At 40.7% G+C, this 288,358-nt stretch overlaps 2 protein-coding genes and 1 long non-coding RNA gene across 3 annotated transcripts in view; 1 reads left to right on the forward strand and 2 right to left on the reverse strand.

Annotated features, from left to right (window-relative positions):
* The first annotated feature begins 21,872 nt into the window (after positions 1-21,872).
* On the forward strand, positions 21,873-162,463 carry LOC149456630 (ATP-dependent 6-phosphofructokinase, liver type). Its single transcript, XM_089684705.1, has 22 exons — positions 21,873-22,141; positions 32,690-32,763; positions 47,648-47,725; positions 53,005-53,194; positions 61,868-62,033; positions 63,813-63,857; positions 76,132-76,240; positions 80,731-80,826; positions 97,733-97,825; positions 99,237-99,362; positions 105,104-105,168; positions 108,384-108,447; positions 116,526-116,672; positions 116,939-117,009; positions 118,503-118,590; positions 132,038-132,190; positions 133,246-133,410; positions 133,920-133,981; positions 136,481-136,592; positions 147,319-147,418; positions 150,031-150,136; positions 156,978-162,463. Exons 1-22 carry the CDS (start codon positions 22,057-22,059, stop codon positions 157,123-157,125), a joined length of 2,343 nt encoding a protein of 780 aa, XP_089540831.1. The 5' UTR covers positions 21,873-22,056; the 3' UTR covers positions 157,126-162,463.
* An 80,718-nt stretch (positions 162,464-243,181) lies between these two features.
* The window catches only part of LOC149456631 (uncharacterized), a 187,249-nt gene continuing 142,072 nt past the window's right edge, over positions 243,182-288,358 (reverse strand). The window contains exon 2 of the long non-coding RNA XR_016313839.1: positions 243,182-246,396. This is a non-coding gene — a long non-coding RNA (uncharacterized LOC149456631). The remainder of the gene's footprint in view (positions 246,397-288,358) is intronic.
* Positions 246,523-288,358, reverse strand: part of RFTN2 (raftlin family member 2) — a 54,622-nt gene continuing 12,786 nt past the window's right edge. Inside the window, exons 2-9 of the mRNA XM_089684707.1 lie at positions 283,196-283,379; positions 281,406-281,517; positions 275,603-275,870; positions 266,251-266,454; positions 258,927-259,048; positions 255,580-255,683; positions 253,253-253,337; positions 246,523-251,432 (exon numbers count right to left, since the gene is read on the reverse strand). Coding sequence (XP_089540833.1) covers positions 251,166-251,432; positions 253,253-253,337; positions 255,580-255,683; positions 258,927-259,048; positions 266,251-266,454; positions 275,603-275,870; positions 281,406-281,517; positions 283,196-283,379 — 1,346 coding nt within the window. The 3' untranslated portion in view covers positions 246,523-251,165. The remainder of the gene's footprint in view (positions 251,433-253,252; positions 253,338-255,579; positions 255,684-258,926; positions 259,049-266,250; positions 266,455-275,602; positions 275,871-281,405; positions 281,518-283,195; positions 283,380-288,358) is intronic.

Raw genomic sequence — 288,358 nt, forward strand, 5'->3', positions numbered from 1 at the left:
AGTACAGCATGGCACAGTCTAAGGCATATGTTCACCATTCTCACACAGGGTCTCGAAAGATGTTAGATAGTCAGGAAACTGCCTATCACATTTTGAGAGACCCTAAAATCAGAGGCTGTTCTTTAAAGTTACAAAAACAGTTAAAAACAAAACAAAAAAAAGTAAAAAAAAAAAAAAAAAACCCTCCAAAAATGTTGTCGTTTTATTGAGTTAATGTTCTATTGCTATTTTGTTTTACTGTCAACCGTTGTTGTTTGCTTTGCAGGAAAACCATTCAGTTGCAGCACTGATCTGTTTATTCTGACAGCAACAGGGTCTTGCTCTCAGAATATGTCAGTGCACCCAACACTGCTGTATGAGATCTTTTATGCGCAGTTAAAAAAAAAAAAGAAGAACATACTGTATATGCCCAAGCATGAAGGCCTGGGGTGGTCAGTGAGTGGATCGCTCTTATGCATAGGCATATATATTTTTCATTTTTTTGGCATCTATCGATGTGAATGGAGGCATCTGTTAGGTTCTCTTTATTCATTCAGCCCATAGGCTGCATGAAAACAAAATTACATATATGCCCAACAGGGACCAGTGATGTACTGGTATGTCGCTGGACTTTGAGTGGTTATACTGTGATGATTCCTGCAACCACAGGCATCATCCTGGTATCACTTTTTTCATCCCGTGGTTGGCTTTCACATAAAAGCAATCCTTGTGGCTAGTTAGGATAGCTTATACAAGCAGTGGGAGGAGACACCTCCAGCCCCGTTGCCTTTCATACCTTTCTCATCTCTCCCGAACCACCAGGGAACCCCGAGAGCGCAGCTGGTGGTTCTGCCTGCTGACCATAGAGCTGATCAGAGACTGGAATGGCTCCAATCATCTCTATGGTCTAAGAAACTGGAAGCTATGAGCATTTCATCACTTTGGTTTGGCCGGATATGGACAGCGTCATTTTTAAAAAAGGAAAGCATCTGATCACACAAATCTTGGTGTGATCAGATGCTTTTAGGGCAGAGGAAAGAAAATCTAATAGACCCCAACTTTCTCAGAAAAGTGTACCTGTCACTGCCTATTGCTATCACATGGGATATTTACATTCCCTGTGATAACAAAAAAAGTAATTAAAAAAATAAATAAATAAAAGGGAAATCAAAAATTAAGAAAGAAAGCAGGGACATCTAGGATGACCTAATGGTGTATTTATAAGCAAATTATTATATATAAAACACATCTCAATTTCTATTCAAACAAAATATAAAAGCAGATTATGTTACAGAAATCATAATGATTTGCACTTGTTGAGGGCAAAAAGTTACTTGTTTCACGGTAACAACCGCTTCTTCAGTCCTTTAAGCTCAAATATCTCTATGAATAGAAAATATATATACTGTATATATAAAACTAATTTACATGCATGGATACAAGTCATGAATACTTCATAGCTGGCCCATAAAGGGAACAAAACGAGCACACGAAAAAAAGGGGGGGGGGGAGAATAAACTAAAACACAAAAACAACATGGCGAGTCTGAGGATATAATCACTTCCGTCCGAACCAGGGGGAGGCATGTGATAGAGATCAAAGATGGGTATATCATATTAGAAATTTCAATGTGTAGATAGTCTAAAGAAATTTTTACACAAATCAAATAGAGCCAATAAATGGACACCAAGTCTAGATAAATAATATCCCCCAAACCACATTATACTTACACATATTTAATAGCATGACTAAAACCCATAAAGGGAAAAACAGGAGCATATAGATCGAACAACCATGTCCCTACTCAAAATCAGGAAATGGATATAGATCTCTGGTAAATTAGAGGTACGCCTCAATCCAAATATAAGCTGGACATCTAATTTAGAAAAAACTCTTTAAAGAGATAGAACAAAACATCAAAAGTGGAACAGTCAGTACTACACAATCATATTCAACTAAGAATCCCAAGCTACAGTATATATCAATTTAGGATACTTGCCAGTGCCAAAGAATAATGACAGCTGAAAAACCGCCATAATTCCAGTTTATGTGCTATCACAGGTAGAAAGCAAAGTATACTGGCTAGTAACCCATCCTGTGCCTCCCAAGGATCCGCCTGAAGTTCTTCAGCCCACCACTGACCAGTGGCCATGGAAGGGAGGTGTGTAGAAAGGGGAGGTACTTTCCCCCATGGAAAGCCGCACAGCAGGTGATGCCAATAAAAATGATGAAGATACTGAATTATCCCCCAAATGTGTTGCTCCGCCAGCCATGTGGACCAAATAAAACAGAAAGCCAAAATGGCCGCTGTGTCAGAAATTATATCATCACATCGATGCGCGATGATGTCACGACGCATGTTGAGAAGAAAATACAGCTATAGGAATCCCAACTAAGGCAGAGCACCAGAGAACTAGAGAGCTAAAACAAAATAACAAGGCATAAGTACATCAACCCAAAAGGACAATCTGACCACCAGAAGCTCACAAAACCAGGGGGGACATGATCCAGATGGAAGTAAGCAATCCTAGTGTCACAATATAGGTGCTCTGCCAGTCCCAATTATTAATTCCGTCCCAATTAAAGTCCCTTTTGTTCCAAATAAAGTACATTCCAGTCCCAAATTCAATTAGTGCCTTTTTACATATACCCATGGCACGTGTGAGCAATATGTCATTTAAGTAACAACATTGTTTAACCACTTGCCATCCTGAGGATTAATGACCAGGCCTCTTTTTGCTATTTGGAGCTGCACTATTTCAACTGATGATTGCGCGGTCATGCAATGCTGTACCCAAATGAAATTTATGTCCCTTTTTCACACAAATAGAGCTTTCTTTCTGTGATATTTGATCACCTGTGCACTTCTTATTTTTCGTGCTATAAACAGAAAATTAAAAAAAAACAATATTTTCTCATTTCTGTTAAAAAAATATTCAAACAAACTCAAATTTCGTCATAAATTTAGGCCAAAATGTAATGCTACATGTTTTTAGTTACAAAAATCCCAAGAAGTGTATATTGATTGCTTTGTGTGAAAGTTATAGCATCTACAAACTATGGTATAGATAATGGAATTTACACAGCTTTTACTTTCTGACTGCCTATCACATTTCTTGAGGTGCTAAAATACCAGGGCAGTACAAACACCCCCAAATAACCCCTTTTTGGAAAGTAGACACCCTAAGCTATCTGCTGAGAGGCATATTGAGTGCATGGAAGATTTATTTTTTTTTCCGCAAGTTTTTGGAAAATGTCAAATATATATATATTTTTTTTTTTACACAACATTGTCATTTAAATTATATATTTCTCACACAAGCCATTGGTATACAGTTGTGACCAAAATTATTCAACCCCCAATGCTGTAAAGGGGTTTAGGGACTATAGTGTACATTTGGAATTGTATTCAGAATCAAATCCTACAAGGACGTTGTAACTACCCAAATGCAACTAAAATGACATCAATTGTTTATGTAATACAGTAGTAAATGGTTCTTATGTGGTTTCTTCATTGCCACAATTATTCAACCCCTTAAAGACTACCACTCTGAAGAACAGAGGTTCATACAGGTGCTTTCCATCAGGTATTGAAAACACCTGTGGATGTCACCGAGCAGCAATCAAGCATAATAAGCACCAATTAGGCAGCTTTAAAATGACTGTGATACTCAGCTCCTTCTAGACATTTACTGGTGTGGTTACAAACATGGTGAAGGCAAGAGAATGGTCCAGGAAGACAAGAGAAGAGGTGATTTCTCTTCACAGGAAGGGCAATGGCTATAAGAAGATTGCAAAGATGTTAAACATACCAAGAGACACCTTAGGAAGCATCATTCGCAAATTCAAGGCAAAGGGCACTGTTGAAACGCTACCTGGTCGTGGCAGAAAGAAGATGCTGACTTCGACTGCTGTGCGCTACCTGAAGCGTAGAGTGGAGAGAAGTCCCCGTGTGACTGCTGAGGAACTGAGAAAAGATTTGTCAGATGTGGGTACAGAAGTTTCAGCCCAGACAATAAGACGCACACTGCGTAATGAAGGCCTCCGTGCCAGAACTCCCAGGCGTACCCCCTTGCTGTCTCCAAAGAATAAGAAGAGTCGACTGCAGTATGCCAAAAGCCATGTGGACAAACCACAAAAGTTGTGGGATAGTGTTCTGTGGACTGATGAAACAAAATTAGAACTGTTTGGGCCCATGGATCAACGCTATGTTTGGAGGAGGAAGAACAAGGCCTATGATGAAAAGAACACCTTGCCTACTGTGAAGCATGGTGGAGGGTCAATCATGCTTTGGGGCTGTTTTGCTTCTGCAGGTACAGGGAAGCTTCAGCGTGTGCAAGGTACCATGAATTCTCTTCAGTACCAGGAGATATTGGATGGAAACGTGATGCAGTCCGTCACACACCTGAGGCTTGGGAGACGTTGGACCTTTCAACAGGACAATGATCCCAAGCATACCTCCAAGTCCACTAGAGCATGGTTGCAGAGGAAAGGCTGGAACATTTTGGAGTGGCCATCGCAGTCACCAGACTTAAATCCGATTGAGAACCTCTGGTGGGACTTAAAGAAAGCAGTTGCAGTGCGCAAGCCTAAGAATGTGACTGAACTGGAGGCCTTTGCCCATGAAGAATGGGCGAAGATACCCGTAGATCGCTGCAAGACACTTGTGTCAAGCTATGCTTCACGTTTAAAAGCTGTTATAACTGTAAAAGGATGCTGTACTAAGTACTAAGATTGAATGTCACTTGGGGGTTGAATAAAACTGATAATGCTGTGAGCACAGAAAAGACATTTGTGGTTATTTCATTATAACTGTTATGTTATATTTGTCTGACCTACAAGTGCCTCTTTAATGTAAATGTAAGCAAGATGACTGAATGATCAAAAGCAATGTCAAACTGGCCAAAACACTCAATTTCAGTGGGGGTTGAATAATTTTGGTCACAACTGTATGTGGAATTACACCCATTCTGCTACTTCTACAGAGTATGGGGATACCACATTTGTGAGACTTTTTGGGAGCCTAGCCACATACAGGAGCCTGAAATCCAATGACCACTTTGAAAGCCTGAAGGTGCGTAACTTCCTCATTTCACTTCCTCACTACCTATCACAGTTTCTGAGGCCCTGAAATGCCAGGATAGCACCAACCCATCCCCCAAAATTACCCCGATGTGGAAAGTAGACACCCCAAGGAATTTAAAAAGAGGCATGGTGAGTATTTTGCAGATCTCATTTTTTCTCACAAGGTTTTGAAATATAAAAACAGAAAAGAAAAAATATGTTTTTGTTTTCTTTCTTCATTTTCCAAAAACTTGTGGTAAAAAAAATAATTCTTCTATTGACTCAACATGCCTCTCAGCAAATAGTTTGGGGTGTCTATTTTCCAAAAAGGGGTCATTTTGGGGGGTGGGGGCATTTTATACCCAGAATTAGACGTTTAGGCCACACATCATTCACTCTTCTAACCATCTGAAGACCAAGCCTTTTCTGACACTTTTTGTTCACATAAAAATAATCTGTATTTTTTGCTAGGAAATTACTTTGAACCCCTAAACATTATATATTTTTTTAAAGCAGCAATACTAGTGAATAAAATGGTGTGTGCTGCAACATTTTAGGTCACATAGTATTCGTGCAGCAATTTTTCAAACGCAATTCTTTTTCAAAAGAATATACTTTTTTTACTTTTAATGCACAAAAACACAATATATTGGCCAATTATTTGGTAAACTATAAAAGACGATGGTATGCTGAGTAAATAGATACCAAACATAACATGCTTTAAAACTGCAAAGCCCCGTGCAATGGCGACAAACTGCATACATTTTTAAAAATCATTGGCAACGCTTTAAAAGCCTTTACAAGTGTTGGGGGGGGGGGGGCGAGGGTGTTCTTTTTTTTTTAAGTTATTTTGATTTTTTAAATTATTTTTACACTGTGCCTTTCGTTTTTTTGTTTTTTTTTAATCACTTTTAATGCTATCACAGGGAATGCAAATATCCTCTATAACTTCAATGGGCACTGTCTTTTTGAGAAATCTGGGGTCTATCAGACTCTAGATATCTCCTCTGCCCTTACACTATCTGATCTCACCAAGATCGGTGTGATCAGATGCTTTCCCAATTTACAAATGGTGCTGTTTATATCCTGTGAAACTAAAGTGGTGAAATGCTCGTAGCTTCTGATTTCTTAGACTATATAGATGAATGGCACCATTCCGGTCTCCAATCAGCTCTATGGTCAGCTGGCAGAAACACTGGCTGCATTCTCAGGTTCCCCCGATGACAAGGGACTGCCCAAGAAGGCTGTGGAAGGCAGCAGGGGAGGGGGGGGGCATTGTCCCCCGCTGCTTGTAAAAGCAATCCTGCAGCCAATTAGCTACTAGGATTGCTTTTACATGAAAGCCAATCTCTGGCTGAAAAAAACTATACCAGGTTGACGCCTGCAGCTGTAGGCATCATCCTGGTATAACCATTCAAAGTCCAGTGATGTACCAGTACGTCGCTAGTCCTTGTTGGGTATATATGCTATGTTCTTTTTTTTTTATGCAGCCTGTGGGCTGAATGAAAACAAGAGAAGACATCTCTGCCAGAAAAAGTGTGTGGTATGCCCAAAATTAGAATATACTGCCCTGCATCCACCCACTTCTAATGGTGGGCACACATTAGGTCACACGGTGCCATATATGCCAATTGTTCAAATGTCTAAATAGTGGCACGCTTGAATAAAAATTGTCCACGTATAAGTGGTACCCATATGGAAAAAGGATGACACCAAGTCCCAAACTATCTTGCCACTGCTCCCCATGTAGTCTGGGCATCCGTGGGGCTCCATGTGACTATCTTTTCCTTCGTAAATCCAAAACTTATGTGTAGCCTGTTGCCCTCTCACAGGTCTTATATATCTTGATCCCATATCTGGCATGCTTGCTGGGGAGAAATTGTTTTAACCTCCCTAGCGGTATTCTCGAGTGTAGCTCAGGGTAAAATGTCAGTGCCAAAAGCGGTAACCCCGAGCTACACTCGGGCTTACCATGCGGCGCTGCATAGGGAGTCCCTGCAGCACTTACCTTGTCCTTCGGTCCCGAGATGTGTCCCCTGCAGCATCCCCGGCCATCTCCTCCGGCCGATGCCGGCATCCGGCTTCTGTTCCGGTCCCTGTGACGTCGGGACATACGGGCGCCGCCGGCAGCAGGAAATTTGAAAATTTAAAAAAAACTCATTTTTTTCAAAACACATTTTTCATAGTAAAACATTGCTGTTTCAACCCATTTCACATACATATTGTCCCGAGTGCTTTGTCCTGTGCCCTGCCTGCGTTTTGTCTGTTCTTTCTGCCTGGAAACTGAGAAATGTCCATGGCGTCCAAAAAGTGTCCCTTTAGGTCAAAAGCGGGTTTAGATCAGCTAGAGAACAGCGATAGTAAATCAGAACCACTTGAAGAATTGAGTGATAATGATTCGTGGGGAAATTCGTCAGCAGACACTGAAAACGATTTTGAGACTTTGCTCAGCGATGTGCGAACTTGGCGCTATATTTCAAATTTCAGTGTTTTCGGTTTGATTATATTATTGAATTAAATGTATTATTATTATATTATTATTTTTTATGATTAGTTATTAAATTATAATTTATGATTTTGTGTTTCAAATTTTATCATACCCGGGATGTTTAATAGACTCTTGTTCGGACAGATTTCAGTGAGTTATTCCTAAAAATTACAGCCTACAATAAAAAAACTACTTATTTCCATGCAAAATAATGGTACCGCTTTCAGCACCAAAAATCTGAAATAATCATACCGCTAGGGAGGTTAATGCAAGGCGACCAGAAAAATTAATGAATGACTCATCAATGCAGATTTTTTTGCTGGGGAGTATAAACATCTGCAAATTTTTGGTTAAGGTGATTTATGAGGGGCCGAATTTTGTGAAGCCAGTCAAATTCAAGGTCACCCCAAGGACAACAGAGTGTGTTGTCATTGAAATGCATAAAACACATTATACTCTCATGTCTATGCCTGGCCATGGCAGCAGAGAACACGGGCATATGATGACTGGGGTCTGTGGACTAATACAACCTCAATTCATTTTTTTGTAATGTTGAGGGTTAGGCCCAAAAAGTTTAAATTTGGAAACCATAATGGGTTTCTATGCGAATGGTCTGGCAAGGTTTGAATTTGGGTTGGCGGCGATAAATTGTTGTGCATATAAATTGCTTTGATCCACAATCAACGCATACAGATCTTCCATGAAAAATAGCTCCAAAAAATCAAGGGGAGTAGTTAAATTTGCTGTTTCCACCTGAATTATGGGTTGGGCAGTGAATGGGGGAAGTACGGGTGCTGCAGAATTTGTGAGCTGCCAATCATGATTTGCAAGCACATCCAGAAGGATACTAGGGGCTCTATGGGCCTGTGTGCGAATTCTGGGTGGCTGCAGGACAAAACTTGTGCTCACCACCACACCAGGTTGTACTGCACTTATGGGACTCACCATGTCGAGGTAGAGCGGCACTAGTACTGGCACTCTGCTGTATATGAGAGTCATCAAAATTTACCGCTGAGTGCTAACATAGATCAGGCCTGATTCAGGTGCTGGCAGGTGTCGGGGCTAATCCCGCTAACGCAGTGTTTTTGGGAACACTATACTAATGTAAATGCTGGTATAGTGCTGATCTGATCAAAGATATTGATCTGTTCAGATACTATACTAGCAATGGAAGTTTATTGTGTATGAGCATCTTCCTGGCAATCAAGGAGTTAAATGTGATTACTGGTGTACTGATGGGCAATCTGATGCTATCTGGGAGGGGCGTGAAAACCACGGGAGGGCGAATCACCTATATACATGTGATTTTGCGCACCCGTGCCGCCCTTTAGCAGTATTTCTGCTATAGGGCGTTCAGGAAGCGATTAAAGAAGCGGTTTGCATTACGGCGCTGAGTTACTTTAACTGACAATTGCGAGGTCATGCAACTCTGCACCCAAATGAAATTTCTGTCCTTTTTTTCCCATGAATTGAGCTTTCTTTTGTCTGTGCATTTTTAATTTTTTGCGCTATAAAAAAACCCGACAATTTTGAGAAAAAAAACAATATTTTAGACTATTTTCTATTAAACATGTCCAGTAAAAAAATTTTAAATTTAAAAAAATCAAATTTCGTCATAAATTTAGGCCAAAGCGTTTTTGCTCCATGTCTTTGCTAAAAAAATCCCAATACGTATATATTAATCGGTTTGCATGAAAGTTATAGTGTTTACAAATGGCGGTATAGATACTGGAATTTTTTTTTTCTACTAATAATGGCGGCGATCAGCGACTTATGGCGGGACTGCAGCAGGCATTCTGCCACTGGGGGAACTGACTTGGGGTTACTGACACCCCCAGTGACACCAATACAGTGATCAGTGCTAAAAAAAAGAACACTGACGCTATACTAATGGCACTGGACAGCAATGGGTTAACATGAAGGGCAATCAAAGGATTAACTGTGTGATGGGAGTGTTTTACTAGAGGGCGGGGGTGTGTGCTTCACTGTAAGCACACTGTTCTGGATGGCTGTGCTCAACCATCCAGAGCAGTGTGCCCAAACCGATAAGGAGGAGGACTGTTGGTAAACAAAGCAGCCCTCCTCCCTGTCGGTATCACCGGTAATCACCAGGAGCCGGTGGGTAATCACCCACGGCTGCAAATGGCGGTGCATGCACCCTATCCGGAAGTGCAAAATTACATTTATATACGTGATTTTGTGCACATGGCCTGCCCTGTAGCAGTATAGCTGCTATAGGGTGGTCCTTAAACATTTAAAAAAATATATTTTTTTTGTCATTTTCCACTTGTGGAAAAAAAAAATCTTCCATGGATGCAACAGGCTTCTCATCAAAAAGCTTAAGGTGTCTACTTTCTGAAAACGGGTAATTTGGAGGTTGTTTGTACTGCCCTGACATTTTAGCACCTCAAGAAATGTGCTAGATAGTCAAAAACTAAAAACTGTAAATTCCAGTATCTATACCATAGTTTGTAGATGTTATAACTTTCACACAAACCAATTAATATACACTTATTGCTTCTTTTTCCAAAGATATGTAGCAGAATACATTTTGGCCTACGTTTATGACTAAATTTTATTTTTTTTGAGTTTATTAGATATTTTTATAACAGAAAAGTAGAAAATTTTGTTTATATCACAAAAAATAAAAAAACCTAGTGGTGATCAAACACCACCAAAAGAAAGCTCTATTTGTTTGAAAAAATGTTTGGGTACAGCGTTGCATGCCTGTGCAATTACCAGTTGAAATAGCACAGTGCCGAACAGCAAAAAAATGGCCTGGTAATGAAGGGGGGTAAATCTTCTGGAGGGCAAGTGGTTAGAAAACAAAGGATTTACCTACCAGCTTAGAGTGGTCAAGGTCCCATCAGCATCTTCTGGTTGTCTTCAGGGTTAACAGGTGCACTGTTTCTCCCGAGTTTCTTTCTGCTCCATTGAACGTCAGAAGAAATTTAGGGTAGATTCACACCAGGTACGGCTATTCCAGCTCAATCCCACAGCACCACAGTCACATGACAAGGCAAAATGCCTTGTCTCTGGTGTGGCCGGAAAAAACGTACTGCAGCACAGTTACCATACGTCGGCTGATAGAACTTTATGAAATATCACTGTGTGACATGTCGATAAAGTTCATTAAAAAAAAAAAAGCAAACAGTTGAATGTATCAGTATTGATGCCTCAGCACCGCTGGCACTGAAATGCAATACAATGCAGTGCATGGACCCTCTAGGTTCAGCAAAGCGAGTTGATCAGTTGTTCCCAATTACATAGTTACATAGTCTGGTTGAAAAAAGACACTGTGTCCATTTCGTTCTATTAAAAGGAAAAATTGCTTAGAGTGACATTTGAACTGGGCTAGCTTATTAAGCAAAAAGGCAGGATTTATATAAATATGTAGCATCCTCCTAGACAGGTGCTTGGATGTAGATAGTTGAGTATAACATAATATGGTTTTCTGCTTAACAGGAGATTGTTAGACCAATTTAGTGGCTACAATTGCTTAACTAGTTCATCCTGTGTGACTCACAGTGCTGCTGTATCTGGGTGAAGGTTTATCTGTATCCAGGTAACCAGGAGGTTCTGGGTGGATAGTATGAATCATTCATATGAGCAGTATGAATATAGATGCAGCGCCAACCAATTATAGGGAGAGATGCCCTTAAGCATGCTGGGTGCTGACATTTATATCCAGTGAGCACATGGGATCTAAGTTCTTCTTCCTCTTCTGAGAAAGGAGTTCCAGCCAGAGTGGAGGCAGCTGCCTGCCCTGGCACATGCAGCTAGGAGACTTCGGGTGAGTGACCAGAGGGCCAGAACACTGAAATCCAGGGTGCCTCTGACTGAGGGGGATGTCTACAGATCCTGTCTGGTGTCATAGATGAAGGTGACCTGCATCAAGGGCCTTGTGAGTACAGACCATTCAAAAGGGATTCTGGGACTTGTGCTGTTTAACATCCGCCTCTCCTCGAACCTACATAGTCAGCTGCTGGGTGTAAGCTAAAGGGGATGCCGGCTGGTGTCCCAAAGAACAACTGTCCACTTAGCTTCTACTTTGCTACAGAAGGACTTTTCTCCATTCTTTGTACAGTCTGCTACACAGTTCTACTAAGAAAAACAACAGATCCATTTACAGAAAGCTGTCCTCGGTTGTGAATAGTTCAATTTGGAGTATCCCACTATATTCCTTCCCTATCTCAGTTCTAAAACAAAAGAACCTACAAACCCTAGACTGATCATGAGTAATGAGCAGAAGATGTGTGCACCTGGCTATGGGAAATACTGTGTGTTTGGCTGCGGGTGAAGACAAAGGGGAAAACCTGGGCAAAATACCAGAGGGTGGGGCTACATATATGAAATAAAGAGATAAAAGAATAATAATTATTCATTTACAGAATAGTAACTGACTGTATGCTCAGATGTGGTGATCAGCATGTGACCTTGATGGACAAATATAAGCTTGGATAATTAGAAACCTTAGGCCCCATTCACAGTTTTCTGCATCCATGGTTAATCATCCACATGTAATTTCTGCATGAATGATTACATATGGTTGGCCAGGAATAGCTGCGAAAGCTGTTACTCTCCCATTGCTTTCAGTGGGTTCTCACCAGCAGCTAATCACAGGGAACCCTGGCTGAGCCTCTCACAGCTAATTGCAAATGACCCCATTTGCAAGTGTTAATGGGGCCTTAATCCATAAATGGCTTAATTGCAGAGGCTGCCTTATTTTTCACATCACATCGCAAAATTTAAATACATTTTAGACAGAAATTACCTTGAATTGAATTACCTTGAAAATAAAATGGTCAGTTATGTTATATTTCAGCAAGAAACTAACTTGAAACTTGAAACAGTGAAAGACATGTAGAGGACAAACAATCTCAAAGTCACATGTAAATGTATGTGTGTGTGTATATATATATATATATATTACTCATCATGTGTCATGTGCGCTGGAATTACATTATCCCGACGCCATTCTCAGCATCTTAGAAATGCCAAGAGTGGACTGAATGCTTACACTGCAACACATGTTCAACAGGCAATGTATAGACACAAGAAAAATTGCTAGTAGATAGGAAAAGGAATTTTTTGGCACAAAAACTTCACCTCCTAGTAATCTGTTTTTAGACTTTAGTTTTGCTTTAGGACCCATTCAGACTTGGCCGTTCCACTGCATTGCATTAACGCATGTTTTTAATGCATGTTAACTTGTGTTTTTTGTGCATTAACGCAGCACATTTAAATGAATGCGATGCATTATCACCAGAATGGATGAAAAATCAGACAAACCAATTTTATAATGCAGGCACCACGACTCACAGTAGTGCATTACTGTGGGTTGTGGTGCTTTGCAATGCATATACGTCAGTAGTACGTTGGTTTAATGTGTCAGGTTGCCATTGACAATGAATGGATATGGGTTTTTTTTTATGGCAACCCCCAAAATACAGTGTCTATCTTTTACATTATTTTCCCCATCTGGGAGTTTGGATTACTTGACCCATGGATGTACTAAATGACCAGAATATGAGGTTTATGGGGGTTTTGGACTCTACAGACATGTTTTGCTGGTATAATACATTTGGATGTTGGCAACCAACAATGAAGTTAGGACTATTATTATTATACAGTATTTATATAGCGCCAATAGTTTGCTTAGCGCTGTACATTATAATGGGAGACAGTACACGAGACAGTACAGTAACAATACAATACACTAGGGGTTCGAGGGCCCTGCTCCATGGAGCTTACAATCCAGGAGGGAGGGGAGAGTGGTACAGGAGGGGATAGCTGTGGGGGATGAAGTGGTGGGAAGAGCGGAGGAGATCGGCATTTAGGTGAGGGCGGGGTAGGCTTCTCTGAAGAGATGGGTTTTCAGGGTGCACCTAAAAGGTGAGGAGGGTAGGTGACAGTCTGATGGATTGGGGTAGTGAGTTCCAGAGGATGGGGGAAGCCCTGGAGAGGGGCATGGGAGGAGGAGACCAGGGAACTAGAGAAGGGTAGCCAGGAGATGGTAAAAACAGGTGGTTTAGCAGTGGGTTTACTGTCTCTTGATTACCTACCTAAAGTATAACATTATATTTCTCCGCCAATAACACCTCCCATCCTTTCAAAACCTGTGAAACCACAAAACTGATACTACTGACATTGGGAGTAGAGCATGTGTAGATGAGACGCTGAAGGTGAGTCACAAAAAAAATAGAAAACTGTCCCCATGGAATTATCACCCCTATCACTCATTTGTTTTTTAATGATTTCTATTCTTAATAGAGGACTATGATAATTGTTACGTACATGTCTCTCTGGGGCAGCTTTGCTGGTTCTTTCTGTTTTGTGCTTCAGGTAAAAACTGCCTGCTGCTTCTAGGAAGATTTACCTCAATTTCTGGGCAGATCTCAGTCAGCTGAGCACAAGATTGGTGACAAATATTTTGGCAGGAAGAAGCTGGCCATTGAGTGTAACCTTTCACTTGTATAATTGTCACTGGGTGGTGTCAGTATTTACCTCAGGTCTATCATCTAGACTCACTTCTGAATTATCTTCAGCCTTCCCTTTGGATCTTCTGGCCTCCTCCTCCAGACAAATGACCAAGAGAGGGGTTCTCAGATGATACCACAACAGATTGTTGACAAATATATGAAAGATTGAATCTGCTTGGCATAGGCTGCTCATATGAACATTTATGAGAGAAATAAAACAAAGACCTATAAAGGAGCACAATGTCCATGCAAGTAAATTGTTTTTTTCCTGTGCCAGAAGGTCCAAAGAAGCCAGGAGTAGTGATAAAAAAGTCACAAATATGATATAACTTAAAAGTGAATGCAGCAGTCAATAGCTGCAACATACCATGAAGCAGACCCACAGAGAAACTTGCACAGGTATCCCATAGCCCCATACAAGGGTGGTGCCAATGCCCGGTAAGTACCGGCTGGGACCTGGTGATTGACAGCCGCAGTGGTGTGCGAATCGTGTGTGCCCCCTACCCGCAAATGCAAAATCACAAACACACACATATGTGATTTTGCGCACCCCTGCCACCCTGTAGCAGTATATCTGCTATAGAGCGGCGGGAAAGCGGTTAAAGTGTTACTAAACCCACAACAGTAAAATCAATATTTATATGCAGTAAAGCATGGCTGTTAAACTCACTGTGTAACTTAAGGGGTTAATCCTCTGCATTGTATAAAAATCCTGTCTTCTCTGTTCCTCCCCTTTTTCAAGCGTCCACCACTTATCTCCAGACTGAACCATAGGCCTGCACATGCTCAGTTTGGTTTATATTGCTAGAGAGGATTTTTTCTCTTGGGAGAGTTCATGTGATCAGCACAGGGCCAATCAGCACTGTCCAGACAGAGGTCAGGGAATTTCTATGCTCCTAGAGAAGAAAGAAAACTCCTCCTACAAGCTTTAGCTAGTGCTGGGCTGGACACAGATAGATGCCACAAGACTGCTCCAACTGCTGATTAGAAAAGGTATTTAGCAGTTTATATTTACTAAAATAATTGCACTTCCATGTTCTGTGTACTGTGAGAGACCAGATATAGTGAATGCAGGGTCCTGCATTTAGTAACACTTTAACAATTCAGATGACTAAAATAAGACTAAAACTAAACAAAGAAGAAGGCAAATTTATGAAATACAGTGGGGCAAAAAAGTATTTAGTCAGCCACCAATTGTGCAAGTTCTCCCACTTAAAAAGATGAGAGAGGCCTGTAATTGGTATCATAGGTAGACCTCAACTATGAGAGACAAAATGAGAAAAAAAATCCAATCACATTGGCTGATTTGGAAAGAATTTATTTGCAAATTATGGTGGAAAATAAGTATTTGGTCAATATCAAAAGTTCATCTCAATACTTTGTTATATATCCTTTGTTGGCAATGACAGAGGTCAAACGTTTCCTGTAAGTCTTCACAAGATTGGTTGGCACACACAGTTGCTGGTATGTTGGCCCATTCCTCCATGCAGATCTCCTCTAGAGCAGTGATGTTTTGGGGCTGTCGCTGGGCAACACGGACTTTCAACTCCCTCCAAAGGTTTTCTATGGGGTTGAGATCTGGAGACTGGCTAGATCACTCCAGGACCTTGAAATGCTTCTTACGAAGCCACTCCTTCGTTGCCCGGGCGGTATGTTTGGGATCATTGTCATGTTGGAAGACCCAGCCACGTTTCATCTTCAATGCCCTTGCTGATGGAAGGAGGTTTGCATTCAAAATCTCACGATACATTCTGTCCTGTACATGGATCAGTCGTCCTGGTCCCTTTGCGGAGAAACAGTCCCAAAGCATGATGTTGCCACCCCCATGCTTCACAGTAGGTATGGTGTTCTTTGGATGCAAATCAGCATTCTCTCTCCTCCAAACATGACGAGTTGTGTTTCTACCAAACAGTTCTATTTTGGTTTCATCTGACCATATGACATTCTCCCAATCCTCTTCTGGATCATCCAAATGCTCTCTAGCAAACTTCAGACGGGCCCAGACATGTACTGGCTTAAGCAGGGGGACACGTCTGGCACTGCAGGATCATTCACTAGGTCCCCCTGTGTGGTCCTGGGATTTTTGATTACCGTTCTTGTGATCATTTTGACCCCACGGGGTGAGATCTTGCGTGGAGCCCCAGATCGATGGAGATTATCAGTGGTCTTTTATGTCTTCCATTTTCTAATTATTGCTCCCACAGTTGATTTGTTCACACCAAGCTGCTTGTCTATTGCAGATTCAGTCTTCCCAGCCTGGTGCAGGTCTACAATTTTGTTTCTGGTGTCCTTCGACAGCTCTTTGGTCTTCACCATAGTGGAGTTTGGAGTGTGACTATTTGAGGTTGTGGACAGGTGTCTTTTATACTGATAACAAGTTCAAACAGGTTCCATTGATACAGGTAATGAGTGCAGGACAGAGGAGCCTCTTGAAGAAGAAGGTACAGGTCTGTGAGAGTCAGAAATCTTGCTTGTTTGTAGGTGACCAAATACTTATTTTCCACCATAATGTGCAAATAAATTCTTTCCAAATCAGCCAATGTGATTGGATTTTTTTTCTCATTTTGTCTCTCATAGTTGAGGTCTACCTATGATGCCAATTACAGGCCTCTCTCATCTTTTTAAGTGGGAGATCTTGCACAATTGGTGGCTGACTAAATACTTTTTTGAACCACTGTACCTTCTTCAGCTCTGTGTATACACATGAGCATGGGGGAGCTCTTGTCCATAATGGGCATGGTATTGACACAGCCCCAGATGATCCACATTGGCTCACAACTGATATGATACAGAAATATTTAGACAGAATAAAGGTGAATAAAGCACCTGGACCAGATAGCATGTGGTGCCTATATATAAAAAGGATCCATATCTTACCAAGTAATTATAGACCTGTTAGTTTAACTTCTATAGTTGGGAAGATACTGGAGAGTTTAATAAAAGACCACATAGATGAGTTCTTGCTGGAAAAAAATATTTTAAGCAAAAGACAGCATGGATTCATTAAAGACAGAAGTTGTCAAACAAATCTGATTCTTTTTATGAGGAGGTGAGCAAAACCTTGGATGGTGGCAGTGGATGTGGTATACTTGGATTTTGCAAGTTTACAGTTCCCCACACACAGCTAATGTGTAAGGTAAAGTCTACAGGCTTGGAAAAAGCAGTTTGTAAATGGATAGAACACTGGCTAAAAGATCGTATTCAAAGAGTAGTGGTTAATGATTCATACCCTGAGTGGTCTAGGGTTGTCAGTGGTGTACCCCAAGGTTCAATGTTGGGACCCTTACTTTTTATATATACATACATATATATATATATATATATATATATATATTTCAATCGAGGCTAACTATAAAACCTTGTTGAGGTGGTACTTGGTCCCTATTTTTATTGCGAAGATGCATCCATCTACTTCAGCATTATGTTTTCGGCGTTGTGGCCAGGTGGGTTCTATGTTTCATATCTGGTGGCAATGTCCGTTGGCGACCAGATTCTGGATTCGCATGTTTAACTTCATTAATTCGGTGACGGGGGTAAAGATCTCCGGAGATGGCTCTCTTTCACAAATTCCCAGATAATGCTCCTACACAGTCCCGTAAATTGATCAGCTACATGTTCTTGGCAGCGAGAATTACTATGGCTAGACATTGGAAGCAATCGATTATCCCTCTCGATTGTTTTAAGAATAAATTGAACTGGATTATGATCAATAATAGACTCGTCTGTATACTACATAATAATACCAAAAAAGTTTACAAAACATGGGATCCATTATATTTCTGCGCCTTAGAATCCCCTATCTTGACCCTCTTCTCTTCTTTCCTTTTTTTTTATCTCCATCGTGCCACTTAAGTGATTTGTACCTTGGGTTTAGACTTCCCGATAACTCCCTATGGAGTTTTTTATCTTTGGTTACGTGATCATCCCCAACCAGCAAAGAGACATCCCCATTCAGCAAAGAGACAGCTCATCCAGCAAAGAGACATACTGCCCAGCAAAAACACAGCTTGTCCAGCAAAGAGACAGCCCGTGCAGCAAAGAGAAAACTCAACCAGTAAAGCAGTGTTTCTCAACTCCAGTCCTCATGGACCCCCAACAGGTCATGTTTTCAGGATTTCCCTCAGATGAAACAGCTGTGGTAATTACTAAGGCAGTGAAACTGATCAAATCACCTGTGCAAAATAATGGAAATCCTGAAAACATGACCTGTTGGGGGTCCATGAGGACTGGAGTTGAGAAACACTGCAGTAAAGAGACAGCCCGTCCAGCAATGAGACAGCCCGTCCAACAAAGAGACATCTTGCCCAGCAAAGACCCAGCCCCATCCAGTAAAGAGACAGCCCGTCCAGCCAGTACACAAAGCAAGGTCTATAAAGACATGGATGAGCGAGTTTGGGGTGGAGGAACTTGATTGGTCTACACAGAGTCCTGACCTCAACCCGATAGAATACCTTTGGGAAGAATTAGAGTGGAGATTGTGAGCCAGGTCTTCTCGTCTGACATCCATGCGTAACCTCACAAATGCACTTCTGGAAGAATGGTCAAACATTCCTATAGACACACTCCTAAACCTTGTGGACAGCCTTCCCAGAAGAGTTGAAGCTGTAATAGCTGCAAAGGACTAAGACTGGGATGCCATTTAAGTTCATGTACGTTTAAAGGCAGGAGTCCCAATACTGTTGGCAATATAGTGTATAGAAAATTATTAAGGTTTTCTTTTGTTCTAACGTGTCACTTTTATTTTCTAGTGTGAGTGGGAGTGAACCCGAGAAGTAGGGTTGCCACTTCATCCTTTTAAACCCGAACACATATTAATTGCACAAGTTCTGAGGCTAATTTTATATTGTGAAGCGCTGAGCAAACCGTTGGCACTATATAAATCCTGTATAATAATAATTTAATGCAGATAAGACACTAGTTGAGTTTATTTACCACCTTAACCAGCCACAGAACCTGTGTCATTAATATGTGTTCGGTTTTAAAGGGATGAGGTGGCAACCATACTGTGAAGGGATAGTGAAAGATAAGATTGGGTTGTTGTATGAATGGGGTGGAGGGAAAGTGTGTCACTAGGGATGTTTTTTGTATATGTAGATGAGGGTGTTTGTGGGAAGAGTTGTAACTTTGAAGACAAGACATGAAGACAATACCAGAAGTTCAGGTGCTACAGAACATTGCCTCTGGTTGCAGCTCCTTACGAACGTTTTTAAACATTGCCCTTGGAGCAGCTCCTCATGATAGCTACTGAACATCATTCCCTGGCTGCCATACATAAACCCATCCCTCATACCATGTATTATTATTATCGTCTCCCATCCCTCCTCCACCATACCAAGTATTATTATCATAATCATCCATCCCTCCTCCACCATACCATGTATTATTATTATTAGAATCACCCATGCCTTCTCTATCATACCATGTATTACCATCCATCTCTCCTCCACCATACCATGTATTATTATATTCATCACCCATCCCTCCTCTACCATACCATGTGTTATTATCATCATCACCCATCCCTCCTCTACCATACCATGTGTTATTATTATTATCATCACCACCCACCCCTCCTCCACCATACCATGTATTACCACCCAACCCTCCTCCACCATACCATGTATTATTATCATCACCCATCCCTCCTCCACCATACCATGTATTATTATCATCATCACCCATCGCTCCTCCACCATACCATGTATTATTATCACCCATCCCTCCTCCACCATACCATGTATTATTATCACCCATCCCTCCTCCACCATACCATGTATTATTATCATCATCACCCATCCCTCCTCCACCATACCATGTATTATCATCATCACCTATCCCTCCTCCATCATACCATGTATTATTATCATCATCACCCATCTCTCCTTCATCATACAATGTATTATTATCCACCATACCATGTATTATTATCATCACCCTTCTCTCCTCCACCATACCATGTATTATTATCATCATCACCCATCCTTCCTCCATCATACCATGTATTATTATCATCATCACCCATCCTTCCTCCATCATACCATGTATTATTATCATCATCACCCATCCTTCCTCCATCATACCATGTATTATTATCATCATCATCCATCCCTCCTCCATCATACCATGTATTATTATCATCATCACCCATCCCTCCTCCACCATACCATGTATTATTATCATCATCACCCATCCCTCCTCCACCATACCATGTATTATTATCATCATCACTCATGCTTTCTCCACCATACCATGTATTATTACCATCACCCATCCCTCCTCCACCATACCATGTATTATTATCATCACCATCACCCATCCCTTCTCCACCATACCATGCATTATTATTATCATCATCATCACCAATGCTTCCTCCACCATTCCATGTATTATTACCATCACCCATCCCTTCTCCACCATACCATGTATTATTACTATCACCCCCCCCCCCTTCTCCACCATACCATGTATTATTACTATCCCCCATCCTTCCTCCACCATACCACGTATTAATATTACTATCACCCCCCCCTCCTCCTCCACCATACCATGTATTATTACTATCACCTCCCCTCCTCCTCCACCATACCATGTATTATTACTATCACCCCCCCCCTCCTCCTCAACCATACCATGTATTATTATTATCCCCCATCCTTCCTCCACCATACTATGTATTATTACTATCACCCACCCCTCCTCCTCCACCATACCATGTTTTATTACTATCACCTATCCTTCCTCCACCATACCATGTATTATTACTATCACCCCCCTCCTCCTCCACCATACCATGTATTATTACTATCACCCCCCCCCCCCCCTCCACCATACCATGTATTATTACTATCACCCCCCTCCTCCTCCACCATACCATGTATTATTACTATCACCCCCCCCCCTCCTCCTCCACCATACCATGTATTATTACTATCACCCCCCTCCTCCTCCACCATACCATGTATTATTACTATCACCCACCCCTCCTCCTCCACCATACCATGTATTATTACTATCACCTATCCTTCCTCCACCATACCATGTATTATTGCTATCACCCCCCTCCTCCTCCACCATACCATGTATTATTACTATCACCCCCCTCCTCCTCCACCATACCATGCATTATTACTATCACCCCCCCTCCTCCTCCACCATACCATGTATTATTACTATCGCCCCCCTTCCTCCTTCACCATACCATGTATTATTACTATCCCCGATCCCTCCTCCACCATACCATGTATTATTACTATCCCCCATACCATGTATTATTACTATCACCCCCTCCTCCTCCACCATACCATGTATTATTACTATCAACCATCCTTCTTCCTCCACCATACCATGTATTATTACTATCACTCCCCTCCTCCTCCACCATACCATGTATTATTACTATCACTCCCCTCCTCCTCCACCATACCATGTATTATTACTATCACCCCCCCTCCTCCACCACACCATGTATTATTACTATCCACCATACCATGTATTATTACTATCACCCCCTCCTCCTCCACCATACCATGTATTATTACTATCACCTATCCTTCTTCCTCCACCATACCATGTATTATTACTATCACCTATCCTTCCTCCACCATACCATGTATTATTACTATCACCCCCTCCTCCTCCACCATACCATGTATTATTACTATCACCCATCCCTCCTCCACCATACCATGTATTATTACTATCACCCCCTCCACCATACCATGTATTATTACTATCACCCCCTCCCCCATACCATGTATTATTACTATCACCCCCTCCCCCATACCATGTATTATTACTATCACCCCCCCTCCTCTTCCAGCGGCAAGAAAGGTCAGTGAGCGCCCATAGCAGAGAAAGCCTCGTTCACGCGGCACACTCCCACAGCTGGCGCTTCTGTGAGGAGGGGCGAAGGTCGCTCCAATAGGAAGCAGCACGTAGGGCACGCACATTCCTGCGCCGAGCTCTGCATCCAGGTTCGGGGGTCACCTCATCTGTATCACAGCACTGAGGGGGAGAGAGTGAGACCGAGAGAGAGAGACCACCATGGCTGCACCGGACCTAGAAAGTCTTCGTATGTCTGGAGCGGGGAAGGCTCTGGCCGTCCTGACCAGCGGGGGAGATGCACAAGGTCAGTGGAAATCACATTATCGTCTTATGTGCAGAGTGTCTGAGCTGTGCCCGGCCTGGAGTCAGCTCTTCCTGTGAGGAGGATGAACACACAGGGCTCTCTTCTACATGTGTGTACAGGAAGATGTGTGCTCCTCTCTTCTACATGTGTGTATACAGGAAGATGCCTGCTCCTCTCTTCTACATGTGTGTACAGGAAGATGCCTGCTCCTCTCTTCTACAGAGAAGATGTGTGCTGAGCCGCTACATGTGCATCCACTTCAGGCAGCCCATAGAAGTAAATGCAGCGGTTGCACTGACAGTCACATGTCAAAATTTGACATGCAATCAGGAATGGCTGCATGGATCTGAGCTCAGATGCTGTGTTTTGGATCTGCACCCGCTCATGCCTGCATGTCAGATTTTGACATGGAACTGTATCCTTGCAGCTGCATTAGCTTCTGTGGGCTGTCTGTGCACTGCTAGGAGGTGGATGTACATGCAGCTGAACATGAAGGAGAGGGCTTAGTGCTTGTCTAAATGAGTCTTAAGGCACCATTCACATAGGCGTTTGGACACACTGCAAAATCAAGCAGCAAGAATCTGAGTCCTGTGGCTTGGATTGACAGCTGTGTGCAGATTGCAGTGGCCACTGAGCACTGTACATTGCAATGACAGACTGCCAGCAGCCACAGTATTTACCTGCGGTGATTGTGGCTCAACAAATAGCCACAGCTGCCGACAGCCTGCCATTGCATTGTTCACACTGTGTGCAGTGAACTGCATTTTTTCCCACACTAGGTCATTGCTAGGGTACATAGATAACAATTGTCCACAACACAGCACTGCTGTGATGCGCAAAATAATGCAGCAGTGGATGATAGTGCGGTACCACCATATTGCTGTGCGGAAATATGAATGAACCTGAAACGACAAACTACAGTGCGATTTTCCATAACGCACATCACACCAACCCCTGTCAGAGCCAGCACTACATTAGCCTGCAAGCTAGTGTGAACATAGCTTATGAAGCTCTGCGATAATACATTCAATGTATGTATTCAACAATACATAATATATGTATACTGTGTGTATGTGTGTGTATATATGTGTGTGTGTGTATATGTATGTGTGTGTGTGTGTGTGTATGTGTATATGTATATATATATATATATATATATATATATATATATATACATACACACACACAGGCATACTTCGATTTACGAATTTAATTCATTCTGTGGGACTTTTTGTTATTTGAAAGATTTGTAAACGGAATAGCCATTTCCCATAGGAATGCATTGAAATCCAATTAGTCCATTCCAAAGGTCAGAAATAAAGTAAATGCTACTAAAATACCGTATGAATTATTTTATCAAGTCATGCAGTATTTTAGTAGTGACAACCATGTGTTCATTTTTCAGCTGTCAGTGGGGTTCCCCACTGACAGCTGAATGTAAAAGAATTGCCGGCAATGTAAAAATAAAAATTAAACAGCGTGGGGTTCCCCCTTCTATCCATACCAAGCCCTTCGGGTCTAGTATGGATTTTGAGGGGAACTCCCACACCCAAATTTTTTCTTTTTTTTTCTTTTTAATTCTTTTTTTGGGTCGGTGGTGGCAGGAGACATCGTGATTGATGTTGGATCTACTGCGGGGGACAGTCTGTTATTTTTCCTTTTAATAAAGGACTTGTCAAAGACATGTCCTTTCTTTTTTCACACTACACTTTTTGTTTTTTTGTGAATGAGTAGCGGGACCATGTACCCCATACTCATTCACATAGAGGGGGGCGGGATCTGAGGGCTGCTCGCTCGTCCCTCCCCTTTCCTGACCTGCTGGACTGCATGCTCGGATAAGGGTCTGGTATGGATTTTTGGGGGGGACCCCAATGCCATTTTTTAAAAAAGGTTTGGCTTGGGAGTTCCCCTCAAAATCCATACTAGACCTGAAGGGCTTGGTATGGATGGGAGGGGGAACCCCATGCGTTTTTAATTTATTATGGTGCTGGTTTTTAAATGTAATTACCGCTTTTTTTTTTTTCTTCACTATAGCTCAGAGATTCAGCTGTCCCTTTCCCCCCAGCTTTCCCCTTTTAGTTTATTCCCCCAAGTTTCTTAAAGAAAAAAGCCAGAAATCACATTTAAAAATTGGCACCTACATACACTTCGTATTGCGAAAAACAATTCGTAAAAAATTTGTAAACTGAGGTATTAATTTCAATGGATTTTCATTCGTAAACCTACCGAAAATTACGTTAACTAAGGCGTTTGTTTTCCTCACAAGGAGTTTAAGTAGCTTAATAGGCTTTTGCAAAATAAATGTTCCCATATTAATTTAAATATACATGTGTATGTAATTTTTTTTTGCTGGGAGCCTGGAAGCAGTGCAGTCCTGGTTGCAATGCTCTGGCTCCTGTACGCTTTCTGCAGCTACTGATCTCCATTCAGGTGTGGACCTTCAGATAGGGGGCTGGCGGAAGTGTCAGTGGATTACGTGGGTGACATCACCATCCATGTGCTCCATTGAGAACTTTCAAGTCCCTCTGCCGCGGTGACAGATGAGACTTGTAGTGTTTTCATTTCACAGATTCCTGTGAATGAACAAACCTGGCTTTGTATGCACAGCCACGCCAATTCCAACTTTACAGGAGCCAGCAGGTAGAAGAACCTCCATAAAGGTAAATAGCCTTCAGTGTGCAGTCCCCCCTCATATTTTCTTGAGCCTGATCTTGATCCAGTGATGTGCACGAGAGCAGCTTTTCCTTCATTGGCTGAGACACAGCAGTGGGAGACATTGGCTTCGGTTTCTGTCAGTCACAGCCAGTGAGGAAGAAGCGGGAGGCAGGGCCGCGCCACGCTCTAGGTGTCTGTCTTGGTCTGGGGGCACTCAGCAGGAGGGGGATGCCATGAGCGCCAGTGGGGAACTTGAGAAAAGGAGGATTGGGGCTTCTCTGTGCAAAACCATTTTTTGTTTAATATTTTTAAAGTGAAACTGAGCAGGGGAAGATCAAGTCCCCTACCCTGCCAGGCAGGCCTGTCCTGTTTAACTCTTAGGACAGGCGGAACTTCAATACACATCCTTTTGGCAGGTAAAAACAACTCTCATATACAGTATGTATATTATCTCCTTAACAACCTCTTAGGACGTGTCTTGTATGTCCAAAGTCTGAAGTGGTTAAAGCGGATCTTTGCCCATACCAACTTGATAAAAATAATGTTCTTTAGAAAGGAATATACATTCCACATTAATAATTATGCTTCCAAAATTAGTGTGTGCTGTAAATTACCTCCAGTATTTCTTCTGTTTTGTCTTGGTGGAGGCTTATTTGTAAAAAATTTTGAAAGCCATTTCAGGAGTGTGGAAATTTGTGAAAAAACTACTTTCCAGGAAATTAATCGGTGTCCCAATCTACTTGTCCCTCATGACAATCTATTTGTCCTGATAAAAATAAATACATTTTAACTAAAAACGTATTTAAATCTGAGCTGCTTTATGGAATGTCTTTGGCTTTTAAAAAGAAAAGGGTCTTTATGGCGACTTAAATGTTTAATATTTTTAACGTTGCGCTGTTTATCTCCTCCTTCCCTCCCTGCCTGTCTCCAGCATCGCACGTGGGGAAGAGCAGGGAGGGGAGAGACCTTGAGGTGTAATGAGTACCGATTGGCTGCTCGTCAGCAAAGGGGTGTGTCGTACTTATCCTTTATCCCTTTCGCTGCCGGAGCCATTTTTACACGTTTAAAAAAATCATTCAAGGCCTGAAGACTATACAAAACCCCCAAATATGATATATTTTCTGAAAGCAGAGACCATAGAGAATAAAATAGCGTTAGTTCCAATTTTTTATGTCACATGATATTATCACAAAGGTCTAGGAAACGCAACATTTCAGTAAAAAATACACTTTAATTAATTTTAGGGCACAAAGAGCAATAAATTATCCAATTTTTTTGTAAAATATAAAAGTGGAGGTTGCATCGAGTAAATAGATATCCAGCATGTCAAACCTTAAATTTGCGTGCGCTCGTGAAATGGCAACAAATTTCAGTACCCTATATTTTCTGTAGGTGATACTTTTAAAGCTCCTTATAGGTCATCAGTTTAGCGATACAGAAGTGGTCTGGTTTCTAGAATTATTGCTCTCGTTCTGGCATACTTGGTGATATGTAACATGTGTATCGCAAATGTCATTTTCATGTGTAGGCACACCAGTACGTGCTTTTACATTTGTGCATCCGTACATATGTGGACGTGTGGGGTCTTGAAAAATTTGGGGGGAAGAGGGCAGTTATATGCTATGGTGCAACTTACATTTTTTTTTTACGTAACTTTTTTATCCCATAGGGAACAAAAAGTCCTCTGTGATAATTTTTGATAACAGGTTCTCTTTTTTGAGACTTCTGGGGTCTAAAAGACCCCGAAAGTCTCCCCTGTGCTCCCCTGAATGTAATGCAGTGCACATCATACTGCATTACATTCTTTCCCGGCCTCGATGGCCAGGAATCTGACAATGGGGACCCGGAAGTGACGTCACATTACTTCCGGGTCAGGACAAGAAGGGAAGGGGGCAGACGTGTCCGCTCTCCTCCCTCCTCTATAACCATATCCTAACATACCACCGGCACCCACTGAACCAGTCCTGGGCCTGCAGATGGGCAAGCGAAGCCCGGGACATATAGGGGGCAGCGGCTGGCACTGTGGGCTGTGTGGAAGCAATCGGGTGGCAGCGCTGCCACCTGACAGGTGGGCCCTGCTGCTTGTCCGCAGCAGGGCTAAAGGCATAAAAAAACTACCTGCCCGCTGCCCAGAACTACATGTCCCGGGTGTCGGACGTTATGAATTGCACATCCCTGCCATTTATTATTCTTACTCTTCACAATAATGTGCCTCTTTGTGTTGATCACATAAAATCCCAGTAAAATACATTTACATTTTTGGTAGTAACATGACAAAATGTGGAAAATTTCAAGAGGTATGAATACTTTTTTTCAAGGCACTGTAGCTATACCTGCAAAAGGGGCCAGCCTAAAGTGATCTAGCAGGACTTAATTTTCTGACTAAGGTTCCACTTTAACCTTTTCTGCGGCGCCCTATAGCAGAAATACTGCTACAGGGTGGCACGGGTGTGCAAAATCACGTATATATACATGATTTAGCATTTCCAGATAGGGGGCGCATTCCTGCCCTACCCGCGCCTGCCATTTGTGGCCGCGGCTGTCAGTCACCAGGTCCCGGCCAGTGATTACCCGCATGCGCCTGGTTATTACTGACAATCACCGACAGGGAGCAGGGCTGCTTTGTTTACTAACAGTCCTCCCTGTTGGTTTGGGCACACTGCTTGTGCGCAGCCATCCAGAGCAGTGTGCCGAAACCAACAGGGAAGAGGACTGTTAGTAAACAAAGCAGCCTTCCTCCCCGTCGGTGATTGTGGGTAATCACCAGGCATCGGCGGGTAGCCATCCAGAACAGTGTGCTTACAGTGAAGCACCCCCCTGACCCATAGTAAACCAATCCCAGCACACAGTTAACCCTTTGATCACCCCTCATGTTAACCCCTTCGTGCCCAGTGCTATTAGTACAGTGTCAGTGCTTTTTTTTAGCACTGATCACTGTATTGGTGTCACTGGGGATGTCAGTGACACCAAGTCAGTTTCCCCAGTGTCAGAATGCCTGCCGCAGTCCCGCTATAAGTTGCTGATTGCCGCCATTGTTGGTAAAAAAAAAAAAATTACAGTAGCTATACCGCCATTTATAACAGCTAGAACTTTCACATAATCCAATTCATTTACACATATTGGGTTTTTTTTGTCATGTCGTAGAATAAATTTTGGCCTAAATTTATGATGAAATTATATTTAAAAAAAAAATAAAAATTTTTTACTGCACATGTTTAATCACTCCCGCGTTGCCCTATAGTAGAAATACTGCTACAGGGTGGCACGGGTGCGCAAAATCACACACACATATACATATGTACACCAGTAATCACATTTAACCCCTTGATTGCCAGGAACACGCTTACATACACAACAAACCTCCATTGCTAGTATAGTATCTGAACGGATCAATATCTTTGATCAGATCAGCACTATACCAGCGTTCACATTAGTATAGTGCCCCAAAAATGCAGCATTATTGGGATCAGCCCCGGTACCTACCAGCACCTGAGTTTAGCCCCTACGCTTACCCCCCCCCCTTTCTCCCCCAGCAAGTGCAGTGTCAGTAGGTCACTGTCACTTGATATATTGCATACAAAACTGCAGTTTTTGCAGAATCAGGCCTGATCTCTGTTAGCACTTGCCGGTAAATTTTTTTTGTAGCAGTTCAAGCAGTCCATGACAACCAGGTGCTCTTTTTTTCCCTTGAATACCTATAAATTCAGTGACCAAAATGTAAATGGAAAGGTACTCTAGTGAAGAGGCCTGCAGGATTCTGAGCATGTCAGATGAGAGCGAAGGGGAAGACTTACTGACACAATCAGTCTCAGAATACGAACCTGTAGACAGCAGCGGCACCCTAATAGCTCAGACAATGGAGAAGAGGTCCTTGCTAAGATCAGGTTTACCCAACCCCGTTCCCAGGTTGCTGAGATGTTACAATCACATGATGACTCTCCTATGCAGCAGAGTGCTAGTTCTAGTGCCACTTTACCTTTTGGTGAACTGGCGAGCACCAGGGGCCTAGTACATCCTGATCTTTCACAAATCAGCACTGCAGTATCACTTGGTGATGTGGCGAATCCCATGAATGCAGTACAAGCTGGTGTGGTGGCGAGCACAAGTATTGTCCCGCAGCCACCAAAAATTCATACACAATCCCGTAGAGCTCCTAGTATCCTTCCGGATGTCCTTGCAAATCCTGATTGTTAGCCCACAAATTCTGCAGCACCCGTCCTCCCCCCCCCCCCCCCCCATTCACTGCCCAACCTGGAAAACAGGTGGAAACAGCAAATTTAAATACTCCCCTTGATATTTTGGAGCTTTTTTTTCACAGATCTGTATGCATTGATTGTGGATCAAAGCAACTTATATGCACAACAGTTTATCGCTGCCAACCCAAGTTCAACCCCTGCCAGACCATTTGCATGGAAACCCATTACGGTTTCCAAATTTACATTTTTTTTGGACCTAACCCTCAACATGGGCATTACTAAAATTAATTGCAGTTGTATTGGTCCACAGACCTGATTCATCATATGCTCGTGTTCTCTGCTGCCATGGCCAGGCATAGATATGAGAGTATAATGTGTTCCATGCATTTCAATGACCACACACTCTGTCGTCCTCTGGGTGACCCTGAATTTGACCGGCTCCACAAAATTCGGCCCCTCGTAAATCACCTTATCCAAAAATTAGCAGATGTCTACTCCCCAGCAAAACATCTGCATTGATGTGTCACTCATTAATTTTTCTGGCCGCCTTGCATTCAAACAATTTCTCCCCAGCAAGGGTGCTAGATATGGGGTCAAGATATATAAGAACTGTGAGAGGGCAACAGGCTATACATATAAGTTTCGGATTTATGAGGGAAAAGATAGTCACGTAGACGCCCCTGATGCCCAGACTACATGGGGAGCAGTGGCAAGATAGTTTGGAACTTGGTGTCATCCTTTTTCCATATGGGTACCACTCATACGTGGACAATTTTTATTCAAGCGTTCCACTATCTAGACAATCTTGGAATCTACGCATGTGGCACCGTGCGACCTAATCGCCGGGGCTTCCCCCAACGATGTGTAAATACCCATTTTAGGGGAAAAAGCCTGCTTGAGAAGTGAGAATGTCATTAAGCTGCAGCACCGACTTGTTTATTCTGACAGCGACAGGGGCTTGCTCTCAGAATATACATAAGTAGGTGTGTGCAGCGCTGTTGGATGAGATTTTTCACCCGCAGTTAAAGAGTAAGTAAGAGCATATATGCCGAACCATGGGGGCCTGGGGTGGCCAGTGGGTGGATGGCCTCTATGGTTCGGCATATATATTTTATAATAAGAAAAAAAAGAACATAGCATATACACCCACCCAACTAGAATCAGCAACATGCTGGTAGATCACTGGACTTTGAGTGGTTATACCAGGATGATGCCTGCAGTTGCAGGCATCATCCTGGTATCGTTTTTTTTTTCAGCTGGCGATCGGCTTTCATGTAAAAGCAATCCTAGTGGCTAATTAGCTGCAGGATTTCTTTTACAATCAGCGGAAAAAGATGCCCCCTCCCCCGCTGCCTTCCACGGCCTTCTTGTGCAGTCTCGTGCCATCAGGGGAACCTGAGAATGCAGCCGGGGGTTTCTGCCAGCTAACCATAGAGTTGATTGGAGACCGGAATGGTGCCAATCATCAGTAGTCTAAGAAATCGAAAGCTATGAGCATTTTATCACTTCAGTTTCACAGGATATAAACAGCGCCATTTGTAAATTGGGAAAGCATCTGATCACACAGATCTTGGTGAGATTAGATAATGTAAGGACAGAGGAGATATCTAGAATCTGACCCCAGATTTCTCAAAAAAGAATATAAGACAACGCCCATTGAAGTTATAGGTGGTATTTGCACTCCCTGTGATAGCATTAAAAGTGATTTAAAAAAAAAAAAAAAAGCACCCCCCCTTGCGTGCGCGAGCGTAGACCCTGTGCCAGTATGTAAACAGCGGTTGCACAATGCATGTGAGGTATCGCCGGAAATGTCAGATAAAGGGCAGTAATTCTAACACTAACCTCCTCAGTAAATCTAGAATGGTAGCTTGTAAAGGCTTTTAAAGCATTGCCTATGGATATTAAAAATTTATGCAGTTTGTCGCCATTGCACAGGGCATGCGCAGTTTTAAAGCATGTCATGTTTGGTATCTATTTACTCGGCATACCATCATCTTTTATACTTTACCAAATAATTGGCCATTATATTGTGCTTTTGTGCATTAAAAGTAAAAAAAGTATTTTTTTTTTAAATTTGCGTTTGAAAAATCGCTGCGCGAGTACTATGTGACATAAAAAATTGTTGTACCCACCATTTTATTCAATAGAGTGTCTGCTTTAAAAAATATATACTGTTTGGGGGTTTAAATTAATTTCCTAGCAAAAAATACAGATTTTTTTCATGTGAACAAAAAGTGTCAGAGAAGGCTTGATCTTCAGGTGGTTAGAAGAGTGAGTGATGTGTGGCATAAACTTCTAATACTGGGCATAGAATGCCCCCACCCCCCTATGACTACTCTTTGGAAAGTAGACACCCCAAACTATTTACTGAGAGGCATGTTGAGTCAATAGAAGAATTTATTTTTTAGCACAAGTTTCTGAAAAATGACAAAAAAAATAGTTTTTTTACACAAAATTGTCACTTAATTGATTTATTGCTCACACATGCCATGGGTATATGTGGAATTACTGTCCAAAATACATTCTGCTACGTCTCCCGAGTATGGGGGTACCACATGTGAGAGGCGTTTTGGCAGTCTAGCCAAGTACAGGGCCCCGAAATCCAATCGGCACCTTCAGGCTTTTAAAGGGCTTTATTTCCTCATTACACTTCCAGACTACCTATCACAGTTTCGGAGGCCCTAAAATACCAGGATAGCTCCAACCCCCCCCCAAATGACCCCTCTTTGGAAAGTAGACACCCCAAGGAATTTGATAAGAAGCATGGTGAGTATTTTTCAGATCTCATTTATTGCCACAAGTTTTTGAAAAATGAAGAAAAAACAAAAATATACATTCTTTTCTTTTTCAAAACCTTGTGAGAAAAAAATAGATCTTCAAAATACTCACCATGCCTCCTTTTTAAATTCTTAGGGTGTCTACTTTACATAAGGAGGTCATTTGGGCGTGGGGGGGGGGGGGGTTGGAGCTATCCTGGCATTCCAGGGCCTCCGAAACTGTGATAGGTAGTGAGGAAGTGAAATGAGGAAGTTACACACCTTCAGGCTTTCAAAGTGGTCATTGGATTTCAGGCTCCTGTATGTGGCTAGGCTCCCGAAAAGTCTCACAAATGTGGTACTCCACATAATTAATTCCACATATACCCATGGCTTGTGTGAGCAATATATCATACAAGTGACAACTTTGTGTAAAGTAAAAAATGTGTTTTGTCATTTTCCAAAAATTTGTGGAAAATAAATAAATCTTCCATGGACTCCAATATGCCTCTCAGCAGATAGCTTAGGGTGTCTACTTTCAGAAAAGGGGTCATTTGGGGGTGTTTGTACTATCCTGGTATTTTAGCACCTTTAAGAAATGTGATGGGCAGTCAGAAAGTAAAAGCTGTGTAAATTTCATTATCTATACCATAGTTTGTAGATGCTATAACTTTGACAATAAAAATAAAAAAAAAGTTAGCCTCCCCACCCCCATATACACAGACGTTTCTGTTCGGTTTTTGGCCACATGCATTCTGAATTTTCGGTATCGATTTGGGCACCAGAATTTTCATTTCGTTGCACAACTAACCTTATGCCATACTTCTGCATCATTCTCTCCTGTAGTACACTCTATAGGTTCTCAGTAGTAAAGTGGCCTAGTTCAAAGCAGTGAATGACTTGAATTAACTGAATTGTTATCATTGTATTTTATATTTCAGGAATGAATGCTGCAGTTCGTGCTGTTACTCGCATGGGTATTTATGTTGGTGCTAAAGTGTTTCATGTATATGAGGTATGTTTTTGTTTTGCTTTTTTAATGTTAAGTGCAGAGCATTAATTTAAAGCATCAATAAGCAGCTTGCTTAGAATGTCAGCTATCAGTAGGGATGCAGCAACATTTCGGTGGCTGAAACGTTTCAGCCGAAAATACCCCTATTGGCTGATATGAAAATAAGCACCAATACAGGTGCCGAAAATAGCCCCGCTGCCGCCCGGTTGTTCTCAGCCTTACCTAAGAACCCTTCCAATGATCCCAGCACTGGACACACAGATCAGTGAAGGAAAGATGGCCTCCACTCATCCCTATGCCCTTGGAGGACCGGAGCGACTTCATTACGTCACTTCTGGCGCCTTGTAAACAAGGCTTTTTTTTGTTGTTTTTTCTTTTTTTTTAAAGCACTAGATCAGGGTTCCTCCAGAGGTTGCCAGGGGTTCCTTGAGCAATTTTTGCCTCTCATGTAAGTTCACACTGACACCATTGATCTTTTTAGCTATCAGTAAGGGGGTAATTCTTCCCAATGACCACAAGTGTAAGGAGCATTCTTCCCACTGACCATCACACTAATGTATCATGAATTGTAGATAGTCATTTTTGAGCAGGGGCTGCCTGATACCGGAAGGTTTGGTCAAGGGTTCCTCTGCGTTGAAAAGGTTGAGAAAGGCTGCACTAGATCAATGCTTTTTTTTTTTTTTTTTTTTTCTTTTTTTTGTCTAATGCTTTACATTGAAGAGGAGAGATGTGGGGTCTTATTGACCCCATATCTCTCCGTAAAGAGGAACTGTTACTGCTTATTTCTATCACAAGGGATGTTTGCATTCCTTGTGATAGGAATAAAATTGATTAAAGAAAAAAAAATTATAATAAAAAACAAAAATGTTTAAAGTGCCCCCATCCCCCTGTGCTCAAACGCAGTGGTGAATGCATGCATAGGCCACGCATATCTAAATGGTGTTCAAAGCACACATGTATGGTATCGCCGCAAACATCAGAGCAAGAGCAATATTTCTAGCACTAGACCTACTCTGTAACGTTAAACTGGAAACTTGTAAAAATCACCCATGGAGATTTTTAAGTACCATAGTTTGGTACCATTCCACGAGCGTGTTTAATTTTAAAGCATGAAATGTTGGGTAGCTATATACTCGGCGTAACATCGTTTCTCATATTTTACAAAAAATTGGGGCATATACAGTCAGGTCCATAAATATTGGGACATCAACACAATTCTATTTTTGGCTCTATAAACCACCACAATGGGTTTGAAATGAAACAAACAAGATGTGCTTTAACTGCAGACTGTCAGCTTTAATTTGAGGGTATTTACATCCAAATCAGGTGAACGGTGTAGGAATTACAACAGTTTGCATATGTGCCTCCCACTTGTTAAGGGACCAAAAGTAATGGGACAATTGGCTTCTCAGCTGTTCCATGGCCAGGTGTGTGTTATTCCCTCATTATCCCAATTACAATGAGCAGATAAAAGGTCCAGAGTTCATTTGAAGTGTGCTATTTGCATTTGGAATCTGTTGCTGTCAACTCTCAAGATGAGATCCAAAGAGCTGTCACTATCAGCGAAGCAAGCCATCATTAGGCTGAAAAAACAAAACAAACCCATCAGAGAGATAGCAAAAACATTAGGCGTGGCCAAAACAACTGTTTGTAACATTCTTAATAAGAAGGAACGCACCGATAAGCTCAGCAACTCCAAAAGACCCGGAAGACCACGGAAAACAACTGTGGTGGATGACCGAAGAATTCTTTCCCTGGTGAAGAAAACACCCTTCACAACAGTTGGCCAGATCAAGAACACTCTCCAGGAGGTAAGTGTATGTGTGTCAAAGTCAACAATCAAGAGAAGACTTCACCAGAGTGAATACAGAGGGTTCACCACAAGATGTAAACCATTGGTGAGCCTCAAAAACAGGAAGGCAGATTAGAGTTTGCCAAACGACATCTAAAAAAGCCTTCACAGTTCTGGAACAACATCCTATGGACAGATGAGACCAAGATCAACTTGTACCAGAGTGATGGGAAGAGAAGAGTATGGAGAAGGAAAGGAACTGCTCATGATCCTAAGCATACCACCTCATGAGTGAAGCATGGTGGTGGTAGTGTCATGGCGTGGGCATGTATGGCTGCCAATGGAACTGCTTCTCTTGTATTTATTGATGATGTGACTGCTGACAAAAGCAGCAGGATGAATTCTGAAGGGTTTCGGGCAATATTATCTGCTCCTATTCAGCCAAATGCTTCAGAACTCATTTTACGCCGCTTCACGGTGCAGATGGACAATGACCCAAAGCATACTGCAAAAGCAACCAAAGAGTTTTTTAAGGGAAAGAAGTGGAATGTTATGCAATGGCCAAGTCAATCACCTGACCTGAATCCGATTGAGCATGCATTTCACTTGCTGAAGACAAAACTGAAGAGAAAATGCCCCAAGAACAAGCAGGAACTGAAGACAGTTGCAGTAGAGGCCTGGCAGAGCATCACCAGGGATGAAACCCAGCGCCTAGTGATGTCTATGCATTCCAGACTTCAGGCTGTAATTGACTGCAAAGGATTTGCAACCAAGTATTAAAAAGTGAAAGTTTGATTTATTATTATTCTGTCCCATTACTTTTGGTCCCTTAACAAGTGGGAGGCACATATGCAAACTGTTGTAATTCCTACACCGTTCACCTGATTTGGATGTAAATACCCTCAAATTAAAGCTGACAGTCTGCAGTTAAACATCTTGTTCGTTTCATTTCAAATCCATTGTGGTGGTATATAGAGCCATAAATGTTAGAATTGTGTCGATGTCCCAATGTTTATGGACCTGACTGTATTTGGCTTTTTTTTTCATTAAAGTGTACTTTTTTTTTTTTCTAAAAAATTGATTTTTAAAAACTGTCCATTTCGGTAAAGTGCATCCTGAATTTTTGGTTTCAGCACCAGAATTTTCATTTCATTTTCACCTCTAGCTATACAGTACTGAGTCGCTGGCTGGCAAGGTTGTGAACAGTATGTATGTGTCACCAATGTTTCTCACAGACACATGAAAGGGGCTCCAGGTTTATTGTTGATGTGGAATTTTAATAAATTCTCTTCGGGGTCCTGGAGCCTGGAGGCTTTGTAGAGCTTTGGATGGGATAAAGCCCTCATTTCTAGGTCCACATTTTGCCTGGTAGCCAGAACTTATTATTATTCTCAGCTGTCTACATGCCCATACATCTGAGAACTGACTGATGCAGGGCTCTCTTTTTCTTTCACTCTCTCCTATCGGAATCCGCTGCTTTGTGAAGAGTCTGACTGAACACTAAGGTACCAGAACTGCCTGTGTGTATTGGACAAGCAAATGTTTTGTTTCATGCTATGGTCTTGCTGTGCAAAGCCCTCCTGGATTGAAAGCTGCTGCCATGCTAATTAAAAGTGCAGAAAACACTTGCTTTGGCTGTCTTTGGTTATTCATGCATGTTTTACGGCTGCTAATATACACTGTTAAGCCATAACATTATGACCACCCAACATAATCCTGTCGAGGCATGAACACCACTAGACCTCTGAAAGTGTGCTGTGGTATCTGGTACCAAGCCATCAGTAGCAGATCCTTTATGTGCTGTGAGTTGCAATGTGAAGACTCCATGGATGAGACTTGTTTGTCCAACACATCCAGCGAATGCTTGATTGGATGGAGATCTGAACAATTATACACTAATCAACACCTCAAACTCATTGATGTGTTCTTCAAGCCATTTTTAAATTCATCAGACCTGGTCACCTTCTTCCATTGCTTCGTGGTCCAGTTCTAATGTTCATGTGCCCATTGTAGGTGCTTTTGGCTGTGGACATGGGTGGACTTGGGCACCCTCTCTGGTCTGTGGCTACGCAGCCCATGCACAGCAAACTGTGATGCACTGTGTGTTCTGACACCTTTTTATAAGAGTCAGTATTATGTTTTTTAGCAATTTGAGCTACAGTAGCTCATCTTTTGGATCTGTATACACAGGCTAGCCTTCATTCACCACATGTATTGATGAGCCTTGGCCACTCATGACCATTTTGCTGGTTTTCCTTCCTTGGACCACTTTTGGGAGGTCCTGATCACTGCAGACCGGGAACATGCCACAAAAGCTGCCGTTTCAGAGATGCTGTCAACATGTTGTCTAGCCATTACAATTTGGCTCTGGTCAAAGTTGCTGATGTGCTTTTGCTTGCCAGGTTTTTTTTTTTTCGTTTTCTGATTTCAAAGCATCAACTTCAGTGACAACATGGTCAATGCTGCCTTATATATCCCACCCACTTTCAGGTGCCATTGTAATGAGATGATCAAGGTTATTCACTTTACCTGTCAGTGGTCATACAATTATGGATGATCAGTGTATGAATATATACTTACAGTACACTCTCGCTTACACATTTTCCCAAAATTGACCACTTGAGATATATCAAATTATATAAACACATGCATTATAGCACATTGTATTTAACCACCTCCCGTCCGACCCATGTATATAAACGGCTGGACGGTGGCACTGCAGGGTCGGGTGGCCGTTTATAAACGGCCTCTCCGCAACCTGCTTGTGCGCGCTCCCTGGGAGCGCGCAGCACCGCGATCCGGTGCCCGCTGTGTCCTCCGGACACAGTGGAACACCGATCGTCTGAAGGGACCTCTGTGTGAGGTCCCGATCATGTGGTCACTGATTGGCCAATCAGTGATCACATGCAGAGTGACTTGTGACATCATTGCTTACTACGTGTGAAATCTGTGAATGATCACAGAGGTCACATGGTACAAGGCTATTCACAACAGCCTTGTACCATGCGACAAGCTGTGACCAATCACAGCTCACACAATAGTTCTCAAGGGCTGCAAGAATGCAGCTAGAGAGAAGGAGAAATTATTGCTTTTACAGCCTTTATGGGTGTAAAAGCAATCGGTGTACACAAAAAAAAAAATCTTCATCACCCCCCACAAGTAATACAGTGTCACCATGGTGACACTGCACTGCTAGGCTGGCAGTATGTTAAAAGAAAAAAAAAAGAAACATAAATAATAATATAAAAAAAGTAAAAATGTTTTTTAAAAATTATAATTTTTGGTTATAAACTAATTTTGGGTTATTTATTTATTTTTATTTATTTTTTTACTAAAAAGATAACGGAATAAATTTTGGCCAAGATTTATGAAGGAAGATTATTTTTTTGCAAAATTTTATAAGAAAAACACTTTTTTTCAAAATTTTTGGACTTTTTCATTTACATAGCAAAAAAAATGTCATTCAAAGTGTGATAGCACTGAAAGCTGAAAATTGGCCTGGACAGGAAGGGGGTAAAAGTGTCCGGACTGGAAGTGGTTAAAGCAGACCTCATCCCTAATCCCCTCCTTTCTCAAAATAACAAACTGTTTTTTATTATTTTTACCTTTATATTAAGGGAATTCTTCCACTATTTCCTAGGTTCTTACCTAAAATGATGTTTCACTTCCGCAGCATCCTGGTATACCCACGTCACACATCCCAGGGAGGCACCAAGTATCCTACTGCACATGCTCCGTGGCTGCCATTAGGGGGTCTGGCTTTCTCTTCCTAATAGTTGCAGCCAGCACTCTGATTTTCCGCTGCCAATGTGTGTCATCAGGAGGTTGGCTGCATGAACCCAGAAGAGACAGCTGGCCTACTGATGACGTCCACAGATAAAAATGATGGAGTGGAATACGGCACACAATGTAAACCCTGACAAATGTCTCTTAATTGCTTTAATTTCGTTCTGTTTGATAGGAGCTGGAGGTATTTTGTTTTATCTGTTTATCTCTTCAGAATTTCTGAGCTGTCCTGTGTCCTCTGTACACTTCTGTGTAATCCCTAGTTCTTATCTTGGGTTATAGAATGATTAGCCTTTATGTTGTGTGTCATAGTATGAATGTGTGTTTTTAAGCAGTTGAGTTTCAGAGCTATATTTTAACAGAAGTCTACCATTTCAGCAATTACTTTACTACTGATACTGAAATGAGGCATATGTGTTTTTTGGGACAAACAAAGCTTTTGTTCCGTGGTGTCCTTCAGGATGCATTTAAACAGCAAGTATATACAGTTTTGAAATTTGATAAACCTGTGTAAAAAGCTAATGGACCCTTTTGCAGTTTAATTATTTTGCTAGCTGACCCTTATAATGTAATTATTAAAAGTTGTATTGCAAATCCCGGCATTCATAGTGGCTTGACTGAAGTGTAAAATAATGCTCTACCTAGAAGAAGCCGTACTCCCAGATATTCCAATGTAAATACCAAGTGTTTGAAAACATGCCTAATATGAACTTGGAAAGCAGCTAAACCCAGGCACTTTATGATGGTAGTGCATCCTTAAGCTTAAACACTATTTGAATGCAATCTAGATTTACACTATATTGCCAAAAGTATTGGGACGCCTGCTTTTACATGCACATGAATTTTAATGGCATCCCAGTCTTAGTCCGTAGGGTTCAATATTGAGTTGGCCCACTCTTTGCATCTATAACGGCTTCAATTCTTCAGGAAAGGCTGTCCACAAGGTTTAGGAGTGTGTCCATGGGAATGTTTGACCATTCTTACAGAAGTGCATTTGTGAGGTGAGGCACTGATCTTGGAGGGAAAGGCCTGGCTTGTAGTCTCCGCTCTAATTCATCCCAACGGTGTTCTGTCGGGTTGACGTCAGTACTATGCAGGCCAGTTCCTCCACCCCAAACTTGCTCATCCATGTCTTTATGTACCTTTCTTTGTGCACTGGTGCGCAGTCATGTTGGAACAGGAAGGGGCAATCCCCAAACTGTTTCCACAAAGTTGGGAATGAAATTGTCCAAAATGTCTTGGTATGTTGACGCCTTAAGAGTTCCCTTCACTGGAACGAAGGGGCCAAGCCCAAACCCTGAACAACAATCCCACACCATAATGCCCCCTCCACCAAACTTTACACTTGACACAATGCTGTCAGGCAAGTGCTGTTCTCCTGGCAACTGCCAAACCCTTCTTTTCAAATTGAGGATGAAAACTTTAGAACCAGTTGGACTCAAGTCCTGGATGAAGCTTCATTAAAACTAATGGGACTCATAGTGGAACACAAGAAACAACACCTTGAAACTCTTATTAATGAAATTACACAGTGTCAACATAACATAGAAAGATTCCGGAACCATCCAGATTTTCAAGCAAGAGAAACCAAAATGACCAGAAATCTGAATAATTTGGAAGAAGATTTTATGAAAACAAAAAAAATCTAAATTTTTAAGGGATAAATCTGGTTACGAGGCGAGCATAGTTTATATATTGATTACTCCAGGATCACAGAGCAAATCTAATATCTCTGGAAGGCATAAGCATTCCATCCTCAGGACTGCCTCTGTCAGTTGCAACTCCCAAGAGGGTCAGCTTTTTGGAGACTGAAGGAGAAGCAACTTGTGCCTCCTCATCCACATCAGCCACAAAGGACAGACAGAGGAAAGTGATGGACACCTTCTCAGAGGATAGTGACTCCCCCCAGCCAAAACCGTATCATCCCCCCCAAAGACAAGGAAAAAGGGGGGGGAAAATGGCTACAAAAAAGAAAAGAATAAGAAGAAACATCGGGGTAACAGGAAGTTATACCAGTCCTCAGTAAACTTGGTTCTGTATTACTCCAACTATGTATTATCAATGGAGGAACAGGCAGTGTTATCAATAGGTTTAAACTTTGCACCATCACAGGACTTTGACCTGTTTTCCACACGCCTTAATGTAAACAACTTTGCGTGACGTCTCTCTCAAAAAACATTTTATACACATAAACACAAATTCTGCCACGAGCCCAACAGTGTCCAGAGACATACCGGAACGAATTTGATTTCCAGGACTTCTGCCTCATACATGATATGAGTTCTCTGGACATTCAAGGCTACTCAGGGATTCTCACAGCAGAAAAGAACAAGATACCAAAATGTCTAAATGCCACATTGACACAACGCTCTGATTTTTATCCAGTACATTCAAGGAGTGAGAACTTGGATCTTTTCCAAAAACTTGTCATAAGAGAGTTAGTCTCCTTAGCGTGACAGATAGAAAAATCCCTGTGACAAATCCCAATTTAAATCAAAACTAAAAGATGATCCTTCAACCCCTGAAGGAAAACTCCTCCAAAATTACCATCAAAGAAGCAGATAAAGGGGGAGCGGTGGTAGTACTAAACTCCATCGACTATCCTCAAGAAGCACTGCGCCAACTAACTGACAGACAAGTATATGAGCCCCTCAGCATGGATCCCACCCCCTTGTACAGACAATAATTGGATAGCCTCACACGAGAAGCCATCAGTTTGGACTTATAACCAGATGAAGCAAAAACACTTGTGCCGGAGTCTCCAGTGTTATCCATCTTCCATCATTTGCCTAAAGTGCATAAGACAGAATCACCCTTAAAGGGAAGGCCTATTCTTGCAAGCATAGGCTCCCTTGGAGACCCTTTGGGGAATCTCATGGACAGTTTCAGATCCGTGGTTTTCTCAACGTGGTACTGTAACTAATACCAAAGCATAATGCGATAATTTCCCAATATTTGCCCATTTTGTATGTTGACCCCGATTACAAAAACATACTTTCCAATGATGTGAAGTTTTTGTTGCCAGATGAGCTAAGACAATAGGCAATATGATTTCACCTAGCCTGTTTCTTTCAAGACAGCCTGAACGCACATGACTACACACCACAGGTTTTTTTTTTTAATGTAAGACCACACAGTGTTCCAGTTGTCATTTTGTTGGGGATCCTCATACAGTCACCTCATATACCAATGGCAATGACCATCATATCAGACAACTTGTCAACTGTCAGACTAGATATGTAATTTATGTCATAACCTGCAGGATATGTAATGTGCAATACGTGGGTCAAACAACCAGAGGCTTATGTGACAGAATGCAGACCATATAGCTAACAGTAGAACAAAGAAACCAATATCTCTAGACACTTCAGAATACATCATAACTCAGATATTCAATCCCTTAGAGTACAGGTCATGGAAATCATATAGTACAGGTCATAGATCTAAATAGCAGAGGAGGGAATAGTTTTTCTCCTCCCTGTGACCAAGCATGGCCGGAGCGGCGGCTGAGGCCCACCACCACACGGAGTCCTTGCCTGACTCCTGGGGATCAGTTTGAGTGGCATTCACCCCATCACACACTACCAAATCTCTGGAGTAACTTGGGACTCTGCTCCCTTCTCTCTTCTCTGCTGGCAGGGTGATTTATAATCTACAGCCAGCCTTGAGCAGTGCCAGACGCTCTCAAACAGTTCCTAACGGCCAAACCCAGACACATTTATCAGATTGCCAGACAGAGAAATGTGATTCATCACTTTAGAGAACACAGCTTCACTGCTCTAGAACCCAGTGGCGGTGTGCTTTACGCCACTTCATCCGACACTTTGCATTGCACTTGGTGATGTATGGCTTGGATGCAGCTGCTCGGCCATGGAAACCCATCCCACTATGCACTGTTGTTTTGCTAATCTGAAGGCCACATGAAGTTTGGAGGACTTTAGCTATTGACTGTAGACAGTTGGTGACTTCTGCGCACTGTGCGCTTCAGCATGCTCTGACCCGTTCTGTCATTTTACGTGACCTACCACGTCGTGGCTGAGTTGCTGTTATTCCCAGTTGCTTCAACTTTTGTTATAATACCACTAGCACTTGACACTGGAATATATAGTAGCAAGGAAGTTTCACGGATGGACTTATTGCACAGATGGCAACCTATCACGGTACCATGCTTGAATTCACTGAGCTCCTGAAAGTGACCCATTCTTTCACAAATGTTTGTAAAAGCAGTCTGCATGCCTAGGTGCTTGAATTTTTATATACCTGAGGCCATGGAGGTGATTGGAACATCTGAATCCAATGATTTGGAGGGGTGTCCACATACGTTTGGCAATATAGTGTACCTGGCTTTTTTGTCTTGGCTTTTTAAACACACTCTATCTTAAAGACATGGCCAAACCAAAGAAATACATTTCAGACCAAAGAGCATTTTGAAAGGATATGGGAAGTGCAAACATGCAGGCTATCTTATTAGGCAGCACTTAAACCAAGCAAAGTTCATTCTTTTGTGTTAAACCCAGCTGAACATTTCATTGAATCTGAAAAGTTAGTTATTGAGACAAAAAAACAGGAAAGATATATCACTGTGCATGTACCTGTAATAATTTGAAACTTAATTTGCACCTGCTTATATGTAGCTTCTTTTATGGTTTGCTGTTATGGTATTAGAGAATTTGTATGATGTCTGTTTTTTACACATTACACAAAGGCGTCAATTTTTTTAAAATAAAACAATAGCATCTAGCAAAGTGTTCTTTTATTATAGGCAGTAGGAAAAAATAGCTTTCTGTTTTGTAGATGGAGCTGAGGAGCATAGGTAATACACATCTTTGTAACGAGATACATTGTAACAATTTTAGAGTGAATGAGCCAGTTCGGGCCTGCTCACATGGGCATCCTCATTCCTATTTGCAGGGGATCGGTGCACAGATCCTCTGCTGAATCTGAGCCATATGGTCTGGATGTCACTTTTGTGGACATTTACGTCCATTCAGTCTTTTTCTACCACAGGCGCCTGTTAGGTGAATAGGCCAGCAGATGTAACAGGACATGGGTCTGTTTACATGGGAACAGTTGTGTGAAAAGGACCAATGGTTACGCTTGTTTGCCAATTCCCTTTAGCATTCTCTAGAACTGTTTCATTGTATTTCTTGCTACAAAGCTGTATGTATTTTTTCTGTGAGTCTCATCTCCATTTACTGGCCATAATGTAGTATTTTGCTATGTACCATAATAAAAGAACAATATAGGAAAAATAAGCAAACAGGTACACTGCAAATATTTGGATGTTCTGCACATCATACTTTTTATGTTTATTACCTTGTAAGATATTGGGAAAATAAACAAATCCAATGAATAGTTTTATTTCATTGTCAACTCTCTCTTAAACATACATCATTATACATACAGTAAGTATGTGTGATTCTAACTGAAACTGTGACTGTAAAGGAGTCTAGGCAGTGATGTATCATCCATGAGTGCAACGTGTGCGGTGCTCATAGGTCCCGAGGGGAGGGGGGCCCCACTGGCTCCTTGGGTTGGCCAGTGGGCGAATTCGGTGGGATGCGTCAGTGGGTGGGCCCTGCAGAATGTTGCTGTCCAGGCCTAAAGCTGTGTAAGGGGCCCCAGAATTTCTGGTGGCTGCCCATCCTGCTTCTGTATGATTATCCACCCTCCCTCTCCGCTCTCTCCAGCGCTTCACTCAGTGTGCTCCAGTGTTACTTCGAGGAATTTTACAGGGGAGGAAGAGGAGCTGGCTGACAAGTGCTGTGATGGGAGTAAATGTGAGGCTGGGAGCTCATTGCCCCAGATTGGAGATCCCACCTGGATGGATTCCAGCAGCACAAGTCCATTCTGCAGGATGCAGGGTGGTAAGTTGGTGGAGTTTTGCAAGCTGCTGGGAGAGACTTCTTTGCAGTGACTTGAGGAAGGGGGTTGAGATGGCAGGAAGGGTTTGGGGGGGGGGGGGGGTGAGAGTAATGTCTACAGTGGGTTGAGAGGCCATCTGTCAAGTAAGCATTCCACACCCAAGATTTGTTAAGCACTCTAACCACACACCCTTATGCCACGCCCAATATTTAGCACAATTTAAACCACACCCACTCGTCACCACCATTTTTATCTTTCTCGATGCCTAGGGCCCATTTTTGATCTTGCACAGGGGCCCGCTGATTTCATTATACGCCTCTGAGTCTACGGCTATGAGGTTTTGTGTATCTAGGCAAGGAGACCAAAGTTTTGGATCATGTTTTGTTTGCACTCTTGAGCTGCATAGATTAATTTGCAAAGAGGAAGTGTTTGGGTAATTCTTTTCCAGCCCCTTAAAGTTGGGTATTTTGTTTTTTGTTTTTTTTTTTAATCCCAGATTAGGACTATAACTTGCTTTGCATAGAAGAAGAGGCAAAGGCTTGGCTTTATACAGCTATATTTCAGTTTTCAAAATATCCCAAAAAACACCAGTCTGGGCTACAAATATCTTATAACGTAAGGAGGTCAATAATTTAAATTGGTGACTTCAGGACAACAGGGTCTCACTTTGTGGCAGTTAGCATTTAAGAGCAAGTTAGGAATACAGTAAAGCTGGCCATAGATGGTTCGGATCTTAGTCGGTTCAGCAGGGACTGGCTGAGGTTCAAACTATCTATGGGCAGGCTGATTGTACCCAAATCGATATTTGTACGACTTGGGTACAACCTGCCTGTTGGATTTTTCATGCAATTATTGCCAATGGCTATAGCCGCTAGCAATAATCACTGTGTTCTCCTTGCGGGGTTGACTGACTGCGTTGATGGGGGAATCGAACGATTTTTCTTTTCTGCAAGCTATGGTTGCTGGAAAGAATATCATATTATCTAGGGTTGGCTTAAGTCCCCTACATCTGAACGTTCATGTTGAGAACTTTCAAGGATGTGAACATGTGTTTTGCACGTCCAATCATGTAAAGCTACAGTCAGGTCCATAAATATTGGGACATCGACACAATTCTAACATTTTTGGCTCTATACACCACCACAATGGATCTGAAATGAAACAAACAAGATGTGCTTTAACTGCAGACTGTCAGCTTTAATTTGAGGGTGTGTACATCCAAATCAGGTTAACGGTGTAGGAATTACAACAGTTTGCATATGTGCCTCCCACTTGTTAAGAGACCAAAAGTAATGGGACAGAATAATAATCATAAATCAAACTTTCACTTTTTAATACTTGGTTGCAAATCCTTTGCAGTCAATGACAGCCTGAAGTCTGGAACGCATAGACATCACCAGCCGCTGGGTTTCATCCCTGGTGATGCTCTGCCAGGCCTCTACTGCAACTGTCTTCAGTTCCTGCTTGTTCTTGGGGCATTTTCCCTTCAGTTTTGTCTTCAGCAAGTGAAATGCATGCTCAATCGGATTCAGGTCAGGTGATCGACTTGGCCATTGCATAACATTCCACTTCTTTCCCTTAAAAAACTCTTTGGTTGCTTTTGCAGTATGCTTTGGGTCATTGTCCATCTGCACTGTGAAGCGGCGTCCAATGAGTTCTGAAGCATTTGGCTGAATATGAGCAGATAATATTGCCCGAAACACTTCAGAATTCATCCTGCTGCTTTTGTCAGCAGTCACATCATCAATAAATACAAGAGAAGCAGTTCCATTGGCAGCCATACATGCCCACGCCATGACACTACCACCACCATGCTTCACTCATGAGGTGGTATGCTTAGGATCATGAGCAGTTCCTTTCCTTCTCCATACTCTTCTCTTCCCATCACTCTGGTACAAGTTGATCTTGGTCTCATCTGTCCATAGGATGTTGTTCCAGAACTGTGAAGGCTTTTTTAGATGTCGTTTGGCAAACTCTAATCTGGCCTTCCTGTTTTTGAGGCTCACCAATGGTTTACATCTTGTGGTGAACCCTCTGTACTCACTCTGGTGAAGTCTTCTCTTGATTGTTGACTTTGACACACATACACCTACCTCCTGGAGAGTGTTCTTGATCTGGCCAACTGTTGTGAAGGGTGCTTTTTTCACCAGGGAAAGAATTCTTCGGTCATCCACCACCGTTTTTTTTCCGTGGTCTTCCGGGTCTTTTGGTGTTGCTGAGCTCACCGGTGCGTTCCTTCTTTTTAAGAATGTTCCAAATGGTTGTTTTGGCCACGACTAATGTTTTTGCTATCTCTCTGATGGGTTTGTTTTGTTTTTTCAGCCTAATGATGGCTTGCTTCACTGATAGTGACAGCTCTTTGGATCTCATCTTGAGAGTTGACAGCAACAGATTCCAAATGCAAATAGCACACTTGAAATGAACTCTGGACCTTTTATCTGCTCATTGTAATTGGGATAATGAGGGAATAACACACCCCTGGCTATGGAACAGCTGAGAAGCCAATTGTCCCATTACGTTTGGTCCCTTAACAAGTGGGAGGCACATATGCAAACTGTTGTAATTCCTACACCGTTCACCTGATTTGGATGTAAATACCCTCAAATTAAAGCTGACAGTCTGCAGTTAAAGCACATCTTGTTTGTTTCATTTCAAATCCATTGTGGTGGTGTATAGAGCCAAAAATGTTAGAATTGTGTCCATGTCCCAATATTTATGGACCTGACTGTATGTACACACACTTAGTTTTTTTTTTTTTTCATTTAACCCAGCGGGCTGAATGAACAATCTGACGGATTGCTGTACCAACTCTGTGGCAATGTCCCCTGCTGTGCCTTTGTGTTCTAACAGGAGGACTCTTCTCCCCCCCCAGAACACACTGATCAGTGCTCGCAGTTATTGGCTACAAGAGCTGACTTGTTAGACTTATGAACAATTTGACTTATGAATGTGCTCTCAGAACAGAACGTGTTCATAAGTAGGGGGCTTGCTGTATCCAGTTTGCAGATTCTAAATAGTATGAGGTGTGTAATATATACAATGTAAATATTTTGAGCTGAATCAGTTTGTTGATAATTTGAATTTTTAGATGGCAATGCATAATGTGTATAGGGTCAGCTCATACTTGTCTGTTTGTACTGCTCAGAATTTGTTTTTAAAACCCTTTAAAAAAGAGAAAAGGAAAAAAAAAGACCTTTTTGTTGAACAAAATTTGAAATGAATGTTAAATGAGCAAAATGCATTTTAGTGCATCTGCACCATGGAAAATCTCTGTTCTTAATGTTCCTTCCTCACTTTCCATATGCAACACCTAAATAAAATGCTTCATAAGCATGTAGAAATGCATGCAGTGTGAAAGGGACCAAGTGCAAAAGCCTGTGTACCAAATATATTTACATTTTGTCCTTTCTCTTAATGTATTTATGTATTTATTTTATTTTGCAGGGCTATGAAGGATTGGTTGAAGGAGGTGATTGTATCAAGCAAGCAAACTGGCTAAGTGTGTCAAATATAATCCAGTTGGTAAGTTTTATAAGCAAATGATTAATAACAATGAAAATGTAGATTTGTGAAGCATGAGTTGCTGACACTAGTTCATTGTAACACTCTGCATGTATCTTTTACATATTAAAGCATTTAGCATTCACAGCATTTTGTTCATCTCACAATTTGTTTAGCTTTTTATGTTAAAGTATTTTTTTTTTCCCTGATGTGTTTCTGAATATCAAAATTAAATGGTAAAAGTTGTAAAATCCTTAAAGGCTAAGTTCACCTTTTGTGAAACAAATAATACATTTACATATTTTTGCAGGAAAAAATGTGCCTTTATTATTTATTTTTACTTGAGCCTGAAGAGCAAGCTCCTGCACACAATGCCTAGATCTCTGGCCGTACGTCAGTATGGACAGACTGTTCCTGAGCTGTAGGCAGTTTGAGCATGCTGATCCGTTCATTGATATTACAAGTCTGTATGCTGTGGTCACAGATGGGACTTGTAGTTTATTCAGTTTATTCATTCACAGCCCCACACAGCCATGCTATTTTCAAAATGTGGGTGTGGGGAGAGGGGAGCTCTGGCAGCAGGAAGCAGGTGCATAGGAGCATGTTTCGTGTTACAGCTTAAATATGGGTGTAACATGTAGTGTGCTCCTAAAAGTGAATTGTCCTTTAAAGCGGTAGTAAACCGTACATAAAAAATCCCCTGCAAGGTAATGTCATAATGTGCTAGTATAAATCGCATAGTAGCACATTATGAAGGACTTGTCTTACAACGAAGCCCTTCAGCGGTACGCTGACACCATTGCAGAGTTTTCCATCTTCACCAGGTTTTCCTTTTGGGTTCTCAAGCTCCTGCTGTCTGACTAGCAGAGCCCAGTGTTCTGAAGGAGCGGCTTGCATATGCCATTCCTTTAGAGTGCATGTGCCGGCTGTCAAATAGAACTTATAATAAAACTTACCTGTAGGTAAAATGAATATCTCCTAAACATGCACCATTTAGGAGATATTCATTTTACCTACAGGTAAGTTTTATTATAACCTTGCCTGTAGGTAAAAGTATACAAGACAAGTTTACTACCACTTTAATGCTGTATTCAGGGATAAGCAAATATTTTCTAAATAAGAGTCTTGTGTATTCATACTTTGAATCTTGGTGTGCTTTGTGTATATCTTCCATGTCTGTTAAGTAAAGTAGTATGAAATTATCATATATTTTAGTGTGGCGCTACAATACACCCTCCTCCTTCAAGTGTCTGAGTACTTGGCACATAAGAAGTTCTTTAAACAATGAAACATCAAAACTACCATTGAGTGTAAACCCCATGTCAATGTATTTCCACACGTGTACTACAAAACGCCTCTCCCTTCCAAAAATGTTTCCAGTGTGATCTCTGTGTTACACTTCCTCCTCCAATATGACAAGTGAAACAGTCAAAACAATTATACAGAATGGAAATGAAAATATTACATAATACGATATAATGCGTGATGTCCTTACCAAAGTGCTCTCAATAGTGCTGTCCTTTCAGAAGTGCTCTAAATAGTGCTCCCAGTGTTGCTAATTTATTTATGAGTGAATGGGAGGAGGAGGAGGAGGAGGAGGTGATATGGTAAGAAGAGACCCCCCAATTAAACTTTTACAAGAGATTCATTGATGACATGGTTATCCTTTGGGAAGATACAGAAGAAACATTACAGGGACTTTTCAATTAAATTAATATTAACAGATATATCTTTCTCCAGAGGACGGAATAGCAACAGTGTTGACTGTTATGATATTGTCATTTTTAAAGAAGGGGGGGAAATTTATAAGACCTTTTTTTTTTAAACAGACTGAAAGAAATAGATATATACCCACTTCACGTTTCCACCAGCTAAAATGGATTGGCAATGTCCCAAAAGGACAGCTGGTTAGGATATGTAGAAATTGTCATTTTCACAAGGATTGTGAAGAACAGGCTAACATATTAGTGTAGAGATTTCAGGAGAAAGGTTATGATAAAAAGCAATTAAATAATTAAAAAAATGTATGGAGGGACATGAATAGGTGTTTTTTGTTGGAGGAAAAGTCCAGGCAGAGGTACTACTAACACTAGTTGTGAAATAGCATTCGTTACAGGTTTTAATGGGCAGTAAAAAGAAAGGCCTCTCCTGATGACGTCATGCTGACAAAACACATTGGGAGGAGACTTTTGCATCATTTCCGCAGGAAGAGTCCCGGAGGAGCATCCCAGACGCACAACCAAGCGTTATTGCTTGTACTTGTATACAAGCCATTTTATATTGAAAGTGTGTTTTTTATGTTTTGTGAGAATTTTTAAATAAATGGTATAACACTATTGGAGACTGCTCTGTCTGGTTCTTTCTAAATTCTGTGATTTTGTGTGTGGAGGAGCAAGAAGTGGATAAGAATCCCAGCATTGGTGGAACACATACCCCAAAGAACAGCTTTGGTTGATAAAATGCTAGTGACCCACTTTTTCATAAAGGGGTCCTAGAACTTTGGTGAGTGGGCTTCACAGGGGGGAGCACGAATTGGAGGATTGTGCAAAGGCACTTTTCAAAGGCCTGCACTATTGAGAGCACTTTGCTAAGGACATCACGCATTATTTTTTATAATGTAGCAGCGTATTATGTAGTATTTTCATTTCCATTTTGTACAATTGTTTTGACGGTTTTACTTGTCATATTGATTTGTGGTATTGAGAGGGAAGTGTAACATGGTGATCATATTGGAAACATTTTTGGCTGGGGGAGTTGCTTTGTAGTACACACATGGAAATCTATTGACATAGTATAAGGGGTTACTGTCAGTGGGAGTTTTATTGTTTCATTGTTTGAGTATTTAGCACGTAAAGCGTTCTTGAAGGAGGGAGGTGTATTGTAGTGTGGCACTACAATTATATTGGTTTATGTTTATGTCACTGTTTCAGGGAGATACAGGTGGTATGTCAGAATCTGCTTGAATATACACCATTGCAAGAACCTGTAGCGTGGTATTATAATTGTTTATATTTGTATGAAACTGCTTCTGTGCAGCAGTTTCCTGTAATTAGGACCAGTCACTCCTGCTCTACTTGTGCAGGGAGACTGGTCTTGTATCTCCTCCTGCAGTTTTCTGCAGGCAGCCTGAAGTAGGTGGACCTGTTGGGTCTCCTGCACAGCTATGCAGCACAGTAATGATGCCACGCCTACTTGTACAACCTGTCAGGTACTTGTAATCGAATTACATTGGGGGACATTTTTGATGGCGACGGCGGTGCCGGCAGCCGTCTTGCCATCTGCTTTATACAGGTGTGTGGCCTACTGTGAATCAGAAGGGGTGGGGCTGTTTGCTCAGATAAGAGTCTGATATGGATTTGGGGGGAGGGGGACCGCGTGCATTATTTATTTTTTGGAATGGGATCACCCTTAAAATCCTTAGGAGGGAGTGGACGGAAACACTCAGCTGTCATGCCCTATTCACATCCCTGTGTAGCGGGAACTCACCTTCCCACATACATTTTTTTTTTTTTTTTTTTTTTTGGAGCTTTGAAGTATTTTTGCTCATCACGCATAGCGTAGCCCATTCACAGATGTGAATGGAGCCTTATTGTTCTGGTGTAAACACACCAATTTCACTTTTTAGGCCCCATTCACACCTAGCATAGTGGGAGCGCATGTTTCCGGCTCGTTTTTCACGTGACATGCATAGGACAACCCATGGATTTCAGTGGGCTTCCCTACACATGGCAAAGTAGCTCATGGGACATTTTGGCATGTTGTGGTTTGCATGTTTTTTACTGTGCGTTTTGCTGCATTGGTCACTCTTTTTTTTTTCACCTGCCAAATTGTGAGTTTTCTTTAGCGTTTGAGGTGCTATAAAAAATGAATGGCTTTGAAAGTGCAAATAGTTAATTTTGGGTGTATAAAGGTGGCCATACACTATACAATTTGATTGTGCCTTTTACATTTACCAAAACTATATAATAGGACGACACGCCATCTATCAAATCACTCTGTATCCAATCAGACAAGTCCTTGAACTACATAATTGATGGTAGATCTAAAGTTGTGTATTCAGTGAGAATGTTTGTTTTTTCCTTGACATTGATTGTATGTATGCACAGTGGAGGGTGGGAGCCATCTCCTGGAGGGGGGAGAGCAGGTTCAGGGTGTGAGTTAATAGGTCAGCTAGCCAAATCCTTCCTGTGTCTTAACGGCTTTCCCAACCTAAGGGATGTCCAAGAAGTAATGGAGGTTTTTTTTTTTTATAGAACAATCTGGAGGCTGAGATACATACTTACGCCCAGCCATCCAGAGCAGTGTGCTTGCAGTGAAGCACCAACACCCCCCAGCAAAACACTCGAAGCACACAGTTAACCCTTTGATCACCCCTCATGTTAACCCCTTACTGCCCAATGCCATTAGTGCAGTGTCAGTGTTTTTTTTTTTTTTTTAGCACTGATCACTTTATTGGTGTCACTGGGGATGTCAGTGACACCAGGTCAGTTCCCCCCAGTCTCAGAATGCCTGCTGCAGTCCTGCTATAATTTGCTGATCGCCGCCATTACTGTTAAAAAAAACAAAAAAAACCCAAAACATTCCAGTATCTATAACGCCATTTGTAGACACTATGCCATTCATGTAAACAAATTAATTTACATGTATTGGGATTTTTTTTAGCAAAAACATGTTGCAGAATACATTTTGGCCTAAATTTATGACTAAATTTGATTTTTTTTTTTTTTTTTTTTTTTAACTGGACATGTTTAATGGCAAAAAGTCAAATATTATATATATATATATATATATATATATATATAATTTTTTTTTTCCATCAAAATTGTCGGTCTATTTTTTGTTTTTTATAGCGCAAAAAATAAAACACGCACAGGTGATCAAATACCACCAGAAGAAAGCTCAATTTGTGGGGGGAAAAAAAGGATGTACATTTCATTTGGGTGCAGCATTGCATGACCGCACAATTGTTAGTTAACGTAATGCATCGCTGTAACGCAAGAGATGGCCTGGTCAGGAAGGGGGGCAAATCCTCAGGAGGGCAAGTGGTTAAAAGTGAAAGTGGTCTCATTCATGACTCTACTGTGTAATTCTCAGGACCTTTAAACCTACAAACACTTTTGGCAGGTAAAAAAGGTCCCCTATATGTATTTTTTTTTCTGGGTATGTAGCAGTGTGCATGCTCTGGGCACACTGCTAAATCCACAGACAAAATACGTATAGGTTTGTATATGATTGATCATAATGGTTTACAAAACTGAGAGAGTGATATATTTTTTTTTTTTTTTTTTTTTTTTTAACAGGGAGGAACCATCATTGGAAGTGCCAGATGCAAAGCATTTACCACTCACGAAGGCCGTCTGGCTGCAGCCCATAACCTTGTGCAGCATGGCATAACAAACTTGTGTGTCATTGGTGGTGACGGCAGTTTAACAGGGGCAAATATTTTTCGAAAGGAGTGGAGCAGTCTGCTTGAGGAGCTTGTTAAAAAAGGTACAGCATGGTAAAAATGCATGCAACATGTTAACCAGTATATGTGTATGTATTTATACTGTATTTTTAAATTGACATGTGACAAGAACAAGGTTTGCCTTTTAGCTGTTTAACAGGAAGAACAATTGTGGTGATGCCACAACATGTTTTTTTTTAACCACCTCTCAGTCTGTCAGTGCCCATCAATGCCACCTGCCAGTGCCTCATCAATGCCACATATCAGTGCCTACAAGTGCACATCAATGCCACATATCAGTGCCCATCTGAGCTGCCTTTCAGTGCCACCTATCAGTGCTGCCTATCAATGCCAGTCAGTGCCACCTATCTGTGCCAGTCATTGCCGCCTAGCTGTGCTGCCTATCAGTGCCATATATGAGTGCTGCCTTTCAGTGCCCATCAGTGATACCAGTCACTGCCCATCAGTGCCACCTACTAGTGCCTCCTCATCAGTGCCGCCTATCAGTGCCCATCAGTGCAGCCTGTCACTGCCCATCACTGCAGCCTCATTAGCGCACATCAGTGAAGGAGAAAAATCACTTATTTACAAAATTTTATAACAAAAACTAAGAAAAAACTTGTTTTTTTCAGTTTTCAGTGGTTTTTGTTTTTTTTAGCAAAAAATAAAAAACCCAGAGGTGGTTAAATACCACCAAAAGAAAGCTCTATCTGTCTCAAAAAAATGATAAAAATGTTATATGGGAACGGTGTTTCATGACCGCGCAATTGTCATTCAAAGTGTGACAGCACCGGAAGCTGAAAACTGGCCTGGGCAGGAAAGGGGTATGAGTGCACTGTAGGCAAGTGGTTAAAGCATATATTTGGCAAAGTGGTTTCAGCACTATTCAAGTCAGGGCGCACATCAATGGAACTTTAAAAGTTCCTAACATATAGCATTATACAGTCATTTGTAGAACAAGCCACATGGCCTAGCATACCAGTGGAGAAACCCTGCTTTTATTACTGTTTTGTTGTAGGAGCTTTCCGTCAACCCCATATAGGGAAACATTTTTCAGGCTAGTCTTTATTTCAACTTTACCCTTTCTTCTTTGGTAGCAACTTGCTTCTGTACATGCCGTGAGCTGAATTTATTCAGTACATCTGAAATATATGCACATTTCTCCTTGTTTTATTCTTTAAAGACTCAAAAGTGCAGTATTTTATTTATTGAGTTGCCCAAAATCCAGCACTTGATGTTTGAACTGACAATACAGTGCCTTTGCAGGGCTAAGCTGTGTTGTCAGCCCTCATATGCTCTGATGGACTACAGAATACTCCCTTCTTTACAATTTAAGGTGTCTTCTGTAGTCCAGCAGGGGAGAACTCTGGTAGGGCTGATAACGTTGATTGAGATTCCAAAGCAGCAGATAGAGTTGCGAGTTCAAACGGAAAGCTTGGAGCACACACTGGATTTCGGGCAAGAGAAATGGGTATTTTTTATACTTGCATCAAAAAGGATGAAATGTGTTTTTAAAATGTGAATGTATTTTGCAGAGATGTATTGAATCTTTTTTTATTTTGCCCAGACATACACTTTAAGAGGATGGAGTGATGTTCAGGAGATCACAACTAAATAGATTTTTAGCGATATAGAACCCTCTCATATTTGTAACTCCCATGTTAATGTTTTCTTAAAGCGGAACACCACTCTCTCAGTCAACATGGACTATTTTTAATCCTTATGCTGCTAGCATCAGTAAATGGATAGGAAAGTATATATAGTTTAGTGTATGTGTATATATATATATATATATATATATATATATATATTATGTGTAGTATAATTTTTACTTATTTTAAACTTTTCATTTCTTCAGTTACTTCCTGGTTTCCATTCCTAAGCAAATGATGACATATATCCCAGCAGTCTTCAGGAGAGAAGGGAGGGTTCTCAGCTCAGCCAATGCCTGAGCTAAGGGCAGATGGATTCCAGGAAGTTAATGCTACATGAATCATCTGCCCTTACTCGAGATGGCCACTGCCAGAAATGCTAGGGGGTGTTTTTCAAAGCAATTTCTCAGCAAAATAAAGCATGGACATATAGATGGATGGGTGAGTTTATTGTGATTATAAACGATGAGTGCCAGTTCACAGATATGCGGATTGGATGCGGTTTGAACCGCATCCAATCCGCATGGCACATGAAATAACATTGCTTCCTATAATGCCTGTTCACATATGTCTGGTGCACTGGCAGTGCGGTTTGAAAGAGTCCTGTACGATTTCTGAGCAGTGCGGACCACTTCAGGTGCGGATTACAGGCTATTGACTTCTATGTGAACCGTTTCTAAACCGCACATGTGTGCACAGGGTAAAATCCTGACCTGATCCTGTCCTGGACCTGATGTGAACCTGATATGAACCACTGAACATCTACTGAGTCAATTAGCAGTGAAACCTGACCTTCAATCTGCACCACACGTGTGAATCAGCTGTGAAATAAATCACATTTTTGGTTTGTGGTGCTCAGATGCAGTGCAGTTCTTCTTTAAGTCTTCATTAAAAATTATTTGAAGTAAATACCACCTTTTCCTTTCAATACATTTTTATTGAAAACATTTTGATTTAGAAAACCGCTATCATGTACAAGCAAAGATATATAACAAGAGTTAACAGATCAAAAGCAGTCATGCACTGGAAAAACATACCTGTAATTGGTGACAAAATAAATATGTCAAAAGATACATCAACCATATTGTTTCGATAAATTGGTGTAAGGAATGGATGAGGGTACATACACCTATTCCTTGATATCGGGCAATAGCAAGAAGAGTAGTAACATTTGGAACGCACAAAGTAAATTGCCTATTGGTATATCAGGATGGGCGTGTTGAATCCATGGAGTCCATGTATTAAGGAATCTCTCGTGGGTATCTGAAAGAATGCTAGAGAGCTTTTCATTAACAAGCAATAAATCTAGTTGGCGATGGGCATTCATACAACATATGAACTGTTGTTTCCAAGCTTTCGCTATGGATTGTTTAGCCGCCAAGAGTACATACACTATATTGCCAAAAGTACTGGGACTCCTGCCTTTACACGCACATGAACTTTAATGGCATCCCAGTCTTAGTCCGTAGAGTTCTATATTGAGTTGGCCCACCCTATGCAGCTATAACAGCTTCAACTCTTCTGGGAAGGCTGTCTACAAGGTTTAGGAGTGTGTCTGTAGTAATGTTTGACCATTCTTCCAGAAGCGCATTTGTGAGGTTAGGCACAGATGTCAGACGAGAAGACCTGGCTCCCAATCTCTGCCTCGTAGAGGTAATTGGCCTCGTAGAGGTTGTGGTAGGATTTGGTAAGGGGGATCCTGAGATATTCTAAGTGGGAAACGGGCCAGATGAAGTTATAGTTTTGTTTTAATAAGGTGATCTCCGCCTCAGGGAGAGAGACATTAAGGGCCGATGAGTTGTCCTTGTTTACTACTAAGCCGGAGATTTTGGAGAAGCGTGTAAGGATAGAAAAAAGATAGGCAGTGTAGTATGTGGTTGTGTCAAGGTCAAAAGTAAGTCATCTGCAAATGCGTTAACTTTGAAAGACTGTTGGGCAACCATAACCCCTTTTGATATACGGGTTAGATCTAATGAGATGTAATAGGGTCTCTAAGGCCAGAATGAAGAGTATAGGGGAAGGAAGACACCCCTGGCATGTTCCCTGGTGGATTGGGAAAAGGGAGGATTGTCAAGAGAGGTAATGAACCGTAGCAGAGGGTCCATGATATAGAGCCCTCAGCCAGGTTGTGAAGGGAGGCGGGAATCCCCATTTATCCAAAAGATAATGTTAACACAATGTCAACATTTAACAGGGAAATGGATCAAAAGTTATGGGGATCCTTCCCATTTTTCGGGATCATAACTATTTCGGTTGTCGTTGATGACTGATGTATTTTCATCTGACATAGCGTGGGATAGGCTGGGGAGATGGATGTCACAGAAAAGGGCATCCACCAAGTCCTTGTGAAAAGGTTGTGGGGGCTGATATATAACGCAGCCCCCATGATTTTGGAGGGGTTGGCTGTGATGACTTTGTTGGGTAAGCATAAACTGATTGGTTTGGTATCTCTGGTTTGGGCTTTGAGAAGGTTGGCCAGCATCGGGCCTGGCTTATTGGCGCAGGCATACTATTTGTCAGGACCATCTAAGCTGTTTTTCTGCTTTGTCGTCAAGAAGAAGGTTTAGTTCCATCCTGGTGGCCTCCAATTGTTTGCTCGGAGAGACAGAGCGGAATGCCTTAAATTAGGCTTCCAACTGTGCAAGACGGGAGGACAAGGTTGCTATATGGGAGTCCCTCTTTCTTCTTGCGGGATGCAAGTTGTATGAGTTTCCCTCTAAGTGTGGCTTTGTGAGATTCCTACAAAATCGTGGGGAATGAAGCCGATTCAGTATGGTCAGCGAAGTAGGTTCAGTTAGAGTCCTGGATGGCTCCAACCGTCTCATCAAGAGCTAGCAGGGAGTCGTTAAGATGCCCGAAATAGTGTTGAGGGGCTGAAGCCAGCGATTTACAGGTGAGTAAGAGTGGCGAGTGATCAGACCAGGATCTAGACAGGATGTTGACGTTAAGGATATCCAGGATGAAAGTTTGAGGAATGAAAAAGTGAGCTATTCATGTATCGCAATTATGAGGTGCTAAATAGTAAATATAATCCCACACTCTAGAGTTAAACTCCCTCCAGGAATCCATCAAAGCATGTTTGGACAAGTGGTCTGAGAATTGCTTTGTTTGTGAGTTAACCTCGTAGAGACCTGGGAGGAACCAGCAGAGGAGGACCTGTCTATTCAATGCCATTCTACTGTCCCCCATCATGATCAGGGTGCCCTTCCTGTGCAAAGAAATTACATGCAGTGAGAGAAAAATCTGGACTGGTGAGCATTGGGGGCATAATAGTTAACTATGGTAATTTCAACATCTAAGATTGTCCCCTGGAGTATTGGATACTGACCTGCAGGGTCCGCGATTTCAAGGGAACATATGAAGGGAGAGCTTTTATGAAATGCCACAAAGACACCTTCCGTTTTTCTTCAAAGGTCACCTGGAACACCTGGGAGTAGTTTTTTGTGGAAATACTTGGGAAAGGAGGAAGTGAAAAATCTGGTTTCTTGCAGTCCGATAACATGGGCTCAATATGAGGCATAATAATTGAAGGCAATTTCCAGAGAGTTTTAACCCTGTACATTATAGGACACCACGACAAATTTGGAGGTAGCCATCATAGTGGGTAGAAGGTAAAATAGCTAAAGGACGCAATAGAGGTCCAGCCCTGTCAAATATGGTAGACTCAGGCATTTCAGCGTGCGGGAAAATCAAGAAAAAAAGGAAGATTGAAAGGGAGAATACAGTAAGAAAAGGAAAAGTAGGCTCAACCGCACTGATGTCAGAAGAAATTGCCTAAGCAATCAACGGCGGTGATCATATGCACTGCCATGATGGGGACCAGCCAGGTGCACGTTGGAGTATATAACCATAAAACTTGTTAGATAAAAGTAGCAAAACTATTGCTTGACCTTGATAAGAGAAGAGGGGGGGAGAAGCAAGTGGATATCAAAACACGTTCATGCGCGGACACGGGAGCAGATACAGATAGTACCAGTGGAGAGAAGTGGGAGGTCGCTGTCCATCCAAATGGGGCCAAAAGGTGAAATGGTTAACTGGGTCTAGCACCCAAAATCTAGAGTAACCTAGTGGTTAAAGTCGTAGGTTGGTTGAATAGTAAGGTCTTACGGCACAGCTCTTATGGAGTGGAGCAAACAAGATTGTAAAACACTAGGGGGACCCTGAAGGTGGCAGCGAGCTCCTAGAAGTAAAGAAAAACACAACCTGTATATTGATAAATGAGAACCCAAGACCATAGTCATGAACTTGCGTAGAAGCTAGTATGTTAAAATCTATGGGACTGTCCTGGAGCACAATTGGTGCATGAGGTCCAAAAATAGTGGTCCAGCCCATAAAATAAGAAGGCAGAAAAACAATGGAAGGATGGTGGAGATTCAGTCTTCATATGGGACTTCAGGTCTAGAAGTTGATCTAGGTTTGCAAGTGCAGGACGTTATTTTCGAGGAAGAGGTTCCCAAAGAGGAGTAAGGCAAGGAAATTTGCAAGAAGAATATTGAGAGGCTTTTGAGCCAGTATACGTTGGGAGCATGAGCTGCAGTTTGGTAAGGACTTCTTTAGCTTCTTTTGGCACGGTGAAAGTGGTAAGGATGGCTTTGAAAGGACAAAATTAGTTTGAATGGAAAGTTCCAGCGATATTTAATGCAGTGGGTTTTGGAATGATTGGGCAAAAGGCTTCAATTCCTTGCAGGAGTGTTTGCGGAGCCAGATCTGAAAATATTTGGTATTTGTGAGATAAAGAAGGTCTCACAAAGGTATTTGTGAGAAAAGTCAGGTTCCTCTTAGACCAGGCTACTTGCATGACAGCCTCCTTGGTTTTATAAAAAGTAGGTTTGACTATAATGTTACGGGGGGGGGGGACCTTCAGGCCTTTTCGGGCTCAGGGCCCTGTGGATTCTGTGGAATTCCACTCTTTGAAATTGGAGTTCCTGGAATGAGCTTCTGTTATAAGGCGGAGTTTAAGTCCTCTATGAATTCGAGGCGACCCCTGATCCTGAAGTTACCTCTTTTGCTGCTGTCCTCAAGTTTGTGGAGGGTGGAAGCAAGATTCAGTTTGATATTGTCAATATCTTGTTCGTGGTTATCAATCACCAGGATAGCATCGTCCATTTTGTGTTCAAGATCATCGATATGAGATCCTATGTCCCTTATTTCATGGGTGATCTTAGTAGTGAGTTGTTCCGTTGCAGTAATCAATTCCTGTTGAAGAAGTTTAAACTTTTCAAGAAGAACTGAATTTCGAACTGTCCCCACATTGGGATCTGCAATTTGTGTGGCAGAAAGACTGTCGTTGGAGGAGTTGTCCAGTTGGGATACAAGCTCTTGTGACGAGATTGGATGTTCAGGTGAAAGTTGCTGAGAGTCCATTTTATATGGGAAACAGAAGTAGCTGAGGTCTTTAGAGGAGCCCGCCGTTGATTCCGTTGGTTTGGCCAGAGTAGAAGTTGAATATTTCCCAATGGTCCCAGGGGAGTCAGGGGTGCCTGGAGGAGGAACCGTCCAGAGGCAGTAGTGGTCGCTAAGAAGGATAGCTCCAAGGAGTGTCAATGCCTGCAATACAGTGCCAGAGGCAGCAAGATCATATGATATTAGGAAAAGCGCTGAAAATAAGTCTAGTGATGGAGTCCAGCAGAGCACAGTCAGGGCCTTGGTCTAATTGGGTGGACAGGGCACTGTAGTTCCCCCAGCGAGTCAGGTGGCACAAGTATCCTGTAGCATGCAGGGAGTTAAACCCTCCAAGGCTCACAGGAAGCAGACAGCAGCCAAGGACCAAGGTATAGGAGTAGGCAAGAACAGGCTCGGGTAGTATCGGGAGAGCAGTGGGCAACAGGTGGAAGGATCTGGACACCGCCGGCCTGTGGAGTGGAGGTGCCGTGGTGGGGGCGTCCATCCCTTCCCAACTGCAGAAGGCCTGGATCAGGAGGGCAGTGGGCTTCAGCGGTACCTAGGCCACGTTGGAGGTGTCTGTGCATCCCTCCTTTAGGGTACAGTCCGCCCACCAGCTGTGTCAGTCTCTTGCTAGGCCTGTGTGGCTGCAGGGGCCCAAAGAGCCGATAGCTGGCGTGGAGGAGAGGAGGCGGAGGCCCAGTTCTGCCATGTCAGACAGGCTGCAAGGGTTGGGTGAAAGCCGTAGAGTGGGCGAGAAGCGGAGTTAGGCTGGGCGGATGTGCTGGCCTGCAATGAGGCTGCAGGCCGGGGGTAGTCACTCAGACCGCAAGGTGGTGGCAGCTACCATTTTCCCCCGTTCGTGGAGCGGTACCTCTGGTGACAGGGGCCTGAGACCCTGCGATCTGCGCCAGTAAGACGCTCCAGGCAGGACTGCAGGATTCCAGGAGAGCCAAGGATGGGGTGCAGGGTGTTAGCCGCATCACTGAAAGGTGTTTAGGTGATGTTGTACACCCGGGCAGTGAAGAGCCAGTCTAATGTGTGGCCATCTTTGGTGGCTGCTTAACAGCACCCTCCAATACCACCTCTTTTCATGGTCATTTTATTGAGTATATGCAGTTTAAAACTAGTCATAGGCCGGAATATGTCTTGCTGAGAATGAAATCTGTCCATCGTGAAAGCTCTGTTTCCAAATCTGCTGCAATCATCTTTGCAGTTCCACCGAAGATCGTTGGGGGCACATATAACTGATAATTGTTCAATTGTTCCTTTTTTCCATAGGAAAAAGAACAATTGGCTTAACTAGACAGATGTTTTCTAACACATTTCCCTGTGTCTTTGTTAACTCTATATAGTCCTGAAGGAGACTTGGAAAGTGCTTGGTTAAGTAATACATTTGGCTTGTTTTTTTTAGCCCCTCCTATTCCACCAAGTTTGTATGTTCAGATACATAGCACTTATAAAAATCATTGTGTAATGTATGCCATATAATAAAGAAATATGGGATGACTCTAAATCAGGTAATGCAATATTTGGCCCAATAGATAAATGAATAAGGAAAAAGGGCATCTCAGTCCCCACACGAGTACAGCAAAGTTTGTGCTAGATTTTACTGGAATTTTGACATTGTATGAACTGTGACTACTATGTAAACATAACTCTTAATTTTTCTCTTTCTTTCAGAAAAAGTAACTGAAGCTGTTGCTGCTAAGTATACTCATTTGAATATTGTTGGTCTTGTCGGGTCAATTGACAATGACTTCTGTGGTACAGATATGACAATTGGGACAGATTCAGCATTGCACAGAATAATGGAAGTAATTGATGCAATCACAACTACTGCTCAAAGGTGAGCAAAGCAGTTTTGATTCATTTTCATTTGTTCATAGACAAAATGGTCATAGTTTTTACTGTAGAGGTAACGTAGGAAATATACCACCAGGAAATTACTCATTTAGAAGCCTACAACTCTATTTTGCATGTTTAAGGCTACCAAGTTGTGCAGTTGTCATGTCATAATTCATGTTAGTTTCGATGTTTTGAAATCTTGAAATTAAATTTGATATTAAAGAGACTCTGTCCTACCTGCAAAAAGAAGACTGCATATATTTATCTTTCAACAGCTGACCATCATAAATGGCAGTCTTCTTTTTTGCAGGTAACTTTTTTTTTTTTTTTTTTTTTGGTTATTTTAACATTCACAGGACCCTGTGCTGACAGGCTTACTTTAATCAAACATTTCACTTTTCAGTAACTTGTACAATAAGTGCCCGGTCATACTGGTGCAATTTGGGAATTGAAATCGCACCTGAAATCGCATCTAATGAATGTGAATGTCAGTGTCTTAATATTTGTGAATTGCTGCAGCACGATTTCTAAAGTAGTTCTTGGATTACTTCTTCCGCAGTTTTGTTGCGATTTCACATACATGGAATATAATTGTAAATTGCTCTGCAAATTGCAAGAAATTGTGGAAAATTTTCACAAGTAGCAATAAAGTCTTCATAAATCGTGCTGAAATTGCACACAAATCACGTGATTTTAAATTGTAATGACCTGTGACTTATTGCTCAACAGAAACCTGTGTGGAGAGGAGCTGAGGGTAACTTGTAGGCTGTAATTGCTGACCTTGAAAATGCTAGATTCTGGCTTATTATCCAGCAGCTTCAGTTCTTTTTTACTTTTTTTTTTTTTTTCCTGAGGCATTGACTAACCAAGTGAACTTTTTGATCTGTATACCTGTTCCAGGTCACTGACTCAAGAGTACTGTAACCACTGAATCAGCATTATACCCAAGCAACTATCTTTTTCATTAGGAGATCGCAGCAATTGAAGGCTGTGAATTTTCTCACAGCACAGGTTTTACTTTATGAAAACGTTCAGATAAAAAAAAACTATTCACATTTGTGTGTATATTTTAGTATATGTGAACCTGGGAGGAGAAGATCCCCCCCCCCCCCCCCCGCTAGCTGTCACAAAGCGGATTGGGAGGTACGGGGGCATTTCTATTGGTAACAGGTTACACGTTACACCCTGAATATGGGTGTAACATGTTACGAAAGGTGAACTTATCCTTTAAAAACAAAGTATATTTTTTATGACTAACATTTGAATTGCTTATGCTACTTTTTTTTAATTTATAAAATATTGAATTTTTCAGATTAGAATCTAGAAGGATCACTTAATTTGATGAAACACAGTTATCTGATTGGATTATCATCTTTAGATATAACAATTATGTAGTATGCGAGCCTACTTGACTAAAGATTTGCTTTTGTAGGGCTTCTACTACAAAGTTGTGGCAGATTGCAGTGATTTGTATAGAGATTACACATTCAGATTTATGGTTAGTGTATACTATGTGGCTAAGAGCAATTATTTTTCATTTCCATTAATACCTGTGAAAATAAGTTATCAGCAAACGTGCCCTAAATTTTTTTCAATGACTCATACACTTTTACTCTGAGAAGGAAAAGTAAAACATAAATGCTGTTTAGCAGTGCAAAGCCTGTACATATAAGGAACAATTATGGCCTCCCCTTTGTATGTCATTGCTATTCGTGTTAGTGATGTTAATTGTAACATCTTCACATTTTTAGATAATGCAAAAATGTTTTTCTCATTGTAGTCATCAACGGACTTTTGTGCTGGAAGTGATGGGACGGCATTGCGGGTAAACAAAATATTTTTTTTTCTTTTGTAGTAAAACATTGGCTAGCTACCGACCATGCTGTGTTGTGCAGTAGCAGTATAGTCTGCTCAGAGGTCCAGCAGTTGGATTTGTTGCCTGGCAGAGACTGGTGTTGAAATATCTTTGGCTAGTAAAACAGTTCACATATCTGTATTTGAGTATTGTTCGAGTTGTTCCCCTGTAATTCACTTTTCGGTAACCATTTTAGTTACAAAGCTCAGTAAATGCAAGCTGCCCAGGCCCTGAACCAGCAAAGCAACCATTATTGTATTAGTAGACATGTTAAGTTGCAAACCCAACAGCTATATCTTTGATTGATTAGTCTTCTGCACATTGTTCCAGAAGACCTTGTGTTTGTCTATATGTTCAATGGCAAACTATGGTGTTAAACAAATTTTCTTTTTGAACAAAGGCTTGTTCTTCACACACCTCTCATGCAGGTTAAATTGGTGCAATCGCTTTGTAATTTTAGATGCATTCACTTTGCTCCCAGCTGTTGCACGTGTTACCTAAACACCCCGCAGCAAAATTTTGGGGTTCTTAGATCAGTCAGCACTTGGGCTGAATTTGCTGGGCCAGCTGAAGGAAAATTATCATTTGTTTTGAAATCTATGCTGCTTTTAGAGTGTTTTTTCCCCCAGCAGTGGAGTAATTTATTTTAAATCATTTGACAACATTTGTAAATATTTCCTTTGCTAGACATGTAGGCATCCACAACTTTTTCTTTCTGTGTGTATTTTACTGATCGATCATGTTGTCACAACACGTTTCTGGCAAGGAAAAGACCATACTTTAGATATTTAAAGTGGTTCTAAAGCTGCATTCACACATGGGGGTTTTGAATCGCAGGCAGAATTACTGCAATTCTGCCCATGATTTCAAAACACTCTGCTAAAATGACAGATCATGGAACCGTGTGTTAAAATGAATGGCACCTGAAAAAACGGTGCGGGTCTGCCATGATTGTCACGCTGCAATCGCAGAAAACAACATCAAGCAAAGCATGTCACCCAAAAGAAGTTTTGAACTTCTTTTGGGTGACACTCTTTGTACAATGTGGTTTGCCACGATTGCAGCGCAATTTATCATGTGACCACATGAAACTAGGTGTTCACAGATCTCTACATCTATCAATCACAGAAGCAGTCACGGAGGGGCGGAGCCTAACTATGGCGGCCGAGGAGAGTCCGAGGTAGGAACTCTCGGCTCAACCTCCTCTGTCCGATCCCCTCCAGGCTCCCAAGATACAACCGGTATGGAGGAACATCAAGTAAGATAATACTCACCCCTGCTCAGTGGGCACCCTAGGACGTGCGGGAGCCCGCGGGAAGGGGGACTTGGAGGCTGGAGACCAGCGGGAGGCAGCTCTGCAGGGAAGCCGTGGCTGGGTGCAGAGGAGTGAGGGGGCGCGGCTCGAGTGTGTGGCTGGCCGCAGTGCACTACTGGGAGGCGAGGAAGCCGGCCGGCATCTGACGGTGGGAGAGACACTGAGCCGCCTGCCGCCCAACTAGCTTGGAGAAAGGAGAGGGAGCTGCGGAGAGGAGAGATACGGTGTGATAAGGGGGAGGGAGGGCAGAGGCGATTCTAGCCCTCTGGACAGGAGACTCCTCCATAGTAATCTACAGGGGCCTCAATCCCCTTTCACTATCTTCGCCTAACGTTCCTATAGACCTCCGCACTACAACCCCCAACAATTCAAACTCTCAGTGCTCTACACCCCCCCCCTGCACTACAACTCCCAGCACTCCTTGGCCACCCCCCAGCACTACAACTCCCAGCGTCATCATAACTTACAGGGGCCCAGCTCCCCTTCACTATAAATTTATAATGCTGTCAAAGCCCTCTGCACCATAATCCCTAGCATTCCAAACTCTCAGTGCTTCACACCCCCCCTGTACTACAACTCCCAGCGTTTCTCTGCCACACCCAACAATACAACTTCCAGCGTCACCATGGGGTGCCCCCCTGAGGAGGAAAAGAAGAAAGGTTGATATATTGTATGGACTGAAGAAAAGAGCCCGATGCTATCTCACAGGAAGAGAAACGTTAAGGGGTGAGTGAGACCGGCTGTGGCTGTATGCATGAATCCTGTATTGAGTTGTTGGGGAGGCAGAACGTGAGAGAAATAGGGGGGACTTCCAGAAGAAGAGAAAGTCTGAGAAGAAGATTGGGGAAAGAAAGGGCTAAAAGAAAATGTGAATAGACAGGACTGGGACTTGCATGTAAAAGGCTGTCTCTCTCTAACGACGAGTTCCCAGAGAAAAAAAAAAAAAAGAAAGTGAAAGTCTCAGAAGAAATGAAAAATAAAAGTACAAAGGGGGGTGGCCTTAAGGGGACCCAAACTGGCACAATCAAAAAATATACGTCCCAGGGAAATGTGACCCCAGAAAGGCGTCAGAGTAGAAATGGAAAAGGAGAAATAGTATCTAGTCCGCAAAATAGTCCCAGACAGTCACTGGACCTGGACATTAGTAATCAGCAAATATCAGAAAATATAGAGTTAGAAAAAGATTTTACAAATACCAAACAAAAAAGAGATGGCAGAAATGTTCAAAGAACTAGAGAAAACAATAAAGCAAGAAATGGTAAATATTCGGAATGATCTGGGACAGCTGCTGGTAAGAGTGGAAGAAACGGAGCAGAAAGTTAAAAATCAGACCCAGATTATATCAGAATTAAAAAAAGAAGATAAATAATATGGGGAAAATTCAGGAAAAATTACTGTACAAGGCAGAAATACAAGAGAACAGAGAAAGGAGGAGAAATATCAGGATATGAGGGGTCCCAGAAAGCCAAAAAGGAGAAATTCTGTATGAGGAGACTTGTAAAATACTAAACTCTATAATGGGAAACTCTGATATGGAAAGGACTAAAATAGAAGGAACCTTTAGAAAAGGGAAACCCCATCTTGGGAAGAAAAGGCCGAGAGATATACTACTATGATCTACAGGAAAAAGAAAAAATCTGGAGGAAAATTAAGGGCAAATCGGAAATTAAGTATGGAGAAATAGATATCCAGATATATGCGGATTTATCACCAGAGACTTTGTGGAGGAGGAGAGCTCTGAGACCCTTGCTAGAACAAATGAAAAAACAGAATGTTCAATATAGATGGGGGATACCAGAGTGTTTAATAGGATGGAAGAACGGAGTTACAGCTTATTTAAGGTTCCCAGAGGATATGAGAACTTTTTGTGATAGACTGAAATTGCAAAGAACGGAAATTATCGGCTGGGAAGAAGAACTGGGAGAAATTAGATTTGAAAGACAAGAAGACTGGCAGCTGGTGGGGGGGAGGGATTGGGGGGGGGGGGGGAGGAGAGAGTTGTGTGTTTTTTTTTTTTTTGTTGTTTGTATCTCTTTTGTCCTCCTCTTCTTCCCTCACCCGCCCGGCCTATTTCCTTTTTTTTTTCCTCATTTTTGAATTGTCTTGGTAGAAAGTGGGGGCCACGGGGGGATATGGATAGAGGGGAGGCCGTCCTTGGGAGGAGTGAAGCCCTGAGGATTAAATCAAAGGTGGATTTATCTCCACAAATGATTGATAGGCAAATTAAAGGCCTAAAAAGGGGGGGGGAGGGGAGGTGGAGGGAGAGGGGTTGGGGAGGAGGGACATGGTTAGAAAGAAGAGGGGGTTGGGAGGGGTTTTAGGGTTAACACTCTGCATGATGGAAGGGAAAAATAAAAAATTAGGGATATAAGACATATGGAAGATCTAAGATTTATAACATATAACGTAAAGGGATTGAACTGTCCTGGGAAGAGATTTAAAATATTCAAGGAGCTACAGCATAGAGAGGCTTCGGTGGTATTTTTGCAGGAGACGCATCTTGAGATGAAGTCAAATATAAAGCTGTACTCTAGAAATTACCCAACATGGTTTTATGCGGATTCCCCAATCAAGAGAGCCAAGGGAGTAGCAATAGGGTTTGCAAAAATATAAGGCTGGAGATAGAAGAAAGAGAGGTAGATCCTGAGGGGAGATTTTTGTTTTTGAAGAGTAGACTACAAGAGCAGGAATGTACAATTGTGAATATATATTGCCCAAATAAAAGACCAGAAGTTTATCTGAAGGGAGTTTTGAGAAAACTGATGGCCTTTAAGAAGGGACGCTTGCTAGTGGCAGGGGATTTGAACTTATGTATGGACCCACAAATAGATACGACCTCTTCTGTGCAGCGAGAGGGAGGTAGAGCTCTGAGAAACCTGAAGGGGGTGGTACATGAGTGTCAACTGGTGGATATTTGGAGAGTGACTCATGGAAAAGAGAGAGACTATACCTTCTTCTCCAAAGCACACAAGATGTATTCCAGATTGAACTATATATTGGTAGATCATCAACTTATAGAAATGGTGGATAAAGTAGAAATAGAGACGATGTCCCTTTCAGACCATGCCCCTGTTACACTGAAAGTGAGGTGGGGAAGACGAACGACAGGTGGGATAGGCTGGAAGTTGAACGAGGCTCTTCTCCTAGATCAGGAGGTGGATCAGAAAATCAGAGAAGAGATTGAAAGATTTTTTCAAGAGAATGAGACAGAGGAGGTGTCGGTGGCTACAGTGTGGGAGTCCCATAAGGCCTATATAAGAGGTATATTGATTGCGTCCGGGGCAAAAAAGAAAAGGGAAAGAAGAGAAAAACTTACTGGGCTGCTAAAAGAAATATTTGACCTGGAACAGATACATAAAAGTAAAAGATCAGAAGAAATAAGACAGAAGGTCATAAAAAAGAAGAAATAGAGCTACTGATGGAGGAGGAGAAGAGAAGAGTTTTTAATAAAGTTGCAAGTGAGAGGTATAGATGGGGAGATAGACCAGGAAAATATTTAATGAGAGCCTTGAGGAAAAAGAAAAATAGGAACTATATAGAGAAAATAAAAAACTCCAACGGGGAAATGGTATATTCTACTAAAGAGATCATTAAGGTGTTTAAAGAGTACTATAGCAAGCTATATAATATTGCCTCCCAAGATCCAGTAAATATAAGCGGAAATGAGAGAAGAAAGGACGGGAATATTTAAAAAACGCAGGGCTACCGAAACGAAGTGAAGACCAACTGAATTCCCTTGATTTGGAAATTACGCAGGAGGAAATAATAAGAGCATTAAAAAGTAATAAAAAGCCCAGGCCCAGATGGTTATACAGTGAGGTACTATAAAAAATACAGTGACTTGTTAATACCCAAATTGAAGAAATATATGAATGCCCTGGGAGGAGAGATGGAGATGAGACGGGAATCCTTACAGGCCCATGTGGTGCTGATACAAAAGGAAGGGAAGGATGTTTCTCAGTGCTCTAGCTATAGACCGATATCACTTTTGAACATAGACAGTAAGTTATACGCAGAGGTCTTAGAAAATAGGCTAAAAGATTTAATGCCAGAATGGATCCAGGGGGATCAGGTAGGATTTGTTCCAGGGAGGGAGAGTAGAGACAATGGGCTGAGAACTCTGTTGCTTATCCAAAAAGCTAGGAAGGGGAAAACCCTGATAGTAGTGCTTTCGATCGATGCTGAAAAGGCATTCGATAGAGTAGATTGGGGCTTTATGATGGATACCCTGGAAACTCTAGGTATGGGAGTAAGAATGAGAGAGTGGATAGGAAAGTTGTATAGAGAGCCCTCAGCGGTTGTCATGGTTAATGGAGAGAGGTCGGAACCTATTGGGATGTCAAATGGAACTAGATAGGGATGTCCACTGTCCCCACTGTTGTATGTATTAGCATTGGAACCTTTATTGACAACTATTAGGAAGAATATAGATATAAAAGGAGTGCAGATAGGGGAAGTTGAACATAAAGTAGCTGCCTTTGCGGATGACCTGTTGTTTTATGTGGGAAATCCTAGGATAACACTCCCAAATCTAATGAAGAACTTAAAGGATTATGGGGAGCTATCAAACTTGAAAATCAATCCAACAAAAACTGAGATCTTAAATGTAAACCTTCCAAATAGTGAAAAAGAAAAAATACAAAAAGAATTCCCTTTTATATGGAAAAATAGAGAGATAAAGTATTTGAGGGTTAAACTTTCTGCTTCATGTACGAACCTGTATAAATTAAACTATATCCCACTCCTAAATGAGATCAAGGAGGAACTAAGGAGATTGGGAGGAGGCAATCCGTCTTGGATAGGCCGTATAAACTTGATAAAAATGATAATTGTACCAAAAATCCTCTATAAATTTCAGATGATTCCAGTTAAAATCCCGGAGGTTTTTTTTAAAGTAATAAAAAGGATGTTAACAAAATACATATGGAAAAATAAAAAACCTAGAATATCATATGACTTGTTAAGTAGAAAAAAGGAGAAGGGAGGTTTGGGAGTGCCAGACATTAAGAGGTATTATAGAGCAGTAGTCCTAGCGAGAATGTATGACTGGACACATAATTCAGAGGGGAAAAGGTGGGTTCAGATTGAGAATGAATTAAGTGGAGTTAACTTGAGTAGAATAATATGGGCACCATCACAATATAGAGGGTTAAAAGATACCACAAGTGTTTTTACATTAAATGTTTTAAAGGTTTGGGATAAATTGCACAAACTTATGAAATGGGATTTTAATTCACAATTAATATCACTGAGGAACACGGATTATTTTCCTCCTCCTAAGGAGGAGAGCATAGAAAAATGGTTTAAAAAAGAAGATATTCAATTGAGAGATATTATGGAAGGACAGGAATTGAGAACACTTAAGGATTTGATAAAAGATAAAAGAGAACTCTTCATTAAAATAGATGAGTGGAGATATCACCAATTAAAATATTTTGTCAGAAACCTTCCAAAACCGTTGAGATCGAGAAAGGATTGGAATCTGTTTGAGAGGTTGTTAGAAACACGAGGTGACGGGAGGCGTGGCACGGCAAAAATTTATAAGATCCTCACGGAGTTAGACACTTACACAAAGCCATTGTATATAATAAATTGGGAAAGAGATTTGGGAATAGAGATAGATGAAGATAAACAAAGGAAAATATATAGAATAATACACGAGAATATAAGTATGAGAGAGGTGGAGGTAAATTATAAGTGTTTAACGAGATGGCACATTACACTGAAGGTTGAGTATAAGATATGTGGGCAAAATTCACTAGAGTGTTGGAGGGGATGTGGAAAAATAGGCACGTTATATCATATATGGTGGGAGTGCCCGAAGATCCAAGGTTTCTGGGAGATAATTGTCCAACTAATTGAGAATATCTCTGAGATAAAGATAGGACTGGACCCTGAAGTATGTCTACTACGTAGTACAGAGTTATCAGTAAATAAATACAAGGACTCGGGTATATGGTGCTATCTGAATGCGGCGAAGGGTCTGATACCTACGTTTTGGCATAGACCAGAGGTGCCGAAGATAGAGGATTGGGTGGAAAGAACGAATCAGATATGTAGGATGGAGAGATTGTGTTATATGCAGGAAGACAGGATGGGGTTGTTCTCTAAGAGGTGGAGTAAATGGGAAGAATTTATGGTGAAATATATGAAGTAGTAATGTGAGAAAGATGGAAGTATCTATATATCCTATATTCTAGTAGGGAAAGGAGGTAATAGAACAATGCAGAGTGGGTGGGTTTATATGGGGGGAGGGAGGTTTTTTAGGGAGGAGGGAAAATTAGATAGAGGGGGAAGGTAAATGGGAATAAAGATAGTAAGAAATGTATTTAATGATATGAAAATGGTTTTTGTATGAGAAATATGATGAAATATGTATTTTATATGGAAAATAAATAAAAATTTAAATTAAAAAAAAAAAAATTATCATGTGACAGTTGCGGCAGAATCGCACCAGGTTTTGTGTTGCCATTATAATGAATGGCACCTGAACACGCAATTTCGTGATTTGTCATTTTAGCAGAGCATTTTAAGATCGATGAAAAAAGCCCACGTGTGAATGCAGCCTAAAGGCTGAAGGTTTTTATCACCTTCATGCATTCTATGGTAAAAAAATCTTTCAGTGTGCAGCTCCCCCCCCCCCCCCCAATACTTTCCTGAGCCAATCACAATCCAGTGATTTGCATGACAGCAGTGGCTCTATTGTGTGTGTGTGTGTGTGTCTCTCTCTCAACATTGACTCCCACTACTGTCAATAACAGCCAGTGATGAGAGGGCAGGGGTGCACCTCACTTTGTATGTCTATGAGAAGCTAGGGAGTGAGAATGAGGCACTCAGCAGGGAGGAGGGGTCAGGAGTGCTGGCGTGGGACTCATGAAGAGGAACGATCGGGGCTGCTCTGTTCAGGTAAGTATGTGTATATTTGTTTAAGAAACAAAGTGAACCTTTTAGTATCACTTTAGTGCCAGTTCACATATATGCAGATTGGATGCAGTTTGAACCGCGTACAATCTGTATGACACTTGAAAAAACATTGCTTCCTATGGTGCCTGTTCACATATGCCCAGTGCACTGGCAGTGCGGATTCAGTGCGATTTGAAAAAAAGTCCTGTCCAATTTCTTAACAGTGTGGTTCAGGTGCAGATTACAATCTATTGACTTCTTGTGAACCGTTTCTAAACTACATATGTGTGAGCAGGATAATCTTGTCCTGAACCTGGTATGAACCGGTGAACAACTATTGTATCAATTAGCTGTGAAAACTGAGCTTCAATCTGCACTGCAAATGTGTGAATCGGCTCTTAAGGTTTAAAAGATTGGTCCCAACTGCATACTCCCTAAGGGGGTCCTAACCATTGACACCCAATCTGGAACCCCCGATTTTATTTAAGTGGATTTGAAGTGGTGATGATCTAGGGGTGTACTTACTTTTTACATATGACAACTCTGCATTTTCATTGTATTAGGTCATGAAAATTAATACACCAATACACCATGTTATTTATGTGTTATTTGTTGAAGTAGATCACCTTTTACCTGTAGACACTTGAATCAAGATCTTTTTAAAGTTGGTCAACAACTGCCATTAGGCATACTTCCTTTTTCACATGCCGGTGTTTATGTGTAAGTGTGTGTTAAAATATATAAATATAAAAAACTTAATAGCTGCTCTCTGTCGATTGGGTCTACAAATGGTTTTGGCAAGCTACAACAAAGAATTTAGTTGTCTGCTAGTCAAGTTCTTTCCTTCCATTTTTCATCTCTGTACAGAGCAAGACCTGCTTCTCTGGGGAGTATTTGCCCTGGTTCTGGATTTGGAGAGGTTTTGTGAGTTTTCTTTCAACCTGTTTTTGGTTTGTCTGATTCTGGACCTCAGACCCTGAATTGCTTTGTGAGGGTACAGAAGTTCGAGATGGAATCCACCAGTTCAGTGGAGGCACCCCTGCCTCAGGTGAATTTCTTGGCTCCCTGAGTGTTCCTATCTGTGCCAGGTGTCAGCACTTCCTGCTCTTTTGCTTTCAGGGATGTGGATTATCATATTGTGACTCTCCCTTTGGGCTGGCCTGCGATCCTCAGAGCTTTCCAAAGCGCTGGCTCCGGTTTTGGTGTTGCCGGGACTTTAGGGGTTTGCTGTGATAGGCTATCTGGACTATGTGGCGATCAAGATGCACACTTGCAGGAGTTTAGATGGGCTCTGAACCTCGAGAAATCCCATTCCTGTTCTCAATTCGGCCCAGTCCAAGTTGTTTCTCCTTACAGTATGGATGAGCTTCAACAACTCTGGACTACAGTTTGGTTGCTGTTGATCCACTAGCGGTTTTTTTCCTGTATTTTTGTATGCAGGTGCTAGGCCTCATGGTGTTAACATTCGAGGCGGTTCGTATGTGCAGTTCCACTCCAAGGTTCTGCTGCAGGAAATCTTGTTCAAGTGGGAGAAGCCTCCTGCGTCCTTGGAAGACCAGGTTTGTGTAGGTTGGTTGGCCAGGCCCCCTCTCTTCTGGTGGTTTCGTTCTCTGTATTTTTGGACCTGGAAGTCTTTCCCCCTCTTCAGTGGATGGTGGTCATGATGGATGCTAGCTGGTGTGGCTGGTGAAACGGGGATCCTGGGTTTGAGGTCAGCCCAGGACCATTGGATGCTGGGGGAGTCTTGGCTACCAGTCATTGTCTGGAGCTTCTGCGATCTGGTTATGTGTGGAGCAGTGGACGAATCTTCTTTGACGGCACCCAGGCAAGGTCCAGTTGGACTCCGCCATAGTGACCTGTGTCACCCATTAGGGTGATACAAGAAGTTTGGCAGTAGCGCTGAGGGCATTACACTTCACGTACTGTCTCTCTCCACCGTGTACATTCCAGGCATAGAAAATTGGTAGGCGGACCACCTCAGATGTATGATGCTGGATCAAGAGGTGAGGACTCTGCATCCGAACGTGTTTCGTCAGATCTGGCTGCGGTGGGGAACACCGGACATTGGATCTTTGGTGTCCCATCTGGACACAATGAGGGATCCCCTGGCTGATGTGACAGATGCTGTGGTGGCACTGTGAAGCCATTCTGATCTTATTCATTCCCTTCCTTCTCTCAAGCTTCGCTTTCATCTATTGTGCAAGATAGAGTCCGAAGGGATTTATTTTTTGTGGCTCCAGACTGGCCCTGTTGACACTGGTGCTCTGGCATGGTATGACTAGTCACGACATGCCCTGGTGGCATGGAAGTTTTTGTGCCCCAGAGGCCAACCTTCCTCCCTGTTTTACTATTCTTGGCTGACAGCTTGCCTATTGGGAGACAGGGTCTGGGAGAGATGGGGGTTGTCGGGTTCGGTGATTCCTTCCATGTAGGAGGTGCGCAAATCTTACTCTGACGTGTAATTGTTGCAATTCCACAGCCTTGCACCACAAAATGTAACAATTCCAAACGCATCTGCTTTCCTTCCCAGTGGTTCAGATTGTTGCCCTCCTTTCATGGGTTGTTGATCACAGCTTGCTTATGTACCATTAAGGGCTGGGTCTCTGCTCTTGCATTTTTTTTTCTTCAGTGTGTTTTGGACATCTCTGATTCGTTATCCAAAGGGGTTCTGGGTGGATGCCTGTTTGCTCCTGTTTCCCACCCCCCATTGAGGAACTGCTTTGGGATGTCTAAAGAATAGGAAGCTATGTCCGTCAGTAAATGTAAAAGAAAAAGGTATTTTTTTTGTTACCATAACATTTCTCTCTTGGAGTTCATTGACGTACACAGCACCCACCCCTCTAGTTGGTTCATTTTTTCTTGTGCTAAATTGGGACTTATTGACCTGTTTATAGCAAAAAAGGGTGTTTATATCAGCTAGGACCTCCCGTAGGCAGTGCTGTGTTCTTTTTCGGCCTAGTTTACTACTTCTGTAGGTGGCTCTATGACCCTCAAGTCAACCTGGTCAAGGATAAGAAGAAGCTGTGTCTGTCAGTCAACTCAGAGAAATGGATTTTATGGTAAGTAACAAAAAATCCAGTTTTTCTCTTTTTTTATATAGCAATAAATAAAATTCCCAGTAATTTTCTACCACTAAAAGAAAGCTAGCTTTTTTTCTCCCCTTCCTTTTTTTTTGCCCCCCTTTTTTCTTCTTTTTCTCTTTCCTTCACTCGCATGCTCTTTCCTTCGCTCTCTCTTTCTCTCTGAAATATATCACACTGAGGACTGGAAACCATTTGAGTCTTTGTTTTGTTGAGTAGAACAATTTTTGTTGGTTATAGCACTCACTTATTTACATGGCAATTCATTGTAACTCATGTTTCTACACAGCAGTGTGTAGGCATTTACTATATCTAAACTAATGCGGTAGTAAAGTTGGAAAAAACAAACATCTTCTTCCTGCAAGGTAATGTCATCATGTGCTAGTATGCATCACATACTAGCATAGTATGAAAGACTTACCTTCGTTACGAAGCCCTTCATTGGCGCACTGTCAACGCTGACAGGGCTTCCTTCTTCACCTGCTCTTCTGGGTTTGTGGGCTCTGGCCACTTGATTGGCCGAGCCGCAATGATGTCACTCGCAGGAGTCTCAGCCACAGCACAGAGCTCTGAAGGAACGGTGTAGGTATGCTTAACTGTAGGTTACCTATATGTACAAGTGTCCATTGGGAGTTTACTCCCACTTAAAGTTTTAAAATATGTTTTTGGGGAGCATTTCCTGTAAAACAAAACAGCAGATCTCTTTATGGTTGTAATTCATCTTTGAGTTTTCCAGTTGCCTAGTAATGTTACAGATAGCATGATCTAGATTTCTCGCACTATTTCCAGTTTGTTCTAGTTGACATTTATTTTATGAGCTTTGATCTGTGCGTGTGTGTTTCCTTTCTTTATTCTGCTTCCTGTCAGTTCTCCTTTTTTACACATTACTTAAAATACTCTGACCAAACGTGGCTGATTTAATATGAAACACCCATTTTATTTATAGGTACCTAGCCTTAGTATCTGCCTTGGCGTCAGGAGCCGACTGGCTTTTAATTCCAGAGTGTCCTCCTGATGAAGGATGGGAGGATGTCATGTGTTCTAGACTTGGAGAGGCAAGTATAATAATGATGATAATGGAAACAGTTGGTTTATTGAAAGGCGTACAGTACATTCGTACCAAACCTAGATTTGAACACCCAACATAATGAGCGCCCATATCTGTGTATAAGCAGTCTTAAGCATTACCCAAAAGACAACCGATTTACTTGCCAGTTAAATGATATGTCTTAACTGAACCTTCCAGTTATACTGCCGCCTACAGGAGCATTGGGCACTAGCAAACAAAAAGCTGTAGTCCCGGACAAGGATAACCTTCTTATTACCAGCATGCCTCAGGGTCCTTGAACGATTGGCATCCTTTAGCTCTACTGTGAAAAGACCAACCTATATTTTGCTAGTGTTTTTTGTTTTTTTTTTCCTTCATTTTACCTAAAATAAGACTCCTTTTGATGTTGCTGCTAGAGCTGGCCTATATGACTGCATGTAGCTTGGACATTGTGTGGCTAGCCTTGAAGTGACAAGTGATAATGGGTACCGCATAAGGTGTTTCCAGATTTTTTTTCTGGTAACAAATACAGCAGAACACTTTCCAGATCTAGATTTGTTGTAGCTGCCTCAAAGTTTGCCTTGTCACTGATAACTCACTCTGATTGGGCCCAACAGGCTGAGCACTATATAATTTGTTCAGATCGCTGTTGCTCCTGCATTGCAAAGAGCCACATGAAACTCCGATATTTGGTTTACTGTTGACTGTCAACAGTGACTGCTATCATTTCGACCATCCAACCCTGAATTGCTACCAGTGGTTGGGTTTCTGGAGTACCTGAGACCTTGCCTCGTACCCTGATCTTTACCTTCTCGCAGTCACTGCATGTCTAATTCTAGACAGAGGGTGGACAGTCCTGCTTTTCTGGGTGCCGCATCTCACATTTTTATATTCACTCTTGTGCTGCTTGCAGCAAACCCACTGATGCAGCTGACATTTGCAGCCTGGAATTATGTTCCCTCCATCAGGTGTGGATGGCTCTACCCTTTCGCAAGAGGTTTCTACTAGTCATTTATGACTTTATGGCCCGAATCACCCAGTTATTCGCTGACTCTAAACACAGAGGCCCCAAGCACCTTCCCCTGCACATTCTGTATGTGATCTTTCTGTAACCTATGAACCCTAGGCCACTTAGGCTCTGTCTGATTTTGAGTCACTCCAGTCCTTTTCGGACAACCTTGCCTCAGACAAGTCTGTCTTCTGCCATTACTCCAAAAGTGAAAAGGTTGTTTCAGCTCTTGTTGATGTGTTGCACACCACTCTGAGAATCAGCCTGTTGCTTCTACCGGTGCTGTTTCCAGTATTTTAGAGACCCTAAGACCACCAAGACTTTCCTGATGCACCCGCTGTTCCAAGTAATTTTCTATATATTGTGGAAACCCCTTGACAAGGTATTTTCTTCTCCAAACTCTTATTCGCTTTGAAATGTTTTGAAAAGGGCTTTGTTGAAAAGTGGTTTCCCCCCGCTGTGGATCTGGCAGTGTCCTGCCTTAACAAATCTACCACCATTCCACTGGAAGATGAGCCTGTCTTTACGAACCCAACTTGTAAGCCAATGGGGACCCTCTTTGGAATCCTGTTTTCCCGATAGGAAAACTGCTTTTCACCCAGCTTTAGCTGGGACTTTGCTTTGCCACACTCTTGACTGGCCAGAGTCTATTTAAAAGGGATCTGGTCACTACTGCAGATGAACACTTGACTAGAGAATGTTTTGAGCAAATGGATTAACTGTAAGCTACAGTTGTAATGGGCTGCTGGAGGTTTCCCGTCTTCTCTCCTGTCTGTATCTCTTGTCCGTTTACATGCACAGGACACTTTTTGGTTAAAATGTTGGACGTTGAACCTGCATCTAAGAATCACTAGCTCCACATGGCCTTAGATGGACAACATCTCTTTGGATCTACTCTAGATACCATTTTCAAGAATGCTATTGGTGGCAAGAGAACCCTTCTCCCTCAGCCAAAGAAGCATAATCTAGGAAGGATTATACCTTGCTGGCAGTTTAGAAAAGTATTTTTCTGTATTCTACTTCTAATTCCAGACAAAAGCCTGGCTCCAAGTTTGACAAACCCTCAGACAAAGTGGGGGGACTTTGGTTAGTCCTCTTGGATATTTGGACAGCTTGCATCTCAGATACTTAATTGCAGGAAGTGGTTTGAGATTACAAGCTAAAGTTTTTTTTTGCTCCCAGCCCCCTCCTCAGATTCTCACTTCAGACCTTTCTGTGTTACTGAACAGATTCAACAGATCTTCAGGTTGCCCTCTCTGGTCTTCTTGATCAAAATGTCTTTGCCCCAGTTTCTGTGGAAAAATAGTTGCAAGGGCCTTATTCCAATTTGTTCACGTTTCCTATTCCAAGGATTTTTCAGCCCCATCTTGGATCTCCAAACCTATGAATATTTTTGTTCGAGCTCAAAAATTTCATATGAAATTCACCAGTTCTGTTGTCATATCCCTTCACCAAGGAGAAACACTGGCTTCTGTGGGCATAGAGAACGCGTAAGTTCATATTCCACTATTTCCTATGTTTCCTGTGGGATGCTTGCAGTTTGAGAATGAGAATCGGTGCCAGAGCCAGCTTATCACTTGGAGTATCTGGGTCTAGTTTTAGACAAAGCTCAGCTCAGAGTCCCCCTCCCCCTTTCCAGGAGAAACTACAAACTCTGCTTCCACACTCATTCTCCCTGCTTTTGCATAATAGGTCTGGATCAGGTAACTTCCTTCCAAGCTGTCCAATTTGTCCAGTTTCACTCTAAATCCCTGAAATACAATATTCTGTGGTCATGGGATATGTTCATCCAGTCTCTGGACAGACTGCGTTATTTGGCACTAAGGACCAGGTTGTTCCTGGCTTGGAAGCTCCAGAATTGGGCTGTGGAATTGGAGTCATTCCTTCCGATCATTTGGAAGATCACCATGACAAATGTCAGTCGGTTGAGCTGGTTATGAATCCTGGGCACTCTTTTCAATGACTTGGATGTCGGAGAAATCTCCTTTTGATCAACATCTTGGAGCTTTGGGAAATCAGGCTGTCCTTGGGCATTGGGCTATACTGTTGAAGGGTTATCCAATTCAGATTCAGAAAGAAACAAATCCTGTCCTGGGTAGAATATTATTTTCCATCCTTATCCACCATTTACTTGCCAGGTGTGGACAAGTGGCAGTTTTTCAGCCTGCAGCCTCTAGGCCAGGAGTCTCCAAATTTTCTAAACAAAAAGCCAGTTTACCATCCTTCAGGCTTTAGGGGGGGCTTGACTGTGGCTGCTGTGAGTAGAAATTGTCCTGCTATCAATGAAGGTTAGTATTACCCCACAATTGATTTTATTTGGAGGAACAGTTCCCTATTTCTGGTATCAGTGGGAGGAATAGCACCGCATTGTTGGTATCAATTGGAGGAATATTTTCCCATTTGTAATAGTGATGCTGGGTGCAATTACTAAAAACAAGTCATATACATGCACGCAATGAACATGCAGTTGTGCAGGTACATTTAATCAGCATTTAAACCAATACATGTTCTATGCATTGTGAGAGACCAACTACCCAATGAATACCTGCCCTGGCACATCATAGCATTCACCCGGCACTCCAAGAAATAGCAGAATCTAACTGCAATATTCTTGCACTGTCGAAACCTTCACTTTTATTATCACACAACACACAGGAGGATATATCTTCTAGTCATCACAATCTGCATAATAACACACACCAATAATAATGTGAGCATTACAGCATGAAATAGACACGCGACCAGTCATTGAGCCCATATAGCCTTGGTAAAAATCCCAGCATTAGAGCGTCCTCTGGCCACTAGGGGAGCTTCTACTGGTCTTGCCTGGACCTCCGCCTTATAAACCCCTTTTTTCTGGAAGCTGTCCAATAGTGGGTGGTGCCACCCACCACAGGAGGGGCTGGCAGAAGGGTTCCGTGAGAATAACTGTCATGTTCAGTCACCATATTCGTTATCTGAAAAGTCACACTTTTGCTTCTTATCTTCCCCAAAACCTCTTTTCATCTCCCCCATACTGAAGTATTTCTAACTTAGATGTCCTTTAAACAGGTTTTTATCTCCTAATGTGAGGTTACTAGATGTCATAAACAGGGTTTTATCTTGCTTTCAGCAGAATATTTTGTGACTCTGTTCCTTTAGCTAAAGAAATTACATCAGTCACTTCTCATGCCCCTGGCATTTGCGCAACAATGCTTTATTGTAAAAATTACCCAAGAAACAAAGGGTCCAAGGCCAACACATTTCATAGGCATTACACCATTGTTGGTGTCATTGGGAGGAATAGTGCCCCAAGGGCCAGATAAAAGCAAGCAAAGGGCCACATCTGGCCCACAGTTTGGAGACCACTGCTCCAGACCATTTCCCACCCCTCAGTTGGAGGAAGTAGGAGTAAGTACCACAAAAAAAAGTATTTTCCTGCCTTTAAAACAAGTACTGTATATTTCTTCATGCCACTTTATTAATAATATCTTTTTAACTTCATGCAGACTCGAAGTCGAGGTTCAAGATTAAATATCGTTATTATTGCAGAAGGAGCTATTGGTCGCAATGGGGAACCGATTACCTCTAATTATGTGAAAGATGTGAGTAAATTCTTCTTTCAGCTGTTTTTCTGAGTTCAGATTTTCTGTATTTTGAGGGACAACCATGTACCATTTCTATGAGAATATTTAATAAGCGTGTTTATTTATAAACTGATTATTGTGTAGTGTCCGTTTTTCTAAGTCTTATTTAATACTCTGCATTTTCGAGATAGGGCAGTTTGGAGACACATTAGTAGTGTTGCAGTAAATATATAATGAATGCTAGGCTTGGTTTCTTTAAAAAAAACAAAAAAAAAAAGTAATATTAATAACCGTGCCTGGAAGCGTAAAGATATAGATGAATTGTAAGAACTCCTCCCCGGCTGCCACTCACAACTGTGTTACCCTATATAAACACAGATGCAAATATACAAACTTAAAATATGAGCAGTGCTATGTACAACAAATTATTTGTGTCAATTACCAATACCATAGATTATATGCAAAATAAAGCACTACAGCAATATTTAGTACATCATAAGTATCCTTAATAAATGTCTGGAATTCACTCTGGAATTTTGGTGGAATTTTTTACACAAAGTTGTCACTTAAATGATATATTACTCACGCATGCCATGGGTATATGTGTATTAACACCCCAAAACAGATTCTGCTACTTTTCCCGACTATAATAATACTACAGTGAGAAACTTTTTGGCAGCTTAGCCACGTACACGCCCCCAAAATCCAATGACCACCTCCCAGGTTTTAAGAGGGCGTATTTCCTCATATCACTTCCACAATATCCATCACAGTTTCGGAGACTCTAAAATGTCACGGTAGTACAAACACCCTCCAACTTACCCTTTTTTAGGAAGTAGACACCCCAAGGAATTTGATAAGAGGCATAATGCGTATTTTGCAGATATTTTTGTCACAGGGTTTTGAAAAAGAATAAAAGAAAAGAAAAAATATTTCTTTTTTTTTTCAAAAACTTGTGGCAACATATGAGATCTGCAAAATACTCACCATGCCTCTTAGCAAACACCTTGGAGTGTCTACTTTCCAAAAAGGGGTTATATGGGGGAGGGTGCTTCTACCATCCTGGTATTTCAGGAACAGCATTAAAAGCTTATGCCAGATACCACCCACTTTTCTAACCACTTGAAAACTTAGCCTTTTCTGACACTTTTTTGTTTACTTGAAAAAACAGGCTAGAAAATTTCTTTGAACCCCCAAACATTTTATATATATATATATATATATATATATATATATATATATATATATATATATATATATATATATATATATATTTATATATCATTTTTTTTTTTTTTTTTTAAAGCAGGCTCTAGAAAATAAAATGGTGGGTGTTGAAATTTTTTATGTCACGCAGTATTTGCTCAGTGATTTTTCAAACACAAATTTTTTTGGAAGAAATAAATTTTTTTTGAATTTTAATGCACAAAAACACAATTTATAGCCCAATTGTTTGATAAAATATAAAAGATGATGTTACACTGAGTAAATGGATACCAAATATGACATGCTTTATAATTGCAATGGCGGAAAATTACGTACATAAAAGCCACTTTAGATTTACATAGGAGGTCTAGTGCTAGAGTTACTGGCCTCTATCTGACGTTCACGGTGATACCTTACATGCATGGTGAAATCTCTGTTTACATACTGCCACAGGACCGCCACTTGAGTTTGCCTTTGTGCGTGAACATGGGGATTGGGGTGGGGGGATTGATTTTATTTTATTTTTTTAATTATTTATTTAGCTTTTTTTTTTTTTAATTATTTTTACACTGTCCCTTTTCATATTTATTTTTCAATCACTTTTTTTTTTATATCACAGGGAATGTAAATATCCCCCGTTGTGATAGCAATAGGCAGTGACATGTACTCTTTTTGGGGTCTATTTGTATTATATCCCCTACTATTTGATTTTGAATTGCCGGTAATCGCATTGGATGAGGTGGAATCTGCCGTGGATCTGTGACCGGCTGACATCTGAGGGTTATACCCTATATATTATCAAGGCGTATTGGCCCCTGTGGTCGATGCGGGGAGGTGAGGAGGCACTCAGACCATTGTAGGATTGTGGCACTATTGGCACTCTCACATTCTGAAGAATCACCGTTTTTGTTTGAAGTGGACTGCATTTATTCACTTTATCACTTGCTGCAGTGTGTTGTCCCTTTGCATGATTATATATTAACCATCATAGATATATGGTCACGTTTCTCCCCACAGGGGATTGACAGGGGGTCATCCTTGCATGCATGTTTATTTGTGTTATATATATATATATTTATGTATTAATTTATGGTTATGTCCATTTATCTAATGGCATTTGTTTAGCGCTGCACCAATTTTTATAATTTATTCATACACTTTTGGTTAAAGAGGGTGCTGGCTGCTTAGTTAGTTTTTTATTCATCTGAAGCGCAGGAGGTTTAATTACATATTTTTGCCAATTAGCTTACCTTTTTTACTCCAGCAGCTAAGATGGAAGTTTTCAATTTTATTGAGAATAGGTCATTAAATCTAGAAGATATTTTCAAACATACAGCTAATACTAATGGTGACCTAGAGTCCCACTAGAGAAAACTAGGACACTTAATGGAAAAGAAGGTGGCCATATGGTGGGACATGGTCACTTATGAAAAATATCTTAAGGATAGATTAATTCCTAGACGTTTGCGATGGGATGTGCCAATTGCAGATGGGCTGGTAGATGAGGAATCTACGGAAGAATGGTTTAGCTGCTTCCATGAGAAGGGGCTAGAACTACTGAGGCTCCTATTAAAAAGAAAACAAAAAAAGATGAGGATCTTGGACACGCAGATTGGTGAAATTAAAGATAAGATCGAACCATTAAAAGATTCCCAGGAAATGATAGAATTAACAAAACGGTTAAATAAAGATCTGGATAAATTGGATCAAGAAATTAAGTATAGGAAAGAAATACCAGCGGGATTACAACGATTTTAAAAAGGATCAGGTCTTTAAGTGGCAGTCTTTAGCTAATGATATAGAAGCTGTATCGGTTAATACTACCCCAGTCAAGGCAACTAAAATTGAGACACCAAGAAAACCAGTCGTATACCAAGGTGAACATAATAATAAGAATCAGTATAGATATAATACTAATTCTGCCTATCAAACACCAAGAAATGGGTGGAGACCACAAAATGGAGGCTATCCCCAGAATAATCAAAATAAACCTAAAGGGGGAGGAAAAGGGAAAAAATGGAAACCATACCATCAACCCTATAGGCCTAATTATATACCTAGAATGGAGAACTATGCAAGACCAGAACCCCAATATGGATATGATAATAGGCAGTACTATGAGAGGAGTCCTAAGCATTACCAGCAGGACAACTGGAACTATTATTACCATCAAGGAGGAAGGAGTCCGTTACCCACATATAATAGATACGAACCATTGAGTTATGACCAGCCCCAGCGGGATTTTTTAGAAAGGGGATGGAAAGAAAGGAGTCTGGCCATGGAAAGAAGGCGAAGCCCCCCAAGAGTAGGGGATGCAGAGCCGGGTGGAAAAAGCAAAAGGAAAAGAGAGAGCTAGGTTAAGGGGTATTTAATTTAAGTGGATCCGTCCTCACCAAGGAAGAAATCATGGTGTTGGATAAGGGTCTGAAATATGCCCCCCCTAAGCCAGCATGTAAATTTGATGTTTATGTGGATACGCAGAGATTTATTAGAAAATTAAACCTTAAGAAATACTTCATGGGAGCATCAGGATCTAAATATAGTCCCAGTGTGGATAATAGTGATATAATACATTCCAATTTAAGGAATAAGTCATTGTTCAACCCACAAAATTCACACAATAGCCAGGTGGATACTTTTAAAAAAAATGGTGGTCCAAGATTTGGACAAACTTGTTTTACCAAAAATTCATCCTAATATTGGAATACAAATTGGCACAAAAAGGCTTATAGAAAGAGAGAATATAGTGATCAGACCAGCTGACAAGGGAGGTGGTATTGTGGTGTTATCTAAGGATTACTATTTGGAAGAACTAGGAGGCCAACTGGCAGATTCCGCCACATACCAAACACTCCCAAAGGATCCTACCATAGGGTACAAAAAGGAATTGGGAAAATTGATTAAAAAAGGCACAGATAAAAAAATTTTAAATAAAAAAGAATCCAAGTATCTGGTTCCGGAAGTATGCCGGATCCCGGTGATTTACACTGTCCCGAAGCTGCATAAAGACCCAATCAATCCACCAGGGAGGCCCATCGTGAATGGGATCGGGTCTATCCTTGCAAGATTGGGTCAATATATTGATATATATCTTCAACCTTTGGTTAAAAGAACAAAATCATACTTACGGGATACAAAACATCTTATTCAAATCTTGCATGAGGTACAAGAAGAAGAAAATACAGATATATATCTAGCAAGTGCGGATGTTGCATCCCTATATACTATCATAGGACACGAGGAGGCCATTGAATCAGTAGAATGGGGACTAAGAGAGTACAGTAATATCACCTGGCATCAAAGAAAGTTTCTTGTTCAGTGTCTAGATTTTTGTCTGTCACACAACTACTTTTGGCATGACAAAAAATTCTATAAACAGATCAAGGGTGTAGCGATGGGAGCACGTTTTGCACCCAGTGTGGCTAATTTGTTTATGGCCCACTGGGAGGAAAATGCAGTGTATTCAGATGTTCCCACAGAGTTGTTTGTCTTCAAGCGCTACATAGATGACGTGTTCATTATGTGGAAAGGAGATGGCAATTCGTTAGTGTCTTTTCTTAACAAATTGAATTGCAACAATAAAAATATTAAATTCACATGGGAATACAACAATTCACAGATTAATTTCCTGGATCTTAATGTTGGTATAAACAAAGGGAACATTGTCACCAAGACATTCTTTAAGAATGTAGATAGGAATGGGTATATTCCGTGTGATAGTTGTCACTACCCTCCCTGGCTATGCAATATACCTAAAGGTCAATTTGTTCGCCTTAGGAGAAATTGCACTAACAAAAAAGATTATGAAGAACAAGTGGAAATATTAGGTGATAGGTTTGTTTCGAAAGGGTACCCCTGTGATCAGATTAAGGGTAGGATTAATATGGTTGGCAATATAGAAAGAGACACACTTCTGAAGGATAAAGTAAGGATTGAGGGACAATCCAAGGATCCCAATAGTAAGAAACAAGTGCCCATAATATTGGACTTCAATGTGCATTATAAGAAGATAGAGAAGATTTTTAGGAAATATTGGCCCATCTTAAAAATAGATCCCTGTTTGAATAATATAATACCAGAGTGGCCTCAATTTGTATACAGGAAAGCGCCTACACTTAGGACCAAACTGGTGAAGAATGTACTAGACCCCCCAATTAAAAATAAAACGATCACCTTTTTAGACCAAAAGGGTTTTTATCCCTGCAAATCATGCTTTGCCTGCAGAGAGACAAAAGGACAGAATGTAAAACGTAAGGCTTTTGTGTCCAGTAGTAATGGAGTAGAACATCAAATTCGAGATTTTATCTCATGCAGGACGGGGGGGGTGGTATATGGCCTCCAGTGTCAGTGCGGTCTCCAGTACATTGGGAGAACGAAGCGACCAATGTGGAAGAGGATTCGCGAGCACATTCAGAACATAAAGAAAGGCTACCCCAAACATAGCGTCTCTAAGCATTTTTCCCTATGTCATAATAATGATCCATCCACATTATTGTTTTGGGGAATAGAAAATTACAAGGGGCATTGGAGGGGGTCTCATAAAGTGCGATCTTTAAGTCAGGCTGAGTCAAAGTGGATCTATATTATGCAAACACAAGTGCCAAAAGGTTTGAACATAGAGTTCGACCTGAATTGTTTCATTAGTGATTTTTAAGTATTTTATTTAAGTATTTTTATCTGACTATATAAGTAGTCCACCTGGCTATGGGGTTTTTTCATTTACTGTATTCAGTGTATTTATGTATTGTATTTATTTTATTTATGGTTTTAAGTTCATGCATGTGTGTGTAGGTATGTCATATATATACATATATGCATGTAGTTTTTAAGGTACTGATTACTGCAATGGGTATCATGCGTTTTTGTGATTTATCCCATGCAGTATCTATATTGTAGAATGGTTTGTTTTTGATCCTCAGTTATAGCATGGGTAGAATACATAATCAGTATATAGGGGATTAATCTCCCCTGTATACGGTTACCTGGTCCGTATATGGCTGCTGCGGTTTACAGTCGGCACATCTCAGTACCAAATTGGGCTCCGAGAAAAAGGCCGCCGTGGGTTGTCTAAGTCGGATGATTGACACCCAGGCGGCCTATATAAAGCATCGATGTCCTTGTGGGCGGTTACCCTGATGAAGTCACGTGCACCCGTGACGCAACGTGTTGGCACGCCCTGACGACACTTCCGGTACGCGGTGACGTCACTTCCGACGTACGCGCCATATTGGGACTCCAGGTACACCCGCAGTACCAGGACTACATGAGGACTTGTCATATGCTTTTAATCTTATGTAGAAATGTGAGTAGGAACCCTGTATCTATACTTTATAATTAAAATTACAGTATCACGCTATGGAAGTTTTTGTTTTGTGTTTCTGAGCATCGCCTGGTGGTTTATTACCACCATTAACAGCGGCTGGAGGTGGCTTTGGAATACAGTACTTGAGGTGGAATCTGCCGTGGATCTGTGACCGGCTGACATCTGAGGGTTATACCCTATATATTATCAAGGCGTATTGGCCCCTGTGGTCGATGCGGGGAGGTTAGGAGGCACTCAGACCATTGTAGGATTGTGGCACTATTGGCACTCTCACGTTCTGAAGAATCACCGTTTTTGTTTGAAGTGGACTGCATTTATTCACTTTATCACTTGCTGCAGTGTGTTGTCCCTTTGCATGATTATATATTAACCATCATAGATATATGGTCACGTTTCTCCCCACAGGAGAATGACAGGGGGTCATCCTTGCATGCATGTTTATTTGTGTTATATATATATATATTTATGTATTAATTTATGGTTATGTCCATTTATCTAATGGCATTTGTTTAGCGCTGCACCAATTTTTATAATTTATTCATTCACTGATAGTGACAGCTCTTTGGATCTCATCTTGAGTTGACAGCAACAGATTCCAAATGCAAATAGCACACTTGAAATGAACTCTGGACCTTTTATCTGCTCATTGTAATTGGGATAATGAGGGAATAATACACACCTGGCCATGGAACAGCTGAGAAGCCAATTGTCCCATTACTTTTGGTCCCTTAACAAGTGGGAGGCACATATTCAAATTGTTGCAATTCCTACACCGTTCACTTGATTTGGATGTAAATACCCTCAAATTAAAGCTGACAGTCTGCAGTTAAAGCACATCTTGTTCGTTTCATTTCAAATCCATTGTGGTGGTGTATAGAGCCAAAAATGTTAGAATTCTGTCGATGTCCCAATATTTATGGACCTGACTGTATATATAGTGTGTGTGTGTGTATGTATATGTGTATATGTGTATATATATATATATATATATAGTGTGTGTATGTATGTATGTATGTATATATATATTAGTGTGTGTGTATATATATATATGTATATATATATTAGTGTGTGTATGTATGTATGTATATATATATTAGTGTGTGTGTATATATATATATATATGTATATATATATTAGTGTGTGTATGTATGTATGTATATATATATTAGTGTGTGTGTATATATATATATATGTATATATATATTAGTGTGTATGTATGTATGTATATATATATATTAGTGTGTGTGTATATATATATATGTGTATATATATATATATATGATTTTGCATTTCCAGGTAGGGGGAGTGCATGCGCCCTACCTGTGCCACCATTCGCAGCTGTCAGTCATCTGGTTCCGGCCGGTGATTGCCCGCCGGCGCCCGTTGATTAGGGATCAGTTGACAGGGACGAGGGCTGCTTTGTTTACGAACAGTCCTTTTCCCTGTCGGCTCAGGCACACTGCTCTGGATGGCTGAGCACAGTCTTCCAGGACAGTGTGCTTGCAGTGAAGCACCAACACACTGCCCCCCCCCCCAGTAAAACACTCCCATTACACAGTTAACCCTTTGATCACCCCTCATGTTAACCCCTTCCTGCCCAGTGCCATTACTCAGTGGTTTTTTTTTTGTTTTGTTTTTTTAGCATTGATCACTATTGGTGTCACTGGGTATATCGGTGACACCAAGTCAGTTCCCCCCAGTGTCAGAATGTCCACCGCAGTCTTGCTAGAAGTCGCTGATCTCCTCCATTACTAGTAAAAAAAAAAATCCAGTATATATACTGCCATTTGTAAATGCTATAACTTTCACATAAACCAATTAACTTACACTTATTGGGATTTTTTTTTTTTTAGCAAAGACATGTAACAGAATACATTTTGGCCTAAATTTATGGTGAAATTTGAGTTTAATCTTTTTACTGGACATGTTTAATAGCAAAAAGTCAAAAATATTGGTTTTTTTTTCCTCAAAATTGTCGTACTTTTTTTTTTTTTAATGCAAAAAAGAAAAAATGCACAGGTGATCAAATACCACCAAAAGAAAGCTCAATTAGTGGGGGAAAAAGGACATAACTTTCATTTGGGTGCAGCGTTGCATGACCGCGCAATTGTCAATTAAAGTAACGCAGCGCCGTATCACAAAAAATGGCCTGGTCAGGAAGGGGGGGGGGGGGGGGTAAATCCTCAGGAGGGCAAGTGGTTAATATGTAATGACAATTTTGTATGTGCTGATAAGCACAACAAAATCATTTTTTAATGACTTGTATAAATAAAATGTTGATTTTTGTTTTAAAAATTGTTTTTTTTAATTTAATCCAAGGTTGCCTTAAAAATCCCATCAAATGTAAGATATAATTCTCTCTAATATGGAAATAGGGATGACGGCAACCACGCCCTAAGCTACACTGAAAGATATTTGTTTACAGTCAGAAATGACTACATCCCTATAAACAGCTGCCACCATCCAAGCCATCCCCAAAGGACAATTTGTAAGAATTAGACACAACTGTACTTTAGAAACTGATTACATTTTCTTTACTGATTGTGACATTGTGCTTATGGACACTTATGGTGTATTATATATTTCAGGAGTTTTTTTTTCTTTATTTTTTTGCATATAATTTATGGTATTAGTAATTGGCACAAATCGTTTTTTGTACATAGCGCCGCTCCAATTTTTATGCTTTCTTTATAAAATTAACTTTGTGTAGAACAAATTCCAGCTAGTTACACGGGGATAGAAAGGTACATACAGCAATAAAACATTATCAAAGTTCTACCCCATCCTAACTGCACTAGAATGTGTTTTTTGTCTGTTCTAAGTCTGTGTTTTGTCAATATTCTAAGTCTGAGCATCAGAAAACAAAAACAAAGTGTATCGTACATCTAAAAATCCACATTATAGGGTAACTACAGGGGTTGGACTAAAATATGGAAACACTACATAATTTGCAGGTGTAAAAGTGACGACATGTTTCATGTTGAAAGCAGAAGTGATGTAACATTCTGTGTGATGTGACACCTAGCTAACAGGTGGGAAGCCTCACTTTCCTCATTCACTGTGTGCGCTGCTAGTAGAACAGAGTCATGTAAGAGTTTACTGAGCTTCAAAGAGTGAATATTGTTGGTACCTGCTTAGCTGGTGCCTCTGCAACTGAAGTCCCCAATTTGTTTTCTGTATTACGAGGTACAGTATCAAGGATTATGACGGCATATACAGTTTACGGGAAAACGCTGTCTGATAAACATAAGCAAGGTCTACACAGTCAAGTGCCCGAAAGAGACAAAAGGACATTGTGCAGGATTGTGATCTGGAATAAGAAAACAATTGCTGTAAAAGTGACTGCAGAGCTCAATCTCAGTCTTCCAAAGCCAGTGTCCACAAAAACTGTGTAGAGGGAATTCCATAAGCAAAACCTTCCCAGGTGAGCTGCAGTAGAAAAACCACTAGTGACCAATATTAATGCTCAAAAGAGGAGAGAGTGGTGCAACACCCATAAATCGTGGATTATGGATCAATGTGTAATAAAGGGTTAGCCTTTCTACTTAAAAGTTCCGATGTTTTAATCTTTCAGATATGCTGACATGTTACAATAATTCAGTCAACTCGAAAGTATAATAATAAAAGGAATTTACTTAGCTTGGTTTAAAGATGTATTGGGATGAGAAAAAAAAGGTAAATACGGTATATTCAATCCACTGGGAGGTCGCAACTTTTTTGCTTTGGAGTTCCTGGAGGCAATAGTGCTTGATTCATACTTCTCCTATGAATCTAACCATAATGGCTCTTTGTCTTATAAGCATATACAGTGGCTAAAATAAGTATTGAACACGTCACTATTTTTCTTCATAGATATATTTCTAAAGGTGCTATTGACATGAAATTTTCACCACGTGTCTGTAACAACCCATGCAATCCATACATACAAATAAGTTCAGAAATTGTTATGTGCAATCAAATGGAATGACACAGGGAAAAAGTATTGAACACATGAAGGGAGGTGCAAAAAGGCATGGCAAGCCAAGACACGAGCTGAAATCTATCGGGAATTAAAAGACAATCCTGCCCCTTGTCAGTGAAAGTTAATATCAGGTTCAGTCTCAACTGATGGCCTATAAAAAGGTGTCTCTTTACCAAGGTGTCACATAAGAAACGTCTCATGATGGGTAAAAGCAAAGAGCGCTCTCAAGACCTTTGCAACCTTATTGTTGCAAAACATGGTGATGGCATTGGTTACAGAAGGATTTCTAAACTTCAAAATGTTCCAGTGAGCACTGTTGCGCCATAATCCGAAAGAGGAAAGAACATAATTTTACATTAACCTGGCCATGACAAGGTGCTCCTTGCAAGATTTCTGATGGAGAAGTGAAAAGAATTATCAGAAGAGTTGTCCAAGAGCCAAGAACTACTTGTGGAGAGCTTCAGAAAGACCTGGAATTAGCCGGTACAGTTGTTTCAAAGAAAACAATAAGTAATTCACTCAACCACCATGACCTGTATGCACAAACACCACGCAAAACTTCACTGCTGATGAATAAGCATGTTGAAGCTTGTTTAACGTTTGCTGCACAACATTTAGACAAGCCTGTGAAATACTGGGAGAATATAGTCTGGTCAGATGAGACCAAAATTTAACTGTTAGGATGCCATAATACACAGCATGTTTGGAGGTCAAATGGCACTGCACATCACCCCAAGAACTCCATACCAACAGTGAAGTTTGGAGGTGGGAACATCGTGGTGTGGGGCTGTTTTTCAGCATACAGTATTGGCAAACTTCAGATCACTGAAGGAAGGATGAATGTAAAAATGTACCAAGATATTCCTGATGAAAATCTGCTGCCGTCTACCAGGATGATGATGAAATGAGGGTGGACATTTTAGCAAGACAATGATTCCAAACACAAAGCCAAGGAAATTGGTTTCAAAGAGAGAAAATAAAGCTGCTAGAATGGCCCAACCAATCACCTGACATTAATCCAATAGAAAGTCTATGGAAAGACTAAAGATCAGAGTGCATAGAAGAGGCCCATGGAACCTTCAAGATTTGAAGACTGTGTGGAAGAATGGGCCAAAATCACACCTGAGCAATGCCTGCGACTAGTTTCTCCATAGAGAAGGAGTCTTGAAGCTGTCATTACCAACAGAGCATTTTTTATGAAGTATTACATTTTAGTTAGCTTGTTCAATACTTTTTTTCTTGTGTCATTCCATTTTATTACACATCATTTAACTTCTGAACTTATTTGTTTTGGTTTCTTTGTACATATGGATTGCATGGATTGTTAACGACATGTGGTGAAAATTTTATATCAATAGCACCTTTTAGAAATATATTGGTGACGTGTTCATTACTTATTTTACCCTTTTGTATATAGCAGGCCAAAAAACTAGTCAAAACCAGTTTGAGTCTCACCATAGAATAGAAAGGGAACAAAGGTCAAAGGTTTCCAGCTTCTCACAGAATAAATATGTGTCATTACATATACACAAACATAATTGATAACACAAAACTATTACTAAGTTTCCTTTAAATCAAAAACTTACACTTCACAATGCAAGACTGCAATATGGTCTGATGAATCAAGCGTAGCATTCCCAATCACCAGACGTGTTTACACTTTGCAAACACCATTCCAAGTTTGCAACCAAGACTTGTGCCAGTGGTATTGCATGGTGGCAGTGCAGTCTTGGTTTGGGCAGCCATATCTTAGTATTCTGCAGGCTCCATCATGACCTCGAAAGGTAGAGTCACTACCAGTGACTATGTATAAAGTTTGGCTGACCATGTGCACCCCATGGTGCAGACATTGTTTCCAGAAGTTAAAAAAAAATAGGTTGCGGTTAAATACATACAAAAGTGTAACAAAAAATTTAACAAAACAATAAGAAACAATATTTTAAAATAAAATCCAGCAAAAACGAAAGTACAAGAGTTCAAATAATCGATAATGTCCAAAATAATTAATCACCAAGTGAATCCACCACCAAAAATGGTTAAATAGAACTCACCAGAGTAATATGCTGATTGTTGAAAAACCAGCATAGTACTTGTTACTCTGGGAGCAATAAATAATATGGTGACAGCAACACTGAAGAAATGAGGGATGAACTCCAACAGATGATGTGCTGCAAAGCTGAAAATCCACTCCAAAGGTGATTTAGTATCCAAACTGAGAGATGATCAGACCGTCACTCAAAAGAAAAATTTAACAATCATGGTGCAGTATGTTTTAAAAAGCATCAAACTTTAATGAAGAAATGCACTTACAAGCAAGGTGTCCAAACTGACACCAGTTTAGACAGCATGTGTAATGAATACAAGCGACTCAGACCCAGCTAAACATGCACATGCAACGTGCAAACAGACCAGGAGTGTTCTGAACGTTACATCCAAAGGCACTGCCCTAAGCTTTTCATAATCTATGTCCTCATCCGCTCCGTGAGGACGTCAATGACGAAAAGCTTAGGGCGGTGCCTTAGGATGTGCCGTTCAGAACACTCCTGGTCTGTTTGCATGTTGCATGTGCATGTTTAGCTGGGTCTGAGTCGCTTGTATTCATTACACATGCTGTCTAAACTGGTGTCAGTTTGGACACCTTGCTTGTAAGTGCATTTCTTCATTAAAGTTTGATGCTTTTTAAAACATACTGCACCATGATTGTTCACTTTTTTTCTTTCGAGTGACGGTCTGATCATCTCTCAGTTTGGATACTAAATCACCTTTTGGAGTGGATTTTCAGCTTTGCAGCACATCATCTGTTGGAGTTCATCCCTCATTTCTTCAGTGTTGCTGTCACCATATTATTTATTGCTCCCAGAGTAACAAGTACTATATGCTGGTTTTTCAACAATCAGCATATTACTCTGGTGAGTTCTATTTAACCATTTTTGGTGTTGGATTCACTTGATTATTTGAACTTTTGGACTTTTTCGTTTTTGCTGGATTTTATTTTGATTTAAAATATTGTTTCTTATTGGTTTGTTAAATTTTTTGTTACACTTTTGTATGTATTTAAGTGCAACCTATTTTTTTGAAGTTTTGTATATCCTATAAATTTATAGGCTAGGTTTTGCAGGTTACTGTTGTCTTATACAATTTCCGTGGTGCTGGTTCTTATATATTGTTTCCAGAAGACCAAGACGACAATGCTCCGATTCACACAGTTGGTGTTGTCAAATCGTGGTTTGAGGAGCATGCAGATGAATTCCCGCACCTTGCCTGGGCGCCACAGTCGTCAGTCCTTAATATCATAGAGCCACTGTGGTCTATTTTTAGGAGAACAAGGTTCACTCTTGTTTTCCGCCGCCAGCATCTCTGTAAGAACTGGAACAATTTTTGCATGATGAGTATTATCAGATCACATTATCCCCCATCCAAGACTTATATTTGTCATTTTCCAGGAGAATTCAGGCGGAAAGGTAGTCCAGCACCATATTGGGTAATGATTATGTTCATTTACTTGGTGTTTCCATAATTTTGTCCAACCCTTGTATCTAATTATAATATCAGCTGAAAGTGATGCTTCCAGTTTGCTAGGATACGCCTAAGTTCATATTACCTAGTTACTGAAAACTTGGGAAATCATGTCATGTAAAAGGAGGCCAGACTGCCTTAACAGAAAAGGACTGGTTGGCCCTATGCATTGAGAACCATTGTGTGCTCAATAAACCTGTTTATTACATTAATGCATTCCATTCTGAAAATCATTGGATTAACTTTATGGGTATGTTCAGACAAATGTTGAACTTCATCTTGCAGACTCGCAGCTTTCTTGCATTAATTGCCCTATCATGTATGGGCGAAATTAGGAAACAGGATTTTTGCAAATACTTGAGTAATGTAAGCACAGCTTCTTTTTATTTACTAGATTCAGAAAACATTCAATCTGCAAAATTAGCAGTATCTTTGCTTTAGTAGATCAACCCAATAGTGTTTAAAATTGGTGTATATCCATTACCATGCATTGCTCTTTAAACGGCTGACCAGACGTGCATGTATTTCCTTCCATGTACAATGCAGGTAAATAAGTTTTCCACAAAAACATGATGTCCTTAACCACTTGCCTGCTGGGCACTTTTACCCCCTTCCTGCCAGGCCAATTTTCACCTTTCAGCGCCGTTGCACTTTGAATGACAATTGTGCGATCATGCAACACTGTACCCATATGACATTTGTTTTCACACAAATAGAGATTTCTTTTGGTGGTATTTAGTCACCACTGGGTTTTTATTTTTTTGCACTGTAAATAAAAACATTTTGAAAAAAATGTATTATTCTTCAGTTCTGTTATAACATTTTGCAAGTAAATAATCGTTCTACACACATTTAGACCATAGTAACATTGTACTACTCTGGGCAAGTGATCTAGATTTTTATTTTTGACACATTATGATTGCACACACCTATGAACTTCATTGGTATAAGCAAGCATTTTTACTGATTGAAACAGATTCATTCAGTAGTTTTTGTTGTGATCAGCTGTAATTGGCAACAGCTGATCACATGCTACAGATGGGCTGTGATTGGTCCAGTCTGTACATGTGACCACTGTGACCAATCACAGCTAACAGCACAGTTGTAAGCAATGCATGGCGTGAAAGGAAGCCATTCTTTGTTTACAACTGTCATGTAATCTGCTGTCATTGATCGCAGCGATCACATGACACAGCGTGCCGATGTAGTGATCTGTCATTGGCCATGTCCGGTGGACACAGCTGGTGACAGATCCAGGATAATAGGGATCCTGCTCGGCCGTCATCTTACAATAAGTCGGGCGGGAAGGAATTAACATTGTTTTTGTTTACTGCACATTACTACAGGTATATGTTACATGTATGCATAGGGATTGAGGAAAAGGCTAGCCTTCTTAAACCAATAAGTGAAATTATGTGTCTGTCACTGATATATAACATCAGGGTCTTCACACACCAACACTGTTTGGGTTCTCTTCAACCACACCAAAAAAAAAACTTGGAAAACCTCAAACCTCCCATGTACACTGTCCAGGATAGAGCTTACCTCAAGGATAACCATGAAAAACATGCCATACAGAAAAACCATGAGCTGTAATGCAGATCAGCATGGGTGCGCCTTTTGGACCACCAAGATTCTTTTTTAGATCTAATTTTATATTAGAAAGTTGAAAATTATTAGAATTTTATATGTTAGAAATCATAATTATAATAGCTGCAGTTTTCCAAATAAAGCATAAATGGTATTTGCTTGAAATTCTGCAGCGCTTGTTAGGACACAGATTAATCATGCCGACTTTTGGATGAAAACTGACTGTCCTGTCCGTGTGTTTTCTGGTCATGGGAGAAAATTTGAACAACCACAGAAAACTCACACAAACGTGTGAGACATATCCCAGTTCCATAGAGATCAGTGCTGAAAGGAATGCTAACCACCATGCCATTCTGCTGACCAACATATTTTTGTTAAAGTATAACTAAACTAAAAACTTTTTTATAAGTTTTGGACAGAGTGGAGAGGGACACCTTTCATGTTTTATTGCTGTCGGTGTCCATATTGGGGAGATTCACTCTATTTGTCCTGTGTACAGTTATCACCAAAAGTGAAAGTAAATGAAAATCCCACATTTTGGATTGTCCCCAAAACAGGAATAGAGGGGATATCTTCCAATGAGGACACTAGTTTCTGTGAACCTGGTGATTCACTCATTTTGGAGGGATTTCATCTCTTTCTGTTTTTCCTAAGGGACAGGAAGTAAAAGGACATCTCCCCAATGGGGCATACATGGCAAAAAAAGACAGGGGTTATAACCCTCCCTTATTCTATCCAGATTGAAAGAAACCATTTTGCCTTAAATTCTTCTTTAATGTATTGAAATCCCTCAGATAATTCTGACTCTGTGTGTTGTTTCATAGAGGAATTCCTGACATTTTGCATATTAATTAACAGGAACCATGAGTCAGAGTCTAAGGTTCCATTTGTTGATGCCTCCTGTTCTGACATGTCCAATCCTGTGTAATAATGCCTGACAAACGCCGTTCTGAATCAATGGGCTTCAGTCATTTTATAATAGCGAGTGTCCATCCACACTGTTCTGTTGCAGTAGTATGCTTTAATGCACATTACAGGTGTCAGTGTGTTGCACTGTTCATGTTCACTTGTACCCCACATGCATACTACAACATACGGTAACACACTGTTTGTTGTGATGCACTGTGTTGCTATTGAGGCATGTCGGATTTCTCCTTTTTAATTTTTTTTTTTTTTGTCTTTTGGTGTATTGGCAGCCCATTCATTTGAATTTACTGCCCTAATGCAAAAATGCAATATGTCAAGGAATGAATGGACCCAAAAATACAAAAAAGTGTTTTGGTTGGGATGTACTTGATTTAATTTGAATATTTTTTTTTTCTACACAGCTGGTTGTACAGCGCCTGGGATTTGATACCAGAATCACAGTTCTTGGACATGTACAACGAGGAGGAACTCCATCAGCCTTTGATCGTGTCCTGGTAACTTTTTTTTTTTTACATGTAAACAATTTCAGGACCATGCTTACTCTTGCCCTGTACCACTGTTTTAGTTACCAACATGAGAATGTTAAGTCAGGCTTATATTTCACCCTGGAAAATGTTTAAAACTCTGCACTATAGTGAGTGCATACCTTCCCTTCCAAAGCTCTTTACAATCTGCTATCTAAGGATGTTTGTAAAAATAAATGTTTATTTTTGTAAATTATTTTGTAATGTACTGGATACAGACTCCCTTGAATCTTGACTGTTTGTTATATGTCACCACCTTCAGGTGAGAACACTGGAAAACAAAGTTGTTAGAACAGCCTATAACTCCTCCCGCCCTCTGCATTCCTTCGTTTTTGGTAGTGTTTTTAGGTGATGGCTTCTCTCTAAGAACAGGTTTCTGGCTTATGATTCAGACTTCATTTGGTTGTTCACTTGAAGAAATGTCTTCTCCCCACTGCTACTTCATGTAACAAATCACAGACTGTGTTAACCCTTCCTGCTTCAACAATGTATTGCAAGTTCGCCTTGTGGGAATCTTTCATTTGCAGTGATACTATGGTCATAAGCCCAACTGTGGAAGCCTTGCAGGCCTTGTCTTCTTACAAGCAGCAAACAGCTCCTAGGGGTTCTGCAGCTTGTAATTTTTTACAGCAATATTACACTTTTAAATATACATTTTTAGATGCCTTTTTAGTAGTGTGTTGGAAGTTTTATAGATAGACAATTTCTATCTTAATATTAATCAGTGGTTCCAAATTAATAAATACTACTGCAGTAGAGAACAGACAAAATAACTGCTCTGTTTATTCGCAACATTTTTCTCATTTTTTATAACCATGGTTACATGGGTTTCACATTAATATTACAATTGTAGGGAGTACATGGGAGGGCTACTTTTTCATCAAAGAATGTGAATATGTAAAACATTATTAGTGTCATTATTAATGTCATGCACTGTGCAATAGATAAGCATACAAATTATAATTTTATACAGTTTTTAACATTTTTCCCATCAGTTTATAATGTAAAATTGCTTTTAAAGACTAAAGGGTCGATTTACTAAAACCGGAGAGTGCAAAATATGGTGCAGCTCTGCATGGTAGCCAATCCGCTTCTAATGTTAGCTTGGTCAATTAAGCTTTGCAAAAAACCGTGGAAGTTGATCGGTTTCTATGCAGAGCTGTAACAGATTTTGCACTCTCCAGTTTTAGTAAATCAATCCCAAAATGTTCATAATTTTAAGCCACAGTGCTGCCCAGGGAGCACATCCCTAAAGGCAGAACACAAAAAAAAACAGCGGATTTGTAATTAAAGTTAATGTTTAAAGTGTTCTCATTTACGGAAAAATAAATGACCTTTTTATTTTCAAGATTCTTTGTTTATATATTTTTGTTGTTTGCAGAGCAGTAAAATGGGTATGGAAGCCGTTATTGCATTGATGGAAGCAACACCTGAAACTCCAGCCTGTGTTGTAAGCCTATCTGGTAACCAGTCTGTGAGACTGCCATTGATGGAATGTGTTCAAGTGGTATGCATTTTCATCTTTTCTCTAACTTTGTAACCATAATATAATATTGAAGTTGCATTGTATTTTTTTTTCATGTAAAATGGATGATATTCATTCATTGATGGACACAGCCTTTCTTATCTTCTTATTCATGAAGAATATAGGAGTAGGACACTAGGCAGAAAAAAATTTAAAAAAAAATTCAGCCCCTCCTATGGGCAGTCCTCACTATGGGCAGGCCAGAGAGTTAAACGTCTCATGGGGACACACATAGCCAGGTGCCTACAGTCTGTGTTACCCGCTGGCCTACAGCCTCGCCCCACTTCAGTGCACAGGAGGATCTGTCAAGGGAGTCTTACCTGCATGTTCCAGCTGGATAGGTAAATAGATGCCCTGTCCCTTCCCTCCTGGGTCATGGTGTGGGGCGCATGTACTCCCTGAGATTGTCAGCCCTGTGGGGGTCGTGGCACCTTTTTAAGAATTCCTTCTAGCATAATGGATCACTCCTCTTGTGGCGGATCCCACATCCATAGGCTGGACAATACAACCACTGTGCCAGTGGGGAATTTCCTTCCTTTTTCAGGATCCTAAAATCCTTGAAACAGCTTGCTCGCTGCAACCTAGTTACCATCGTCAACTGGCATTGTGGTTTGGAGGAATAGTGCCCCACCATTGTCAGTGGGTGGGACTCAAATAGGAAGAAGTGGAGCCTAAAAAGGAAGGGGTGGGTGTAAAACAGGAAAGGGTGGGACAAATTTAGATACGGGGGGGTGCCCGATTTTAGTCTTGCCTAGGGCAGCACAAAACCAAAATACACCACTGAATAAACTGTAACAGTCAATTGTGGTCGTGCACTGGAACTTATATCCATAGGTATAGGATGAAGGGGGGGGGCCTGTGGAATATGGGGGTCATACATCTGTATAGGATGGGAGGTTGAGGTATATAGGGAGTCATAAGTCTATACAGAATGGGGGAGATGTGCTAAACAGGGGCTCATAAGTCTGTGCAGGATGGGGGATAGAATATGTCTATGCAGAATGGAGTGCTGTGGTATATAGGTTGTCATAAGTCTGTACTGGATGGGGGGCTGTGGTATATAGGGGTTCATATATCTATACAGGATGGGAGGCTGTGGTATATAGGGGTACCTATAGTTAGGTCCATATAAATTTGGACACAGGCACAATTTTAGTTTTTTTCAGGTATTTACCAAAACATATTCAAGCTATAGTTATATAATGGATATAGGCTGAAAGTGCACACTATCTGGTTTAATTTGAGGGTATGAACATCCAAACTGGAGGAAGATTTTAGGAATTACAGCTCTTAAGAATAGCCATCCCCTCTTTTTCAAGGGTCTAAAAGTAATAGGACAATTGAATCAAAAGCTGTTTCATGGCCAGGTGTGGGCTACTCCTTCGTTATTTCTTCATCAATTAAGCAGGTAAAAGATCTGGAGTTGATTCTAAGTGTGGTGTTTGCATTTGGAATCTATTGCTGTGAACCTACATCATGCGTTCAAAGGAGCTGTAGATGCAAGTGAAACAGACCATTGTAAGGCTTCAAAAATGAAACAAATCCATCAGAGATAGCAGCAACATTAGGAGTGGCCAAATCAACAGTTTGGTACATTCTGAGGAATGAAGAACGCACTGGTGAGCTCAGCAACATAAAAAGGCATGGACGTCGGCGGAAGTAAACAGTGGTGGATGATCGCAGGATCCTCTCTGTGGTAAAGAAAAACCCATTCACAACATCCAGACAAGTGAAGGACACTCTCCAGGAGGTAGGTATATCATTATCAAAGCCTACAATCAAGAGAATACTTCACAAGAGCAAATACAGAGGGTTCACCACAAGGTGCAAACCATTCATTAGCCTGAAGAATAGAAAAACCAGATTAGACTTTGCCAAAAAATATCTATAAAGTAAATACTAAGAAGCGTTCACAGGCCTAGTTGACAGGATAGAACCGGGCTTGACAAATTTGCTTTGGAGTTAGGAGGCAGTTTTCTTTTTAACTAACAAAGCTTTATTTTCAATGACAAATCCCCTTCTCTTATGTAGCCCTGAGGTGTATCTTTACAGATGCACAAAACAGAGTACTCACCTCTGCCATTAAAAGAGCGCACTCTCTCTGATTCAAATACCATAAATACATTCTTGTCCAGTTTCTATAGTGCCCAGCTCAATGCCATGACAACGAGGTAGCGCACCGCACACCTGACCCCCGCCATATACCACAACATCTTCCATCCTGTATAGACGTACAGTTACAGTTGCAAGAAAAAGTATGTGAACCCCTTGGGATTACGTGGAGTTTTGCATGAATTGGGCATAAAATGTGCTCTGAGCGTCTAAGTCACAACAATAGAAGAACACAGTCTGCTGAACATAATACTACACAAACATTAGATGTTGCCATGGTTTATTTGCACATAACATGTAAACATTCACAGTGCAGGGAGGAAAAAGTATGTGAACCTTTGGACTTAATAACTGGTTGACTCTCCTTTGGCAGCAATAACCTCAACCAAACGTTTCCTGTAGTTGCAGATCAGACCTGCACAACGATCTGGAGTAATTTTAGACCACTCCTCTTCACAAAACTGTTTCAGTGTGGCAATATTCTTGGGATGTCTGGTGTGAATCGCTCTCTTAAGGTCATGCCACAGCATTTCAATCGGGTTGAGGTCAGGACTCTGACTGGGCCACTCCAGAAGGCGTATTCTGTGCTGTTGCCGCCATTGTTTTGTTGAATTACTTGTATGCTTTGGGTCATTGTCCAGTTGCATCACCCATCCTCTGCGGAGCTTCAGTTGGCGGACAGATGGTGGTACGTTTTCCTGCAAAATGTCTTGATAAACTCTGGAATTCATTTTCCCATCAATGACAACAATCCGTCCAGGCCCTGAGGCAGCAAAGCAGCCCCAAACCATGATGCTCCCTCCGCCATGTTTTACAGTGGGGATGAGGTTTTGATGTTGGTGTGCTGTGCCTTTTTTTCTCCACACATAGTGTTGTGTGTTCTTCCCAAACAACTCAATCTTGGTTTCATCTGTCCACAATATATTTTGCCAGTAGTGCTGTGGAACATCCAGGTGCTCTTTTGCAAACTTCAAATGTGCTGCAATATTCTTTTTGGACAGCAATGGCTTCCTCTGTGGTGTCCTCCCATGTACTCCATTCTTGTTTAATGTTTTCCTTATTGTAGATGTGTCAACAAAAATGTTAGCATGTGCCAGAGATTTCTGTAGGTCTTTAGCTGACACTCTGGAATTCTTCTTTACCTCATGCAGCATTCTGCGCTGTGCTCTTGCAGTCATTTTTACAGGACGACCACGCCTAGGGAGAGTAGCAACAGTACTAAACTTTCTCCATTTGTAGACAGTCTGTCTTACCATGGACACATGAACATCAAGGCTTTTGGAGATACTTTTGTAACCCTTTCCAGCTTCATGCAAGTCAACAATTCTTGATCGTAGGTCTTCTGAGAGCTCTTTTCTGCGAAGCATGGTTCACATCAGACAGTGCTTCTTGAAACCAGTAAACCCAAACCAGGTGTGTGTGTTTTTTAAGGGCAGGACAGCTGTCAGCAACACATCCAATATCATCACACTGATTGGAGTCAAGGTTGGCTGACTCCTGGCTCCAATTAGCTCTGGGAGAAGTCATTAAGCTAGGGCCTCACATACGTTTTCCTCCCTGCACTGTGAATGTTTACATGTTATGTGCAATTAAACCATGGCAACATCTAATGTTTGTGTAGTATTATGTTCAGCAGAGTGTGTTCTTCTATTGTTGTGACTTAGATGACGTTCAGAGCACATTTTATGCCCAATTCATGCAAAACTCCACGTAATCCCAAGGGGTTCACATACTTTTTCTTGCAACTGTAGGTCCATATATATTTGGACACAGGCACAATTTTACTTTTTTTTCAGGTATTTACCAAGACATATTCAAGCTATAGTTATATAACGGATATGAGCTGAAAGTGCACGTTCTCAGGTTTAATTTGAGGGTGTGTACATCCACATTGGAGGAAGGGTTTAGGAATTGGCTCTTAAGAGTAGCCATCTGCCCTTTTTCAAGGGACCAACAGTAATTGGACAAATGAATATAATAATAATTAAAATGTTCATTTGTAATATTTGTAATATTTTGTTGAGAATCCTTTACTGGCAATGACTGCCTGAAGTCTGGAACCCATGGACGTTACCAAAGACTGGGTTTCCTCCTTTCTGATGCCCTGCCAGGTTCTAACTGCAGCTCTCTTTAGTTCTTTGTTTGTGGGTCTTTGTGCCTTTAGTTTTGCCTTCAGCAAGTGAAATGCATGCTCAAGTGGGTTGAGATCAGGTGATTGACTCAGCCATTGCAGAATATTCCAATTCTTTTCCTTCTAAAGCTCCTGGGCTGCTTTTACAGTGTGTTTTGGCTCATTGGCCATCTGTACTGTGAAGCGCCGTCCAATCAACTTTGCTGCATTTGGCTGAATCTGGGCTGACAGTATATCTCTAAATACCGCAGAATTCATCCGGCTGCTTCTGTCACATCATCAATAAACACCAATGACCCAGTGCCACTGGAAGCCATGCATGCCCATGCCATCACACTGCCTCCACCATGTTTTACAGATAACGTGTGCTTTGGATCATGAGCTGTTCCAAGCCTTCTCCACACTTTTTTCTTCCCGTCATTTTGGTACAGATTAATCTTCGTTTCATCCATCCAAAGAATGCTTTTCCAGAACTTATCTGGTTTTTTTAGATGTTTTTTGGCAAAGTCTAATTTGGCTTTTTTATTCTTCAGGCTTATGAATGGTTTGCACCTTGTGGTGAACCGTCTGTATTTGTTCTCGTGAAGTCTTCTCGTGATAGAAGACTTTGACAATGATACGCCCACCTCCTGGAGAGTTTCCTTCACTTGTCTGGATGTTGTGAATTGGTGTTTCTTTACCATAGAGAGTATCCTACGATCATCCACCACTGTTGTCTTCTGTGGACATGCCTTTTTATGTTGCTGAGCTCACCAGTGCGTTCTTCTTTCCTCAGAATCTACCAAACTGTTGATTTGGCCACTCCTAATGTTGCTGCTATCTCTGATGGATTTGTTTAATTTTTGAAGCCTTACAATGGTCTGTTTCACTTGCATCTACAGCTCCTTTGAACGCATGATGTAGGTTCACAGCAATAGATTCCAAATGCAAATACCACACTTAGAATCAACTCCAGAATTTTTTCCTGATTAATTGATGAAGAAATAACGGAGTAGCCCACACCTGGCCATGGAACAGCTTTTGATTAAATTGTCCAATTATTTTGGTCCCTTGAAAAGAGCTGTAATTCCTAAACCCTTCCTCCAATTTGCATGTACATACCCTAAAATTAAACCTGAGAGTGTGCACTTTCATCCCATATCCAATATATAACTATAGCTTGAATATGTTTTGGTAAATACCTGAAAAAACTAAAATTGCGCCTTTGTCCAAATATATAAGGACCTAACTATATATGTACATTGTACCCATTGTGTTCACAGATTTTATATCCAAAAGCGGTGTACAATTCCACAGATATATACAAATATACTGTAGAAATAAAAGCCTGGACTTTGTTATACCACAAGGCAGCAGCATTAAACGCTACTTTTGCTTGCAATTGTACATCCACTAAATATACACTGAATTTGAAAAGGTGAAAAATGTTTTTACAGTGAGCTGTGTTTTAGTTTTTAATAGTTTTTTTAATTCATTCAAGACAAAGGATGTACAAAAAGCTATGGAGGAGAAGAAATTTGAGGAAGCAATTCAGTTAAGGGGAAGGTAAGCCACTAGCCTTTGAAAATCTAAGTACATTTTATTCAAATACAAAAAGTATATTGAGTTAGTGTAACTGATATCTTAAAACAGTTTAATAGTATTTATTATGTAATTTCAAAAGGTTAAAGTGTTACTATACCCAGGACCCTGCATTCACTATATCTGGTCTCCCACAGTACACAACATGGAAATGCAATTATTTTAGTAAATATAAACTGCTAAATACCTTTTCTCATCAGCAATATATAGCAGTCTGATCACTGGCCCTGTGCTGATCACAGACACCCTCCCAAGTAAAAGAAAACACTCTCCATCAAAATTAAACAAACTGAGCATGTGCAGAGTGTCCCCTAGGCTGTGTTCTGTAAGGAGATGGAAGAGGGGGAAGATCAAAGAAGACATGATCAAACAACCTTTTTACACAATGCAGAGGATTAACCCCTTAAAGTGAAGTTCTACCCAAAAGTGGTTTTGACAGGTACCCGCTCCCACTTCCGGCTCAGTTTGCCTCAGTGAAGTGAGCCGGAAGTTCAGCCCCCTCCTATCGCCCGCAGTCTCCTGGGAACTTTCACAGGTACCAGAAGGCTGCCGGACCAATCAGGAGGCGCAGTGCGACTCGCACATGCGCAGTGGGCACCAGATTGTGAAGCCGCAAGCTGTCACAGCTTGGTGCCCACAGCTGAGATGCCGCCGTAGAGGAGAGAAGGGACGGTGGACCCTGGGACAGGTAAGTGTGTATTTATTAAAAATCAGCAGCTACAGTTTTTGTAGCTGCTGACTTTTAATAAACACAAAAACAGCTGAAACTCTGCTTTACGTTCCACAATGAATACAACAAGCATGCATTACTGCATATGCAGATTGATTTTACTGTTGTAGGTTTAGTAACACTTTAAGCATCCGGGATGTGTAGGAAGGATATGGTAGGATAGACATGGTGGGAAAGGGAGTGGGTGGTTTGTGTTGTCTTAACTTACTGCTCCCCTTAAGTGCAGAAATATAATTGGGAGGGGGAGAAAATTATGAGAGTTGTCTGATTATTTTCTGGCATTAATTGCCAGTGATGACTACTATTCATTTATCTGCAGATATTAAACTTACTACTAATACTATTGATCCGTACATTTTATCCTTTCCAAAATGCCCCATTTTTGGCTTCCAATAATGCTATGAGAGTTAATTGTCTTTGCAGGATCTAACCAACCCCATACAGCCTTTTTAGCTGGCAAATCCATAAACAGGACATTTCAGTTCCAGATAATTAGGGGGTAGTGATGAGCAGCATTGGCAGATACTGCTGACACTGACTTGGTGGGGAATAATCACAATCTGAGCTAGTTTTCTAACCCATTGAACAATGTCAGGCCAGGGCTTGGAGATCCCAGTAGGTTTAGGATTGTGACCTAACTTTGGCCAAAAACCTTCTACTAAAAACCTTCCTAAAGACACTTCATTGTCCAGCAGGTCCAGGGGTGGACTGACCATTTGGAAACTCAGGCACTGCCTTAGGGCCCGGGGTCAGTAGGGGGCCCAATGAGATGCCCCTGGTACCTTTTTCATAGGCTTTTTTGAGTTTGGGCAAGGACACAGGGGCCCCATGATCCCCTATTGCCCGGGGGCCCCATGAGTTGTCAGTCTGCCCCTGAGCAGGAATACAGTCTCCAAGAACAAATTGGTTGGACAGCAACAGATCATAATAATTCCTAAGCTCACAATGCTAATATTTCTTTAAGGCAGGCAGTCACCAGTCCCAACAGCAGTATTAAAGCTGATCCCTGGGGAACTAAAAGTCCTCCCTTGTAATGGCGCTGTGCCCACACTGCAGGGTTTTACTTCTTGTTTATGTCTTGGGAACTGGGTAAAGCAATTTTATTTACCCGATCCTTTGCTTCTTTGGGCTTCTCCGTGGAGACTGCCCTTGAGCATCTTCTCCCCTGCACTCCAGCGGTTTAAGATCATCTTTTATCATCAAGATTTATGTAGGAGCCATAGCTCTGCTATGGACTTGGTGACGCCGAGGGACAGCCCACTGCTTAAGCAGAGGACAGTTGAGGAACAGGTAAGTAAAAGTGTTCTTGCTGCTCCCTACACTAAATTAGAATTATACCCTGCAGTTTGGGGGCAGCTCTGCTGCAAGAGAAGACTTTTAGTTTCCCTTAATGTTGAGCTTTAAGGAAAAGAGTTGCATCCAGTAATATCAAGGGTGGTTATACCAACCCTTGCATCGATAAAGGCAACTGCAGCAACCTCCATTAGACCTAGATCATTTACTACTGTCCCAGCATCCCCATGTATGGAGCCTCATTTTCTCTGACACCAAGCTTTTGCTTCTCAGCTTTCTCTGCCTCCCTTTCGAGCCGCTGTCCCTAGCCTCCCATTTCTACATGTTGTGCACACCAAGCCTCTCTCCAGCAACTGCAGACTCAGCCATGAATAGGGGCTACCAATATCAGTTCTGACAAAATCACATCTCTTATATTTTACAAAAAAAAGGTTAATATAAAGTTTGAATGCATTAAAATGTTGTTTTTTTTTTTTTTCTGTACACAAAATATGTGTGATAAACTCACTAATAATGGTGTCCTTTTATGACACAGAGAATAGCTGCGATTCAACGGATCTCAGCTATTCTCTGGTCATTCACAGTTTATAACACTCAGGAGATCCTGTCAGCCCTTCTCTGGAGATCTGTGTTCTCCGTCCAGATTCTCCAGCCCAGAGCTGGAGAATCAGAGGGACCGAAAACTAAGCAGAGATAATTTACCTCTGCTTAGTAAACTGGTCTTTTACTATAATCTGGAGAGATTATAGTAAAATGAGCCGTTTTTCAGAGTTTGTAGACCGTTATCCAGCGTTTGGAGACCGTTCTCCCTTCGTTCGGAGAACTGCTTCATAAACTGCATTCACAGGAGAACTTTGTTCTCCGAGAATGCCGGAGAACTGAGCAGCGATCTATTACCTCTGGTTCACAAACGGACACCATTGTGTGGCATGAAAAATGTAACTGCAGGTTGTTTACTTTTAGAAAAAAATATAATGTTTGCGTGTTTTAACTACTCTACAGGCCTAAAGCATGCATTTTAACACGTGTAAAAATGTCTGTTAAAATGTAAGATGTTAAAATTTCCATGGCTATGTTCCTTCCAAAAAAACTACGCTATTTGATTTAAAGAAAATTATGAGCTCCTTAATGTACACTTAATAATTTTATCTTGCAGGAGCTTTGAAAATAACTGGAACATATACAAGCTTCTTTCACACCGAAAACAGTCTGAAGAGAAGGTAACCTAACCACAGTTGAAAGGTGTCTGGTTTAGGCGTTGCCAAAAACTATAACCTAGAATCACTGCTGTGTATCACTATCGTATTTTTCCCCCCTCTTCTCACAATCTCTGTTCATCTCTACTTTGACTGTTTTTTTGTTGTTTTTTTTTTTTTTCTTTTATAGCTTCAGTGATTCAACCACTTCCCGACCGTCCGGCCGCAATGTACTGTGGCTGGGTGGCAGCTGCAGGCAAAGCAACGTACCTGCATGTCGCACTGACTGTACTAACACAAGGGGGTGCTGCACACCCGAGCAGGCGCGCAGCACTCCCCCACAGCGGCTGCTGTGTCCGGCGGACACAGTAGAATGAAGATCCCTGTGAACGGGACCCAGTGATCATGTGATCGCTATGCGATCACATGATCACAATGTAAGCAAAGCTGTTATGAATCAGTCTCATTCATAACAGCTCTGCTTCTCTTCCTAATGAGCTGTGATTGGCCCACAGCTGTCACATGATACACGGGGCCAATCACAGCAGAAGAAAAATTAGCAAATGCTTCAACTCCTGCACTGGATGATGGACTCACAATGACTGTAACCAACCATAGGATGCCTATAGGATGCTGCCCTCAACAGACCAGGGAAATCCAAATGAACTGCATACAAAGAAACAGAGGGCGCACTGGCCTAGTGCATTACCTAAGAAAATTGGTTTATTGTATAAAAAGTGATATACTCACAAAAGGATAAAAATCAAAGGTACATTATATGAAATACAGCATGGTCCAATCTCGCTGGATGGTGTCTAAAAGGGGATTATAGATCTCTAAATCTGACGCGTTTCGAGGCTACGCTTCTTCCTCAGAGCCCCTTTTAGACACCATATAGGGAGATTGAACCATGCTGTATTTCGTATGATGTGGCTTTGATTTTTATCCTTTTGTGAGTATATCACTTCTTATACAATAAACCAATTTTCTTAGGTAATGCACTAGGCCAGTGCGCCTTCTGTTTGTTTTTTTGTATGCGGCCAATCACAGCACCCTGTATCTTGTGACCAGCTCCGGCCAATCACAGCACCCTGTATCTTGTGACCAGCTCCAGCCAATCACAGATAACTATCATGAGCTGTCAAAATCCTAACTCGTTGATGTTAGTTTGTTTCTCCTGCAAGGCAAAGTGTAAAAAAAAAAATAAAAAAATCCCTGACCACCCCTCCAACAGTAGTTCTATGTTACTATGGTAACATTGTACTAGTCTGATAAAAGTATTTAAAAAAAAAAAAAGTGTTAAAAAAATGAAATAAAAAATACCATTTAAAAAATAGAAATATTTTATTTCTATTTGCCAGCCGCTTACCCGCTTACATTTTGCGTGCGAGCAGCAGCTCTTGGCAAAGCGATGTAGTCTTGCATCACTTCCTGTTTTGGGGTGTGAACATACCTGCCCCCCCCCACGCCGGTTGGTCCAGGGAGAGAAGAGAGAACACAGCACTACATTTACACACACACACACGTTAGATTAGAACATTTAACCCTTTGATCGCCCCATTAACGCTTTGATTGCCCCATCACCCAGCCAGTGCCATTAGTACAGTGTCAGTATATAAAATTTTTCATTGCATTCCTACCACTGTCGACATCAGATAATGTAAGTAAGCACCCCACCCAGCCAGGGTTAGCTAACGTTAGATTGCCCACACACTATCACACTTGTGCTATAGATCGCTGATCACCCCCATTACTAGTATAGTGTTTGTACGGATCAATATAATGATCATGAACAGATCTATACTAGTGCCTCCTTTGTATAGTGTCCCTAAAAACATAGTGTTAGCAGGGTCAGCCCTGTTTGCTGCCAGCACTAGCGCTTAGCCCCTTCGCTGTTTTTCATGGAAGATTTGTACCAATTGATTGTGGGCCAAAGCAATTTATACTCATCGCCGGCCACCCAAATTCAACTCTTGCCAGACAATTCGCATGGAAACCTATCATAGTTTCTGAGTTTAAAACTTTTTGGGCCTAACCCTCAACATGGGCATTACAAAAAAGAATGAATTACGGTCGTATTGGTCCACAGATCCGATTCATCGTATATCCATGTTCTCTGCTGTTACATACAGTATACAGTTGCAAGAAAAAGTATGTGAACCCCTTGGAATTACGTGGAGTTTTGCATGAATTGGGCATAAAATGTGCTCTTAACGTCATCTAAGTCACAACAATAGAAGAATACAGTCTGCTGAACATAATACTACACAAACATTAGATGTTGCCATGGTTTAATTGCACATAACATGTAAACCCCCCTAAGTGAAAATGTCCAAATTGGGCCCAAAGTGTCAATATTTTGTGTGGTCGCCATTATTTTCAATCTTGGCAGCAATGCTAGCAGCACTCATTCGTCTATTTCCCAAAGAGAACTTCTGGATATGACGCTGAGCACGTGCACTCAACTTCTTTGGTCGATCATGGCAAGGCCTGTTCTGAGTGGAACCTGTCCTGTTAAACCGCTGTATGGTCTTGGCCACTGTTCTGCAGCTCAGTTTCAGGGTCTTGGCAATCTGCTTATAGCTTAGGCCATCCTTATGTAGAGCTACCTTTCTTTTTTTCAGATCCTCAGAGAGTTCTTCGCCATGAGGTGCCATGTTGAACTTCCAGTAACCAGTATGAGAGATTGAGAGCGATAACACCAAATTTAACATTTAACCTGCTCCCCATTCACACCTGAGACCTTGTAACACTAACGAGTCACATAACATCGGGGAGGGAACATGGCTAATTGGGCCCAATTTGGACATTTTGACTTAGGTGTGTACTCACTTTTATTTCCAGCGGTTTAGACATTAATGGCTGTGTGTTGAGTTATTTTGAGGGGACAGCAAATTTACAGTTATACAAGCTGTACACTCACTACTTTACATTGTAGCAAAGTGTCATTTCTTCAGTGTTGTCACATGAAAAGATATAATAAAATATTTACAAAAATGTGAGGGGTGTACTCACTTCTGTGATATACAGTGGAGCAAAAAAGTATTTAGTCAGCCACCAATTGTGCAAGTTCTCCCACTTAAAAAGATGAGAGAGGCCTGTAATTGGCATCATAGGTAGACCTCAGCTATGAGAGACAAAATGAGAAAAAAATCCAGACAATCACATTGGCTGATTTGGAAAGAATTTATTTGCAAATTATGGTGGAAAATAAGTATTTGGTCACCTACAAACAAGCTTTCTACAAACAAGATTTCTGGCTCTCACAGACCTGTACCTTCTTTAAGAGGCTCCTCTGTCCTGCACTCATTACCTGTATCAATGGCAACTGTTTGAACTTGTATCAGTATAAAAGACACCTGTCCACAACCTCAAACAGTCACACTCCGACTCCACTATGGCGAAGACCAAAGAGCTGTCGAAGGACACCAGAAACAAAATTGTAGACCTGTACCAGGCTTGGAAGACTGAATCTGCAATAGGCAAGCAGCTTGGTGTGAACAAATCAACTGTGGGAGTAATAATTAGAAAATGGAAGACATACAAGACCACTGATAATCTCCCTCAATCTGGGGCTCCACGCAAGATCTCACCCCGTGGGGTCAAAATGATCACAAGAACGGTGAGCAAAAATCCCAGGACCACACGGGGGGACCTAGTGAATGACCTGCAGAGAGCTGGGACCAACGTAACAAAGGCTACCATCAGTAACACTATGCCGCCAGGGGCTCGGATCCTGCAGTGCCAGACATGTCCCCCCGCTTAAGCCAGTACATGTCCGGGCCCGTCTGAAGTTTGCTAGAGAGCATTTCGATGATCGAGAAGAGGATTGGGAGAATGTCATATGGTCAGATGAAACCAAAATAGAACTGTTTGGTAGAAACACAACTCGTCGTGTTTGGAGGAGAGAGAATGCTGAGTTGCATCCAAAGAACACCATACCTACTGTGAAGCATGGGGGTGGCAACATCATGCTTTGGGGCTGTTTCTCCGCAAAGGGACCAGGACGACTGATCCATGTACAGGACAGAATGAATGGGGCCATGTATCGTGAGATTTTGAGTGCAAACCTCCTTCCATCAGCAAGGGCATTGAAGATGAAACGTGGCTGGGTCTTCCAACATGACAATGATCCCAAACATACCGCCCGGGCAACAAAGGAGTGGCTTCGTAAGAAGCATTTCAAGGTCCTGGAGTGGCCTAGCCACTCTCCAGATCTCAACCGCATAGAAAACCTTTGGAGGGAGTTGAAAGTCCGTGTTGCCCAGCGACAGCCCCAAAACATCACTGCTCTAGAGGAGATCTGCATGGAGGAATGGGCCAATATACCAGCAACAGTGTGTGCAAACCTTGTGAAGACTTACAGGAAACGTTTGACCTCTGTCATTGCCAACAAAGGATATATAACAAAGTATTGAGATAAACTTTTGATATTGACCAAATACTTATTTTCCACCATAATTTTGCAAATAAATTCTTTCCAAATCAGCCAATGTGATTGTCTGGATTTTTTTTTCTCATTTTGTCTCTCATAGTTGAGGTCTGCCTATGATGCCAATTACAGGCCTCTCTCATCTTTTTAAGTGGGAGAACTTGCACAATTGGTGGCTGACTAAATACTTTTTTGCCTCACTGTACACTATATTGGCAAAAGTATTGGGACACCCCTCCAAATCATTGGATTCAGGTGTTCTAATCACCTCCATGGCCACAGGTGTATAAAATCAAGCACCTAGGCATGCAGACTGCTTCTACAAACATTTGTGAAAGAATGGGTCGCTCTCAGGAGCTCAATGAATTCAAGCATGGTACTGTGATAGGTTGACACCTGTGCAATAACTCCATCCCTGAAATGTCCTTGCTACTAAATATTCCATGGTCAACTGTTAGTGGTATTACAACAAAGTGTAAGCAACTGGGAACAACAGCAATTCATCCACGAAGTTGTAGGCCACATAAAATGACAGAGCAGGGTCAGTGCATTCTGAAGTGCACAGTGCGCAGAAGTCACCAACTGTCTGCATAAGTCGCCAACTCTGCAGAGTCAATGGCTAAAGACCTCCAAACTTCATGTGGCCTTCCGAAGTGCAATGCAAAGCATTGGATGCAGTTGTGTAAAGCACGCCACCTCTGTATTCTAGAGCAATGGAGATGTGTTCTCTGGAGTGATGAATCACGCTTCTCTGTCTGATAATCCGATGGACATGTCTGCGTTTGGAGGTTGCCAGGAGAACAGTACTTGCCTGACTGCATTAAGCCAAGTGTAAAGTTTGATGGAGGGGGGATTATGGTGTGGGGTTGTTTTTCAGGGTTTGGACTTGGCCCCTTAGTTCCTTTGTGGGAACAGTGTGGGGATGGCCCCTTCCTGTTCCAACATGACTGCGCACCAGTGCACAAAGCAAGGTTCCATAAAGACATGGATGAGCGAGTTTGGGGTGGAGGAACTTGACTGGCCTGCACAGAGTCCTGACCTCAACCCGATAGAGCACCTTTGGGATGAATAAGATCGGAGACTGTGAGCCAGGCCTTCTCGTCCAACATCAGTGCCTGACCTCACAAATGCACTTCTGGAAGAATGGTCAAAGATTCCCATAGATACACTCCTAAACCTTATGGACAGCCTTCCCAGAAGAGTTGAATGTGTTATAGCTGCAAAGGGTTGGCCAACTCAATATTAAACCCTACAGACTGACTGAGATGCCTTTAAAGTTAATGTGCGTGTAAAGGCAGAGGTCCCACTACTTTTGGCAATATAGTGTAGATGGATAGAGCTGGGTGCTAAGGGACCTTTATCAAAAGAATTAAAGTGAACAGAGGAGAGTACATTGGAGCAAAAAAAATAGAGCAGACACAGAAAAGAATGTAAAATCAGTGAAATTGAGCTTACCAAAAATGGCAGCAGAGGAGGAGAGCAGAGTGGAAGAGAGGAAGAAAATTTAAAGGGGAAAACAAATTAGTGGTTAGATTGGGCCAGCGTTGGTACTGGTAGTGATTGGTATCTATTGTATTCTGTGCCAGGTACATTGTGAGCTTTCTAGGCACTGCTGCTGTGAATTCTTGATTTGTACAGTGATGATAGGGGGTCACTTGCTCTGAACCTTGTCCATTTTGCAATTGGACTAGTGAAGAAGAGGGGCGGATGAACATCACAATGTACCCTTGTGCAATGATAGAAGGAACATCCTGTAAGAGCAAAGCTCATAGTGTATCTTTCACAGAATACAACTGAGAATTTTACCATCCCCAACAGCCCTCTGGATTTTAGATACCAATCAATAGAGGTAATGAAAATCTAACTTCTGAAAATCTTTTTTTGTTTTGTTTTCCTGGAGCTGCACTTTAACAATTAAGAGAGAGCCCAGAAAGGAGGTAGGAGTGAAGACCAAAGAGAAAAGCAGAAAGGTCATGCAAGAATCCCCCACTAACACTGACCGTAAACCAGAATTGACCTTGACTTTTTATATTGTACTGAAAATTTAAGATATAACTTGTTGAGCTTTTATTTTTTTTTTTTTTCAATCATCTGTTTTGGAATAACAGCTTGATATTAACCACTTGCCCCCCCCCCACATAAGGTTTCCCCCTTTTCATGACCAGGCTGTTTTTTGTGCTACGGCACTGTGTTACTTTAGCTAACAGTTGCACAGTCATGCAATGCTCTACCCAAATAAAATTTGTTTTTTGTTTTTTTTGCACAAATAGAGCTTTCATTTGGTGATATTTGATCACCACTGAGTTTTTAATTTTTTGCGCTATAAACAAAAAAAGACAGCCAAGAAATAAAAATTATTTTCTGCTATAAAACATATCCAATAAAAAAATTAAAACAAATTTCTTTATTAATTTAGGCCAATATGTATGTAATTTTTGGTTAAAAAAATCCAAGTAAGCGTATATTATTGGTTTGCACAAAAGTTATAGCGCTTACAAACTATGGTGTGTGTATGTGTGTGTGTATGTGTGTGTGTGTGTGTGTATATATATATATATATATATATATATATATATATATATATATATATATATATATATATATATATATAATTTGTTTTTATACTAGTAATGATGGCGATCAGCGCTTACAGTGGAACTGCAATATTGCAGTGGCCAATCTGATACTAACTGACACTTTGTAGGAACCAATGACACTAATACAGTGATCAGTGCTAAACATATACACTGTCACTGTATTAATGACACTGGCTGGGAAAGGGTTAAACATCTAGGGCAATCAAAGGGTTAACTGTGTGTCTAGCCAGTGTTTTGTGTACACAGTAATGCTTTGCAGGGAAAGAACATCTAGCAGATCGCCGCTCAAGAGACATAGGCAGAGCTGTGTCCTGTTACTCTCCCCACCAATCAACAGATGCCGGTGCTCTTCCATTTGCCAGCACCTGTTGATCAGCTTCTGCTGTGACAAATCACAGCAGAATTAATGTGCACGTGCCCCCTATGCCAGGCAGTGCAGAATTACGTTTATATACGTGACTTTGCACAAAACGGCCACTCTGTGGCAGTAAATCTGCTAAAGGGCAGTCTTGAACTGGTTAAGGTGACTGCAACAGTTAGGGCCATTTTTCCCTATTATATACTGTATTGCCTCCTGTGCGGCAATTATGAAGAGCCATATAGCTGTGGTTTGAGTGTTTAATATTGTTCTGTGGGAATACACCTACAGTCGTGCTGTACTGTATTTCACAGTGCAGATGTAACATGTTTAGACATCAGACCTGGATTTGCAAATAAAATGTCCTTATGGGTAATAAAAACAATATGTTTTAGTCTCTTGCTGTACTAAATGACTTGGCATAAATCATGCTTTTTTTCACCAGACCCTTACACACACAAACATTGGTGACTTATCCTAGGTCCCAGGTAATCCATATGCCTGAAAATGGATCTGCCAGCTGGCATTTCAAAATATTTATGTTCTTACCTATGAGCACATTTTCCCTAGCTGCATACTTTGTGATGATCACCTAATTTTTATTTTGGCATTAAAAGTAAAACGTTCTGGAAGCTATACAAATGGGGTGTAATACAAGCTGGGTATTTTTTTTAATGTAAGATTAATTTCTGCTGTTTATATTCTTCCTTCATAGAGTAACTTTAGTATGGCAATCTTAAATGTTGGTGCACCAGCTGCAGGAATGAATGCAGCTGTTCGATCTGCAGTACGAATTGGAATTTCTCAAGGTCACAAAGTCTTCATCGTGTATGATGGATTTGAAGGACTTTCCAAAGGACAGGTAATTCCTACACTTTTTTTTTTCTTTAATCTGTTTTATTTTTATTTAGGTGAGGCTAAAGCTGGCGCTGGCTATACGTGAATCGCAATTTTGCTGGTTCAGCAGGGAGCCGATGAATTTCGATCCATGTATGGGCAGGGTGCCTCTCTGTATAACCTGTCACTTCAGTGGGTATATGTAAGGATTTGCAGCCACTTTAATGCTGATATTTACTGTATGTTATTACAATCACCACTGTCTTTTTTTTTTTTTTCATTTTATTAAAGATTCAGGAAGTTGGCTGGCATGATGTTGCTGGATGGTTAGGACGCGGTGGTTCAATGCTAGGGACAAAAAGGTGAGCCTGCTTGCCAAAAATATAATTTGACACAGTATATTGTAATTTTTGATTTGCATTATTTTAGTTGATGTAATGTAGCTTCACTCAAGGTTCTCTATAGTTTAGTATAAATAAACAGGAATTGCTTAATTTGTGTAAGTTAAAAAAAGGATGTGTTCTGCTCAACAGCCTTTGGCAGAAGTTCCAGTTAGGCTTGACGAGGTATATCAGTGAAGAACATGTCCTGATGATTTCTCAATGCTTTGGAGAGTTGCCTACCACTCTTCTTAGCATCTTTATTAATGAAGAAGATATCACAATATTGCCCTCACTTAACATATCATGCTGTATCTGGCTTTATTTCAAGAGAGCCCGCAGTTAGCTTGACCACTGAACAACTGAGGAAGACTTTTGATGGACCTGCCACAGCGATCTGACCTGAAGTGGTACCTGCCCCCCCTAAAAAAAAATGTCTTCCTTATGTGGGAGAGGAGGGGGGGAGAGGAAAAAGCGGAACTTCCCCTTTTGGGTGAAGTTCCACTTCCGAGAATTTAATCTGTGCTGCTGAAGATTCTATACTTGTCAGAACTCGTCCAACATTATCTCCTCAATTCAATTAATTTCAGAATATAGCACGTGTGGGGTAAAGAAGTATGCTGTCCCTATTTCTGCTGAGGTAGAAAAATCACTTGGCAGTTATGGATTTTCTAACGTTCTTAATTTTTCTTGTGTTGTTTCAATACTCAGAAGCTTTAGTAATGAATCCCTCCAGAGTTGAGCTTTTGCAACCCATGCTTGAATCTGTGAAGTTTGAATTCATGACTACTGTATGGCAATCCAGAGTTTAACTGGAATATATTTGTTGTGTACCATGTGTTTCATTATACATGCAAGGGCTCTGGCTCCTCTTACACACCAGTGCCACTGAGCTACAGTATATGTGACTTTCTTCACTAAATTAAAACCAAAAATAAGTTTGAGAGATCTATATGCCTTTTTGATGAAAAGTTACAAAAAATACTTAGCTGTAAAGTGTATGGACAAAGAGAAGTCATGAGAAACATTCCATCTTAAAATTAGACGTTGTTTTCATAATATTTCTGTGTAGTTCAGATCAGGCTAGGCAGCCTAGGCATGTCACCCACATTAGTAGTAGGGTATTAAGATACTTTAACTTGAGTAATCATACACGATTGTCCATAGACAAACCACAGCATAGCCTATAGTATAGTTCATAGAAAACATGGTTTATAGTCCTCAATCCAACATGATTGATTATAGTCCATATGAAAAGATCCACAGAAATCAAGATAAAATGTGGTTTCCAAGTTTTATATGAATACATTTCCACTTAATATGAAAAAGGTTAATTATTCAGTAGTCACAAAGCAGCTATTAAACGTACATGTAATTTTCTATAATATAGTATGATACCTTTATTTTGCGACTCTGTACTGTATACTTCATAATTGAAAGAATATATTAATAAAAATTGTCTTTTACTTTTTAAGAACAATTCCAAAAACTTGTCTACCCCAGATTGTAGAAAACATTAGAAAATATAACATCCATGCTCTTTTGGTTATCGGAGGGTTTGAGGTAAGTTCAACCTTTCAAAATGTATTCAGATCTAAGGGTAATTATATGTATATTATACTGAAAACGAAGCCCCGAACTGTGAAAAGGACTTGGCCAGCTACCATTTGTTAGTCTTGGAACAGCTCTGGAAAGCGAAGCTATAATTTAAACATGCAGAATGGCAGAAAGAAGCAGAGGTTTTGCCCTTTCTAACCAAATAATAGATGACTTAATTGCTCTAGATGTCTTTTATTTATATGCATCAAAAGATGGTGGGTTTTTTTTCTAACAAAATTGCTGAATTTTAGCATTTCCCATAGAACCTGAAAAGTTGTCAGCAGGCAGCTTGCTATGGTGGCACCCGAGCAGGCGTGCTTCCAAGCCGAGGCTTTGTGTGTCCACTCACACACACAGCCACGGCCTGGCCCCTCTCCTGATTGGTTCACTGGCTGCGATTGCCAGCATCAGGAGCCAATGGCTCTCATTGCTGCCTCAGCCAGTCAGGAGTGAGAGTCCTCAGATAACCAAGGCTCTCGTGGACATCGCTGGATCAGGCTCAGGTGAGTATTAGGGGGGTCTCCTACACACAGAAGGTTTTTTACCTTCATGCATAGAATGCATGAAGGTAAAAAACCATGAGCCTTTAGAACCACTTTAATCAGCATTTTTGGAGGTTTTTTTTTTTTTTTAAATATTTCTTTCTCCTTACATTCTAATAATAATAATAGAAAGCTAGAAGTGTCAGTGACAGGGGAGGTGGGTGTGTTCATTCTGCTCTTCCTCTCCATGGACTAAGGAATCCTACCACATCAAAGTGGTGAATTCAACAGAAGTTTGTGGTGTCCACAACAGGGAGCTGTACAGATACATGAATGTAATTACATCAGTAGAAACTTACAAGTGTTATTGACAGGAAAAGTTTGTATTCTGACCTCTAGGTATCTAGGCCAGTAAATACGTAGGGTGATAGGATCAGCTCCTGCCTGTAGCCCAAAATTTCCTCAAATATTTAAGCCTTCTGAGCTCAGGAGAAATAAAGCTCCAGACACCGAAGTGTACAAGCTAAATCTCTAAAGGTTTAATGCATACAAGCAATTTTATTTTTATTTTTCAGGTACTTTATATAGCGCTGTCAATTTACACAGATCTTTACATATATGTTGTACGTTTACATCAGTCCCTAACCCTCAAGGGGTATACAATCTAAGGTCCCTAACTTACATTTGTATACTAGGGCCAATTTATACAGGATCCAATTAACCTACAAGCATGTTTTTTTGAGTGTGGGAGGAAACCGGAGTACCCGGAGGAAACCCACGCAGCCACAGGGAGAACATGCACACTCCAGGCAGGTGGTGCCGTGGCTGGGATTTGAACCAACGACCCTTGTACTGCCAGGCGAAGTGCTAACCATTTAGCCACTGTGCTGCCTGCAATGAAATATTGCACTCTTATCAAAGAAGATAGTAACCACAAATGGCTGAAGACCACAATATAAGGTAGTTCCGTTTCTACAGAATTGAAACCAAAGCTATGAAACGAAAGAATTAACAAGTGAAACTAACTTGTTCAGACATCTAAAATGGAGGCATTATACAAAATGGATGCCAGTTAATAAGACATCCTTACAAAGGGTATTTCGTAATATTAGAACTATGTAGATTACCATTCAAATCACAGCTAAAAAGCAGGTGTGCTCCACGGAATTTAACAGCAGAAGGAATATTCAACAAAATGTTTGTTGTGATTTACATTTTGGCAGGACGCAGCCTGCCTTTCTCTAGACTCCAATTATTAGTATGGTATTATGAGTTGACTGTTAACATATAACCTTTATTGGGGAATTTATAAATGTTAGTTCAAAACTGTCTTTTTCTAAATATACCCTTAGGGAAAGGGGAACACCTTTTGCATCACAATATATGTGATCCATATTGTTGTAATTAACGACACAACCAATTAAGCCAGTATATACACCTAATAACTCAGAAATACCAATGTTCATGGATAACCTATATCCTGAGGAGAGGGATAGATCTATTGATGTTGAAATTAAGTCTGTCTTGTACGCTTGGTACCAAGGTCAATGTCTGAGACAGGAAATGGTTTGTCATAGCTGCAATAAAATGGGATAAATGTTGGCTTATTTTGTGGCTTTTAATGAACTTCTATAAGTAAGTTTATTCTGTCTCGGTAAAATGCCATTTGACATGATGTAAATGGCGTGAATTTATACTGAGCAGATTTGAAAACGATGGCTGTTTAAACTTTGACCTGTTTTTGCAACGAAATGTGAATTGCTATTTATGATGTTTGTACAGTTCTCATCCTCCAGAGGTTGCTGTTGGATTTTATGTTGTGCAGCCTTGAGGAGAGAGAAGAATTTTGATTCATTACAGCTGCAATGTAATAATTTAATAATGGAATAAACTACAGTTCTTATATATTAGTGGTTTAATATTGGCCGTTTTTTCTTATTAATCCCGTCAAAATGTTATTTTAGGCGGTGGATCCTGATATTCATCCTCAAGATGGTGTTGTTATATCCATACTGAGCATGTGCTGAAGTTGGTATGGTTAATATGGCGCTGCTGATGTCATTAGTGTAATGACATGCGAGTTACGTGACGTCATTACGTCAGGTACGTGGTAGCCATATTGGCCATCCAACCTATAAATAGAACATACAAACAATTGACACCATTTCCTCACCAAATGGTGAGGGGGGCCTTCAGCATCCGTATACTATACCCACCCTGAGCTGTAATAAAAAAAATGGAGAATCTGAGAGAGAGAAAAAAAACAAGCAAATAACCAAGATGAATCAACCCTATACTTGGTAGAAGTGTAGGGTTGACTCAGCTTGGTTATTTGGTTGTTTTGGGGTTTTTTTCCCTCTTTCTCTTCTTCTCCATTTTTTTTGCTTGTAGCTCTGGGTGGGTGTAGTCCACTCTAATTATTATTATTATTGTATTTCTTTATGTAACATCTTTATTCTAGACATACAAAATCCTGTTCTTTATGCATCCATTCCATGAGGAACCCCTTGTTTTCGCACTGTCTGATCACAGGCATGAAGGAGCTGGGACAAGGGGGCTGAATAATGTGCTCTACCAATAGCACACAGGAAGTGCAAAATACTGCTCAGGGACAAGTCTGTTCCCTTGCCACGAAGCTGTGTCCTTTTCTGACACTGCCCCCCACCCCTCTGACTTTATCTCCCTCCCAGGTGCACATAAAGCAACCTATCTGACAAAAGCATATTTTTGTACCACTATGAATTCTTCAAGAAAAGTTTCAGCACTCTCAGAACCTTTCGTTTCCAGAGGCTGAAAATGGTACAATGCCTCCTCCCTCCCCCATCCCCCCGACTCTGTGCGTGATTCAGAGATGGAGCCTCCTAACTTGTTTGAGGATTAAATGAAAGAAAGCAAGAGGGGACACAGATGTTATAGTGTAAGCTGCACAGGAATAAACCCCTGTGTTTTTATGAGACACACACTAAGGGATCTTGGCAGTTACTCTCAACTGTAGATAACAGTGATTGCTGCAAACTAGTCTTTGCCTAGTACCTAAGTCTCCACAGCCAAATGAGTCCCTACAGGCGCTAGGGCTAACAAAATCAAAAAAGACTTTTGCTATCCTTGTATAAATGGAATGTTAGTTTTATGAGGACTAGCCTAACCCTGAAAAGAAATGTACTTCTCTTTAATTCCTTTTCTGTTGGATACATTTCAGCAAAAGGCTTAAGAAGAAATGGGCAATCCTGATAGTAGTAGATGCCATCATTTCAGTCCTTAGTAAGCACCTTGTATATACTTTTGTGCATGTTCCCTCTCTGTTAAGTGTTTGAAGCTCTCTTAGGGACCTTATTTGCACTTGCAAGTCCAGCCTTGCAGTCAGTAATGTCTATTTGCTGGACAAAGCAGATAAATGGACAACACGAGTCTGCCTTTAATGACCCCGTTCTCCTAAAACAATGGCAGCTGATGCAGCCAACCTTTTTGTTTTGTGTAGATGCTTTAGAGAATGTAATTTGCCAAACCTCTAGAATGTCTCTTATATCTGTGCACATGCTCAGGATTTTCTGGTTAAAAGCTTGGCCTGCTGAACCTTCTTTAAGATGTGCATTTTCTACTGAATGCCCCTTTGGGGAATCCCTTGATAAATTTTATCTGGGTAAAGATGCCCCTATCCCATCAGAAAAAGTCTTAAGCCCTTCCACTCAGCTACTATTGCTGCTTATGGAAAAGGTCCATTTTGTTCTTCCCAGGCATCAGTCTCCAAACCAAGACTTAGTACTTCTTTTTGTTACAAGCCCATGTCCTCCAAACCTGCCCAGAAGCCCTCCTCACAATGAAGGCATGCCTTTACCTCTTATAGTGGATGACATCTGTTGGCAATGCCGTCAGTCTGGATCTGAGAAGTCCTGGACCTCTGGGTCTGATCTTTATTTCACAGGGGTACAAAATTTCTGTCTCTTCCCTTTCCAACCCTCCAATCTGCCAGCATCAGCTCAAAAACAAGCAGATTTTCGTCCATTTACACTCTTTAATATTTTTTTAATCACTTTTAATAACATCCCTTGTAATAACTGGAGCAATGACATGTCCTCTTTATGGGAAGGACTGCCCTTAAAAGCATCTGATCAAACCAAATTCGGTTTGAAGAGATGCTTTCCTAAGCTAGTAATGATTTATTTACATCCTGGCAAAACCATAACAAAATACTAATTGCTTCCATTTTTTTAGACCATACAGATGATCATGGACATTCCAGTCATTAATCATCTCAATGGTAAGCCAGAAGAACTGCTGGCTTCAGTCCGGAGCACCTGGTGGCCCTTTCTGCCACCTGTAAAACCAATTTAGTGGCTAATTGGCCATTAGAATCACTTTTACATGGACCTGGAAAAAATATAGGCACCACATTGGCTTTGCGCCAAATTAGTCAATAAAGCGTCTCTAAAAATTAAACACACTGGCTTAGATGTAACTCAGCTCTTTGAGGATCATTGGGTGTAAGAAATCTGTGCATGATTTTGTGAGCCCACGTCCAGAAGACTATTAATTTCCTTAAAACCTTTGGCTAGTTAACTTTCCAAAGTAAGTTATCCAAACTTCATACCATCTGGAGCATTGGGTCTAATTTTAGTCCTATCTTTAGCCAGAATCATCCTTCACCCATAAAACGTAAAAACGCCCTGTTTACCATTTGCCGTCCGGGCCATTCTGTTATTTGTCACATCCATGTAAACATCTGCATTCTTTTGTTAGATAATTCCTTTAAACCACCAAACATTATATATTTTCTGAAAGCAAAGGTCAAAATGCTCATTGTTGCAATTTTTTATGTCACATGATATTTGTGCAGCGGTTATCAAATGCAAATTTTCAGTAAAAAAAACACTTTTATATTTTGCAATTCTGTGCACTAAAATTTATTAAAGATGATAGGCCAAGTGAAATCTAACTGAACATGTCACTCTTTAATGACTTGCCCTCCAGAGGATTTACCCCCCCTTCCTGACCAGGCCATTTTTTGTGATATGGCACTGTGTTAATTTAACTGACAATTACGCGGTCATGCAATGCGGCACCCAAATGAAATTTATGTCCTTTTTTTTTTTCCCCACAAATGGAGCTTTCTTTCAGTGGTATTTGATTGCTTCTGCGGTTTTTATTTTTTGTGCTATAAAAAAAAAAAGATGACAATTTTGAGAAAAAAACAATATTTTTAACTTTTTGCTAATAAACCTGTCCAGTAAAAAAAATAAAAATAAAATTTTGGCATAAATTTAGGCCAAAAATGTATTCTGCTATATGACGTTGCTAAAAAAAAAAAAAAAAAATACTAATACATGTAAATTAATTGGATTACGTGAAAGTTTGTTTTTTTTCACACCAGTAATGGGTGCGATCAGTGACTTATAGTGGGACTGTGGCGGGCATTCTGACACTGGGGTGGAAACTGACTAACTATCACTGACATCCCCACTGACACTAATACAGTTATCAATGCTAATATGCAGTGCTGACACTGTACTTATGCCACTGGGCAGGAAGGGGTTAACATCTGGGGCAATCAAAGGGTTAACTTTGTGCTGTTTTACAGTGTGCTGTGTGTGTGTTTTACAGTGTAAGCATGCTGACGGGAGAGATCTGCATTGTTTACACACAGACCTCTTCCCCGTCAGTGATACTGGGCAATCACCGGGTGCCAGTGGGGAATAACTGGCCGGGACCCGGTGATTGACAGCTGAAGCCATCAGTGGTGGCACGGGTAGGACCCCTACCTGTAAGTGCAAAATCACCTATATCTACGTGATTTTGCGCAGCCATGCCACCCTGTCGCAGTATTTCTGCTAAAAGGCTGCAGGCAAGCGGTTAAAATTGTGGAATGGCAACAAAAAAGTAAATTATATTCTCCTATAGGTGACGCTTTAAAAGCCTTTAAAGGTTACCAGTCTATAGTTAAACAGGAGGTCTGATGCTAGAATTATTGCTCCAACTCTGATGTTCTCAGCGACACCCCACATGTGGTGCAATCATTGTGTACATATGCCTAAGGGACCCCTGTGTGCATTTGCATTTCTATGTGAGCATGGGAGAGAGGGCGTGGTTTTTTTTTTTTGTTTCTTTCAATTTTTGGGGGGGGTAACAACTCTTGTGATAGCATGGGTAGTGGCAGGTACTCTTTACTGAGAGATCTGGGGTTTATTGTACCTCAGACAGATGACGGATGATCCTTGGCCTCTTCCAGACTGACCAGATTTACAAGGACCCCTATTCCACTCTGCTTCTCAGTCGCTGGTGTTATTGGCATGGCTGTTAAAACCCATTTCCTGAAAATAGGGATATATCTGACTTTGTCATCCCCACCATACTCTGATTTGTGAAATTCTGCTTTCCACAAGATCTACCATCATACTTAACATACTTGGAAGGCCTATTCTGCCAGTTGCAAGAACAGACTTCTAGTTACGAGGGAATACTCTGTTATTCATATCTTGGGCCTTTCTTCAATCTGGTCATGAACAGCATCTTGCCCTAAGTACTCAAAAGAAAAAAAAAATCTCTGCCTTATTCACTGTTTGCCAGAAACTATTTGCTTCACTGTCCTTAATCAAAATTTTTCTTCAGTGAGTTGCTCATATTAATCTCATATTTCGACCTAATGTGTCACCTTTGGATCTGTACCCGGTGTTCTGTGTACTGCAGACACTCCTCTTTGAACTGATTAGAGATATCCATCGGGAGACATGCAAGATTGCCTTCCTAGTGGTCATTACATCAGATAGACCTGTTCTGAGCTGTGACAGCCCTTGTAAGGAGTCGTTTCTTGTATTGCACAGGGACAACAAGGTAGTCTTGAGACCAAGAACTTTTCTATCCAAGGTAGTCTTGAGACCAAGAACTTTTCTTTCCAGGGTGGTTTCCTCTTTCCAACTCATTGAGATAATGTAAAACCAGCCTTCGTTCCCAAGTTGTACTCCCCGCTGTTTCTGGAAGAATCCGGAACACAAAGAAACAAAAAAGTCAAACCATCCAAATACAGACACAAAAAACAAAAAAAAATTGAGACCGGAGGGCATAACAAATAAGAAATACAGATTATCACAGTGTTTGAGGGTCACAATTAGAATATAAAAACCTCCTAAATTAGAATCTTCCATTAGGTCCAAGTTCAGCTGTATATCTTGTACACTATAGGGGTGAAAGAGCTGGACTTGCTATGGTTTTGATATATAAAGGTTTTTTATGGAATTACATAGAATATAAAACAAAAACTTACAATTTTTCACATGTATGTATAATTTATTTGCTGAAATTTGTATGGTTTTTATGCAGTGTATGATTACATTATTTGTTATAAACATACCATTAGTCTAGGTTCACACCTAAGCATTTTGCGGTGTATTTTGCAGAAATGCAGTACAGTCCATTTATTTATTTATTTCAGGTCCTTATATAGCACTGTCAATTTACGCAGCGCTTTACATATATATTGTACATTCACATCAGCCCCTAACCCTCAAGGGGTGAACAATCGAAGGTCCCTAACTTACATTCATACATACACATACTAGGGCCAATTTAGACAGGAGCCAATTCACCTACCGGCATGTCTTTGGAGTGTGGGAGGAAACCGGTGTACCCAGAGGAAACCCACGCAGGCACAGGGAGAACATGCAAACTCCAGGCAGGTGGTGCCGTGGTTGGGATTCGAACCAACGACCCTAGTACTGCCAGGCAGAAGTGCTAACTATTTAGCCACTGTGCTAACCATTTAACATGATTTCCTTTGGGACACTTTCACATCTCCGCGTTTTCACCCGGTGCATTTTTGGAAAGGGTCAGGGACTTTTTTAAACATTGCGTTTTAGTTCAATAGACTTCAATGGAGACGCTGCAGAAATGCAGGCAGTGTGTTTTTTATGTGTTTTGCGGTTTAATCTGCCCAGCAACAAGTTGAGGGAAAAACCCGCAAAAACGCATGTGTAAAACACACAGCAAAAAGCACTGCAGGAACGGATCAAAAGTTTTGATCAAAAGTTAGTTTGTTGCTTAATTTGTATTTGGATATTTGGCAACTGTTTTGTGATATCCAGTGTTTTTTGTAGATGTACGGCACTTTGAAAAAGTATTCATACCCCTTAACATTTTCCAAATTTTGTCATGTTACAACCAAAAACATAAATGTATTTTATTGGGATTTTATGTGATAGACCAGCACAAAGTGGCACTTAATTGAGAAGTGGAAGGAAAGTGATAAATGGTTTTCAAAATTGTTTACAAATAAATATCTGAAACATGTGGCATACATTTGTATTCAGCCCCCTGAGTCAATACTTTGTAGAAGCACCTTTTGCTGCAGTTACAGCTGCAAGTCTTTTTGCGTACAGTGGTGCTCAAAAGTTTGCATACTCTGGCAGAAATTGTGAACTTTTGGCATTGATATTGAAAATATGACTGATCATGCCAAAAAATGCTCTTTTATTGAAGGATGATGATCATATGAAGCCATTTATTATCAAATAGTTGTTTGGCTCCTTTTTAAATCATAATGATATCAGAAATCTCCCAAATGGCCATGATCAAAGGTTTACACACTCTGGAATGTTTGGCCTTGGTACAGACACACAAGGTGACACACACGGGTTAAAATACCAATTAGAGGTTAATGTCATCTGTGGCTTTTTAAATTGCAATTAGTGTCAGTGTATAAATAGTCCATTAGTTTGTTAGCACTGGAAGTTTGGAAGCACTGACTAGGCTAGATACTGAGCCATGGGGATCAGAAAAGAACTGTCAAAAGTCCCGCGTAACAAGGTAATGGAACTTTATAAAGATAGAAAAGGACATAAAAAGATGACCAAAGCCTTGAATAGAAAATTCAGGGACCTTTTGACACCAAGCCAAGTACAGGTAGACCAAGAAAGATTGCAGCCACAACTGCCAGAAGAATTGTTCGGGATACAAAGGGAAACCCATAGATAACCACAAGCAAAATACAGGTTGCTCTGGAAAAAGACAGTGTGGTTGTTTTGAAGGAGCACAATATGATGACACTTGCACAAAAATGAGCTGCATGGTCGAGGTGCCAGAAAGAAGCCTTTACTGCATCAATGACACAAAAAGGCCTGGTTAGGCATGCCAAGGTGTTGTCAAGCATGTTGTAACCGGGCTTTTTTGTGACATTGGTCGAGATGCCAGAAAGAAGCTTTTACTGCACCAAACAGCTGATTTTTGTTCAAGTATCACTGTATTGTACTCCTTAAAAACAACCACACCATCTTTTTCCAGAGCAGCCTGTATTTCTTTTGCGGTTGCTTGTGGGTTTTTCTTTGAATCCCGGACAATTCTTCTGTTAGTTATGGCTGCAATCTTTCTTGGTCTACCAGACCTTGGCTTGGTATCAAGAGTCCCCGAACTTTCCACTTCTTAATAGGTGATTTAAAGTACTGATTGGCATGTTCAAGGCTTTGGACATCTTTTTATGTCCTTTTCCATTTTTATAAAGTTCCATTACCTTGTTATGCAGGACTTTTGACAGTTTTTTTTCTGATCCCCATGGCTCAGTATCTAGCCTAGTCAGTGCTTCCACGTAAGAGCTAACACTCATTGACTATATATACACTGACACTAATTGCAATTTAAAAAGCCACAGATGTGGGACATTAACCTCTAATTGACATTTTAACCCGTGTGTGTCACCTTGTGTGTCTGTAGCAAGGCCAAACATTCCAAGGTATGTAAACTTTTGATCGTGGCCATTTGGGTGATTTTTGTTATGATTTAAAAAGGAGCCAAACAACTTTTTAGCATGATCAGTCATATTTTCAATATCAATGCCAATATTTCACAATTTCTGCCAGGGTATGCAAACTTTTGAGCACAAATGTATGTCTCTACCAGCTTTGCACATCTAGAGAGTGAAATGTTTGCCCATTCTTCTTTGCAAAATATGTATGGTTAGGGTTGTTGTCTGCTGGAAGGTCTGAAGTTTTTTGCAGACTCTTTAACAGGTTTTCTTCTAAGATTGCTCTGTATTTAGCTTCTCCATCTTCCCATCAACTCTGACCAGCTTTCCTGTCCCTGCTGAAGAAAAGCATCCGCACAACATGATGCTGCCATCACCATGTGTCACAGTGTGGATGGTGTATTCAGGGTGATGTGCAGTGTTAGTTTTCCACCACACGCGTTTTACTTTTAGGCCAAAAAGTTTGGTCTTATGTAACCAGAGCACCTTCTTCCACATGTTTGCTGTGTCCCCCACATGGCTTCTCGCAAACTGCAAACAGGACTACTTATGGCTTCCTTTCCACAATTGCTTTCTTCTTGCTCTTCTATAAAGTCAAGATTTGTGGAGGGTACAACTAATCGTAGTCCTGTGGACAGATTCTCCCACCTGAGCTGTGAATCTCTGCAGCTCCTCCAGAGTTACCATGGGCCTCTTGGCTGCTTCTCTGATTTAATGCTCTCCTTGCCCAGCCCCTCAGTTTAGGTGGATGGCCATGTCTTGGTAGGTTTGCAGTTCTGCCATACTTTTCCATTTTCGGATTCAACAGTGCTTTGTGAGATGTTCAAAGCTTGGGATATTTTTTTTATAACCTAACCCTGCTTTAAACTTCTCCATGACTCTATTTAGTAATTAGGTGACTTCTGAAGGCAATTGGTTTCACTAGATTTTAGTTAGGGGTATCAGAGTAAAGGGTCTGAATACAACTGCATGCCACACTTTTCAGATATTTATTTGTAAAGCATTTTGAAAACCATTTATCATTTTCCTTCCACTTCACAATTATGTGCCACTTTGTGTTGGTCTATCACATAAAATCCCAATAAAATATATTTATATTTTTGGTTGTAGCATGACAAAATGTGGAACATTTCAAGGGGTATGAATACTTTCTCAAGGCACTGTAAATGGGTGTATATTCCTTTAAGGGACAATTTCCTGTTCATAATTGTGACAGCCTATTGCGTGTATATAACGAATCCTTTTACCAGCTCCCCCCATATCTTCGATTGCATATGCATTACAGTGGTTGGTCCCGAGGGGAAATTGTTGCTTTGGTTTTGTGCAATAAACTAAGCAGTTGCTGATGTCATTGGTGTGCGGCTATTTCTCTCCTTTGTTAGCAGTTCTTTTGCTGTGTTCTTGTCCACCCATCATTTTATTGCTTGGAGACTTTTCACAGTCTATGACCATGTGTCCTGTATTGTATGTATATTCTAAGGGGCCATTTTGACTTGCCTGTAAATGCTTTATCTTGGAGTAAGGTATGACACAGGATCCGCTCTGTTTTCTGTGGTCACTTCTGAATGCTTGCTATAAACTGGAATCGCAAAGTGGGTGTTGATATGAGTGCGCACTAGGGGCGGCCCCAGCAAATTCTTTGCCAGTGTCCTGCCATCCCTGTGTCCTGTACTGTACTTAAAGATAAGGAACTTGCAGATACATCAAACTCCACCCCTTTATTTTCTCCACAGCTTTAGTGACATTACTTATCTGTAATGAAGCATATCCCACATCATGCAGGCAGCTGAATCCTTTAGAAATCTTCTCTGCGAAGTGCCCAGTCCTTTTCCTATCATTGAGCTTCTCTCACTGGAAGAGGAGGGGATGGGTGGACATCAGATCATCATAGCAGTTATGCCTGACGTCCCGACTCTATTAACTCTCTACTGTGCCAGACAGTTAGAAGCAGGAAAAGGACCAGGCACCCTGCACAGAATATTTTTAAGATTTTTTTCAGGATTCAGCTGCCTGTATGACATAGGAGATACTTAATTACAGGTAAGTAATGCCACCACAGCTGTAGGGAGTTTTTTTCTTTAAAATGAAACCTTGCCTTTACAGTAGAATTCCTGTATAACACGAACTATGTTTAAAAATGTCCCTTGCTACCTATGCTGTTTGACATGTGTAAAAAAAAAAATAAAATAAAATAAAGTGTAATCTCATAACTTCATCTTCCCTGTGTCAGTCAGCAGCTGCTGCAGGGGATAGGAGGGAGCATTGACAATGGCTTGGACAGGGCAACGTAACGTATGGGTGACGTCACTGCTCCCCGAATTCCCAACTGTTGTCAAGGGCTCTCCTTTCCCCTGCAGCCGCCACTCACTGGCACAGGAGCTCATGTGACCAGATCACAGCAAGCTGAAAATGTGTGTGTGTGTGTGTGTGTGTATGTGTGTGTGTATATGTGTATATATATATATATATATATATATATATATATATATATATATACTGTATATGTGTGTGTGTATATATACAGTCAGGTCCATAAATAATGGGACATCGACACATATATATATATATATATATATTAGGGATGAGAAACTTTTAAACATCGTTTTAAGCAGGAATTCTTCTTTAAATATACAGACTTGCTCAGTAATTGCCACATTTAATAAAACATCCTGAACTAGGTATTTAAGCAGACAGCATTCTTTAACATTTATAAATGAGCTAAAATAAAGATGTAATTGTATTGAAAGAATGATACCCAAATCAAGACGCTGATGCTAATAATTCCTCCATGTCAGGACTGAATAGGTTATGAATGCATACTAAATCTTGTATTAGTTAATTAAATGGAGCAAAAAGTCTAAGGCCGGCCATACATTTATACAATTTTCTTGAGATTTTTGCTTTAGATAAACAACTCTTTCAATTGTATCCAGTTAGGCAGGCTCTTGCATTACATAGTTGAAGGTAAATCTAAAATAAATTGGACAGAAAATTGTATAGTGTATGGCCATCCTTAGTTGTCTTCTCATTTACTGATGTGCAAAATTACAACCGTGTGATGATCTTTTTCTTTTACTTTTGATGTTTTTCATGTTGCTGCTCAGGTGCTTTAAATGCAGATTTATAAAATACATTTTCTCAAATAGGTAAAGTAAAACCTAAAATTTTCAGTTTAAGCAATCCTATTTTTTTATTCATTTGGCAGGCTTATGAAGGAGTGTTGCAGCTTGTTGAGGCTCGGGAACAATATGAGGAACTTTGTATCATTATGTGCGTCATTCCTGCAACTATCAGCAACAATGTTCCTGGCACTGACTTTAGCATTGGCTCAGATACAGCTGTCAATGCTGCCATGGAGGTGATATATTTTCTAGATTTCTTTGCCTTTATAATGTTTCATAAAAATCTCAAGTCTACAGCAGGGTTTTTATGGAATCCAAGGGTTCCTAAAGAGGTTGCTAGGGGTTCTTTGAGCAATGAGCAATTTCTGCCTCTCAGATAAGTTCCCACTGACACTACTGATCTTTTTGGCTATCTATAAGGGGGTGATTCTTCCCAGTGACCACAAGTGTAAGGAGCTTTCTTCCTACTAACCATGACACTAATGTATAATGAGTTTGTAGATATAATAATTTTTAGCAAGGATTCCCTAAGACCAGAAAGTTATTTCAAGGGTTCCTCTGTGTTAAGAAGGTTCAGTCCTTACTAACAGACTAGATCTAAATCTGGATTAGATGGGTGCACACTAGGGTATTTTTTTTTTTATTTTAGTAATATGTGATACAAGCTTTCTTTTTTAAATTTTTAGATCACTTTAGTTTAGGCTATGTTGTGTTTCATAAAAATTGTAAATACTGTACGTGCTCGTACAGTTTTTGCCTCTTTTGGTAGGTGTTGGAGCCAGCTTAGGTAAATATTCTGCTATATGAAGGACCTATTTAACTGAGTCACAACCACAGTCTTAAAATGGTGCTGGAATAGTGAACATTTATCTTATGACTACCTGTGTGTGTCTCCCTGCAGCAGCTGAAAGCCAGCACCTCCCCAACCCCACATGCCCCCCCTCCCCGTCGCACTGATCCCTCTCCCTATCCTGCCAACATCTGATTCCCCCTGCTGCCCGGGTCCCCTACAGGAAGACCGGTGGTGCCCGTTTTATTGACGGCCCTATCTGATGTATGCATGAGAGCATATGTGTAATTCATTTATTATAAGTATTTACAAAATTATTAGTGAATGAATCGTTCCTTAACTGGGTTTCTGGTCCACAAAGAGTTTAAAGCTAATATCTGAGTGTATTGAAAAGCAAAACCCTATATATTTCCCTTGTGGCTTTGCTAGTTTATTTGAATTTGTTTATGAAAGTAATGTAAAATATTTCAATGACATACTTCTTTTAAAAAATTTGAATAGAGCTGTGACCGCATTAAACAATCTGCTTCTGGAACGAAGAGGCGTGTCTTCATTGTAGAAACTATGGGTGGATACTGTGGCTACCTTGCTACAGTGACAGGAATAGCTGTCGGTGCTGATGCTGCATATGTTTATGAGGACCGATTTAACATCCATGATCTTAAGGTGAGATGTACGGTTTGGTATTGGACAACTACCGTTTGGCTATTATTTTCTTTTAGCTAATTTTTCTTCTGAGCAGTTGCTCTGCTTTTGCTCCAGTTGTTTTACTACATTCCCACTCTCTGCATACAGAGACTTATTTCTAAGTCTAACACCCTGATTGTTGTGTCTGAGAGATCTGTTATTTACACAACCTATACTGTCCTCTCTGGCACTCATATTTTGGCTTTTTTCCACAACCTCATATTTTGTCAAATAGACTAATATTTATATTCTAAAGTAATAAGGCATAGTGTAACCGTTAAAATTCTGCAATATTGAGAATGTACTTTACAGAGTGAACACAAGAAGCTGCAATACTGACAAACGGTTTAGCTATTGCAGTGCATGCTTGGGTAACTCTGTATTAGCAGTGAGATTTATATTGGCAAAGGTTTTCATTTTTTATGCCCAGTCTCTGATTTGCATAATAAGCTTGTTTGTTCCTAATATGAGATCTCCATCATTTGTAGTCTAATGTGGACCACTTGACTGACAAAATGAAGACTGATATTCAAAGAGGTCTTGTGCTGAGGTATTTATTTATACTATGCCTTTTTTTTTTTTTTTTTTTTTTGTAACTTCATTTTCATTTAGTAGCATAGCCATTGTGAAACCACTTTACCCTACAAGTATGTATGTGGCTTGAGGAAGAAAACAGAGCCACCCAAAAGATGTAGAGAGTACACAAACTTCATAACAACAGTGCACTGGTTGCACTGAGATGGGACCCTGGTGCTCCAAGGCACCTGTTTTAACCAATAAGCCACCGTGCAGCCAAGTTCAGTATTGGTTTTTCAGCTTTTCAAGTCTAACTATTGAAATCTGGTAAACTGGTTTATTTAGGGTACCACGTATCACTGTATCCAAACTCTTCTTTTTATATAATATTTTTTATTGGAGGATTCCACAGGTGGAGCATAATTTATTGCTGAATGCCTACTTAATTAAAATTTTGCTTCAACTATTTCTTCCAAATACTAAAGTTCAACTTCTTTATAGTAAATGGACACTTGTTTGAACAATTTTATTCCTTTCACTAATGGTGCCTACATACGTTAAAGTGGTATTAAACCCTGATTTTTAACTGTGTTCAGAAGCTCATTTAATCACTTTATTGAATATGCAGCTTGTTTAAAGGATGGCTCCTTTCTCTTGCAGCAGTCAATGGAGTCACCCTTGTATGCAGGGAGCAGAGTTGTATCTCACTGTGTGCTTCAATAAAAACAAATCACACAGCTCCATTGCCTAGAGTAGCAAAGCAGTCCCCTGCTCTTCCTTCCTCCTCCCCATCCCTTCTCCAAGCTAACAGATTGTTTGGAGGTTGCACTGTCCAATGTTGGCTCTTTCCTGTGAAGACTGAAGTTGAGGGAAGCAGAACTAAGAGATCAGGAGCTAGCAGCATTGATAGTTGTAAACTGCAAGTGCTAGGGTAAGATTTTTAGCAAATAGTTTACTGGGGAATGTTTATTTTATTGTGCTCAATTTGGTATATTAAAAAACACTGAGGGTTTATTACTACTGTAATAACTTTATTAAACCTATGTTGACTTGGTTACAATAATATTGATGCCTGCATCGTTCTATCCTCGTATGAATTTTTTCATCTTTCTAAACCCACACTGAAAACATTTATAAAAACCAAGTTTTAAAACAATTTGTTTGTATGACTGTTTTCCCCTAGTTTTTTGTTTAGCGAAATCTGTGTCTGGTTGGAAAATGCATCTGTGGCCAGTCTCAGATAAGGTTACACATTTAAGCAGACCTTAGGAGTATCAGACTTCATGAATGGACCTAGCGTAGTGGTCGAGTGATGCTAAACGCCCTCATTTTTCACATTTGTCTCGACACCCCCTGTTTTTATAAACTGTGCTTGCGTGTTCATCCAATAAAGGGTATTACATTTCTAGAAAGAATGTCCATATTTAACTCCGGACAGCTGCTTGTTTAGCAGACATTTGCAAGTGTCCACATTTATTGGGCAGTTCAAGAGTAGGGGTGATAGCAAAGTGGTCACTTGAGAATTTGTTGACATTCCTAGCAAATGTGCCATATGTTTGCATTATTATGATGAGGTTTTGAGATGAAACGTCTAGCTATCCAAACAGTTTGACTGATAGTAATACATTTTAGTGTATTATATAAATGTGTTTTCAATTATTTGCAGCTGCAAGTTAAAGCAGTGTGTGTATGTTTTAGATTGTATTACATTTTAGTTTGCTTTCTACTTCCCAGATATTTTGCTAAATCATTTGGATTGGTTCTGCATCTTGTATTTTGTTTTGTATAAGCTGAGTATAAAAGTAGACTTGGTGCATAAAGGACTTATGATTGTGTGAGATTTATCTGAAAGTAGAACTATAGGCAAAACATTTTTTTCATTTTCGATACAGCAAGGGAAGGTTATAACCCGTCAAATTTTTTTCTTTTTCACAATCTGTGTCCCATATCAGAAATTTCCCTTCTTTCTTGTCCCATAGCCAAACAGGAAGTAAGACGAAATCCCTGCAAATTAAGAAAATATCTTGGTGATCCCCATGTCACCAGAGCAAATGTCCCTATTGCAAGATTTCCCCTCTATTACTTTTCTGGGGACAACTCAAAATTTAGAGTTTTCTTTTACTTTCGCTTTCATTGATGATGGTAAACAGGACAAAAAGGGCGAAGATTACACAGACCGCAATAAAAACTGACAACCATTCTAATCATTCTGCATTCCATCCAAAACTAAAAAAAAGTATTGCCTTTAGGTATACTTTAAACACGGGTATCTACAAATAAGTTGATAACAAACAGAACAAAGGGACAAAAAAAATCACACCCCTTCAAACCCCTTTCACTTTGGGTCATATTTTCTTCCACTTTTTCTAAATACGTTGTGTAAGATAAATAGCCCTTTCTTTTTGTTCTGTTTTTGAGACTTCTATGAGCTAAAACTTTTTTTTTTTTTTTTTTAATCATCTCAAGCTAAGATATAAATAACATAGAAAGGATAGATGTGTATTACAAAAGTACAACATTGTTTCTTTTTTAGGAATGAAAAATGTCATGACTACTACACCACAGAATTTCTGTATAATCTTTATTCTGCTGAAGGAAAGGGTATTTTTGACTGTCGAACCAATGTGCTTGGACACCTACAGCAAGTATGTTTTTAAGACAAAACGTTTCCACTTCTGTATGGATGCATACTACAGTACTTCTGATGTTATTTATACTAAAAACTTAGCAAATGCATGTTTTGTATACATTTTTATGCAGAGACACTGTTTAATTGGATTGAATAGGAAAGTGCAAGTCACAGTAAAAATACTATATTTACTGATGCTTTAAAATGCTATAGCTGTTAGCATTGTGTTAGCATTGACAACTGTGAAATGTTTTCACTGGTGTGTCATGTTACCTGATAAGGCTGTTCACATCTATGTGCTGCATTTTGAAAAAAATGAGGCAAGTCTGTTTTCTGTGCATTTTTATGCACTGTTGTGGCCATAGAAATCTATGCCACTGCCAGGCTCTGGAAGTCGATCTTTCCAAAATCCATTACTCATTAGCCAAGCCAAAAATGCATGAAGAAAAAAAAAAAAAAAGTGTGTATGTATATATGTGTACGCACACGCACACGCACACACACTGTTTTAGCAAGCTACAATGGACATTAAAAATACATCAACAAATGGATACAATTAGATGTGAGCATGGCCTGAAGCATTCAGCTCTGCTATATGAATATTTGATTGATGCACTTATATTATTGTTCTTTAAAGCAGTAATCTCCATGATTTCAGTGTGAAACCTAATAACCGTAATCTTCACCTTGGCTAACAAAATGCCTTTTTCCTAATCGTTAATTAAGGTACACAGGATGAAGTATTTAGGTACGTTTATTTGTGTTGCTGCCCTCAGGAGATCACACTAGAGGACACTAGCAAAGAAATCTTTAAGGATAGTGCAGTATAACCCCTCACACGCCTAGCATTCCATGTTTTTTTACGTCTGTTCTCAGATCATAAAACTTTTTTAACTTCAGCAAGATTCTTCAGTTGTTGCAGAGCCACTCGGACTCATTTTGCAGCTAATCATCTGCAAAGCCTTGGTGGATGTTGCCAGACCCCACTGTTAGGAACAGGTGGGGGCCAACCTGTAATATGTCCACTGGACTCTGCTTTAAGCAGACATCCTTGGTATAATGTGGGAGTTAGCTGCAGAGTTCTTTGAAGGACAAAGGCCACGGTTCACACATCTGGAGGAGCTCTGTCCCTGAAGACTTCTTAGAGAGAACAAAAGTCTAGCTGGATGGGGCATGTCCCCTGGATCCTGCCAAACCCATCTCACAGTGTCCTACTTGAAGAGGCTGCAGGTCTTAATACCAGTGCTGGCTAAGTCACATCATTTGCCCTTTAATGTGGGAGCCTGGTGTGTACTTTTAAGTCTTCCATAATGTTTTGTCCAGCAATACCTATGAAGGAGAGGTTCCTGAAAAAGTGGGCTGTTCATGAAGTGGGGCTGGACATTTCTTGTCTTAATTGAACTCCTAACTGTCCCTGTTGAGGACATCGTATGTTTTTAAGGCCCAGTGGATAATGGACTAACACCCTTTTATAATGCCTTATTGTTAATCGCATGCCCCGCATTGCAACCTGCTATGGCTAATAGTTTCCTTTCACCCCAGAAAAAGAGATAAAAAAAATCTTCTGAGAAACTTTACTCATAAGGCTAAGAAGAACTTTAATTTCTTTCAGGCTTTCAAGGCAAAGCCTGGAATCCAGAAGCCCTTTGCACAATGAGGAGACGCCCCCATTTGTCAGTAGGGGGCATCTGTCGGCCTTTGCAGTAGTGATACAGCTATATAGAGGACGCCAAAAACATGGTTAGCGGGGGACCTTCTCCTTGCACTAGCTGTAAAACTTTTAAAAAGTATTCTGTGCATGAGAGAGTTCTCAATTAACTACCACAGCGCTGTGATTGCTGTGGTAGTTCATTGATTCTTCCTATGAGAATATATCGGCTTGCTTGTACAAGATGTATGGGCAAGCAGATATACTGACAGGTCTGCAGGAGTCCTGCATGGCACCAGCTGGTGCAATGCGTTCCAGGCTCCTGGAACCAAAAAATAAATGTGCATTTTTGTTTACCTGCAAACAAAAATTTACATTTATTATTTTTTGTCAAAAGGTGAACTTATCCTTTTGTGCAGTGTGTGTGTGTGTGTGTGTGTGTGTGTGTGTGTGTGTGTGTGTGTGTGTGTGTGTGTGTGTGTGCATATGTATGTATGTACATTATGTAGCAAATGAGATTTAATGTTGATAAATGTAAGGTTATGCACTTGGGGGCTAAGAATATGCATGCATCATACATACTAGGGGGAGTACAACTGGGGGAATCAATGGTGGAGAAGGATCTGGGGGTTCTGGTAGATCACAATCTTAATAATGGCATGCAATGCCAAGCTGCAGTTTCTAAAGCGAGCAAAATCCTCTCTTGTATTAAAAGAGGTATAGACTCCAGAGAGAGAGATATCATATTACCCTTGTACAAATCATTAGTAAGACCTCATCTGGAATATGCAGTTCAGTTTTGGGTACCAATTCACAAAAAGACCTTCACAAAAGCGATCAAAATTTGAAAATAAAATACTGTAATAGTTAAACTAAATAACTGCATACATATGCCCTATGAAGACCCTCACCCCTCTGAAGGGCAATCAAAATTTAAAAAAAATTTATTGAATAAACTGCGTGAGTACAGTAATTCTAATTGCGTGTAAGAAACCATAATATGTTGTCAAATTAACCTAAAATTTCATGCATTATCTATGAGCCCTATGAAGACCCTCACACCAAGAGTGATTGAGGATGGGTCAAATCTCAATGTGCAAAAAATTCACCTCAAATATACATAAAGTTAGTAAAAAAAAAAACAAAACCTAAACCATAGTCCATGAGTATGAGAAGAAAATTCCACAATTGATGGTATTATTGTAGACAATGCTGTAAATGCAAACAAACTTGCTTCAACTGGTCACCAGAGTGCACACCATTACCGAAGTAACAGATGGAGGCTTACCAGAAATGGAGACCCCTTAATTACAGGGGGTCCCAACCAGCTTTATAATGTAGAGCACTGGCAGGCTTCCCGTATCACGCCCCAAAGCATGTAACTTCCCAGACTCCAACTCGAAACTAAACTCAAAGTGTAGTGCCAGACAAGGTCATGAAAGAAAAAACATGCATTTCATAGTACAATACGTATCAAAAACTTCTTGCGCAAATAGGATCCTACTTACAAGCTATAGAACAATTAAAAGCATTCACAGAGGACGTCTTTTGATGATGAAACATGTCGGGCAGAGCCTCCCTCTGACGTTACCGTGCTGTCGGCCATCTTGGATATGGTTCATGTAAATGCTTTTAATTGTTCTACAGCAAAATGTGTTTCTTATTTAACCACTCGCCCTCTAAACGATTTACCCCCCTTCCTGACCAGGCCATTTTTGCGATATGGCACTGCGTTATTTTAACTGACGATTGCGCGGTCATGCAACACTGTACAGAAATTAAATTCCTGTCATTTTTTTCCAAACAAATAGAACTTTCTTTTGGTGGTAATTGGTCACCTCTGCGTTTTTTTATGTTCTGCACTATAAACAAAAAAAGGCCGAAATATAAAATGTCATCATAATTTTTTAGGCCAAAATGCATTCTGCTACATGTCTTTGCTAAACAAAAAAAAAATCCCAATAAGTGTATTTTAATTGGTTTACGTGAAAGTTATAGCGTTTACAAATGGTATGTATACTGGAATCTTTATTTTTTATTTATACTACAGGGGTGTGGAAATTTTTGAAAAAAACTGCTTATCCAGGAACAAATCTACTTGTCCCTCATGACAATCTATGTGTCCAGATCAAAAACATTTTTTTAACCAAACCGTATTTAAATCTGAGGTGCTTTTAGTATTGTCTGGGGCTTTTAAAATCAAAAGTGGCTTTATGGCGACTTACACGTTTAATATTTTTACCATTGCACTGTTTATCCCCTCCTCCCTTCCCTGCCTCTCTCCAGCACCGCACCTGGGACTAGCAGGGGGGAGGGAGACCTTGCTGTGTAATGAGCACCGACTGGGTGCTCGTCCTGAAAGGGGAATGTCGGGCTTACCCTTTATCCCTTTTGCTGGCAGAGCCATTTTTGCATTTTTTGCTTAAGTTTAAAAAATCATTTTAGGCCTGAAGATTACACAACCCCTGAACATTATATATTTTCCAAAAGCAGAGACCCTAAAGCATAAAATAGTGGTAGTTCCAATTTTTTTAGGTCGCATGATATTACTGACATTACCACAAAATTTCAGTAAAAAAATACACAAGTTCATTTTAGGGCACAAAAAAGCAATAAATTACCCTATGTTTTGCAAAATCTAAAAGATGAGGTTGCACCGAGTAAACAGATATCCAAAATGTCAAACCTTAAATTTGCATGCGCTCGTGAAATGGCGACGAACTTCAGTACCCTAAATTTTCTATAGGTGACCCTGTTAAAGTGCCTTATAGGTCATCAGTATAGTTTTATGGAGGATGTCTCATTGTAGAATTATTGCTCTTATTCTGGCGTGCGTGGTGATATGTAACATGTGTATCGCAATCAACGTTTTCATGCATAGGCGCCACAGTGTGTGATTTTACATTTGTACGTTCGTATAGAGGACAAAAAGTTCTCTGATGATTTTTGGTGACAGGTTCTTTTTATTGAGAAATCCAGAGGCTAAAAGACCCTGGATATCTCCCCTGTGTTCCACTGAATGTAATGCAAAAAGATCACACCGCATTACATTCTTTTGCAGCATTGATGGCTGGGAATCTGTTAATGGGGACCCGGAAGTGACATCATAACGTCACTTTCGGGTCAGGACAAAAAGGGGAGCTGACGCGTCCACTCTCCTCCCTCACCTTTACCCGACAGCGCAAGGTGATCTGGTCCCGGGCCCGCAGATGGGCAAGTGGAGCCTGGGAGACATAGTGGGTGGGGGGAGGTTCCCGCGAGTGGGGTTGGTGGAAGCTTGCATTGTAGGCTGTGTGAAAGCAATCGGGTAGCAGTGCAGCCACCCGAATGCTTTCAACTGACAGGTGAGCCCTGCTGCTTGCCCACAGCAGGGCTAAAGGTTACAATAAAACTACCTGCCCGGCGCCCGGAACTACGTGTCCCAGGCATTGGGCGATATAAATTCAACATCCCTGTACTAGTAATGGCGGCGATCAGCAACTTGTAGCAGGACTGCGGCTGGCAATCTGACACTGGGTGGGAACTGACTGACACTGTGACACGGATACAGTGATCAGTGCTAATAAAAAGCACTGGCACTGTACTAATGACACTGGGCAGGAAGGGAAAACATATGAGGCGATCAAAGGGTTAACTGTGTGCTGTCTGTGTTTTACATTGTGTGCTGTTTTACTTGGGAGACATGCTGTTTTGTATCTCTCTGCTGTGCAGAGAGATACAAGGCAGCATGTCCATGTTGACAGGAGAGAGATCTGTGTTGTTTACACACACATCTCTCCCCTCTCAGCCCTGCTGACGATCACAGAGTCCCGGCCGGTACCCGGTGATTGACATCCCCAGCAGCCAATAACGGTGTGGGTAGGACGGCACGTGCCCCCTACCCGGAAATGCAAATCACTAATATATACGTGATTTTGCACTGCCATGCTGCCCTGTAGCAGTATATCTGTGGGCAAGCGGTTAATGATGTTTTTCCATCCAGGCACGTAATGTAGTAGGAATGCTATAAAATAAGTCTTAGTGTGAGGAGCTGCAAGTCCCTCACATCTTTTGGTAACCAAAGAGAGGGGAGTTTATCCGGGGACCATGTTTGGGAAATCCACATTGGGGAAGTTTGCAAGACCTGCAGTAGTTGAGGCCAGATAATTTTAAATAAGTTTGCTCTGCCAATTCCTGTCAGAGGTATTTGGGGAAAAGTTTCATTTTAGATCTGTCTGCAGGGAGAAGGAACCCGTAATTCCTAGATATTTGAATAACTCTGTCTTGACCTGTGAGGCACAGGTCAGGAGTTCTTCTGTAATAGTATCCAAAGGTAGAAAAAACTATTTGTCTTAGTTAATGACAAACCTTGAAAAGTATCTGAATAGGGTAATAAGGGTCATTAAGTAAAGTCAAGGAGTGGTTGGTGTCCCCCATAAAGAGGGGCATCATTTGCATGTCAAGCAATCTTATACTCTCTGTCTCCCCTTCAAATGTCCACTGTAGTGTCCATCTGTCTAATAGCTGTTGCCAGGGGTTTTGCAGTTAACTTAAAAACTTTCTGGAACAGTGGATATGCCTGCCACATGCCTCGGTACAATTAAAAGTAATCTGACATAGTATTAATAATATGCATGCATGCACCACTTGGAAATGAAATAAAGAATATGGATCCATTTAATAAATTCCCCAAACCAAAACCATGAAGGACAGGTATGGCCACTTGGCATCAAATGCCTTGCCCGCAGTCTATGACTTTCTTCCTTTGAAACTCTTTCCTTACCTGCTCCACAAATCGAGATAGAGGGCATTCCATTGATTCTTATCACACCAAACTGGCCCAGGTGATTGTGGTACTCGGACCTTATAAGGCTTCTGAAAGACTTTGTAGGTCCTCACAGATCATCAGGATCTTTTGTCTTTTGAGTCAGTTCATCAGTTAAGCCATGAAAGTCAGTGACTGAGAAGCAAAATGATAAAGTCCAGGTCTTGAGGGATAGGAGGCTATTGGATTTGTTAATCTCTATACTCTATGGCACAAAACCATTGGAGGCAGACTGGGCAGCAAGCACAGGCGCATCAGAGGCAGGCTGGGCAGTGGGTGGACGATCACCATGCTGGGTAGTGGGCAAAAGAACATCAGAGGCCAGCTTGGCAGAAGATAGCAGATCACCAGAGGCAGATTTGTCAGCAGACAGCAGGGCATCAGCGGCAGACTGAACCCCGCCAGCAAGCTTAGAGGCTGGTTGAATTCCATTGCAAGTCTTATTGAGGGAGACTGGATCCCATTAATAGGCAGCATGCCAATAGGCTGGGCAGTGGTCAGGGAAGCATTGAGGTCCGTGATTAGACAGCAAAGAGCATACGGAGCCAAACTGGATGGTAGACTGAGAACCAGTAGGCTGGATAGCAGGTGACAAATTGTTGAGGTTACGCTGGGTTGCTGGAACACAGGCTGGATGCAGGGTTGCTTGGAGAAAAGGATGATTGAACAAGGCAGTCTGTCCATAGAATAGATGGTACTTAGACCGGCTTAAGCAGATGTACAGTGGGGAAATAATTATTTGAGCCCCTGCAGATTTTGTAACTTTGCCAACTTACAAAGAAATGAAGGGTGTGTCATTTTTATCATAGGTGTATTTTCAATGATAGAGACAGAATATCAACCAAAAATCCAGAAAAAACAGATACAAATTTTTTAAATTGAGGTGCAGTTCAGTGAGTAAAATAAGTAATTGATCCCCAAACAAATTATGTACTTGGTGGAGAAAACCTTGTTGGCAAGCACAGAGGTAAGACGTCTCTTGTAGTTGGTTACCAGGCTTGCACACATCTCAGGAGGTATTTTGGTCTACTCTTCTTTACAGATCTTCACTAACTCCTTAAAGTGATTCATTTTTTTTATTTATTTTGGGGGGGGGAGAAACAAACATGTCTATACTTACCTGCTGTGTGCAGTGGTTTTGCACAGAGCAGCCTGGATCCTTCTCTTCTTAGCTCCCCGCAGGCTCTCCTGGCCCCTCCCTCCTGTTGGGTGCCCCCACAGCAAGCAGCTTGCTATGTGGGCACCCTCTGCTCTGTGTGTCCATTCACACATGGAGCTGCGGCATGGCTCTGCCCCCTCTCTCCTCATTGGCTGACTGGCTGTGATTGACAACAACGGAAGCAAATGGCTCCCACTTGCTGTCTCAGTCAATGAGGAGGCAGAGACAGCCGAGGCTGTCATTCAGATCGCTGGATCATGATGAGGCTCAGGTAAGTATTGAGGGGGCTCGGGGCACTGCTGGACACAGAAGGTTTTTTGGCAACTCAAAGTTTCAGCTCCCTCCATAAATTTTCTATAGGATTAAGGTCTGGAGACTGGCAAGGCCACTCTGGCTTCTTCTTGAGCCACTCCGTTGTTGCCTTGGTGGTAAGTTTTGGGTCATTGTCATGCTGGAAGGACCCATCCACAAGCCATCTTCAGTGTTCTGGCTGAGGGAAGAAGGTTTTCATCCAAGATTTTGCCATACATGGCCCTGTCCATTGGCCCCTCAATGCAGCAAAGTTGGCCTGTACCATGTGCAGAGAAACAGTCCCAAAGCATAATGTTTCCACCTCCGTGCTTGACTGTAGGGATGGTGTTCTTGGGGTCATAGTCAGCATTTTCTTCCTCCAAACACAGCGAGTCGAGTTAATGCCAAAGATCTCAATTTTGGTCTTATCTGATCACAGCACTTTCTCCCAATCCTTCTCTGAATCATTTAGATGTTCATTGGCAAACTTCAGATGAGCCTGTACACGTGCCTTCTTGAGCAGGATTTCAGATTTTGTTTGGTGACTGTGGTCCCAGCTGCCTTGAGATTCACAAGCTCCTCCCATGTAGTTCTGGGCTGGTCCCTCACTTTTCTCATAATTACCCTTATCCCATGAGGCGAAATCTTGCATGTTGCTCCAGACCGAGGGTGATTGATGGTTATTTTGTATTTCTTCCATTTGCAAATAATCGCTCCAACAGTTGTCTCCTTTTCACCAAGCTTCTTGCTGATGGTCTTGTAGCCCATTCCATCCTTGTGCAGGTCTACAGTCTTGTCCCTGATGTCCTTTGAAATCTCTTTGGTCTTGCCCATGGTGGTGAGGTTTGAATGGAAGAAAGAAATCCTCTGGACAGGTGTCTTTTATACACGTTACAGGTTGTCATTAGGAGCACCTTCTTAAATTGACAGGACTAATCCGTGTACCACATGAGCACATAGCCAGTCTGTGGGAGCCAGAATTATTGTTGGTTAGTAGGGGATCAAGTACTTTTTTCATTCGCTGAACTGCAACTCAATTTTATAGTATTTGTATTTTGGGTTTTTTCAGTTTTTTTGGTTGATATTATATCTCTATCGTTTAAAATACACCTATGATGAAATTGATAGACTTTATTTCTTTGTAAGTGAGCAAACTTACAATATCTGCAGGGGATCAAATAATTATTTTCCTCACGGTAATTTCTGTAGGGTGAAGCCTGGTTACTGAGAATCCCAGATATGAAAAGGCAGAAGGCAGGACCGAAGATAAGTCAGGAGTTATGAAGCAGGGCTAAAAGGAGGAGCAGTTATAGAGGAGGATTTCTGTGAAGTTGCCAAGGGCAATGCAGTAGTAGAGGGGGTTTTTACAGGACTAAATGCAGGAAACGTGCAGTCAGGATACTGACATACAATTGGAAGTAAAGTATATTGAGCTGCAGCTCTGGTTGCTACCAAAGAGGGGGATCTCTGAGCAAACTGATGCCTAGAGGCAGAAATGGGTTGGTGCGTGTTAACTGAAGCTGAGTGGGAAATACCTGGCCAGTTTTGCAGTAGGGGCTGAACAAAATTCCATTCACAATTCCCTTGTTTGACTAGAGAATGTACTGCATCGATACAATCCAGCAAATTATATGTGAATATACCGAATAATGTTCAAGACAATAGGGTTTATCATCTTCCAATAGCCACACCAGAAACTACACATGAGACATACTGACAGGAGGAGAAAAATCATCACAACCCATAGGGATACAAGATGAAGCTAACACTGCACAAGATTATATACCTCTCAGCAGCCCACGTCAGGTGGAGCCTAATTAGTCGGACAGTCAAGCTGCTGGGAGACACCCACTCATGACCACCGGAAGTGCGTGCTTTGATTCGGGGAACCACAGTGACACCAGCAGGTGACCCAGGTGATGACTCAAGTCCTGACACCCTAAGATCTTTTTCTTGGGGTACCAGGAGTGGATAATAAGCACAGAAAGGAGGAACCCGTGTGCCTTCAATTTATTGCAAAAGAGGCATGCTGGGAGTGGGAGGGGTTACACTGGATTGTCCCTACAGATTTGTTTTCCAATGTCCAATTTCCTGAAGGCAGCCACATAATTGAATGTATCTGGATTCTTCATCTTGTATCCCTCAGTGTACTTCAAGAAGAGATTTTTTTCGGTAAGCCAATAATACAATTTTTAAACTCCCTGTTATTCTTTTAAGGCTGCATTCACACTTGAATGTTTTGTAGCTTAACCTCTTCACACCAGCGGCACACAAATGTGCTGCCTCCCGGTGTCTGGGCCTAGGCACCGAGTGGACGCACATTTGTGTGCAATTAAGAAAAACATATGTGCTGAGAGCACGCGCTCCCAGCATACATGTCCGGTACTCACGGAAAGGTCCCAATCTCCTCTTTCAATCAGGACCTTTCCCGATCATGTGACCGCCGTGATGGACCCTAAAACCCCCGCTCCGCCTCCCGGCTTCTGAAACCTTTAAGGGGCCGGGAGGCGCAGGCACCAAGGGGTAAAAGCTTGACACTCCAAATCCCTCAAACTGAAAAAAATCAATTGTTCTCTATAGTGCCTGTTCACAGGATCAGGTGTGAACAGGCACCATAGAGAACAATTGATTTTTTAAGTTTGAGCTTCAAGCTACAAATTGCTCAAGTGTGAATGCAGACAAAGTGTTTAGTTCGAGAACTAGAGTGGAAAAATATTAAAACTGTAATTTTTTTTTTTGCATACTTTAATTTATGGTTTGTAATGACACTTTAAGTAAAAAATATTTTTTATAATGAGAGAATTTAAAGTTAATGGTGGTGTTTACCTTTTATTAATTAGGGTGGCTCTCCTACACCATTTGATCGCAATTATGGAACAAAACTTGGAGTCAAGTCTGTAATATGGATTTCTGAAAAACTGAGGGAGTCTTATCGTAGAGGTAAGGGGAATTCCAAGATCAAAGCGGTCACTATGATTTTTATTTATTTATTTTTTTTTTCACCAGAAAGTTGCTATGCATATAACCTCAAATATTTTGTCCCATATTCGTTTAGGATACCTGGAATAAATTAATGCTATGTGATCTTTCTTATTTACTTTAAAGTGATTGTAAAGATAGATTTTTAATTAAAATAATAAATAAAAATAATAGGATGGGGAGGTCTTGTCACCTGATGCACATTGGCACTATCCCCAGTTTATGTCAGATCATCAAAAAAAAAGTCCCACCATGTCCCTCCAAAGAGGATACTGTGGGAAATAGGGATTTTAGAGTGCCTAAATACACGAAGAACAACGTTATAGGCTATAAATGCCTATTTTTATTTTATGTTTAAGTTAAAAGGGATTACATGATCTAAAAACATTCAATGCCGGCTACAAGTACAGTATAGAAGTACATATGGTTAGATGAACATGGAAACGAAGAACAGATGGATTGAAGCATTTCACCCAAGAAGAGTTTCCTCAGGATCCACCTTGTTTTTCAGTCTTTCTGATATCATAGCTGATAAACAATACAATCAAATTGTTACATGATCAAAATACAGTTGTTACAGTATATCATATTGTACAAAACCCATCAGTATTTGGTACCCCACTATGAGGTTTCTAAAAGGATGAAAGTAAGAAAAAGTTTTTTTTCTTTTGTTTTTGGTGTTTTTCTTATTAAAAATAATAAACATTGTATACTTGCCTGCTTTGTGCAATGGTATTGCACAGAGTGGCCCCACACTTTCACTTCCGAGTCTCGCTGTCCCCTCCTCCCCTTCCGAGTGCCCCCATAACAAGCCCCTTGTATAAGGCACTCACGTGGTGTGCTCCCATGCCAGGCTATGTGCATCCAAAGACGCACACAGCTTGTCTTTGCCACAACCCCATCCCTTCTCACAAGTTTTGACTGACAGCAGCAGGAGCCAGTGGTTCCAGCTGTTCTCAGTAAAGCCCAAGAATTCAGAAAAAGAACAGAGCAGGGCTGAGTGTGATGGCAGGTATGTGTTTAGTTGGGGGGGGGGGGGCGAGTTCCACATTGGAAGGTTTTTTCTTCTTTGTTTTTTTTAACCTTAACCTCTAGAATCACTTTTGCATTTTAATCGCATATGTATAAGGCTAATGTCCATTGCCAGACTTCTGCATTGCCACATCTGCATTGCCATTGTCATATGCATTTAGTGACACCACCATGCTATCTAAAGAAAATCAGAAAATGTGGACTTTCTATCAAGGATTGGCCAGCTCAGTAGATTGTTTTAAAAAAATGAGCTGGATGCATTCCTAAATACACAAAATATATTTGGATACAAATTTTTAGAGGTAATAATTCCAGGCTTAGTTGATCCTGGGAATATCAGATTGCCTCATGGGGAGGGGGGGATTAGGAAGATTTTTTACCAGGTACTAGGTCATGTTTTGTGAAGGGGATCAAATACTTATTTTCCTCATAAACATGCAAATCAGTGCATAATTTATTAGAAATTTATTTTGAATTTTTTGTTGCTATTCTGTCTCTCAGTGTTACAATACACCTACCATTCGATTTTTGAACTGATTTGTTTCTTTGTGAGTGGGCAAACATTAAAAATCAGCAGGGGATCAAATACTTATTTCCTTCCCTGTACATCCCCATCCACTAGTTGTATATTAACCCAAATGGTCTTGCCACTAAGGAACTCAGAGTGCTATTCTGACCCAGGCCAGTGCAATACACAGTACAATAAATTTACAGTTGCATACATAAAAGCATGTATATAAGAGGGGAAATGCAGAAATATTAAGCAAATAAGACAGTAAGTATACAGCAGCTATCCCTACAATATATAAGTTCACAGTCACATTCAGGAAAGTATGATTTTGTGTATAGTAGGCAAACTGCAGCAAATCAGGCAATTAAACAATAAAGCATACAGCAGCTGTCCCTAAGTGTTTCAAAGACCTGTAAAAAGAGTAGCTGGTACCCCACAGGAAATGTAATCCAATGTGTCATAACCAGTAGAGTGGTGCACTCTATGCATACTGTGGTATACACCACTTTGTCAGGAGTGGTAGGGGAAATAATGAGAATAGTTTAAATCATTATTACAATTCGCTCAGAACACTTGGTAGTGTTTTAGTTTAAATGCCATACTTTACTAAACATAAACTTTGATTTTTATGATGGGTTGCTTCCTAATGAGTTTGTTTCTTCTATAATCTTTATTTAAGTAACAGGTTAGGTCAACAGTCACAATACAAAAATGCTTTTACAAAGCCTGGTACAGATTTTGCATGGCAAAACTATAGCAAACTTGAGTGTCATTTTTCCAGCCCAACATGAGCGAATATGTCATCAATAATTGGCCATCCAGACTACTTAGGAGAACCAAGTTTGCAGGAAGTAGTAAACATTATTATACAACTTTTTATATTCTAGCTGTCAGAACCCTTGCAGACCATCCAAGGAAAACGTGCCAAGGAATGCCCAGATTCTCTGCAGCAGCCTTTTATAATAAGTTTGTATAACAGTCAGCCACAACACAAATCTCCCTCCCAATTTAAATATTTTATCTTTTCAAGGTCGAGTATTTGCAAATTCCTCGGATACAGCTTGTGTAATTGGTCTCAAGAAGAAAGTTGTAGCCTTCACATCTGTGTGTGAATTAAAAAAAGTTACTGACTTTGAGTAAGTATATATTGATTTGAAATATTTCTCCTCCTCTATTCACCAATACGTAATGTGATTCAATATATAGCAAAGTCTAACAATTTCACCTTTAGGGCAATGGTCAAGCAGAGCAAAAACTGTAATTAGAAAAAGGTTCAGTTTCAGTTATCATTGTTGTTGCTATAAGGACATTCAATGAGGTCCCCAAAGCTGATATTTTTAATATTGAGTGCCTGGCAGATATAAATACACAATTTATTGCAGTTATGCATTTATAGGGAAAGTCATTCATTGTACTTTTGAATGCAACTATCAACTAGGCCATTTTTTGCTATATAGCACTATGTTCCTTTAGCTGACAATTGCGCGGTCATGCAATGCTCTGAATGAAATTTATATAATTTTTTTTCCCCACAAATAGAGCTTTGAGTGGTATTTGATCACCTCTAGGTTTTTCTTTTTTTTTGCACTATAAACAACGACAAAAAAGACAGAGAATTTTGGAAAAAAATACTTTTTTTACTTTCTGCAATAAAACATATCCAATAAAAATTAAAAAAAAATCTAATTTCATAAATTTAGTCCAAAATGTATTGCTATATATTTTTGGTTAAAAAACAAATCCCAACAAGCTTCTATTGATTGGTTTGTACAAAAGTTTTAGCTTCTACAAACTATAGTGTATATATACTGGAATTTTTTTTTATACCAGTAATGACAGTGATCAGCAGGACTGGAATACTGCAGCGGACAGTCTGACACTTTGTGGGAACCAGTGACACTAATACAGTGATCAGTGCTAAAAATATACACTGTCACCATATTAAAAGACACTGGCTGTGAAGGGGTTAACATCTAGGGCAATCAAAGGCTTAAATATGTGCCAGACCAGTTTTACTATGTGCTGTTTTTACAAATAGGTGTGCTGGATTGTATTCCCTGCTTTGCAGGGAACGACAATCCAGCACATCACTGGTGACAGGACACAGCTCTGCCTTGTTTACATAGGCAGAGCTGAGTACTGTCATTATCCTCAACGATCAACGGGTTCCAGCGCTCATCAATTGGCCGGCTCCTGTTGATCGGCTTTTGCTGTGTCAAATTACAGCAGAAGTGCAAAATCACATTTATATGCTTGATTTTACACACAACGCCTGCCCTATAGCAGGTAAATATGGTGGATGGCAAGTGGGTAATTCAGTATGTATTACCTTGCAATAGACAAGTCAATATATAAAGGAAAACTAATATTAAGTAGATAAATAGTATCAACTAGCGTTGCACCGTTACCGTTATTGGTGCCAATACTAAGCATTTGCATGAGTACTCTAGCAAATGCACTGATGCTAAAACCGATACCTTCAAGCCTGCAGACTGTAACTGCCGCCTTTATGGAGATAGACCCCAAAGGATGTTGCGCAAGGGCGGCTTCCGGATGTCTGACGTCACACGTCAATCAGGGGGCAGTGTGAGACGTGACATCCAGACTGCAGAAGCTCTGGCAAGTGCTCTACTACTACGCCACCAGAGCAAAGGCAGGTAAGCTGGGTGTTGTGTAAAAAAATAATTGCAATCAAGGGCAATGATTGATTTTATGTTTGCTGGCCTACCACTATACCACCAGGGCAGAGGCATAATCCATCAGTGTACTGAAATAAATAAGTTAAAAACTTAAAAATAATACAATGTAATATTTAATTTGTAAATATAGAAATGTATACACTGCTGGGTTACCACTAAATTACCAGGGCAATGTATTTTGAGTCACAGTTCTTCATATTTATAAAGAAACAGTAATAATTTTTCATTAGTCTAAAAAAAGACTTTAATATGACACAAAAAAATAGGTATCGGTAATTGTTATCGGCGAGTACTTGAGAAAAAGTATCTGTACTCTTTTTGGTATCGGTGCATCCCTATTACCAACAATAAACATTTTGAGTGTAAAAAAATGATATGATGGGACTGTTGCTGGTTTCCAAATATGATATGTAACTCTGTGTTTAAGAGGCACCTGCCTTTGATTCATTTACCTTCCTAATGTTCTGTAGAAATAAACACTGCCCACCACATTGAGAATTCATTAATAAAATGTGATGCAGATGGATTTATGGGTTAAACAGGTCTTGTTTCACAGGGCTGTGTATTTTGTTCTTTCTGCTTTTGATTGACCCCAGATCTCTCCTCTGCCCATGAAAGCATCTGATCATACAAAGATTAGTTTTATCCGATGCTTTCCCAAGCCACTAATTGATTGTTTACATCCTGGCAAAACCTAAAATGAGAAAATACTCGGCTGTTCCGGTTTCTTAGCGGAACTGTCGGCTTCAATCCCGGACTCCCTGGTGGAACAGGACAGCCCAGGATGATAGAAGAGAGGAACCACCTTCCACCACCTGTAAAAACGATCAAGCTGCTAATTAGCCACAGAATCGCTTTTACATAAAAATGCATCATTCCCTGAAAAATAAAAGATAAAACCACTTTAAACCTGTCGACATACGGATACATCGCAGAGGCTGAAGTGGTTAAAGACACAAATGGACATACAGTGGGGAAATTAATTATTTAATCCCCTGCAGATATTGCAAGTTTACCCACTTGCAAAGAAATGAAGGGTCTATAATATTTATCATAGGTGTATTTTAAATGATAGAGACAGCATATCAACCACAAATACAGAAAAAACACATTATACAAATGTTATAAATTGAGTTGCAATTAAGTGAGTAAAATAAGTATTTGATCCCATACCAACCCCAACAATAATTCTGGCTCCCACAGACTGGCTATGTTGTACACTGATTAGACTTGTCAATTTAAGAAGGTGCTCCTAACAACTCCTTGTTATGTGCATAGAAGACACCTGTCCACAGAATCTTTTTCATTCAAACCTCACCATCATGGGCACAGAGTTGTCAAAGGACATAAGGGACAAGATTGTAGAGCTGCTGAAAGGCTGGAATGGGCTACAAGACCATTAGCAAGAAGCTTGGTAAGAAGGAGACAACTGTTGGAGCGATTATTTGCAAATGGAAGAAATACAAAATAACCATCAATCGCCCTCGGTCTGGAGCTCCATGCAAGATTTCACCTCATGGGGTAACAATGATCATGAGAAAAGTGAGGGATCAGCCCAGAACTACATGGGAGGAGCTTGTGAATGATCTCAAGGCAGTTGGAACCCCAGTCACCAAACAAACCATTGGTAATACAATATGCCGCCATGGATTGAAATCCTGCAGTGCCCGCAAGGTCCCCCTCCTCAAGAAAGTACATGTATAGGCCCATCTGAAGTTTGCCAATGAACATCTAAATGATTCAGATAAGGATTGGGAGAAAGTGCTCAGATGGTCAGGTGAGACCAAAATTGAGCTCTTTGGCATTAACTCGACTCGCTGTGTTTGTAGGAAGAAAAATGCTGACTATGACCCCAAGAACACCATCCCTACAGGCAGGGACGGAGGTGGAAACGTTATGCTTTGGGGCTGCCTCTCTGCTAAAGGTACAGGCCGACTTTGCCGCATTGAAGGGCCAATGAACAGGGCCATGTACTGTAAAATCTTGGATGAGAACCTGCTTCCCTCAGCCAGAAAACTGAAAATGTGTTATTATTATTATTATTACTACGAGTTTATATAGCGCCAAAGGGTTTGCTCAGCGCTGTACAATAGGGGGGACAATACATGGCACAGTACAACAACAACAAACAATGTACGAGGGGTAAGAGGGCCCTACTCTTACGAGCTTGTTGTGGATGGGTCTTCCAGCATGACAATGACTCAAATCATACCGCCAAGGCAACAAAGGAGTGGCTCAAGCAGAAGCACAGTAAGGTCATGTAGTGGCTTAGCCAGTCTCCAGACCTTAATCCTATAGAACATTTTTTGGAGGGAGCGACAGCCAAGAAACCTTAAGGATTTAGTGAAGATCTGTATAGAAGAGTGGACCAAAATTCCTCCTGAGATGTGTGCACACCTGATAACCAACTACAAGAAATGTCTTACCTCTGTGCTTGCCAACAAGGGTTTCTCCACCAAGTATGAAGTCTTGTTTTGCTTGGGGATCAAGTTCTTATTTTACTCACTGAACTGCAACTCAGTTTATAACATTTGTATCATGTGTTTTTGCTGGATGTTTGGTTGATATTCTGTCTCTCTCATTTAAAATACACCTATGATAAAAATGATAGACCCTTCATTTCTTTGTAAATGAGCAAACTTACAATAGCTGCAGGGGATCAAATAATTATTTTCCCCACTGTATTTTATCTTTGCTTCCATCTGGCAATCTATAATCTTGATTGTACATCCAGTTTAATTCCCTTATTTTCTTATCCAAATCTGGTTCACTTAGTAAAATAAGTGAAGTGTGGTAACCCATAACAACCAATCAGCCAAAAGTTTGGACATCAAATCATGGCACCCATTTCGGCTTGTTGGAAATCTCATATCATAACTATGGACATTAAAAGAGCTGCCCCATGCTTTCTGGATATAACCGCCTCCACTATTTTGGGAATGCTTTCCACAAGATTTTGAAGTGTTTATGTAGACATTTGTGCCCATTTGGTCAGGACATTTGGGAGGTTAGCAACTGTTTCACAGGAAGGCTCACAATCAATATTTAAATTAAATGGAAATGTGTTCCATGGAGTAAAGGTCAGAGCTCTGTGGGCCATTCAAGTCTTTATAGACTTAAATTTGTGTACGGGCACATTCATGCAGGAATGGGGCCCTGCCAAAGTCTTTCCACAAAGCTGAAGCATACAATTGTCTGTAGTCTTTCTAATCTGTAGCACTGACTGTACCTTTCACTGGAAATACTCCTCAATCAGTTGTAACTTAATCATTTGTAGGGACGTTCACCCAATTTCTTTCTGGACGCAATAAATTGAAACTTGGTTTCTATATGTTTTGCTTGGTCAACATGTCTCCAATAGTGAGTAACCAACAATAAAGAAGCTTTAAATAAAACATCCTTTATTTTTACATGTAATTTAAAAGAGACATTTCTAGCATATTAAAAAAATAAATGAATGACACCACAAATAACTTGTATCATGTTTGCCAAACAATACATAAAATTCCTTCAGAGCCATAAATGGCAAATTAAAGCGTAGGTCTCGGTCAATGTGTTTCAGGGTGGGGTAACCACTTCTTCAGGACCTAAAGAGACCTCAACTCAATATTTAACTGCATAAAGGAATGAAGGATGTGTCAGACTGGAAACAACTAACACAAAATTGCATGAATAAACAAAACAAAATGGTGTAGTGTAGCGAATAATAAATAAAACAATGTCCAACAATGTGTCCATTAATCAGTGCTTCAAATTAATACGTTGATAAAAATAAACTTCCTGAGAATCAACTTGCAGGCATACAGCCTATGTGCAAATGGACGCTCACCTCCTTAAATGGCTCTTTGAACAAATGAGGTCAAACAATAGCTCAAAGATGTCTGTACTGTCCTGACATTTTTGGGCCTCAAGAAATGAGATTGGCTGTCAGTACAGCAGAATTGATCATTTTTCAGATATATACAAGAGTTTGTGGACTCTATAACTTTCCTACAGATTAAATAATAAACACAGATTTAGGTTATTTTCATCAAAATAATGTAAGTAATGTAGCCGTATACATTTTTTCCTAAATTTATGAAGAACCATTATTTATGTGCAAAATTTTGTAACTGAAACTAAGAAAAACTAGTGTGTGTTTTTTTTTCTTTAGTTTTCAAAATTTTCGGTCTTTTTTTTATTTAGCAAAAAATAACCCAGTGATATAGGGTGTAAAGTGCCTGGTATTGAAGTGGTTACGCTTAACAAGCCTACTACACCACTCTCATCAAAACCCTCTCATTCAAACCTCGTCAACTCTTTTCTTCCCTTAATTCCTTACTTCGACCTCCAACCACCAACTTGCTTACTGCCCAGGAGATTGCCAATCATTGCAAAAACAAAATTGACACAATTTGTGATGAGATATCCAGCGTCCAGCTTTCTCCCCCAATCAACACACCAGGTCCAACATCACACTCAACATTTTCTTCCTTCAATTCTGTTACCTCTGAGGAAGTTTCCAAACTCCACTGCCCACCACACCACCTGTCCCCAGGACTCACCACCTTTCTGCTCCATCCTAAACACTGTAACCCACATCTTCAAATCATCGGCACAACCCCCATACCTAAAAAAAAAACAAAAACTGTGTAATAATAAAATGGGAGGGTCAAGTGATATAAAAGGTAATAACTGTGGGAGATGAGCTGATGGAGAAAATAAAAGTACAGTTATTAACTGAAGGCAGGATAAGCTTCCCTGAAGAGAAGTTTCCAGGGATCGCCTAAAAGTGGACAGAGTAGGAGACAACCAGACAGATTGGTGTAGGGAGTTCCAGAGATTGGGAGAAGCTCGGTAGAAGTCCTGGAGACGAGCATCGGAAGAGGTGATAAGGGAACTAGAGAGTAGGAAGTCTTTGGAGGAATGAAGAGAAGGATTAGGTTGGTATTTTGAGACTAGGTTAGTGATGTATCTGGGGGCCAAGTTGTGGATAGCTTTGTAAATTGTTAGCATTTTGAATTTAATTCATAGGGTGAGTGGCAGCTGATGGGGGGGATTGTCATTGGTTAGGAAGGGGCATATTTTGGTGATATTGCGGAGTTTGAGGCGGCAAGCTTTGGAAAGTGATTGGATGTGGGGCCGAAAAGAGAGTTCAGAGTCCATAATCACACCTAGAGGAAGGGGCACGTGGGGGAGGAAATATTAAGAGCTTGGTTGCAACACAAACGTGTAAAGATTCTGCTTTTAATTAATCAATATGCACACAGTAAAGTTCAGTTTTATTTTTATCTTCCAGACACAGAATGCCAAAGGAACAGTGGTGGCTGAAGTTGCGCCTGATGCTGAAGATGCTGGCTAACTACCAAATCAGCTTAACAGAATATGTTTCAGGAAAGATTGAACATGTTACACGTAGGACTCTAAGCATAGAAAAGGGATTTTAATGCACAGGGATATGGTTTTCTGTTCACCTTAAGCAATATAGACATTTTATCAATTCCTCATAAAATAAAACAACACATATTTCTGTAACATTGGACTACCATAATTTGAGAAATGTTGAAGAGAGTGTGCCAGGGTGCAATGTTCTATATACTTCATCCATATACTGTACATAACAAATTTGTTTAGTTAGCAAACAGAAGTTATCACTGGCCTTTTAGCGGCTAATTACCATGCTTCTATAAAAAGTTTTTTGGATCTCTGTAACCTTGCGCAAATATTTAGTCAAATAGATCAACTGTTTGACAAATAAACTAATTTTACATTGTTATTGGAAATTAAATTATTACTGGAATAAACGGAACAGCTGTAAATGGAGGCATATTAGTGTAGTGTAGGGAATCATCACTGCCATGTTGGGTAGCTAAAGGCTCAGTTCACCTTTGGAACATACCACATGTTCCACTTGTATTCATGGTGAAGCATTTAACATGTTTCAGCTCGGGCCCCCCACACACCCTCTCCCCCCTTCGTTTCCCGGCTTCCTGTGACAGTGGGTGGGCATTTTTCTCCCAGCGCTAGCTGTGACTTTTTTAAAATGTGAATGAAGGCTGTACCCACACAACCCCATCATTCATTCACGTATTCCTGTGAATGAATGAACTACAAGAACAGTCTTCCCCTGCGGCAGACATGCTTGTAGTTTCAATAGGCTGAGGGGGGGCGCTGATGAGTGATCTCATAGTACACTGACATGTCCTCAAGCTTTCAAACATGAAGCCTGTTCAGAGGTACGGGTTGACAGAGGACATGTTTGTAGGAGCCCACATTGCACCTGTGATCTACTGATCGTAAGTGCAATGCTTTCCAGGCTCCTGCAGGAAAAAATGTTAAATGCACATTTTTTTCTGCAAAAATAAGTGCATATATTATTTTTTTTCTTTAAAGCTGAACTTATCCTTTACAGTTAACCCCTTGATAAATTGCTGTGGTAATTTGCCTCAATTTTTTGATAACACATTTCAATGTACAATATTTTTGTTTAACCATGTGAGGACATTTTACAAAATGAAAACTGTAATTTTTGGTTGTATAGAGAGAACACACTCGTACATTTTATGTCAGTTGTGAACTGCTTTTGCCTTAGTCCCAACAAGTGTATTGATACCTGCCATTTAATATGATCTATGATGGTTGTTACAGCAGCTTAAAAAAGTAGGAAAAGAGGTGGTTTTACTGTGATATTGTCTAAAAATTAAAGCAGAGTGTACAAAATACTTGGGTTGAGACTATCTGTGAGATATTTTCATTGGATTGCCCAAGGCAACAATGCACCAGTCTCACTCTAGTCATGTCTTCTAGGGGTGTAAGCCTCCATACTCAAGCATCATAAGCATATAGTCAGTGAAGTGGGTGTTAGCGAATTCCTCCAACAGACTGCGCTGTTAACCACTTGACCTCCAGAAGGTTTTACCCCCTTCAAAACCAGGGAATGTTTTTGCTATTCAACGATGCGCTACTTTAACTGGCAGTTGCTCGTTTATGTAACACTGCACCCAAATGAAATTTATACCATTTTTTCACATAAATAGATCTTTCTTTTGGTGCTATTTATTCATCACTGGGTTTTTTATTTTTTTGCTATGTAAACCATAAAATATTGAAAAAAAATCATGATTTTTATAGTTACTGTTTTAAAATTTTGCAAATAATCTTTCTTCATAAATTTAGACCAAAATGTAGTCTGCCACATTTCTTTAGTAAAAATAACCCAAATCCGTGTATATTATGTAGTCTGTGTGAAAGTTATAGAGCCTACAAACTAGGGTATAATATATTTGATAATTGATGAATTCTGATGTACTGATGGCCCGCGACATGTGCGCCGCCTATCAGTATTAGGACACACTTGCCACTTACAACTGCTTGTAGTACCGCCGTACTAGCATCCCTTTTTATATCTGTAAAATTTGTCCCGGTTTGACTTGAACGGCCCTTGTATGTACTGTATATGTGTGTATGTGTGTATATGTGTGTATATATATATATATATATATATATATATATATATATATATATATATATATATATATACATATATATACTTTTCTTTTGATAAGTGAGCATGTGACCACTGTTCTCAGCTTGGAGAGGTGGGGGTGGAGAAACAGCATTACACTATGAATAGCTGTGCAGGGGGACAGGTGAGCAGAAGTTTTGACTATTGGGAGACAGGCAGGCTGTGCTCCCAACAAAGCCAGAAAACTAACCACACTGGTATGGATGTACTTCTTTGCCTAGCATGGCCAGTTTGAAATAGGAAAGCGGAGGGACTGGCAGGAACCCCCTTGTATCTGACACAAAGAAAGCAATGCAAAGAAAGAACAGGATACTTTTTAACCAGTTCCCGACCGGCCGTTGCATATAAACGGCTGGACGGTGGCAGTACAGGGTCGGGTGGCCATTTATGAACGGTCTCCCCGCACCCTGCTTGTGCGCGCTCCCTGGGAGCGCGCAGCACCGCGATCCGGTGCCCGCTGTGTCCTCTGGACACAGTGAAACACCGATCGTCGGACGGGACCTCTGTACGAGGTCCCGATCATGTGATCACTGATTGGCCAATCAGTGATCATATGCAGAGTAGTAAGCAAGATGTCATTTGTGACATCATTGCTTACTACGTGTGAAATCTGTGAATGATCACAGAGGTCACATGGTACAAGGCTATTCACAACAGCCTTGTACCATGTGACAAGCTGTGACCAATCACAGCTCACTCAGTACTTCTCAATGAGTGCAGGAATGCACACAGAGAGCAAGAGAAATTATTGCTTTTACATCCTATATGGGTGTAAAAGCAATCATTGTAAAAAAAAAAAAAAAAAATCATCACCCCCAACAAGTAGTACAGTGTCACCATGGTGACACTGTACTGCTAGGGTGACAGTATGTAAAAAAAAAATAATAATAATAATATAAAAAAATAAAATATAAATGTAAAAAAAAATGTTTAAAAATTATAATTTTTGGTTATAAACTAATTTGGTTTTTTTTACTAAAAAGATAACGGAATACATTTTGGCAAAGATTTATGATTAAATATTTATTTGCAAACTTTTATAAAATAAACACTTTTGTTCAAAATTTTTGGACTTTTTCATTTACATAGCAAAAAAAATAAAAATCCCAGCAGTGAATAAATACCACCAAAATAAAGCTTTTTCTGTCTCAAAAAAATGGTAAAAAATTAATTTGGGTACAGTGTCGCATGACTGCGCAATTGTCATTCAAAGTGTAATAGCGCTGAAAGCTGAAAATTGCCCTGGTCAGGAAGGGGGTAAAAGTGTCCGGTCTGGAAGTGGTTAACATAAGAACATGCTACAACAGACACATATCAGGAATATGGAATGCTGGGGTAACATATTCTTTAAGGTGTATTTTGGAGAGTGTAAATTTATATTGGTTTCAAGTATTTCAGATTTTTTTAGGAGAGTAAATATTGCTTACAATATAGTTTATAGTTTCTTCGACTATTTTTTTTTTTTAAAGTTAGTGGGGATTTGCAAAATATTGTGCTTTTTTTCAAATTTTAGCATGTATTCATATGAAATTGTAATATGTCTTTTTCACCCTGAACCCAGTATTGCATAATATTGATTTTCCATAGCAGTAAGGTATTGGAACTCACCCCTTTCCTTACACCCTTTTTGCCTTTCCTTCAGATTCATAGTCCCATAGTAATTCTGAGAGGCTTCTTCTCATGAAACGATGTCTCTGTCTGGATTGCTTAGTGATTTTTGTAAGACTTTACAGTAAGAATTGCATACTCTGCAGTACTTATAGTAAGTGTGGAGGGGGCAGTAGTGTGCAGGCTTTCAAAGTTATTCAAAGTTAAAGTGGAAGCTCTGCTTGTTTGCCTCCTCTCCCCCCCTTCACTGCCATATTAGTTTTTGTAGCTGCTGACTTTTAATAAACACAAAACCAACTGGAACTCCGCTTTAATGCAAGAACCAACAACGTCTTGATACTCCAACTGCACACGTTTACATGGAGAAGCCATTATGTTCGCTGTTGTACGTTGTAACTGTTCAGGGTTATTCAGTAAATGAATATCTAGTTTACTGACACCAATCATGATTAACCCCTTAACGCCAACCGCACACAAATTGGCAGCCTCACAGAATTGGGTTTTTTCCCGTGGTCCTCTGGCAGGATAAAAAAAAAACAAATTGCACATTATTGATTCTAGGCTATACTACGGGTACAAACAACAACTAACATACACATATGTAGTATCGCTGCGATGGTCAGGAGCAGGAGAATATATTTTGGGTTGTTCCTTGGTGGTAGGTTATGGTAGTAGCAAGAAATATACATCTACATTTAAAAAAATAAACATTCCTTAATTTTTTATTTTTTTTTTACTATTTTGGGCCAGTTTTCCTTTGGTAATAAAAAAAAATCAGGAAATATCCATTTGCATTTACCACCAAATGAAAGCCCAATTTGTTCTAAAAAGCTATAATCCAGTTGCATGCACAAAGTAGTTGTGATGATATGTATGGTTTTGCAAACACATGTCAAAGTTGTAAAATTGTGCTTAGGTGTTAAGATTTGTTTTATCCTTAGGGACGAAGGGGTTAATAGGTTTGCTAATATCTCCATTGTGCACTACTACTAGCTCTTTCTGGCCATATCAGAAAATAACTTGATTAAACTTATGGCAAAATAAAGAGTATTATAAATCTTGATTTTTCTAAAGGAAATCTATGCATGTTATCACCTTGACACTCCATTTCCAGCCTTTAGGTTAGGGCTACGAGGACATCAATGCTGCTAATGAAATGACTGTACAAGTTGTGAAACCCTCCAGCAGCAAATGCATTTACTTGTCACTAAGCTTGGGCTTAGAAAGACTAGTAGTAATGGAAGGCCTTTCTGTTGTATGTTTGGACAAAATCCAGCAATGTCTTTCCCCACACTTGCAAAACTCTCATCACTATCAACCTTCTCAATTCATAATTACCTAATAGTATACTTGTAACGTTTCATGTTGTGATAAATGTGAGCAAATGATTGAAGAAATAGACTAGTTGTTGAAAATATAGTAGTTCACATTAATTTGAGATTGCTAAAGTTATTGAATTATCAGTATAATGTAAAAAATATACTGTGTATGAATATTGGATAACTAAAATGTATATGAAAGGGTTATGCACTGTATGTAATTTTCTAAAATGTATAATTTTGCAAATGTACTCTGAGATACAGGCCTCCGTGATTATTACTATGGCGTACAAGGCTGAGTAATGAACTCAATAAAATCCCAGTACCCCTAAACACCTGCCTGTTTTTTTCCTTTTTTTTTTTTTTTTTTTTTAAAGGCAATGCATACACTTTTTTTTGTAATTGCAGTGCTCTGTTTTCAAAATTTTAAATGCGTATGGTACATAGTACATTATTGCAGACATCATAAACAAACTATGACAATGAGGTTGGATTCAGTTCTTTGCATATGTGGCAACATGCGTTAATACCTGTGTTATTACAGCACTCTGTATATGTACATCACACTGTGGTGCCATTCATGATGAATGGTACCCCAACAGACATGCAACTTGAGAAAACACACCTCCTCTATGTTGCATAATGCACAGATGTAAAGTGTCTTTTGGGATTTGCTGCATTGGCTAAAATTAGTGTAGATAATTGTATTTGTGCATTGGGCTGTCTTAAAGTATATGTGAACCCTCACTCTGTAAAGCAACCCTTTCAGTTTAAAATAGGAATGAAAGGCAAAATGTGTGTGTGGGGGGGGGGGGTATACACTGTGTGTGTGTGTGTATGTATGTATGTATGTATGTATGTATATATATATACACACATACAGTATCTAACAGAAGTGAGTACACCCCTCACATTTTTGTAAATATTTGGTTCTATCTTTTCATGTGACAACACTGAAGAAATGACACTTTGCTACAATTTAAAGTAGTGAGTGTATAGCTTATGTAACAGTGTAACTTTGCTTTCCCCTCAAAATAACTCTACACACAGCCATTAATGTCTAAACCGGTGGCAACAAAAGTGAGTACACCCCTAAGTAAAAATGTTCAGATTGGGCCCAAAGTGTCAATATTTTGTGTGGCCACCATTATTTTCCAGCACTGCCTTAACCCTCCTGTGCATGGAGTTCACCAGAGCTTCACAGTTTGCCACTGGAGTCCTCTTCCACTCCTCCATGATGACATCATGGAGCTGGTGGATGTTAGAGACCTTGCGCTCCTCCACCTTTCATTTGAGGATTTCCCCACAGATGCTCAATAGGGTTTAGGTCTGGAGACATGCTTGGCCAGTCCATCACCTTTACCCTCAGCTTCTTTAGCAAGGCAGTGGTCATCAGTGGTCACCTTGGAGGTGTGTTTGGGGTGGGTCATTATCATGTTGGAATACTGCCCTGCGGCCAAGTCTCCAAAGGGAGGGGATCATGCTCTGCTTCAGTATGTTACAGTATATGTTGGCATTCATGGTTCCCTCAATGAACTGTAGCTCCCCAGTGCCAGCAGCACTCATGCAGTCCCAGACCATGACACTCCCATCACCATGCTTGACTGTAGGCAAGACGCACTTGTCTTTGTACTCCTCACCTGGTTGCTGCCACACATGCTTGACACCATCTGAACCAAATAAGTTTATCTTGGTCTCATCAGACCACAGGACATGGTTCCAATAATCCATGTCCTTAGTCTTCTTGTCTTCAGAAAACTGTTTGTGGGCTTTCTTGTGCATCATCTTTAGAAGAGGCTTACTACTGGGATGACAGCCATGCAGACCAATTTGATGCAGTGTGAGGCGTGTGGTCTGAGTACTGACAGACTGACCCCCCTTCCACCCCTTCAACCTCTGCAACAATGTATATTATATATATATATATATATTACATTACACACACAGTGCTCAGCATAAATGAATACACCCCTTTTGAAAAGTAAGCTTTTAATCAATATCTCAATGAACTCAAGTACAATTTACAACATTTTTACAAAACTGAGTTTTATAGAACATATGTTTAGCTCATTACATGAAAGAAAGGTTAATAATATAGCTTGGAGTACAAAATCTTCTTCAGTTTTACTCAAATTAGTTGATGCAAAAATGAATACACCGCACAACAAAAACTACTACATTTAGAATTTTGTATGACCTCTATGATTTGTAAGGACAGCACCAAGTCTACTAGGCATGGAATGAACACATTGGCAACATATTACAGTATATATCTTTGTCCATTCTTCGAGAACAACCTCTTTTAGAGCCTGGGTGCTGGATGGAGAGTGACGCTTCACTTGTCTCTTCAGAATTCCCCATAGGTGTTTGATTGCGTTCAGATCAAGAGACATGCTTGGCCACTGAATCACTTTCATCCTGTTCTTCAGAAATGCAACAGTGGCCTTAGATGTGTGTTTTGGATCATTGTCATGTTGGAAAAGTGCACGATGACGAAGGGCACGGAGTGATGGTAGCATCTTCTCTTTCAATATAGAGCATTACATTTGTGAATTCATGATACCATAAATGAAATGCAGCTCACTGACAACAGGAGCACTCATACAGCCCCACAGAAGGTCACTGCCAACACCATGTTTCACTGTAGGCACCATGCATTTTTTTTTTTGTATATCACTCCAGAGTACTGAGTCCCAGTAGTCGTCTTTTTCAGCATGGGCCCTGGCAAATTCTAGGCAGACTTTTTTGTGCATGGGCTTTAGGAGAGACTTCCTTCATAGACAACACCCATGCATTCCATTTTTCTGAAGTGTACACCATATCATGTAAGGGGAAACATTCACCCCAGTTTGGCTTTCTATTTCTTTAGCTAACCAGTGAATTTGCATGGTGATTGTCTTCAACCCTTCTTTCTACAAATAAATATCTGAAAAGTGTGGCGTCCATTTGTATTCATCCCCCCTGAGTCAATACTTTGTAGAACCACCTTTCACTGCAATTAAAGCTGCAAGTCTTTTTGGGGATGTCTCTACCAGCTTTGCACATCTAGATAGTGAAGTATTTGCCCATTCTGCTTTGCAAGCTTCTTAGCTCAAGCTTTCTGCCACACAGCGTTTTCCTTTGAGGCCAGAAAGTTCAATTTTGGTCTCTTATGACAAGCTTACTGTCTTCCACATGTTTGCTGTGTCCCCCACATGGCTTCTTGCAAACAGGACTTCTCTTGGCTTTCTTTCAGCAATCGCTTTCTTCTTGCCACTCTTTCAAAAAGGCCAGATTTGTGTAGTGCACGACTAATAGTTGTCCTGTGGACAGATTCTCCCACCTGAACTGTGGATCTCTGCAGCTCCTCCAGAGTTACCATGGGCCTCTTGGCTGCTTCTCCGATTAATGCTGTCCTTACCCAACCTGTCAGTTTGGAAAAAGTATGGCACAACTGCAAACCTACCAAGAAATGGCCATCCACCTAGTTTCAGATCATGGATTGAACAGTGATCTGTGAGATGTTCAAAGCTTGGGATATTATTATTATTTTTTTTTTTTTATAACCTAACCCTGCTTTAAACTTCTCCACAACTTTATCCCTGACCTGTTTGGTGTGTTCCTTGGTCTTCATGATGCAGTGAGTTCACTAATGTTCTCTAACAAACCTCTGAGGGCTTCACAGAACAGCTGTATTTACACTGAGATTAAATTACACACAGGTGGACTCTATTTACCAATTAGGTGACTTCTGAAGGCAATTTGTTCCACGAGATTTTAGTTAGGGGTATCAGAGTAAAGGAGGCTGAATACAAATGCACGCCACACTTTTCAGATATTTATTTGTAACATATTTTGAAAACAATTTATCATTTGCCTTCCACTTCACAATTGTTTGACGCTTCATGTTGGTCTATCACAGAAAATCCCAATAAAATACATTTAAGTTTTTGGTTGTAACATAACAATGTGGAAAATTTCAAGGGGTATGAATATTTTTACTGTACATGTGTGGATATGTGATATATAATTTTTTTTTTATTTTATTTTATTTTTTTACTATATATCAGGCATCCAAAACCAGGGGCCGCGGCATACATAAAAATTTAATTGTCCATCGGACAAAAAGGTTGGTCAACAAGCCCTTCGTCGGGCCAAGAAAGATACATACATACTAATCAATACTCACATATAATAGTAAGACTGGCAATAATCATCTTCAATCAATTATACCATTTAGTTAGAGCAACTGTCTTACCATAGACTAAACAATCAATCTTTGAAAAGGGAGAGTCATACCACTGATTTGGTGATCTTTCCTCTCTGGAGCATAGGCATCAAAAAACAAACAAAAACACAAAGCCCAGAGCATTCAAGGCATACAGTGAAATAAACTAGCTTTTCAGCAACATTACCCAGGCAACGTAGATTATCCACACCTATCACGCAACCCATATTCACAACAGTCAACCTAAAATCTCTCCTCTGCACACCCCTCCTTTCCCTGTCAGCTCAGATGGCCTTAAACCACAGGCAGCCACTGCCACTATAGGCTGCAACCGCAGGAGAAACAGCTGGATTCCTCTCAGAGATAACTGGCTCAAGCTTCCAACACAACCACACATCTTAGCCCCTGCTGTTCTCCACCTGCTCATTATCAATCTTGCTCAATCATATAGAAGGTCTACAACTTCTCCCTGCATACCCCCAAAGCGGTAATACACTATTTGGTCTATCCCTTTGATTTGTTCCATGCACCCCACCAACAGTCTGGTGGAGAAAGAGTGACGCCCATATACAGTCATAAGAGAAGACCGGTGGAGAGATCCTAGAGCAATGTTAGACCCGCTTAACTATTAAGGGGTCATGGAGAGTTGGTGGGTGTGCTGTCCAGAAACAAGGAGACTGGTTTGATTACTGCACTTTATTACAGAAGAAGCACTTTATTTTAGAAGAGCACTTTAAAGGATAAGTTCACCTTTTGATAAAAAAAAAATAATAAATGTACATTTTTGTTTAAGGTAAAAAAAATGCATTTATTTTTTTGCTGCAGGAGCCTGGAAAGCATCGTACCAGTGATCAACAGATCCCTGCTGCCATGCAGGACTCCTGCAGATCTGTCCGTACATCTGCTTGCCCGTATGGGATGTACAAGAAAGCAGATATACTGACAGGAAGACCACAGCACCATGGTAGTTCCTTGAGAACTACAAGCCGACAGCCACTAGGAGGGTAGATCCCTGCACTGCCATGGTTTTTTTTTTTTTTTGACAGCTAGCAGGGAGAAGAAGATCCCTCACTAGCTGTCAAAGCAGGGGAGCATGGGCCAGTGCTTTTATAACATGTTACATGTTATGAAAGGTGAACATATCCTTTAATCACTGAAGCCATCACTTTTGTTATCACTCAGCACTTTATTGGACTTTATGGATATGCATATTTATTATGTATAATAATAATGTATTGAATTAGGGTGCGGTACATTATAGTGGCATATAATTTGTGTTTTTTGTCTTTATTGTTTTTGTATTGATTGGAATAACAGTATTTAGTTGTAATAGCACTATATTGATGTGTTTACAAAGAAATTAAATCACTGGTAGCAGGAGGGAGGGGTATTACAGTACCCTCACACATTTTTTTTAATATTGTGGCATTTGCACTTTAATTGTTGTTTGCTTTTGATTTATTTTACATAGCCTTTGCATGTGTAGCACCATCTTAGCTAGGGGGAGCTAGACTCCAATTGCTAGTTAGGGCTCTGTAGCATCATGCGTGTGATAGCTAACTGGGGTCAAATTTTGATCAGGGCTGAGAGGCTCTGCAGACCAGCCCTCTGAAATTTCCCCCTGTTCTAGAACTTTGGAGAAAGGTCTAGAAGGCAGTGGGTGGATCTGAGGCTGGTCTGTACTCTTAGAAGATCCTGGCCAATTCCCAACAGGAGAGTTGTCAAGGGACCAGGACATCCTTTAAGAATAACTGAGCCTGCTCAGCAGCAAGAGAGTTCTGGTGAAGGAGGAAGATGTAAGGATGAAGAGCAAGAGTCTGGGAGGGGACCCAGATGGAAGAGGGGCTCACCTCCAGGCAGAGAAATCTTGGAAGGAGGAAAACTTGGAACATTGCCGCCCCCCTGAGAGAGGACCAGCTGTGTGGCAGGGAATGAGCAGCCCAGTTAGAAGGCCTGGTCACAGCCACCAGCAGCACAGAAGAAGGACCAACTGAGTAAACCTGCACCCCCTGGGCCAGATAGGGAAAAAGAGCATTCTGGTGGGACTGTTTAACTTAAAGTGGCAGACACTGGATTCCCTTGCCCAGGGATTCCTCCAGACAGCTAGGTAAAGAAGAGGATTTATCTGGGTCAGGTGGTACACCAGGAGAGGCTGGAGAGCTCTCCAATAGGAGATTTGTACATAGTTTCCTGGAAGTTTGTCCTCAGTTCCTTGGGTGTCTAATACACCCCTTACCCCATCCAAGTTTAATTCCCCTAATAAAACTAAAAACTAAGCTCAAGGACTGTTCACTTTCTCTGGAATGCATGTCTGTAGAAAATGCATGTTGCTTGGCTGTGCACGGACTATAGGGGGGGTCCAAATCTTGTGTAGTGCTACACATGCATAACACCAGTCTCAATTTCAACCAGGAGGAGGTGTTTTGTAGCATGGTATCCACATTTACATAATTTATATTTGGTTATATCCTTTTAGGATATAATTGGGGTTCTGGGAGCTACATAATATATTGTTAAGATACCATAGTGCAGGAATAGTTTTTCCTACATCATGCTTCCAAGTAGAATGCAAAAAAGAAAATTGATGACGCGCTGATGGATGTGCTTCCATGAATGGCGTTGGAATAGGAAAACAGAGGGACTGGAAGGATCATCAGGTATTTCACACAAAGGAAGCAATACGAAGAGAACATTTTCATACAAGTACTGTACAAGAGACATATTAGGAATTTGAAATGTTAGGAGTAGCGTACACTTTAACACACCGTGTGTTGGCACACATTGCGTTAAAGCACACACAAAAGGATGACTATCACTGCCTTTGGGAAAAAAACATTTTTTATACTCCAAAGAAAACAGCCTGGCCTTACGTCTTGCATAGTTTTAAGATCTAGATATCTTGATCTGCTGTTAATGACATGTTAAAAATTAACATGTCACACTTGGCTTTATGGATTTCTGAAGCCTCACAAAACCCCAGAGTCTGTAATGGAGAGCTGAAACAAAAAAGTACTTTGTATTTTGCAGTGGTCATATTGGAACATGCTCGGAATAAACAGTGTATCTACAGTTGTGACCAAAATTATTCAACCCCCAATGCTGTAAAGGGGTTTAGGGACTATAGTGTACATTTGGAATTGTATTCAGAATCAAATCCTACAAGGACGTTGTAACTACCCAAATGCAACTAAAATGACATCAATTGTTTATGTAATACAGTAGTAAATGGTTCTTATGTGGTTTCTTCATTGCCACAATTATTCAACCCCTTAAAGACTACCACTCTGAAGAACAGAGGTTCATACAGGTGCTTTCCATCAGGTATTGAAAACACCTGTGGATGTCACCGAGCAGCAATCAAGCATAATAAGCACCAATTAGGCAGCTTTAAAATGACTGTGATACTCAGCTCCTTCTAGACATTTACTGGTGTGGTTACAAACATGGTGAAGGCAAGAGAATGGTCCAGGAAGACAAGAGAAGAGGTGATTTCTCTTCACAGGAAGGGCAATGGCTATAAGAAGATTGCAAAGATGTTAAACATACCAAGAGACACCTTAGGAAGCATCATTCGCAAATTCAAGGCAAAGGGCACTGTTGAAACGCTACCTGGTCGTGGCAGAAAGAAGATGCTGACTTCGACTGCTGTGCGCTACCTGAAGCGTAGAGTGGAGAGAAGTCCCCGTGTGACTGCTGAGGAACTGAGAAAAGATTTGTCAGATGTGGGTACAGAAGTTTCAGCCCAGACAATAAGACGCACACTGCGTAATGAAGGCCTCCGTGCCAGAACTCCCAGGCGTACCCCCTTGCTGTCTCCAAAGAATAAGAAGAGTCGACTGCAGTATGCCAAAAGCCATGTGGACAAACCACAAAAGTTGTGGGATAGTGTTCTGTGGACTGATGAAACAAAATTAGAACTGTTTGGGCCCATGGATCAACGCTATGTTTGGAGGAGGAAGAACAAGGCCTATGATGAAAAGAACACCTTGCCTACTGTGAAGCATGGTGGAGGGTCAATCATGCTTTGGGGCTGTTTTGCTTCTGCAGGTACAGGGAAGCTTCAGCGTGTGCAAGGTACCATGAATTCTCTTCAGTACCAGGAGATATTGGATGGAAACGTGATGCAGTCCGTCACACACCTGAGGCTTGGGAGACGTTGGACCTTTCAACAGGACAATGATCCCAAGCATACCTCCAAGTCCACTAGAGCATGGTTGCAGAGGAAAGGCTGGAACATTTTGGAGTGGCCATCGCAGTCACCAGACTTAAATCCGATTGAGAACCTCTGGTGGGACTTAAAGAAAGCAGTTGCAGTGCGCAAGCCTAAGAATGTGACTGAACTGGAGGCCTTTGCCCATGAAGAATGGGCGAAGATACCCGTAGATCGCTGCAAGACACTTGTGTCAAGCTATGCTTCACGTTTAAAAGCTGTTATAACTGTAAAAGGATGCTGTACTAAGTACTAAGATTGAATGTCACTTGGGGGTTGAATAAAACTGATAATGCTGTGAGCACAGAAAAGACATTTGTGGTTATTTCATTATAACTGTTATGTTATATTTGTCTGACCTACAAGTGCCTCTTTAATGTAAATGTAAGCAAGATGACTGAATGATCAAAAGCAATGTCAAACTGGCCAAAACACTCAATTTCAGTGGGGGTTGAATAATTTTGGTCACAACTGTAAATCATGGGTGTGTAAGCAGGTGCTTCATAAGGTATTATGTTGCCTGCGTTAATAATCTTTCTGGGTTAAGTATATTTTCTGCTGTGTCAATTACACTATTCAGCTAATGTTCCTCAGCAGAAGTTTTACTGCCTGAGAGGTACAGTGCCTTGAAAATTTATTCATACCCCTTGAAATTTCCCACATTTTATCATGTTACAACCAAAAATGTAAATGTATTGTATTGGGATTTTATGTGATAGACCAGCACAAAGTGGCACATAATTGTGAAGAGGGAAGGAAAATGACAAATGGTTTTCAAAATGTTTTACAAATAAATATGTGAAAAGTGTGGCGTGAATTTGAATTCAGCCCCTTGAGTCGATACTTTGTAGGACCACTTTTTGCTGCAATTACAGGTCTTTTTGGGTATGTCTCTACCAGCTTTGCACATCTAGAGAGTGAAATTTTTGCCCATTATTCTTTGCAAAATATCTCAAGCTCTGTCAGATTGGATGGAGAGCATCTGTGAACAGCAATTTTCAAGTCTTGTCACGGATTCTCAGTTGGATTTAGGTTTTTACTTTGATTGGGCCATTCTAACACATGAATAAAAAACATATAATGGTATGCGAGCGCTACCTAGAAATAAACAGATAGCTGCTGGAACACCAATAAGGTAACGAAAATAAACCTTCCAAAAAGTATGTATCCGGTGCAGCGCTAGAACATATTATGTAACATAACAAGCAATACAACTTATAAAATCCAAAATACTGTGCAAAGTCATATGTCACCTAGTGGTGAGCAAAGTGGATATACTGTATGTGAATAAAATGTCCCAATTGAACACAGCCCACGTGGGGATCTGATATGATCCCAATGATGTTGCGTGGAGAACTAATCGGGGATGGCAGATGATAAATAAATAAATTGCGCACTCACCAGAAGTGCGTAAATACATGCATATGAGATTAGCCTGTCTCATCAGGTATAACACAGGTCATCTGCTTCCAAATAGGGTCGGGATCTTATACACCTTCTGGTCACGTCTGGATAGGGTGCTCAGAAAACCTTGATGCGCATCACCATCAGGGGTCCCTTTTAAAGGCAGATTCTGCAAATGGAGGCTCTCAATAAAGAGAGCCCAATAAGGGACACCACATAGTGTGATACCATAGAATACTTTATTCCATCAAGACAGGTTGCAAAACAATCAAGATTAAAAGAAAAGAGACACTGACCATATAAAATTCAGGATGGCCACCAGCCGTGGCTAGACGTCCAGTAACTGTGTTTCGTGCTAGGCACATCATCATAGGGTGCTGGGCTTATAGTCAAAGACGTCCTATTCCTCCTATTTATCTTAAAAAATGGTGCTCACGCCATAAAGCATATAATAATGTATATGCAAACCCCCCCCTCCTTACACATATATCTGATTCAATGGATGGTAATCATATGTATTATATGTGTAAAAACCGAAGCAAAACATAATCATATTTCCCATAATGACATCAGATGAAGGATGTCAATAATAATGAATATATAACTGAATAGTATATTGGCCAGGTAAATAACATATATTAAAATTCATATGGCATATAATATGGTTTTGCATATACCTTGCTTTATAATACCAGGCTATATTGTCCCAGAGGTATACGATAAATGGGATCCCATTGTGATTTAGTATTATTTATTTTAGGCACTTATCCTGCTTTTTTCACACCCCCTGCTGATTCAGACTGAGATGTGAACTGTCAGCACACATCCAGGTGCTTTGATTACCGCCAACAAAATGGTGCCGTGGTGCACGCACATTAGCAGGGACAGATTAATCTAACTTGTCCTCACTATCCACGGCAAAATGGTGCCGACACATCTGCGCATGTGCCGATAGCCGGCAAAATGGCGGCCGCATATAAGCGCAGATAAATAGGAGGAATAGGACGTCTTTGACTGTAAGCCCAGCACCCTATGATGATGTGCATAGCACAAAATGCGTCAGGGGGGGGGGCTACAGTTACTGGACGTCTAGCCACGGCTGGTGGCCATCCTGAATTTTATATGGTCAGTGTCTCTTTTCTTTCAATCTTGATTTGTTTTGCACCTGTCTTGATGGAATACAGTCTTCTACGGTATCACACTATGTGGTGTCCCTTATTGGGCTCTCTTTATTGAGAGCCTCCATTCGCAGAATCTGCCTTTAAAAGGGACCCCTGACGGTGATGCGCATCAAGGTTTTCTGAGCACCCTATCCAGACGTGACCAGAAGGTGTATAAAATCCCGACCCTATTTGGAAGCAGTGATCTGTGTTATACCTGATGAGACAGGCTAATCTTGGTAGGCTTGCAGTTGTGCCATACTTTTTCCATTTTCAGATGATGGATTGAACAGTGCTCCATGAGATGTTCATATTTTTTTTAACCCAACCCTGCTTTACACTTTTCCACAACTTTATCCCTGACCTGTTTGGTGTGTTCCTTGGTCTTCATAAAGCTGTGTGTTCACTAATGATCTCTAACAAACCTCTGAGGGCTTCACAGAACAGCTGTATTTATACTGAGATTAAAGTACACACAGGTGGACTCTATTTACCAATTAGGTAACTTCTGAAGGCAATTGGTTCCACAAGATTTTAGTTAGGGATATCAGAGTAAAGGGGGCTGAATACAAATGCACGCCACACTTTTCAGATATTTATTTGTAAAAGATTTTGAAAACCATTTATCTCTTTTCTTCCACTTCACAATTGTTTGACACTTCGTGTTGGTCTATCACATAAAATCCCAACAAAATACATGACAAAATGTGGAAAATTTCAAGGGGTTTGAATACTTTTTCAAGGCACTGTAACTGTTAACTCTGCTGTCCAGTTTTTCACAGACTTTTCTGAGAAGTATCACCTTTTGCTGGACAAATCATATGAAAAGGGAAGCTGTATCTAGGTTGGTCTTTGCTACTTTACCACCCCTTGTGGGAGCCCAGTCGAGGTTCCAGAGGATATGGAGAAACAAAAAATAATTTATAAATGTTTTTGTATTTTTTTTTCTTTCACTGTTTTTTTTTTTGTTTGTTTGTTTTACCTTTTTGTCTCAAGCATGTCTGAAACCACTTACTGTTCACTGACTCACTACCTTTGCTGGAAGTCTATTCCATTCCTCAATTACCCTTTTAGTAAAATAATACTTTCTAAGGTTAGTTTTGAACTTTCCTCCTGTTAGTTTGAGGTCATGTCCCCGTGTTCTTGATCTTGGTTTCATATTGAAAATACTACCCCCTTGATTCATATTTGATTTATTTAAAGGTTTCAGTAATGTCTCCTCTTTTACCCCTTTTCTTCCTTTTTTTTTTTTTAAATGTATTTATTTATTTAAGGGTATCCAACAGAACATAATAGCATAACTTAACAGCTCATGCCTGATGAAAATCATCAGTGGTAACATATTGAATATGAAAAATACAGAGGTTAATAGTCACTAACCATATACAGCCAGTGGTGTATTTTGCTTTTGTGCTGCCCGAGGCAAGACTAATCTAAATTTGTCCCACCCCTTCATCTGTAAACTCCACCCTTCCTCTTTAGGCTCCACCTCTTCCTATTAGAGATCCACCTCTTATTCCATTATCGTGTCTTTTGGAAGACTAGTGCCCCATCATTGGTGTCAGTGGGAGGAATAGTGCCCCATCAATGGTGTCAGTGGGAGGAATAGTGTCCCATCATTTGTGTGAGTGGGAGGAATAGAGCCCCATCATTGGTGTCAGTGGGGGGAATAGTGCTCCACCATTGGTGTCAGTGTGGGAGGAATAGTGCCCCACCATTGGTGTCAGTGTAGGAGGAATAGTGCCCCACCATTGGTGTCAGTGGGAGCAATAGTTCCCCTTCATTGGTGTCAGTGGAAGGAATAGTGCCCCATCATTGGTGTCAGTCAAAAGAATAGTGCCCCATCATTAGGGTCGGTGTGGGAGGAATAGTGCCCCATCAATGGTGTCAGTGGGAGGAATAGTGTCCCATCATTTGTGTGAGTGGGAGGAATAGAGCCCCATCATTGGTGTCAGTGGTAGGAATAGTGCCCCACCATTAGTGTCAGTGTAGGAGGAATAGTGCCCCACCATTGGTGTCAGTGTAGGAGGAATAGTGCCCCACCATTGGTGTCAGTGGGAGCAATAGTTCCCCTTCATTGGTGTCAGTGGGAGCAATAGTTCCCCTTCATTGGTGTCAGTCAAAAGAATAGTGCTGTGGTGGTTTATGTAAGGATATATTTTACTTATAAAGGGCGTGTCCCTTTCCCTTAGATGAAATATTACAGTGCCTCCAGCCGTTCAAATACGGCAAATATTTAGTAAACCAATAATTTGGACACCTTGATAGTTCGATCACCACTTATTATTATACCTTGAATTCTTTTAGCCAGTATGATTTCGTACCATACACACAAAATTTGCCTTATAATATATAAATATAAAAATTTATTTATGTACAAAAATTATATATATATTAACACAAAACGCAAAAGACTGGTGATAAATGAATATTGGTACACACAATCAAAAATATACCCTACCAATGTAATACATAATAATAAGGTTTCTAACTAATTACATCAATATCACAATTTTTAAATGATCTGCTTATTAATTAAATTTATTAATAATTAATAATTTCGAGTATCTCAAAGGTGATATTCTCACAAGCCGTGGCCATAGGATTGCAAGAAGCTAGCCCTTGATATATTATACTCTGATTATTAATATTCAATAAATTATGAAATATAAAGAAAAATTTATAATATGGCACCAAACAATTTTTAACAGTAAAAACAGGATCTCTCTACATATATCTCGAACTACCCAATATTGTTGTGATACACTAAGGTAATTCTATGATTCCACACAACGGAGAAAATAGGTAATACAAAATCAAATAAACAATCTCACCGCACCCGGCATTCAGACTAGGCAACTCTCCCGTGGATTTAGCTGGCAGTGGAACGCCTTTAGACTGATGACCACAGGGGAAATTGAGATAGAGTTCAATAGTGTGGGAGAATGTAGGAAGTTATAAGGATAGAGGTTTAGAAATTTAGTAAAGTTTTAGGAAGTTTGAAAGTATGGAAGAGTAGTTATTCAGCAGAGATCTCTTCAGATGTCAGGGTCTTCTTTTGATGAGGTCTTTTCTTTTGATGAGTTTTTCTTTTGATGAGTTTTTTTTTTTTTAAAGGTACAAGGGCTTTTTATATCCACTAATCCATTGTTCTAAGATACCTTCCCACCAGGCTTCTTGATTGGCTAGTTGAGAAATGTGTGTACATAAGCTATTTCTCAACTGCCCGCCAGGTGGCGGTCATGTATCATAGAACAATTTGAGTATTTGAGATGACTCATACCTCGGGTGGAATCTTAAGGTAATTTCAGGGATCAAATATACGTCTTTTCCCAGATATAAGTGATCATACCTATAATATTCTAAATAGGGACCATGGAATATAGGTGTATATTCAGTTATTCCTTCTTGAAATACCATCCTGTTTGTTTCCTGATAAGACATGTAACTAATGCTAGTTTATAATACATCTTACTTTCCATCATCTCAATACTCAAGTTAGTGATATATAGTTCCCATTGCTGAATATTTGGTGGTGTGTAAAACCTATTCTTTATAACACCTCTTTTATAATATGTTTTTGTAGTATATCTTTGTAGTTATATACAGTCAATTTTTAGACTTAAATGTCCTGAATTTTGTTTTAGAATCACATTTTCTATGTGTAGGGAAAAACTCTCTGTTTGCCTGGCTCTTGTATTGGAGTCACAGTAAACAACTGTTAATGCTTTCACCCTTGGTGGACAATAGCATATTGTGATAGTTTGAGAGTTCTGTTGGTTTATCACACTCTGCAAGGTTTGGGTAAGCTCTCAGACAATCAGTTTGGTTCCTCTATTGTCATGTCCAGACCTTGTATATGTTTACCTGCTATTGAAGTCTGAATAATGGTGTTTGACCACCTGTAGAACTTCAAAATAGTATATTGTCTCTGGGAGGAAAAAAATCCCTTCACCCACCGTCTACACCTCTCCAGCCAGATGGTCATTCGACTTTCCAACCAAGACAAATTAACCCCTTAACATCCGGCTATATTGAGCTGCTTGTCATATAATATTATGTCTTGATAAAGTCATATTTTTGAGACATAATTCAAAAGGTCCACAACAAATCCCCCTTTGTTTGGGGTACAGGCACGTGTATAGGGGTGTCTGTGTCGCAAAACATGAATGGGACTTTTGGCTAGAGTGATTGTTCGTCTTCTCCGGTGAAGTGAATGAAATTCAAAAAAAAAAAAAAAATTTTTAATAATAAAATGGCAGCGGTGATGCTGGTTGGTCCTCAACTTGACTCGGCGTCTTTAGATGGACACTTCTGATGACGATCCTGGTCTTGTGATGAGGCCGGCCTGGCCTGGCACATCCACCTTGGGGTCCATGGGTCCTCCGCACGACAGGTCTCTTAGACGGTCTCCTAGGCGGGTCTTTTCCTCTGGACTGGCCCTTGGTGGCCTGGGACATCAGGTTATCATCTCCGGATCGATCTCTGGCATCTGGTCTTTCCCACAGGACATTATAGCTTCCTTCTAGGGTCTGGTCATTGACACCTCCGATCGCCGGTCTAGTCATCGTCTGGGCCTTCCTTTCTAAATTATTAAAATGAAGAGTTTAAGTATTGGATATACATAAAGTTATATTACTGGATCCTGTAAGGAAAAAGATGAATTATATGTTCAAAGGAAATTTAATAATGATCTCAATATCTCCAGATAGGAACTGGTGGGTTAGTCTTCCAACAACTGCAATTGAGACTTTGGATGGCAAGCACGTAATTGGTTGATGTGCACCCATCTATCACTGATTTCACCATACCGGGTAACCTGCAATTTATATGCGACCGGAGAGATTTTATCAATGATAGAGAACGGACCTTTCCAAGATGGAAGGAATTTCCGTTCCTTGATCTGGTCTCTTGCAAAGTTGTATAGATAGACCTTGTCACCAATCTCATATTCCTTCTTGGAGGTTTTGAGATCATAGTATGTCTTAGCACTAGTTGCAGCTCTTTCCAAATTTCGCTGGGCAAAGGCAAAAGCATATTGCAGATGTTTACGTAAATCCTCTATGTACTGGTGTGTGGTGGTGGCATTGATCAAATTTTGATCTGTAGTGCGATACAATAAGTGCTGGGGCAGTACCATCCGTCTACCTGTCGTCAGTTCAAAAGATGACATTTTTGTAACTGTATTCGGAGTAGCCCTCAACGCCATCAGGACCAGCGGGAGTTTGACATCCCAATCTTTGCCTGTTTCCTTAACAAATTTCTTAAGGACGTTAACGATGGTCTGATTGTATCATTCTACACCACCACTAGAGGCTGGCCGATAGGCGATATGCAATTTCCTTTTAACCCCCAAAATTTTCCACAATTTGGCCATCACTTCGCTAGTGAAGTGCGATCCTCTATCGGACTCTATCCTCTGTGGTAGACCAAAACGTGAAAATACATGATTTATTAGCAATGCAGCACATGTCTCGGAGCTATTATTTGGTGCTGCTATACACTCGACATACTTGGTGAATAAACATGTAACTGTTAACATATACCGATTTCCTCGTGAAGATTTTGTTACGGGCCCAATAAAATCCATTTGAAGGTCTGACCAAGGCATACATATCCCCCTCTTCTAGAGAGGTGCTCTGTGAGTTGGCTTGGTAGGTTGAAATTGGGGACATATTAGGCAACCTTGGCAGTACTCCTTCACATCACGTAACATATGAGGCCAGTAGGCATAATCCCGCAGGATCTCATACGTGATCTTTTCTCCACGATGACCGGAAGTGGGAGCATCATGGGCATGCTGTAGCATCAAACCTCTAAATTTAAGTGGGACGACCCATTGTTGTACGCCACCCTTTGAGGTTCGTATCAACAATCCCTGGTATAAAGAGAATTGGGATTTGGATTTCATTAAGATACGTAAATCCTCCTTCCCACTACATACTTCCTTATTTATGGGATTTTGGTTGGGATCTTCTATATGACTATAAAACAAGCCAATTATTGGGTCTTCTTTTTGGGCAGTAATTAAATCCTCACTAGGAGAATCGTGACTCCACTGTATTGTATTCGGATCACCAGCTGTTCTGGCCTGTTGCCTGGTGACAGCTTCAACCTGTACGGTACCTAAAAATTGATCAATGTCTAACAGTTCACCGGTGATTGCCCCTTCTTTGGCTAGAGAATCGGCCAGATCGTTCCCTTCTTTCTCGGCACCTAGAACCTTGGAGTGGCCTTTGGTCTTCTTGAAGTGCAGGGTGATATCATTGGACCTTACCAGTTCATCGATGTGACAAAAGAGCTTACCATGTTTCACGGGTTTGTGATTACTCTTGTTCATGTTGTTTCGCTTCCACCTAGGGAAATACTCCACAAAACTATTCCTGACATAATTGGAATCGGTTATGATGGCACACTCTCCAATGTTGAACTCTATAACCATCTCAACTGCTCTAAGAATTGCAGTAAGTTCAGCAACCTGACTGCTTTTTGGTCCAAGTTTGTATCCCACAGAAATTGGGGTGACACCTTGGGTCCAAACGATTCCAATACCTGCCACTAGTTGGAGCTGTTCCCCATCCTTGTGATGAAAAGCACAACCATCCACATATACACACGGCAGCTGTTTACAGTATTCTTCATCGTAAACCTTGTAGGGAGAGAACAGTTGTTCTTCCAGAAAGTCAGTGTCCGGGGCCTCCATAGCAGGCGTAGTTGCGGAACAATCATGGAGCTCGGCTAGGCCCTGGGCTACTGGACTTTCCTTGTTCTGTTTGTACCGAATTTCAAGAGGCCACCCTTGCAAAGACAAAGTCCAAGCAGTGATGCGGCTATTAGACACATTTCCTCCCTTGAGACGTTCACTCTTTAAATACTGTAAAGGCTGGTGTGCCGTTTCAACAATGATTCTCTCTCCCTGAATGTAACTGCGGAAATTCTGTAATGCCCACACGGTGGACAATAGAGCTTTTTCACAGTCACTGAACTTTACTTCAACCGGGGACAAAGTTTTACTGGCATAGGCAATCACCTTACTGACATCATCACGTTTCTGGTAAAGAACGGAACTCATACTTACCTGCATAAACCCTGTCTCTAGATAGAAATTTTTACCCCCTTCGGGATATCCGAGACACGGGGCTTGTGTAAGACGTTCTTTTAACTCCTTCATGGCGTCCTCCTGTTTCTTACCCCACGACCATCCGACATCTTTCTTCAGTAGGTGAAGCAACGGCTTGCTTATCTCGGCGTAATTATCAATAAACTTACGCGAGTAGTTTACCATACCTAGGAATGATCTCAATTCTTTAAGGTTAGTAGGGACTTTACAGTTCAGAACCGCCTCAACTTTCTTCTTTTGTGGGTTCAAACCTTCAGCAGTAACTTCATGGCCTAGGAAGTTTACCTTCGTGCGACACCACTGGGCTTTTTGTAAGGACAGTTTAACTCCTGCTGCTTTTAATTGGCCCAGGACATGCCGAAGTTCTGTAATGTGTTTGGCCATATCTGTACTTTTGATCAGGATATCGTCTACATATGCCAACGTCCCCCTTTCGAAGGCGTCTGGCATGGCCTTGTGCATGAACACAGCAAATTCATGTCCGGAATTTATGAATCCGAAAGGCATTCTCACCCAACAATACTGTCGATTCCCAAAACTGAAAGCCAGTTTGTATTGGTCTTCCTCACTCACCTTTATGGTCCAATACCCCTGTGCACAATCCAAGGCTGTAAAAACTTGGGATCCTTGGAGTTGGGCTAGACACTGGTCTATGTATGGGACCGGCCATCCTGACATGTACACACGTTTGTTCAGCTGACGGAGGTCAGCGCACAAACGCCATTGTCCATTGGGTTTTAAAATACCCAGGATCGGGTGGTTATAGGAGCTGTGGATGGGCCTAATTATACCCCTTTCATGTAACTTCCTGATAATCTCAGCTAGAGATTCATAGGAAGCTAATGGTAACCTATACTGTCTTACGAATACTGGTGGGGCATCTGGATCTGTTTGGATCCTAGCGATGTGTAGGTCAGTAGTCCCACAATCGTAAGAATCCTTGGCAAAGATCTCTTGGAATTCAAGGAGAAGCTCTCGGAGCAATTGTCGGTCGAGATCATTGGAACACGCATCAGCGAGGGCCACCATCTCTTCCACTAACTCCTTGAATCCAGGAAAGCTTTCCGGCTGACCTATCTCATATGCCTCTTCAAGTTTTGTGGTGAGGTCATTGGGTATGTGATGTGTGTGTGTGTTCTCCTGCCATCCAGGTTCTTTGGGGTACTCTTGTTCTTTGATTGGGAGATCAAAGACAATTGATGTCTCTTCGATTCGACAGGTGCCATCTTTAGAATCGAATGGATAAATGGACTCTATGGTGAAAATACCCTCTGGTAATGAATGGAATGTTTGTTCAATTAATTGTTCCTCCGACAAATATTCATCGGGGATGAGTCCAATCACCTGGTTAGTGACCCCAAAGGTGTAATATTCAGTCTCTACCGCTAGACCAATAAGGGTCTCTTTGGGTAAGACGATGTCCTGATTGGACAGATTATGTATGTAAATGTACATCGAGGATTGATGTGTGTTGACTAGGGGCGTGTGTGTAATGTTCAGTCCCTCCCCCTGCATTTTATGGGAGAGGCATACTAATGCATCTGACCCCTTCAGTCTATGTCCCTTTTTAACTTGGATGGGGAGTATGAAATTATTTATGCCCTTAGGAATTGTAATCTTTTGGGCTACCTGGACTTCAACAGCATAAGGCATCTGTTGCTGGGATTTTAAAGCTAAGTCCAGATTTTGGTATTTTTCGGGGTCCCCCTTTAGTCGACTCCATAAACAGTCATTAATTAGGTCGACTTGCATTGCAAAGCGATGTAATACATCGTTGCCAAAATAAATTTTAGTTTGGGGATTATCCAAGACTAGGAACACATGGGTGGCTGTTTTGTTTCCTACAGTGACGTTTAAGAGACACCTAGCCATTGAATTGTGATCATCAGAGTCATCAATGGAGTCTGAAATCCAATGACGCTGAGGTGGGGAGAAACGGATCATTTCCATTTCGGTCAGGTGTTTTATCAGCCCATGGCTTACAAAGCTGTGTTCCTGTCTCAAATCTAGTTTGGCATATTTTGACCTATTAAGACCATTTATCCGGATGGGGATAAACAAGTCGCTGTTAACCCTTTCAATACCTGTCAAGAATTGGGTGTGATCTCCCCCTTTTCTTGGTTTATCCTCCTGATGAAAAGATATTGTAAGGATGTCATCTTGGAGGGAAATATCTTTTATTTTATCTTGGGGAATTCTAAAAATGTGTTCCTCATCTCTTTTGATAGGGTTATAGTCATCAGGTTTGATAACCGTTACATCAGGAAGTTGGCTGTTCCTGAAATGGATTTCTAATGATCCAGGCCTTTCTTCCACCAGGTGGCAGTGTTGTCGGGAATGGGGAGTTTTAAGTTTCCCATATTTAATCGGGGTATTTACCTGTGACCACAGTACTTGGTTCACACAGTCAACTATTGTGTTCAGACTTTTTAGAAAGTCCATCCCAATTATCATGTGGTGCTGGGAGATGCTGGCAATGATGATGGGGTGTCTCAGTTCCTTATTGCCCAGTTTCAGTTTAAGCCAGGCGGTACCCATGACTTGTAAAGGGTCTCCACCTACACCAATCAATGAGCTGTCAAAACTTTTAAGTCTCGGCTTGGTGGGCATGACATTCGCCACTTTATCAAAATGTTCCTGTGACATGATGGTTGCTTGGGATCCAGTGTCTATTAAGCCGACAATAGAAAGATCACTGGCATCCTGCACCTGCACCGTGGCATAATATCTCCCATCAGATTCAGTCAGCTCACACATGAAATTGGTGTGGTTGAAGATCTGTGGGCCCTTCAATAACATATGACTGGCTCTGATCTCACCGCATGTGGTGGACACATCACCCTTATCCTCCCTGGTGGGATTCTTGGACTGTCTCAAGACAGAAGCACAACTAGAAGTTGGTGCTCCGTCTGGCTTGTCAATCCCGACGACTTCCGATGCCGCGACTATATTAGGGGCAATAGATGGACACTGAAAAGCAGGAGAATCGTTAATAACCAACAACTGGTCCCCCTTTGCCTGAGAACTAGATTCTCTATTAGTAGGCGTGTCAGGGACGGGACACACATCTCCTGTCATTTGACTCAGTGTCCTCCCCTGTTGGTTTAAGGCTTGGTTGCCTGTTAATTCTGTGACCCTTGGTTGGTCACAGGGGCTGCTCCTAAAAAAGGATTGGATGAAAATTGAGTGACAAGCCTGTCCATTTGTTCAGCCATTTTGCTGACCTGTGCCTCTATTTGTCCAATACGCTCAGAGGAGTCATTCTGTTGATTCTCCCTTTTCCTATACTTACGCTTATATTTTGGCCGGGACTGGTAATGAGACTCAGAGTCAGAACTACTGCTCTGGTCCCGACGCCATTGTTCTCTCTGAGGTTTTGGGGTCTCCCTGTCATTAAAGGGAGCCTGGGGTACTGTATCCCCCCTTTGAGCTTGAGGGTGTTCTTGGCGTGGAGGAAATCTTTGGAAGTCGGAGTTCTTATTAAAATTGGGATTCTTATTGTAATTATGGTTCCTGTTGAAATTGGGGTTCCCATAAAAATTCCCATGTTGGTTTTGGCGAGGATAATAGAACCTCCGAGGATACCATTGACTCCTTTGATTCTCATCACTGTACTGACCCTTACCATACTTTTTATTCTTCTCACTTCCACTACCGTAGTTCCCTAGCTTTTGTCTATCCTTTCTCACCCACTGGTTTTGGGGTGCAAAGTTATGAACCTCCTTCACTTGCTGGGTTTGAGGTACAAATCTAGGGGAACCATTGGTTTTACCCCCACGGACTACTTCCGCATATGATTTCTTCTCTGCCTGCAAATTTGGATTTGGAGGGGAAACGGTAGTGGCTGCTACTATCTTGGGGCTATTTTTGGGTTCTCTTTTTATCCCGCCCTCACTGGACTGTTGGATCGAGAATAAATAGTCACTCTCTCTCACCAACCAATCAAGAGAGCATCCCTTTCTGTAATCCTTTGCAAGTCCCAATTTTATGTAAGCAGGTAATGCTTCATAGAATAGGGTCTTGAATTCTGGCTGGTTAGGATTGGGATCCTTTTCAGCCAGGAAATAGGCATTTCTGAGGACAGCCAGAAATTCTGCAGGGCTTTGGTGAGGACCACACTTTAAATTGTAGGCCGCAGCCTTGGCAGAGGTTACAGTTTTATAAGGCCCAAATTCCATGTGGCACTTATGTTTAACCTCTCTCCAGGACTGATTGGAATAGGCCCTCAAGGTATCAAAGAATTGCCGGTATTTCTCTTCAAACACCCATGGCAGCAATTCTATTTTGGTGTGGTCATCTCTAATGCCCAGAATCTCTAACGTCTGTTCATATGTTTTCATGTGTTCGGTGATCTCAAGGGACCCTTTTTTAGAAAACATAGGAACGGTGTCCTTCAGGAACTTAATGACCTTTGGGGTGTCATATCTCCTGAATGACCCCTGGGATTTCCCTTCCTGCTTATATGAAACCTCATACTTTTCTTCTGAGCGCTCTGGAGTATATCTTGAAAGCTTAGGAGGTGACCTATATTCTGACCCTGCCTCACTATCAGATACTTCGCTGTGATGCGGGTATCTCCGCTCATCAGCCTCCGGCTTGACTGGGTTGGTCCGGTTTTGGACCCCAGAATTTATTTGGGCCGTCAACCTCATAATCTGCTCCTCCAGAGTTTTCTGCTCAGATTTTATCAATGTAAGTTCTGACTGGTGATGCTTATCCCCTGGGTGAACTTTAATTTTGACAGGAGATAATCTCTCTGATCTGAAGTACTCCACCTCATCTTTTAAGTCCTGATACTTCTCTTGAAGTTGTTTTAATTCCTGAAAGTTTCTTTCATACAGGTCCTGAGCACTTCGAAAGTCTCTGACCAATCTATCATAACATTTCTGGGATTCGTCTAAATGAATACCGGCATGACCAAGCTTCCCTTTCAAAGATTCAATGTCCTGATTTCTGCTTTCTAACAAGAAGCGGGCTTCTGACAACTCTTCCCTTAAAGTCATGGTTCTCTGGGCAGCTCCAGCGGTCATGAACCATAACATGGGCCAAGCTTCTAGGAGAAGTCTGTCACGGCTTCTATCACTTTCTACTTTAGCAAATGCCATTAAAAACTCAACAACCTGGCCCTTTTGGTTGAACAGGTCCTCAAAGGTGCTCATAGCCTGCCTTTTCTCTTCATCCATGAATTCATTATTGCTATCCCCCAAACTTAATCTCTTGCGGAGGTAATCTATTACTTCACATTCAACATACTTCTGCCAAGCACCGACAGCTTTCCGGGCTGGCCTCGGAGTTTCCTGCTCAATGCCTTGAGCCGCCATATTTTCCTCGTTATGCTTGGAAGAGGTGGATCCGTGATTACTGGATGCCATTTTGATATAAAATATATGTTTGACAAAGTGTACAAATATACAATCACCAGTGTGTTTTGTATTATGGTACGATTTCTATGGCTCTCAGCAGTGCCTCCAAATTTATCCTGTGGTGGTTTATGTAAGGATATATTTTACTTATAAAGGGCGTGTCCCTTTCCCTTAGATGAAATATTACAGTGCCTCCAGCCGTTCAAATACGGCAAATATTTAGTAAACCAATAATTTGGACACCTTGATAGTTCGATCACCACTTATTATTATACCTTGAATTCTTTTAGCCAGTATGATTTCGTACCATACACACAAAATTTGCCTTATAATATATAAATATAAAAATGTATTTATGTACAAAAATTATATATATATTAACACAAAACGCAAAAGACTGGTGATAAATGAATATTGGTACACACAATCAAAAATATACCCTACCAATGTAATACATAATAATAAGGTTTCTAACTAATTACATCAATATCACAATTTTTAAATGATCTGCTTATTAATTAAATTTATTAATAATTAATAATTTCGAGTATCTCAAAGGTGATATTCTCACAAGCCGTGGCCATAGGATTGCAAGAAGCTAGCCCTTGATATATTATACTCTGATTATTAATATTCAATAAATTATGAAATATAAAGAAAAATTTATAATATGGCACCAAACAATTTTTAACAGTAAAAACAGGATCTCTCTACATATATCTCGAACTACCCAATATTGTTGTGATACACTAAGGTAATTCTATGATTCCACACAACGGAGAAAATAGGTAATACAAAATCAAATAAACAATCTCACCGCACCCGGCATTCAGACTAGGCAACTCTCCCGTGGATTTAGCTGGCAGTGGAACGCCTTTAGACTGATGACCACAGGGGAAATTGAGATAGAGTTCAATAGTGTGGGAGAATGTAGGAAGTTATAAGGATAGAGGTTTAGAAATTTAGTAAAGTTTTAGGAAGTTTGAAAGTATGGAAGAGTAGTTATTCAGCAGAGATCTCTTCAGATGTCAGGGTCTTCTTTTGATGAGGTCTTTTCTTTTGATGAGTTTTTCTTTTGATGAGTTTTTTTTTTTTAAAGGTACAAGGGCTTTTTATATCCACTAATCCATTGTTCTAAGATACCTTCCCACCAGGCTTCTTGATTGGCTAGTTGAGAAATGTGTGTACATAAGCTATTTCTCAACTGCCCGCCAGGTAGCGGTCATGTATCATAGAACAATTTGAGTATTTGAGATGACTCATACCTCGGGTGGAATCTTAAGGTAATTTCAGGGATCAAATATACGTCTTTTCCCAGATATAAGTGATCATACCTATAATATTCTAAATAGGGACCATGGAATATAGGTGTATATTCAGTTATTCCTTCTTGAAATACCATCCTGTTTGTTTCCTGATAAGACATGTAACTAATGCTAGTTTATAATACATCTTACTTTCCATCATCTCAATACTCAAGTTAGTGATATATAGTTCCCATTGCTGAATATTTGGTGGTGTGTAAAACCTATTCTTTATAACACCTCTTTTATAATATGTTTTTGTAGTATATCTTTGTAGTTATATACAGTCAATTTTTAGACTTAAATGTCCTGAATTTTGTTTTAGAATCACATTTTCTATGTGTAGGGAAAAACTCTCTGTTTGCCTGGCTCTTGTATTGGAGTCACAGTAAACAACTGTTAATGCTTTCACCCTTGGTGGACAATAGCATATTGTGATAGTTTGAGAGTTCTGTTGGTTTATCACACTCTGCAAGGTTTGGGTAAGCTCTCAGACAATCAGTTTGGTTCCTCTATTGTCATGTCCAGACCTTGTATATGTTTACCTGCTATTGAAGTCTGAATAATGGTGTTTGACCACCTGTAGAACTTCAAAATAGTATATTGTCTCTGGGAGGAAAAAAATCCCTTCACCCACCATCTACACCTCTCCAGCCAGATGGTCATTCGACTTTCCAACCAAGACAAATTAACCCCTTAACATCCGGCTATATTGAGCTGCTTGTCATATAATATTATGTCTTGATAAAGTCATATTTTTGAGACATAATTCAAAAGGTCCACAACAGTGCCCCATCATTAGTGTCGGTGTGGGAGGAATAGTGCCCCATCATTGGTGTCAGTGGGAGGAATAGAGCCCCATCATTAGTATCAGTGGCAGTAATAGTGCCCCACCATTGGTGTCAGTGTGAGAGGAGTAGTGTCCCACCATTGGTGTCAGTGTGGGAGGAATAGTGCCCCACCATTGGTGTCAGTGTGGGAGAAATAGTGCCCCATCATTGGTGTCAGTGGGAGCAATAATGCCACATCATTGCTGTCAGTGAGAGGAATAGTGCCCCATCATTGGTGTCAGTGGGAGGAATAGTGTCCCATCATTGATGTCAGTGGGAGGAATAGTGCCCCATCATTGGTGTCAGTGGGAGGAATAGTGCCCCACCATTGGTGTCAGTGGGAGGAATAGTGCCCCACCATTGGTGTCAGTGTGGGAGGAATAGTGCCCCATCATTGGTGTCAGTCAGAGGAATAGTGCCCCATCATTTGGTGTAAGTCGGAGGAATAGTGCCCCATCATTGGTGTCAGTGACACCAATGATGGGGCACTATTCCTCCCACACTTACATTACTGGGCCCGGAACAGACACTTTCCTTACCGATCAGCCGACTGCTCTTCACCGGCTCCGGCCAGTCCCTCAGCTTCTTCAGTCTTTGCGCTGCTGCTTTGCGCCTCCTGGGCGTGGAACTACAAGTCCCAGCCAGCTGTTGTGTATCCCCCTTAGCAGGGCAACGCACAGCTAGCTGACCTCTGAAGTTCCTTTGGGAATTGCTTTTCAGTGCTGCCTGAGGCGTGGAACTACAGGTCCCAGCCGGCTGCCTAGCCCTATGCAAGGCCAATGGTTGGGCAATTATCAAGGCACAATCTTTTGAGCCTGGGCAAGGGATAGGCCTATCCAGACCCTCCCTTTACTCAGCCCCCAGAGATTGTACCTCGGCCCCCTCCACAGCACTGTGGGTGACCCCCAACACTGAAAATACATAATTTGTCTCATCATGAATATCATAATCAGTGTTAGCATTACCAACCTTACCATCAACAATACTGACATTATCAATGACATTACTGACATTACCACCAATGTTGCTGACATTATCACCCCCATTGTCATCATTACCATTATCAACAGTCACATTCATAATATCAATGACATGAGTTCAATACCTCCCCAGGCAAGGGGATTTCTTCTCGTTCTCCAGCTAATGGAGAATCCTGTAGCCCCACTCCATTCCCAGCCCCCTCCCTCTGTCCATCTACAGGTGGCCCAGACATTACCCCAATATCTGCCCACAGTACCTTGGCATGTCCAGAGAGTTCCAGGGGGCCCTTCCGGGTATTCTTGGCAGGGGCATAATAACAAACAAGAGTGCCTAGATCAGCACCCAACAAAACAGGTGTGGGAATTTCATCTGAGACCCCCACCTCTCTCATCCCTCTTCCCGCACCGCAATCTAGGAATACCTTTGCACAGGGTATGCATGAACGGGTCCCCCCAACTCCTGTGAGGGTAAGGAACTTTCCTGGGATGAGGTTCCTTGGCTCAATCAGCTCTGGCCGGATCAAGGTGACTTCTGCCCCGGAGTCCTGGAAACCAGTTACAGACCGGTTGCCCACGGTGACTTGCTGCAAGTTGGCGGGGGTTACCCACATCTTCCTGCGAACGAACAGCACAGAAGAAGAGTTGCTGGCCAGATGATGTCGTCTGCTTCTGCTCAGGACACTGCGTCTTGAGATGTCCGGCTTTCCCACAGGTGAAACATCTGCGGGTGTGTGGACAAAGGTATCTGCCAGATCTGCTGCAGCTTTAGTAGATGCTGGCTCCCTCTCCAAGACGAACTGTCTGACGTCTGCCGGGCAAATGTGTAAGAGTTGATCTTCCAAAGACTCATAGGAGTCAGCTTTCAGTCCCTTAGTCCACTGTCGGAATGTGGTGCGTAAGCGACTTGCCACATCCGTGTAAGAGTTCCCAGGTCCCTTCTGCATGGACCTGAACCGCTTGCGGTACACTTCCGAGGTCATCTGGTACTTCCGGATGATGGCATCTTTGAGAGCTTCATAATCGTCATCCTGCCCCTCTGGCATTTCAAGAAACGCATCTAGGGCCTTGCCTCGTAGCCCCGGTGTCAGGTACCGAGCCCATTGAGTTGGCGGCACATGGTACTGACGGCACGTTTTTTCAAACGACAATAAGTATGTGTCAATGTCACTCTCCTTTTCCATCACTGGAAACTTGGCTGCGCCCACGGAAACAAGGGTGTCCCTGTGATCTAGGGACCCGAGGTTCTGACCCAGTCATTGCTGGAGCCTTGCCATCTCCAGCTCATGCCGACAATCAGCTTCCCTCTGCACCGCCTCTCTCTCAGCTTGGCGTTACGCAGCTTCTCTGTCAGCCTGGCATTCAAGGAATCTCAGGTATGCCTCAAGATCTGTCTCCATGAGGCGGTTCAAGGCTTCCTGCATCTGAGGAGAGTCTCTGCTGGTTCCAGGCACTCCGGTGCTGGCCCGCTCAGGCGGTGGTGTGACAATAAGATTCGGTGATTTTCCGGTCTCTGTATGCCCATCCTGTGAGGCTGTCTCTGAGCCACTGGGAATGTAGGTAACGGGAACCCCTTCAGGTTCAAGTTCCCCCGAGTTCTGATCTGCTCAGATATCATACTCCACTAGATCACTAATCAAATCTTCATGATTTTTGAGGCCGACGCCCAATCCTCGTGAGGTACATTCTGCCTTCAAGTCACCTTTGCTCATTTTCTCGTATTCTGCTACACCAGGCATAATTGCAAGCAAAGATAGAATAGATAGTAGGAAAAGGAAGGAGCTGTTGCTATATGTGTCTCTTTCTCTCTCTATATATATATAACAAATATGCACCGCTTGTTTCTAAGGACTGTTTCCACAAAGGTTACAATCCTTCAGTGCAGAGCCAATTTGTTAACACTGCACTGAAGCTCTTAATGCAATTATCCCACGTACGCTGCCAGCCAATATGTCACGGATCGCACGATCGCCCCCTCAACATGCAACGATCGCACGACCGCGATGTCCAATATGTCACGATCGCGGCGTCAGACCCCAGACCTTCTCACCAAACTCGTGATCGAAGGACTGGCCGATCTAAAACCGCAATGTGACGTGCGTAACAATGCCACACCCAGCTGCACCCTGCACAACGATTTTCCAGCTAATGGAAAACAGATCGATGTGCCGTAAGCCTGAGCGATTGTTACTGGGTCGGGTTAATTTACGCGACTAACCCTTTCACACTGCCACCAGTGAAGAGCTATAGGAACAGTTCAACACTTTCGGAAGAAAGATTTATTACTAAAAGGGTCAAACAGGTGCAATAAAAATATTTACAAAGAAGATGTAACTAAGATATATATATACATATATAAAGAACCATAGCACAGCAAAGAGATAATAGGAAGGAAGTTAAAGGGTTAAGTTACTTGCCAGTACGCCTTGGTTTGTAAGCAGATCCAAGTTGCAGAGCGAAAGGGTCTCCCCAGGTCGTATTGATGTTAAAATGGGAGATGTCTTTAACTTACTCTTTAGGCCTGCTAGCCTGTTTTTTAAAGTCCCCCAGCAGGGGGGTGGCTCTGAGTAACTGACCAATACTCTGTTTAGGGAGGGATTGGCAGGCGGAACCCAAAATTAGAACCAGCATCTTTCATAATTCATATTCTGACCTATAACTTCCCAGCTGCTCAAGCAACAATCTCTCCGTGGGTATTTTATTATGCAGATAAGTCTAAGGATCATGTAGATATGAATTATGAAATTGTACGTTACACGGTGTACGAGTATTATGTTTTGGCTTCCCTGAGCGTGCAAGACAAGTGGAGTGACCTATTAAACGATTCGCCTGCTCATCGTCCATCCGATGATATGGATCTTTTAAAAATGTTATCTGGTTTGTGCTTCTTGGGAATGCCTTGAACTCTTGGGAAGGCTCTGTTATCTTTTCCCAGGGTGTGAAATTACACAGGTTCTTTGGACAGTGTGGTGCCATGTGGCTCCCTGCTGGGATCTGGCCTGTGACACTTTTAACACACACACATCTGTCATGGTGCTTCTCAGAAGGAGGGAGGGGGAGGAAGGAGAAGGATAAGGAAGAAAATGGAGATGCCTACAAAATGGTTGAACCATGTCCATCTCTGATGCGCAAGTTTGCAACAGATGGGTCTTGTTGTTTCCACATCCTGGGAATGCATGCTCTGGTAGTATTTAGGAGATGCTTCAATAAGGACTTACGGTATATCTTGCTGGACACAGGATCAGGTTAAGGAGCACTGTAGCTGGGTTGTCGAAGAGAGAGAGGTCAGTAAGTTTGTGTATGATCTGCAGGACCTGTTGCCAGAAGGGGATCTTTGGACATTCCATGAAGACATGAAATAGCGTGCCAGTCAGGGTACAGCATCGCCAACATTGTGGACTGTGTCTGGGGACTAGAGATGCTAGAATGGATTGGGTCAAGTACCAGCCCATCAAGATTTTGTAAGTGATTTCCTTATATTTAATAGAAAGTGAAGATTTGTGAGCAAAGAAAAGAATCTGATTCCTTTGGTCTTCCAAAAATGTGGAGTTTTTAGATCTTCCCATTTGTGCAAATATGGAGGGTCTTGCTAAGAAGTAACTGCAAGTCCATTTCCCTACTTTCCTATAGACGAGTGGTCTCCAAACGGCAGCTCGGGGGTCAGATGTAGCCCTTTGCTTGCCTTTACCAGGCCCTTGGGACACTATTCCACCCCCTGATACATGGCACTATTCCTTCTATTGACACCAACAATGGGGTATAATTACTGTTACTGATACCAACAATAGGGCACTATTCCTACCAATGACACCAATGATGGGGCACTATTCTTCCCACTGACACCAATGTTATGGAACTATTCTTCCCACTGACACCAATGATGGGGCACTATTCCTACCACTGACACCCATGTTATGGAACTATTCTTCCCACTGACACCAATGATGGGGCACTATTCTTACCACTGACACCAATGGTATGGAACTATTCTTCCCACTGACACCATTGATGGGGCACTATTCCTTTTCCTGATCCCAATGATGGGGCACTATTTTTTTCCACTACTACCAACAATCAATCACTATTCCTCCAATAAATGCCAATGATGAGGCATTGTTTATTCCCATTGACGTCAGGTCATTTTCTACTCCCACTGGCCACAGTCCAGTCTCCTCAAAGTTTGAAGGACAGTAAACTGGCCCTTTGTTCAGAAAGTTTGGAGACCCCTGCTCTAGACTGTACATATTAAGTTCCTGAGGTCTCTCTTGATACATTTTATTCCTTTCACCATTTTTGGTACCCATCTCAGAACTTGTTCTATCTTATCAATATTTTTTTGTGAGTAAAGTCTCTAGAACTGGACACAGTATTTTAAATGAGGTCTCACTAAAGATCTGTATAGGGGAATTAGAACCTTCTTCTTCCTGTTGGTGACCGCTCTAGTGATGCTTCCTAGAATTCTATTTGCTTTTCCCACTGCCTTCTCATTTTGCAATCATCTGAAATAAGTACCCCAAATCTTTTTCCTCTGTAGTGCTGGCCAACATTATACCCCCAATGCTGTATTTTGTTAAGGGATTCTTTGTCAGTAGGTGCAAGATTCTACAATTAGAATTCTTGTACTGCAATCGCCACTGTTTTTACCCATCTTCCAGCGATGCCAAATCATGTTCCATGTATTTGGCTGCTAAATAAACTAATGGAATTGTGGAAATTTTAGTTAGGTCCACAGTATACAGGGGAACCTTGAAGTGGGACTGTGGCTTACGCATGTATGTGCAAATGTGTGCAAACAAAACCCTCTGTTTTTAATGCAAACTGTTAGACAGGGCTGTATTGGTTGTTTTGCTGCACATGTGATCAGTGACAGTTTGGTTGAGAGCATGAGCAACTATGACAGTTACCATTCCCAGCATGCCTTGAATGTACCTGTTTTGGGAAAGAATGCTTCACCGCTATCTGGGCTCTGTGGCATGAACTCTTTCCATCTAGGACTTTGGAATTGATGACCAGGAATTGAGATGCAGGAATGATCACGGCGGCTAAGATATATGCAGTTACTATTTAACCGTCTGGTGAGTGCATACAGGTGGAGGAGTGTACATTGCTGGTGGTGCTGGAAAGAAGAATTTGGCCATCTTTCTCTTTGCACTATTGGGACACTATTCATAATTTGATATGCACTTTAACCACTTGCCCTCCAGAGGATTTACCCCCCTTAATGACCAGGCCTCTTTTTGCTACTCAGCGCTGCACTAATTCAACTGATAATTGTGCGGTCATGCAATGCTGTACCCAAACAAAATTTAAGTCCTTTTTTTCACACAAATAGAGCTTTCTTTCTGTGGTATTTGATCACCTGTGCACTTTTTATTTTTCACGTTGTAAACAAAAAAAAGACCGAAAATTTTGAAGAAAAACAATATTTTTTACTTTCGACTATAAATAATATATAGTAAACTCAAAGTTACTGTGGTTATAAATTTAGCCCAAAATGTATTCTGCTATATGTTTTTGGTAAACAAAATCCCAATAAGTGTATATTGATTGCTTTGTGTGAAAGTTATAGTGTCTACAAACTATGGTATAGATAATGGAATTTACGCCACTTTTTTTGCTATACAGCGCTGCGCTAGTTTAACGGACAATTGCGTGGACATGCAATACAGTACATAAATGAAATTTATGTCCTTTTTTTACACAAATAGAGCTTTCTTTTGGTGGTATTTGATCACCTGTGCGCTTTTTATTTTTGGCGCTATAAACAAAAAAATGTTTTGAAGAAAAAAAATGTATTTTTAAAAAAAACAATATTTTCTTATGTAGATCATAAAAAATATCCAAAAAAACTAAAATTTCATCATAAATTTAGGCCAAAATGTATTCTGCTACAAGTTTTTGGTTAAAAAAAATCCCAGTAAGTGTATATTGATTGCTTTGTGTGAAAGTTATAGCGTCTACAAACTATGGTATAGATAATGGAATTTACACAGCTTTTACTTTCTGACTGCCCATCACATTTCTTGAGGTGCTAAAATACCAGGATAGTACAAACACCCCTAAATGACCCCTTTTCGGAAAGTAGACACCCTAAGCTATCTGCTGAGAGGCATATTCAGTTCATGGAAGATTTAATTTTTTTCCACACGTTTCTGGAAAACGACAAACATTTTTTTTTTTACAAAAAGATGTAATTTAAATGATTTATTTCTCGCACAAGCCATGTGTATATGTGGAATTACACCCCAAAATACATTCTGCTACTTCTACCGAGTATGGGGATACCACATGTGTAAGGCTACGTTCACACTAGCCTTGTGTGCAGGCGGCAGAGAGGCGTTTGGGAGGCGTTTTTACCGCTTCCCAAATGCCTCTGCCAATTCTGCACATTACAGCACATGGTGCTGTTCTAACGGGAGCGTTTGCGTTGCGTTGCGTCGCGGCAAAACGGACGCCTCTGGTCGAGTCAGGAGGCTTTGAAGCCTCCTATTCTCGTCTATGGTGCCGCTCCGCAAACGCCCGGCCGGCGTTTGCGGTGCGGTTGCGGGGCGTTTGCGGAGCGGTAACACCACTCAAACTGCATTATAGGCGTTTGTGGGGCGTTATTAACGCTCGGCAAACGCCTAGCAACCGCCGCTAAACCGCGCATTCGGCGTTTGTGGAGCGTTTGCCGAGCGTTAAAAAACGCTCTGCAAACGCCGGACCAACGCTTGCCAAACGCTATAGGGGCGTTTGGCAAGCGTTGGCAAAACAGCCAAGTGTGAACGAGCCCTAAGACTTTTTTGGAGCCTAGCCACATACAGGAGCCTGAAATCCAATGACCACTTTGAAAGCCTGAAGGTGCGTAACTTCCTCATTTCACTTCCTCACTACCTATCACAGTTTCGAAGGCCCTGACATGCTACAATAGCACCAAACCCCCCCAAATGACCCCTTTCTGGAAAGTAGACACACCAAGGAATTTAAAAAGAGGCATGGTGAGTATTTTGCAGATCTCATTTTCTCAAAAGGTTTTGAAATAGAAAAAAAAATTGAAAAAATATGTTTTTGTTTTTTTCTTCATTTTTCAAAAACTTGTGGCAACAAATGAATTCTGTAAAATACTTACCATGCTTATTATCAAATTCCTTGGGGTGTCTACTTTCCAAAAAGGGGTCATTTGGGGGGGGGGGTTTGGTGCTATCCTGGCATTTCAGGGCCTCCGTAACTGTGATAGGTAGTCTGGAAGTGTAATGAGGAAATAAAGCACTTGGCTAGACTGCCAAAACATCTCTCACATGTGGTACCCCCATACTTGGGAGAAGTAGCAGAATGTATTTTGGGGAGTAATTCCACATATACCCATGGCATGTGTAAGCAATAAATCGGTTAGGTGACAATTTTGTGTAAAAAAAAAATATATGTTTTGTCATTTTCCAAAAACTTGTGATAAAAAAAATAAATGATTCCATTGATTCAACATGCCTCTCAGCAAATAGTTTGTGGTGTCTACTTTCAAAAAAGGGGTCATTTTTGGGGTGGGGGCATTTTATGCCCAGCATTAGAAGTTTATGCCACACATCATTCACTCTTCTTACCACCTGAAGAACAAGCCTTTTCTGACACTTTTTGTTCACATGAAAAAAAATCTGTATTTTCTGCTAGGAAATTAATTTAAACCCCCAAACATTATATATTTTTTTAAAGCAAACATTCTAGTGAATAAAATGGTGGGCACTACAATTTTTTATCTCACATAGTACTCGCACAGCGATTTTTCAAAAGCAAATGTAAAAAAAAAAAACACTTTTTTTTACTTTTAATGCACAAAAACACAATATATTGGCCAATTATTTGGTAAAATATAAAGGATGATGGTATGCCAAGTAAATAGACACCAAACATGACATGCTTTAAAACTATGCATGCCTCGTGCAATGGCGACAAACTGCATACATTTTTAATATCCATAGGTAACGCTTTAAAAAGGCTTTAAAAGCTACCATTTTAGATTTACAGAGGAGGTCTAGTGTTAGAATTACTGCCCTTGATCTGACGTTCACGGTGATACCTCACATGCATGGTGCAACTGCTGTTTACATACCAGCAAAGGGTCAACGCTTGTGCACACAGGTGTGCGCACATGGGAGGGGCGAGGTTTTTTTTTAAGTTATTTTGATTTTTTTCTATTATTTTTACACTGTACCTTTCATTTTTTTTTTATCACTTTTAATGCTATCACAGGGAATGCAAATATCCCCTATAACTTCAATGGTCGTATGGGGTCTATCAGACTCTGGATATCTCCTCTGCCCTTACATTATCTAATCAAACCAAGATCAGTGTGATCAGATGCTTTCCCAATTTACAAATGGCGCTGTTTATATCCTGCGAAACTAAAGTGATGAAATGCTCGTAGACTATAGAGATGATTGTGTAAAAATTAAATAATCAGTATAAACCCTGGTGAATGATATCAATAGCAGATCAATATATTCCAAAGTCTACATCATTGCGCCATATGAATGTAGCCCTGGGAAAACGATTGAATTGGAGCTGCTATTATACAACAATAGCTCAAAATGTAACAAAATGTGTGAAAATAAATATATAAACACAGTAACAGCGCTCACCAAAAAAAAAGTGAAATTAAATAATAATAATTAAAATAATAATAATAATCCAACCACCAAATAAAATAAATTATGTGTGGAGAAACAAATAATAGATCCTCAATAAAGTCCATTAAATAAAGTCTATATAGAACATACAGTATATGATCTTCAATCAATGAAGTAATGGAATCCTTTAAACTGCCTTCACCAACGTGAATAATCCAGTGCTCAACACCCCATCAAAGTGCAAACTCACCAGATACTGGTGAAAAACCAGCATATCTTTGTAAACTCAGTAGGTATGATAAAATTCTGCAGCATATCATTAGCAATCAGCAGAAGATCTCAGTGAACCCCATAAGTCACATGTGAACAAAGTAGAAAACACTCTCCATTGCGTAATACCGTTTCAGAAATTTTATTCCAACAAAATACCCCCATAAAAACCACACTCACATTAAATAAGTACATCAAAAGCCTTTTATAATTAAAATCTTTCAGCCTGCAATGCTTAGTACACTGCTTCCTACACACACAGTGGTGTCCCACCAGCCTGCAACAGATGACGCGGTTGCGGTCACGTGGTCTGGACACGTGATACGGCGTGCGTGATGACGTCAATGTTTTTAATTATTCTCTGTACTTATTAGTGGGATCCTTATTTATCTTAACATAGCTAATAGAGTCAGATAACATGTCTACAATTTGATTATAGTAAAAAAATTTACTCAAAACCATCACCCCTCCGCCCTTGTCGTCGGGGCGTATAATAATGTCCTTACGTTTTTCCAATGATTTGATACCTTCCTGTATATGTTTAGGATTCACATTCTTTTCTGGCTCAACAGCTTCTTAATCTCTCAAAACTAAATTCTTAAAGCCATCTATATGTTGATTAGACGAAACATTAGGATTCAAAAGAGACTTATTCTTCAACCTACTATTTAAACTGTCTCCATTATGCTCAATACTCTGTATTCTGTTAGCATTGAGTCCCAAAAAATATTTCTTCATATTTAATTTCACTAAGGTTATAAATACCATCTATTCTGTTTCCCTTCTTCTCTTTTTGAAGTTGGATCCTTTTACCTGCTCTACATCCCCTTCCTTTCTTGTAAACGCAGGTCTGTGATCTTGCACCTGAACTCCTCCTACTGGTCGAAAGGCTGGTGGTTGGTAAGGACATTATTATACGCCCCGCCAACAAGGGTGGAGGGGTGGTGGTCATGAGTCAACTTTTTTATCATAACCAAATTGTAGACATGTTTTCTGACTATAATATCAATGTTAAGATAAATAAGGATCCCACTAATAAGTACAGAGAAGAACTAAAAACATTGATTCATTTTGGTTATAGAACTAGAGTATTAAATAAAAAAGAGAAACAATATCTGATTCCTAGTGTGAGTAGGACTCATATTATTTATACTCTACCCAAAATTCATAAAGATACATTAAATCCACCTGCCAGACCTATTGTGAATGGTCTTGGTTCAGTCTGTACTAGACTGGGACAATACCTGGATGTTTTCTTACAAGTGTATGTTCTAACAAAGCATATTTACGAGACACCAAACCTTTATTAAAATTTTTGGCAAAGACATCTATTGGGAATTTCCCAAAGGTCTATCTAGTAACAGCTGATGTTTCATCTCTTTTTCTAAAATATTAGTGCAGCACAAAAAAATGCATGTCATAAATTCCGTAAACGCTTGTGACTTAAACGCATATGTGAGTAAAGTGCTGAAAGTGCAACATTAATATAACTAGTTCAAGATTACATAAAATGCAATAAAATAAGTTCATCAGAGCATTTGTGAATTTAAAATGTCTCTTGTGCAAAGATATCAGCTGAAGAAATGCCTATGATTGGCACGTGAAGTTATCTGTGAAGAGTAACTGTGCAAAAGCTTGTAAAAGGAAATCCACCCTTGGTATGGATGTACACTCACCAGACCATAAATTATAATGCGCATTGATTATAATACATTGCACATCTGGGGGTGCAGCGGTATGCTGACAGCTACGGGGTCATCCGTCCATCCGTCAGGGTGGGTGCCTGGTGGTCCTGGGGGAAATTAGCTCAGCCACAGGAGCCAGAAAGGTGACACCATGGCTTGTGACCAAATCTCCAAATCCATTTGCAGAAGTGCAGCCCCAAACGTGTATGGAATCTCCAGCACGCTTCACTGTTGCCTGCAGACACTCATTATTGAACCGCTTTCCAGCCCTTTGCAAATAAACTGCCTTTTGCTACAGTCAAATATTGCAAATTTTGACTCATTATTATTATTATACAGGATTTAAATAGCACCAACAGTTTGCTCAGCGCTTTACAATATAAAGGGAGACAATACAGCAACAATACAGTTCAATACAAGAGGGTTAGGGGGCCCTGCTCCTTGGAGCTTACAATCTAAGAGGGAGGGGCTGGTGGTACAAAAAGTAACTGTAGGGGATGGACTGATAAGAGGATTAGAAGATTTGTTTATTAGTTGAAGGCAGGATAGGCTTCCCTGAAGAGATAGGTTTTCAGAGATCACCTAAAAGTGGGCAGAGTAGGCGATAGTCATATAGATTGGGGTAAAGAGGTCCAGAGGATGGTGAAGGCTCTGGAGAAGTCCTAGAGACGAGCATGGTAGGAGGAGACTAAAGAGCAGAAGGTCGTGGGAGGAGCGGAGAGGACAGTTTGGGTCATATTTGGAGACAAGATTGGTGATGTAGTTTGGGGCAGAGTTGTAAATGGCTTTATATATTATTGTTAATGTTTTGAATTTTATTCATTGGGCAATGGGAAGCCAGTGGAGGGATTGTCATCAGTCCAGAGCACCCGCTGCCATTCTCCTGCACCCCAATTCTTATGTGTCTGTGCATAATTGAGCCTCTTAGCCTTGTTTTCATGTCATGTCCGAGGTGTGGCTTTTTGGCCCCAGTTTTTCCATGAAGACCACTTCTGGACAGACTTCTCTGGACAGTATATGGGTGTACCTGGGTCCCACTGGTTTCCGCCAGTTCTGTGCTGATTGCACTGCTGGACATTTTTCAATGTCAAAGGCAAGTAAGCATAATAGCGCTGATTTACTTAAACTGGAGAGTGCAAAATGCAGCTCTGCATAGAAACCAATCAGCTTCCAGGTTTTATTTTTGTCAAAATTTAATTAAACAAGCTGAAGTTAGAAGCTGATTGGCTACCATGCACAGCTGCACTTTCCAGTTTTAGTAAATCAACCCCAATGTGTCTTTCGTCTGCTGCATGAAGTTTCTTTGTGCTTCTTCAAAAGAGCTTGAACAGCACATCTTGAAACCCAATCTGCTTTAAAATCTTGACCTGGAAAAGCCCTTATTGATGCAATATAATTAGCTTGTGTCTTGTTCTTGCCTTGGTGTATGGCCTATGACATGAAACTGTCTTCCACAACCTCGCCTTAGTTGCAGAGGTTGACTGTTCCTCACCCAGTTTTAAGCCTCCTACACAGCTGTTCCTGTTTTATTTAATGACTGTTTTAATCTACATATGAAATTGATGAACATTAACACCTGCTTGGTATAAATATAATAAAGTTTATTAGTTAATCATACACCTGACTCTAACCCCACAAAATGCCTGACTTTGTGCAAGTGTAAGAATTGATGCTGGCTTGAAAATAAAGGGTAGTCACACCAAATATTGATTTGATTTAGATTTTTCTTCTGTTTGCTCACGTTGCATTGTGTAAATTGATAAAAAAAAATACACAATTAAAATATGCATTTTTGAAAGCATTCTTACTTTACAGCATTTCTTCACACCTGCCTAAAACTTTTGCAGAGTACTCTATATTGTTGGAAAGATCATCTGAAGGCAGATTACTAACTGAAGAGGTGGTTTTTGTTTGAGATTTTCTAAGCACTATTGCCATCTTTGTGTGGTAATTCTTCTATTTGGTGAGTGCAGATCCAATATGTGAGGTGGAGGACAGTACATGGTGTTTTTGTAAAATTAAGGGTGGACACTTCGGAACTATCACATAGGCATGAAGGAAGAAGCTTTGCTACAATTGCTTGTTTTTTTCTGGACACTATGCTACCGTGGTATCTTTGTGGTACACTAAATAGAAGTAAATAGGGGTTTATAATCACACAGCGCTGTATATAACTGGAATGTCTCATTCTGGTTTATTTTTATTTGTATCTGTGAATACTCAGCCTGTGTTATGTACTGCACTCCAAGATATAAAATTTACAGGAAATGCAAAATTCCTCTTGTTGCCTTCATTGTACTGTGAGGATGACCCTTTCTCACTGGGTTTGATCTCTTTGCTCTACAATTTACTCCTCCACTGATCCTCACCACCAAATAAAAAACACAGATCTTGAGCACCACTAAATTTAGTTATATAGAATGCTTATGCTCTTGAAATTAATTACTACTGTACTTCAGTTTTTCATCCACAAAACAAGAGGTTGAAAGCTAAAGTTTAATGTCTGCTGATTCATTAATCAGCACAGGGCTTTTTTAAGCAGGAACAGAATGCAGTCTACAAACCTTCTCTTCTCTGGGGACCCAACAACCAAACAATTAGAGTTTTGTTGCACGTCACTTTCAGGTTCTGGCATTCAGCTTTGGCCCACTGGTGACAGCTAAATTTTTGACAGGCAAAATAAGTGAAGCACTAAATATCTAGACTGTATTTCAAAATCAGACTAGAATGAAGGCAGGTGGCATATACACTCACCAAGAAATATAGTAGGAATAATATACTAATATTGGGTAGAGCCTGCAAAACATGCATGGTGGAAATTTTTGTTTCGTTTTGGATGCATTAGTTAACTGAAGAATTTAGTTTCGCCATATTCGTTATGTTAAACAGATTTGTTTCCGGAGTTAATTTTGTATAATCATATATTTGTCTGTATCAAAAGGATTCAGTATTTTCAAATCCATTCCGAATTCATTGTGAAGAATAACTAGTTGTTAAGAAGCAGGCGTCCATCGCGTCTTTAACATCTATGACTCATCTGCTGTTAGCAGGATTCTATAGCAGAATGTAAACAAACAAGTACCAACACTACCAAAAAAAAAAAAAAACAATGTGGAGGTCCTCCCAATCTATACAAGGGCCTTCAGGTCTGGTATGGATTTTTATGAGAACCCTACACCAAACTCTTTTTTTAAAAATGGCATGGGCCCCCCCTAAAATCCATACTAGAGAAGGGATTTTAAGGGGGACCCCACAACAAAACTTGTAAAAAATGGTGTGGGGTTCCCCCCAAATCCATAGAAGACCCTTATCCAAACATGCAGTCTGGCCACCCGCTCTCTCCAACCATGTTTAGTCGTCCCCCCCCCCCCCCGTTCATACCAAGGCCTTCACGCCTGATATGGATTTTGAGGGGAACTCCCATTTTTTTAAAGTGGTGTGGGGGGGCAATTACTGGTGGAAGGGGGGAGGGGACTGAACATGAGCTAGTGGACAGAGGAGCTCCGGACGCTGATGTAGGAGGATGTTGGAAGTGTGGAGGCCGCCCATGACAGAGCTGCAGAGTGGATACTGTGTGTGCCAGCCTGGGTTGAGCAGAGTGGATGGGAGCAGAGAGGAGAGGATTGGGTCTCCCCACGTGGAGCAGCGCTGGCCGCTGCAGAGAGGTACCCACGTGGTGGCTGCGAGAGACCAGGAGACTCAGGCTGTTGACGAAGAGAAGGACACTGAGCTCCTGGTATCTGATAAGAGCTGCTAAGAGCTGATGGAGTCTCCGGCAGAGAGACAGGGGGGAGAGCTGACATGCAGGCTGAACTTCCAAGCAGAGCAGACTGGAGGAGCTGAGAGGTCCTGTGGATAAATCGATCCCTGGAGACTCACAGAGGGATTGGAGCTGTACTATCTGTGGGGGGATTAAGGTTGAAAGACCCCAGGAAAATGTGTATGTGGACTTGCCAATAAGAGGAGAAAGATCTTGAGCCATCTGATAAAATGAGAGATATGGGATATGTGGAACAGAAAGACCACCCGCCCAGGAACCCATAAGAAGTCAGAGAGACATACCTGTCAGGACTGGGTGAGTTGCTGTGGACAACGACCAAATATATGGAGGGGGGATGGGGGAAGAGGGAGGGGGGGTTAGGGAGGGGGGAATAGAAAATAGGGGAGATGTCCATATACAAAAAGATCAGGGAATCCCTATCTGTAAATGGAAAGTAGATCTGAAAATAATTAATAGATATGAATTTTATTAATATTATGACTTATAATGTGAAAGGTCTTAACTCTCCAACTAAAAGACATAAGATACTTAGAGAAGTGCACCAACACTCCATAGACGTGATTTTTCTACAGGAGACGCATCTCCCTCATGAGACCAACATTAACTTATACTCAAAGTCTTATCCAACCTGGTATTATGCAGATTCACCAATAAAGAAGGCAAGAGGAGTAGCAATAGGATTTGCAAAAAATATAAACTTTGAAGTTGAGGGGAAAATGGTAGATCCAGAAGGTCGGTATTTGGGATTAAGAGGGAAACTACAGGGACAAAAATACACAGTGTAAATGTATACTGCCCAAATAAGAACCCAGAAGATTTTCTTTCAAATTTAATTGAGGGAATTATGGAATTTAAGATAGGTTGTTTGATCGTGGCCGGAGATTTTAACTGCAATATGGACCCATGGATGGATGCGTTTTCTAGTCGGCAGAGGGACAGAGGGAAAAAATTAAGAAAGTTGAAAAAGGGATTATATCAAAACCAACTAATAGATACGTGGAGAATAAAACATCCTAGAGAAAGGGATTATACCTTCTACTCCTCTGCACACAGATCATATTCAGGATTGGACTATATATTGATAGAACATAGACAGTTGAAATCTTTAGTTAAATCCAATATAGGGGTTATGACTATTTTGGACCACGCCCCTGTAGCGGTGAGATTATGAACAGGAGGAGAGGGGAATTAAAGAGCTATGTGGAGATTAAACGAGACACTTATAAATGACCCAAACATAGAAGAAAAGTTAAGGGAAGAATTAGAACAATTTTTTGTAATAAATGAAACTGAGGAAGTATTGGTAGCAACGACATGGGAGGCACATAAGGCATATATGAGAGGAATCTTGATAGCGGTAGGTACAAGAAAAAAGAGAGATCGGGAGAAGAAGTTAAAAGAAGTAACCGAAGAATTATTTAAATTAGAACAAGCACATAAAAGAAAGCAAGATATAGATCTATATGAAAAGATCACTCTTAAAAGAGAAGAATGAAAAGATTTAATAGAGGAGGAAATAAGGAAGATTTTTAATAGAGTTTCAAAGGAATACCAGTGGGGGAACGGACCAGGAAAATATATGATGAAGAGGTTGAAGGAAAATAAATCAAAGAATTATATAGAAAAAATTAAAGCTGAAAATGGAGACCTGATCTATACCACCACTGCTATCGCAGAAAGAATCCAGAAGTTTTACAGTGAACTGTATGAGGTGAACACTATAGATCAAAAAGCAATAGAGGAAGAAAAGAGTAAGAAAAGGTGAGATTTTGTAATAGCAGCTGACCTACCAAAGATTGCAAAAAATAAATTAACATAATTAGAACGTGCAATTTCTCAGAATGAAATTAGGGAGGCTTTGAGAAATACGGTAGGAGGGAAGAGCCCAGGCCCAGATGGCTATACAGTGGGGTACTATAAAAAATTTAAAGAGCTACTGATTCCAAAACTCTGTAGATATATGAATGCATTGGGAGAGGGAGTGGAAATGAGAGGGGAATCATTGCATGCACATATAACAATTATTCCTAAAGAGGGAAAGGATGGTACTTAATGTGCTAGTTATAGACCCATATCACTGTTGAATACAGATACCAAATTATTTGCGAAGGTATTGGCCACTAGGTTGAAAGATCTGATGCCGGAATGGATACATTTGGACCAGGTCGGGTTTATACCAGGGAAGGAAGGGACAATGGACTGAGAACATTGCTCCTTCTGCAAAAAGCAAAGAGAAGCAGACAGCCAACAATAATATTGTCAATCAATGCAGAGAAAGCCTTCGATAGAGTAGATTGGGGTTTATGATAATTACACTTTTAAGTTCTAGGAATAAGGGAAAAAATGTTAAAAAGGCTAAAAGAACTTTATAATGGCCCTGAAGGTGAATGGGACCCTGTCTGAATTGTTTGAATTGCACAATGGTACTAGGCAGGGATGCCCACTGTCACCATTACTGTTTGCACTGTCCTTGGAACCACTTTTGGCATCAGTAAGAAAAAATATAGATATTAAGGGAATTAAAATAGGAGAAGTAGAGCATAAGGTAGCAGCATATGCAGATGATGTGCTGTTTTATATAGAGAACCCTAGATTGACGCTACCTAATTTAATGAGGTTATTAAAACAATATGGGGAATTATCTAATTTTAAAAATAAACCCTACAAAATCTGAAATTCTAAATATTAATGTATCAAGATCGGAGAGGAGGAACTTGCAAGAAGACTTTCCATTCACATGAGGGAGGGAAAGGGAACTAACTTAATTGGGAATAAAGTTAACTTCAGCAATAAAAGATTTATATCAAGTTACAGTGAAGGAAATAAGTATTTGATCCCCTGCTGATTTTGAATGTTTGCCCACTCACAAAGAAATGATCAGTCTAAAAATCGAATGATATGTGTATTGTAACACTGAGAGACTTAATAGCAACAAAAAATTCAAAAGAACAAAAGAAACACATGTCTAACAAATTATGCACTGATTTGCATGTTTATGAGGGAAATAAGTATTTGATCCCCTATCATTCAGCAGGATTTCTGACTACCAGGTGTCTTTCGTACAAGCTGAGATTAAAGCAGTCTCTTAATGGGAGTGATGCTAATCTCATTTTGTTACCTGTACAAAAGACACCTGTCCACAGGAGCAAACAAACAATCAGATTCCAAACTCTCAACCATGGCAAAGACCAAAGAGCTGTCCAAGGATGTCAGGCACAAGATTGTAGACCTACACAAGGCTGGACTTGGCTACCAAACTATCGCCAAGCAGCTTGGTGAGAAGGTGACAAAAGTTGGTGCCATCATTCACAAATGAAAGAAACACAAAACAACTGTCAGTCTCCCTAGGTCTGGTGCACCATGCAAGATCTCACCTCGTGGAGTGTCAATGATCATGAGAACAGTAAGGAATCATCCCAGAACTACACGTGAGGACCTTGTCAATGATCTCCAGGCAGCTGGGACCACAGTCACCAAGAAAACAATTGGTAACACACTATGCGGACAAGGATTGAAATCCTGCAGTGCCTGCAAGGTCCCTCTGCTCAAGAAAGCACATGTCCAGGCCCATCTGAAGTTTGTCACTGAACATCTAAATGAAGCAGAGGAGGACTGGTTGAAAGTGTTGTGGTCAGATGAGACCAAAATCTAGCTATTTGGCATCAACTCGCTGTGTTTGAAGGAGGAGGAATGCTGCCTATGACCCCAAGAACACCATCCCAACTGTCAAACATGGTGGTGGAAACATTCTGCTTTGCAGGGGGGTTTTCTACTAAAGGGAGAGGACAACTGTACCGCATCAAAGGGACAATGGACAGGGTAATGTATCGTCAAATCTTGGGTAAGAACCTTCTTGCCTCAGCCAGGGCATTGAAAATGGGTCATAGATGGGTGTTCCAGCATGACAATGACCCAAAACACACGTCCAAGGCTACAAAGGAGTGGCTCAAGAAGAAGCACATTAAGGTCCTGGAGTGGCTTAGCTAGTCTCCAGACCTTAATCCAATTGAAAATCTGTGGAGGGAGCTGAAAGTTTGAGTTGCCAAACGTCAGCCACCAAACCTTAATGACTTGGAGAGGATCTGCCAAGAGGAGTGGGCCAAAATCCTTCCTGAGATGTGTGCAAACCTGGTGGCCAACTACAGGAAACATCTGACCTCTGTGAATGCCAACAAGGGATTTGCCACCAAGTACTAAGTAATGTTTTGTGAATGGGATCAAATACTTATTTCCCTCATGAAAGTGCAAATCAGTGCATACTTTGTTCGAAAACGCATTTCTTTTGAATTTTTTTGTTGCTATTCTGTCTCTCAGTGTTACAATACACCTACCATTCAATTTTTAGACTGACCATTTCTTTGTGAGTGGGCAAACATTCAAAATCAGAAGGGGACCAAATACTTATTTCCTTCACTGTAATTACATTCCACTAATAAATGAAATCAAAGATGAGCTGAGAAGACTCTCAGGAGGACGGGTCTTATAGATTGGATATATACATTTGGTTTAGATGGTAATAGTATCAAAAATTCTGTATACGTTTCAAATGCTCCCAATAAATAAACCCGGATACTTTTTTAGGATAATAAGAAAACTTATAATGATATTTATCTGGGATAATAAGAAACCAAGAATTAAATATGAAACTCTATGTTATAAAAAAGAGAAAGGAGGATTAAACCTGCCAAATATGAGGAAATATTACATATCAGTTTTACTATCAAGGGTGGTTGAATGGACACATAATTCACAAGAAAAAAGTTGGGTTAAAATGGAAAGCATTATAAGTAATACACGATTGGAGAAGATCATTTGGATACCACGTAAATATAGGGTAATAGACGAAAATAGTAGCACTTTAACAAAGGAAGTGTTGAGAATATGGGATGGGTTGCACAAATCGATGGGATGGAATTATAATTCACTATTGTTACCATTGGTGGACACAGAATTTTTCCCTCCTTGGAGAGAGGAGGTTTCAGGGAAATGGTTTAAAGATAGAGATACACGTTTGGGATGTATAATAGATAAGGGAAAAATATGCACTTTTCAGGAATTAAAGAATAAATTTGTTGCACTAGATGAATTGAGATATAGCCAATTAAAACATTGTGTCTCAACACTCCCCCAGCCTCTGAGGATGGCGGAAGAGATGCTACCATTTGAAAAATTGTTGAGTTCAAAGATGAGCTGTACACATATAATATCAAGGATTTATAAGATTCTATCTGAACTCATGGGAGCTGGAATTCTGACATTCTTAGAAAAATGGGAAAGAGAATTGGGTACAAGAATAAATGATCAACAGAAGAGTAAGGTGTTAAAATTAGTACACGGGGTGAGGAATATGAACATGTTTGAAATTAATTATAAGTATTTGTCTAGATGGTATTGTACACTGTGGCACATACACAGTGAGAGGAAATATCACCATTGTGTTGGAGGGGATGCGGAGCACTTGGGACGATGGTGCATATTTGGTGGTAATGTCCAAAAATACAGGTATTTTGGCAAGAAATAATTCAAAATATACAGGAGATTTTGGGGACTTCAATCCAGAAGGACACATTGGTGTGCCTTTTTTACAAAACAGAGTTGTCAGTAAAACAATATAAAAAAAGTATACTGTATCATCTACTTTGTACGGCAAAAAGCTTGATTCCTAAATATTGGCAGGCCCAGGAATCTCCAACAATGAAGGACTGGATAGATAGAATTGAGTATATTAATAAGATGGAGGAGTTGTGTTATATTGAGGAGGATAAAGTGGAAGTGTATAGAGAAAAATGGAGAGAGTGGTGCAATTTTAAAACATCGGGGATATATGCTAAAATGAGGGGTGATTTGGTAATTGAGTTGGAGAATTGAAATGATAAAACTGACATATAGAAATAGGTTGGTATACAGAAAGGGAAGAGATGTTAAGATAGGAATGGACATGGGTTTCTTTTTTAAGGGTTAGGGGATGGAGAGGTATAGGGGAAAAGGGGATGTATTAGATGTATTTGATGCGGTATTACTGTTATTTGTCTTTTTTCTAAAGAAAATTAATAAAATATATAATAATTTAAAAAAATAAAGTGGTGTAGGGATACCCCCCAAAATCCATACCAGACCCTTATTCGAGCATGTAGCCTGGCAGATCAGTTAAAAGGGGGGAACGAGCGAGCACCACCCCGAATCATACCAGGCCACATGCCTTCAACATTGGGGGGTGCTTTGGGGGAGGGGCAAAGTATAGCTATCCAGAGCAGTGTGCTTACAGTGAAGCACCAACACATCGCCCCCCAGTAAAATATTCCCAGCATACAGTTAATCCATTGATTGCCCCTCATGTTAATCCCTTCCTGTCCAGTACCATTAGTACAGTGACAGTTTTTTTTAGCATTGATCACTGTATTGGTGTCGCTGTTGATGTCAGTCACACCAAGTCAGTTCCCCCCAGTGTCAGAATGCCCACCGCAGTGCCGCTATAAGTCACTGGTCGCCGCCATTACTAGTTAATAAAAAAAAATTCCAGTATATATACAGTACAAATATATGTAAACACTATAACTTTCACGTAAACCAATTAATTTACACATATTGGGATTTTTTTTTAGCAAAGATGTAGCAGAAATTAGATTTTTCTCTGCAAAGCAGAGATATACAAAACAGCATGTCTCCATAGTAAAACACAAAAGAGCACACACAGTTAACCTGTTGACTGCCCAGCTGTTAACCCTTTCCTGCCCAGTGTCATTAGTACAGTGTCAGTGCTTTGTATTAGCACTGATCACTGTATTGGTGTCACTGGGGATGTCAGTGGCAGTTAGTCAGTTCCTATACAGTGTCAGACTGCAGTTCCGCAGTTTTGCTATAAGTTGCTGATTGCTGCCATTAAATAAAATAAAAATAAAAATTCCAGTATATATACCGCCATTTGTAGATGCTATAACTTTCAGGTAAACCAATTATTTACATATGTTGGGATTTTTTTTTTACCAAAGACATGTAGCAAAATGCATTTTGAACTAAATGTATGAAGAAATGTAATTTTTTTAATTTTTTTTATTAGATATGTTTTATAGCAAAAAGTCAAAAATATAGGTTTTTTTTAAATCGTCGGTCTTTTTTTTTTTGTTTTTAGCGCAAAAAATAAACAACGCAGAGGTGATCAAACTGATAGAAAGCTCCATTTGTGGGGAAAAAAGAACATAAATTTAATTTATGAACAGCGTTGTATGACTGCACAATTGTCAATTAAAGTAACGCAGTGCCGTATCGCAAAAATGGCCTGGTCAGAAAAGGGGTAAATCCTCTGGTTAATGTTCTGCAGACATGCAAAGATCCTCCAACCATTGTCCAACCAGCTTGGAATGGAGCTTCTCACAACAGCAATTGTGGTGTGACACTGGAACTGTGCTACTGGAACTCAGAGTCTACCCGTCTACTCTGCGCTTTAGTCCCTTCCTAACAGTTTCTATTCTGACATGTGACTGGATGATATCACTGTGGGCATTGGAAGCAATAACTTGACTGTAGCCTATGCTGGTAGTCAAGCCCTAAGCTAAAAATAGTTATATAATCCCAAAGCAGAAGGGACAGAGTTAGGAGAATACCAGGAGTTGCAATAAGATTCACCTACCAATATACAGGAAGGTGAAACCCAAAAATATTGTAGCACAGGCCTAGCTATCTGTCACCGTGCATATAAAGTAATAACAAAGGTAGGGCAGAAATACTCTGTCACAAGCATTTAGATATACACTCAGCAACGGCAGGAAAACTATTAGATCATAGGAATACTTGCAATCCCTTTCTGGGGTTTAGCAGCATGGACAAGACATGTGCCTGAGACTTTCTCTCTCTTCACTTCCTCCTTCAGGGTCCACAGCCCAAGAGCATGAAATGATGTGCATAATTATACATAAAACTGTGATATTAGCAGCTAACAGTAGAATGCAGTAGACTCCTATACACTTTATTACTTAAAGTGGTTGTAAAGGCTGAAGGTTTTTTACCTTTAGGAATTCTATGCATGAAGGTAAAAAACCTTCTGTGTGCAGCAGTGCCCCAGACCCCTCAATACTTACCTGAGCCTCATTGCGATCCAGCGATGTGAATGACAGCCTTGGCTGGTCACGTTTCTCTGCCTCCTCATTGGCTGAGACAGCAAGCGGGAGCCATTGGCTCCCACTGCTATCATTCATAGCCAGTCAGCCAATGAGGAGAGCCAGGGGGCAGGACCAAGTCACGGCTCTGTGTGTGAATGGACACATGGAGCAGTGGGTGCCCCCATAGCAAGCTGCTTTTTGTGGTTGCACCCGAAAGACAGGAGGAGCCAGGAGAGCCTGTGGGGGACCCCAAGAAGAGGAGGATCCAGGCTGCTCTGTGCAAAACCAGTGCACACAGTAGGTAAGTAAAGACATGTAAGCAAAAAATGAACCTTTAGAATCACTTTAATTTACTAGATAGAGAAATTAATTAAACCATGTGTTTTGCTTAGAAAATAGTGAATATACATGTTACACTAGGCAAGATTTCAAGCCCACACTTTCAGGACTCCAGGGTGCTTTCATCACAGACATAAGATGGTGTATAACACACCATTCATGTGAATGCCACTGTACAATTCTATTACAGCACCTCTGGTAGCTGGTACACAAAGCACGTTTCCAGCCATTTCATTAATACCCACTGATGAACTGTTCCCCCAAGTATTTTACCCATTCCATCAGCTGTGTTTTGGTTGGCTCACAAAGCTGCACCTACAAAATGTACCTAAAAATTTATAAAAAATAGGGAAAAATTAAAATTCCAGCATTACTGTCAGCACAAACTGGTGAATTTGTGAGCTGTAAACATACTGGATTGTTATGCTGCAAATGTCCACAAAACATCTAGCAGATGCTGTAGACCTAGCTTCTCAGACTAATGTTTGACACAATGTTTTGTGCTTGGTTTGATTGAGTAAAAACCATTGTGTACAAAATGACTATTTTGGAACACACCATATTCCACACTAAAACTCTTTTCTTTGAAAGACCTAGACTCTCTCAGCAAAGGTCCTCAATGCTTTCCTTTGTTGTGAAAATGCATAAGGTATTTTAAAATGCTACAGATCCCCTTGAAGGTATAAAATCCATACTTTCTTAGCAGTTCTTCGGTTTAGGCTCTGTCCTGAAGTCTAGGTAGTAATTCTTTGAGTGCTGCTTCACATATATGCAGATTAGATGTGGTTTGAACCGCATCCAATCCACATGACATGTGAAAAAACATTGCTTCCTATGGTGCCTGTTAATATATGTCCGGTGCACTGGCGGTGCAGATTCAGTGCGGTTTAAAAAAGAGTCATGTCCAATTTCTGAGCACTGTGATCCGGTTCAGGTGCATATTACAGGCTATTGACTTCTATGGGAACCATTTCTAAACCACATATGTGTGAACAGGATAATCCTGAGAGCTAATCTTGTCCTGAACCTGATGTAAACCTGACATGAACTTGAGAACAACTACTGTATCAATTAGCTGTGAAACCTGAACTTCAATCCGGACAGCACATCTGTGAACCAGCTCTTAGAGTACAAGACAGCATAGTTTCAAGCCAATGCAGATATTGGTGGGTCCAAGTTTAGTTATGCATTTCTTCAATGTTCATCACTTTGAATCTAGCTATCCATTCAGTCGTATCCAACCCTTGGCGTTTGCATGGACCGTCACTCGTAAGCAACTTTTTCCATGAATTCTCTTAGCAATTATTTTACAAGGTAGGTTGCCAGGTCTTTCCCCAACCCCTATCATGCAGGAAATCCCGCGTGGCCAGGGATGAAACTAGGACAATTTAGACAGGAGCCAATTAACCTACCAGCATGTCTTTGGAGTGTAGGAGGAAACCGGAGTACCCGGAGGAAACCCACGCAAACACAGGGAGAACATGCAAACCCATGACCCAATTACTGTAAGGCAGAAGTGCTAACTACTAAGCCACTGTGCCGCCCATCACTTTGAATACCTGTCCTAAAAATAATATAGATGGCAATAATCATCTTTTTTTTTTAATAAACTAACTTCGGGCAATAGAAGATTGCATATAGCAATAACACCTAAGTGCTAAACACACCTAGGTGTTATCACCCATGTTGGCTGACGTCTGAATGACAAACTGGGAAGGGATAGTCTAATTTTTAGGATGCTGGTGTGTACCAGCTCCATAACAACCAGGAGAACTGAGCAGAAAGCTTTCACATTTAGCATGACAGTAACACTGCTGCTGAATATTATAGTTCCTGCTACAACTGGAGGTTGGGCTTGGCCAAACACCCATTTGCCTTTCGCTAAATCTTCTAAAGAGTCAATGAATCTGCAGCTTGTACACATTCTACACAGCACAGAGACCTCAAATATTTTCTCTATTGTCAAATGTTCTATAACTATTATTGGTAAATGTTTTTAAAATGTAACTTCACTTTACTTTTTTTGAGAAACAACATTCCCTAGGGGATGATCAATGTATGTTGCAAGGATTTTTAAAAACTGTGTTGCAGTCATACCTCTTTTAGTTCTGAAGAAAAAGCTGTTTGTTGTCTGCAGAGTGAATATGAATGGGAGTGACTTTTTTTATTAATGATCAGCTTGCAGTGTTCTGCACTTGCAGTGTTCTATTGAGGACAATGTAGGGTCTGTATCTATTTATAAGTGATCAATTCTTTGGAATCATCTCACCAAAATTTTTTTTGCAGAGGATGCCTAAAATCTGGCTTTTATCCTTGTCCAGATTTCTGGAAAAATCAGTGAGCCAATCAGAAAATTACATTTCTGGGGATGTTCTGTACACCAGTGGTGTACGGAATGCCTCCAGGTTGCCATGCTGCATTGAATGTTACAGAAAATTACAGCATTGAAGATTGAAATGGCAAGGTAATTTTAAATAACACAGCTTGGTATGTAGAAATTGTATATGCTATATTTTATTATTTGCTGTTTTATTTTTCCACAAAAAAAGCAGAGGAACCCTTTTTTTTTCCTATTAGGATTGGATATTAGGGAATGTTACATTCGCCCCATGAAATACAATAGAAACTGGCATTTCACACATTACAGGTATTATTTGTGACTTTTGTGCAAATGCTGGGAAATTCACTAAACAATTTTTGTTTTTATAAATAGACCCCTTTTAGCAATCAACATACAGTGAGGAACAGAAGTATTTGAACACCTTGTGATTTTGCAAGTTCTCTCACTTAGAAATCATGGAGGAGTCTGAAATTCACATTGTAGGTGCATTCCCAATCTGAGAGACAGAATTAAAAAAAAAATCAGGAAATCACATTGTATGATTTTTAAAGAATTTATTTGTCTTGCAATGCTGAACATAAGTATTTGGACACCTAAGAAACAGCAAGAATTCTGGCTCTCAAAGACCTGTTACTGTGCCTTTAAAATGTCCACCTCTACTCCACTCATTAATCTAACTTAATAGCACCTGTCTGAGCTCTTTAAAGACACCTGTCCACCCCACAGTCAGTCAGACACCAACTACTACCATGGGCAAGACCAAAGAGCTGTCAAAAGACACCAGAGACAAAGTTGTGGACCTCCACAAGGCTGGAAAGGGCTAAGGGGCAATTGCCAAGCAGCTTGGTGAAAATAGATCAACTGTTGGAGCAATTGTTAGAAAATGGAAGAGGCTAAAGACGACTGTCAGTCTCCCTCGGACTGGGGCTGCATGCAAGATCTCACCTCGTGGGGTATCACTGATGATAAGAAAGGTGAGAAATCAGCCCAGAACTACAAGGGAGGAGCTGGTCAATGACATGAAGAGAGCTGGGACCACAGTTTCAAAGGTCACTGTTGGTAGAACACTACGCCGTCATGGTTTCAAATCATGCATTGCACGGAAGGTTCCCCTGCTCAAGTCATCACATGTCCAAGCCCGTCTGAAGTTTGCCAATGACCATCTGGATGATCCAGAGGAGGCATGGGAGAAAGTCATGTGGTCAGATGAGACCAAAGTAGAACTTTTTGGTCTAAACATCACTCAACGTGTCTGGAGGAAAAAGAAGGATGAGTTGCATTCCAAGAACACCATCCCTACTGTGAAGCATGGGGGTGGTAACATCATGCTTTGGGGTGCTTTTCTGCAAAGGGGACAGGACGACTGCACAGTATTAAGGAGAGGATGAATGGGGCCATTTATTGTGAGATTTTGAGCAACAACCTCCTTCCCTCAGTCAGAGCATTGGAGATGGGTCGTGGCTGGGTCTTCCAACATGACAACGACCAGAAGCACACAGCCAGGATAACCAAGGAGTGGCTCCGTAAGAAGCATATCAAGGTTCTGGAGTGGCCTAGCCAGTCTCCAGACCTAAATCCAATAGAACATATTTGGAGGGAGCTGAAACTCCGTGTTGCTCAGCGACAGCCCCGAAACCTGACAGATCTAGAGGAGATCTGTGTGGAGGAGTGGGCCAAAATCCCTGCTGCAGTGTGTGCAAACCTGGTCAAGAACTACAGGAAACGTTTGACCCCAGTAATTGCAAACAAAGGCTTCTGTACCAAATATTAACACTGATTTTCTCAGGTGTTCAAATACTTATGTTCAGCAGTGCAAGACAAATAAATTCTTTAAAAATTATACAATGTGATTTCCTGAATTTTTTTTTAAATTCTGTCTCTCAGAGTGGGAATGCACCAACAATGTGAATTTCAGACCCCTCCATGATTTCTAAGTGGGAGAACTTGCAAAATCGCAGGGTGTTCAAATAATTCTGTTCCTCGCTGTATGTACAATTTTTCTAAATGTAATTAGACTATAGAAATTGATTTAATTTGTAAATTTCAAGTCAGGGGTTCTTTGGTAAACTCAGCACAGAAAACTATATGGTACAGGAAGACAAACCTTTTTTAACTCCTCCCGAATGAGATAGCTCACATGTTAGCAATTGTCAGATATCTTCCTAGTATTTGAAGAGTTTTTCCCAGTTATGGTACCAATTTATAGAAACATTCCAGACTATTATACCCCTATTTCAATGTGTTTAAATTCCTCCCAAATTGCAGTAAGCTGTGGCAGGATGTGCAATGAAGAGTAGAGATCAGTTTCCCATGGTTGAAGGATGCTTCTAACTGTTGTGGTGGTCTATGTAAGGATATATATTATTTATAAAGGGCGTGTCCCTTTCCCTTAGATGAAATATTACAGTGCCTCCAGCCGTTAAAATACGGCAAATATTTAGTAAACCAATAATTTGGACACCTTGATAATTTGATCACCACTTATTATTGTACCTTGAATTCTTTTAGCCAATATGATTTCGTACCATACACACAAAATTTGCCTTATAATAGATAAATATAAAAATTTATTTATGTACAAAAATTATATATATATTAACACAAAACACAAAAGACTGGTGATAAATGAATATTGGTACACACAATCAAAAATATATCCTACCAATGTAAGACACACTAATAATGTCTCTAACTAATTACATCAATCACAAATTTAAATGATATGATATTTATTAAATTTATTAATAATTAATAATCTCGAATATCTCAAAGGTTATATTCTTACATGCCGTGGCCATAGGCTTGCAAGAAGTAAGCCCTTGATATATGATACTCTGGTTATTAATATTCAATAAATTATGAAATATGGAAAAATTTATAATATGGCAATCAACAATTTTTTTTTTTAACAGTAACACAGTATCTGACTACATATATCTAACTATCCAATATTGTTGTAATACACTACGGTAATTTTTATGATTCTACACAACAGAGAAAGTGATTAATACAAATCAAATAAACATCTCACCACACCCGGACGTCAGACTAGGCAACTCTCCCGTGGATTTAGCTGGCAGTGGAACGCCTTTAGACTGATATATAGGCAAGTGAGAGATTCAATAGGGGAGAATGTAGGAAGTTATAAGTTTAGAGGTTTAAAGTTTTAGGAAGTTTGAAAAGATGGAAGGGTAGTTATTTCAGCAGAGATCTTCTTCAGATGTCAGGTCTTTCCATGAGGTCTTATGAGGGTTCTTCTTTTTCATGAGGTTTTTTTTTTTATGTTACAGCACATGGGCTTTTTATATCCACTAGTCCATTGTTCTAAGATACCTTCCCACCAGGCTTCCTGATTGGCTAGTTGAGAAATGTGTGTACATAAGCTATTTCTCACCTGCCCGCCAGGTGGCGGTCATGTATCACAGAACAATGTGAGTATTTGAGATGACTCATACCTTGGGTGGAATCTTCAGGTAATTTCAGGAATAAAATATACGGCTCTATCCAGATATAGCAGTGATCATACCTATGATATTCTAAATAGGGACCATGGAATATAGGTGTATATTCGGTTATTCCTCCTTGAAGTATCATCCTGTTTGTTTCCTGATAAGACATGTAACTAATGCTAGTTTATAATACATCTTACTTCCCATCATCTCAATACTCAAGTTAGTGATATATAGTTCCCATTGCTGAGTATTTAGTGGTGTTTAAAGTCTATGACATCTTATTTATAATCTGTTTTTGTAGTACATTTTTGTAATGATATACAGTGAACTTTTAAACTTAAATGTCCTGAATTTCACCCCTTGGTTTCAGCATCAACATTTCCTCTGTGTAGGGAAAAAATCTCTGTTTGCCTAGCCCTTGTATCGGACTCATGGTAAACAATTGTTAATGCTTTCACCCTTGGTGAACAATAGTAGATAGTAATAGTTTCAGAGGTTTGTTGGTTCATCACACTCTACAGGTTTTGATTAAGCTTCCAAACAGTTGAGTTCCCGTCTCATTATTGTTGAAATGTTTACAAGTCAGAGTCCTATGTGTTTGACTTTCTGTAGATGCATTCTTCTCACTTCCATATACAAATAGTCCTTGTTGACAGTTTAAACAATCCCATTGTCTTGGAAAAGTCTTAATTCCCTGTTCTCTTCAGTTCTTTAACTAGAATTCTTGAAGGTTTAACCAAGACAAAATTAACTCTTAACATCCGGTTCTGCTGAGCTGTTTGCTATATAACATTATATCTTGATAAAAGTCATATTTTTGACATGATTCCAAAAGCCCACAACAAAATCCCCCTTTGTTTTTGGGGTACAGGCACGTGTATAGGGGTGTCTGTATCGAAAAACATGAGTGAGGCTTTTGGCTAGGGTGATTGTTCGTCTTCTCCGGTGAAGGGAATGAAATAATAAAAAAAAAATTTCCGATGATAAAATGGCAGCGGTCATGCTGGTTGTTCCTCAACTTGACTCGGCGTCTTTAGATGGACACTTCCGATGACGATCCTGGTCTTGTGATGAGGCCGGCCTGGCCTGACACATCCACCTTGGGGTCCATGGGTCCTCCGCACGACAGGTCTCTTAGACGGTCTCCTAGGCGGGTCTTTTCCTCTGGACTGGCCCTTGGTGGCCTGGGACATCAGGTTATCGTCTCCGGATCGATCTCTGGCATCTGGTCTTTCCCACAGGACATTATAGCTTCCTTCTAGGGTCCGGTCATTGACACCTCCGATCGCCGGTCTGGTCATAGTCTGGGCCTTCCTTTCTAAATTATTAGAATGAACAGTTTAAGTATGGGATATACATAAAATTATGTTACTGGATCCTGTAAGGCAAAAGATGAGTTATATGTTTAAAGGAAATTTAATAATGATCTCAATATCTCCAGATAGGAATTGGTGGGTTCAGTCTTCCAACAACTGCAATTGAGACTTCGGATGGCAAGCACGTAATTGGTTAATGTGCACCCATCTATCACTGATTTCACCATACCGTGTCACCTGCAATTTATATGCGACCGGAGAGATTTTATCAATGATAGAGAACGGACCTTTCCAAGATGGAAGGAATTTCCGTTCCTTGATCTGGTCTCTTGCAAAGTTGTATAGATAGACCTTGTCACCAATCTCATATTCCTTCTTGGAGGTTTTGAGATCATAGTATGTCTTAGCACTAGTTGCAGCTCTTTCCAAATTTCGCTGGGCAAAGGCAAAAGCATATTGCAGATGTTTACGTAAATCCTCTATGTACTGGTGTGTGGTGGTAGCATTGATCAAATTTTGATCTGTAGTGCGATACAATAAGTGCTGGGGCAGTACCATCCGTCTACCTGTCATCAGTTCAAAAGATGACATTTTTGTAACTGTATTCGGAGTAGCCCTCAACGCCATCAGGACCAGCGGAAGTTTAACATCCCAGTCCTTGCCTGTTTCCTTAACAAATTTCTTAAGGACGTTAACGATGGTCTGATTGTATCGCTCTACACCACCACTAGAGGCTGGCCGATAGGCGATATGCAATTTCCTTTTAACCCCCAAAATTTTCCACAATTTGGCCATCACTTCGCTAGTGAAGTGCGATCCTCTATCAGACTCTATCCTCTGAGGTAAACCAAAACGAGAAAATACATGATTTATTAGCAATGCAGCACATGTCTCGGAGCTATTATTTGGTGCTGGTATACATTCGACATACTTGGTGAATAAACATGTAACTGTTAACATATACCGATTTCCTCGTGAAGATTTTGTTACTGGCCCAATAAAATCCATCTGAAGGTCTGACCAAGGCATACATATCCCCCTCTTCTGGAGAGGTGCTCTGTGAGTTGGCTTGGTAGGTTGAAATTGGGGACATATTAGGCAACCTTGGCAGTATTCCTTCACATCACGTAACATATGAGGCCAGTAGGCATAATCCCGCAGGATCTCATACGTGATCTTCTCTCCACGATGACCGGAAGTGGGAGCATCATGGGCATGCTGTAGCATCAAACCTCTAAATTTAAGTGGGACGACCCATTGTTGTACGCCACCCTTTGAGGTTCGTATCAACAATCCCTGGTATAAAGAGAATTGGGATTTGGATTTCATTAAGATACGTAAATCCTCCTTCCCACTACATACTTCCTTATTTATGGGATTTTGGTTGGGATCTTCTATATGACTATAAAACAAGCCAATTATTGGGTCTTCTTTTTGGGCAGTAATTAAATCCTCACTAGGAGAATCGTGACTCCACTGTAATGCATTCGGATCACCAGCTGTTCTGGCCTGTTGCCTGGTGACAGCTTCAACCTGTACGGTACCTAGAAATTGATCAATGTCTAACAATTCACCGGTGATTGCCCCTTCCTTGGCTAGAGAATCGGCCAGATCGTTCCCTTCTTTCTCGGCACCTAGAACCTTGGAGTGGCCTTTGGTCTTCTTGAAGTGCAGGGTGAGATCATTGAACCTTACCAGTTCATCGATGTGACAAAAGAGCTTACCATGTTTCACGGGTTTGTGATTACTCTTGTTCATGTTGTTTCGCTTCCACCTAGGAAAATACTCCACAAAACTATTCCTGACATAATTGGAATCGGTTATGATGGCACACTCTCTGATGTTGAACTCTATAGCCATCTCAACTGCTCTAAGAATTGCAGTAAGTTCAGCAACCTGACTGCTTTTTGGTCCAAGTTTGTATCCCACAGAAATTGGGGTGACACCTTGGGTCCAAACGATTCCAATACCTGCCACTAGTTGGAGCTGTTCCCCATCCTTGTGATGAAAAGCACAACCATCCACATATACACACGGCAGCTGTTTACAGTATTCTTCATCATAAACCTTGTAGGGAGAGAACAGTTGTTCTTCCAGAAAGTCAGTGTCCGGGGCCTCCATAACAGGCGTAGTTGCGGAACAATCATGGAGCTCGGCTAGGCCCTGGGCTACTGGACTTTCCTTGTTCTGTTTGTACCGAATTTCAAGAGGCCACCCTTGCAAAGACAAAGTCCAAGCAGTGATGCGGCTATTAGACACATTTCCTCCCTTGATACGTTCACTCTTTAAATACTGTAAAGGCTGGTGTGCCGTTTCAACAATGATTCTCTCTCCCTGAATGTAACTGCGAAAATTCTGTAATGCCCACACGGTGGACAATAGAGCTTTTTCACAGTCACTGAACTTTACTTCAACCGGGGACAAAGTTTTACTGGCATAGGCAATCACCTTACTGACATCATCACGTTTCTGGTAAAGAACAGAACTCATACTTACCTGCGTAAACCCTGTCTCTAGATAGAAATTTTTACCCCCTTCGGGATATCCGAGACACGGCGCTTGTGTGAGACGTTCCTTTAATTCCTTCATGGCGTCCTCCTGTTTCTTACCCCACGACCATTCGACATCCTTCTTCAGTAGGTGAAGCAGTGGCTTGCTTATCTCAGCGTAATTGTCAATAAACTTACGCGAGTAGTTTACCATACCTAGGAATGATCTCAATTCTTTAAGGTTAGTAGGGACTTTACAGTTCAGAACCGCCTCAACTTTCTTCTTTTGTGGGTTCAAACCTTCAGCAGTAACTTCATGGCCTAGGAAGTTTACCTTCGTGCGACACCACTGGGCTTTTTGTAAGGACAGTTTTACTCCTGCTGCTTTTAATTGGCCCAGGACATGCCGAAGTTCTGTAATGTGTTTGGCCATATCAGTACTTTTGATCAGGATATCGTCCACATATGCCAACGTCCCCCTTTCGAAGGCGTCTGGCATGGCCTTGTGCATGAACACAGCAAATTCATGTCCGGAATTTATGAATCCGAAAGGCATTCGTACCCAACAATATTGTCGATTCCCAAAACTGAAGGCCAGTTTGTATTGGTCTTCCTCACTCACCGTTATGGTCCAATACCCCTGTGCACAATCCAAAGCTGTGAAAACTTGGGATCCTTGGAGCTGGGCGAGACACTGGTCTATGTATGGGACAGGCCATCCTGACATGTACACACGTTTGTTTAGCTGACGGAGATCAGCGCACAAACGCCATTGTCCATTGGGTTTTAAGATACCCAGGATCGGGTGGTTGTAGGAGCTGTGGATGGGCCTAATTATACCCCTTTCATGTAACTTCCTGATAATCTCAGCTAGAGATTCATAGGAAGCTAATGGTAACCTATACTGTCTTACGAATACTGGTGGGGCATCTGGATCTGTTTGGATCCTAGCGATGTGTAGGTCAGTAGTCCCACAATCGTAAGAATCCTTGGCAAAGATCTCTTGGAATTCAAGGAGAAGCTCTCGGAGCAATTGTCGGTCGAGATCACTGGCACACGCGTCGGCGAGGGCCACCATCTCTTCCACTAACTCCTTGAATCCAGGAAAGCTTTCCGGCTGACCTATCTCATATGCCTCTTCAAGTTTCGTGGTGAGGTCAGTGGGTATGTGATGTGTGTGTGTGTTCTCCTGCCATCCAGGTTCTTTGGGGTACTCTTGTTCTTTGATTGGGTGATCAAAGACAATTGATGTCTCTTCGATTCGACAGGTGCCATCTTTAGAATCGAATGGATAAATGGACTCTATGGTGAAAATACCCTCTGGTAATGAATGGAATGTTTGTTCAATTAATTGTTCCTCCGACAAATATTCATCGGGGATGAGTCCAATCACCTGGTTAGTGACCCCAAAGGTGTAATATTCAGTCTCTACCGCTAGACCAATAAGGGTCTCTTTGGGTAAGACGATGTCCTGATTGGACAGATTATGTACGTAAATGTACATCGGGGATTGATGTGTGTTGACTAGGGGCGTGTGTGTAATGTTCAGTCCCTCCCCCTGCATTTTATGGGAGAGGCATACTAATGCATCTGACCCCTTCAGTCTATGTCCCTTTTTAACTTGGATGGGGAGTATGAAATTATTTATGCCCTTAGGAATTGTAATCTTTTGGGCTACCTGGACTTCAACAGCATAAGGCATCTGTTGCTGGGATTTTAAAGCTAAGTCCAGATTTTGGTATTTTTCGGGGTCCCCCTTTAGTCGACTCCATAAACAGTCATTAATTAGGTCGACTTGCATTGCAAAGCGATGTAATACATCGTTGCCAAAATAAATTTTAGTTTGGGGATTATCCAAGACTAGGAACACATGGGTGGCTGTTTTGTTTCCTACAGTGACGTTTAAGAGACACCTAGCCATTGAATTGTAATCATCAGAGTCATCAAGGGAGTCGGAAATCCAATGACGCTGAGGTGTGGAGAAACGGATCATTTCCATTTCGGTCAGGTGTTTTATCAACCCATGGCTTACAAAGCTGTGTTCCTGTCTCAAATCTAGTTTGGCATATTTTGACCTATTAAGACCATTTATCCGGATGGGGATAAACAAGTCGCTGTTAACCCTTTCAATACCTGTCAAGAATTGGGTGTGATCTCCCCCTTTTCTTGGTTTATCCTCCTGATGAAAAGATATCGTAAGGATGTCATCTTGGAGGGAAATATCTTTGATTTTATCTTGGGGAATTCTAAAAATGTGTTCCTCATCTCTTCTGATAGGGTTACAGTCATCAGGTTTGATAACCGTTACATCAGGAAGTTGGCTGTTCCTGAAATGGATTTCTAATGATCCAGGCCTTTCTTCCACCAGGTGGCAGTGTTGTCGGGAATGGGGAGTTTTAAGTTTCCCATATTTAATTGGGGTATTTACCTGTGACCACAGGACTTGGTTCACACAATCAACTATGGTGTTCAGCCTTTTTAGGAAGTCCATCCCAATTATCATGTGGTGCTGTGATATGCTAGCAATGATGATGGGGTGTCTCAGTTCCTTATTACCCAGTTTCAGTTTAAGCCAGGCGGTACCCATGACTTGTAAAGGGTCTCCACCTACACCAATCAATGAGCTGTCAAAACTTTTAAGTCTTGGCTTGGTGGGCATGACATTCGCCACTTTGTCAAAATGCTCCTGTGACATGATGGTTGCTTGGGATCCAGTGTCTATTAAGCCGACAATCGAAAGATCACTGGCATCCTGCACCTGCACCGTGGCATAATATCTCCCATCAGATTCAGTCAGCTCACACATGAAATTAGTGTGGTTGAAGATCTGTGGGCCCTTCAATAACCTATGACTAGCTCTTATCTCACCGCATGTGGTGGACACATCACCCTTATCCTCCCTGGTGGGATTCTTGGATTGTCTCAAGACAGAAGCACAACTAGAAGTTGGTGCTCCGTCTGGCTTGTCAATCCTGATGACTTCCGATGCCGCGACTATATTAGGGGCAATAGATGGACACTGAAAAACAGGAGAATCATTAATCACCAACAACGGGTCCCCCTTTGCCTGAGAACTAGCTTCTCCATTAGTAGGCGTGTCAGGGACGGGGCACACATCTCCTGTCATTTGACTCAGTGTCCTTCCCTGTTGGTTTAAGGCTTGGTTGCCTGTTAATTCTGTGACCCTTGGTTGGTCACAGGAGCTGCTCCTAAAAAAGGATTGGATGGAAATTGAGTGACAAGCCTGTCCATTTGTTCAGCCATTTTGCTGACCTGTGCCTCTATTTGTCCAATACGCTCAGAGGAGTCATTCTGTTGATTCTCCCTCTTCTTATACTTGCGCTTGTATTTTGGACGAGACTGGTAATGAGACTCAGAGTCAGAACTACTGCTCTGGTCCCGACGCCATTGTTCTCTCTGAGGTTTTGGGGTCTCCCTGTTATTAAAGGGAGCCTGGGGTACTGTATCCCCCCTTTGAGCCTGAGGGTGTTCTTGGCGTGGAGGAAATCTTTGGAAATCGGAGTTTTTATTAAAATTGGGATTCTTATTGTAATTATGGTTCCTGTTGAAATTGGGGTTCCCATAAAAATTCCCATGTTGGTTTTGGCGAGGATAATAGAACCTCTGAGGATACCATTGCCTCCTTTGATTTTCATCACTGTACTGGCCCTTACCATACTTTTTATTCTTCTCACTTCCACTACCGTAGTTCCCTGGCTTTTGTCTATCCTTTCTCACCCACTGGTTTTGGGGTGCAAAGTTATGGACCTCCTTCACTTGCTGGGCTTGAGGTACAAATCTAGGGGAACCATTGGTTTTACCCCCACGGACTACTTCCGCATATGATTTCTTCTCTGCCTGCACATTTGGATTTGGAGGGGAAACGGTAGTGGCTGCTACTATCTTGGGGCTATTTTTAGGTTCTCTTTTTATCCCGCCCTCACTGGACTGTTGGATCGAGAATAAATAGTCACTCTCTCTTACCAACCAATCAAGAGAGCATCCCTTTCTGTAATCCTTTGCAAGTCCCAATTTTATGTAAGCAGGTAATGCTTCATAGAATAGTGTCTTGAATTCTGGCTGGTTAGGATTGGGATCCTTTTCAGCCAGGAAATAGGCATTTCTGAGGACAGCCAGAAATTCTGCAGGGCTTTGGTGAGGACCACACTTTAAATTGTAGGCCGCAGCCTTGGCAGAGGTTACAGTTTTATAAGGCCCAAATTCCATGTGGCACTTATGTTTAACCTCTCTCCAGGACTGATTGGAATAGGCCCTCAAGGTCTCAAAGAATTGCCGGTATTTCTCCTCAAACACCCATGGCAGCAATTCTATTTTGGTGTGGTCATCTCTAATGCCCAGAATCTCTAACGTCTGTTCATATGTTTTCATGTGTTCGGTGATTTCAAGGGACCCTTTCTTAGAAAACATAGGAACAGTGTCCTTCAGGAACTTAATGACCTTTGGGGTGTCATATCTCCTGAATGACCCCTGGGGTTTCCCTTCCTGCCTATATGAAACCTCATATCTTTCTTCAGAGCGCTCTGGAGTGTATCTTGAAAGCTTAGGAGGTGACCTATATTCTGACCCTGACTCACTATCAGATATTTCGCTGTGATGCGGGTATCTCCGCTCATCAGCCTCTGGCTTGACTGGGTTGGTCCGTCTTTGGACCCCAGAATTTATTTGGGCCGTCAACCTTATAATCTGCTCCTCCAGAGTTTTCTGCTCAGATTTTATCAAGGTAAGTTCTGACTGGTCATGCTTATCCCCTGGGTGAACTTTAATTTTGACAGGAGATAACCTCTCTGATCTGAAGTATTCCACCTCATCTTTTAAGTCCTGATACTTCTCTTGAAGTTGTTTTAACTCCTGAAAGTTTCTTTCATACAGGTCCTGAGCACTTCGAAAGTCTCCGACCAATCTATCATAATGTTTCTCGGATTCGTCTAAACGAATACCGGCATGACCAAGCTTCCCTTTCAAAGACTCAATGTCCTGATTTTTGCTTTCTAACAAGAGGCGGGCCTCTGACAACTCTTCCCTTAGAATCCTGGTCTGCTGGGCAGCTCCAGCGGTCATGAACCATAACATGGGCCAAGCTTCTAGGAGAAGTCTGTCACGGCCTCTATCACTTTCTGCTCCAGCAAATGCCATTAAAAACCCAACAACCTGGCCCTTTTGGTTAAACAGGTCCTCAAAGGTGCCCATGGCCTGCTCTTTCTCTTCATCCACAAATTCATTATTGCTATCCCCCAAATTCAATTTCTTGCGGAGATAATTTATTACTTCATTTTCAACATACTTCTGCCAAGCACCGGCAGCTTTCCGAGCTGGCTTCATAACTTCCTGCTCAATGCCTTGAGCCGCCATATTTTCCTCGTTATGCTTGGAAGAGGTGGATCCGTGATTACTGGATGCCATTTTGATACAAAATATATGTTTGATAACGTGTACAAATATACAATCACCAGTGCGTTTTGTGTTATGGTACGATTTCTATGGATCTCAGCAGTGCCTCCAAATTTATGTTGTGGTGGTCTATGTAAGGATATATATTATTTATAAAGGGCGTGTCCCTTTCCCTTAGATGAAATATTACAGTGCCTCCAGCCGTTAAAATACGGCAAATATTTAGTAAACCAATAATTTGGACACCTTGATAATTTGATCACCACTTATTATTGTACCTTGAATTCTTTTAGCCAATATGATTTCGTACCATACACACAAAATTTGCCTTATAATAGATAAATATAAAAATTTATTTATGTACAAAAATTATATATATATTAACACAAAACACAAAAGACTGGTGATAAATGAATATTGGTACACACAATCAAAAATATATCCTACCAATGTAAGACACACTAATAATGTCTCTAACTAATTACATCAATCACAAATTTAAATGATATGATATTTATTAAATTTATTAATAATTAATAATCTCGAATATCTCAAAGGTTATATTCTTACATGCCGTGGCCATAGGCTTGCAAGAAGTAAGCCCTTGATATATGATACTCTGGTTATTAATATTCAATAAATTATGAAATATGGAAAAATTTATAATATGGCAATCAACAATTTTTTTTTTTAACAGTAACACAGTATCTGACTACATATATCTAACTATCCAATATTGTTGTAATACACTACGGTAATTTTTATGATTCTACACAACAGAGAAAGTGATTAATACAAATCAAATAAACATCTCACCACACCCGGACGTCAGACTAGGCAACTCTCCCGTGGATTTAGCTGGCAGTGGAACGCCTTTAGACTGATATATAGGCAAGTGAGAGATTCAATAGGGGAGAATGTAGGAAGTTATAAGTTTAGAGGTTTAAAGTTTTAGGAAGTTTGAAAAGATGGAAGGGTAGTTATTTCAGCAGAGATCTTCTTCAGATGTCAGGTCTTTCCATGAGGTCTTATGAGGGTTCTTCTTTTTCATGAGGTTTTTTTTTTTATGTTACAGCACATGGGCTTTTTATATCCACTAGTCCATTGTTCTAAGATACCTTCCCACCAGGCTTCCTGATTGGCTAGTTGAGAAATGTGTGTACATAAGCTATTTCTCACCTGCCCGCCAGGTGGCGGTCATGTATCACAGAACAATGTGAGTATTTGAGATGACTCATACCTTGGGTGGAATCTTCAGGTAATTTCAGGAATAAAATATACGGCTCTATCCAGATATAGCAGTGATCATACCTATGATATTCTAAATAGGGACCATGGAATATAGGTGTATATTCGGTTATTCCTCCTTGAAGTATCATCCTGTTTGTTTCCTGATAAGACATGTAACTAATGCTAGTTTATAATACATCTTACTTCCCATCATCTCAATACTCAAGTTAGTGATATATAGTTCCCATTGCTGAGTATTTAGTGGTGTTTAAAGTCTATGACATCTTATTTATAATCTGTTTTTGTAGTACATTTTTGTAATGATATACAGTGAACTTTTAAACTTAAATGTCCTGAATTTCACCCCTTGGTTTCAGCATCAACATTTCCTCTGTGTAGGGAAAAAATCTCTGTTTGCCTAGCCCTTGTATCGGACTCATGGTAAACAATTGTTAATGCTTTCACCCTTGGTGAACAATAGTAGATAGTAATAGTTTCAGAGGTTTGTTGGTTCATCACACTCTACAGGTTTTGATTAAGCTTCCAAACAGTTGAGTTCCCGTCTCATTATTGTTGAAATGTTTACAAGTCAGAGTCCTATGTGTTTGACTTTCTGTAGATGCATTCTTCTCACTTCCATATACAAATAGTCCTTGTTGACAGTTTAAACAATCCCATTGTCTTGGAAAAGTCTTAATTCCCTGTTCTCTTCAGTTCTTTAACTAGAATTCTTGAAGGTTTAACCAAGACAAAATTAACTCTTAACATCCGGTTCTGCTGAGCTGTTTGCTATATAACATTATATCTTGATAAAAGTCATATTTTTGACATGATTCCAAAAGCCCACAACATAACGGAGCCATTTTGTGGATGGGGAAACATTTACTGTTGGATGAAGTGCATTGTAAGTTATGACTAAAAGGTATAAAAGTAACAATTACTTACCAGAAACGTGAATGAAAATATTAATAAACCACAAAGAGAAAAGGTATAGAAACACACTCAAAATACTATGGTGTTTGGTTTAAAATTTACAAAGATGTGTAGTATTTTGTGTATTTTTCTATACTTTCTCATTGATTTATAATGACTAAATGGTTCAGCCTGAATATTACAATATGTGCAAGTAAAATTTAAGGATGGGAGAAAATAAATATATGGAAATATATATATCACACACTATATTGCCAAAAGTATTGGGCCAGCCCTCCAAATAATTGCATTCAGGTGTTCCAATCACCTCCATGGCCACAGGTGTATAAAATCAAGCACCTTGGCATGCAGACTGTTCCTACAAACATTTGTAAAAGAATGGGTCGCTCTCAGGAGCTCAGCGAATTAAAGTGTGGTACCGTGATAGGTTGCCACCTGTGCAATAAGTTCATCCGTGAAATTTCCTTGCTACTAAATTATTATTATTATTACATTATATTGTATTATAACAAAGTGGAAGCCACAAAGTGGTAGGCCACATGAAATGACAGAGCGGGGTCAGCGCATGCTGAAGCACACAATGTGCAGAAGTCGCCAAGTGTGTGTAGAGTCAATAGCTTAAGACCTCCAAACTGTATGTGGCTTTCATATTAGCACAACAACAGTGCGTAGAGAGCTTCATGGAATGGGTTTCCATGTCCGAGCAGCTGCATCCAAGCCTTACATCACCATGTGCATAGCAAAGCGTCAGATGCAGTGGTGTAAAGCACATAAATAAATAGTGTAGCGCTCAAAATAAATAATGAATATAAATAAGTGACCAATTCATAAAGTAAACATGATCAAAAAAGTAACTTGTCATAAATAACTATAATTCATATTGAACATAGGTGTTCACACTCTATATAAATATACCAAGTGTCTAAAAATACCGTGCTCACACACCTACTAAGCATAATAATAACCAGGTTATCATAAAACCTTTATAAGGATAAAAGTGCTATAGTGCCAAACAAAGTGCAAACAAGTGTCCACTCTATCAAAAATCAATTGGAATAATGTCCTTCTGGTGATAAACGTAATCATGCAATGTGTAGTGGTTATTGATCTATTCGTGATCGTGCCAAAATCTTCTCCTTATGGTGGCTAAATTGCCTCCTCCCAATGACCCCTAGGGGCCAACAGGCTTGCAGGATCACCCTGGATCCTTAATTCATACAGGCCAGCAGCTTCCTTCCTTCAGTGGATCTCCTTATGGGGCTCCTATTTCCCCTACTCAACCAAGGTATCTCTGAAGGACAATGGCTCACCCATCCAGTGAGCCAAAAGAAAGAAAACCTCTAAGTGTAGTATTTCAAACAAACGACTCCTTTATTGAAAGATTCAGGAATAACACTCACATTCCCAGCAGTCCTCCCTCTTCACCGATGTGTGGGTACACTGCATGCGTATGGGACTTCCTGAGTGTAGTAAGATGGCGTCGCACGCCGGAAGTGCGTCACCACGCACCGGAAACTGCGGACTCGCGAACCTACGCGTTACGTCACTGTCTGCTCGTGACTTCCTCGGGGTATCGCATTACGAGCACAGTTCCTCCCTTTATACTGGACCTATTATTAGACGTCAGTCGCGGCCCGCCTTATATGTACTCTGCGGTAACCACGCCATTTCTTGAAGACCTCCCTTATTCTAACCGCGGCCATTTTCTTAGTGTCCTCCTTTACTAATAATGCCGCTTACTACTCTCCGAACTAAATGGGAACATCTTTACATCTTTTAAAAAAATTATGTAATTACCTGAACATGGAGTCCTAATATTTGTAATACAAATATATCACAATAATAACATTAAAATTAAAAACTTTAATATATGTAGATCTTCTAACCTCTCAAAACACCTTAAATACACCAATTCAAATGTTCATATACAGTTGTTAAACCCACCATAAATATATATAATAAATACCCTTGATTACAATCAATATAGAATACAAAATATAATGAAAATAACTACATATATATGATAAAAATTTATCAAAATAAAAATCATAAAAAAACCCTAATACCAGTTACAATATATACACAGATATCAGAGAATGATGCAAATATAAACTTAAAAATCACTGATAAAACAATTTAAGTCGAATTCGACATTTAACCGTTTGGGGACTTGTGTATTCATGCAATAGATCCACCTGGACTCAGCCTGGCTCAGGGATTTTATTTTGTTGGTCCCCCTCCAATGCCTCTTAAATTTCTCAATCCCCCAAAATTTCAATTTACTGGGGTCCTTATTGTGGTACATGGCAAAGTGTCTAGAGACACTATGTTTTGGGAATCCTTTATTAATATTTTGGACATGTTCTCTGAGTCTTTTCCACAGAGGCCTCTTTGTTCTGCCTATGTATTGAAGTCCACAATCACACTCCAAGCAGTACACAACTCCCTCAGTTTTACACGATATAAATTCATTAATCTGATATTCCTGACCAGTGGCCGTAGCGATAAAACTTTTCCTCCGTTTATTCTGTCGTTTAGTGGCTACGCAGGTAAAACAATTCCTGCACGGGAAAAAAACTTTTTCATTAAGGAAAGTGATGTGATTATTAGTGGGGGATCTAATACATTCCTAACCACCTTTGACCTGATAGTAGGTGCTCTTCTGTAAATAAATCTAGGGCAGTCTGGTAATGACTCTCCTAAAACTGGATCCAACTTAAGGATATTCCAATACTTCTTATATATACTTTCTATCTTCTTGTGAATATTGAAATCTAGGATGACCGCAGTTTGCGAATCTAATTGTTTATCCTTAATACTATCTTTCAAAAGATTCTCCCTATCAATATTACCCACTTCCTTTATTTTAAGTTCTATCTCCTCTTTCGGGTAACCTTTGTCAACAAATCTAGATCCTAGTACTTCAGCTTGTTGAAAATAGTCATGTACATAGGTACAGTTCCTTCTAATTCTGACAAACTGACCTTTAGGGATGTTAAATATCCAAGGCGGGTAGTGACAACTCCCCCTAGGGATATAACCATTGCAGTCAACTTTTTTAAAAAAAGTTTTAGTTGTAATATCGCCATTACAAATCCTAATATTGAGATCCAAAAAATTAATTTCATCTTTACTAAACTCCCACGTAAATTTGATATTTTTATCATTATTATTAAGTTTATTAAGAAATATTAATAAGGTGGTCAACTCCCCCTCCCAAATGATAATCACATCGTCAATGTACCTTTTGTAAACTTTCAACTCCTCTGGATAATCTTGGTATAAATCTTTACTTTCCCAATATCCCATAAAAATGTTTGCCACACTCGGCGCAAATCTTGCACCCATCGCTACTCCTTTTACCTGTTTATAATATTTATTATCATGCCAGAAATAATTGTGACTCAGACAAAACTCCAGGCTATCCAATAAATATTTTCTCTGAGTCCAAGATAAATCACTGCACGTCCTGAGTCCCAAATTTACCACTTCCATTGCATCATCATGGCTTATAATAGTGTATAGTGAGGAAACATCCCCACTAGCCAGAAGAAGCTCTTGTCCACCTTTAAATTCATTCAATATCTGTATAAGTTGTTTCGTGTCTCTCAAATATGACTTCATTTGCTTTACCACCGGTTGTAAGAACTCATCAATGTATTGTCCCATTCTGGCCAGGACAGACTGTATGCCATTTACTATTGGCCTCCCTGGTGGATTTTTTTCATCTTTATGGATTTTCGGGACAGTATATATAACTGGTACTCTACATGTATCTGGTACAAGATATCTTGCTTCTTTTTGTTTAAAATATTTTTCTCTACTCCCCTTTTTACTAATAATTCCAATTCTTTTTTGTATTGCACGGTAGGATTTTTCGTTAATATCTGATAGGTATGGGTATCTTCCAATTGAGTGGCCAGTTCACTCATATAATAGTCCTTTGACAAGGTCACGATGCCTCCTCCCTTGTCCGCTGGTCTAATGACTAGATCATCCCTCTTACTCAATTTCTTCATGCCTATTTCAATACCAATATTCCTGTTAGTTTTGGGGATGACCAATTTTTCCAAATCATTAGTAACCATTTTTTTAAAAGCATCAATTTGGCTATTGTTTGAAATCTGAGGGTTAAAAATGGATTTATTTCTAAAATTGGTGTGGGTGATTCTACTACTAGGGACATTACTTAAAAGATTCTTAGCCCCTGGTTGCCCCAAAAAATATTTTTTAATATTAAGCTTCCTAATAAATTGCTGAGTGTCAATATAACTATTGAATTTATTTGCAGGTGCAGGGGGGGCATATTTAAGGCCCTTATCTAGGACCAATAATTCTTCATTAGATAAAGAAAGTCCACTCACATTGAACACCCCTTCTCCTACTATTCTCTTTTTCTTATGTTTTTGGTGTAAAGCACGCCACCGCTGGACTCAGTGGAGATGTGTTCTCTGGAGGGACGAACCACACTTCTCTGTCTGGCAATCCATCCGACGTTTCTGGCTTGGGTGGCTGCCAGGAGGTATTTGCCTGACTGCATTATGCCAAGTGTAAAGTTTGTTGGAGGGGGGGATTATGGTGTGCGGTTGTTCTTCAGGGGTTGGGCTTGGCCCCTTAGTTCCAGTGAAGGGAACCCTTAGGGCATCAGCATGCCAAGACATTTTGGACAATTTCATGTTCCCAACCTTGTGGGAACAGTTTGAGGATGGCCCCTTCCTGTTCCAACATGACTGTGCACCAATCAACAAAGCAAGGTCCATAAGGACATGGTTGAGCAAGTTTGGAGTGGAGGAACTTGACTGGCCTGCACAGGTTCCTGACCTCAACCTGAGAGAACACCTTTGTGATGAATTTGAGCGTAGATGGCAAGCCAGGCCTTCTCATCCGACATCAGTGCCTTACCTCACAAATGCGCTTCTGGAAGAATGGTAAAACATTCCCATAGACACACTCCTAAACCTTGTAGACAGCCTTCCCAGAAGAGTTGAAACTGTTTTAGCTGCAAAGAGTGGGCCAACTCAATATTGAACAGGTTTCTGTTTGTGTAAAGGCAGGCGTCCCAATACTTTTGGCAATATAGTGTGTGTGTGTGTGTATACATATATATACAGTCAGGTCCATAAATAATGGGACATCAACACAATTCTAACATTTTTGGCTCTATACACCACCACAATGGATTTGAAATGAAACCAACAAGATGTGCTTTAACTGCAGACTGTCAGCTTTAATTTGAGGGTATTTACATCCAAATCAGGTGAACGGTGTAGGAATTACAACAGTTTGCATATGTGCCTCCCACTTGTTAAGGGGCCAAAAGTAATGGGACAATTGGCTTCTCAGCTGTTCCATGGCCAGGTGTGTGTTATTCCCTCATTATCCCAATTACAATGAGCAGATAAAAGGTCCAGAGTTAATTTCAAGTGTGCTATTTGCATTTGGAATCTGTCGCTGTCAACTCTCAAGATGAGATCCAAAGAGCTGTCACTATCAGTGAAGCAAGCCATCATTAGGCTGAAAAAACAAAACAAACCCATCAGAGAGATAGCAAAAACATTAGACGTGGCTAAAACAACTGTTTGGAACATCCTTAAAAAGAAGGAACGCACCGGTGAGCTCAGCAACACCAAAAGACCCGGAAGACCACGGAAAACAACTGTGGTGGATGACCGAAGAATTCTTTCCCTGGTGAAGAAAACACCCTTCACAACAGTTGGCCAGATCAAGAACACTCTCCAGGAGGTAGGTGTATGTGTGTCAAAGTCAACAATCAAGAGAAGACTTCACCAGAGTGAATACAGAGGGTTCACCACAAGATGGAAACCATTGGTGAGCCTCAAAAACAGGAAGGCCAGATTAGAGTTTGCCAAACGACATGTAAAAAAGCCTTCACAGTTCAGGAACAACATCCTATGGACAGATGAGACCAAGATCAACTTGTACCAGAGTGATGGGAAGAGAAGAGTATGGAGAAGGAAAGGAACTGCTCATGATCCTAAGCATACCACCTCATCAGTGAAGCATGGTGGTGGTAGTGTCATGGCGTGGGCATGTATGGCTGCCTATGGAACTGCTTCTCTTGTATTTATTGATGATGTGACTGCTGACAAAAGCAGCAGGATGAATTCTGAAGTGTTTCCGGCAATATTATCTGCTCATATTCAGCCAAATGCTTCACAACTCATTGGACGCCGCTTCACAATGCAGATGGACAATGACCCTAAGCAGACTGCAAAAGCAACCAAAGAGTTTTTTAAGGGAAAGAAGTGGAATGTTATGCAATGGCCAAGTCCATCACCTGACCTGAATCCAATTGAGCATGCATTTCACTTGCTGAAGACAAACCTGAAGGGAAAATGCCCCAAGAACAAGCAGGAACTGAACACAGTTGCAGTAGAGGCCTGGCAGAGCATCACCAGGGATGAAACCCAGCGTCTGGTGATGTCTATGCGTTCCAGACTTCAGGCTGTAATTGACTGCAAAGGATTTGCAACCAAGTATTAAAAAGTGAAAGTTTGATTTATGATTATTATTCTGTCCCATTACTTTTGGTCTCTTAACAAGTGGGAGGCACATATGCAAACTGTTGTAATTCCTACACCGTTCACCTGATTTGGATGTAAATACCCTCAAATTAAAGCTGACAGTTTGCAGTTAAAGCACATCTTGTTCGTTTCATTTCAAATCCATTGTGGTGGTGTATAGAGCCAAAAATGTTAGAATTGTGTCCATGTCCCAATATTTATGGACCTGACTGTATATAAAATCCAGTGGTTGCCACTGCACACATATCAGAGATAACAATGGGCCCGAGTGTGCAACAAAGACTGTAGTACATATAGTTCAAATGGGAAAACGGCACCCACGGGTCTTGAGAGGTGAACACACAGGGGTAGATTTACTAAATGAGGAAAGAACAAACAGCGCGCTGAGTAACAGTCTGCAATAGGGAGTGTAGACATCCAATATGCTGACGCGTTTCGAGGAGTTGCCTCTTCCTCAAAGGGCGCGGTGTTGACCCAGCTGTTCTTTTATGATATGCCTTGACTTTATTGTCGTTTGTGAGTACAACACCTATTTTATTTCTTATCAAACATTTTTTATGGTAATGCATTAGGCCTGTGCCCCCTCTGTTTGTTCTTTCCTCATTCAGTATATTTGGATTCCTCCGGTCTATTTGAGGGCAGCTAGGTGTGCATGTTCCAGGACATTCTTAATGTGGTTGTAGCCTGCATCGAGTCCATCCCTAAGCGCAGCAGCATTTGTGTTTGCTGATAGATTTACTAAAACAGGTGTGTCACTCACACTCACACTCATGGTGACTAGCTAACCAGGGCGTGATCCTTGACTGGGCTAAGAGGGAATGACGGAGACTTATTCTGAGCAATGTGACTTGCCTTGCCTTGACACACTTTCACAGCCCGCACTACCTTTGGTTACCACTAGAGGGAAACTCCACTCCAATCCAGCTGGCAGACCACACACACAGGCAGATACAAATCTTACATACAGTGGGGAAAATTATTATTTGATTCCCTGCAGATTTTGTAAATTTGCCCACTTACAAAGAAATGAAGGGTCTATAATTTGTATCCATTTATTTTTTAAATGATAGAGACAGAATGTCAACCAGAAACCCAGAAACAACACGATACCAATGTTATAAATTGAGTTCCAATTCAGTGAGTAAAATAGGTATTTGATCCCCAAGCAAAACATGACTTAGTACTTAGTGGAGGAACCCTTGTTGGCAAGTGCAGAGGTAAGACATTTCTTATAGTTGGTTACCTGGTTTGCACACATTGCAGGAGGGATTTTGGTCCACTCTTCTTCACGGATCTTCTTAAAATCCTTAAGGTTTTTTGTCTGTCACTTCGCAACTCGAAGTTTCAGCTCCCTCCATTAATTTTCTGTAGGATTAAGGTCTGGGGACTGGCTAGGCCACTCCATGACCTTAATTTGCTTCTTCTTGAGCCCCTTCTTTGTTGCCTTGGCGGTATGTTTTGGGTCATTGTCATGCTGGAAGACCCTTCCACAACCCATCTTCAGTGTTCTGGCTGAGGGAAGAAGGTTCTCATCCAAGATTTTACAAAACATGGCTCTATCCATTGGCCACTTAATGCGACAAAGTTGGCTTGGGGGCAGCAGGCGCTTTCACAACCCGAAATAGAAAGCGGCGTAAGATTACGTCACTTTGCCCAGAGCCGCTGCTCGCCCGCAAAATGTGGTGTGACCACTGGCATCAAGGGTAATACTTTTAAAGCACGCAGCCACGCACTTTCTTCTTTTTAAGGACCGTTTTTGCCCAATTTTATTTAAAGGAAAACAAGAAAGTCCATACAATATAGGTTTCCCACACAGGGGTACCCACCATCAATGCAAAAGAAAAAAGATTCAGCCTCCTGGCTCTCTTTAGCAGCACTGCTGCTCAGGCTTTATGCCCCGGTCCTCTTGACCATTCACATACAAAACACTGCACCTTGGTTAGCGCCCTTTGACAGCATTCCTGCTTCTCCAGCCCACAGGCTTGGGCCCCCTGTCTGCTCTGTCAGACTACTCTGTGCCACCATGCACACTTGTGGTTGTTCCCTTACAACCACATGAACTCCTTAGGAGGGTGGAGCCCAGAACCCTGGTCCTGACTCTAGAAGAGACCCACACACAACTGCCCAATCACTCTCTTCGCCATTCCCAAAACCTGGTCCCAGGATTGGAGATATCCTTCCACCCAGATCACTGCGAATTCTCCAAACTCCAGGTCCCAAACAGAGTTTTGCAAAGAACCGAGGAAACTGAAAACAAAGTCTCCTCCAACTTAACCACTAGCCTACAGGGCACTTATACCCCCTTCCTGCCCAGGCCAATTTCCAGCTTTCAGCGATGTCGCACTTTGAATGACAATTGCGCGGTCATGCAACACTGTACCCATATTAAATTTTTATCATTTTTTTGTGACAGATAGATCTTTATTTTGGTGGTATTTAATCACCTCAGGGTTTTTTATTTTTTCTTAAACAAACCAAAAACCACTGAAAATGTTGAAAAAAATATTTTTTTTCTTAGTTTTTGTTATAAAATTTTGAAAATAAGTGATTTTTCTCCTTCACTGATGTGCACTAATGAGGCTGTAGTGATGGGCACTGATAGGTTGCACTAATGGACACTGATAGGTGGCACTGATGGGCACTGATGAGGAGGCACTGGTAGGTGGCACTGATGGGCATTGACAGGCATCACTGATGGGCACTGAAAGGCAGCACTGATACATGGCACTGATACATGGCACTGATAGGCAGCACTGACTGGCACTAATAGGCGGCACTGACTGGCACTGTTATGCAGCACTGACTGGCACTGTTAGGCAGCACTGACAGGCACTGATAGGCGGCACTGATGCGCACTGATAGCCAGCACTGACTGGCACTGGTTGGCACTAATAGGTGGCACTGATTGGCAGCACTGATAGGTGGCACTGACTGGCATTGATAGGTGGCACTGACTGGCAGTGATGGGTGACACTGAAAGGCAGCTCAGATGGGCACTGATATGTGGCATTGATGTGCACTGGTAGGCACTGATATGTGGCACTGATGGGCACTGGCACAAGGCACTGATGAGCACTGACATAAGGCACTGATGGACACTGACAGGTGGCACTGCTGGGGCTACACTGATCATCAGGGCACACTGATCATCAGTGCCCTGATGATCAGTGTACATGTCCCCTCCGCGGAAAGCTGATTACCGGCTCTCCTCTCGAGCTGTCAGCGTGACAGCTAGAGAGGAGAGAAATGTCGATAACCGGCATTTCCCTGTTTACATGTGATCAGCTGTGATTGGACACAGCTGATCACATGACCGAGCCGACATCTTCGAGGGACACAGCGCACTGCCGATCGCCACACTGTGTGCTCCCTGAGCTGCGCATGTGCAGTGAGAATGGGAGGGTGTCATATGACGTCCTCCCAGAACGAGAGAACCACCTTGCGCCCATCATAGTACTATATGGCAGGCGGGAGGTGGTTAAACAAGCTCCCTGGAGCCCCTCAACCTGCCTTGTTGTGAATCCTGGGCGAAATATCATTTTTTACATCGTGACAGATCACCACAGTGTCACAGTGGGTAAGCAATTGGCTTAAATGTTGTTTTTTTTTAATTCTCAATATGGTATTTTTTATTTTATTTTGTTTAACATTTTTTAATTATTATTTCAAATGCTTTTATCAGAATAGTACAATGTTGCCATAGTAACATTGTAGTACTGTGGGGGGAGGGGTGATCAGGGATTTTTTTTTGCAGTTTGCTTTGCAGGAGAAATAAAGATAATTTCTCCTGCAATGCAAAGCTTGAGTTAGGTTTATGACAGCTCAAGATAGTGATCTGTGACTGGCTGGAGCTGGTCATATGGTACAGGGTGCTGTGATTGGCCCCATGTATCATGTGACAGATGTGGGCCAATCACAGCTTACTAGGAAGAGATGAAGAGCTGTTATGAATCAAATTGATTCATAACATCTTTGCTTACATTGTGATCATGTCCAACGAACACAGCAGTCGAGGGTGGGGAGTGCTGCGCGTCCGCTCGGGCGCACACAGCGCCCCCCTGTGTTAGTACAGCCAGAGCGACGTACCCGTATGTCGCTTTGCCTGTAGCTGCTGCCCGGCCGCAGTACATTGTGGGCAGGTGGGCAGGAAGCAGTTAAGTTATCTCTAATAACACAAGATTAAACTATATCTACTACTGAACTACTTCTACAGATCCCATCATATCTCAGCTACTCATAAATGTATTCTACTTTTACATTTATGTTTCAAGGTGCACTTAACCTCTTGCCGCCCAGCCACTGCATTAAAACGGTGGCAGGGCAGCACGGCTGCACAAAAGCACGTTTTAAAACGTGCTCCGCGCTCCCGAGGTTTTCGCGGGCAGGGGGCGCGCGCGCTCCCGCCGACCCGCGGGTGTCACGATTTGATCCCGGAGGGATCAATCATCCGGTTTCAGCCTGTGATGTCTGGCTGAAATCGGATGATCGGTCCCTGTCCTATCCTGTCCTGTGTTGACATTTACACAGGACAGGATATGATGTCATTCTTCTCTGCCTGGGCACATTCGTCCCAGAGAGAGAAGAAGACAGAAAAACTGTGAGTACAAAAGCACTACACAGACAGAACACTCTAGGACACATTTAACCCCCTGATCCCCCCCCCCAGTTAACCCCTTCACTGCCCTGTCACCAGTGTCATTGATCAGTGAACAGATTTTTACTGATCACTGTATCAGTGTCGCTGGCGACTTCCAATAGTGTTAGCGCCCCTCCCAGATAGCGCCAGTTTGCCCTCTAGTACACCAGTAATCCTGTTTAACCCCTTGATCGCCCCCCCCAGTTAACCCCTTCACTTCCCTGTCACCAGTGTCATTGATCAGTGAACAGATTTTTACTGATCACTGTATCAGTGTCGCTGGTGACTTCAAATAGTGTTAGCACCCCTCCCAGATAGCGCCAGATTGCCCGCTAGTACACCAGTAATCCCATTTAACCCCTTGATCACCCCCCCCCCCCAGTTAACCCCTTCACCGACCTGTCACCAGTGTCAATGATCATTGAACAGATTTTTACTGATCACTGTATCAGTGTTGCTGGCGACTTCCAATAGTGTTAACGCCCCTCCCAGATAGCGCCAGTTTGCCCGCTAGTACACCAGTAATCTCGTTTAACCCCTTGATCGCCCCCCAGTTAACCCCTTCACTGCCCTGTCACCAGTGCCATTGATCAGTGAACAGATTTTTACTGATCACTGTATCAGTGTCGCTGGCGACTTCAAATAGTGTTAGCGCCCCTCCCAGATAGTGCCAGATTGCCCGCTAGTACACCAGTAATCCCATTTAACCCCTTCATCGCCCCCCCCCCCCAGTTAACCCCTTCACTGCCCTGTCACCAGTGTCATTGATCAGTGAACAGATTTTTACAGATTTTTACTGATCACTGTATCAGTGTCGCTGGCGACTTCCAATAGTATTAGCGCCCAAAAACATGTAGCAAAATACATTTTGGCTTAAATTTATGACTAACTTTGAGTTTACGATATATTTTTTATAGCTGAAAGTAGAAAATATTGTTTTTTTTCAAAATTTCATGATTTTTTTGTTCATAGCGCAAAAAATAAAAAGCGCACAGGTGATAAAATACCACCAAAAGAAAGCTCTATTTGTGTGAAAAAAAGGACGTAAATTTCGTTTGGGTACAGCATTGCATGACCGCGCAATTATCATTTGAATTAGTGCAGTGCCAAACAGCAAAAAAAGGCCTGGTCATTAACCAATTCAATACCGTGCAATTTTACACCTTCCTGCCCAGGCCATTTTTCAGGTTTCAGCGCTCTCACACTTTGAATGACAATTGCACGGTCATACAACATTGTACCCAAACTAAAATTTTATCATTTTCTTCACACAACTAGAGCTTTCTTTTGGTGGTATTTAATCATCGCTGGGGTTTTTATTTTTTGCTAAATTAACAAAAAAAGCCAGAATATTTGGGGAAAAAAACACGTTTTTCTTTGTTTCTGTTATAAAAGTTTGCAAATAAATAATTGTTCTTCATAAATTTAGGCCGAGATGTATTCTGCTACATGTCTTTGGTGAAAATAACCCAAATTAGGATGTATTTTTTAGTTTGTAGGAAAGTTATAGAGTTCACAAACTATGGTATAGATCTGAATATTGATCAGTCCTGAAGTACTGACAGCCAATCTAATTTCTTGAAGTCCAAGAATGTCAGAATAGTACAGATATCCCCCAAATTACCACTTTTTGCAAAGTAGACAGTCCGACGTATTTCATAAGAGGCATGGCGAGTTTTTGAAGTTGTATTTTTTTTGTCATAATTTTTTGGAAAATGAAAAAATAAAAAAAATTATTTTCACTATTTTTTTTTTACATACTGTCACCAATGCAGTACAGCGTCATCATATAACTGGCATGGCGGTGATCAGGGACACTGACTGGTGACAGTGTGAAAAAAATATATATATGGGTTTTTTTTGTTTTTTTTATTTTAAATTTTTTATAAAAAATTTTTTCTTTGTTTTAAGATTTTTTTTTCATATTTCACTATGTCCAAAGTAGTACAATGTTACCATAGTAACATTGTACTACTTTGGGGAAGTGATCAGTATTTTTTTTTTTACACAATTTGCTTATAGCAAAAAAAGTGGAGAATTTTAAAGCACGGTTAGGTTATAAAAGAATATCCCAAGCTTAGAACATCTCACATAGCACTGTTCAAACCATCATCTGAAAATGGAAAGAGTATGGCACAACTGCTAACCTACCAAGACATGGCAGTCCACCTAGACTGACAGGTTAGGCAAGGAGAGCATTAATCAGAGAAGCAGCCACGGGGCCTATGGTAACTCTGGAGGAGCTGCAGAGATCCACAGCTCAGGTGGGAGAATCTGTCTACAGGACAACTATTAGTCATGCACTCCACAAATCTGGCCTTTATGGAAGCGTGGCAAGAAGAGAGCCATTGTTGAAAGAACGCCATAAGAAGTCCCATTTGCAGTTTGCGAGAAGCCATGTGGGGGACAGAGAAAACATGTGGAAGAAGGTGCTCTGGTCAGATGAGATCAAATTGAACTTCTTGGCCTAAAAGCAAAACGCTATGTGTGGTGGAAAACTAACACTGCACATCACCCTGAACACATCATCCCCACCGTGAAAAATGGTGGCGGCAGCATCATGTTGTGGGGATGTTTTTCTTTAGCAGGAACAGGGAAGCTGGTCAGAGCTGATGGGAAGATGGATGGAACCAAATACAGGGCAATCTTAGAAGAAAACCTGTTAGAGTTCGCAAAAGGCTTGAGACTGGGGTGGAGGTTCACCTTCCAGCAGGACAACGAACCTAAACATACAGCCAGAGCTACATGTGTTAGAATGGCCCAGCAAAGTCAAGACGTAAATCCAATTGAGAATCTGTGGCAAGAATTGAACATTTTCTTTTCTTTTGAGGTTTACTTTGGTCAAGGGAGCCATTTGGAAGGCTTCAACACCAGGATTTTTTGGAATTTTCACTGAGTGCCTATATATATTTTTTTTGAAGGACACAATTTTTATGTTTTTTGCACTGATTTATATTTGGACATTTTTTTTATATTATTCAAATTTTGATAAATGTTTTATTTTATTATATGATTGAAGATTTATATATGGTATAGGTAGCATATGATTATTCACAGATTGTTACACTTTTAGGGTGAAAGTGTTTATTTATGCTATTGGGTATACGTTTGGATGTAGATTTATTTAGGGGATACCGTAAATTCAGATAAAGACTTGAAAATTGCTGTTCACAGACGCTCTCCATCCAATCTAACAGAGCTTGAGCTATTTTGCAAGGAAGAATGGGCAAAAATTTCACTTTCTAGATGTGCAAAGCTGGTAGAGACATCCCCAAAAAGACTTCCAGCTGTAATTGCAGCGAAAGGTGGTTCTACTAAGTATCAACTCAGGGGGCGGAATACAAATGCATGCCACACTTTTCAGATATTTATTTGTAAAAAATCTTGAAAACCATTTATCATTTTCCTTCCACTTCACAATTATGTGCCAATTTGTGTTGGTCTATCACATAAAATCCCAATAAAATACATTTACGTTTTTGTTGTAACAAGACAAAATGTGGAAAATTTCAAGGGGTATGAATACTTTTTCAAGGCACTGTATATTTTAAAAAGCGTGGAAACATTTTGCAGAACATCAATTTTTCTTTGTTCACATGCACACAGTTTTTGATGGAACTCAGCAGGCAGATTGTTTCAAACATCTTGGGACATTAATAACAGATATTCTGTGGATGTAGGCTCTCTCAGATTCTTCTGTCTCTTCTTGTAATCCCAGACAGACTCCATGATGTTGAGATCAGAGCTCAAACAATCACTTTCCGGACTCCTTGTTCTTCTTTTCACTGAAAATAGTTCTTAACCCGTTCCCCACCAATAGTATGCATATATGCACTGAAGTGGGCCTTTATCTGTGGGGCCGCATACAGTGGGTATAGAAAAGATTCACCCCCTTTAAAATAATCAAATTTTGTTGCCTTACAGCTTAAACTGAACACAAAGTTTTTATTTTATCCAGCTGTATTTACTCAGTGCAACTTATAACATCCAAATGAAAGATATAACACCAACATGTCAGAGTTGGAAAAAGGTTTACCGCTATCGCTAAAAATGATTTGTAAACTCATCACGTGTAGCTAATCACCTTCTTAATGGCACAGAAAGCCATTTGACTTTCAACTGTGTTCGGCTGTGGTCATTTTGATTAGCTCAGCTTGAAAATAGCTTTCCTGGAGCATTTCAGTCCCTGGTAGTTTTCCTTTAATATTAAAAAAATCAGGAGTTATCCATTACCATTTACCTCCAAAAGAAAGTCCAATTTGTCCAGAAAAAACAAGGTATAATCCACCTGGATGCAAAAAGTAGTTTTGATGATATGTACAATTTTACGAACACATGTCAAAGTTGCAAAACTGTGTTAAGGCATTAACATTTGTTTTACCCTTAGTCACTAAGGGGTAATCACATTGGCTGTATGTGTAGGGTCATTGTCCTGCTGCAGAATAAATTTGGGGCCAATCACATGTCTCCCTGATGGTATGGCCTGATAAGTATCTGCCTGTATTGGTCATCATTGAGGACACCATTGATTGGGCAATGTTGAGGACCATAGATGCAGTGGTCGGCCAAGGAAACTTAAAGTGTTAAACCCATGACCCTGCATTCACTTTATTTGGTCTCCCACAGTACACACAACATGGAAATGCATTTGCTGAACTGGGGTGCTCTGGACTGATGAGTCAAAACATGCAATATTTGGCTATAGCAGGAAGCAGTTTGTTTATGAAGGGCTGGAAAGCTGTTCAATAATGAGTGTCTGCAGGCAGCAGTGAAGCATGGTGGAGGTTCCTTGCAAGTTTGGGGCTGCCTTTCTGCAAATGGAGTTGGAGACTTGGGCAGGATCAGTGGTGTCCTCAATGCTGAAAAATACAGGCAGATACTTATCCATCATGCCATACCATCAGGTAGGCATGTGATTGAACCCAAATGTATTCTGCAGCAGGACAACGACCCCAAAACATACAGCCAATGTCATTAGGAACGATGTTCAGCCTAGAGAAGAACAAGGAGTTCTGGAAGTGATGCTGTGACCCTCACAGATCTCTGATCTCAACATCATTGAGTCTGTCTGGTATTACATGAAGAGACAGAAGGATTTGAAGCAGCCTACATCCACAAAAGATCTGTGGTTAGTTATCCTGGATATTTGGAACAACCTACCTGCCAACTTCCTTCAAAAACTGTGTGCAAGTGTACCTAAAAGAATTGATGCTGTTTTGAAGGCCAAGGGTGTAACACCAATTATTGATATGATTTGGATTTCTCTTCTGTTCATTTATGTTTTTTTATTTTTACTCATTTTGTTAATTGACAAAAATAAGCTATTAGCACTTCTATTTCTGAATGCAATTTTTTTCACACCTGCCTAAAACATTTGCACAGTACTGCTTATATATATCCCATAAAGACTAACCCTAAAAAGGTGTAAAGGTTTATTAGTCACCATGGTGCAAACAGTACTACTGTTTACTAATTGGTACCTATAACAATCTTTATGTTATTAGATAAAGCATCCAGCCAACTAGATAAATATTTATATAATACTATTTTATCAGGAAAAGTTCTGGTAAAGTGAACTATTCAATGAGCCCACCTGCAAATTATTATATACAGATGTATTCCTACATAAAATTGCTACATCCAAAAAGGAACTGCTCCAGGATACAAATTGTATTTCACAAAGAAGAGGCAAAATTGATATATTGTTCTGAAATATAATGACACAAATGACACAATATACACAAAAGGGTGGGGGTTTGTACTGAGAGGGGATTTTGGGCTGTGGGGGGGATTGAGTAATAGGATGGAGTTGCTCTGTACTGTAGGGGACTCTGAACTCTTTGCGTTATGCACTTCTGAGTTGTGGTAAATACTCCTAACCCCTGCACTTTCTGCATTACACACTCCTGAGACCTTCACTCTCTGCATTCTGCACTCTCTGTGATACGCACTCCAGGCCCCTGCACTCTCTGCATTACACACTCCTGACCCCTGAACTCTCTGCATTACACACTCCTGACCCCTGTACTGTCTGCATTACACACTCCTGACCCCTGTACTCTCTGCATTACACACTCCTGAGCCCTGTACTCTCTGAGTTCTGTACTCTCTGTGATATACACACACTTGACCCCTGAACTCTCTGCATTACACACTCCTGACCCCTGAACTCTCTGCATTACACACTCCTGACCCCTGTACTGTCTGCATTACACACTCCTGACCCCTGTACTCTCTGCATTACACACTCCGGAGCCCTGTACTCTCTGAGTTCTGTACTCTCTGTGATATACACACACTTGACCCCTGAACTCTCTGCATTACACATTCCTGACCCCTGAACTCTCTGCATTACACACTCCTGACCCCTGAACTCTCTGCAGTACACACTCCTGAGCCCTGTACTCTCTGTGTTCTGTACTCTCTGTGATATACACACACTTGACCCCTGCACTCTCTGCATTGCACACTCCTTGCCCTGAACTATGATATACACTCCATATTAGAACAATGAAGCTCACCATGCCTCCAGCACAAGTAATTAGCATTCCGTAGTATGCAAAATATAACTACATCTGTACTTTTCTATTTATTAATATGTAAACAGGAAAATATTTTGCTTCTAACAGTTGTCTTTTTATCAGTTTGTTTCTCTGATGACACTAAAATATAAAATACAATGCTTTATGAGACTCTTCAGATGTATCTATATGTTTAATGTATAAGTAAAATTCCAAATAAAAGATGTTTTAAAAGACCTAGAGGAAAAGATAAATACTTATGTTTAAGTGCTGCTTTTTTGCATCTGGAGATGAAGGAAGGAGTTACTGAACATTAGGTATGAAACCATGCATAGAACACTGTCCCCACATACCACAAAATTCACATTCAACACATAGCTTATACATTAGTACTGTACACCATTGTGTCATACTGCTGAGCCAACTCCCATTATCTAAATTCATTAAAATAGCACAAAGATGCAGTTTTTTTTCAAACCATGCTTTCTTTAAATTTTCTAATTTAGAGCAGTTAGCATTTTTTTTTTACAAAAAGCTCATTGGACGATTAGACATTTGCAAAATTCACAAAGTTTTTGTAAATATTTACAATTTAATCCTATAAGATTTCATACTAGAAAATTCACAATCTCGCACTTGTCTTTATCACAGGTTCTTTCCCCAAATAATGTTGTGCAGTGTAAAACAGACTGTACACAGTTATTTTTTTCTTTTTGCTCAGCCAGTAGGGTGAAAAAAAAGTAATAGGTTCCTCTGTCCACACAAATGAGGTGGATTCCCGCCTTCTCCGCCAGAACCCGCCACTTTCAGAATGCGCTAATCACTGACTGCAGCCACTGATCAAAGCAAATTTTTCTACATGTTCCTTTGACTTCTGTCGAGTGAGTACTGCCACTAGTGACGGGCCGAACACCCCCTGTTCAGTTCGCGGTCGAACATTCAAACTTAACAAAAGTTCGGCCGTGAGCTTCGAACAGAGGGGACTATTCACTAAGTGGTATCTTACTGCATCTGGATTTATGGTAAGATACTAAAATACCGCATGAGTTATATTATTAAGTCATGCAGTATTTTAGTAGTGAAAACATTCTTTCATGTTTCAGCTGTCAGTGGGGTTCCCCACTGACAGCTGAATGTAAAAAGAATTGCTGGCATTGCAAAACCCTTTTTAAAAAACTATGTGGGGTACCCCCCATTCCTACCAAGCCCTTCAGGTCTGATATGGATATTGAGGGGAACCCCCACACCAAATTTTTTTAAAAAGTGGTGTGGGGGTACCCCCCAAAATCCATACCAGACCCTTATCCGAGCATGTAGCCCGGCAGATCAGGAAAGGAGGTGATGAGCAAGTGCCCCCCCCCCCTCCTGAACCATACCAGGCCACATGCTTTTGGGGCAGGGGGGCATCGTCATGCGCTGTGATTGGCAAAAGCATTGCATTGCACTGTGGTCAGGTGCACTGCTTTGGCCAATCACTGTCATTCGCCGAACACATGAAAGGTCGATGTTCGAGTTGAACTTATGTTAGACTCGTACATTATGCCCAACACTAACTGCCACTGATTGAAATTCATCTGGTTTCTCCTGAACCAGCCAAGTTTTGATCAATGTAACTTAATGATATACTTGCTTCAAGGCAGGATATAGATTATGAATATGGCACGAAGGAATAACAAAGATCACTCCAGAGTAAGGACAGGCAGAGTGATTTTGGTGAAATGTACTGTATTTTGCAAAAGCAAAACTCTCACGTTTGCTCGCTGAGCTGATTAGGCTAAATTTGCTTGAAAAAAAAAAAGAAATACATGTTTGCTATCTCTTTATTTAGATGTGTTTCTTGGGTAGTGTTTTTAGGGTAGTTTTGCTGATTTCATTTAGTGTATTTTGTATGTGCTTTTCTTTTTCCAATCCTATATTTAACAATGTATTTGATCAAAAGTTCCATAATGCTACTTTCAGTTGTTTTACTTTGCTTTTCTCCACTGCCTGTTTTTTCATTTGTGAATAAAATGTAAATTACTTGCTAATGAGGAGCAGTTTTTGGCATGAGAACAGCTCCAAGATAGTTTCCATAACCACCAGGAGCCATTATACCCCTATATTACACCAAAAAACAACATTATTTTGAGGAAATTAAATGTGAGTTTTGCACATCCATACTTAAGAGAAACCTGGAGTTGTCTACTTTGTAGAAAGCTAAGCTTCAACATAATGAATGGCTTCCCAATGCTACCACTTGTAGGTTTATGTTATGAATTAAGGCTGGATATTAGAAGTACAGTAAGGCAATGTCTACTCTCATTCACACAACAGTTTCAGATAGGTGAAACAGGCCAGTCCTCTCATAATACTGTAAACACAGGGACCTGCACGCCACATGAGATGCCTCTTTGCATTACACGTCAGAAAAAGTGCAATAAGCAAAACTTGCATTCACTCAGTTGGGTGGCACCTCTTTTCTGCAGCTCATGTCCCAAGCAGTCTGTACATGATGACAATTTGATTACATGATCAAAAGTTCCAGATAGTTCAGTCTGAGTTCAAGTCCAGAGCCCTTTTTTGTTTTTAATTAAAAATACTTCTTTTGTCCCTCATTCCTTTTTGCTTCATCCAGAAGCATTATAAATACTTGCTTAAATGTTGAATCCAGTTAAAATATTTATACAGTATATATAATTCAGTCAGTTATGTTGCCTTAGTCAAAGAGAAGCATCTGCTTTTAACAGTTGTTTAGGTACATCAATACATAACCTTTGAACTTGCTTTCATGCTTATTGTAAACATTATGAGCATCTCAAAAATAAACTCTAAAAATATAGAAATGAATTTTATGCCAAATAGTTTGTAAAAAAAGAGACATGGCAATGATAAGGCACTGGGAAAGGCACTTACCATGTCTTGTTATGTACTGTGCCTCGGTGTGGCAGCCATTTTGTGGTAGAGACAAGGTTTTATTTTCTCGTGTCAGAACATCCAGCAAGGAAAAGCGTGAACATTACAGTAGTGATATCACCTGTGAAATCTCCTAAGACTAGCTGTCAGGAGAAGCAGTGCCTTGGATGTAACAATGCATTTATAGAGCTATGAGGCTGTAGGTACAGGAGTGCATAGGCACCTTCTCCAGGAAATGCACTGTTATTTTTCATGAGGAATTCAAGAGGTACTTTGTTTAGGGTACCATTTAGGCACAATTAACATTTCTTAATGCTCCCTCCAGCTTCACTATTTGTATTCGGTGCCACTTTAACTCCTTGGCACCGACGGTACACAAATATGTGGCCTCTCGGCGGCTGAGCCTTGACGCAGATAGGCTACATATTTGCGTGCCCAATGTAAACAAACATTTGCCAACATCGCGCACCCTGTGTGCTCCCGGCACATTTACTGGAGCCTCATGGAAAGGCTTTCTGATCTTGTGACCACTGTGACAGCCAATTACGGTGGTCACATGACCCTAAACCCCGCTTCCCAGCATCACAAACACCTTAAAGGTCCGGGAGGCGCCGGTGCCCAGGGATTAAGTGTAGGCTGTAATGGAGCATATGACTTGGCAAAGCACAATTGGCTAGATTCCTAGGAGGAATATAGAATGCTCCATATTGCCCCATGATCATATCTACTATACTGAAATGTTTATCCTATATACTGAAAGCTGGCTTTTACCATTCCCATATATGTAGATAGTAGACATACAGATACTGTACATGCAACATCACATTCCTTCTGTTGCAGCACTTGGAAGTATGAGGTATCCTCTTAGATTAACTGTTTCCATATGCTAAGTTTCTAATACTTCTATAGATGTGTGATGCATATTTATGCAACTGCATAAAAGGAGGGTAAAAACACTCCTCAGGGCCTGTGGTTCTGTGGGCTGTGCCAGTGTCATGTGTCATCTTGGCACAGTATCCAGCAAAACCTAAGAGCCGGTTCACATATATGCAGAGTGGATGCGGTTTGAACCGCATCCAATCCACATGACATGCAAAATAACATTGCTTCCTATGGTGCCTGTTCACATATGTTCGGTGCACTGGCAGTGCAGACTTATGCAGGCCATACATGGTTCGAATTCCGAACGATTTTCGTACGGAAATCGGACCTAAGAATAATCCGCCGATTTTCACTCTATTAGTGGGGCAATGGCATCGGACGATTTTCGTGGTTCCTCCTCATTTTGTTTATCAGGCATGCTGGAAAATTCATGAAAAACGACCGATTTGCAAAATCATTGGTGGCACCATCGGATTACAGAATGAACGACGTTTTGATTTTCAGACGAAAAATCATTCGGAATTTGAACCATGTATGGCCTGCATTAGTGTGGATTCAGTGCGGTTTGAAAAAGAGTCCTCTCTAATTTCCAAGCTGTGTCCTCAGTTTCAGGTGCAGATTACAGGCTATTGACTTCTATGAGAACTGTTTCTAAACCGCACATGTGTGAGCAGGATAAAATCTGGACTTAATCCTGTCCTGAACCTGATGTAAACCTGACATGAACCACTGAACAACTACTGTATCAATTAGCTGTGAAACCTGACCTTCAATCCTGCACATGTGTGAATCAGCTCTAAACAAGTATGCCCCTCTCCAACCCATAAACCTTACAGTGCAGCCACTTCTGTGGCAAGCCTCTTTTAAACTGTGGATGACATAAGGCAATTCAATTCAATTATCTAAGGAAAGTTAAAGAGCTGAATTAGCAAATGATCTTCTGACTTCTGAGGAAATAGTTTTTATATATGAGTTCTTTATAGATACAAATCCTTTATTGTGGTAGGAGATAGTAGAGAAAGAACTGGATTTAGAGCCTGTATTCACATGCAGGTGACTTGGGTCACGGCTTCTTCTTGTTCATACTGTACATCATCCAGGTCTCTTAGCATACTATCATTGCTGCAGAAACCAGAAAAACTTCCAAAATGCTGACTGTTGTCTGTATTCCAGTACTGCTTGGAAGGAGAGAGATGTAATTCATTTGATGGTTGCCCAATTTCAAAGCTTCCTGGAGTCTTCTGTCCAATGCTTCTGCTGGATTTGTTATTCCTCTCTTCATTTACTGTTTGTTGTCTCACAGACGTTTTCTAAAAAAAAATTAAATACAATTGTCTGCTCAGTGAAATGACAAAAATAAATGAAAACAGAAATTACTACATATATTATGTAGCACTACCCCCTTAGGGATTGCTGATAAATGTGGGTCCCCCTATAGCCCTGAACAGCCAGTCAGTTAGCATTTTCCACACAGCTTTCATCCACAGACAGAAATCAGGCCTTGAGCATTGTTTTTTCTGTTTTATTTAGGGGATTAAACTTGGATAGGATAAGGGATGTATAGGATGCCCAAGGGAACTGAAATCTTAGGACAACTTCCTGAGCTATTCACAGCTTCTCATCTCTGACACAGTCTCTGTTGGAGTGCTAGCCAGAAGCTCCAGTTGCACTACCCCGACCATAGATGAACTCCTCTTCACCCAGAAATCTGGAGATTGAACAGGGGATCTGGATCCTGTTCGTTTAAGTAAGGTGTACAGTTACTAGCAGAAGGCTATTCTGGTTTCCCACCAGAGTGCTCCTTCACCTATCCGCCAAGGGGGTGCAGGTGTACTCACTCAAGTCCTCTCCTGTACCACTTGCGGAATGGCTGCTGCTACCAGGCCTTTCAGCTGGGCTGCTCCTTTCTGCCATACAGGAAGTCCTCTCTCAGAAGACCAGTGAGCTCCAAGTTTTCCTCTTTTCCAGCTCCAGGCTCACAGGCAGGCACCATCTCACTAGGCCTCCTGGCAGCATATCACCTCAACCTCACATCTTCCTCTCTCCTTCTTCCATCCAACTCTCCTCCTACTGAGCAGGCTCCATCACTTTTAAGGGAGTCCAGCCCCTTGCCAAGCCTCCTGTTGGGGATTGGCTGAGGTCCCTCAAAAGTGCAGCCAACCAGTCCTCAGACCCACCCAATGCCTCCAAGGCCCTCTTCTGAAAGCCTCACCTATCTCACCTGAGCTGCTAATCACCTTCTCACTAGCCATTAGGGTCTAGCTCCCCCTACCTAAACTAGGAGGGTGCTACAATTAAATTTACTGTGTGTCAGGTTATGAAAATGTTGATAACTGCCTGTGTAATACAGTGCATGTACAGTATGTACTGTGTGTATGATGATGACAGGATTTTGGATGGTGTTGCTGTATGTACAACTAGCATCTTTAGGCTGACTTCTCATCCTTCGTGTTACTTTCACTTAAGTGACTCTCTAGGTAGGGAATCCAAAATCAGGCTGACATCCCCTGCATCTTTTAAAACAAGGCATCCATGGCAAAGCTTGTATTTTTATCCTCATAAGTTTATGTCAAACAATTGTGGTTAAAGCCTGAATCCACCTTTTGTAATTAAATAAAAAAAAAAAATAGGTAACTCATAATGTTTAAAAAATAAAAAGCCGCTTTTGCTGCAATACTCACCCACTCTCTGGTGCTGTTTCTTAAAGGCTCACCATTTTGTAAGCTGCAGCTGGTCCTCTTCTGAGCTGAATGATGCCCAGCGTCATTCAAACTACTTTTTGTGAGCCCAGGCCATCATAGACACCCTCCCTGGGGTCTTATCTTTACAGACTACTGCATATAATGTTGCTCAAACATTATTATATAGGCTCCGCTCTGTACAGAAGTAAAGATTGCCCACTTCCAACACCAGAGCAGAAGCAGAAGGACAAGTTGTCAAATGACAGGTCAAGTGACTTCAGGATTTAAGATGTGTATAAAAGGATTTTTTGAGAAATAGATGCATGGGGCTTCATGAGGGACAAAGTGTGTGGTTCTCTTAAAACCCAAAGTTGAGCTTTAAACTTGGAACAAGAAATGTGTCCTGGATTCAGTCACCTAATACAATCTCTACTTGGGTGATAACTTACTTCGGGTGACTGAACCGCTGAATGTGCATGTGGAATAGCAGATCTTTGAAGAAATATGATTTGTTTTGTAGTCAGATTTCCTTCACTAAAAAAATAGATACATACTGTTAGTTGGCATTATATTTATATTACATATTATTTCCTATATAAAAAAACTGCAAAAACACACACAGAAGGGCACAAACGCCTAGCACATTACCACTATCAGCATTTATTGGCTAAAAATTCAAATACATACAAACACTTCTAAAAACAGACTGAAAACTCCATCCATAGGCAGTGTCATCTATTCGTTTAGAAAACTGATGCATTTCGGGAGTAAACCCCCTTTCTTAAAGCTAACCATATTTCCTGTATATGCCAACCTACAAAAGCTTTCTTTTTTCCCACCTTATGTGTTTGTCATGCAGAAATACACAAATGTACCCAGCTAGCAAATTAGATCAAAAACAGATGCATTTATTTGTAAATACAAACTGTATGGAAACCGTGCACTACATTGGAGGTGCCTCTGACAGTGTGGCTGCTACTATCACCTATGGGAGTACCAGTATTCGGGACATATGGAGAATATTATATTGAGAGTATAATTAAAAGAAAACCTGTCACAAGGATATATGGAGGCTGCCATTGCTGATCTACTCCTGTAACGTAAATAGTGGCAGAAATTCTGCAGTGAAAGGGAACCTGCAATCGTTTTGATATTTTGGAATATAGCTAAAAGAAATCAGCTTAGGGACAATCTTATCCATGTGTATTAATGTATTAAAATGTTTTTAGGTATAGTTTGTAATTGTGGGTATCCATGTGGATAGACATTTTGATCTTATTATCACAATGTTGATTAAAAAAAAATAGACTCTGCAGTAATTGGTAGCCAGACAACCAGAGAATATGTGATCCAGGAGGCCTGGGACGGGAGTTGGGAAACAGCATCTTTCTATTCATACAAAGCAAGAAGTATTTATTTTTTACTAAAAATAATATTGTGATTTGGTAATGCGGACACAATGCCTCTTTCACAGGAGGGGACTGATTAGGTCTACCTGTCTGATTTTCAGGCGGACCCATTCGGTTAATACCGTTTACATGTTTATCCTTCAAAATTCTCCCTTTAAAAGCACACTCACATTATGCAAGTAAATATACAGCCTTTTTGCATATAAAACTTTCTGCAGCCTGCAGCACACAGTCTCCTACTCCCAGAACACACAGTGGCATCTCACCAGCCGTAGTCAGCAACAGATGCCGCGGTTGTGGTCACGTGGTCCAGCCACGTGATAGCGGCGTGCGTGATGACGTCACTGCTCAATCACGCCATAACGCATTTCGTTCACACAACTCCCTCGGGCGAAGTCGTGTGACGAAACACGTTAGGGCGTGATCGAGCAGTGATGTCATCATGTACGTGGCTGGACCACGTTAACCCAACTGCGTCATCTGTTGCTGACTACGGCTGGTGAGACGCCACTGTGTGTGCTGGGAGCAGGAGACTGTGTGCTGCAGGCGGTTTTATATGCAAAAAGACTGTATATTTACTTGCATAATGTGAGTGTGTTTTTAAAGGGGGAATTTTGAAAAATAAACATTTAAATGGTATTATGCTATGGCGAGTGTTTTCTATCTATTCACATGTGGCTTATACTTACCATGACGGAGAGTAATGAGATCAATCATCTGATGAATGAGTATTATCGTTATGCTGCTGAATTTTCCACATCCATTGATATTTGAAAGATATGCTGGTTAACCACCAGTATCTGGTGAGTTAGCACTTTGATGGGGTGTTGAGCACTGGAATATGCACGTTTGTGGAGAAAATATTTCTATTGGAAAAAGATTTCATATGTTCATTGAAGAAAGATATTATATATATATATATATATATATATATATATATATATATATATATATATATATTTGGACTTTACTTAGTGGACTTTTTGTTTGATTTAAATATATATATTTTTGGTATATATATTTTTTTGGCAAATATTTGCACTTTATTTGGTGGCAGTTTTATTTTATTTATTATTTATTGTTTTTATTTTCATATATAATTGTACATATGTAATTTATATTCACTTATATATTGGTTTTATTAATTTTGGTATATTAGAAGGTTGAGAGCGCTGTTTGTGGGATTTTCTATTTCACTTTTTATATATTGTTTAATTAATTTGAAAATAGCAGCTCTAATTGAAATATTTATCTGGATTATCACATTCACGAGGTGCGATGTTATAGGCTCTTGGATGTATTGATAGTTATATCATTACCATTCTTTTGCCTATATATCTAACAAAAAAAGATAAATACAAACTTACCTGTTATATTTAATTATTGGTGTTGGTATGACACATGTAAGGCACCATCCAAATTCAGCCAGTGTATGCAGCAAAGGACCATAGTCAGCTTTAATTTCAGAGCCCTAGTGTAACATTTAATACTCATGAATACATTTCACTTTTAATAATCCGAAGAAACTGTGCAATCATAATAACATAAAGTAAGCGTAAACCCTATTTCAGCACTTCTGGTCCCCAATGCACAGCAACTCTCATCATGAGTTTTCTGATGGTGAAAACAGTAGACCATGACTGTGTAATGTGTGTTGAAGTGGCCATTTGTAGTCTCCATCGGAAGACCATTTGACAGGGTGACAAAACAGGAGCAAAACTGAAAGCCAGAGCATTGTCACCACTGTCAGACATTAGTTACGAAAGAGAAAATAAACAAATGTATCTTCCTGTTCTTCAGCCATTTAAAACTTTTTTTTGGAAAAAATAGCAAACAAAAAACAATATAGCATATAGAATTGCTACACAAGTCATATTGTAATCTAATGTTATAAAAAGTTATCTTTCGATTTGGATCTGCAGCGCTGTAATTTTCTGAAAAATAAAAATGTAATATGGAAACCTGGAGGTCTTGGTTTCTCTGTTGGTGTATAGAATACCTCCAAAAATACCATCCCCTGCATCTGTGAGTGGATCCACTGCTGAATTGGAGCCAAACTGGACTAATGTAAGTTTTTTTACATCTGTGCCCATTCAGTTTGTGTCTGGCAGACATGGGTGGACCTATGATAGCTCCATGGGTGGTCAGATTATCATGCTACCTCCAATACATCACATTTAGGCCAGGAAAAACTGAAAAAAATGCAGCCCTTTTCCATTTTTTTCTGGAGCTGGACAGACTTAGAGGTAGGTGGGTGTAAACAAACACAAGTCCCTTGACATCAGTCTGTTCATAGAGCTGCATAGATTTACTGATCAGGTCCTCAAAAACTGACAAGCGGACCTGATCAAAAAGCCCATGTGAAAGAGTTCATTACTTCTAAAGGGACGCAGACACTTCAGCATTTCTTATCAGAAGAATGAAAGTGCACCAGCTTATTAAAATGAACCAGATCCTCCCATTCAAAATCTATCTGCATAGCACATGGTCAAACACAGAGCTATTTCTCCAGTAGGAATCCGCAACAAAATTTGTCAAAATGCTTGCAATGCACAGTGATCAACCAGAAGGGATTGTTTTCTTTTCAACAAACGTGGAGTTAGGCCCTTTCACACGGGTGGACTCCGCCAAGCAAATCTGCCTGCACAGTGGGGGATCTGTCCGCTGATCCCCGCTGAGTAGGTGGATGACAGATCTGTGAACAAGCAGCCTGCTGTTCTCTATGGAGGGGTTGGAAGTAAACGGGCCGCCTGTCTGTTTACACCCGACGGCCATCCGATCCAATCTGCTAGACAAATGGGGAATGGGTCATTCGTCTGTTTTTAGCTGCTCTATAGAGCACACTAGAGAGTCCAATTGGCTCTGCCTAAAAAACTGACTGGTGGAATGGGGCCTTACTCTTTCATGTACATCTAAAGCTATAACTTTTTCTTTAGTTAGTATGTGTAACTGGAACCTGCATTTGCTGTGTGTAAGTGCAGTGGCTGTTTTGACTACATTTTATTTTATTTCAGACTTACCACTATGAGATTAAACTTAAATTTCATGAAAATGCTATCAGAGTCTAGGGAGTGGCACATATGAGCTTATTGATTAAAGCAAAGTAGAAATGTTATAGTATTAAGAAGTGACTTTGCTCATATTTGTAAACTGCATTTTACTTTACTAAGTACTTTACTGTTAAGCTGGCAGCTGACGGGAAGATGGCCAAGCAGCTAATTCCACCTTCTCCCCAGGAGATGTCAAAGCTCTGGCCAATGTTTACAGAACTGTACAGTACTGTATATTGAGTCCTAGCTTCTGACTGACCAATGCTACTGTGATCTAAAGGCTGGCGATTCACAGTATATTTTCTGTCACTATAGGGAAATACCCCATCTGACAGCTTTTGAAGTTGAGAACATACAGTACATGCTGCTTAGTTACTTACTGGAGCTGCCATCCCTTGATGAGTTGATGAGGTGGGTTTAAAGAAGCTTTGGAGACTCTTGGTGTTCCAGCACTCACTGGTTTTCAGAAGCTCGGGTGGTGAGGGAATTAGTGTGCCACTTGGAAGGGGGTGGGGGAACTTGTACTAGGGTATTTGGTCTGTCAATGCAGGTAACTAATGTAACCAATCAAAATTCATACTCTCTGATTAAATCATGTATTGTAATGATACTCTGTCTAACTGGATGGATTTAGCTTTACAATTGTACAATAGAGTAAAATGCAATGCAGAGCACCAGAACACATATACCATGCATTGCGGTGAGCTGTGTTGTTAAAAAAGAGGGTAATGCATGTTTTTTTTTTCCATTGTGGTATTTCGGCAGCTCATTCATAATTTATAGGCTACCTTAACACAGTGCACATTAACACATACCAACGTGTGTGCATTGACACTGCTAAAGAATATGAAATATGAATGTGCCCTTATAGTATATTATCTATAGACAAATCCAATTGAGTCAGCCCCAAGCTCAGGATATTTGTTTACCTTTTTAGTACTTCTCTAACCCCTACTGGCTGTGCATGCATCACACCTCTTCAGTCACCACAGAGTTGAATGGAGCTCCTAATACTGGAGGTATTCTGGAGACAGCCCAATTCAACTCAGCAGTAGCCTACTGTACTGCATCTAAGTATGTTTCTATTTGGAGAATGTTGAATACGTGTGCTCAAGAGGGTCAGGGGTGGCACAATTATTTGCATTTACAAATCAAATTGAAAAGTGTAACAGTTTTGTACAAATGTATTTTCATTTTACTATGGTCAGCAACAAAAATACAATTGTAAAGTAAATACATAGATATGTTTTATAATCTTATATCCAGCCAGCAGGTGGGCTTTCTAACATTTTTCTTCATGGTCTTTAGTAAAAGGCCTGGTGTTTACAGAGTTCAACATATCAAGCTTAAATTTAAATGGCTAAATAAATGCGCTAAAGCATTGACTCCTCCCTGCTAAACATTGATGACCGAAATTTCAATGAGAGACAGCTACCTAAGAGGAGATAACTACAGTTGCACTTTGCAAGTTGTATTTAGAAATTATATAGTAGTCTGGGAATTCTTTGTCATATATTTAAATGTATATTTGTTGAAGAGTTTATGCAAATATAGTAAAAACTTACCCAAAACATTTTTACTTTCTCTTTATTGTTGCCTGAAGGTAGAAAAGACTACATATTTTCTTTTCTAAGTGATATAAAAAAATAAAACATAAGTATTACCTCAAATACAGTCCATTGTTCTACTATAATTGCATCATTTCCTTTATTCTTCGACCCTGTTAGTTGGGCAGCTTCATCCTCATAGATGAATAATCCATCCAATGATTTTGGTGACAGGTCTCCTAGAATAGGAAGAAAGAGCAATTAGTTTTACATTTGGTGAATTTAGTCATGTTTTTCCTATCTATGCCATTATCCAAAAAATAAAGCTAATGGTATGCCTGTAAAATGGGCACATTTTATATCCCACCCAGAAGTCTTAGTATATTGGCCCTTGCAGTGTGAAAATTTCCCATCTCCCTTTGGCATTCACCATTCAATATGTCATCCCTTTCCTCCTCTCTTAAAAGAGAAGTATGACCAAAAGCTTTTCTGGCTATAGTTTTCTTATAAATCACAGGAGTGCAGTTAGTTCTGCACTCCTGTGACCCATTTTCAGCTAACAGTGGGCTAAAGCCTGCTGTCAGCTGACATCACTCAGCTTGTCCAGGCTCTGAATAGATTCTGACCATATGGTTGGGATCCACCCAGATGCTTAGAGCAGCTGGATCAGCCTCTCAGCTGCGCTGCTGTGACACTGAGCCAGCCACTCCTTCCCCTTCCTAGCCCAGTGCTCCAGTAGAGACTGTCAGTCACAGCTGTCTGAGTGGAGGGGAGAACAGAGTGATCAAAGGTGTTTCATCTCTCAGTTCTCAGTGCAGAGGTGGTGGGGGACAGAAAGGGGAATCCCCAAGTGTGGATACAGAAGGAGCTTTTGCCCATAACTCACTGCTCAAACCTCCAAGATTAAGAGCATCTTCTCCCTCCAACCCCCAATCCCCATCGCCCAGGGGCGGACTGACCATTTCGAAACTCAAGCACTGCCCGAGGGCCCGGGGTCAGTAGGGGGCCCCATGAGATGCCCCTGATACCTTTTTCATAGGCTTTTTTTGAGTTTGGGCAAGGACACAGGGGCCCCATGATCCCCTATTGCCCGGGGTCCCATGAGTTGTCAGTCTGCCCTGCCATCGCCCCTATGTTTTGGGGGTTTTCTGACAAATAACTTCATTAAAACTTAATGACAAAGTTCCCACAATATAAGACAAAAGAAAACAGACGGCAGTAGGCCAGTTACAATCAAAAAAAGAAAAAGTACAGCACTAGAATAGCAGTTTCAGTATGTCCCACTACCTGCATGGGTGAAGTGGTTATATAACATGTAAACAAGCTAGCCTTACAAACCCAAGAAAAGTAACCGAACTACAAAAAACTAGACCGTGTCTAATAGACGACAGGGAGACTGCGTGGTCCACCACATTGCCTCTTCTCTTACGGTCTGTAGAGGTACTGCAGTGACATGAGGCACATAACCCATGAATGCCCCTATGTTTTTGACCTTCTCTGAGAAACCAAAGAAATTCTGGTTCGCTTAATTGTATAGCATGGACATAAAACACATTTGTTTTCAGAGACACTTTATTAGGTCAATGACATGAAAATATATGATCTCCTTAAATAGGTATTATTCTGAATAGCTACTGTTTCTGACTTTCTGTGCCAACTGTATGCACTCTCTAGAATTCTCAAAACAAAAAAAAAATGGACACATTTACTTCACATGGTGATGAATTTATTGTGTTACAATCACACTGCCCATGATTCAGTATACCAGGAATGTAAACAAATTAAGGAGCAAACCTAATTGCAATAATAAGGAAGGAAGCCAAAAGTGGAATGTTACTGGTGATTTAAACTCCTTTATTTTTCTTTACAGCATTATCAAAAGACACCAGCAATGGTGTGTTAATGTTGGAAAATTGTATACTTTGATATTTTATTCATCTGCTAAAGCATATACTAGGGGAAAAAAACATATGCAGTACATCTCTTTTATGGGGGAAAATGGTGTATTTATAGTAGTTTTTTGCTCCAATTAGTGATCTTTGGATTCTTCCTTTTTTATGTACTGTATGTGATCTGTATTTGTGCAGTGTTGATTTTTATTTTACATTTGTTCATTGTCTGTTTTTTTCTTTCTGTGAAATTTTTTTTTAAAATAATGACGAGACCATTTTTTGGCAAACAGGTCTAGGATAACTTAAAGGAGCTTCCGCAACCCTCATAAGCCATTTAAATGCCATTACATGCTTGAAAACCGCCAAAAACAGCCATGGATATATACTGCTTGTGAGTGGTAAACAAACAAAATAAATTGTGTGGGCACTGCTTAGCCACCTCAATAAAAGCATGTTACATGCGCCCTTACTTTTCAGGCCATTTTACAGTTTTCAATACTGTAATAGTTTGACTGACAATATTAACTCAACAATGCACCCAAATTAACACCTATATCTAAATCAATATTAACATCACAGTGATAACAAGGCTAAAGGTGATCATATAGTAAAGGCCATGCTCTGTGCCTTTAGCTAATGATCTCTGCTGTCTAATGAGGAGATAGTTAAAAGATATTTAAAATATCTAAACCCAAAACCAAAAATGTTAAATATTGATTACCATTTCTTAGATGTGGTGGATGCAATAAATGAATTTTTCAGGTGAGGAACATTTAGAGCAAGTACAGAAAATACCTATTGATTTGCCAGAAATGCAGTGGGCTTGTCACTTCCCATGAATTAAACAGATATCAATGTTATCTTTCTTTCACTCTGTCTTTTGTAAACTACAAATTCCCCTGCCTTCTATGTCTTGGAGATAAAGAGAGGAAGACATGCTTGTAGTCCTGTCTTGATCTAAACCCATGGCCACACTATAGATACAGTGGAGAGATGGGCATAGCACCCTATGAACAGGAAAGGTTTCCCTGCTGAACCGACCATATTTGGATCAGTGTATGGCCAGCTTTATTCTCAGGATTACCAGGTGTAAATAAAGGGGCAAAAGACTATAGACTTTAAACAATGAGGATTTTACAGGATAATTATACCTAGTGAGGAGTCAGCAAACTTAATCTTAGAAAACAAAACAAGGATATTTTGCATTTATGCAAAAGTTCAGTAACCAATAGCAACCTATCAGAATTCATATTTCATTAAAATAAAGTATACTGTTTTAGGAAAGTATCAAGGGTAGTGCGAGCATGTGTTTGGTTAAAAATCCAACACCAGATTTATTTGTAGTCATTAGTATAACAAAGGTCTATTAGTATGAAATCAGCTACAGTTTAATCTGGCAGCTAGGATTTCAGGGCAAAGGAGCAATGTATGTAGAGTATACACTCACCAGCCACTTTATTAGGTACACCTTGCTAGTACCGGGTTGGACCCCCTTTTGCTTTCTTTGCCTTCAGAACTGCCTTTACTCTTTGTGGCATATATTTAACAAGGTGTTGGAAACATTCCTCAGAGATTTTGGTCCATATTGACATAATAGCATCGCGCAGTTGCTGCAGATTTGTTAGCTGCACATCCATGATGCGAATCTCTCGTTCCACCACATCCCAAAGGTGCTCTATTGGATTGAGATCTGGTGACTGTGGAGGCCATTGGAGTACAGTGAACTAATTTTCATGTTCAAGAAACCAGTTTGAGATCATCTGTGATTTGTGTCATGGTACATTATCCTGCTGGAAGGAGCCATCAGAAGATGGGTACACTGTAGTCATAAAGGGATAGACATGGTCAGCAACAATACTCCGGTAGGCCATGGTATTTATACGATGCTCAGTTGGTACTAAGGGGCCCCAAGTGTGCCAAGAAAATATCCCCCGCACCATTACACCACCACCACCAGCCTTAACTGTTGATACAAGGCAGGATGGAGCTATGCTTTCATGTTGTTTACGCTAAATTCTGACCCTACCATCTGAATGTCGCAGCTGAAATCGAGACTCATCAGACCAGCCAACATTTTCCCAATCTTCTTTTGTCCAATTTTGATGAGCCTGTGCGAATTGTAGCCTTCTGCTGCTGTAGCCCATCTGCTTCAAGGTTCAACATGTTGTGCATTCAATGATGGCATTCTGCATACCGTGGTTGTAACCAGTGGTTATTTGAGTTACAGTAGCCTTTCTATCATCTCAAACCAGTTTGCCTATTTTCCTCTGACCTCTGACATCAATAAGGCATTTTTGCCCACACAAATGCAGCTCACTGGATATTTTCTCTTTTTTGGACCATTCTCTGTAAACCCTAGAGATGGTTGTGCATGAAAATCCTAGTAAAACAGAAAGTTTTGAAATACACAGACCAGCCCGTCTGGCACCGACAACCATGCCATATTCAAAGTCACTTAAATCCCCTTTCTTCCCCATTCTGATGCTCAGTTTGAATTTTAGCAAGTCATCTCCACCACATCTAGATGCCTAAATGCATTGAGTTTCTGCCATATAATTGGCTGATTAACAATTTGTGTTACCAAGCAATTGAACAGCTGTACCTAATAAAGAGGCCGGTGAGTGCATATGATCTCTTCTGTATGAAGATTAACTATTATCTTACACACTTGAAAATTCAAACAGTTAACAGACTTCTCTTTTTTAAACATCACATTCCCCACTATCCTACAAAAGGCTATTGCTGTTAACACATTACAGGTGATTATTTTATGTTATATACAGACTTTGTAACCATGTGGTTGCTGCTGAGGGTCAAAAGAGACTAGAAGTGGCTTTACACTGTACTCAACAACAATTCCAAAATAGAAACAAACAATTAATGCATGGATTGTCTTTAATAAATAGGAGCTTAAGCCCCCGGGCACATCAAGCCCGACTTTGAAATCGTGTGACTGTGAAGTTGCACGATTTCAAAGTCGGGTGAACCGTCGATTTCAGGCGTGATTTGCAAAACATCTGACACAGGGCACAATTCACTAAGCGATATTTTACCGCATCCGAGTATACGGTAGGTTACAGCATAGCATTTAAAAAAAAAAAGTTTGAATTTGCTAAAAAAAAGTTATTAAATACTGAATGAGTTATTTTATCAAGTGATGCGGTATTTTAGTAGTGAAAACCATGTGTTAATGTTTTCGCTGTCAGCGGGATTCCCTGCTAACAGCTGAATGTAAAAGAAAGAATTGCCGGCACTTAAAAAAATAATTAACCTCTTGCCGTCCGCCTGCTGTTTATAAACGGCAGGGCGGTGGCAGTCCAAGGTCGGGTTGCCGTTCCTAAACGGCACCCGCCTTTTCTAGCTGTGCGCGCTCCCTAGGAGCGCGCACCACCGCGATCTGGTGTCCGCTGTGTCCTCCGGACACAGTGAAACACCGATCGTCGGACGGGACCTCTGTACGATCCCATGTGATCACTGATTGGCGAATCAGTGATCACATGCAAAGTAGTGAGCAAGATGTCACTTGTGACATCATTGCTTACTACGTGTGAAATCTGTGAATGATCACAGAGGTCACATGGTACAAGGCTATTCACAACAGCCTTGTACCATGTGACAAGCTGTGACCAATCACAGCTCACTCAGTATTTCTCAATGACTGCAAGAATGCAGACAGAGAGAAAGAGAAATGATTGCTTTTACATCCTATATGGGTGTAAAAGCAATCAGTGTAAAAAAAAAAAAAAAAATCTTCATCACCCCCCACAAGTAGTACAGTGTCACCATGGTGACACTGTACTGCTAGGGTGACAGTATGTAAAAATAAAAAATAAAAATAAAAAATAATATAAAAAAAAATAAAATAAAAATGTAAAAAAAAATGTTTAAAAATTATAATGTTTGGTTATAAACTAATTTGGATTTTTTTTTTTACTAAAAAAATAACGGAATAAATTTTGGCCAAGATTTAGGATGAAATATTATTTATTTGCAAAATTTTATTAAAAAAAACACTTTTTTTCAAAATTTTTGGACTTTTTCATTTACATAGTAAAAAAAATAAAAATCCCAGCGGTGAGTAAATACCACCAAAATAAAGCTTTATCTGTCTCAAAAAAATGGTAAAAAATTCATATGGGTACAGTCTTGCATGACCGCGCAATTGTCATTCAAAGTGTGATAGCGCTGAAAGCTGAAAATTGCCCTGGACAGGAAGGGGGTAAAAATGTCCGGACAGGAAGTGGTTAAAAATGGCGTGGGGTCCCCCCACCCTCCATCCATACCAAGCCCTTTGAGTCTGGTATGGATTTTGAGGGGAACCCCCACGCCCAAATTAAAAAAAAAGCGTGGGGTCCCCCCCTCCATCCATACCAGACCCTTTTCCGAGCATGCAGCCCGGCTGGTCAGCAAAGGGGGGGAGACGAGTGAGCGCCCCCCCCTCCTGAACCATACCAGGCCACATGCCCTCAACATGGGGGGGTGCTTTGGGGATTCTACAAAGCACCTTGTCCCCATGTTGATGGAGACAAGGACCTCTTCCTCACAACCCTGGGCTGTGGTTGGGGGGTCTATGGGTGGGGGGCTTATCAGAATCTGGAAGCCCCCTTTAGCATGGGGGCCCCCAGATCCTGGCCCCCCCATGTGAATAAGAATAGGGTACATGGTACTGCTACCCATTCACAAAAAAAGTGTAGTGTGAAAAAAGACATGAGACAGTCTTTGACAAGTCCTTTATTAAAAGAAGAAAATTAAAAGAATGCCCCCCATGCTCAGATAAGAGTATGGTATGGATCTTTCATTTTTTGAAAAAACTTTGGCGTGGGGGTTCCCTCAAAATCCAAACCAGAACTGAAGGGCTTGGTATGGATTGAGGGGGGGAACCCATGCCGGTTTTTAATTATTTTTTAATTACTAGCAATTCTTTCTTTTACATTCAGCTGCCAGTGGGGAACCCCGCTGACAGCTGAAACATTAACGCATAGTTTTCACTGCTAAAATACTGCATGACTTGATAAAATAACTCATGCAGTATTTTAGTATCATTTTTAGTGAATTCAAATGTTTCTTTTTTTTAAATGCTATGCGGTATCCTACCGCATACTCGGAAGTGGTAAGATACCGCTTACAGATGTCTATGCAAATCTCACCAAAAGTAGTGCATGTACTATTTTATAAATCGGTGCGGCTCCGACCAAGTCTACATTTTTTTTATACATTGTAGACTGTATTGCGGATAGCCTTTTTCTTCCCCTGAGGAAGACCAGGAAGACTAAACATGTTGGGAAGTACCATCTGTGCACCGCAGGAAACAGTCAAGCATGTTGTGATCATCAAGTTGTTGTAACTATTCATGTAATTTTATTAACATTAATAAATTGCAAAAAAATCCTTTAAAAGATTATTCTAATTATTATTACGCACCTTTAAAATCCCACAACCTACTCCTTTTTGTACTTGGTTGTCCGTGTTTGCCCACAGTTACACATTAGGGGTTTAATAAATAAATTATAGAAATAGAAAATAAGAAAGTAAAAGAGAAAAACACTTACCTCGTAATGTTTCCCAGTGAACAAAAGAATCAATTAAAGAAAAGCCTTGCTTATAATAAAATGTTGTCATTTCCAGCCAGTCAGCTTCAAGTGCACTGATTGTTGGGCCTTTTCTACAGACCTTCATAGAGAGGTTGCCTTCAATATATTTGTAGCAAGCAAGATCATCATCCAAAGCATTAAATACAGCATATAATGTTTTTCCTAATGAACAAAAGGAAAGTGGAATTGAGATTGTTTTAATTTATCTATTTTGTATTTGGTTTTTTTTTTAGCTGGTTTGCATTAGACCTGCTAATATATTGCATTAATTTATGCTAATACAAGCATGGATGCCCTAACCCCAAAAAATCTTTAAGGTAACTGGGGAACTACTGTTTAATCCTTTCAACTCATCTCTGAAAATCTCTTTGAAAAAAGTCTCTGAAAAGGACCGCAGACTTCCTCCCATCTCCCAGTCTAAAAATGAAGTTACATATATAGGGCTCGAAGATGCTCACAAGAATCTCTTATGCAAGTCTATGAGACCTGCACGGTCATGGTCAGAAGTGAGAATTGGATTCTGGATGGAAACTAGAAACAGGGCACAGCTGTTCTAGTTAGGTAAGTAAATAACTGTAATTATATGAGATTTGGGGGTTACCAGTACCCTCAGAAGCCCTGATATGAAGCCACAACAGAGATTAATCTTAATGATCTGACAGATAAGCACAGTAGCAGGGGAGCACAAGGATGGTAACCATTGGGGGACGGGGGCTGGCCTGTCAAGAGAACCTGTCACTGTACCCTGAATGAACACAGTAACTATCAAAAGACCTTTGGGCCATACTAAATGTTTTCTATAAGAAATGTTTTGTGAAGTTAAATTCTATAGGGGGAGTGAATGCAATGGTCCCTTTTCCCATGTAATAAATCAGGCCGCTAGATTATTTTCTGTGTGGCTTGATTGCACAGATCCTCTCTCACCCTTCTGTACCCTTACTTCTCTTCTTCTTCAAAATCTATGTCTTTTGAGTTTTCCTTCAGCTCCTTGCAACTGTGTTATCTTTTAGATGATCTTTGCTGGTACCACAAACCACTTTGCCTGTACTGAAGAACTAGATTATTTCCTGCTTGTAAATATGATCACATATTAAGAAATTGATTATTACTTATCTATCCATGAGATAAAAAAAAATAATAGTGATTCTTTTTCTATAGTAAGGTTCATAATGTATTTGATGCAGATCACCTATGTGACACATTTTATAATAGATATTTATTCCCATATTAAACATGCTATTTCTTGTAAACTTTGAAGACCAATAAGGTTTCTTTGTAACAGATAAACTGTTAAAGTGGTTATAAACATTCAGATTTAATTTTTTTAAAAATAGCAAACATGTTATACTTACCTGCTTTGTGCAATCATTTTGCACAGAGCAGCCCCAATCCACCTCCTCTGGCACTTCTGGCCCCTCCTACCTGCTGAGTGCCCCCAGAGCAAGCTGGGGGCACTTGTGCGTGCTCACTCCTGAGCCACCTCTGTGTGCCTATGGGACACACACAATATGGCTCAGTCCTGCCCCCCGATCCCTCCTTACTGACTGTGATTAACAGCAGCAGGGGCCAATGGCTCCCAGTGCAGTGTCTCAGCCAATGAGAAGAGAGAGACCTGGGAGAGCTCTCGTGCAAATCACTGGATTGGGATCAGGCTCAGTTAAGTACTGGGGGGGGGGGGGGGTTGCACACTGAAGGTTTAATACCTTAAAGGCAAAGCATGTATGAAGATAAAAAATAGTAAGCCTTTATAACCACTTAAAACAAGAACCTCAGGTATATATATAAATATATAATAGAAAGTACATATACTGTATGTGGGGTGATTCTGATTCAAATTCCGCTTGCACATTACACAGCCAAAAGAATAAATCCACTTTATCCTGTTTCAGTTTTACATAAAGATGTGTTTGGTTCAATTTGTATGGAGGGGACTGGAGTTAGATTGGGTCACAGAATAGTAGGGGGTTTCACTGGCCTGACTGCAATGTGGATTACAAGACAAAAAGCTTGTTTGATATTCCCAGTTCGCTGTCTTTTAGTCCAATTACTGTAACATGTTTAGCATTACAGAATGAGTACAGTTGAATGTGACTTGATACTATTAGCCAATTACTGTGCATTTTCATTGTACATAAATCATTTACTTTTCTGAGCACTTCCCATGCACTGTACTAATCCCCTTTGTTGATCGTCCGGTAACAGATCGTGCCACTCAGACTGTATATTTTTCTATGCAAACAAGCACACACATGGCCTAAAGCTGTATTCAGGAACCTATGGCATTTGCTTCCTTGCAATTTCACTGCTGATGATAATTTTAGAAACCCACACAGCTTTTTGCTGTCACTGAAGCTAGTCATCATCATATTTTGCACTGGTTGAGGTTCATTAAATGTATCTTAAACTTGTCATGTGGTCTTACCCATAGTGTAAATTATGTGAAATCTCTCAGGATCAAAATGGATTAATCACCAGTTTGTAAGATTTTTCTGTGCTTTGTTCCAAACTGATATGACTGACAGCCATAGCGATCCCATAAACCATAAGGGTAATTCCCCATTTTACAAAAGGGCAGTTTTAATTAAACTTTGTTAGGATCATGTTGTTGTTACGTCAGATGCAAACAGTTCTTTGGGAAATTTCATTAATATAGTGTATGTGGCGGATGATTTCTTTATGTATTACTGTAGTACGTGCATACGTATAATTTGTCTGGAAAAAAGACTTGGCAAGGGGATCATTACTAAGCACATAAGACTCTTTTACATACTATACTACTATAAGCCAGTGCTAAGTTCTAAAATATCTAGCTGGAAAAAAGATATTTTAAGTATTAATTGAACTTTTTGAAAAGATGTGTCTATTTTTGGAGAAGGGAAGATAAAGATTCCCCATTAGTTTAGCAAGATTACCCCTAACCTTTTCTTCAGGTGAAGATGAGAACATAGACTACAATAAAAATTCGGCAGAGCTCTTTCCTTCATTTACTGCTACATATACTTGCTCTGGCTTCGATGTATTTTCCATACCACATTGTTCCAGCTCTGCCTAACTCTGTGACTTGGGAGCAGCAGGGGCCCCTTACATACTGACTTTGGTAGGCAGTGGCTTACTCTAAACCCAGACTTGTTTACAATACAGCAGACCAATTATATTTCCATGCTGCAGTTGTATCATGCAGATTGTGTCGGCAATTTTCTAACACATACTAGTAATTAACCAGTGTTACAATTTTCCAGTAATAGAAGGGAATCTTTACATATTGTTTGAATGATTTCTAAAATTGCTCATATTCATTACCCAACTGAAATTAGCCCAGGCTCATAGCTATAAGAGCTGGTATTGCTATACATAAAAATTACCACTGCTATTATAATAATACACAGTAGGTGATGACCAGAGACTGCGGACACAGTACAGGAGATGACCAGAGACTACGGACACAGTACAGGAGATGACCAGAGACTGCGGACACAGTACAGGAGATGACCAGAGACTGCGGACATGGTACAGGAGATGACCAGAGACTGCGGACATAGTACAGGAGATGACCAGAGACTGCGGACACAGTACAAGGGATAACCAGAGACTGCGGACATAGTACAGATGACTAGAGACTGTGGACACAGTACAGGAGATGACCAGAGACTGCAGACAGTACAGGGGATGACCAGAGACTGCGGACACAGTACAGGGGATGACCAGAGACTGCGGACACAGTACAGGGGATGATCAGAGACTGCGGACACAGTACAGGGGATGACCAGAGACTGCAGACATAGTACAGGAAATGATCAGAGACTGTGGACATAGTACAGGGGATGACCAGAGACTGTGGACACAGTACAGGAGATGACCAGAGACTGCGGACACAGTACAGGGAATGACCAGAGACTGCAGACATAGTACAGGGGATGACCAGAGACTGCAGACAGTACAGGGGATGACCAGAGACTGCGGACACAGTACAGGGGATGACCAGAGACTGCAGACATAGTACAGGAAATGATCAGAGACTGTGGACATAGTACAGGGGATGACCAGAGACTGGACACAGTACAGGAGATGACCAGAGACTGCGGACACAGTACAGGGAATGACCAGAGACTGCAGACCTAGTACAGGGGATGACCAGAGACTGCAGACATAGTACAGGGGATGACCAGAGACTGTGGACATAGTACAGGGGATGACCAGAGACTGTGGACATAATACAGGAGATGACCAGAGACTGCGGACACAGTACAGATGACCAGAGACTGCAGACACAGTACAGGAGATGACCAGAGACTGCGCACAAAGTACAGGGGCTGACCAGAGACTGCGGACACAGTACAGATGACTAGAGACTGTGGACACAGTACAGGAGATGACCAGAGACAGTACAGGGGATGACCAATTGACTGTGGACATAGTACAGGGGATGACCAGAGACTGCGGACATAGTACAGGAGATGACCAGAGACTGTAAACAGTACAGGGGATGACCAAGAGACTGCAGACAGTACGGGGGATGACCAGAGACTGCAGACACTACAGGAGATGACCAAGAGACTGCAGACAGTAAAGGGGATGACCAAGAGACTGCAGACAGTACAGGAGATGAGCAGACTGTGGTCCTTTGGGGAGGGAGGGGGAGCGGGTACCTGAATTTGACAGGTACCCACTCCCACTTCCGCCGAGTTGTCCTCCCTTTAGTGTGGGCACCCAGCTGTGACAGCGGGCCACTCACAAAGCACAGCTCTTCTCACGCATGCGCAGTGGGCACCTGGCTGTCACAGCCGGGTTCCCACACTAAAGATGCCGGCGCGGGAAGACTGTACAGCGCTGGACCAAGGAACAGGTAAGGTCCTGCTGCAGAGAAGAGCTGAGCGGGTGGCCCGGTATTCTAACACGGTGTGGGCGACATTTCCCCTCCATTTTTTGGGGGAAAAAAGTGCGTCTCATGGAGCGAAAAATACGGTAGCCTTGAGTTAAACTTTAACTACTTGCCCTCCAGAGGATTTGCCCCCTTCCTGATCAGGCCATTTTTTTGTGAAATGGCACTGCATTACTGTAATTGACAATTGCGTGGTCATGCAACACTGCACCCAAATGAAATTTACGCCATTTTTTTCTCACAGATTGAGCTTTCTTCCAGGGGTATTTGATCGCCTGTGTGTTTGTTATTTTTTGCGCTATAAACAAAAAAGGCCAACCATTTTGAGAAAAAAAACTATATTTTTGACTGTTTGCTATTAATCGTGTCCAGTAAAAAAATTTTAAAAATCTAATTTCGTCTTAAATTTAGGCCAAAATGCATTTTGCTACATGTCGTTGCCAAAAAAAAATCCCAATATGTGTAAATTAATTAAGTTCACGTAAAAGTTATAGTGTTTACAAATGGCGGTATATATACTGGAATTATTTATTTTATTTTTTACTAGTAATGACGGCAATCAGCAACTTATAGAGAGACTACAACGGGCATTCTGACACTGGACAGACACCCATTATCTGCATAGGCAGGTTTCTAGTAAAGGTGAACTAACACTTTAAATGGAAGGGGACAAATAGTGTGAAATATAGTCGATTTCTGCTAAAAATTCCCAGGTTGCTGTCAGGCCTCAGGTCCCTTCTATGTGATGTATGCCTAATCAGGAGTTACGGGCTTATTTTTAACCTTACTTCAGTTACCTACCCTAGACCCTGGTAAGTTAGTGTTGGTTATGTGTTATAGAAGACACTGGTAGTGATAGCAGAATTCAGGCTTTACTTGTGTGGCTTAAGTTACAAACATACAGAGCACATTTCTCAGCAGACAGATTACAGACTCATTACTTCCTGAAGAGATGATAGAGAGAGGGAGGAACAAACAAGTTTTCAGATATACACAACTAGTAACCTTTTAGTGTATAGTGCCATCTACTGGTCAAGTGATATTAACACACAATACTATATATAGTACATTATAGTACATGCTGTTGCATTCCCAACACCCCTTCTCAAGGGCATGTGCATAATTATATGACATTTAGTCTCTTTTGTAGAAAACAATGACGTTCCCTTGGCAAAGGTTTGGTGAGTGCATCTGCAGTCATCTCCTCTGATGGGCAGTACTGGATGTCGATAACCCCTTGTTCTTGCATGTCTCTGAGCAGATGATATCTTACATCAATGTGCTTGGTTCTTGGGTTAATCTTCTCAGAGTGTGTAAGCTTTATGCATCCCTGATTGTCTTCAAAGATGGGTGTGGGTTGTGACATATTCAGTCCCATGTCTAGTAGAAGTTGACGAATCCAAATGGCTGCTTGACATGCATGTGCTGTTGCTATGTATTGCGCTTCAGTTGAAGAGAGTGCAACAGTCACTTGTTTCCGATGGTTTTGCGACCAGGAGGGAGTTCTGTTAGTGACCAAGTTTTATTTTCTTGAAGTGATTTTATTTCTTCTTCAGCTGCTTTTCTCCACTGATCGGCTTCCCTTCTCGGCAAAGTTTCTATGTCTTCCCAGGATGTTGGCTCCTGTGTTTGATGTGTTTTAGCAGCGTATGATAACCTGCGGGGTGGTATCCCTTTTGTCATTCGAGAGGATCTTCTGATTTCTTGTTGTTCAGTGGGTTCTATTGGATCGTTGATTGTAAGTTCCACTTCTTGTTCTGGCTCTTGTCCTGCTTCGCATGGGTCAGTGTCTCTTGACGATTTAGTGTGTAAATCTCCAAATTTTTCAAGAATTGTATTATCTGGTGCTTCACTTTCATCAAAATAAACACTGCGGCTTACTGTGACCTTGTTGGTCTTTGGACAAAGGATTCTATATCCCTTACTCTGCTCACTGTAGCCAACCAGAATGCCTTCTATGGCTTTGTTCTCCAACTTGGAGCGTTTCTGACTTGGAATGTGGGCATATGCTTTACAGCCAAATACTCTGATATGTCCTATGTTGGGTTTTGATCCATTCCACATTTCATATGGTGTACTCTCAATAGCTTTTGATGGGAGCCTGTTTTGTAGGTATGTTGCAGTCATTATTGCTTCTCCCCAGTATTTGTTAGGTAAGCCAGCGTCCGTAATCATACATCTTGTCATTTCTACAAGAGTGCGATTCTTTCTTTCCGCTACACCGTTTTGCTCAGGAGTGTATGGTACGGTTGTTTGGTGTATAATACCTTGTTTCTTTAGGTATGATTCCATCTCTTTATTCATATATTCCCCTCCATTGTCAGTGCGTATTATTCCAGGTTTCCTTTGAAACTTGTTGCTTGTCATAGCTACAAACTCTTGAAGTTTTTCTAATGTCTCACTTTTGTGCTTCATTAGATACGTTATTGTGTACCGGGAATAATCATCGATGAAAGTCAGTAAATATCTGTTCCCGCCAGGTGTGATGGTTTTCATTGGTCCGCACACATCACTGTGTATCAGTTCCATGGGTTTAATGGTTTTACTCTGACTGGTCTGTGGAAGAGAGGTTCGGGTGGCCTTTGCTTTGATGCAACACGTGCACTTGCTGAGTGTGTGGCAAGGCAATATTTTCATGTCTTCTGATAGACCTCTCTTTGCAAAGTCCTTTATAGCTTCTGGGTTTCGATGCCCCAATCTTCTATGCCACAGGTGGATGCACTTGTCATGTGGGTTATGAGTTGCCACATTAGCCTTCTCACTTTCAGTGACGAGTTTGTACAGATGTTCATTTAATCTTCCTCTTGCTAAAATTTGCTTTCCATTTTGAATTGTGCATTCATTACCTCTGAACTGGACAGTGAGTCCATTGCTTGCAAGGGTTTTAACTGATAGGAGGCTTCCTTCTAGGCTTGGAACATATAGAACATTCTTTACAAGGATGCTCTGCTTGCCCCCTGATGGCGTTTTGCAGTTCAGAAATCCCTGACCTTTACCTTCTGCTGTAATACTTTTCCCATTTGCTAGGAAGACTTTATCTTTTACACTAAAATCAATTTCTGTGAAGAATGTCTCGTCACTTGTCATGTGACTTGTTGCCCCTGAATCAATGTACCATCCGTGTGAGGTACTATTCTGAGTCACTTTAAAAGTACCACTCCATGATGCACTTTCATTTTCTTTCATGACTGCTTTAGCTCTTTCTCTTGTGGGTAGCTCCCGCTTTCGCTGCTCAGCTTTCCAGATTGAACAGTTCTTTTTCAGGTGACCGGCCTTTTTGCAGCAAAAACATACCCTGGTTTCTTTGCTTTGTCTTATGCCTTCATGCACCTTCAGAGCTGCCTCTGGTCTCTCGTTCTCTTCACTATGCAAATTTTCCTTTCTTCTGCTGTATTCATCAATTAATTTTCCCTTAACATATTCTAGCGTCAGTTCAGTTTCCGGTCTAGTTTCTAGAGCATTTATAAGGGCACTGTATGATTCTGGAAGGCTGCACAGAAGTATTGAAACAACATGGTTGCTTTTTAAATCTTCACCTATTGCACCCAGCTGGTCCACAATTTCTAGCATAGCATTTACATGTTCACCCATTTCCTGCCCTTTTTCCAGCCTCATCTTATACAGTTTGCGTAGCAGATATAGTTTGCTGTTTAGGTTTGCACGTTCATGCAGCTTTTGTAATGCAGTCCACATACCTTTAGCTGTGCTTTCTTTCCTTATATGAATGAGCTGATCGTCCTCCACTAACAGGCTTATGACTGCTTTTGCTTGCCTGTTTTTTCTGTCCCATTCTTCCGGGTTGTCATTGGGTCTGTGTGTATCTAGTACCTGCCACAAGTCATCTTTGGATAACAGCATTTCAAGCTTAAACTTCCATAGCTGGTAGTTGGTATTGTTGAGCTTTGCTATTGTAAACTTCATATCTGAAGCACTTGCCATCTTTCAGTGAATTGGATTGTAAATGCAGCACTTACTTGCTTGTAGTTTTCCTTTTTTTCAGTGTCTGGAGCTGGGCCCATAACCTGTTGGTTATGTGTTATAGAAGACACTGGTAGTGATAGCAGAATTCAGGCTTTACTTGTGTGGCTTAAGTTACAAACATACAGAGCACATTTCTCAGCAGACAGATTACAGACTCATTACTTCCTGAAGAGATGATAGAGAGAGGGAGGAACAAACAAGTTTTCAGATATACACAACTAGTAACCTTTTAGTGTATAGTGCCATCTACTGGTCAAGTGATATTAACACACAATACTATATATAGTACATTATAGTACATGCTGTTGCATTCCCAACAGTTAGCACCGCCATCCTTTACACATAACAATCAAGATTTGTTCATGCAAGAAATAAAGTAAACATGGTAAATTGTAGTTGTGGTAAATGTTATTTTCACATTGCTCTGAATATAATAGAGGTAGACTTTACCGTGACTTTTTCTTGATTTATGCAAACTGCCCTCATCAGAAAATACAGAGTCTTGGAAGTGTTCGCTTCCTGGATTGATATCTTCATCAATTCCACTTTCGGAGGAATGGCCACTTAAAGTTCCTTCTTTCCGATTTTTATAAACATCATCAGTACCATTTCTGTTTTGCTCTGAGCTTTTTACATCTGCTAAGGTATTTGTGGTCTGATGAAAGTGCTTGGTTAGAAATCCAATAAATCTCATGCCTTTTCTGGACGCCTCATTTACCTACATTAACAGATGGTTGGAGAGGTTGATCATATAAGTATGGAATTTAAGTTAGAATAAACAGTACAAAAGCAGATCATAAAGTGCAAAGTAAAGACAAATACTTAGTAAATGTCCTAATAGCTACGGAGTTATACATGTAAGTAAATTATATGTTCACATATGCAGTTTGACAGACATATGTCAAAAGGCCCCACTCATCTCTATGGTGAACACAGGCAATAATACATACCTGTTAAAGCTGATGTTTAGTGAATTTCTTTCTTGCTTTTTTCAAACAGCACCAGGGATATGTCTTACCAGAGAGATGCCTTTTTAGCACAAAGTATGTAGACAGAGAATACACCCCTGCCATGCCCCCTTTTTACATGACCCATAAAGAATTCATACCACAAAAAAGTATTTGTTAAACCCACAAGATTTTTTTCAACTAGTTTTCCGTATTTAGACTTTGGATGAAAGTTTGCCTGTGGTCAATAAACAGTACTTTTTTTTAATTCTTTATGAAAGATCTTGTGGTTGATGATGTTCAAGGCATACAAAAGTGTACTCCATGATAAATAGTAAATGTTTCGTGAAGTTCTATTAAGTACACTAAAAAAAAGATAACTGAGTAGGATTGAAGGATTTGCTTAAAAAAAAAGAGATTGCACAGCCAAATGAGGGAAAGCTGGGAGCGTAAGCTACCATTGTTGCGTCAGGTCAATTGGCTAGGAACTAGATAAGCCCAGGACTAGATTTTTTTCAACTTTAACCACTTTCCCTCTGCCCTATAGCAGAAATACTGCTACAGGGTGGCAGGGCTGCTCAAAATCACGTATATATACGTGATTTGCATTGCCGGATAGGGGGCACGCCTACTTGCGCCGCAGTTGGTGACTACAGATGTCAATTCCGGCCGGTGATTCCCCGCCAACACTCGGCAATTGTCGGGGAAAGCAGACAGGGGAGAGACCTGTGTGTTAACAACACAGGTCTCTCTTCTGTCAGCATGGACATGTTGTTTTGTATCTCTCTGCACAGCAGAGAGATACAAAACAGCATGTCTCCCTAGTGTAAAACAGCACACAGTAAAACACACACCACACACCGTTAACCTTTTGATTGCCCCAGATGTTAACCCCTTCCTGCCCAGTGTCATTAGTATAGTGTAAGTGCTTTTTATCAGCACTGATCACTGTATTAGTGTCACTGGGGATGTCAGTGGCTGTTAGTTAGTTCCCACCCAGTGTCAGAATGCCCGCCGCAGTCCGCTATCAGTAGCTGATCGCCACCTTTACTAGTATAAAAATAAAAATTCCAGTATATATACAGCCATTTGTAGACGCTATAACTTTCACGTCAACCAATTAATTTACATGTATTGGGATTTTTTTTTTTAGCAAAGAGATGTAGCAGAATACATTTTAGCCTAAATTTATGAAGAAATTAGATTTTTTAAATTGTTTTATTGGATATGTTTTATAGCAAAAAGTCAAAAATATAGTTTTTTTTCAAAATTGTCGATTTTTTTTGTTTATAGTGCAAAAAATAAAAACCACAGAGGTGATAAAATACCACTGAAAGAAAGCTCTCTTTGTGGGAAAAAATGACATTAATTTAATTTATGTACAGTGTTGCATGACTGCACAATTGTCAGTTAAAGTAATGCAGCGCCGTATTGCAAAAAAATGGCCTGGGCAGGAAGGGGGGTACATCCTCTGGAGGGCAATTGGTTAAGGGCTGGTTCACACCAGATGCAGTCCAGTACGTTTTTTTCCTGCATACAAAAATGCATGCAGGGTGTTTTCCATGTAGTCCAATGGCCCTAGTTCATACAAGTGCAGTTTCCAGTACAAAAAAAAAGAACATGCTATACTGGAAAACAGCAAAATACATAAAAAACACAACAGAATGGAGTGTGGTGTGAACTGTAAGCAAAAACTCATCTGGAAAGCATCCAGTGTGCGTTTTTGTGGAGTGAACTGGCCCTAAGGTGCATACTTTTCTGAAGCAGGCCTTAACTTAAAAACAACCCTTTCCCAAAGTTTACATAAACTGCTGTCAAATAGGAAATATTCAGCTTAACTACATGCCACCCAGCCACTGTACATATACGGCGGCAGGGCGGCACTCACAGGCAAAACCACGTTTTAAGACGTGTGTTTTGTAAACAAATAGGGGGCGCGCGCGGATCACCGCCGCAGATGTCAGTCGCCGGGTCACAGCCGCTCGTTAGTGGCTATGTTCTGGCGATCGGCGGCAAACAGTGACAGACAGCACAGCTGCAGTAGCTGTGCTGTCTGTCACTTCCCTGTCAGCTCAAGGATGAGCTGATCGAGAAAGAAGCGTTTCTGTTTCTCGATCAGCCTTGTCCCGCCAGTACACACCCCCACCCCCTAGTAAAACACTCCCCTCACTCCTATAACCCTTCCCTGCAAAATAAAGTTAACCCCTTCCTCCCCATTGCCATTAGTACAGTGTCAGGTTTTTTTTTTTTGCACTGATCACTGTATTAGTGTTTTTGGGGATGTCAGTGACCCCAAGTCAGTACCCCCCAATGTTAGAATGTCCGCCGTAGTCCCGCAGTCCCGCCATAAGTCGCTGGTCGCTGCCATAAGTCCCTGATCGCCGCCATAATTCGCTGATCGCCGCCATTATTAGTATAAAAAAAACACCTAAAAATCCCAGTATCTTTCCCGTCATTTGTAAACACTATAACTTTCACGTAAACCAATTAATTTACACGTATTGGTTTTTTTTTTTAGCAAAGACATGTCGCAGAATGCATTTTGGCAGAAATTTATGACTAAATTTGATTTTTGCATTTTTTTTTACTGGACATGTTTTATAGCAAAAAGTCCAAAATATAGTTTTTTTTTCCTCAAAATTGTCAGCCTTTTTTTTTATAGCGCAAAAAAATAAAAACCGCACGGGCGATCAAATACCACCAAAAGAAAGCTCAATTTGTGGGGAAAAAAAAGGATGTAAATTTCATTTATGTACCGTATTGCATGACCGCGCAATTGTCCGTTAAACTAGCGCAGCGCTGTATAGCAGAAAAATGTCGTAAGTTGCAGTATTTATACCATAGTTTGTAGACGCTATAACTTCCACACAAAGCAATCAATATACACTCATTGGGATTTTTTTTACCAAAAACATGGAGCAGAATACATTTTGGCCTAAATTTATAACCAACTTTAAGTTTACTATATATTTTTTATAGCTGAAAGTAAAAAATATTGTTTTTCTTCAAAATTTTTGGCCTTTTTATTTTTATAGCGTGAAAAATAAAAAGCGCACAGATGATCAAATACCACCGAAAGAAAGCTCTATTTGTGTGAAAAAAAGGACGTAAATTTCGTTTGGGTGCAGCATTGCATGACCGCGCAATTATCAGTTGAATTAGTGCAGTGCCGAGTAGCAAAAAGAGGCCTGGTCATTAAGGGGGGTAAATCCTCTAGAGCTCAAGTGGTTAAAAAAACTTACTGCTACATAGCCAGTGAACAAAAGCTCTGCTCTAGTCTTCAGAGATCAAGTTATTTCCCCTTTAGGCAACCCCATCTTGCCTCTCTTACACAGCATAAAAAAATTAGAGGTTAGGGTGTCAATGACATTACTTTCTCACAGCATTTTCTGTGACATTCGTGTGCTACCATGATCTGTAGACATAAAGCAATCTCTAGAAGATTGGAGATAGGGGCTTAGCAATTGACTGTTGACAAAAAGTAGCAATTTGCCAATCAGTAACAATGCTGCTTAGTCTGCTAAAGAAGGGTAAAGAAGAAAGCTTTTGAAGATAGATAGGACAATGTTTATATATACGTGGAAAATTGCACAAGACAGTATAGAATTTGTATTTCTTTACAATTTAAAAAATTTTTTTTTTGTTCATAATTGCTAAATAAACCAAAAGACAGAGAGTATTTCTTTACATTGTTATTACACTTTGTGAATGATGAAACAGTTGGTCACAATGGTTGTAGTACGGTACAGATGGCCCAGAGGAGGCAAGTTACTAAAATACTGCATTAAGGACAAATCTGAACTGCAGCACATTCTAGTACACACAGAATTCACAGATCTATGTCTTTGTGCCCTCTTATGCATTACAACACCTATCCACCATGGAGATTTGAACCGTTTCTGTAAAGCATGATGAATCTTTAAAATATATTGAATTTAGAAAGCATTCATAATCGCAGACACCACGATACAATCCTTTAAATGCCATTTCTATCAAAATTGATTTTGGTTGGAAAATCTACGGTAATGTGAGAGGGTCCATGCACACTGGCTTAAAAAAAAAAGCTGCTCTTAGAGGAGTTTATTTATTTATTATTTATTTGCCTGTAGAAGCAACTAGTGTTATCCTATGTGTCAATGCACATTAGGTTGTTTAGAGGCATATTTTAACCACTTGCCAACCGTGCTATAGCCGAATGACGGGTACAGTGCAGTTGTCCAGTTCTGGGAGGGTGTCCATATGATGTCCTCCCAGAACGTGCCTTCCTGTGTCCCCCAGCAGTGCGGACACAGCTGATCACGTGATGAGGTAAACAACCAATCACGGCGACCTTTTACCACATGATCAGCTGTGTCCAAGCACACAACGTGAGGAAGTACTGCCGATAACCGGCAATTGTCAGAGAACAGATCGGCACTGATCATCAGCAGTGCCACCCACCTCTGCCCATCAGTGCCACCCACCAGTGCCCATCATTGCCACCCAGCAGAGCGGCCAGTCAGTGCCGTCAGTCAGTGCTGTCCATCAGTGCCACCTATCAGTGAGATCATTGCTGCATATCAGTGCAGCATCATCAGTACCACCTATCAGTGCCCATCAGTGCTGCCTATATGTGCCACCTCATCAGTGCTCATTAGTGTCACCTATCAGTGCCCATCAGTGCTGCCTATCAGTGCAGCCTCATCAATGCACATCAGTGGAGAAAAATTACCTGTCTGCAAAATTTTATAATAAAAACAAAGAAAAACTTTTTTTTTTTTTCAAATGTTTTGCTCTTTTTTTGTTTATTGCGCAAAAATAAAACACCCAGTGGTGATTAAATGCCACCAAAAGAAAGCTATATTTGTGTGGAAAAAATGATAAAAAATTCATATGGGTACAATGTTGCATGACCACGCAATTGTCATTCAAAGTGCAACAGCGCTGAAAGCTGAAACTTGGCCTGGGCAGGAAGGGGATATAAGTGCCCGGTAGGCAAGTGGTTAAGCTCAGCATTTAGAGGTATTAAAAAAAAACCTCTGGTTTGCTTTTTTGAGAGCAGTTTTCTGTCAGAAAAAAACACTAAATGCTCCTAAACGCTAATACAAAAAATGCTCAAAATGTGTGTTTTTTTCTGCCAAGAGCACTGGTGTTTTTTTAAGTCAGTGTGTTTGGACCCTAAGGCTCTTTATTCAGTAATATGCATAAGCTGGAGTAATGGATGCTGATCAAAACTCAAGATGGGAGATCTATCCATATATTGTACCATATTTAAAAAATGTTAAAATCTGCAATATCAAGTGAAAAAAAAACAAGTCAGTGATTACCTTTTCTATCAGAATTTTCACACCTTCGTTTGTAAGTGCTTCATACATTGACATCCATTCCTCAACAACAAGGCTTGCTCGCTTTTGTCCTGTGTGTGCGGTATGTTGTTGACTGAGAAAAACAAAAATGAATGATTTATTTTTGCAGTTAATTTACTATAACCAAATGTTATATTTTATTCGGCACTAGAAAAAGTATATTATCCTGTTATCTACACACTTTGTATTCTAGCATAATAATAATGCAGTGTAGGGATGTATCGATACCATTCTCGATACTGGAAACCGATACATTGCGTCAATACAAATTGCAGCGCAAAGATTAGAATGCGATTCCTGTCCACATCGCATGCGATTTCCCCAATGCTCCTGTGTGAACCCAGGCTTGTCATAGCCCGAGTTCACACAGGAGCGGTGCAGGAAACCTCCCTGCAGGCATCCTATGCTGAGCGGAGAGTGGGGATGTAGGCAGATGCTCCATATTCTCATCCACACTGTAGCCTGCATGTGAAGTGAAGTTATCACATGTAAGCTGCAGATTTCCTCCCACTGGAGTCACAGTCTCAATGGACACAGTGCACTACTATTCCTGACAGTGACAGTGATCACTGGAAACAAAAGCCAACTTAACCAGCTGCCAGGATTGTCTTTAAAGTGGCACTAAAGCTTTGCTTTTTTTTTCTAAATAACTAACATGTCTACATTTACCTGCTCTGTGCAGTGGTTTCTTTTTTTCAGGTCCCTGCTGGTGCTCCTGGCTCCTCCCCCTCAAGCAGTGACCCCCAGGGAAAGCCTCTTGCCCTGCTCCATGCTGGTCCCTGAGCTGCTCCTCTATGCGTCCATAAGACACATAGAGCCGCAGCTCCCTTCCCCCCCGCTTTCTCCTCATTGGCTTGCTGGCTGTGATTGAAAGTAGTGGGAGCCAATGAGATCCCGCTGCTGTCTCAGCCAATGACAAGGAAGAATCCCCAGACAGCAGAAGCTGTCGAGAATGTTGCTGGATCGGAGGGGGCTCAGGTAAGGATTGGTTTTTTACCTTCATGCCTAGAATACATGAAGGTAAAAAACCTTGAGCCTTTACAACCACTTTAATCTTTGTGTTGTGCGCTTTCTGTGCCATGTTGCTACACCATGATCTGGCTTATTATCCTTGCTGCGCCCAAATTGCTACACTGAGATCAGGGGCGGACTGACAACTCATGGGGCCCCTGGGCAATAGGGGATCATGGGGCCCCTGTGTCCTTGCCCAAACTCAAAAAAGCCTATGGAAAAGGTACCAGGGGCATCTCATGGGGCCCCCTACTGACCCCGGGCCCTCGGGCAGTGCCCGAGTTTCCAAATGGTCAGTCCACCCCTGGCTGAGACTCTGAGCTATCATTGCTTTGATATCATATTGCTATCTTGGGATTCTCCTGCTTATCTTTGATGGGCTTGGATCACTGTTCTGAGACTCTGGACAGTCCAGTGACTGGACATTGAAAGGAGAAGCAGCAGAACATTGAGCTCAGCTCTCTATCACTCTGCTTTTTATCAGCATGCTTCTTGGCTCCTTGTGCTGCATCTTCCTCTCACACTCCAGTCTGTTGAAAAGGGATTGCAAGAGGCTCATACCAGGTCAGATTCAGGTAATTACACTACATGTATTTAAAAAATACTTTACATTAAATAGTGTAATAATGAATGCAGTACTGCATTCATTTGTCTGTTATATCTGCCTAGAGTTCAGCTTTAAATGTTACCATATTGAAGAAAGCAATTATGATCTGAAAGATGGTGGAAAGGTCACTTACCTTAATTTAAGTCGATACAGTACTACTCGATACAAGTAACTAATAGGTAAATGTCTTCTACGACCACTGGACACAATAACTGGATGGACTGCAGCAACTGTATAGCCTCTTAAATAGTATTCTTCCACTTTACTTGGAATATCAAGTAAAGATTTTATCCTAATAGCGTTGATACTCAAGGAAGCTAAGAAAAATAAGCAAAAAACATTAAATTAATTATAAGGATACTATAATAAAATCATAAAATAATGTAAAATGTTTGCTGTAGGTAGGTCGGCTATAAGTTAACACAGACAGCTATATGTAAAAATGGACATTAATTCCAACAACACCTCTAAACTGAACAAATCATTCAGGAGACTTTGGAAACAACCAATGACACTCTGGGGTTTATTTACTAAAGCTGGTTCACTCAGAATCTTGTGTACCTGTGCATGGTAGCCAATCAGCTTCTAATCTCAGCTTGTTCAATTAAGGTGCAGCAATAAAACCTGGAAGCTGATTGGTTTCGATGCAGAAGTGCACAAGATTCTGAGTGGACCAGCTTTAGTAAATAAACCCCTCTATGGCTAGGATGCCCAACCTCATATGTTCCTCTGGTGATGGCAGCTGGCTTGCATTCAGGAGTGAACCAAAGTCCACCTCCTCCAGGCCTCCTCTATCTCTGCTGGAGTAAAAGTGTAGGGTTCTGATGTGAAGAGGGAGATGTGTAATTGGGGTACCTCTGTAATGGGGGGGCTGTGTGATTGGGGTAATCTGTGATGGGGGGGGGCTGTGTTACTAGGGTGAAAGGGAGCCTTTGATTTGCTGGAAGGACTCACATATCAGGGCTTCTGACATAATAGGGAACCACTGTTGTTATGGGGGTCCTCTTATGTGAAGTGAGGATGTAAAGGGTGGGCTCTGTTGTGATGGAGGGCTTCTAATACTCTTTTTAACTGGGGTTCCTTGACATTTTGCATACTTCTAAAGGCTGTCAGATCTGATAAAAGGTTAAGAAACTCTGAGTTAGACCTGAGCATAGTAAATACAAATTAAGGGGGTGCTGCTTCTTTCCCTGTGACTAAAATGGCTGCTCCAATTTACATACTGTGCAAGCTGTGACAGAGACTGTTAACGAGTTTCCACTAGAATCAGACTTAGCACAGCTGGAACAGTGTAGCAGGTAAGGTAATTATCAATGGGGTGGGGGGAAAAGGTGAAAAAAAACAAGATAACCTGTCACTTTACTTTATAGGTACACTGCAGTTTCTATTAATTTCAATAGATGGTATCTCAGCACTTCATTTGGAATAAGGGAGTTGGCTATAGACACCAGAATCCTTTCTATTTAATTATAGCCAACTCTCATATACAATACACTAGTAATCATATTTCCCTCCATTTATGGTAGATTTACCTAATATAAGGGAATCAGTTACATAAGTATTTATACAAAAAATTCAAAATGCATAAAATGGCCAGACGATAATTGCCGCTCAAGACTTGAAGGTGTAAAAAGCAGCACATTCAAAATGAATCTTGTTATCTGAGCCCATGCACAATAAAGATGATTTTGATATTTTGTAGAAATACGTATGTAAGTAATTCCCTTATGTTAGGTATTTTTACTATAATTGGAGAGGAATTTAGTTACCAGTTCATCAACATTTGCAGACAATCCTTCAATCAGAATAGATGCAAATCATTGCATTACTGTGAAGGGGGTCACTGACTGGCTGCATAGAATCTTCAGTAAAGGCTCTGCAGTGTGGATAGCACATGGTGCAGATCACTGGATACCTATGGTTTCAATGAATGCAAGGCAGAGAAAAGGGGCAGCCACAGTGACGTCTCGTTTTACACTTCGTCCAATTGCAGAATGCTTCCTATTCATTAACAAAAATACAAGGCACACTATGAATAGCATAGTTGCCGTGAAAGTGACCCCTGAAGTCAGTGAGCAGAGAACATAAGAGATCATGACTCTCACAGTATGTAGTGCTGACTTCTACAGAGAAGAGGGGGAACCAGGACCGCCAGCAGGGGACCCAAGAAGAGGAGGATCAGGGCTTCGCTGTGCAAAACCATTGTACAAAGTAAGTAAGTATGACATGTTTATTATTTTAGAAATAAAAATGAAACAGAATCACTTTAACCTCCCTAGCGGTATGATTATTTCATATTTTTGGTGCTGAAAGCGGTACCATTATTTTGCATGGAAATATGTAGTTTTTTTATCGTAGGCTGCAATTTTTAGGAATAACTCACTGAAATCTGTCTGAACAAGATTCTAAATCATACATTTAATTCAATAATATAATCAAACCAAAAACACTGAAATTTGAAATATAGCGCCAAGTTCGCACATCGCTGAGCAAAGTCGCAAAATTGTTTTCAGTGTCTGATGACGAATTTCCCCACGAATCATTATCACTCAATTCTGCAAGTGGTTCTGATTTACTATCGCTGTTCTCTAGCTGATCTAAACCCGCTTTTGACCTAAAGGGACACTTTTTGGACGCCATGGGTTGAAACAGCAATGTTTTACTATGTAAAATCGTTTTGAAAAAAATGCCATTTTTTTTAAATTTTTAAATTTCCCGCCGCCGCCGGCGCCCGTACGTCCCGACGTCACAGGGACCGGAACACAGGATCGTATCGGCCGGAGGAGATGGCCGGGGACGCTGCAGGGGACACATCGCGGGAGCCAGGGACAATGTAAGTGCTGCAGGGACTCCCTATGCAGCGCTGCATGGTAAGCCCGAGTGTAGCTCGGGGTTACCGCTTTTGGTATAGACATTTTACCCCGAGCTACACTCGGGAATACCGTTAGGGAGGTTAAAGCTGAACTAAACCCAACAGTTTAATGGTTGGTCACAGCTCTGAATAATAAGGCTTCGTTCACACCTTAAATGCAGAAAAACTTATGGAAAAACTGTGCAGATTTCACTTGCAGAGACACGAGCTTATATCGGTTTTCATGCGCATTTCAATGAGTTTTGTAAATGTTGCAGATTCCTATGCAGAAAAAATCCGCACATGATACTACTGCAGTGGTGAGAACAGGACTCATAAGGAACAATTGTTTTCTTTGTGCCCTTACAGAACGCATGCAGAAAGACTCCGATCCCTGCACATTGGTGTGAACAAGGCCTTACTGTAACATTTGTTTTTGCCCTCAACCAAACTGTCAAGCCATCAGATGGCTGGTGTCATAACTGATCACAAGTGCAGTGCCCTGGAAACTGCAGATCAAATAAAAGCAAAGATGGCAGCTTCCATGACTGTAAGGTATAGTAGAGTTTAGTGCTGCTTTAACAATGGGTTCACACTGATGCACTGCGGTTTGGGTGCAGTGCAATTGTATATGCGTTTTACATGTGGCTTTAGGTGCTCTCCCATTGACTTCTTTTAGATAATGCATTAAATGAAAGCACATCAAAGATGCAGCATGGGGGACTTTAATGTCTTCATGAAATTGCAGGGTCTAATAAAATTCAGAGGGGCGCAGATAAAGTGTGCTGCACCCATACTGCAGCACACCAGTGTTAACCCGTTCTAAGTTGTGGTTGTTCGTAAAGTACTTTTGTTATGGCTTTTTTTAGTCCAACAATAGCACCTTCCTGTACACATTCAGCCAACAATTACAGTGCAGGTGGCTGTGAGGCAAAGTGTTTAGCTGTATCTTTGCCATCTATAACAAGCCATGTTTTTTGGTTTTGTTTTTTTTTAGAGCTATTGAAAGCCATTATATAGTATACATGTGCCTTTATTCTGTCTGCTTCTGAGTAATGAATGAACATCCGTTTTGTTCTGTTCCTTTATTGTTACACATTGCTACAGTTTCTCTTCTGAGTCTTTTTTTATTCCATAAATATTTTATTGCATTTTCACAAGTATAGCAGTCATTCAGAATAAATATTGTACAAAACAATACATTAATGAGTAAACAGATTGGATAGATATAAGTAAAGGTTAAGGTGATAAACCAGATTAATATGTTTAAAGCCCCATACACACGATGAGAATATTGGACGAACGATTGTCTGTTTTTTGGGGGGTTTTGCATGCTAGTCTTATATCAATAATGAAAAGGTTACTACTCCCTTAGGTTAGACTCCCTCAAGAGTTGGTTCTGGCCAGCTCAGTGGATTGCTTTAAAAAAGGCCTGGATGCTTTCCTAGATACACAGAATATAACTGGATACTAACATTTATAGGTAAAGTTGATCCAGGGAATATCTGATTGCCTCTCAGGGGATCAGGAAGGAATTTTTTTCCCTGCAGGAGCAAATTGAATCATACTTTTTTGGGTTGTTTTGCCTTCCTCTGGATCAACTGTGGGTGTAGGATTATAACTTTTTTTTTTTTAATGGTTGAATTGGATGGACTTTTGTCTTTTTTCAGACAGACTAACTATGTAATGTTCTCATTGCTCTGGACATGGCTAATAAATAGACAAAATGCATGCGTCAACTGTCAATGGTACAGATATCCATGTACATTTAAGAATACATTTGACTACATCATTCCAAAAGGACTGGACCCTTGGACATTGCCAAAAGACGTGTATGAAGCCTGTCGGGTCTTCCAAGCAACGTCAGCACGAGAGAGTAAGGTAGATCCTGTGCAACTTCTGTGGAGTAATATAGATTCTACGTAGTATCTTGAATTGAATCAACCTATCTCTTGCGGATACTAATTGTTGCATAGGATATTCCCAGATGTCCTCCCAATCCTCTGAATCCATGTCCGGAGCATCTACAGTCCAGTTGGCCACAAGCCTCTCCAGGCCAACCTGAATAGTTGGGTTAAGAGCTTTGTACACATTAGACAAGGCTTTCGCAAGGGAGTTGTCCCACCATAAACTTTCCAAAGCTGACTCCTCAAAAACAATCTGACAATTTTGAAATTGTGACTGGAAGGCGTCTTAACAGAAGATAGCAAAATAGATAACTGTTAGGCAGGACAAATTGTGCTTTCAGAGAATCAAAGTTTGCAAGGCTACATGTTCACAAATTTGGTTGAGATATTTAATCCCTTTGCCAGCCCACACCCCTGGGTCAGGAAAAGTAAAGAATTCCGTAAGATTAGGGTTATACAATAAGGGCGTATGAGGGGACCATATATAGGAGCTCTTAGGAATTTAAAGGTGACAGGCTTTCATAAGTGCTTTCATAGA

Source organism: Staurois parvus, unplaced genomic scaffold, assembly GCF_062004578.1.
Source record: "Staurois parvus isolate SC_StPar_1 unplaced genomic scaffold, SC_StPar_1.0 ptg000353l, whole genome shotgun sequence".
Lineage (NCBI taxonomy): Eukaryota > Metazoa > Chordata > Amphibia > Anura > Ranidae > Staurois > Staurois parvus.

Coding starts and splice junctions, on each gene's coding strand:
- LOC149456630 (XM_089684705.1), top strand. CDS start 22,057: ATGGCTGCACCGGACCTAGAAAGTCTTCGTATGTCTGGAGCGGGGAAG. Junction 132,191..133,245: donor CTGTCAATGCTGCCATGGAG/GTGATATATTTT, acceptor AAATTTGAATAG/AGCTGTGACCGCATTAAACA. Junction 150,137..156,977: donor AAAAAAGTTACTGACTTTGA/GTAAGTATATAT, acceptor TTTATCTTCCAG/ACACAGAATGCCAAAGGAAC.